The sequence below is a fragment of the Bombyx mori genome, chromosome 5, assembly GCF_030269925.1.
Source record: "Bombyx mori chromosome 5, ASM3026992v2".
NCBI classification, from domain to species: domain Eukaryota; kingdom Metazoa; phylum Arthropoda; class Insecta; order Lepidoptera; family Bombycidae; genus Bombyx; species Bombyx mori.
In genome coordinates, this window is record NC_085111.1 from 821,383 (window position 1) to 1,066,258 (window position 244,876).

General features: G+C 38.8%; 7 protein-coding genes, 3 long non-coding RNA genes and 2 other non-coding genes across 29 annotated transcripts in view; 5 read left to right on the plus strand and 7 right to left on the minus strand.

The window, feature by feature from the left end:
• Positions 1-851, minus strand: part of LOC105842918 (hairy/enhancer-of-split related with YRPW motif protein) — a 12,886-nt gene extending 12,035 nt beyond the window's left edge. The window contains exon 1 of the mRNA XM_038011350.2: positions 383-851. Coding sequence (XP_037867278.1) covers positions 383-579 — 197 coding nt within the window. The 5' untranslated portion in view covers positions 580-851. The remainder of the gene's footprint in view (positions 1-382) is intronic.
• Positions 852-9,595: 8,744 nt separating this feature from the next.
• Positions 9,596-19,732, minus strand: LOC101744221 (bromodomain-containing protein 7). Of its 7 annotated transcripts, none has more exons than XM_021348036.3 (14): positions 19,492-19,732; positions 19,289-19,398; positions 18,917-18,943; positions 18,435-18,557; positions 17,638-17,844; positions 16,687-16,887; positions 16,239-16,262; positions 14,599-14,728; positions 12,975-13,112; positions 12,237-12,377; positions 11,296-11,432; positions 10,468-10,640; positions 9,865-10,043; positions 9,596-9,788 (listed from the first exon to the last, which is right to left on the minus strand). In XM_021348036.3, exons 1-14 carry the CDS (start codon positions 19,517-19,519, stop codon positions 9,694-9,696), a joined length of 1,713 nt encoding a protein of 570 aa, XP_021203711.2. In that variant the 5' UTR covers positions 19,520-19,732; the 3' UTR covers positions 9,596-9,693. The 7 variants fall into 7 exon arrangements, with proteins under 7 accessions (XP_021203711.2, XP_062524492.1, XP_037867081.1 ...); XM_062668508.1 differs by having other exon boundaries at positions 19,603-19,697; XM_038011153.2 differs by lacking the exon at positions 18,917-18,943 and having other exon boundaries at positions 19,492-19,719.
• A 16,000-nt stretch (positions 19,733-35,732) lies between these two features.
• LOC134198974 (uncharacterized) lies at positions 35,733-38,938 on the minus strand. Of its 2 annotated transcripts, XR_009973282.1 has the most exons (4): positions 38,604-38,938; positions 37,591-37,710; positions 37,023-37,177; positions 35,733-35,885 (listed from the first exon to the last, which is right to left on the minus strand). It is a non-coding gene; the product is annotated as an uncharacterized LOC134198974 (long non-coding RNA). The 2 variants fall into 2 exon arrangements; XR_009973281.1 differs by lacking the exon at positions 35,733-35,885 and having other exon boundaries at positions 38,609-38,938.
• Positions 38,939-44,601: 5,663 nt separating this feature from the next.
• On the plus strand, positions 44,602-162,924 carry LOC101747074 (uncharacterized). Of its 4 annotated transcripts, XM_038010878.2 has the most exons (21): positions 44,610-44,832; positions 85,212-85,266; positions 125,547-125,669; positions 125,949-126,074; positions 126,296-126,416; positions 126,671-126,801; positions 127,258-128,261; positions 128,639-128,868; positions 129,632-129,808; positions 130,367-130,530; positions 131,214-131,369; positions 133,105-133,398; positions 133,886-134,013; positions 134,654-134,789; positions 154,810-154,958; positions 155,452-155,566; positions 155,708-155,830; positions 157,259-157,394; positions 159,101-159,269; positions 159,791-159,839; positions 161,448-161,547. In XM_038010878.2, the coding sequence occupies exons 3-20, from the start codon at positions 125,580-125,582 to the stop codon at positions 159,795-159,797; spliced, it is 3,456 nt and encodes a 1,151-aa protein (XP_037866806.1). In that variant the 5' UTR covers positions 44,610-44,832; positions 85,212-85,266; positions 125,547-125,579; the 3' UTR covers positions 159,798-159,839; positions 161,448-161,547. The 4 variants fall into 4 exon arrangements, with proteins under 4 accessions (XP_037866802.1, XP_037866806.1, XP_037866803.1 ...); XM_038010874.2 differs by lacking the exon at positions 159,791-159,839 and having other exon boundaries at positions 44,602-44,832; positions 161,448-162,924; XM_038010875.2 differs by lacking the exon at positions 159,791-159,839 and having other exon boundaries at positions 133,141-133,398; positions 161,448-162,924.
• On the minus strand, positions 61,487-61,558 carry TRNAW-CCA (transfer RNA tryptophan (anticodon CCA)). The gene has a single exon. It is a non-coding gene; the product is annotated as a tRNA-Trp (tRNA).
• LOC134198845 (uncharacterized) lies at positions 77,307-80,289 on the plus strand. The gene is made up of 3 exons (XR_009973091.1): positions 77,307-77,462; positions 79,215-79,340; positions 80,139-80,289. It is a non-coding gene; the product is annotated as an uncharacterized LOC134198845 (long non-coding RNA).
• TRNAA-AGC (transfer RNA alanine (anticodon AGC)) lies at positions 153,618-153,690 on the minus strand. The gene has a single exon. It is a non-coding gene; the product is annotated as a tRNA-Ala (tRNA).
• Positions 159,386-171,030, minus strand: LOC110385199 (uncharacterized). Of its 4 annotated transcripts, XR_009973112.1 has the most exons (6): positions 170,984-171,030; positions 170,616-170,765; positions 167,655-167,927; positions 167,221-167,315; positions 166,410-166,607; positions 164,184-164,340 (listed from the first exon to the last, which is right to left on the minus strand). It is a non-coding gene; the product is annotated as an uncharacterized LOC110385199 (long non-coding RNA). The 4 variants fall into 4 exon arrangements; XR_009973111.1 differs by lacking the exons at positions 164,184-164,340; positions 170,984-171,030 and adding an exon at positions 159,386-159,924 and having other exon boundaries at positions 170,616-170,963; XR_002430512.3 differs by lacking the exon at positions 170,984-171,030 and having other exon boundaries at positions 170,616-170,963.
• Positions 166,444-175,899, plus strand: LOC101746801 (caveolin-3). The gene is made up of 3 exons (XM_038010880.2): positions 166,444-166,696; positions 172,605-172,784; positions 175,353-175,899. Exons 1-3 carry the CDS (start codon positions 166,619-166,621, stop codon positions 175,539-175,541), a joined length of 447 nt encoding a protein of 148 aa, XP_037866808.1. The 5' UTR covers positions 166,444-166,618; the 3' UTR covers positions 175,542-175,899.
• A 299-nt stretch (positions 175,900-176,198) lies between these two features.
• LOC110385197 (mutS protein homolog 5) lies at positions 176,199-195,966 on the plus strand. Of its 3 annotated transcripts, XM_038010879.2 has the most exons (18): positions 176,199-176,380; positions 176,620-176,701; positions 177,220-177,288; positions 178,117-178,321; positions 179,087-179,315; positions 179,987-180,157; positions 180,918-181,056; positions 181,387-181,449; positions 181,521-181,625; positions 182,117-182,213; positions 182,656-182,840; positions 184,470-184,515; positions 184,596-184,734; positions 185,236-185,456; positions 186,710-186,855; positions 188,700-188,909; positions 190,097-190,246; positions 195,621-195,966. In XM_038010879.2, exons 1-18 carry the CDS (start codon positions 176,283-176,285, stop codon positions 195,714-195,716), a joined length of 2,451 nt encoding a protein of 816 aa, XP_037866807.2. In that variant the 5' UTR covers positions 176,199-176,282; the 3' UTR covers positions 195,717-195,966. The 3 variants fall into 3 exon arrangements, with proteins under 3 accessions (XP_037866807.2, XP_062524496.1, XP_062524495.1); XM_062668512.1 differs by lacking the exon at positions 181,521-181,625 and having other exon boundaries at positions 176,210-176,380; XM_062668511.1 differs by lacking the exon at positions 181,387-181,449 and having other exon boundaries at positions 176,210-176,380.
• LOC100270786 (ubiquitin-activating enzyme E1-like protein) lies at positions 195,694-204,775 on the minus strand. 2 transcript variants are annotated; one of them, NM_001145333.1, is given in 12 exon segments: positions 197,317-197,519; positions 197,837-197,936; positions 197,973-198,208; positions 198,442-198,664; positions 199,104-199,177; positions 199,586-199,712; positions 200,329-200,426; positions 200,967-201,078; positions 201,434-201,620; positions 202,125-202,321; positions 203,160-203,295; positions 204,537-204,765. In NM_001145333.1, coding segments are annotated over 9 exon segments (1,182 nt in total). In that variant the 5' UTR covers positions 204,674-204,765; the 3' UTR covers positions 197,317-197,519; positions 197,837-197,936; positions 197,973-198,208; positions 198,442-198,550.
• Positions 204,776-207,875: 3,100 nt separating this feature from the next.
• LOC101746521 (peroxidase) lies at positions 207,876-241,934 on the plus strand. Of its 2 annotated transcripts, XM_062668526.1 has the most exons (15): positions 207,907-208,087; positions 211,817-211,944; positions 212,244-212,377; positions 213,817-214,043; positions 219,105-219,342; positions 227,301-227,506; positions 228,258-228,428; positions 229,735-229,893; positions 230,924-231,142; positions 232,286-232,483; positions 233,144-233,280; positions 234,685-234,852; positions 235,802-236,043; positions 236,791-236,957; positions 239,857-241,934. In XM_062668526.1, the coding sequence occupies exons 3-15, from the start codon at positions 212,247-212,249 to the stop codon at positions 240,069-240,071; spliced, it is 2,478 nt and encodes an 825-aa protein (XP_062524510.1). In that variant the 5' UTR covers positions 207,907-208,087; positions 211,817-211,944; positions 212,244-212,246; the 3' UTR covers positions 240,072-241,934. The 2 variants fall into 2 exon arrangements, with proteins under 2 accessions (XP_037867115.1, XP_062524510.1); XM_038011187.2 differs by lacking the exon at positions 211,817-211,944 and having other exon boundaries at positions 207,876-208,087.
• Positions 241,935-244,876: the final 2,942 nt, after the last annotated feature.

Below are 244,876 nucleotides of genomic sequence, written 5' to 3' on the forward strand. Positions count from 1 at the left end.
CTTTGTGTGTGTTTTGAAATGTGTAGTAAGGAAAGATGTGGAAGCCAGTTTCTTTAGCTGGTTGCTTTCAGAACTGTCCCGTACCTCTGTTACTAAACAAATTTAAGGATAATATCGTGTTATTTGCCCGTGATGACGTAATTTAATTAAAATATTACACCTTTTTAATGTTTAATTATTACAATATTGCGTACTTTACATGGCGAGCCTTTCATCAGATGTCACACTATGTTAATTGGAAATAAGATCTTTGTAACTATCCTCTCACGATAAAAACAAATAATGTAATTTAATTAGTTACTAATTAATTAGTAATTTAATTAGTTACTAATTAAATTAATTTTGTACATTAAATTTTATTATATTTGATGTGATCACTTACTGCGCATCCTTACTGCTTTCTTCGGAGAAAGCATCGTCTTCGCTTTCAGAGTGTGCCCGCTTACTGCGTGAGGTCGGAGGAGGTGGCGCCGGCGCAGGGGCCGGTGGACCCCATGTCCCATAGCCCCACTGAGAACTTTGAGTTTGACCTTGCAGGTTACTCTGCTCCATGTGACGATGGTGATGATAAGATTCCATCGCTTAAAACAGCTTTGTGTGAAAACTCATAAGCCAGTAGAAATGAAGAACTTTAAAGTTTTAGTAAAATTTCAAATCACATCACAAAAACTATTCTTCGAAAAAATCTCAAAATTGCAATAGTTATAAGTCACTAAACATTATCAATTAACACAAATTCTTTTGGCCTGAAAAAATTATCTGGGTCAGTAATAATTTCATGATTGCGAAGTAAAGCTACGTGCGCACGGTCGAGGAAGTCGCGGCAGCAACCGACACGTGCACACGCGTGGGTCGAGCGCCGCGGAGTGCGTGCCGCGTGCCGCCTCCCTGTGCGACACAAGCCGACCTATCCAAACCATCCCTTATCTACAAAAAATTAAATTCGACTCTATACCCCGCGCAGTAAGCAACAACTGATTTAGTTGAACGAAATCGAAACTGCATTTTTGATATGCAATTTTGAGCTCTGTGCGATAAGTCATAAGAAAGTATCGCTTATCGTTAGGGGAAATAAATGATGTTAATATTTCTGATTCTTAATCGCAATTATTGCTACGTGAAAACAATCTTTTTTGCATTGTGTTAGTGATTAAAATCACTTGAATGTTTAGCGTAGTAATTTAAAAGCGCCTCGTGTCCGGCGTACGGTGGGAAGCAGTGAGACAATTAGGAAACGCAATTTTATTCGAGTAGCGGTGTGAACGAGCCCGCGAGAGGGGAAGGGTTCGCAGATATTAGGACCGTGGGACGGTTCTGTACATGGATTAGCATTAGTGAAGCTACATTACGTTTGTACATAACATAATAGTACTGAGTAGATATTGTAGATCATTATCGGTTTTAAATTGCTTGTTTAAAAAAAATCGGTATTTTTTCTGTGAACACCAGGTTCAACACTGGGTTTTATTGCTTAATTGAATCCACAAATCCAAAGTAAAGTAAATTAACTTGAATAATATACGCGCTTCGTAATAATATTGTCCTAATTTGTATTCGTTTCCAAGGTTACATGTTTCAATTATTTTTAAAAACATTAACAAAAAATGCTTAACACCATCACAGCTCACTTAACTTTGAACTCTGAATACTTCAATGTTATTAAAAAACATAGACGTACGCCTGTAGCTTCGTACAATATAATATTTAACTTGACGCGCGTGTCGGCTGTCGTCACACACGCGACCTGCCCGTGTGTGTCGGGCCTATTCCAGTGAGCGCACAGGTTCAAATCAATTTGAAAAATACCTTTTACGAGCTCAGCCTTAATTTGTTAAAATAAAAATTACATCAGTTTATGTGAATCAGGATTTTGTGTTGAAAGTAAATTATAGTAATTATGCGTATTTCTTAATTTATTTATTTTATAATTTCTTAATCTTTTAAGTACCCTTAACTACACAGATCTAAACACTAAAATGTTTTTCGTTCAGAATTAAAGATCTTCCCATATAAAGTTAGGCATATTAGTTTTATCAAACGTTATACATTATACATGACCCTAACTTTCTTTGGGATGGTGGTAGGTATAGCGTGTATTCTACCAGCACTCTACGAGTTTCATCAGGACAGGTGGGCGAGCAAAGGCTCAGCCAGGAGGTGTGGGATTTGCTATCAGCTGCCCGAGCGCCTCCTTAGGAGATCTAACAACTCAAGAGCAGCTGCTTCGCGAATGAATCTACTGCCGGATCGGAATCGCGACCCGCTGAGAAGATCCGGCGAGAAACTCAGCGAGCTGATGCATGGGTTAGGTTGCACGTCGACCTCTTTTTCGAGTTCGACGAGTACGGTTACTAGGGTTCCTGAGCCTTCTCCTAGTGTTAGAGCTGAAAGCGTGTAATGCTAAGGTTATTGGATATGATGTAGGTATCCGAAAGGACGTGTCTAGGGCATCGACGGTGACTGGCTCCTGCGTGATCAGGATAGGAAAGATTTGTTAAGAGCTGCCTGAATGCCCCCGAGAGAGGTCTAACAGCTTAACGGCAGCTGCTTAGTGATTCAGACCACCGGACCAGACTAGCGATCCGTTACCAGCGACTCGCTGAGAAAATCAGACTAACAACGTCCGGTGCATTTCTATCGAGCGATGATGCACCGGTGTTCGAAACCCGCAGGCAGGTACCAATTTTTCCAATAAAATACGTACTTAACAAATGTTCACGATTAACTCCAACGGTTAAGGAATAACATATAATAAAAATCAAACCCGTAAAATTATAATTTGCGCAATTACTGTTGGTAGGACGTCTCGTGAGTCCGCTCGGGTAGGTACTACCACCCTGCCTATTTCTGTCGTGAAGCAGTAATGCGTTTCGGTCTGAAGGATGTGGCTGCCGTTGTACTGTTAAAAGTGAGACCTTACAACTGATGTCTCAAGGTGGGTGGCGGCATTTACGTTGTAGATGTCTAGGGGCTCCAGCAACCACTTAACACCAAGTGGGCCGTGAGTTCGTCCACCATCTAAGCAATAAAAATAAAATAAAAAAACAGCGGACTAATAAACTAAACTAAACGCTAAACGTCAAATAAATAAATAAAATCCTTGGGTTGTTGCGTGAGTTAGTACTAGGAGTGGGGAAATAAGAATAAGGAATAGATCATATTTCCTTAATAAGAATCATTCATGAAAATCGTACTTGATCAAAGTTGTTTTAAATAAATATTAAGTTAAATACAAGTCAAATAAATATCAAATGTAGTCGTCGTGACCTAACGGATAAGACGTCCGGTGCATTCGTGTTGAGCGATGCACCGGTGTTCGAATCCCGCAGGCGGGTACCAATTTTTCAAATGAAATACGTACCTACTCAACAAATGTTCACGATTGATTTCCACGGTGAAGGAATAACATCGTGTAATAAAAATGAAACCCGCAAAATTATAATTTGCGTAATTACTGGTGGTAGGACCTCTTGTGAGTCCGCGCGGGTGGGTACCACCACCCTGCCTATTTCTGCCGTGAAGCAGTAATGCGTTTCGGTTTGAAGGGTGGGGCAGCCGTCGTTACTGTACTTGAGACCTTAGAACTTGTATCTCAAGGTGGGTGGCGCATTTACGTTGTGGATGTCTATGGGCTCCAGTAACCACTTAACATCAGGTGGGCTGTGAGCTCGTCCACCCATCTAAGCAATAAAAAAAAATAAAAAAAAGTTCGCGCTGAGTTTTACTGATTAATCTCGATCTTACTTTAACAACGCTGTAAAACATCAATACGATCGAAACATTGGATTGTTTAATTCATCTAAAATGTTATTATAACAGTAAGTAAGAAATAATACGGTAAAACCATTTTAAATTAATTAATTGATTAACTTTAATTATATTAACGGTTTTTTTAACTTCGGAGGAACAACGATGCTCTTTAATGTAAAGTTTTTTGTGATATTTGGAAATTAAAATGATCAAAATAACAACAGTGACAAAATTTGCTGATAAATTGCAATCTGTTTTACGATAAGAAACGCTGTCGGAGGTTACTATGAGCCTTCCAAAGATGCCTTCTCCCGTAATCGCATCAGATTTCACGTAAAATAGGCCCTTTCAAGGTATTGTACTCTGCGTAATCCTCTTATCAATGCTGTTGTACAAATAACAAGATTTATTCTTAAAGAATTCTGAACAAAAAATCTTAGGTGTTTTTACGCTTTTTGTGTAGGTTGGCTTGCAATCCAGTTCTCTTTTCAGAAATTGGACAATACCTGAATATGGAAAATATGCAAATGTAACCAAAAAATACAATGAACTAAGATTATAAGCATAATTCTTGTTCCGCGCAAATAACTATTGCTGGTTAATGAACTGGTTGAGCATGGTACATAAAATAAACTTAGTTAACTTAAGGACTTAAAACTTATGTCTCAATTTGGCGGCATTTATGTTGGTTATGTCTATGGGCTCCGGTGACCACTTAACACCGAATGGGCTGAGAGCTCGTCCAGCCATCTAAGCAATAAAAAAAGTAATTAAAAAGTAAGCAGTGCCGTTTTAATACCGATCTTATAGAATGTTGGAAATAAATAGGTGTTTTGAAGGTGGTTTATGGAAGAAGAAGAAAGAGGAAGGTGGTGTTATTAATCTGAAGACTTTATTTACATCTTGCATAGAATAATGCTTTGATCCCAATGGTATATCTTGGACCGTCTTTCGCGTATACATAAAACGTACAAAAGATGTTAAAATGACGAAAGAAGTAGATATTTCTTTATATTTCGGATTTAACCCGTTTTTTTGTTGTTGCGGGCGTGAGAAACTCGATGGGACTCTTGAACAGGTGATAGTCGACTGGATTTCGCTATTGTATTCTATAAGCTCTGGGTTTCGAAGTACCGCTATTGTGAATTGTGAAATACTGTGTCCTCAAAGATGCAAACAGAACTGAATTTGGACCTCAATCTTGAAGACGGATATTAAAAGCAGAGATAATTTACAAAAGGCTTTTTCCAAACCAGAAACAAGCAGAGAAAAATGGAACCGACTTTAAAATTAGGAGTCGAAAATCACATTTAATCGTTATTAAAATATTTGTGAAGAAATCGTAGTTGGTACAAATATAACTTACTTTTTTTTACACTGTGGAATTGTGTTACGGATACTGACTCGAGGGGTGTAATAGACCGGGTTATCTGGACTTCGGTGCCTCCAGAGAAGAAGTGAGAGAAGAGGAAGAATGAGGTCCTACTTTTCTTCCAATTACTTCTAGGAGACTACGCGTTGAGAGAGTCGCGCGTGACGACGCGTTGCGTAAGCCCCATAAAACCCACCCCGGTGAACTGACTGCTCATTAAACCTCATCGAGCTCCATTACACCGGCTATACCGAACCTAAGTTAGTAGTGCAGGCCAAAAGTACGCCTTCGCTGGTACCGATCCTGATGGTAGGACTAAATCTAATCCCCTTGAATATCCTGAAGCACGACACAAATATACCTACTACATCAGCTGATAGTGGGTTCGAATACATTACGCATCATTTATTATTGTATAGTTGTCGAAAACTCACCACTATACAGCCCGTCTAATGATTAGTGGTTACTGTAGTCCATGGGTGTACGTTTTAAATCTTCAGTACGACTTAAGCATTGAAAGCTTCGAAAAAAGTGCAACCATATAAAGTGTGGACCTTGAAATATTAAAATACATCCCTGTTCTAATTGTTCACCACTAAATCTAAGTGAAGACATTGTTATAGGGTTCTAAAGTTTATTTATTTTCGCTAAAATAACAACTGGTTTGCGGATAACATGTTTGTTTTTATTTAGGCTTTGAATCACATTATATGTGAGAAGCTCGGTACATTGACGTCATGAACCAAATGAAATTATTGCTAATCTGTGTGCTGATGTTATTTATACTGACTACGAGAAGAGCCGCTCATCCTAAATCATGAGGCTGAAGACTTAGTAGGGTCGTTGACTTTGAATTTTAATTAATTAATTTATAGACTGCCAATAGGTATAACAGTTAAAATATAAAACAAGACTGACATAATAATAAGTAGCGTAATGATTACTGTAAGTCACATGAAAGGCACTCATATATTTACAATAAACAGAACCGACATTTAATTATAAAATAAAATAAGAAAACATAGGCAGAAAAGATGATTCAACGATTTATTCACGGCCGTCTGGTGTAGTGGTAAGTGACATGGTCACTAGACAAGGGAGTCGCGGGTTCGAATCCCGCCAAGGGAGGATATTTGTATGATAAAATTAAATATAAAATATATTTTCCAGGGTTATGGATGTATATTGAATTATAATTATGTATGTGTATAATAAAAATCTTACATTTATTTCCGTTATCTGGTACCTGTAACACAAGTTCTTTACGAACTTAGCACAGGACCAGTTAACATGGCGTGATTTTTAGTAAATATTTATTATTTATTGTTTATTATTGTTCCGCGTCTGAATTTTGTGATGGAGTCAGAGATTTCAGCTTTGCTAATATTAATCAAGAGATACGTGAGGAACAGTCGAATTTATAGCAAAACAATTCAATAAAGCGGCTTTTTAAGAAAAAACGCAGCGGGACTAAGGGGCAACCCACAGAGAGTTTATTGAGGAAGCATTCAGAGTCGATTCATTGGTAACAAGATAGAATATAACATCTGCTGACTATATCGATCAGGGTGCTTGTACTGGTGGTAGGGGCGCATTCTAAGCCCATACGGGTAAGAACCACCATTCTGCCACTTCTACCGCGAAGCAATCATGCGTTTCGACAGGCCGTTACGCAAATCTATTTAGACTTCTACGGTGTGACAAACTAAGTTTTGGCATTCCCTTTGTGCAACCGCTTAGCAACCACTGGGCCGTGAGCTTATTCATCTTATTAAATAAAATAATAAAAATAATTAGACATTGTTGGTCTCTATCAATAGTTAGAAATTTCTATTTATCCGTTTTCCGCGAAAATTTACATATCAGAAATAACCTGTATAATATGTATTAACCAATGTCTCATTTTCAACGCAGACCAACGAACTGTAGAATACTCTTATGTCATCTCGCGAATCTCTTTAACTCTGTAAATTGATTTAATACTAATAATCTTTGATTGAAAAAAATATGATAAAAAAACATTTGACTATAAAAAGAGAATAAATAATCTACCCTATGTAACAAATACTAGATCAATAGAGAATCTCGAATAGTGTGCATTACTCCTACATTTCATACCAACTCTTATTCGGTAGGACCTTAAGGGTTATTATCATTTACACCTAATTTGGTAAATTACAAATCTATTTGTGCTATGTTTGTAGTCCGTGTGGCCGATGACTTAAGAATGATTTTCGTTTTATAAATGGGTTAATATTATTGTGGTCTAGTTAGGTTCCCGTGTGAATGTATGGGGGTGGCAGGGTTGTATTGTATTTTAACTTTTCCGTAATTCATTCTGGAGTGTTTCATCCATTTAAACGAGTGATTGTTTTACTGTTTTCCCACGGTTTCCCAGTATTTGTGGTGCGCAATAAATTAATTCTACCGGTTCTTCTTTGAGACAAATTAGAGAAAGTGTCATGACTACGTATGAAATTAAAAACAAATATACATCTAAGAAACCAGACAAATCGAAAAATAAGCTACAATTGTTTTGTCGTAACTTCAATTATTCATAAAGACATTATTTTGCAAAATTTTACCTCTCAATGGCTAGAGTTCATTCGCCTATGTCGTTTTTATACTTTGACCTTTTGTCGAACTGAAAGATTTTAATATAATGGAGTCAAATATAATGAATTGTTTGTATGAAAAAGGATTATAATAATTTAAAAGGAGTCATTAACCCCAACTGCGTCTGAATAGGTTGTTGCTGCTACGTTCTATAGTTCTATACTTAGTAGAAGTGTATAGTTGCTAAGTATCGAAATCATTTTAGATTTTCATAACCCTCTTATCCCACCCAATGGTAAACTAAACGGCCGTCGTCGCCCTAACCACGTCACTTCGGATCCTCCCGATCCATTAACGGTGCTTTTAGGAACCTCAAGCAACGGTCACCATCCTTGTCGAACCAGTCGATTGCGACGAAGGGCTCGGCGAGCAAATTAATCCTCATACACAGGCCCACGGAGTTTCTCGACAGATCTTCTCAGTGGGTCGCGTTTCCGATCCGGTGGTAGATTCTGCGAGTCACTGCTCTTGCTAGGGCTAGTGTTAGCGAACTTGCTAGGTTAGAGCCCGTGAGTTCACCTACTCGCCTGGCGAATCTAGTATGACCCCTCGAGGTCAGTAGAATAGGTCGAGAAAAAAAATTAATGATCTTTTAAATCTAAAGCTTATTTTTTAAAGTTATTTATGGTCTGTTTAACTCTAGGTGTATCGAATGGCACTTATGTCAAATCTAAGCAGCCTAAATAGCTACTTCGTTTTAAAGGGCCTATTCCCATATTTTTTTTATGAGTCGAATATATTATTTACTTCCTAGGGCAATTGCGTAAGTACATGGTTATTTAAAAGTGAACTCTGTCTCCCCTCTGTGCTGCAAGTATTGTTTTGCAGTGTCGCGTGTGATCGCACGCGCGCAGTCAGTCGCACGCGTCTATTTGCGCAGTCAATCGAGGGTTGATCGGTATTTGAAATTCGTTTTTTTCTCCCAAAAACAGGTGAATGTGGGCTGTATAAAAATAGGGTTCTCATGGTCGAGCCCACTGGTGATAATTTAAGTCATTTAGTTATTTTTTCTTAGCTTGTACTGATGGTAGGAATTCTTGTGAGTCCGCGCGGGTAGGTATCACCACCCTGCCTATTTCTGTCGAGAAGCAGTAATGCGTTTCGGTTTGAAGGGTGGGGCAGCCGTTGTAACTATACTAAGACCTTAGAACTTATATCTCAAGGTGGGTGGCGCATTTACGTCGTAGATATCTATGAGCTCCAGTAACCACTTAACACCAGGTGGGCTGTGAGCTCGTCCACCCATCTAAGCAATAAAAAAAAGCTTGGCAGTAGGACTAGGTGAATTTAAGAGGTCAATTTGTGAAGTGGTTAGCAGAGCTGCGACTACGACTGGAATAACATCTTAGGTCGTGAGGTCGAGTCATATTTTGATTGATAGGCGGGTGTACTTAGCAATAATAACACCCGAATGTATTATTATGTTTATATTTATAACGCTATCGTTATCAAATTTAAACATAAAACATACCATTCTCGTATATACCTATATTAGACGAAATAAAATAGTAGGTATATAAAAAAAAGGAATTTAATCGTAAGCACACGAGTTTAACTGTTATGGATGCTTTGGCAAACACGAGACTCACTCCTAGCTGGAAGGCTACCAGCGAATATGTAGGGGGGCAAGGGGAAAAAATTGACTCACTTTCTGTTTCTTTTTTAATCATTTTTCTAGCGACATCTATTAACTTATTGGCACACACAAAAGTTATGGAAAAATACAATAGATGGCGCTGTTTGAACCCACGCCCGAGGTGTCTACGAAAAGAACAACCAATACGATATTATATTGGTAATCTACGGACGATCCCGTCATACAGTACAGGATTAAAGGAAACTAATAAAACAACAAAATACTTAGTATAGTACCAAATATAATTCATTTTGTCACTGTCATTAATTATCCTTATTCATACATTAGTCTAGCACTTATTATATTATCATTAAATAGCTCATTTGTCGTGGCTTGACATAGAGTCAGGATCTGACATGAAATCCTTAGGTTCGTGCATTTCCATTTCGAAGTCGTCCACGGCCATTGGAGTGTCTGAGAATAGAAAACATAATGTGATATTATCTACGTCGCAGAGTCGACGCGTGCACTACGGTCTAGATCCCCTCACCCAAATGGTCGAGTGTGACCCCCATGGCTTTCCGCAGCGCGGTGACGTCGACCAGGTCGGCGGGCGTGACGCGGGCCGCCATGGCGCGCAGGCACGCCGCCGTCTGCCGCGCCACCTCGCGCTCCGAGCCGCTGGCGCCCCGGGACAGCGACAGGTGCCACGGCGGCGGGGACGACAGCCTGACGACACACACAGACTACTGTCGACACGGTATATAATGTTATCCAGACATCATTGATAAACTTGTGAGTAGAAGTCGTCGTGGCCTAAAGGATAAGACGTCCGGTACATACGTGTTGAGCGATGCACCGGTGTTCGAATCTCAGGCGAGCACCAATTTTTCTAATGAGATACGTACTCAACAAATATTCACGATTGACTTCAACGGTGAAGGGATAACATCGTGTAATAAAAATCAAACCCGCAAAATTATAATTTGCGTAATCACTGGTGGTAGGACCTCTTGGAGTCCGCACGGGTAGGTACCACCGCCCTGCCTATTTCTGCCGTGAAGCAGTAATGCGTTCCGGTTTGCAGGGTGGGGCAGCCGTTGTAAGTATACTGAGAGCTTAGAAGTGATATCTCAAGGTGGGTGTGCGTTACCGCTGGTGCTGCTCGTGCTGCAACCGCTGCAAGAGCTGCGCGGTGTGCGCGAGCGCGGGCCCGAGCCCCAGGTCGCGCGCGGCCCGCTCCGCCTCCGCCACGAACTCCACGTCCACGCCCAGCGCCGACAGCGAGCGCAACTCCTCCAGGTCTATCTTCACTTTAGACAGCTCCTATAAATATCATCAATAATAGTAATCAACAAGTTCACTGTCAGCCCAAGTTCAATTTTAGTTTTTACTAGCGACCCGCCCTCGCTTCGCTTCGGAAACATAAAATTTTATTATTGATAGCAGAGTCCCGCGAAGTCACCCGCGGTTATTGTGGTACCGCGGGTGACGCCACGAGGCGAAGCTAGTCTAAAAAAAGTTACTAAGTTAAGCCTAAGTTACTCCTTATATCATCAGCGACCTATCAGTGAAAGTCTCGTCAAAATCGGTCCAGCCGTTCCAGAGATTAGTCGGAACAAACAAACAGACAGGTAAAAATTAAAAAAAAAGTTATTTTGGTGTATGTATCGTATATATATTCATATGCACGTAGTAAAAAGCGGTTATTTCAATATTACAAAGACACTCCAATTTTATTTATATGTATAGATGGCAATTGACCAATTAATAATTTTTGGTAATTATTTGGAGGAGGATACGATAGTGCAGAATACGTGGAGCTCCCACTAAGATACATTAATCACATGGTATTTTCAATGTGAAGAACATTTTAATATATTTACAACAATTAATTTTTATTCTACAACAAAATACGGAAAGACTCAAATATGAATTTGCATCTCTGTAATAAGTTAGAGGGGGGGTGGGGTGTACGTACGTTGTCGTGAGGCGGGGGGGCGGTCTCAGCCGCGTGCTTCTTGTCCGGGAACAGCGCCTCCATGTCGTAGAGCAGGGCCCAGGGCGAGTCCGGCGCGAACCGCAGCATCTCCTCGTTTCCTAGTCCCGTTTCTGATGCTGTTAAACGTTGCCAGAGATAATTAAACCTAATAACCCTTTATACAGGGTGTAAATTAAATTGGTCTCGGTATCACAATAGTATAAAAAAAGTTTTTCTGCAGTTTAAACAGGCAAAGCTATTTATTTGATTAGCTACAACCAATTTACTTGTAATAAAAAACTTTTTGAAACCAGCGTGATTCTCACCAATTTTGTCATTAAATATTTTATCGTGTTAAATTACCTGCAGCAAAAGATATGTTCATAGCAACCTTTGGATTCTGAATTTTGAAGTCATTGCCGACGGATAGTGCCTCCAGTTTTAGGTGGAAATTCTGATATTTTTCTTAATGAAATTATTTTTGTATTAATTATATAATATCTATTTATATATTGTTACGCTGGTAAGAGCAACGCCATCTGTCGTCGAATATTAGAAACGAATACTAAAAGAACTAGTAAATTCAAGAACGCTCGAGAAGTACAACGCCATCTATTACGCATGTCGAATATACTCGACTTGTGAGGAATGTTCTCGATAATTCTGGGGACGTCGTATCGACTATAAAATCGTTGCAGGGATGTCACGAAATCAGTCAGTAATCGGAACTACTCGTAGCCATACAGCGAACGGATCACCTGCAGCGAAGCGGAAGAAGTGAATTGAGAATTTTAAGGTGTTCGTTACGTACTATAAGTGGTAATACAGTTTTAATTTGTAATTCGGTAGAATTTTTATTTATCTCGAGCCCCAGAGCGTAACAATATTTTAAATAGATTTTGTGAGGACGTCCAAATTCCCGAACCCCGTGCTAGACTCACGTAGCGTGTGATAGATGAGGTGCGACTCCTCCTTGGTGAGGGTGGCGAAGGTCCCGTCGTAGGAGGGCGCGTACGAGCTGAAGGGGCCGTAGTTCAAGGGCTTCACACCCTTCGCCACGTTGCGACGGTCTTCGCGTGGAGCTGCCGAGTTAGGAACAACCGAGTGACACTTGTCCGCGATCCGCAACAACTATCGTTAGATTTATAACGAAAAACCTACCCCGAAAGTTTTAAGACAATACAATAATTACAGGCACAATAACGTTACTGATTATATAATAAAGTTAAGAGAAGAGATCGTACAATAATAAGAGAGCATTATTAAATTTTTAGTGCACGAAGCCCATGTTCCCTTTTTGTAATATTATTGGCAATTTTTTTAAATTAAGTAAGATCATTGTTATGCTATTTTTTTAAATATATCCAGTAATATTAAAACTGAAACCCTATAATAGACTATAGTTCAGAACCTAAATTCACTTCGTGAATAGTATAGTCATGTTAATGCTATTGTAATAATCTCAAACTAGATAGTATTGAATATTATCACACACATTTCCCAGTTTTAAATCTGCAACACAATTTAGGAATATTATAGTTTCCAACAATTAACATCAGTACTGTCATTAGGCTATTCCTATAAGGTCACAAATCACAACCAGGGCATATTTTTGGTACAAAAAAATTTAATAATAATTTTGCTTTTCAATTCGATATTGATTTACATTATTGTCTTACTGTGTAAAGTTCCTGTCCCCTGATTCAGTTTCCCGATGAGTTTTCCGAGGGTCATGGGTTTGTCTTCACCGTTCCCCTCAACCGTGTTGGTGACCAGGCACAATGTTGTCTTCCCTTCCGCGTCCATTCTCGGAAAGGCTATCATGAGAAAATGACTCAGTATTTACCTGTGGCCCTTACGAATTGATTTAGTTTGATACAAACTTACTAGCAATGCAAAAGATGGATCATGATTTAATTATTTAAAATCAATAAAGACCCGTTGTAAAACATTGAAATATTTAATTAATTAGCCTTGAATCCTGCTCTCCAAAGTTAAATTAGAATTAGGTAAATACAGCAGTTTAAGGTTGGCCCTATTGTGTACACAGACAGTTATATTCAATCAAAAAAGTACCGGGAATGGATGATGTGTTTATGGTTCCAAACTCAATTTTTTTTTATTGGTGTTATATTGTTTTATCTGTGTTCCATTTTGGCGCGGATTTTGTGTTGATTGTTTTTAATTAATTATACCACATCTAGTGTTTATTGCGAATTTCATAATAAACAAAAACAAAACATCGAAGAAAGAGTTTGTTTTAAATTTTGCATCTTCAATGGAATTTCGTGTGCGGAGTCACTCAAAATGTTACAGGTTTTCGGTGAATCGACTTTATCAAAAACACGTTTTTATCAAACGGTGAATAAAGACTATTGTTTGATCGGGGCTTAAGAGAGCAATTTCGATAAAAAAAGGCCAGGTTTGTTGAAAGATTTTTGTTGAAAAATTGTTCTTAATGTGCCTTCGCACAAGTCTAGTATTCTGAACGTAATCTTCTTTACTTTTCTTAAACCTAAACTAGTACTTCGTCGTACTCATTTTCATTCGGTAGAAGACATAAAGAGGAATTCACGGCGAGAACTGAACTCAATTGCGGAAAAATGTTTAAAAAAATGTTTATAATAAAAAGCAATTTCAAGGTGATGAAATAAATTTGAATGAATAACTAATATTTCGTATATTATTGATCTTTTCCCGGTACTTTCTTGACAGAGCAGTATGGGTACTATTCGTGCGGGGTCATTCAGCCACGAGCAGGATGCAGCTGGGTCCCTCGCACCCACCAACTCACTTCCACGAGATGCGATCAATAAACTTTTCAAGTTAGATTTTTTTAGTTTGTTCTACATATCGTACCACAACGATTAGTGACTTCGGACAATTTCAGGGACAATGTGAGTAGATTGTTTTGCAGGTCATTTATAAAAAAAACTGTCGAGACCTTTAGTGATCTCAAAAATAATTGTTTTTTTTTGGTCTCAACAACAAAACATTTTGTACTGGTGGTAGGACCTCTAGTGAGTCTGCGCGGGTAGGTACCACCCCCCTGCCTATTTCAGCCGTGAAGCAGTAATGCGTTTCGGTTTAAAGAGCGGGGCAGCCGTTGTAACTATACTTGAGACCTTAGAACTTATATCTAGAGGTGGGTAGCGCATTTACGTTGTAGATGTCTATGGGCTCCAGTAACCACTTAATACCAGGTGGGTTGTGAGCTCGTCCACCTAGATAAGCAAAAAAAAAAAATACACGGACGGTACAATAAAGTACAGAGCAGTGGAAAGTGCTGGAATGTGTTGAGACCTTTCTTGGCGAGTCTCCGGCGGTGCTGCTCGCGCGCGGCTTCCATGTGTATCTTGACGGAGTCCGGGTCCCCGGGGCCCTCGGGCTCGGAGCCCCCGCTCTTCACGGGGCTGTTCCGTTTGAGCACCCTCTGCTGGGGTACACAACGACTGTATGTCGCTACACGCGGGGCGGCGTGCGCAAGCATCTCTCGTCTTAGTGTCTTTAAACTAATCTCTGCATTAACCTCACTTCTTTTACTTTAGAATGAAACGAATTGAATATTCCTATTTTGAAAATTAATAATAATAATAAAAGCCATTATTCAAACGCAAAAATGATATTTACAAATATTAAACATAGATTAACGACTCGGCCGAGTCGATGACTTTGACAACGTCGTCTGTTTGCTCAACTTTGGCAAAGGCCTCCTCCATTTCTTTTGAAAATTACTTTAACATAAATGATGAACATAATTATATTGATGTTAACTTGTGGTCGAGCAGTTGGATTAGCGTAAAGACACTCGGCACAGTAAGGACATGCAGTACGTGTGGTGGAGGTCACAACACACACCTCTAATGTTTATGTCAAAGCGTTTACTAACAAACAAAAAGTTCGCTATACTGTTTCTGCTACTTCTCGCAAAAAAAACGGAGCAAATATTTTAAGACAACTACTTTGTTAGCATTTCATTGGTTTTTACTATTTAAAAATATATCTAGAGTTTTCTTTTTTATATTTACAAAATTATCAGTGACAAAGTACATGAGTGAGAAGTATAATTGTGTTAATTTGATAGTGAAATTTTTGAAAGAGCTGATTTTGTTATGTACAATCATAAACTGGTTCAAACTGTTTTCACAGCGAATCTCGTCAAAATCGGTTCAGTTATTTGAGCGTGAAAACTTAACCAATCTTCTTCCGTGTATAGTATAGATAACTGAAACCAAGCTATTTCTTTTTTAAGGTATTGGTTAATTTAGTCCGGAATTAAGTTTATTGCATAGACGAGTGGTCAAGGGCAGACCTATCTGGTGTTAAGTGGTCACCAGCTCATAAACAGCTACATGATTACGGTATGACTACTGGAGTTTGATTCATACACATTGTAATCTGTATTTTTAATGACAATGCTTGACATTAAATAGGTATATTGGATTTACTGCCATGAAAATGTCATTTGTACAAAACATTAGAATAGTTTGCGATTAGAGAAGTTGCAATCCTGAATATCAGCTGGTACAGCTACTGTAGTGTACGGAATTACAAAAGCAAACATATCTTTTGAATCTAAAGAATTTGACCTTTTTTTGAAACTACCTTCTATTTATTTTTATTTTTTCTATTGCCCTTGTAGGCAGACGAGCACACGGTCCACCTAATGGTGAGTGGTTATCGTCGCCCATGGACTTCAGCAATGCCAGGGGCAGAGCCGAGCCGCTGCCTACCAGATGTATGCTATTATGTAAGTTAGTTAAAATCAGTTCCAGTACGAGGTCAATGGATTTTCGCGACGGGTAAAGCTTTAAGAAATATAATTGACGGCAGAGGAAGCCGTGTAAATATGTGTCTCACTCATGCACCGGCCGCAGCTTGCGTAACAAAGTTGTTTCTTATCGATTCGCGTCCATTACTCATTCTAATATTAAAACTGTCACCTTTCTGCCATACGTCCTACAGGGCTGCATTGCAAAAAGTTCATATTTTTACATAAAAACATATGCATATAATATTATTCGTTCACATTTTCCAACTATTTTAATGTATTTTTATCACGTGTATGCCTGATGAAAATTCAATATTAAAGGTTTCTTAAGAATAGTATATGAAAGTAACTAATTTATGATCTGATAGATCTGCACGATAAGTGGCAGAATATTTGTAAGTTATTTTAGTGCATACAGCAAGTGGATTGTTAACCATCCACAGTTAAACAGGTCATGGTTCACAGAACTATAGTGGCAACAAATCGGAGTGGAATAATATGTAGACTTCTTTGAAGACATTTACATAATATGTAACTTTAAGTTGATTTTAATGTTATTACTTTATGTTCTCAAGTGAAAACTTGGAATGGGACTAAAAACTTTATTATTATTATCTTACCACATCCATTTTCCCCATGTCGAATCCTAGCTCTCTAATGGGTATCTCGTACATATAGGTGAGGATGTCTCCCAGCGGCCTCAGTTTCTGCGGAGTGAGCTGCTTGAGACCGGCGTGCAAGAGTCTCCGGGCTGCCTTGTGGTACACGGTGCCTGGTTTGTTGTACTTCATGGCATTGTTGCACATCAGTTTGAAGTCGCTCTGAAAATAATCATTTTTATTCATAAATACGGTGTTTCCCGAGCGATATGACATGTCCTTCTTCAAACGAGGCTTGTGGAGAGTATTAGGCGGTAGGCAGCGGCTTGGCTCTGCCCTTGGCATTACTGAAGTCCATGGGCGACGGTAACCACTCACCATCAGGTGGGCCGTATGCTAGTCTGCTTAGAAAGGCAATAAAAAAAAAAAAAAAAAACACAATATTAGTGTTACATTTTTGGTACCCTTTGGAAATCTAAAGAAACGTTATTATTCTGAGATATTTGGAAATGATTCAGTCAAGAGGTGGAGGAAGTCAGGAGGTTGGACCAAGTGTCCAAACATTTGAATGCAATGATCACAGACACCCTTCATGTCCAGTTAACACGTGTCAGTGTAATCATTTAAGCAACGAGACTGCTGCATGATTGTGATTAGTAGGGTGTATTACGAGCCTCTGTACAACATATCTCAAAGGAGTTCTGTTTTGTAGTAAAATGAAACCTCAGCCTCAACATGTAAGTTGCAGTAATCATATTGTGACCTCTATGGGTTCTGTTAATCAATATAAAGCAAGCAGACAGCACGACTGTTTATCAAAATAGTGTAATAAATAAATAAAACATGCAGAAAACTACAAAAGACACATCACAATCAAATGTTCCATTAGTTTGTGAACACAAATTTAATCAGGGCCTAAAGACTATCACCGCTATGCGCTATGCCACATGTAATATAGTATGTAGTACTCACAATAAAACAATTAAGGGATTTGTATTCATTATCATCAATCTTCTGCTTCATAGTAGAGAAATCCATGGGTTTCTTGATGATGGTAGAGTAGCCTGGAGCAAAGTTATCATTGACGGGCCAAGCAAAGAACTGGTGTGGGTCTCTTTTCTCTAAGTTCCGTAGTAGCTGTTCAAGCAAACGGGAGAGTGGACGACGTTTTTGACTAGCCTGTAAATTGAGTTGTCGCTTGTAATTATAAAATATGCCAAAATATTATACTCAACTAGAAAAGTCATGGAGCACCATAATATGAGAATGACTGGTTCATTAGTCTGCTCTGGCCTAAAGATTTTTTAATCAACATCTTTAGAATTTGATGTGAATGTCAGGTGTTTTCACATCAAGCAATGTGACAATGCAACTAATAAATTACCACATACAGGTATAAATTTATGTAGGGAAGTAACAAATGTTCACAAATTATTGCCACAATGAAGGAATAACTTAATAAATAATAATATCAATAAAAATGATATCAACCTAATTTTGTAAATTGTATTTTAGAACAAAAGAGATCATGTGTTACAAATAATTGAACAGTTATTAACAATACCATTGAGACCTGAACCTCATACTTCAAGGTGGTTATGAGGCCTACAAGTTCCAGTAAGTATTTTATTCTTGGACAGCTGTGAGCTCATTTACTTCCACAAAATAAAAATAAAACTCTTAAAATAGATTTATACATTTAAAACAAAAAATTATCATTAAAATACTGCAGTATCTAACTACAATTTTTGTTATTGTTTTATAGTTACCTTCAGGACACAAGTCCGTGGTTCTCTGTGAGAAGCTGGTGAGTTAGGTCCGGGGCTGAAGTTCCGCATCATTTTTTTCATCATAATCTCATCATCTGTCTCATCGTCATCTGACAGCTTTATCTGTAATTATTATTGTGAATCAGTTTGGATTTGGAGTTGGTAATCACCATGATATGAAAAATATTATTCTCCTGGTAAACTCACCTGTTAGATTCAAGAGGGTTGATTAGCCTTAGAAGGGCCTTAGGTATATTAACTCTAAAGACATTATATTCACTCTCAATAGAACTAGAATTAAATTAGAACAAACATAAATAAAACTAGATTGCTATTTAGAAAAGAAAAACCAGGTTTCTGTGAATACTATTAGTTCACTGAGCGAGATCGCTTGTATGTTGTGGGGTGTATTAATTAAAGTAGTTTTAAGTGGTTTTCAGTAATTTGTTCTCTTTTATAATTTTTATGATCTATATGCATACCTTTTTAAAAATATGCTTCCCTGAGTTCTAGAAAGAAAAGAAAGGTTAATTTATTACATGTTGGTATTACTGAGCATGTGATTTAAGTCTTGACCTGACGGTAAGTTACTCGACAAGTATCGATTATCTGGCTGGACTCCAATTACATCCCGTTGCATACTAAGTTGTGATAATTGTTGGTCAAACACAATCTATAAGCTGTTGTGCGAGATTATTATAACACTGAAAAACGAGCATCGCAGCAGCAACAGTATGGGATTTATTTAATTCTAAGTGCATGGCAAACACTTCTATAAAAAAATTCGTTCAATTTTTTTGGTTGTAATTATAAACTAATCAGTTTATTTACGAATTAAATTCTAATTTCCTTACCATATCTATTTCGCGGCGTCTTCTTTTCTTCTTTTTTGATTTTCCTTCCGTTTCTCTAAAATCGTCGGTTGCAGAGTGCTCCAGATCACTCATTTCTAAAATCTCTTCTCCTGGAACATTAAATTATGTCCTGGTTTTGTATTTCTATTTAATTTAGTAAAGTAAGTTTTGATTTTAAGAGGTTTATAGATTATTTTTCTTACTGCAACTCAGCTTTTCTATGTCATCCATGACGACGCACGTTGTTATTGATCTAATAACCGATTTGTTATTATTTACTGCTATTAACAATAATTGTAATATGTACTTATTACCATTAATAGTAAAAATATTAGTGGACTTTCAGTATTATTATATTGAACGGTGGATTTGTGTTTTATTGTTTTTAGTGCCACTATGTAATCTATGGCCTATGGCTGCATTGCACAGATCACTTAATATGTGCTAAGTCAATTATCTATGGTAACAAGAAAGTATTGCAAAGTGTTGCATAGACTATTACTGAATTTACCTCGATTATTAGGATGCATTCCCGATCCTGCGGACAGAATGGAAAGCAGTCGACGTCGCCCAAAACACGTCATCTCGGATCCTCCCGATCCACTAACGGTGCTTTTAGGTACTTCAAGCACCGGTCACCGTTCTCGTCGAACCCGTCGCTTGCGACGAAGGGCTCGACGAGTAAATTAACTCTCAGACACAGCCCACTGAGTTCCTCGCCGGATCTTCTCAGTGGATCGCGTTTCCGATCCGGCGGTAGATTCTGCGAAGCACGGCTCTTCCTAGGGTTCGTGTTAGCATCGTCATCAGGTTTGAGCCCCGTGAGCTCACCTACAAACGTTAGGGCGAAGCTGAAATAGCCTCTCAAGGCTATCAGCATAGGTAGAAAAAAAATAAAAAAATAAAAAAATATTAGGATGATTGTTCATTTTCAGTTTCAGTATGACATGACCAATACCGTCTTTACCATAAGGGCACACGGGGCCCGTGCCCAGGGCCCCCATTCTCAGGGGGGCCCGAAGGACCGACAATTTGGTTACCAATTGTAGTCGAGAGCGGTCATCTTCGCAGCTTATGAGAATAAAAAATGAATTGCGAACAACAATGTTACAAGAACGGCTGAGTAATTTGTCAATTATGGGCATAGAAAGTGATATCCTTCAAAAAATTGACTTTAAAGATATAATGGAATATTTTGCTCACCAGAAATCCCGAAAGAAACCATTATCGTAATCGTAACCAAAAAACTAATATTATTAATATTATTATAAATTAAATAATTAATATTATTATATCATACTGTATTTGATTACCTATAATAAATGGTCATACTCAGTAAAAAATGTTTAAGGTGGGTGGCGCATTTACGTTCTAGATGTCCATGGGCTCCAGTAACCACTTAACACCAGGTGGGCTGTGAGCTCGTCCACCTAACTAAGCAATAAAAAAAATTATAATTCGCTTTTTTTACTTTCCAAAAGGGCCTCAAATTCTTGTGTGCCCAAGGGTCCCAGCCTAGTTTAAGACGTCCCTGGACATGACAGTTTAATACCTGATATTCTTGTCCATTGGTTTTTTATATTTTGTTTAGTTTTGACTTATACTTTAATTTTTTCAACATAGTACCTATAAATGCGCCATAGATCCAATTTTTTAATTTTGTTATAAAAGACCAAAGACATGTCTGATTTAAAAAGTGATTTAAAAAAAACGATTGAAAAAGATTTAAAAGATCAATTTTGATTCTCATCCACTCTCAAATCTTACTTTCATTGAACATAATGAAGTGATGATGAATAAAATAAATGTATCGCCAACACAATGACCTCCTCTTAAGAAGCAAATCTGCCTTGCAAGTTCGTAACGGTTATAACATTACGTCAAGTCAATTTCCCAAATAACATCAGGCATTGACAAAGGTAAAAACATGATTAAAAATATTAGCCTCCATAGGATTAAGGATCACGGCTACTTCCGAAACGTTAGCTTTCCTTCGGCGGCGCTCGGGCATTTAAGGCCAAATCAATGGGAACTCCGATTTTTTTTTTTTTTTTATGATTGAAGAAGCTCCGATATTAGAAGTTAATCAATCCAATCACTAAATCGAATTTTCTTTCATCAATTTCCTTTCCAGACATTTTTTTTATTAAAGTTATCTGCGCATCTTACGTGGAATTAATTAGTTTACTTTAGTAAATCATCATATGCAATTGGTGGACTCCATTGTCCAGAGTACCTTTGTCGACAAATTGCAGACTCGTGCACCTGGTTGTTCTTGGATTTTGCAATGCTCCTTAACTCTGACCGATTAGATTGCCCTATGTATGATAGCCCATAGTCACAGTCTATTTTATAGGCACGGTCGGAAATAATATATTGACAATAAAAGAACGCGAGGATAAGTCGTAAAAGTAGTTTTTATTAAAACACTAAATGAAATATTTCTTACGAAAATTTTAAGGCATGTTGCTCCATTCATATCATATCGCATGTGATTAACAACTAGAAAAATTAAGATAGTTAAATTCTGTTTCAATGAACGTTTCACAAATAAAAGAGTATCGCTCAATGCATGACAAACACTCGTCTATTCAAACCATTGAAGTAAGGTCTATGATTCAAACTAGCCGCGCGCCACCTGTCGCATATTGACGGTAATACGTATGTAAAAAAAAGCGTTGTTTCAGTATGTTATATCACCAGCGGGGTATTCCGGGACACCAGCGGCACCGTCTGGGCGGCCTGACGGGCTGCCGAACCGAGACGGCCGACGTTTTAGACGGCTGGGCGTCCTTGGGGTGAGCCGCGCCGTCTGGTTGTAGTGTTGACCGCGGTAACCATCTTACCTCATCCGGGTTCTGGCCTCGGAGGGGATCGGACGTCGGGTGTAAGAGTGCAGGGGAGTCATTTAGAGGGTGGGCCCTAAAACCCTTGGGCCCGCGGTCTGCTTACAACACCATGCAGATCGTTGAGTCTCACATACTCAGCGCGCCCCTTATGCGCGGGGACCTCATAGGAGGTTCGGCCCCGGCCCGAAAGAAAAAAAAAGTATGTTATATCATACAGTGTGCTTAGTGCGAGTTTTGTAACGCTCTCGATAGCGAGCCAGTTTGCTCAAATTTGTATGCAATTGGAACAGCGCCCCTAGCGGCAAACGTACCCGGTGTTATTTTGTGAGTGCGAGTTCATATTAACGTTGTGATCTCGTAACCGAGTAATTTTACCGAAATGAGTACCACGAATGACATTTGTGCGAGTGCGTGTTGCAAATTAGTGGGTTTTAACGTTTCGATCGAGTATTTCTTTAGTAGTTCTATTTTTCCAACTAGAGAGGCAAAAGTATCATGTCATAAAGCCTAATCTTTTTTTATGAAAAATGATAATATGGAGTGAAATGGATTTGATTAATTTGAAGCATTAATCAATTGGCATGGAATGAAATGAAATGAGATCAGATAATATGGGATAAAATATAATCTCTGCAAAATGCTGATTATATACTGAGATTTTTTTCAGTGGACCTTTTCGAAGACTTCGAGAAGCTACGTCCAGCGGTTTTGTTTAATTTTTTTAAATTTTCGCACTTTCAGATACTAAACAGTTAATAAACCCACGTTACTTTGTTATTGCATAGATGGGTGGACGAGCTCCCGGCCCACCTAATCTTAAGTGGTTACCGGAGCCCATAGACATCTACAACGCAAATGCCGCCTCCCACCTTGAGCTATTAGTTCTAAGGTCTCAGTATAGTTACAACGGTTGTCCCACCCTTCAAACCGAAACGCATTACTGCTTCACGGCAAAAATAGGCAGGGTGGTGATACCTACCCGTGCGGACCCACAAGACGTCCTACCACCAGTAATTACAAAAATTAATTTTGCGGGTTTGATTTTTATTACATGATGCTATTCCTTTACAGTGAAAGTCAATCGTAAACATTTGATAAGTACGTATTTCATTAGAAAAATTGATACCCGCCGGCGGGATTAGAACACCAGTGCATCGCAAGATACGAATACACCGGACGCCTTAACCTTTAAGCCAGGACGATCTCAAAATTACACTTATACACGAAGAAATATTAAATACGCATTAACTAAGAAACATTAAATAGACAAAATAAAACAATTCACACAATTTAGTTCCTCGCGGTCCCTCCAAAATGTCTTTTCATCTTTTTTTCCTAGTTGTTCAATTGTAAATAAATAAATCAAAATCAAATCGAGTTTACGTTCTATACGGTGAAAAATGAAGAATTGTGAGTGTGAGTTGAGATATGCTACTCGCTTCGCAGGACGTTTATTCACCGAGAGCAGCAATAATATTATTTCTCGTATATTGGTAGCACGTGGTGTTTTGGCATTAGACCGTCTAAATGAAATACAACGCTTTTTAACAATATTTTAATGGGAACCAACTACTTTCAAAATTATTCGGGTAATGTCACGTGTTCAATACTATTTTGTACCTTTAGAATTAAAGTGGCTCAACCCAAAATTCTTATTTTCTGGTAAACTTCAATATTGTAATACAATAATTGTATTTTTTTAGTTTTTCGGTTTAAACACTTTAAGGCATGCCATTTTATTTGAAAAAGGCAGAAAGAGTACTTTGTCCTTTTCTAGACTAAAAGAGACTGTTTAATTTTATAAGCTGATAGAATAATATAGAAAAGAATAATAGGATACCCTCTAATCGTCACATTGGAAAAAGGTATGGCTTTATCATTTTATCATTTAAATTATTTTTTATTGCACTTATAAAACTAACTTAATTTACAATATGTAACTATAACTATAACTAATCCGTACTTGTCAAAATCCTCATAAATTGTCAATATTCTTAATAAAATTCCTATTAATAATATACAAGTGCAAATGAGCTGCTTGCCAGAAATGATATAATAGTGCTTTGTTTTTTTGTTGTTTTCTTTGTAGGCTGCCAGTAATAATCTAAATCTGTGTGAAAGGCAATAAATGATTTTATTATTATCTACTAATGGTAGTCCAGTGGTCGAAATTAGACCATCATTTATTTAAGTTTTAAGTGTGAACATTATTATAGTTCAATTGTCACCTTTCTATTATCATCATTTCTATAATAATCATTGCTCTATGTCGCCAAGGCTACATTAAAGAAAAATAATATTAAAGACAAAAAATATTAATCTATTCTCAATTTGACCACAGATTGATAAATCAATAAACAAAAAAAGTATGAAATTATGTGTGTGTGTGTGTGTGTCAAATACATGGTAATGTGTGTAAGGTTTTTTTATTGATTTAGTTTATGTTTTTATTGTTTATGCACAATTAAAAAAAAAATGGTATCTGCACTACTTCTCTATATTCTCTATAAGTGTGGGAAATTTCATGCTTCTCCGTCCGCGCAATTTTCGTAAAAAGGGTACAACATTTTTGCTTCACGTATTAGTTAATATGTAGGTTCTTAATAATTATACATAAGTGTTTTGAAATATAGTTTTATATCTTAAATTTTTTTGTTATACCACTTCCATTCTAAGGGTGCTATTTCGTAAAAAAACTTTGCCGTAATGGCGTAACCTTTAAAATACACGAAAACTGCCCAGCATAAACATATTTTTTTAGTAACTTTTAGAAGTATTAGAATTAGAAGTTTATTATAGAATTTATTTAATTGTAATTACATATTTAGACATACTTAACATAATTAATCTTGGAATCGGTAATTATTTCAGCTTTTTTTTAATTAAAGAAATTATGTTTTATATAGGTTTAATCATTTACCCGTTGAACGTTTATAAAATGATTGTATTTACGATAATAGTGTTGATGATCTTCATTAGGTGACCCAAATATACTAAAATTATTACAAGCATCCATCCTTATTTATAAATGTGAAAAGAAGAAAAATTATTATTACATTGTTCAAATCTCTATATAGTAATTTATAAATATACATCTGTACGTATGTATGTGTAAATATGTATGTATGTGTGTGTGTGTGTGTGTGTGTGTGTGTGTGTGTGTGTGTGTGTGTGTGTGTTCGCGTGTGTGCGCGTGGGTGTGTGTATATATTTCAATAGATAGGTACACAGTGTGCAATTCATTTCGAAATTATTCTTGCCCATCTAATAGTTGTCTGGAAGAGATCACTCTAAGCGATAAGACCAAGAATTGTACTCTTTTTTTTATTGATATTGTTTCGCAATATTTATTCAATTTGTGTACAATAAAGAATACTCTATCTCACTCTCTCTCTCTTTCTCATCAAACAACTCTTTAAAAAAAAGCAATGATTTAATAAGAATTAATTGAAAAAGCAAAGAATTAATATGTATTTACAACTAGCTAGACGTCTATAAAATTTTCTAACCGAAAATATATATGTGTATAAACCATTAGAATAGATAAAACCTTAAAAAACCACATTATTATTAAAAACGAAGAAAAAATCTTGATATTATATTGGTTTCACGGCAAAATCTTTAGTGACTACTTAACTTGCTTGATAGTGAAGAAATACTCTCAAAATCCATTAATTTGCAACTCGCACTCGCACATACAATAATCGAGAGGCTCACTTCGGTAAAGCTATTCGATACATGAGACAGCAACATAAACAAACCTTCTCTCTCCCACAAAATGAGATTCATAAGCTTACCACTAGGTGGCACTGATACAACCTCACACAAATTAAACATAACATTAACATCGATTGAGTAATTAAAAAAACTCGCACTAAGCACAGGTACATTACCCATTACCCGACTAATTATAAATATCGTTAGAAAGCTTGGCATTTCAATTAAACGCCTTATAAAAAAACCTTGCGTGCTACCAATATAAAAGAAAAAATATCGCTTCTCAAGATGAATAAACGTCCTGCAAATCGAGTAACTCGCACTCAGAGCTCCGCACGTTTCACCGTGAAGAGCGTACACTCGATGCGAGTCATTCGATTCGATTTTTGAAACTCGCACTAAGCCTACTGATCAGTGTGCTTAGTGCGAGTTTTTAACGTTCTCGATAGCGTAAAAGTTAATTCAAATTTGTATGGAGTTGGCACATTGCCAGGCAATGTAATCGACAAAGTTAAAAAGCCCGCACTAAGCACACGGTAAAAAATATCTATCCAACTTTGTCAAATTTCCCCAACAAATAGTGGCTGCAAACAAGTCTCATCGATGCGTTCTTCAGGCAAATATTTGGGTGAAAGTAGGCGCCAACAGGTGGATCTGTTGTTATCAACTTACATAACGTGTACTTAGCGTTATTACCATGTGCGTGAGAGTGTGTATAATGAGGTAATGAAATGAAAACAATGTAATTTTATACTTGTCGTCTGTGATTGTTAGTCTATGGTGGAATAGTTATATTCTCTGGTATAATAATATGTAGTTATATTTTATTATAATAGCTATTAAATATTTACTGGTGGTAGGACCTCTTGTGAGTGCGTAAGGGTAGGTACCACAACCATGCCAATTTCTGTCGTGAACCAGTACCTAATGCGTTTCTGTTTGAAGGATGGGGCAGCCGTTATAATTACACTGAGACCTTAGAACTCATATCTCAAGGTGGGTGGCTGGATTTACGTTCTAGATGTCTATAGGCTCTGGTAACCACTTAACACCAGGTGGGCTGTGAGCTCATCCACCCATCTATATAATAAATAAAACAAATCTAATGTTAAAAAAATAACTCTGTCGACATTGGAGTGATGTACATAATTAATATTATTTTAATATTATATTCACGCCTAGATTTTTTTTTTTTATGACTGAAGGATTACTTGTGGCCCGGAGGCCTTTCCAGTTTCACCAGGACAGGTCTGTTTAGAATAATGCGATGAGTCGTCCGTGACCATAAAAACTAAAATTATCAAAACGTCGGAAATAATACCAAGTCAGGTCATAAGTATTGTCACACAGTAAAAACTTTTCTTTTAGAATGCTGGCCACAAAAAAGTTTATTGAATTCGAATTTCGAATAGTTCATGAAAATAAAAATGTATACTTTTAGAATTTTACTCATTTTTAAATATGGAGTGGACGCTTAAAGAAGACCGTGTTGCAGTTATTGCGTTGCATTGTTGCGGTTACGCGCCAATTAAAATTTTTAACATACTGAAAAATTTGAACATAACCAAAAGATTCGTTTATCGTACCATCAAACGATACAATGAAGACTCTAGTGTAGATGACAGGTCAAGAAGTGGTCGCCCTCGGTCTGTTAGGACTCCAGCAGTGATAAAAGCTGTGAAGGCGCGAATTCAAAGAAATACCAAACGTAAGCAGAAACTGTTGGCCCTTCAGATGGGGTTAAGCAGAACCACGGTGAAAAGGGTGTTAAATGAAGACTTAGGACTTCGGGCATATCGAAGAAAAACAGGACATCGTTTGAATGCTCGTCTAATGGACCTGAGACTGAAGAGATGCCGCGCTTTGTTGAGGCGGTACGCGGGAAAAAAATATCGGGAAATTCTTTTTTCGGATGAAAAAATTTTTACCGTAGAAGAGAGCTACAACAAACAAAATGATAAGGTGTACGCACACAGTAGTGAAGAAGCGAGCAACCGTATTCCGCGTGTCCAACGAGGTCATTTTCCATCCTCGCTCATGGTATGGTTGGTCGCGTTGGAACCAACCGCCGAAGGCAAACGAATTGCCTCAAGCCTCCGCACCGTTTGCGGCTTATCCGGGGTCACCGTCGAGGCCCCATATAAAAAAGGCACTCCCGGGCAGTGCCACCGCTGTCAGCTTTACGGCCACTCCGCGCGCCCTGCCGTAAACGACTTCTCAATCGTGCGTGATTATATCGCCGCGATTAACATCGATCGCATGCGCTCGTTCGCCGACGCCATGCGCAGGGCGGTCACGGCCGATGACCGCCTATACGCGACGTTCGACCATATGGACGTCATCGAGTCCGTCCAGCGTACGCTGGCTTGATTACCGGTAATCAATGGCCAACAACGGTAGGGAAAAACCGCGTTCCTTAAAGTTAGCATTTTATAATGCCAACGGACTCGCGCGTCAGCGCGATCAAGTATATGAGTTTCTCCGTGACAATCTCATCGACATCCTTCTGGTGCAGGAGACCTTCCTAAAGCCCTCGCGTCGCGACCCCAAAGTCGCGAATTACGTCATGGTTAGGAATGACAGACTCTCCGCCCGCAAGGGCGGGACTGTCATTTACTATAGGAGGGCCCTGCACTGCGTCCCTCTCGATGCTCTCTCGCTCTTACATATCGAGGCGTCAGTGTGCCGCATCGCGCTGACGGGACACCAGCCGATCGTCATCGCATCCGTTTATCTCCCCCCTGACAAACCCCTCCTGAGCAGTGACCTCGAGACACTGCTCGGTATGGGGGACGCGGTCATCCTGGCAGGCGATTTAAATTGCCACCACACTAGGTGGAACTGCCATCGCACGAATGTGAACGGTAGGCGTCTCGACGCGTTCATAGACGACCTCACATTCGAAATATTCAACCCCCCGACCCCCACGTGCTATCCGTACAACGCCGCGCGTCGTCCGAGCACAATAGATCTGGCACTGCTGAGGAACGTAACTCTGCGCTTACGATCCATCGAGGCAATGTCAGAACTCGACTCAGACCACCGACCTGTCGTCATGCAGCTCGGTCGCCCACTCAACCGCGAACCAGATACGAGGACCATGGTGGATTGGAAGAAGCTGGGCACGTGCTTAGCTGACACCGCTCCACCAATCCTCCCTTGCGGCCCGGATTCAACTCCATCCCCCGAGGATACCGTCGAATCCATAAACATCTTCACTGATCACGTCTCGACGGCGATCATAAGATCCTCGAAACAAGTCGATGTGGAGGACTGCTTCCACCGCATCAGACTTTCCCCCGATCTTAGGGACCTCGTAAGAGTTAGAAACGCGGCAATCCGGGCCTACGATCGATATCCCACGGACTCAAACCGGACTCGGATGCGTCGCTTACAGCGGGAGGTCAAATCCCGCTTAAGCGACGCCCGAAACGAAAACTGGGATAGTTATTTAGAAGAACTCGCGCCCACTCACCAAGCATACTGGCAACTAGCTAGGACCCTCAAGTCCGAAACTATAGCCACTATGCCGCCTCTCGTACGCCCCTCAGGCCAATCACCGGCTTACGATGACGATGACAAGGCAGATTTGCTGGCCGATGCACTGCAAGAGCAGTGCACCACCAGCACTCAACACGCGGACCCCGAACACACAGAGTTCGTCGACAGGGAGGTCGAGCGCAGAGCTTCCCTGCCGCCCTCGGACGCGTTACCCCCCATTACCACTTCCGAGGTCAAGGAGGCGATCGATAGCCTACAACCACGGAAAGCTCCCGGCTCCGACGGCATCCGCAACCGCGCGCTAAAACTGCTACCAGCCCAACTGATAACGATGTTGGCCACGATATTAAATGCTGCTATGACGAACTGCATCTTTCCCGCGGCGTGGAAAGAAGCGGACGTTATCGGCATACACAAGCCGGGCAAACCAAAGAACGAAACCGCGAGTTACCGCCCCATCAGTCTCCTCCCGGCGATAGGCAAACTATACGAACGGCTCCTTCGTAAACGCCTCTGGGACTTCGTATCCGCGAATAAAATTCTTATAGACGAGCAGTTTGGATTCCGCGCCAGACACTCGTGCGTCCATCAAGTGCACCGCCTCACGGAGCACATCTTACTAGGGCTGAACAGGCGGAAACCCATTCCGACAGGAGCCCTCTTCTTCGATATAGCGAAGGCGTTCGACAAAGTCTGGCACAACGGTTTGATATACAAACTGTATAACATGGGAGTGCCAGACAGACTCGTGCTCATCATACGAGACTACTTGTCGAACCGTTCGTTCCGATATCGAGTCGAGGGAACGCGTTCCCGGCCCCGTCACGTCACAGCCGGAGTCCCGCAAGGCTCCGCCCTCTCCCCGTTACTATTTAGTTTGTATATCAACGATATACCCCGGTCTCCGGAGACCCATCTGGCGCTCTTCGCCGATGACACCGCCATCTACTACTCGTGTAGGAAGAAGGCGTTGCTTCATCGACGACTTCAGACCGCAGCTACCACCATGGGACAGTGGTTCCGGAAGTGGCGCATCGACATTAACCCCACGAAAAGCACAGCGGTGCTCTTCAAAAGGGGTCGCCCTCCGAACACCACGCTGAGCATCCCCCTCCCGACTAGGCGCGTCAATACCCCCGCCCCCGCCGTTCGCCCAATCACGATGTTCGACCAGCCCATACCGTGGGCCCCGAAGGTCAAATATTTAGGCGTCACCCTCGACAGTAGGATGACATTCCGCCCCCACATCAAGACGGTACGCGACCGTGCCGCCTTCATTCTAGGACGTCTCTACCCGATGATATGTAGGCGAAGTAAAATGTCCCTTAGAAATAAGGTGACACTCTACAAAACTTGCATACGCCCCGTCATGACCTATGCAAGTGTAGTGTTCGCTCACGCGGCCCGCATACACTTAAAATCATTCCAAGTCATTCAATCCCGTTTTTGCAGGATAGCCGTCGGAGCCCCGTGGTTCGTCAGGAACGTCGACCTCCATGACGACCTGGACTTAGAGTCCACCAGTAAGTATATGCAGTCGGCGTCAATGCGCCACTTCGATAAAGCGGCACGACACGAGAACCCTCTCATCGTGGCCGCCGGTAACTACATTCCCGATCCTGCGGACAGAATGGAAAGCAGTCGACGTCGCCCAAAACACGTCATCTCGGATCCTCCCGATCCACTAACGGTGCTTCTAGGTACTTCAAGCACCGGTCACCGTTCTCGTCGAACCCGTCGCTTGCGACGAAGGGCTCGACGAGTAAATTAACTCCCAGACACAGCCCACTGAGTTTCTCGCCGGATCTTCTCAGTGGGTCGCGTTTCCGATCCGGTGGTAGATTCTGCGAAGCACGGCTCTTGCTAGGGTTCGTGTTAGCAACGTCATCAGGTTTGAGCCCCGTGAGCTCACCTACAAAAGTTAGGGTTACGCTGACATAGCCTCTCAAGGCTCTCAGCTTAGGTAGGGAAAAAAAAAAAAAAAGGTATGGTTGGGAGTTTCTTATTGGGGCTTAACAGAGCTACATTTTTGTGAGAAAGGTGTAAATACGAATGCAGTTGTGTATCAAAATACAGTCCTGACGAACCTTGTGGAACCTGATTCTCATACCATGTTCAATAACAGGCACTGGGTATTCCAACAAGATTCGGCGCCAGCTCATAGAGCGAAGAGCACACAAGACTGGCTGGCGGCGCGTGAAATCGACTTCATCCGGCACGAAGACTGGCCCTCCTCCAGTCCAGATTTGAATCCGTTAGATTACAAGATATGGCAACACTTGGAGGAAAAGGCGTGCTCAAAGCTTCATCCCAATTTGGAGTCACTCAAGACATCCTTGATTAAGGCAGCCGCCGATATTGACATGGACCTCGTTCGTGCTGCGATAGACGACTGGCCGCGCAGATTGGAGGCCTGTATTCAAAATCACGGAGGTCATTTTGAATAAACTTTAGTGTCATAAGAATCTATGTTTTGTTAAGTTCATTTTGGTATATGAATGATTACATAATGAATAAACTTGTTTCAATTATTTTACATTAAACATGTGACAGAATTTATGACCTGACTAGGTATATTGACAGTAATAAACGCGAGCTTAAACCGAAAAACAGTTTTATGTCTTAGCAATAATGTAACACATTTAGATTTTTTTTGGAGGATGGTATTGCTGGTGACCCGGAGGCCTGTCCAGTTTCACCAGGACAGGTGGATAACTACTATATCAACTAGGAGAGGTGGGATTTGAATAGTTGCCGAAGGAGGAGGAGGAGACCTAACAGCTTTAGGGCAGCTGTTTCGCGAATGCATCTACAACCGGATCGGAATCGCGGCACAATGAGAAGATCCAGCAAGAAACTCAGCGGCCTGATGTACGGGTTAAATTTCATGTCGAACTCTTTGACGAGTTCGACGAATACGGATGGTTAGATAACACAAAACGTAACGCTTCACACTCAACGGGCTTCCCTCATATTCTACTGGTGCAGGAAACGTACCCGCAAAATTATAATTTACGTAATTACTGGTGGTAGAACCTCTTGTGAGTCCGCACGGGTGGGTACCACCACCCTGCCTGTTTCTGCCGTGAAGCGGTTATGCGTTTCGGTTTGAAGGGTGGGGCAGCCGTTGTAACTATGCTGAGACCTTAGAACATAAATCTCAAGGTGGGTGGCGCATTTACATTGTGGATGTCTATGGGCTTCAGTAACCACTTAACACCAGGTGGGATGTGAGCTCGTCCACCCATCTAAACGTACATGCGAGTAAATACAAGCGCAACAAGACAACTAAGCCCTAAATATTAAATTATGTCAAGAAATAGTTCCAATTGGGAATATAACCATGAGACCATGGTACAGTAATTAAGGTAACTAAGCACTAGATTAATTTAATCCATATAATATTAAAATATCACCATTTGAAAGAACGCTACCATGAAGCACTTATGCATACCGATTTGATGGGTAGGATATGACGTTTTTCCAATGCAATTAGAATTTTCTAGAAGTCTTGTTGGCTTTTACATTGTCCGGTATTTATCACCAGATGAGCCATGCAATAGATTGACCCAAAACCAACTTGTCTTCGTAACTAAACCACCAACTCACTATTGTCTAAGACAATTCGATGTGCGGGATATTTGCAAGAGTGACATTAGAAACTAAAATTTTCAACATCATTCGTTAGTGTATTCCTTCAAGCGGAACCAACCCTGGAAATATAACTAAAGCAACCGTTCCTCGTATCAAACCATATTTAACAAACTACAGTTACATTAAATGTACCTAACAGATTTTATATTATGAATCATTACAGTTATCGTAAAGTGTAGTCTTTGTTGAGAGCACGCCATGAGCCGCGCTGCAATGATGGACGCGGCACGCGCGCACCGCGGTTCGATTTTTAATGGTGTTGCCAATTGATAACTCATACAGGTAACAATGGTTATAGGAAAGTTTTAGGCAGGAACCATTATTTAGTTGTTGTTTTTATAGCTTAAATGGGCGGACGAGCTTACGGCCCACCTGTTGTTAAATGGTAACCGGAACCCGTAGACAAAGTAAATGTCGCCACCCACTTCGAGACATGAGTCCTAAGGTCTCAGTTTTAACAGTACATTCGCTGCCCCACCTTTCAAACTGAAACGCATTACTGCTTCACAGCAGAAATAGGCAGGGTGGTGGGACCAACCCGTGAATGACTGACTCATAAGACGTTTTAATTGTATATTTATATTGGAATCTAAATTTAAGCGGTTCCCGAACTCTTGAGATTAGAAGGAAGTTTTGGGGTATATTACGACAACTAGCGATTGCCTTGCATAAAATAGGTTACATATCTGAATCAGAAATTCGCCCTTCCTTTTATAATTCGGTAGAAAATCAAACTGTCCACCTGATGTCAGGCAATTGCCGAAGGCTATTAATCACAAAGTAAATGACGCCACCATAGAAAGAACTACCATGTTTACTAACCAGCTCATTATGGCTTTAGAGCAGAAATGTACAGGAAGGTTGTATTAAATACAACGTAATTGAGAACTAATTATTCAATTTTAATTTTTGTTTCTCATTAATTAGATCTCAAATTTAGTTTTATTAAAAAAAAAACATATTCCTACTTAGATTTATTTTAATTAAAAAAAACTGGCATAGTGCTTAAGTTATTTTTTTAATAATAACACATTATGAGATTATGATGTCTCGATGTAAAAGATTTTTATTTTTTTACTATAAGTAAGGGGAGGCGGAAGAGAAAGACGAATGGACGTAATGCCAAGTATTTCGTGAGCTCGTCCACTATGTTATAGACCATCTATCCAATAACAGGCTCCGTTTGGTACTAGTAGTGTAGTTCGTGTGATAAACTAATTAAGTAGACCGCAGTCGGCGCGAACTTAACGCAAGATCAATTGTTGTAAATCAACTATTGTTGTTCACGGCTTTAGAAACGGTGCAAAGATAATATACTGTGATATTAGCTTTACTCTTGATAGAATTATTTTATGTTGTTATTTTATGGGCTTAGTTGGGTTCTTGACCTGACAGTGCATTATAGTGTTCGTGAATATACATTTATTTACTGGCTTCGAAAGGCAGTCGTGCTGTACAAAACACTTATTGTAAGAGATTTTCGACGCTCAGGGATACCATCAATACTAAAGATCATGGCCAAGAATCTGTTGTTCGATGTTAGGATTCCTTTTAAATCTCAGTATCCCGGCGATTTCTAACCAGGCGCCAAAATAATTCCGGGAAAGATCGGTGTACGAACTCGTTCCAGGTACGAATGTACCAGAGATAAAGGTTACATGTCCTTAGTGTGACGTAAAAGTGCAGGCCTACGGACCTCATACAGCCTGAGATATGAGGACGAATTTTTAATTGTACTGCATAACATCCAACTAAAGCGAATCTTCTCGCTGCGGTGCTACATAGGCAAGATGGCGATAGTGTGACGACACGCTTTACCACCAGCTGCGATCGGCAGTAATCAGCTTTAGACGGAACGAGGGCCTGCAACTGTTGAACTTTTTTTTATATTCAGAATTGGATTCACATTATGTTTTTAAAAATTTGACTATTTGCAATGTCGCGGGATTTTGAACATGTTTTTTGTAGCGGTTTTTTTTATTGCCCTTGGAGGCAGACGATCATACTTCCCACCTGATGGTGAGTGGTTACCGTCGCCCATGGACTTCAGCAATGCCTGGGGCAGAGCCAAGTCAGCAGCACTACGTTCACCACCATTAAAAGTACAATAAAACAAAGATTACTAACATTGTTCATTAGTTCTACAAAGCAAAGGGGCACAGTGCTAATTTCAATCGTGTCGTAAAGCTAACAAAATTCTCGTTTACCTTGAACTTAAAATAAATTCAAAAGTTACCTAATAAACTATTCGGACTCTATATATTTATTAATTTAAATACTACACAAATTCTGCAACACATTGCTTAAATTATACTGGCGTGATATAAGAGATGTTTGTTGTAAGTTTTTTCCAATTTAAAATCGATTTTGTGAAAGTTTTGAAATCGATTAATTTTCGCGTGTTTTTAACGCGTATTGAACATGCGTGTTCATCCGAATGCTTAGATTATGTAACTCTTGTTAAATGGTTTTGTTTTAGCCATTGGTTCATGGTTGAGTGATGATTTTTAATAAAGGCGCAGTGACAGGAGCATTTTTCAGTTTGGGTAATATACAAAAAAATATTCGCACAGGCAAATAATGTTCAGATGAATTTCGTTTTATTTGTGTTTGGTGAAATTGACGCGGTAAATCTTTATGGTTTTAAATCTATTCGTACCACAACGTGAATGCCAAAACCAGACACGGCCTGTGTCGTTTGAGGGTGAATAAAAGACGGAAAATATGTAAAAATTATAATCGAATACCCATGAAATAAATTAGTTAAAATATAGTATTCATAGAACACATTATCAATGTAGGTAAGACGTCGGTAGGTAGGTACAAGGACACGACTGATTTCGAATTTAGAAACCAACGCGAATTCACAGGTGCGGCTAGAATTTAAAATTTTAATAAATTTTAATTAAGTATATTTAAATTCCCATTTGTCTTTAAAAGTAAAGCGGCCATTTTATAATAACTTAGATTGTCAGTGAACTTTTCAATTTTTGTCTTGAGTCATATTTTAGTTCTACCCGAATGAGCTTGTGGCTCATCGAAAATCTTAAACGACGACATTTCTTTAAAACAGTCGACTTAAAAAAGCTATAATTAAACTAAACCGGTTTTGGAAAGCATAAATATATTTGAGGTTAGTAGCGAAACCGGTAAACTTTGTCCCGCCCTTTATGTAAATAAAAACCTAGATCACGATTGTAGCGCCAAGGTCTAATTTTAGATCTGAAACATCAGTCCCACTTAAACACAAATAAAAATCACTGTTTAATTACATTTATTATACGTAAGCATCTTTTAGTAGATGCTACAGCTTCAAATTAGCGGGAAATCATTAAAACTAAAAGGACTACCCGTTGTAGAGCATTGCGGTGTTTATAATATTAAACAAATAGGTAAAGGTAAGGTAAAACTTGTTTTTTTGCTTTAGTTTAAAATAAGAACAACAACATTTTTAAGAAAATAAATGAAATTTAGTTTTGCTGTATTAAATGTTTGTCCATTTTACTTTCCTAAGCTATTCGTCCGATTGCGGTGAATCTGAAACGGTTGTTGACACATGGGGAAAGGTTTTTAGCACACATCAAGCCCGAGAGTGCTTTCAACAAATCGGTTATTTCATAAATTTAGCGATAGTTAGCAGTGCGTGTCCATATCCTAACGACACTATCATAGACCCCTCCAACTGTAAAAATTTGATTGATCATTCATTTTACTCATTTCTAATACTGGATGTTGTATTGATTTTATCCATTACATTAAGTTCGGATGTCCAAAAACGTTTTTACTAATCACGGACCACTACCGGGATAAGATTAAAGAATAGAGAAATATTTTTAGACCCTTGTCTGATTTTAAAAAAGCTCAGGGAATACTAAAACCTCTGTGATTACCGAAAAATTCCTACGCTCGAAAACAATTTAATTCTATCGTTCACAAGGAGATAATCTCTCCCTTTGTTCATCGTGCCCTTCATAAAGATAATTGCCTGACCAGAGTTATGAATGCTCACTAACTCGTTCACTGGAATTCCTTGTCACTGCCCCGGGACGGGAAGGTCGTTCGCACCTGCTTTACGCTATAACACGGTTTTGTTGTACTTTCTACGACACCAACATTTGGTTTATTTATTTGTTAGGTCACGCCGGAAGATGAGTACGGGATGAGCACGCTGGAAATAAAAAGTAATAATTACAAAACACTGTTAGAATAGACTAAGCTCAGGTAAATGAGAAAACGTAGGGTTAGGCATTAGAGAAATGAAACCCAGTCACATAGATCACGAGTTTATTGTAACTAATGGTCCTGCAGTAGTCGAAATTCGACTATAATTAATTGGAATTGTAAGTTTGTACAGTATTATGATAGTATTTTCAACGTTTGTATTGTAATAGGATTGTATTTCACTTAATGTATCTTTTATGCATTATTTAAAAAAAAATAGCATTGTGTACTTCTTCTCTATATTTTCTATAAGTGTTGAAAATTTCATACTCCTCCGTCCGCGCAATTTTCGTAAAAAGGAATACAAAGTTTTTGCTTCACTTATTAATATATAGATGATAGAAAATTTTGCTTACATACATAAGTTATGACGTCATGTGTTTCTCTTAAAGAAGGGACGAATGACGCTTGATGACGTCTAGGAGTTTGGGTGTAAACCTGGTATTCCTGTGTGGGCGCAAGCTGGTCTACCTTCAACAGCTATACAAAGAAACGAATTATCTCAGAGCAAACAAAATGCTTACTTATAGTCCAGATGAAATCAAAAACCGGTCTTAGAATATTTACATAAAATTATTCAGCAGAATATTTTAAGATCACACATTAGCAAATGCTTAAGATTGTTTCGGCAATCAATTTCGTATACCTATGAGTATCTCACAACAGTGTGAGATGTGGTTTGAGACGACTTAATTTTTTGTGTCTGGAAAATCATAATATATATTGGTGAGCTCAGGGCTTTTCTAGGGTAGCTAGGGATGCCTGACGCGAGCGTTTATAGTCAACCGCTCCATAAATACTGTGAACACCTCTGTCTATACACTTGCGAAGCAGCTGCCCTTAAGTTGTTAGGTCTAAAGAGGTATTTGGACAGTTGTAAGCACATTGCAGTCCTCCAGGCTGTGTTCGCGTTTATCCACCCATTTTGGAGTAGCTGCCATTTTATATTCAACGCACAAATAAATATACGGGTGGTTTATGACCCAGAGAGTGACACAACCAACTCTTTATTCCGGAAATATGGTACTAATTAATATATGGTAATAGGTAATGTTATGTTTGTTTATTGTTACGCATAATACAAATGTTTAGTTCAGCTCATTGTTACAATTCCGAATAATAATTAGCAGACAATTACAATTATAATTTTAAATGGTATTTTTAGAACCTTTCCATTTAATTAGCTTTGGTTACAGACTTTGGAACTGCCATCTAATAAGCAACGTTGTATCTACAATTCTACACGCAAAAATGATGATTCTTAAACTGAAATCTTAATTTAAGCAAATGCTTAACTACGTTTGCTGTGTAGTCTTAGTCTTGTTAAAATTGTTAGTGTAAAATAGTGTTTATTTCTTTAAATTATCCATTACCATACTTGGGTCTTTATCATTCGGCAGCCGCGAAATCGATGTTATTCCAGTTATTCGTTTCTTTTTCATTGTTTTAGACGGCAGGCGTCCCTAGGACTCTTATAATGGTGAGTGGTAATTCTAGCTCATGAAATTCAGCTACGTTAGGGGTACATCAAACTCGCTGGTCCCTGTGTGAAAGGACAAATTCATTTCCCTATATAATATTGTTCAAATTTGTGTTTGATTGAATTCTTTTTTAGCTTAAACTTATAGTCGATTACTGAAACTGAAATGAAACTGTTTTCTTAATTATTAAATTAATTAATGAGTTGCGTAACCGCAGTCGGCCGTGAAAGCCATGTATTATACCTATAAGACAAATGTCACATTCAATATCAGTATTAATATTTACCTACGAATAAATAATATTTACATATACATATTCACTAACACAGTGATTAAAGCTTTTGACAACAGAGATGATCTCTGTGTAAAAAGTTTACAAGCATTAATAATTATTATACCTAGCGGTTGGACAACCAGTTCGCTAAATACGCTAAAATATGGTTACTTCACGTTAAGACATAATATTATATCGTTTTTGCATAAATTTTATACAGATGCAAAAGTTGCCTGAGTTTATTTTGGGGCCTCAAGCGGACTATATAAAGCTGTGATCAGATCGGATTCACGTAGGTGTTTTTGGTAAGGTTGGTACAATATAAACAATTTTGCAATAATTTTGGACTTAATCCTTTATCCTTACTTGTAAAAGGTGTTTTTGAAATAAGATTTGAGCTTGAGCTCGACCAAGGGATGAAAATATGATGGTTAATAGCAACGGTTAATTAGACCACTCATGCTCTAAATGTTTTTGTAGCATAATGTAATGTATTTGTGCAAGTGATACGTCGGGCGTGTTCATACAAAGTATGGTCATGATTTTGAAGACTATAACTATAGCAATGTGGAAAGAGATCCAGAAGTCTGCGGCTCAGGGCGTTGTCTGGACCAGGTCTGGAACAGTTTTGGAAACAATTTTCAAAAACATCTGTGTTACTAAATATCGATCTTGTCGGCAGAACAGTGCTGTCTGCAGAGTATTGTTTTATAAACGACAATTGAGACTTGGACTTTTTGTCTTAATTTGACTGTCAAATTCACGTTGTGAGATCCATGGGCTTCGGTAACTATTAAATGCCGGGAGGGCGAGCACATCCGATCATTAACGCAACAAAACAAAGGTTGAGAATCGAGGAGAACAATGCTCTTGCTGAAGGAGGAGGAAGACGTTGGCGTAGATCAACTGACACCTGCATCCTAAATTATTCTAGATCTCTAAATACCCCATATGAGATACATCTAAGTGTATATTTTCTAGCTAACGAGTACTCTTCAATGTCAAGCCACAAACACGCTGAGAATGCTAATGACAAGGTAACCGGCAAACGAGAGAGAAGCCGCTCTTACCAACTGCAGTTTAGCATTTTTACCATCGGATGTGTCTTGACTGATATGTTATTACGTATTATTGTATGTCTAAAAGATGTAATTATTCATCAATAGATCATTTCGTTCTGTTAAATAGTTTAAAATACATGTTTTACGTGTTATAGGTTTGCACTGATTTGATGGTTTGTAGCTCTGAGTCTGTTGGCTGGTTTATGGGTTTGTGAAAGTAAAAAAAGGGCTTCATTTTGAAGAAATGGTCTTTTTTTATATTTTTTTTTCTATTTGGAAGTACATTAAATCATATGGTGAGCGTCGGAACACAAACCGATAACTAAAATATTTTTTTTAGATATGTACAATTACGAAATCATATTTATTATGCATGAGGAATTATTATTTAAATTTGAACGAAGTCTACTAGCGTATGGGTGATGGTAGACTAAATTAAAGATGAATATGTACGGTTTATGTTCAGGTCAGTGTTTTCTGAATACATTCAAAGCGGATTTGGTCGATTTTAGAACCAATGAATCAATCAAAAAAAGTATAAATATTATTTATCGATTTTTATTCCGACACTACTCATATTTGATCTGTTTTTTTCTTTTCTTTATACGAACAACTCTTTAGCGCTAATTACCAGTCAAACAACGAACTTCATTATGTTTCACTGTTTTCGGTAGGCAGCAGCTTGGCTCTGCCCCTGGCATTGCTGAAGTCCATGGGCGACGGTAACCACTCACCATCAGGTGGGCCGTATGCTCGTCTGCCTACAAGGTTAATAAAAAAAATATTCGAATAAAGTGTTTGAATGTGCATTTCATCTTTTGCGAATGACGATGGTTTGTGAGCGATACGACTTTTTCATCTAGTTCGAATAATAATGTCAGAAATTTCAAAACAGAGAAAAAAAGCTAACAAAAATATCATAATATAATTTAGGGTTGTATTTAACGGTTACGTACCGTTGTGTGCAGGATGAAAAGAAGGTTAACTAACTATTGATAGGAGAGGCTTACTAACCTTTGTGTATGTATTCGGTTTCCTGTGTTAGAAAATAAAGAACTATTGTATCTCATTCTCTTGCACGCTAAATTTAGTGTCGCTTTTACGTTCAATCGACTCTATAAATCACAACGGTGCCTAAAAGTTCCACTACAGAACCTGCCTATTTTTGTTGAAAAACTATTGCAGGTTCTGCTCATACACGCACACACATATACACACACACTGCAAGGATGAGACAGCAATTTTTAAAGGCAGCGGAAATTTGGACCAACATCAATGTTAAGAAGCGGAATTCATGTTGGGCAGTCCAGTAACAGGTTACCGTTTAATTTTTTTTTATTGCTTAGTTGCGTGGTCGAGCTTACAGCCCACCTGGTGTTAAGTGGTTACTGGAGCCCATAGACATCTACAACGTAAGTGCGTCACCCACCTTGAGATATAAGTTCTAAGGTCTCAGTATAGTTTCGGGTGGTCGTAAGTTCCTCTACTTATTTGTGTTAGTGAGCTATGTTTGTTTTTTTGAAGTGAAACTTCCTTATCGGCGTTGGAAAAAAATTTACCGTCACATTTTTCGGTTACGCGTCACTTTTTTCCGTTACGCGCCATCTGTTTTGTATTCATGTCTATGATAATAAAATCCTTTTGTTTAAACTTTATCTAATTTAACTTTTTTGTATTCATGTCTATGATAATAAAATCCTTTTGTTTAAACTTTATCTAATTTAACTTTATTTAACCAATTTCTAGAAAGTTGCATGTAGATCATTTTTCGAAAAATAAGGCCATAAACAAGTTTCACTTCTTACGTGTGTACACTAGTACACGCACACATTTTTTTTTTATTGCTTAGATGGGTGGACGAGCTCACAGCCCACCTGGTGTGAAGTGGTTACTGGAGCCCATAGACATCCACAACGCAAATGCGCCACCCACCTTGAGATATAAGTTCTAAGGTCTCAAGTATAGTTACAACGACTGCCCCACCCTTCAAACCGAAACGCATTACTGCTTCACGGCAGAAATAGGCAGGGTGGTGGTACCCACCCGCGCGGACTCACAAGTAGTCCTACCACCAGTAATTACGCAAATTACAATTTATGTATGTATGTAATGTAATTATATGTATGTACTATGTAATTATATGTAATAGAATTAGTGCCAACCCTGCTGATACCTCCGCGGAAATCTCTGGTAATGACGTAAGCTCGCCTCGTAGTGGACAACGAATTTCATAATTACAATAACACAGGTTTATTGTTCTTTCGACCGGTGTTTGACCCGATCTGTCAATAAATAACGTGTTTTATGTTTTAGTCACAGAAATAATTAATTTATTTTTATCAGTATTTTATCATTTTTGTAAGTAAGTGTTTGTGTTCAAAAGATACTGGTGTGAGCTCGGCAAGGCTTCTGAGCTGTAGAGATGCTGTATAGATGAACTCAAGCACTTTCAAAGGTAGGAAGAGTTCTGGGTCTTATGCTATTCGTGGAAATAAGATGAGCCAGTACTTGCGTAAGTTTGCTACAGGGAAATGTTAGACGAAAGTTCACATTAATTAGGGAAGGAATGTTAGAATAAGAGGGGCGGGAATAAAGTAGTAGACATCCCACATTGAGTATATACTCTAAGGTAAGTAGTATTTAACTTTTGAATTTTTCTAATTTAACTATGAATAGCAGTCGCGTTGACTGACAATGTAAGCCCACTGAGTTTCTCGCCGGATCTTTTCAGTGGGTCGCGTTTCCTATCCGGCGGTAGCTTCTGCGAAGCACGGCTCTTGCTAGGGTTCGTGTTAGCAACGTCGTCAGGTTTGAGCCCCATGAGCCCACCTACACGTTAGGGTGAAACTGAAATAGCCTCTCAAAGCTGTCAGCATAGGCAGGAGAAAAACAAAATGACAATGTAGGGATACTGCAAGAATGTTTACTTACTAAAAAAATTAGAGATCTAATTAAAAGAGTAGATTCGTCTCGTGTGTCAAGGTGGACGGCAAGGTTCGACACTGTGCCACTTATCAGTTCCAGTAAGTGTTTCAGGTTTGGTGCACCACGTGCCAAAAACGACAGGTGGCTTTTATTAAAGTTCCACAAAGATGAGATCACGGAATTTCTCTTTCACTGATCATTTTCTCTCCGTCTCTATGCTTCATTAGTATTCTAGTCCATATACCAGGATCTGATCATTTCCCCTTGTTTGGTATGCAAAGCGGTCCAAGGCCAGTGTACGTGTGATTAGAATTATTCACGTGTTGGCAAAAGTATGTAATTCGAAAGGATACTTTGTATATGATTTTGATAAAGGAAGTGTCATTTAATGCTAAGATGGGTAGACGGGCTTCTGGCCCATCTGCTATTAAGCAGCCACGTAAAACACTAAAGTTATTGAGAAGAAAAATGCCGCTACCTTTGTTACTTGATTAAAGTCTTCTGAAGAAGCTTCTTAATTATATCAGTTGACTCACTCCTTAAACCGCATCGAATGATTGTTTCGTTTAGTAATAAGTTTTATTCTCACTTTACCAAACTATTTTACTGTATGGAATACCGCAAATATTTATTTTTAAATTTAATATTATAAATAAATATAAGATTAATCATCTATTCTATCATTTAAAGATTTTATTTTTATTTTATAACAAGAACTTGTGTGTAATAGTGTAATACTCGTATTTGTTAATAGTGATGTAACGTGATTCACACACATAATAATATTTTCATTTCCCGCGCAAGTCGCACTTCCAATTTAGCGAATTAGCACCAGCCGAGTGTGTCCGGCGAAATTCTCAGGCTTACATAACCGAAGCCCCAGGGCCTCGTGGAGGTCATGTCTTGCACTTTCCCTCGATCGGACCCCATCGACCATCTTCATTGATAAACTTGCGTGTTGTGTAGAATAATTCGTTATAGATGATCAACTTGTTCATTCAAAATGAGGTGATGGTGGGGTAAGTGTACTTCTAATGTAACATGTTCTTATAGATTTGTTTTTTATTGAGTTCGGTGACAGGCGAGCTACTTATTGCAAAGAAAACGGTCTGCTCGTGGAAGCGGTTATCACTCGGAAGAAATGGATTATAGCATTACAGATAATCTCATACGTAAATTGACGAAACGCGGTAATATGATAGTAATGCCATAGGGAGTGTATTTTATTATTCTGTATGGCTAACGTGAATGAACTTCATTCCGGCTGTAGGTGCGATGGCGGAGCAAATGCGTTGGTTTCATAGAAACCCCCAAAGCTCTTTTCAGTACATAAGTTTGAAAAATAGCAAACATCTACCTATATCTCCGATGGTCTGAATTATGAGTACTCCGTTCTAATTGGTATAATATGAGAAATCCATCCATTGGGACGTATCCATTGGGAAGTTGTCCTCGTGCGTTGCCATTTGATCGTAGGATCTCTTTTAATTTAACTTTTACCCTTCAAACTCGTTTGAAAGAGAGCACGACTCGCGAACACGCTCTGGTCGGTCAAGCGCAAACCTTCTCTAGGGGTATGCCTCCCTCTATTGCAACACTTGCAACCATTGATAAATCACAACCGATCTATATTACTCTATGTTGAGAGCAGCGCCTGCGACCGCTTTCCATGCGCGAGCTCACCGCGCTAACATAACGGGGCCGGCCGCCGAGTTAATCGCATGTGTCGCGACTCGCGCTTCCTACAAACAAACCCGCGCTTGTGATAAACACGTGACAAAATATGAAAAATCAGTGAACGAGTGCTGTGTAAGAAACTGGATTACTTAAAAATATTTTGTAAACAACAATAGCCGTTGAGGTGAGTTTCAAATACAGTGAGAAGTTTTGATCTGTTATGTTCGTGTGATGCTTTCTAACGTTATTTGCGCGGCTTGTGATTTTCTGAACTAATTGAAGCGGTTAAAACGTTGATTTAGCATTCCTTTTGTTTTGTACAATAAAATAAGAATGTATATGTACACGATAATTATGTCGTGATCGTGCATTTTACGTGTTTATAATAAATATATTTTTAGATTTCTTAGAAATGAGTGTAATTAAATTGTTAACATTACGAGGTTTTAATAGGTCGTTGTTAAATCTAGTTCGTTAAATCTTGTCTAGTTGTTAATTGCAATAAAAAGGATTTTACTACGCTTAATTTTACAAAAATAAACTTCTCGAATTTTGTTTTAAAACTTTATCGTAAAACTTGGCCTCGGTTGGATCTTAGATGATTTTCTCTTTTTTTTGTTATTAAAGTTTTTTAATTTGTTAATGGTTATTTGGGTAGACGAGATCACGGCACACATGGTGTTAAGGGGATACCGGAGCATGAGCTATGAAGGATGTCTATGAAGACATCAACAACGTAAAAACCACCACTTAACTTGAGACATGAGTTCGAAGGTTTCCCAGCCCCAAAATTCTATCCGAAACGCATTACTGCTTCACGGCAGAAACAGGCAGGGCGGTGGTACCAACCAGTGCGGCCTCACAAGAGGTTATACCACCAGCAATTACGCAAATTATAATTTTGCGGGTTTGATTTTTATTACACGATGTTATTCCTTCACCGTGGAAGTCAATCGTGAACATTTGTTAAGTACACACGTATTATATTAGAAAAATTACACCTGCTCAAAATAAGTGAAACTATAGAAATCTACTGCAAATTAATAAGTTAGTGTTAAGTGGCGGTAATACACGCAGTTCCCGGATGGGACAGTGAAGTAATATCCGCTGGATATCGAAAGTTAATTACAGTTTATTGTTGTTGAAGATAAGCGGTAGATTGTATTAACTCCTACTTGTTATATAGTAGTACATAGCACATACTGGAAGCCTACGTTGTAGGTTCCACTATCTGAGTTTTGGTTTGTATGCTTCTGTTTTATTGCTACAAGGTTTTTTTTAACCGACTTCAAAAAAGGAGAAGTGTTTGTTACCTTCATTTAGTCCAGTTCTGATAATGGTATCCATGAGAAAACCATATAAGTCTTAAATTTGCATTAAGTACGTGCGCGACAAATAGATGATTAACTCAATAACTCAATATCACGACAACCGATTTCGATGATGATTGTTTTTAGTGTACCCTCTTGGAACCTCTGGGTCTGCGGAGGGACTTCGGTTCCCTCTGTATTTTGTGCCGTATGTTCCATGGGGAGTGCTCTGAGGAATTATTCGAGATGATACCGGCATCTTGTTTTTACCATCGCACCGTCCGCCACCGGAGTAGATTTCATTCATACTACCTGGAGCCACTGCGGTCATCCATAGTGCGTTTCCAGAGGTATTTTTTGCCACGTACCATCCGGCTATGGAATGAGCTCCCCTCCACCGTTTTTCCCGAGCGCTATGACAATTCCTTCTTCAAACGAGGCTTGTGGAGAGTATTAAGCGGTAGGCAGCGGCTTGGCTCTGCCCCTGGCATTGCTGAAGTCCATGGGCGATGGTAACCACTCACCATCAGGTGGGCCGTATGTTCGTCAGCCTACAAGGGCAATAAAAAAAAAGTTATTAATTTGTTTTGGAATATCTTTTTTTTTTCTATTTGAAGTTGGTTTTTGTTAAAGCATGTCTATTTACAATTATTAATTTAGAATTATTATCATTATAGACAAACCAGCATGGTACCTGATGATGAAGGGTTAGTGTTACTCATAGAAATCAGCAATGCTAGAGGTACAACCAAGTCGCTGTCTAGTGCTGAGGACTCCCTTCAAATCTTGTTTGAAGAAGGATATTATGTTATGGCACACTTAATACTATTTAGAACTCTTCTCATGGGACGGTGTAAACACAAACACTGCCGAACACTTTGGCTCTTCAAATGGAAGTGGAAAAGTTTTGGTAACTAACCACTTAAAAAGTTTAAACTGACTGCGAGATTTGTTTTTCTAGAATGAAAAAACGGGTGCGTGTACACTATATATGTACGCGCTTAAGAAGCTATACTTTATTTCTATTAAATTTATTTCTTTTGTTTATATAAATTTAAAAAAAAAATCGATTAAACAACATCCTCAAACACGCATATTGGACATCCCTTTTCTGGACATCGTATAAATTCGGTAATTCTCGGTACGGTTCGGAAAGTTCATCTGCGGTTATATTCAGACTCGCCAAGTTACGTCGGTCGTATTGTAATGAGCGATTTAGTGGGCAACTTCATTCTGTTAATTTTGTGTCACGGTACGCACGCATCGTAAAATTTCACTCTCATCAATTTTTCATAACGCGCCTAAAGAAGTAAGTATAACTTCAAAAAACTCAATGATGCGAGTTCAAATCCGCCAAAGTCGTAAAAAACATGAAAGAATCGTTCGGGCGATTCCGTTCGGAGAACCTGTCTAAAGATAATAAAGATCCATCCCTTCGTGAAACAGTAACGATGGTTTTTTGAGAAATACCTTATAGAGAAATCGCACCAGCTCATGAAACTGATATAATGAATCCGATCTGCCGCTTTATTAGTTGTTATTTTTCATGAATTACATTCAGAGAGGTTTCAGGGGAGCGAAACAGCAGTAAAATCTTACGAGCCTAATCTTCAAATGACTTAAGCTTGCTCGTTTCGTAATTGTATCCCTTTCGAATGAAAGCAGGCACTTGGCTCTAGCGATGGATTAAATTAGGTATTTTAATTTTCAATGGTAATTCATGCATTAGAGATTTAAAGTAATAGTTTCTTCGGACAACAAAGTACTTCTTTGCGTAAAGTTGGCATAAAAATACATACTAAAAATAGACAAAGGATGGCTCGCTAGGATAGTTAAGCGAAGAAGAAGCGAAGCTTAATACCATTTTTATCCTCTGTTTGTTAACATATTTTCTTTATAATACGTTTTTATTAGCTGGATTTATATTTGTATATCTACCTATCTATGTAACAATAAAGATGTATCAAGGATCGATTATAATGCACTAATTTGATTCATTTGATCTAATATCCTGACTAAGATCACCAGGGTAACAAATAATAATCTTTTCAGATTTATATTTGTTACTCTGGTGTAACTCTTAGTTTCCAAGATTTATAGGTTTCTTTAGGTGACCCGCATTAATTGCTCTCGAGTATATAATGCTGCGAATATGTTTTACTTTTCTTAATCGCGGAAATAATATTTGACCAGTTAACTACTGTCAACGATAGTTACGTAGCTGCGTAGGCTCGATCGCCGCCTTGTCGCAATACTGCTCGATTCTTGTCGCAATACTCAATCAAAGCTGCCACATCTAGCGATAGTATTTTAAGGGCTTTACTGGAAATATTAAACGGTTTTTTTATTGCTTAGATGGATGGACGAGCTCACAGCCCACCTGGTGTTAAGTGGTCACTGGAGTCCATAGACATCTACAACGTAAATGCGCCACCCACCTTGAGATATAAGTTCTAAGGTCTCACTATTGTTACAACGGCTACCGTACGCTTCAAACCAAAACGCATTACTGCTTCACGGCAGAAACAGGCAGAGTGGGTACCACCCGCGCGGACTCACGAGAGGTCCTACCACCAGTTCATAATAAACATTGTGTTTTTAGAATACAACTTTCAATACAAAACAGATACGGAAAAAGAAACGGTAGGCAGCGGCTTGGCTCTGCCCCTGCCATTGCTGAAGTCTATGGGCGACGGTAACTACTTATCATCAGATGGGCCGTATGCTCGTCTGCCTACACGGGCAATAAAAGAAAAAAGGGAATGCTATCTTATTGTTTTTCATTACCTCTTTTATTAACAAGATCGATTAATTTTAATTTAGAGTAGGAAGTTCAGCAAAAGGCAGATCATCCATCGAGCATGTGATATTTGGTCGGTGAAATGACGCCGCGCCGGTCTGTGTGTCCGGAACTTGTATTAATGCAAGAATCTTGAAAATGTTGTTAACATAATTCAGATACATGTTAGATTTCTCAATTTTTATTGCTTCTACGAGTGAAAGAGTTCACTACTAATTTGGAGTTAAATGGTTACCGAGCTCCTAGACATCATACACATATTTTTCTTTACGTCACGATGTCTTTAAAATTCTATGATAATTCTCTTCTACGATAGTTATTATTTTTTTATTTTTTTATAACTTCTTATACTAGAAAGTATAAAGGCGGACTTAATGCCATAGGCATTCTCTAACAGTCTACCTATTATCACAACACCGCCCGTTTGTTTCATTGTTAATGCACTTATTATTGTCTTTAAACGCTACCGGATCTTTGGCTACTGAAGAGCGATATCTGCTATTTAGTCTAAATGTGTATGTGATGCGCTGGCGTTCGGGATAAATAAAAATTCTACCGACGCGACGTACAAATTAAAACTGTATTAATACTTTTGGTAATTACTGGTGGTAGGACCTCTTGTGAGTCCGCGCGGGTAGGTACCACCGCCCTGCCTATTTCTGCCGTGAAGCAGTAATGCGTTTCGGTTTGAAGGGTTGGGCAGCCGTTGTAACTATACTGAGATCATAGAACTTATATCTCAAGGTAGGTGGCGCATTTACGTTGTAGATGTCCATGGGCTCTAGTAACCACTTAACACCAGGTGGGCTGTGAGCTCGTCCACCCATCTAAGCAATAAAAAAAAAAAAAAAACTTGAAACACTTTAAAATCCTCAATTCTATTCTACCGCTTCGCTTCAGGTGATCCGTTCGCTGCTTCGCTTCGAGTAGATCCGATTACTAACTGCCTTCGTGACATCCTTGCAACGCTTTTATAGCCGATATGACATCCTTAGAATTATGGAGAACATTCCTCACAAGTCGAGTATTTTCGAAATGTCTTTCTGCCATTTGACAATAGATGGCGTTGCTCTTACTGGAGTAACATTTATAATAGTACAATGCGAATCATAGACCTAAAAACGAATGAAGTATGATCGGTGCACGTATAGTAGTACCATTATGATAGGGTTTCGCTAGCAGCTGCCTATTTTTCTAAATAGCTTCGTAGATAAGAGTCGTCTATTATCAAAGGTGGCAATCTGTGCATTTGGACAAAAAATTTTTATTGATATGTCAATTCAGATTGATTTGAATATAATCGTCTCCTTCAAAGAATACGGTTCAAAACCTGCATTAAATAAAGGTTAATAGTTAACCTGTTATTTATCTAAGATGTCGTTCCGAAGAGTTTTGTGACTGCCAATGGAATACAAAGTCAATAATTCGTTTTTCTGATTTACCAATCATTGTCCAAAAGTCACATTGCCGGCTTTGATAATAGTCGACTCATAAGACATGTTCACTAACACTCTCAACTATAAAATAATAAATCGGGTAACAAGAATGAAAATCACTTTTTTTTTTTTTTTCTATAATTAATGGCGGTAGGGCATGTTGTGAGCCCGCACAGGATGATCCCACCGCCTTTCTTGTCTCTGTTACGAAGCAATCGTGCCTTCCAGCGTAAAGAGTGGCATAGCCGTTATAAAATACAATTGAGATTACAACCTCATTTCTCGTGGTGCAATCTCATCGCATTCACGTATACATAACTTTGAAAACCACTAAACATCAGATGCGCTATGATCTTCTTCTCGTTCGTAAACAATAAAAAACTTGTTTTCGTTTTTAGAGGGAGACACACCCGTTATATGATAAAAACCAAAAACAATAATTAGAGAACTAAAAATGTAGGAGATTATGGTATTATTATTGTTATTATGGATTATTATCTGAAATAAAGAATTTAATAATAATTATTATTATTATCATGGACCCCTCGGGGGATCCAAGGGCTGGCGCGCATTTCGGACAAAGATTGAGCCTGGCCAATCAACGTGGAAATGCCGCCAGCCTCTTGGGCACCCTACCCTGCGAGCGCGCGATTTGGTTTCGATTTTTTACATTATCTAGTTTTATTTCTAGTTTGGTATAAGTATATAGTTTATTTAGTAGTCATAAAAAAATAATTAGAATTATGTAATCCGTATTAAGTATTTTAATGGAATATCTTCAATGCAATACAAAAAATTGGTACAATTCTTTATAACATTTTTTTTCTATTATAAAACTCGAAACGTTTCACAAATAATTAATTTAATACTATATTCGAGAAACAATAGTAAGTGATTTTCACGATTTTTTCCATATATTTTCTCGAGCGTTCACCAGCCTCTTATTGGCACACCTCGGTGTACAGCATTGTTTAGTTTTTATTTGTCGCCGAGGTCGTTTACTTGTGAACGTACTTTGAAGCTGCTTGACGCTAAATTAGTACTATGGGCTTGAATGAACTGCGCTAGCCAAAATAAAATATACACAATGCCTATGAGCTCATTCTAGCCGGGTCTAACTTGTTCAGACCTTTGGTCGTGTTCGCTAGATTTCAAAGTGAAGGTTCAGTTTCTTACTGTTTAACGCGTGCCTGAAACTATACACACTCGAAAAAAGAAGAAAATATCATAGATGACATAGATCCGGAATACTAAATGTTTATACAAAATCGCTAGCCACTTCATGGACAAGGAGATCGCTGTGATGGCTCAATCTAAATAGAAAGGTCTAACTTAAGAATTTAACTGTAGGCCGTTGTAAAATTACAAGATATAAACTGACATATGCCATGGAAAAGAAAAAAAATCGCAAAGAATAATCAGATTACAGTCTATATACCTACACAAGTTCTAATGAAAGGTCTTTCATTAGAAGACTTTGATAACGCATTTTTTTCTTGTTAAATATTGTATTTGAAATATTCACTTTATAAATTTTCGAGCACGTGGTCACGTTATTTTTCATACTTTTCAAAATAGATATCAGCTGTGTGACACGGCGTGAAGTTTGCATCTATTATACCTATATCACGACACGAGAACAGCGTATTTAGGTGTATTTGATCTAAACGAACTAGCGTTCCGCATTTTCTGATCGTTCATCACAATCCTAATGTAATCCGTTCGTTTCCTCATCACAAACAAGAGTTTCATCACACGAACAGTTTAGCAACACTAAATAGCGAAGTATAATTTTGAATCGTGCTAAACTGGAGCGTGTGACATACGGACCGATGCGATGTTTTATGATTGAAAGTTTACTGGTGGCCCGAAGGCCTTTCCAGTTTCACCAGGACAGGTGGGCGAGCAAAGGCTCAGCCAAGAGGGGTGGGATTTGCTAACAACTGCCCGAGCGCCTCCGAAGGAGACCTAACAACTCAAGAGCAATTGTTTCGCGAATGAATCTACTACCGGATCGGAATCGCGACCCGCTGAGAAGATCCGGCGAGAAACTCAGCGGGCTGATGCATGGGTTAGGTTGCACGTCGACCTCTTTGTCGAGTTCGACGAGTACGGTTACCGGGGTCCCTAAGCCTGCCCCTAGTATTAGAGCTGAAGGCATCTAATGCAAAGGTTATTGGATCTGATGGATCCGTAAGGACGTGTCTAGGGCGTCGACGGTGACTGGCTCCTGCATGATCAGGATTCGGGGAGTAGTCAGCGGCGGCAACGATAAGGCGATTATCATGACGCATAGCCTTATCGAAGTATCGTTCCGACGCTGACTTCATGTATTTCCGAATTGATTCGAGGCCCAGGTCGTCGTGTAGGTCAACGTTCCTCACGAACCACGGAGCCCCGACAGCTAACCTGCAAAAGCGGGATTGTAGGGATTGGAGGGTGTCTATGTGTGTGCGGGCCGCGTGAGCGAACACCACACTCGCGTAAGTCATGACGGGCCTTATGCAAGTTTTGTAAAGTGTCACCTTGTTCCGAAGGGACATTTTACTCCGCTTACAGATCATGGGGTAGAGTCTACCGAGAATAAACGCGGCACGGTCACGGACTGATTTTATATGCGGGCGGAACGTCATCGATGCATCCAGGGTAACGCCCAGGTACTTGACCTTCCTGGCCCAGGGTATGGGTTGTCTAAAGAGAGTAATCGGGGGTGTGAGATTCCTCCTCCTAATCCGGGAGGAAATCCGTGTGGAGCTTCCCCTCTGAAATAGCACCGCAGTACTTTTCGCTGGGTTGATGTCTATGCGCCATTTTCGGAACCACTGTCCTAGGGCTAGGGCTGCGCTCTGAAGCTTCTTCGCGATTAGGGACTTATTTCTACTAGAATAGTAAACAGTCGTGTCGTCGGCGAATAAAGCTAAATGGGTCGGCGGCGACCGGGGAATATCATTGACGAATAAGCTAAATAGGAGGGGTGAGAGGACAGAGCCTTGCGGGACTCCAGCTGTGAGAGGTCGTGGGGAGGAGCGGGTTCCCTCGACTCGATATCGAAAAGAGCGGTTCGACAAGAAGTCCCGTATGATGAGCACGAGACTATCCGGCACGCCCATGTTGAATAGTTTGAAAATCAAACCATTGTGCCAGACTTTGTCGAACGCTTTTGCGACGTCGAAGAAGAGAGCTCCCGTGTATAACGGTTTTGGTCGATTAAGCCCCACAAGAATGTGCTCCGTGAGGCGGTGCACCTGTTGAACGCATGAGTGATTTGTACGGAATCCGAATTGTTCATCGATAAGAATGCCCTTGGATGAGACGAAGTCTCTGAGGCGTTTGTAGAGCAGACGCTCATACAGTTTGCCTAGAGACATGAGGAGGCTAATCGGGCGGTAGCTCGTCGGATGATTTTTTGGTTTACCGGGTTTATGTATGCCGATAACGTCCGCTTCTTTCCACACCGCGGGAAAGATACAGTTCGCCATAGCGGCATTGAAAATAGATGCCAACATCACGATGAGTTGGACGGGTAGAAGTTTAATAACGCGGTTGGATATACCGTCGGAACCGGGAGCCTTGCGAGGACGTAGGTCTTTGATCAAGTCTTTAACTTCCATCGGGGTGACGGGTGGTAACGCATCAGAGGGTGGCAAGGAGGCTCTGCGTTCTACCTCACTGTCTACTAATTCTACATGAACAGGGTCCACGGATTGAGTGCTGGGCGTGCACTGGGTTTGCAATGTATCGGCCAGCAGCTCTGCTTTTTCGTCATCATCGAACGCCGCGAGTCGGCCTGAGGGGTCTACGAGGGGGGGCATAGTTACTACCGTATCCGATTTGAGAGTACGAGCTAAGCGGTAGTAAGACCTTTGGGAGGGCGCGAGTCCTTCTAAGAAATCAGACCATCTGGCATCTCGGACTTCGGCGATGCGAGACTTTACGTCGCGTTGTAGGGCACGCATTCGAATACGATTTTCCGCGGTAGGATACCTGTCGTAGGCGCGTATCGAGGCGTTCTTAGCTCTAAGGAGTTCCCTAATATCGTCGGACAATTTGAAGCGGTGAAGGAAGTCCTCCGCTACAACTTGTTTCGATGACCTATCTAATGTCGAGGTGATGTGTGACGTTAAGATGTCTATGGCTTCAGCGGTATCCTGAGGAGACGGGATAGAGTCCGGGTTAAACGGGAGCGATGGTGGATCAGATTCAGCCAGGCTGATGCCCAGCGTGTGCCAATCCACCACAGTCCTCGTGACGGGAACGGAATCGGGAGCGCGACCGAGCTTCATAACGACGGGACGGTGGTCTGAATCTAACTCTGAAACTACTTCGATCGAGTGTAAGCGCAGAGTTACGTTTTTTAATAACGCTATGTCGAGTATATCCGGGCGATGCGCGATATTTAGCGGGTAGTGAGTCGGGGTTAGCGGAGCGACGATATCGAAGGCGAGATCATCGACTAACGCGTCAAGCCGCCTGCCATTCGGGGTTGTGGTGTGTGAGTTCCACCTGATGTGTTTACAATTTAGGTCGCCCGCCAGAATGACAGAGCTCCCCATACCGAGCAGCGCCTCGATATCACTGCTTAGAACGATCTTATCCGGTGGAAGATAAACGGACGCGATAACGATCGGCGCGTGTCCCGTCAGTGAGATTCGGCACACTGATGCTTCGATATTAGCGAGCGCGGGAGGATCGAGCGGGACGCAATGCAGGGCTCTTCTATAGTAAATGACGGTACCACCACCACGGGCAGAGAGCCTGTCGTTCCTGACCATGTTATAGTTCGCGATTTTAGGGTCACGGCGCGCGGGCTTAAGTAGGGTCTCCTGCACTAAAAAGATATCAATTTGGTGGTCACGCAAAAAGTCAGAAACCTGATCACGTTGATTTGCGAGACCGTAAGCGTTAAAAAATCCTATCGTTACGGATAGGGGCTTTATTCTACTTATATACGCCATTGATTACCGGCGGAGTGAGGGGAGGACGTACGTATTTAATGACGCGTATACGTCGGCGTATTCCTGCACAACGGCGATAAAGTGTTGTGCAGTGGAGGCAGCGCGAATGGCGTCGCCCAAAGCGTTAACGCGCTCAAAGTTGATCGACTGAAAGAAGTCGATCGCTAAAGCGAGATTGTCGGACGCGGTCGGAGGGCAAGTCGCGGGAGAGGGACGAGTCGCGGGGGCGGGACGAATCGCGGAGGAGGGAGTTGTAGCCGTGTTCGTGTACGGCAGCGGTTTTGCCCAGGCCGAGACACTGGGCACCGCCGCCGGAACGAACGCTGGCTTAGCCTGCGACGCAGAGGGTGCCGAGGCTTTGATGTCTGGGCCGGAAGCTCGGAGGCGGTTTTGGCGGGCGACGCGGCGATTTATTTTAGGGGCTCGGGGGCAACCACGGTAATTCGCGGGGTGACCCTGTGTTCGACACAGGACGCAGCTAGGCGGTTCCGTCGCGGTTTTTTGGTCGCGAGCGCAGAGGGCCGTGGCGTGATCGCCCAAACACTTAACACATCGGGGGCGCGCGTGACAGTTACGGGAAGAGTGCCCGTACAATTGACAGTTATGGCACTGGCTAGGAGTGCCTTTTTTATGGGGGGCTTCGACAGCGATACCAGAGAGCCTACAGACGGTCTGTGTGTTAAAGATTTTCTTACCCTCGGGGGTAGGCTGGAGAGCGACTAGAACCATATTATATGGCTCCCTACCGCGACCGGTGTGCATACGGTGCACAGAATTCACTGGTAGGCCTTGTTCTAACAGGTCGGCTTTTACGAGCTCTACATCTAACTCTTTAGGGATTCCGCGTATTACAACGCGGAGTTCGCGCTCCTCCTGGAGCGTATACGTATGGAAACTTATACGCTCCTTACGGAGGTAAGAAGAGAGGGCCCTATGGTCGTCGGGTGTTTGAACCTTAATTTGAATGCCGTTCGCGAGGTTACGGGCATTCGTGAAATTTATATTTTTGGCCTTAAGGGCCAGGCAAACTCGATCCCAAGCTGCCTTCTCCTGAAGGATAACCGGGGGAGGGGTCTGGGTTTTATTTTGTGCCACCGGACGCGGCGACGGAGTGGCACGGGCTGGGGGCGCAACGGGAGTCTGAGGGCGGGGGCGCGACGCGTTCACGGCTTTGCTAATTTTAGCGGCCGCGGGAGCTCGAGACTCCGCGGCACGCTTCTTACCCTTCTGTACCAGGGTGAATCCATCCGTCGATGAGGCGGGGGCGAGGTCGACCTCCATGTCCGAGTCAGAGTCGGAGCACGAGGAGGCGGGTGCAGGCGACCTACGAGCAAGTGTAGGTGTTTTAGAGGGCGCGACGGAGGCCGCGGATGATCGCTCAGCTGAAACGATGGTCACGGCGGACGACGCAGCAGCTTTTCTCGCCAGTATAGGCGACACGGGAGCGGCAGGCACGACAGAGGCTGCGGTGCTCAATGCAGAAGCTCTGCACGCAGGTACAGGCGACGCAGGAGCAGCGAGCGCGGCGGAGTCCTCGAGAGGGCTCGCAGTGTGATTGGCCTTGAAGGCCAAAAACTCCGAGGCGAGCTGTGGGTGGCGAAGTCGGAGGAATTCCGCGAATACAGCGTCCATGATCGCTGAGTACCCAGGTGGGGCGGCCCCGGGTCTTGAAAACACTCGCCTTGCGGCGAGGCCCCAACTTCTCGGACCTGAGCGGTTCTCTTGAACACAGGTGGCAATGCGGCGCGATTACTACAGGACAAAGAAAAAGCACAACAAAACAGAAATTACGAAAAGAAACAAAACAAATAAATACTTGCAGGATACTTGTCGGCAGATGTACCACGAACACAGAAACAACAAAAGGAAACAAAACAAATAAAAACTTCCAGAAAGAGCACTTAGTCGGCAGATGTACCACAAACACAGGCCGCGCGAACAATGGCCGGGCTAACAAAAGCCGGGCGAACAAAGACCGGGCGATCGAGTGGACGATGAGCACGTCCGCACGTGACGGGTGCCTCTATCGGAATGGCGATGCGATGTATTGTGAGCGCATTATTATTAGATTGTCTACTGTCTGTTTATTGGGTAACTCGTATAGATTTAGTACTTCGATTTGGATAAAGTATTATTTAAGGTCGGATAGCCTGTTAGATACAACGTTAACAAAAACTCATAAAAGATTCACATTGCTTAGAAATAAGCGACAATTTTTTTTTTTTTTAGAAGTGCGCACTATGTAGTTGTGCGCAAAATACTAAGCGAATATAGCAGTATTATATGTATAACCAGAACATTCTAGTTGGAAATAATTATAAAAGTAAACATTAAAAAAAATCATAGTTAAGCAATTACTTTTAGCCTAGGGATGCGTATCGTATGAATTATCTAATATATACCCACTAAATGAATAGCTGATTTTTCACTAACAGCTAAAGTTAACGAGTGGGTTCAAAATTCATTTAAAAGCGTGATTAAACTGCGTCCTATGAGTAAACGCTGTTTCGCTTTTTGTCTATCAAGCGGTTGTTTTAATATTACTAGAGGTCCTGCAGTAGTCGAAATTGGACTATAATTAATTGGAATTGTAAGCTTGTACACTATTATGATTGTATTTTAAACTTCTATAATCACAAATTTCGCCAAGACTACACTATAAACAATATTAACAAAGACAAACAATATTTAATCTATTCTCAATTTGACAACAGTCGCCAAGAACAAAAGTTTGACAATAAATAGTATGCATGCGTGTGTGCGTCAAATACATAGTATGTAGTGTGTGTAAGTTTTTCTTTATTGATTTAATGTATCTTTTAGGCATTATTTTAAAAAAATATTAGCATTGTGCACTTCTTCTCTATATTCTCTATAAGTGTGGGAAATTTCATACTCCTCCGTCCGCGCAATTTTCGTAAAAAGGGATACAAAGTTTTTGCTTCACGTATTAATATATAGATAAGCCTTAAACTTATGCTGTAACCGTGTCACAGCCGCCGATCTAACTGTTGATCACCGTTATCTGCAATTATCTGTAATTACCGCGCTTACGAAACTTTTGTTTACTAGTGTTTGTGATAGGCATTTGTCTCCGCATTGTTACATTCGATTCCATTCAGAGATCATCATTATTCCAACTAGTACTTATCCTTTATTAGCTTGGTATGACAGAGCACGACCCAATTAGTGTTAAGTGTTTATTTGAGGTTGCAGTTCACGGCCTGACAACGTACCTGCAACTCCCCACCTTGACACATGAGACAATTGTATTAGCATGGTCTAACATTACACATTAGTGAGAAAGTCGCAAAAAGTATTAATTATCATCAAAAAATGTAAATTAATGTATAATATTCTACCAGTCTAGTTTTACGGTGAAATGGAACTGTTGCATCCAAATACTATCACGCTATATATAAACCGTAGTGGTTAAGGGATCGCCTACAGTTGAGATGCGATAACACTAGAAGCTAAGTTAGCAGTTAGCTAAGAGTAGGTGCATGGAAAAAAAAATTAAAAACGATTATAAAAAACTTTTATACTTTAATAGTGGCAGTGGACCATCGAGGATTTTAACTCAACCGTCACTCACGCTCAGCTGTCAGCTTTCGTGACGTTAATTTAGATGATTTGTTTGATAGAGATCAGAGGGTAACGGTATGTACCATAAACGCTCAAGCGATTGCTACTATTTCCTTAATGTCCGTCCGTGTTAAAAGTTGACACTGTATTCAACACTTTAAACACTTAAAACACTTCACAAACACTAAAATTCTCAATACGCTTCTTCCACTTCGCTTCAGGTGATCCGTTTGCTGTTTCGCTTTGAGTAGTTCCGACTAGTAACTGACTGCGTTATCTCTGCAACGCTTTTATAGTCGAGACGAAATCCGAATCTAGAATCGTCGAGAATATTCCACAAAAGTCTAGTATTGTGCGTTTCCTTTATCTGACAATAGATGGCGTTGTGCTTCTCTAGCGTTCTAGATCCTTCGAAATTCGTTCGACTAATTGGCGATACCGATTACCGGCGTAACAGTACATTATCAGATGTCACGTACATAAGACTGTCAAAACCCTCAAGAAATTCTTAGCTCGTCTAGTCTAGTGATGAAATTGTAACATTCGGAACAAAAACTATTTAATACGCGGCGAAGGAGCTTGAAGCATAGGTCTGTTGAACATTTCTTCCTTGTGTAATCAGTAAACAGAAAATAATTCTTAGAAAGTATTCTTAAGCCACTTAGTTAACAGATATTAATTTTTTGGGACTTATATACGACAAAGGGAAGATCTTCCACCGAGCGGATGATATTGCTCGGTAGACCGACGGTCCGAACGTTGTTGTTCGGAACTTGTATATATGCGCTTTATCTTGAAAATGTCGTAAGCGAGATTCAGGCATCTGTCAATTATCTTGCGTCGTATGATGGCTACCCGCCACATCACTCCCCTCCGAGACTGAAGGTCGTGTCATTTTTAATTAGCGTTGTCCGTGCTGAGATTAGCTTGCAAGGGCCAGTGCTGCTCGAAGTCTGCGGTGAGTCGAGACTGAGCTTGAATGCTGCGTGCGTGTCGCCAGTAGTCCATGTGTGCAGAGCTGCCACGCCGGAGATGTGTGACCCCAAGCGTTGATGATCCGGTCGTGGGCTGCGATGAACTGTTGCGGCGTGATGAGGCAGTGAAGTTGCGTGCCGTAGGACCAGGAAGCGCGGTGAGTCGGCTGCGATGGTCCTGTTGAGGCTGCGATGCTGGCTTGCTGTGGGACGACTGTCAATGACGTGCTTTTATCTGCGAGAATGCGGGGATTGTGGTAGCCGGAGTTCTTGATGCGCTGAAGATGAATCAGAAGGTTGCGTGTTCACATCACGTCGCAGGTCACCAGTTTTGGGACTTATATACGACAAAGGGAAGATCTTCCACCGAGCGGATGATATTGCTCGGTAGACCGACGGTCCGAACGTTGTTGTTCGGAACTTGTATATATGCGCTTTATCTTGAAAATGTCGTAAGCGAGATTCAGGCATCTGTCAATTATCTTGCGTCGTATGATGGCTACCCGCCACAATTTATTTATACTTAATTTATAGATACGTGCATGTCAAACAAATTAGTTTAGCAAAGTTCTGCTGTGTAATGCTTACAAAGCGCATTTATACAGTGGATGATAGCACTTACATATGCGAAAAGTGTTGTGAGCTTCGCTTCGTATCTTATTGCGTGCAGTGGATGACACACCCCAGCGACAGGTCGTCGACACGTCACAGTTTGCAGGCAAAACTCTTAATCTCCGCTATTCCGTTAGGTACTGTTTGTTCAAATTTAAACGATTAAGGTCGGCTGTGCTTTACCGTAGATTGTGTTAATAGCTGTCTCTTCCGAAGTTCTCGAATATTGTTGACACGACAAACACTTTTACGATTTTTTTTTTATTGCTTAGATGGATAGACGAGCTCACAGGCTACCTAGTGTTAAGTAGTTACTGGAGCCCATACACATCTACGACGTAAATGCGCCACCCACCGCGAGATATAAGTTCTAAGGTCTCAAGTATAGTTACAACGGCTGCCCCCAGCCTTCAAAAAGAAACGCATTACTGCTTCACGGCAGAATTAGGCAGGGCGGTGGTATCTAACCGCGCGGACTCACAAGAGGTCCTACCACCAAATTATATTTTTGCGGGTTTGACTTTTATTACACGATGTTATTCCTTCATCGTGGAAGTCAATCGTGAACAATTGTTGAGTACGTATTTCATTAGAAAAATTGGTACTCGTCTGAGATTCGAACATCGGTGAAGCGCTCAACACGAATGCACCGGACGTCTTATCCCTTAGGCCACGACGACTTTTAAATTAAATACCTTTTTGTTGTTGTTTATTATTTAAAAAACTAAAATGAATTGTTTAAATTTGTTTCGAAGAAGAAAACGTCATAGCGCTCGGCAAAATCCAAGAAAGGGTTTTCCTTCCACAGCCGAGACAGATGACAAAAAGACGCGGGAAATATATTCTTATGAAAATCTGTTGCGGAGAGGTCATCCGCTCTACTTTGAAGGGATCTGTTGCACAATTATGAGCTCAACACAAGATTGAAGGCTTAGGGGAGCGGCGTACATAAATAATCGTGTCCATAAATAACCACTTAATACCAAAAAGGCCGCGAGCTTTAATCACGCGTTTCATTCATTTACAGGGATAAAAACAATATTAAAGTTTTAGTAAAAAAAGAATCCGTAGCTGTCTGTCTGTACTGTATTGAAATTTTTGTTTGAAGCAAAATTAATTAAAATACAGATTTTTTTTAAAGAAATAAAAATTGTAAAATAAAAATTTGACCCCGACGTGATTTGAACACGCAACCTTCTGATCTGGAGTCAGACGCGCTACCGTTGCGCCACGGAGTCGTTATTGCTGGGTTCGAAATAATTCATGTGTTTCAAAAAAACGGAGCACAATGACCAAAGGAAAGAACGATAGGAATCAATAATTAATTTCTGGAATAGAGCTTATAGGCTCAAGATCGCGGTATGACATTACGATATTCCGTTTTAGTAATGGGACATGAGAGATACAATATAATAGTAACTAACTAGTCTTATGTACTGTAATATTGATGAACACACCTGATGTTAAGTGGTTACCGGAACCCATAGACGTCTGTAACGTAAATGCTCGCCACCAACCTTGTCTTAGCTGTTCATCTTCATTGTGATCGTTCGGGAACAAGGTTCATTCTCACGGCTGTAAAGTTTTGAACATCAAAATGGCGTACCAAAATTTAGCTTCTTCAAGAATAATAATTACGTAATCTATCTATCTATCTATATATAAAAAATGAATTGCTGTTCGTTAGTCTCGCTAAAACTCGAGAACGGCTGGACCGATTTGGCTAATTTTGGTCTTGAATTATTCGTGGAAGTCTAGAGAAGGTTTAAAAGGTGAATAAATATGAAAATGCTCGTAATTATATAAAAACAAACAATTTTGTTTTTCCTTTGATGTGTCCCCCGTCGGACGGATTCCTAAGTTTATTTTATACAAAAGTTTAGGTCTTTTATTTATCGATTGAGGCACTACGAAGTCTGCTGGGTCAGCTAGTTGATGTTATAAACGCTACTTCTTAGTACCGAGTCCTGCTTAAGTTAGAAACGGTAAAAAGCGAAACATAATAAAAACTTTTCATGTGAATTTCCCAGTTTTGTATTGTGAATTGTGAACGCATTGTTGCGTGCGTACTAAAACTAGTTCTATTGATGTAATAACTTCGATCGTATTACGTCATATGTGGTTATGTAGTATAATCAGGTTTTGGTTCCCTTGCTTTTTCAGTGGCTGCAATTGTTATGTCAATTGGTAAGACAGACGAGCTTACAGTTCAGTTGATCGTAAATTATTTTAAGAAAGTATTTCTAGGATAGCAACACACAAGCCACAGCCTAAAATTTTTGTTTTCTTAAGAAACAAAAAAAGTTAAAATTTAATTTTAATTCTGAAGACGAAGCCGCAAAGATTAAAGTTTTAATAATACAGTTTTGTATTATCAACGTGCGATGTCCCACACCAGGGTAAAACCCTAGTTCTGCTCTTACCATATTTGATCTTGTAATAGATTAATCTATTTTAGACGAAAACGAATGTCTGTGTTTGTTCGTTACATTCGCACAAGACTTACACCGTCTAGTTGGAACTTCTGTAATGTTGTTATCAACACCAGCATTATCAACTAATCGACGTGTTGACATTTATCTAAAAATCACAGCAGGATGTGACGGTCGTACACCTTTATCGTCTCATAAATAATAGAAAGGTTTACAGTATAATTAAAATGATCTGAGCCCAGATCCGAAACGAGACCTTCACTGGGTGAAAGATAACTAGGCAGACCAATTTTTCTTTTTCAAAAAAATCGCGCGTCCTTCCTGTAGCGTAATGATATTATAGTAATTGTTTTATCTTACGGGGGCTTAACCGCGGCGCATGTCCCATGTTGAATATTAGTTGTTACATGAGCTTGCATTAGGTACGATTTCGCCATAACCATTTTTATTGTTTTCTTTGGTTTCTGTCAGTCTATATTTACAATAAGATTTTTCGATCAGCAATCACGTCATAAAACATCACAGTCCAAGATGAAATCTCGGGTAGATCTCGGTTCCCTTGAGCTCTCGGTCGCGGTATACAAAAGCTACGAAAACAATTGTCTAATTGTCGAGTCGATTGTGATACAGTATTGTATTGACCAAGGCGAGAAAGATATTTCACGGGAACCGTGGGAGACTTACTTTTGTGAGATGATGCAAGCTACAAGCGAATGTTTCCTTAAATATTTCATGTGAATCTTTTGTTGCGCACAACTGCCGGCTAGTAAATTTGAGCAGAACGAGTAAATCCGTCAGTCCGTCACCGTCATGCGTCAGAAGTGTGTCATAACCACGCTGAAAATACTGATTCTCGTCTAATAAACGAAGTCAAATACTGTGTGCGTGCTTAGCACTTTTATGATTATCTATTTGTTATATTGGCTCATAATAATGGCTGTGTTCTTAGGATTTTGTAGTTTTTTGTTAGTTTAGGATGACAAAAGCAATTGCCAACTATAATATACTTGGTATGATGGTAATAGATAACATGTCGTGTACGAACATGGATAGTGTCTGGCCCAACTTTTATAGAATGTAATCATCTGAAAAAAATGCTTCTGTGTCACGTACTACTGTTTTTAAGTCAAGAGGTTGAGTCGCCGCATCATCACCACACACGCTGAGGTTGTCCCTCAGTTCGTTTTTCCATATTAACTTATATTTTTTGTGGACTACACAAAGTAAAGCGATGGTAAACATATCTTTTGTATGATTTGATATCTCTTAACTTGTACCATCCGTTAAAGTTCCACCTTACGCAAGTCAGGCGCACGCGATATTCCATTACCAGTCGGCCGCGATGTGCGGAATGGCTGCCTACGTCTACCGGTCCTGGACGTAACTGAGAAGCTAACGTTGCGATCATTGAATTTCATGCTGCCCGATCGGTTTCCGGGAACGATATCTATATACCGGTATTATATATACGTACGTATAATACGTACTCAACAAATGTTCACAATTGACTTCCACGTTGAGGGAATAACATCGTGTAACAAAAATTAAACCCGCAAAATTATAATTTGCGTAATTGCTGGTGGTAGGACCTCTTGTGAGTCCGCGTGGGTAGGTACCACCACTCTGCCTATTTCTGCCGTGAAGCAGTTATGCGTTTCGGTTTGAAGGGTGGGATAGCCGTTGTAACTATTCTTGAGGCCTCAGAACTTATATTTCAAGGTGGGTGGCGCATTTACGTTGTAGATGTCTATGGGCTCCAGTAACCACTTAACACCAGGTGGGCTGTGAGCTCGCCCACCCATCTAAGCAATACAAAAAAAACAATATATAATTTCAACAATATCAACAACGGACCGATGTCAGTAGCGAAGCGGTCGTGCGTTTCGGCTTCAAGGGTCGGGCGATCATTGCACAATACCACTGAGACGTCACCTCATGTCTCAAGGTGGGTGACAGAATTCATGTACCGATAACTATGACCGGTGACCCATTCTTGTCGTATCACGCTCGACGGAGCAGTCGTGGTCGTCTTTCAGTATCATTGCTGTGGGCAGATGTTCTGTGTCTCACGAGCAATCGCCACTTCTCCCGGTTTGTGATGAGTCTGGTACACTCATGTTAACAACCGCCAACTGCCGACTTGACTTGGGCGGTCCATCGCATGGGCAACCTTCCACGTGGTCTGGTACCTTGCCCCATGACCTACCTACATGTGACCGATGACCAGTTGACATCAAATATGCAGTGAGGTTTATCTAGAAAAGAAAACTACATTTAAATTGGAATTAGCTAAGTAATAAATAATAAATAAATAAATATTTACTAACAATCACGCCACGTTAACTGGTCCCGTGATAAGTTCGTAAAGAACTTGTGTTACAGGTACCATAACGGAAATAAATGTAAGATTTTTATTATACACATACATATATTTAATATACATCCATAACACTGGAAAAGACATTTTATATTTATCATATAAATATCTTTCCTTGGCGGGATTCGAACCTGCGACCCCCTTGTGTAGTGACCATGTCATGTGAGTAAGTAAGTAATGTATTAAAAGTCATTTAATCTATTAAAAACATTAATTAGACTTTCTTGATGTTTCTTCAATATTTTATTTGCGCTTGCTCGGGCCGGGATAAACATCCTGTTTATTTCTGCCGTAAAGCAATTATGTGTTTGTATTTCACGGGCTGTTCGTATGATAGGATTATAGGATTTAAATGTTTAGTACGTGCTTAAAGGCAGGCGGTCCCATTATGCGTCGTGGTGCATGTTTAGATGAAAGTGTGTTATGCCAAAAAAAAGGTTTCTTGAGAGTATATCTCGTGTAAGCTTGTACCGTCTCGCTACATCCTCAAAGAATGTTGTGGCAAGTAAATTATCGAGGACACAACAAATAATCTGCAACGCTTATCGTGTGGAAGCTTCTAGAATACCTAAAGAATACGATTTTCTAGCCTTGTTTAGGACTTGTTTGTTGTTATCTTCGTATTTTGAAGAAAAATTACGAGATCAGGCACCTTAGTCCAGCATTTCATAAAACGAGACGTTTCCATTCTTCGACCCACTGCGTAGATCGCTACAATCTTCACTTGTGCGTCTTGGGCATTACAAAACATTAATTACAAAACAACTTGTTGAATTTGTAATAATCATCGTGTCGTTACATACTAATACATACCATAGTAAATCAGTGCGTTGCGCAACACACATCGGCGGGCTTGTTGTTGTTCAATTTGAAATTAATTGAAAACTAGTATAGATCGATGGTCCAGAAGAGAAACGTGGTAAGCGCTAACAGTCGCTAGTTGGGTTTTAAGGACAGATGTGCGAATGAGCTCGTGGATTGGCACCGTCCTGTCTTAACTGGCTGTTCAGACCGGAGCACGGAATGCTTAACCTCAGATTTGAGCCCCGTGGGTTCACCTACTCGCTCGATGACGCTGGAATATCCCTCTAAGGCTACCGAGTAGGAAAGGTATGAAGGAGGGAAAAGAAATCCTTAGGGCGGACAGACACCGGAAAGTAATATCAAATTGTTCGGGTTCACATCATGCCCTATGCTCATTCCTCAAGTTAGGAATTAAAAGAATAGGGGCACTTGACTAACCAAATAGGATAAAGATGATATAATTCTCACGATACGATAGTAACAGCATGGCGATGTTTTCTGAACCATGGCCGAAAAATCGTCATGTAAGCCTGAGAGTACCCGCAGATATCTTAAATACGCTCGATGCTCTCAATAAAACCTGACAAAATATGCATATCCAGTCTCCTTGGCTTGTAGGCTTGCAGGCTTGAGACCTTCCGCTTGAAGGGCGCGCATAAACACACTAAGATACTATTTTGGCCTTTTTTTTCTACCTTATCTAGTAACCTAGGGGGTTATGCTGGCATAACCGGGCGAGTAGGTGAGCTCACGAGGTTCTAACCTATGGACGTTAACGAAGCGCCAATGTCGCCCATCTGCAATTGTAAACCGCAAGCAACATGATCCGCGCATGAGACGACGCATGCGACTTAAAGGCTAATTTCAAACTAGTAATTTCCCTGCAGATTGCCGAGGAAAGTACTGATTTGTATGAATCTCGATGATTCTGATTCCGGACCACGTAACTCTTAACTTTTAACTTGAAACTTGTTTAATATCTAATTCCCATTGATCAAACCGGTGTGTCACTGTTGTCTATCGCTTAGCTTAAGACGGAACAAAACTGAAGAGAAGACAGTTGACCTTGTTCGAAGAATGCATCTGTGTTGATTAATAATGAATTAAAATTCACATGAGCAATCATGTCACTGGTCAAACAGACCATTGAGCGTATAATGACGCGGTCCCGATACCCAGCGTTTACTCACACACTAACTTCTTATTGGCGTCGGTCAATTATTGCAATTTAAAAGTACAAATAAAATAATTTAATTTTAAATTTAAGTTAGTTTTAAAAAGAGTCCCTGGTTCCTAGTTTTTTATATTTTTTAAGGAAAAGTTGTCTTAAGAAGATAGCCTTTTTATATTTTTAATTATTGTCCTAGTACATGTACATGTATTGTACTAGTTGTCCCGCAGTAGTCGAAATTCGACTATAATTAATTGGAATTGTAAATTTGTACACTATTATGATTGTATTTTATACTTATATAATCACAAATTTCGCCAAGGCTACACTGTAAAAAATATTAACAAAGGCAAACAATATTTAATCTCAATTTGACAACAGACGTCAAGAACAAAAGTTTGACAATAAATAGTATGCATGCGTGTGTGCGTCAATACATGGTATGTAGTGTGTGTAATTTTTTCTTTATTGATTTAATGTATCTTTTATGCATTATTTAAAAAAAATATTAGCATTGTGCACTTCTCTATATTCTCTATAAGTGTGGAAAATTCATACTCATCCGTCCGCGCAATTTTCGTAAAAAGGGATACAAAGTTTTTGCTTCACGTATTAATATATAGATAATGGTCACACTCATATAAGAAAGTGCCTTTATACCTTCGGATTGAGGCTTTGATATAGTTTTCAGAAGTATTGGAACGTACTTAATAAGCGTGCTTAGTCTACACTGTTCGTGTGCTGATGCCGTGTACCAAGATTGATCCATAGCATCATTATGTTACTGCCCCCGAGGATTTAAGTGTTAGCCACGAGTACATTACCGCATTCATAGACATCGTATGTCCAATTATCACCGAAGAATTCCGGCATATTATGTTACTTTTTTTCATAAACGATTACTCTCTATTATGGACCTTATCCACACGACATAAGGTTCACAAATATTAAGAGATTAGAAACTTATCTCCAAGATCATGTCACGTACGCATTCCTTACATGAGTACGTATGAGCATCCCAACATTCTCACAAAATTCATTTCATACCACTACGATCTTAAGGCTGTATTTAAATTGGTGTAGTTTTACATAGAAAAAAACCCCCTCTAAAGTGCAAGGCGCTAAGAAGGATATCAGAAGGAAGGTCTTACACCGCTCGCTAATATAGCTCTGTTAACTGACGCGGCGAGGGTCTGAATTTTTAGCGAAATTTGTTTATGGAAACCTACTTATGGTTACCTACCTATGTGGTTACCTATGTGGTTACCTATGTGGTTAACGTGATTCAGGTTATTGTCGAATTTCTATTATTCTATGATGAGATATACCGCCAATGCGTGTACCATAAAATTACAAAATGAATAAAATTTGAATTTTACATAGGCGCGAAGTGTGCTGCAGCAATGAAAATCTAATTTCAATAATTCTAATTAGAATTCAGATATGATGAATCTATATTATATGTATATACGACCTAATGATTTTTATTGAAGTATACACATTCAACTTTTGAAACATTACTAAAGTACACTTTTAAGACTTTTGGAAATTAAAATGAAGTGACAGAAAACAAGTATATTTGAATGGACAGCCCTTAAGCAGAACAATTACACGTTAATTACGTTTAATAATTACTTTGTTGTAGAAAATTACTGGGATAGTTCCTGGAAGACATTATTATTGTACCTATTATCACATATTTTATATACTGGTGAAATAATGAATGATGAATGAATATGTCACCAGTCAATATGCCGCGATACCCGCGTGGGTTAATACCACCTGAATTATTGGAACTGGTAACAGCTTCACATTATATCCATCTAAGTTGTTTAAAAAAACATTTTTGTCAAGGTATTCTTATCAATCATTTCAATAATTCTAGTCATCATCATTCTCCTGACCTTCTCCCAGTCACCTTGGGGCAACATGTTTTCTCCTTCCATATATACCATTTCTTCGCTCACTCCCATTTTACACTTAACGTCTTTCACGCAATCCATCCATTTCTTCTTAGGTTTACCTCTTCCTCTATATCCTTCCACATTCATAATTAACACTCTCTTACTAACCTCATTTTCATTTTCAATATTTCTAATCGATGCTCTGCAAATTTCTTTGCACAAAACAAGCAACAAATACGTTATATCACGTATGTAGCGTAAAGACGATAGTCCTCCAACGTGTTTTCGCTCTGTAAGCATTTCTTTAGCGCGCCGCTGATCTGCCGGCCGTGACGCTTCCGAGACGAGACACGCTCCATTTCCGATCGCTGCGAATGTAATAACCATGGTGGATATGCGGGACTCGACGAGATTGGGTGCTATGGTGAAGTCGTCTTGTTTAACATAATCACCGGAAAATCAATGCTCAGAAATTTCCACTAATAGTGAAGATGTAAAAGTTAAACAATCTATCAGACCTCAAGATACTGTTAGTTCTTTACCGGCTGTAAGAGTTTTTTTTATTAGCTTGCCGTCTATGCAATATAATCTTCCAACTACATATTTAAAATAAGTAATATGCATTTACGTCATTTCTGATCTTCCCGATCCACTAACGGTGCTTTTAGGTACCTCAAGCACCGGCCATCGTTCAATGAATCGTTCAGTAAATGAACCCTCAGACGCAGCCCATTGAGTTTCTCGCTGGATCTTTTCAGTGGATCGCGTTTCCGATCCAGTGGTAGTCCTGGGAAGGACTGCTCTTGATAGGGTTAGTATTAACGACGTCGTCAGTTTTAGCTCCGTGAGCTCACCTACTTGTTAGGTGCTTCTGACATAGCCTCTCAAGGCCATCCGCTTAAGTAGAAAAAAAAGGTAAGGTCTCATTTAGTTCGTTCGTGGTGAGCTTTAGAAAGCTCATGGTGCTGACTGCTGCTAGCGGTTTTTGTATGGCCTTTCTGTTCGAAGCTAATTTTATAGTACTCTGATAGTAGCCCTGTGATCTCAACGTGTAAAGTATTACTGAGAAAGACCAATGCCGTCTGGCCAGATTCCAATCTAAGCCGATACAAATACTAAAGAATTTACGTTTAGACATTAAAATGAAATACACATTAAAGCGTCGAATGAAAAGTAAAACCGGTATTTTAGCAATCGGCAACATTATCGGCATATCTGTAAAACTCGTTAAATTCATACGGGGACCGGTAGAAAGTGAAATGACTGATACAACCGCTTTCCAGAGGACCTTGATGCTGTTGGCGATTCAGAACGATTTTCTCTAGTGCGATGACCTCATCCTACACACGTTCTCTTAACACATATCTACATAGTAAATGATACATAGTACATAGTAGAGTTTTCAAATTTATTACTTTCAAAAGACTCACACTGTTATTGGCTTGTGAGTAAGTTGCTTATAAATAGCCCACCAGTGTAATTTCCAAAAAAATAGTTGATAATGAAATAGAGTTGATTCTGCAGAATTGATATTCCTATTGTGAATTAGTTCGTTTTTAGTCTGAAGAATAGGAGATGCGTTATTCCAACGTTATCGAGGCCGCGCAGGTATTAACGTAATCGGCGGCATTTCCTTTGTAACCTCTAGTTTCTTGACAACGGTTATATTTTAACACAAGTCCCAGGCTAGATCTTAAGCTGCCAGGCTATTTAACAATCGGAAGACATGGGGATGTGACGCCGGCCTCTGCGAGCTTTTCTTGCGGCTTCATCATTTTCCTAAGTCGAAGATATTGCCTTAATTTTCTACAGAAATTACCTTGATTTTATGGTGAGTATTTACAACAGTCCTGCTATTTCGATAAGGGAGATTGTTGTTTTAAAGTAATTCAAAATTGTGTGACGATCTTACACGAGTATAGCTAAAAAATTTACTCGCTAGCATTCTAGTTAGTAAAAACCTGTTAGAAGTATACGATTTGTGGAAAGTTTAGAAAATAATAGGTCTTTACCTATAAGACGCCATTTTCCAATAAAGAACAATGGAAAAATTCTTTGTTATCTACACTTTGTTAAGGTTGCCTGTCCACCACAATGACTTGGCCAGTATAAGGGTGTGAGACACAAATACAATAATGTAGTCCGTTAGTTTTATAAATGTGAAGGTTTGGGAAACATTTCACGAATTTCGTTCGACCAAGGTTCAAACCGCGCCTTTACTTAATATAGGCAATAAAATTTCAATAGTGCGACGTGAGAATTATTTGTTTGTTATTAGAGTCGTTAGATAAGCGGTCCGACCGATCGCTACCTTAGTTTATGAGGTACGATTTCACGACCAACCATGCGTAAAGTGCTTACCATAGTCATCACGACGACATCACCACCCCCTCACATGACATCAAAGTCTCAGTTATATTGTATATCATCAGTTTTCTTACTCTTCTAATTAGAAAACATGCTTGTTTACGGCCGAAATAGGTACTAGGTATAATGACGTCACTCGTTTGCTCGGAGTAAGTCGTGCTCTAAGCCTGCACAGCTTGACAACATCTTAACAGTCGTCCGTGACCACGCAGAAAAAGTATACTATTTAAAACTAAAGAAATATCTAATAAAACTATTTTTGATTACATACATTTCAAAAATACTCGTTTTTTTTCAATCTGACATTCCTTGTCAGTAATGCGCACAGTGTACGACTTAACTTTGTAATAACGTACAAAAAATAACTTATATTTTTTATCATTCATTGACCACGATCTCAGAGCGTTCGTTTGCGCAATACACTAACTCTTATGCAAACAACCGTGAATGAAGTGTACCATAATAAGTTCGCACGTTACCGAATGACCGTGGGCTGTTGCGAAACCTCCAGTTTTATTCATAAGCTTTACTCTTTGTTCATATGTGTATTGCCGCTTAACACGTTTGAGAAACGTTTTCGAATCTCTTACTATTCGAATGTTCCCCGTCAATGCTACTCATGTCATATTACACTTGCGATTGTACTGCACGTTCAGATGCAAGTACTATGATGTCAAAAGAATTGAATTCTGTGTTTCTTTCTCGAACCCCATTATTATCAAAATCCAATTTTGGTTTGCGTCCCTATGTCCACGAATATTATAATATTACATGGTAGATTATTCTAGTGGATTCTCTGGAGTCTATGTATACTAACCAAGCATGTATTTTCATCATAAGAAGCGTTTTTTTAAATTTAATTTTGGTATTTCATTAATAAGTAAACGAGTTTACAGCTCATCTGGTATAAGCGGTTATCGGGGTCCATGGACATATCATAACGTGAATCCATTACCTGCTATGGTGGGAGTCTCAAATAGATTGTAGAACGCCTGTACCACCTGTTAGGTAAAGACAAAGGAAATGTTTACCATCGAATGAGTGAAATTGCTCGGTCAACCGACGCTCTATATGCTATTGTTCGGAACTTGCATATATGCCAACTCTTCTCGAATATTTCCTTAGCGCGATTCAGGCATTTGTCAAATTTCTTCAGTTCAATGATAGTTACCGCTATACATTCAAGCCAGAACGCATGACTGCTTAGCAACAGAAATAGGCAGGGTGGTGGCACCTACCTGTATGACACACAAAACAACCTACTGGTAGTAAAAGCCGGCTGGAGATGGCAGCTTGTCAGTACAGTATACTCAGAGAACGCGACTATCAATTCTACCATCTGCCAACATGTATCCAGCGATTTTGTTCTGACTCGGAAATTCCTCGACAACGACAATGACTACATATACTGACATATATTGGTGGTAGGACCTCTTGGGAGTCGGCACGGGTAGGTACGCCTATTTCCGCCGTGAAGCAGTAATGCGTTTCGGTTTGAAGGGTAGGGCATCTTCATTCGTGTATGTTAACAATTTTCACCTTATAAACAGCACCAACGGTTTTTTGAATCTAAAAAGCTTAAGGCAAAAGGCTAAAAAGAATTCGAGTAACTAATTTACGAAACGCTATCCAGCCATTTATAAGTTCAAGATCAAGTCATTGATCACACCAGTCATTAGAGTCACGTCTCAATGCAAGAAAATTTGAGTAAAAAATCGATACGCGCGTAAACTATCGATTGTACCGTAAAATCGATCGATTATAACCTTTTTTGTACGGCGATGACGTCGGTTTAAGGTTACGGCGCGCATCCTTGCTTCACGTCAAGCGCCATTGATTCTTTTTTTTTTTTTTTTTTTTTTTTTTTTATGATTGAAATTTTACTGGTGGCCCGAAGGCCTTTCCAGTTTCACCAGGACAGGTGGGCGAGCAAAGGCTCAGCCAAGAGGGGTGGGATTTGCTAACAACTGCCCGAGCGCCTCCGAAGGAGACCTAACAACTCAAGAGCAATTGTTTCGCGAATGAATCTACTACCGGATCGGAATCGCGACCCGCTGAGAAGATCCGGCGAGAAACTCAGCGGGCTGATGCATGGGTTAGGTTGCACGTCGACCTCTTTGTCGAGTTCGACGAGTACGGTTACCGGGGTCCCTAAGCCTGCCCCTAGTATTAGAGCTGAAGGCATCTAATGCAAAGGTTATTGGATCTGATGGATCCGTAAGGACGTGTCTAGGGCGTCGACGGTGACTGGCTCCTGCATGATCAGGATTCGGGGAGTAGTCAGCGGCGGCAACGATAAGGCGATTATCATGACGCATAGCCTTATCGAAGTATCGTTCCGACGCTGACTTCATGTATTTCCGAATTGATTCGAGGCCCAGGTCGTCGTGTAGGTCAACGTTCCTCACGAACCACGGAGCCCCGACAGCTAACCTGCAAAAGCGGGATTGTAGGGATTGGAGGGTGTCTATGTGTGTGCGGGCCGCGTGAGCGAACACCACACTCGCGTAAGTCATGACGGGCCTTATGCAAGTTTTGTAAAGTGTCACCTTGTTCCGAAGGGACATTTTACTCCGCTTACAGATCATGGGGTAGAGTCTTCCGAGAATAAACGCGGCACGGTCACGGACTGATTTTATATGCGGGCGGAATGTCATCGATGCATCCAGGGTAACGCCCAGGTACTTGACCTTCCTGGCCCAGGGTATGGGTTGTCTAAAGAGAGTAATCGGGGGTGTGAGATTCCTCCTCCTTATCCGGGAGGAAATCCGTGTGGAGCTTCCCCTCTGAAATAGCACCGCAGTACTTTTCGCTGGGTTGATGTCTATGCGCCATTTTCGGAACCACTGTCCTAGGGCTAGGGCTGCGCTCTGAAGCTTCTTCGCGATTAGGGACTTATTTCTACTAGAATAGTAAACAGTCGTGTCGTCGGCGAATAAAGCTAAATGGGTCGGCGGCGACCGGGGAATATCGTTGACGAATAAGCTAAATAGGAGGGGTGAGAGGACAGGGCCTTGCGGGACTCCAGCTGTGAGAGGTCGTGGGGAGGAGCGGGTTCCCTCGACTCGATATCGAAAAGAGCGGTTCGACAAGAAGTCCCGTATGATGAGCACGAGACTATCCGGCACGCCCATGTTGAATAGTTTGAAAATCAAACCATTGTGCCAGACTTTGTCGAACGCTTTTGCGACGTCGAAGAAGAGAGCTCCCGTGTATAACGGTTTTGGTCGATTAAGCCCCACAAGAATGTGCTCCGTGAGGCGGTGCACCTGTTGAACGCATGAGTGATTTGTACGGAATCCGAATTGTTCATCGATAAGAATGCCCTTGGATGAGACGAAGTCTCTGAGGCGTTTGTAGAGCAGACGCTCATACAGTTTGCCTAGAGACATGAGGAGGCTAATCGGGCGGTAGCTCGTCGGATGATTTTTTGGTTTACCGGGTTTATGTATGCCGATAACGTCCGCTTCTTTCCACACCGCGGGAAAGATACAGTTCGCCATAGCGGCATTGAAAATAGATGCCAACATCACGATGAGTTGGACGGGTAGAAGTTTAATAACGCGGTTGGATATACCGTCGGAACCGGGAGCCTTGCGAGGACGTAGGTCTTTGATCAAGTCTTTAACTTCCATCGGGGTGACGGGTGGTAACGCATCAGAGGGTGGCAAGGAGGCTCTGCGTTCTACCTCACTGTCTACTAATTCTACATGAACAGGGTCCACGGATTGAGTGCTGGGCGTGCACTGGGTTTGCAATGTATCGGCCAGCAGCTCTGCTTTTTCGTCATCATCGAACGCCGCGAGTCGGCCTGAGGGGCCTACGAGGGGGGGCATAGTTACTACCGTATCCGATTTGAGAGTACGAGCTAAGCGGTAGTAAGAACTTTGAGAGGGCGCGAGTCCTTCTAAGAAATCAGACCATCTGGCATCTCGGACTTCGGTGATGCGAGACTTTACGTCGCGTTGTAGGGCACGCATTCGAATACGATTTTCCGCGGTAGGATACCTATCGTACGCACGGATCGAGGCGTTCTTAGCTCTAAGGAGTTCCCTAATATCGTCGGGCAATTTGAAGCGGTGAAGGAAGTCCTCCGCTACAACTTGCTTCGATGACCTATCTAATGTCGAGGTGATGTGTGACGTTACGATGTCTATGGCTTCAGCGGTATCCTGAGGAGACGGGATAGAGTCCGGACTAAACGGAAGCGATGGTGGATCAGATTCAGCCAGGCTGATGCCCAGCGTGTGCCAATCCACCACAGTCCTCGTGACGGGAACGGAATCGGGAGCGCGACCGAGCTTCATAACGACGGGACGGTGGTCTGAATCTAACTCTGAAACTACTTCGATCGAGTGTAAGCGCAGAGTTACGTTTTTTAATAACGCTATGTCGAGTATATCCGGGCGATGCGCGATATTTAGCGGGTAGTGAGTCGGGGTTAGCGGAGCGACGATATCGAAGGCGAGATCATCGACTAACGCGTCAAGCCGCCTGCCATTCGGGGTTGTGGTGTGTGAGTTCCACCTGATGTGTTTACAATTTAGGTCGCCCGCCAGAATGACAGAGCTCCCCATACCGAGCAGCGCCTCGATATCACTGCTTAGAACGATCTTATCCGGTGGAAGATAAACGGACGCGATAACGATCGGCGCGTGTCCCGTCAGTGAGATTCGGCACACTGATGCTTCGATATTAGCGAGCGCGGGAGGATCGAGCGGGACGCAATGCAGGGCTCTTCTATAGTAAATGACGGTACCACCACCACGGGCAGAGAGCCTGTCGTTCCTGACCATGTTATAGTTCGCGATTTTAGGGTCACGGCGCGCGGGCTTAAGTAGGGTCTCCTGCACTAAAAAGATATCAATTTGGTGGTCACGCAAAAAGTCAGAAACCTGATCACGTTGATTTGCGAGACCGTAAGCGTTAAAAAATCCTATCGTTACGGATAGGGGCTTTATTCTACTTATATACGCCATTGATTACCGGCGGAGTGAGGGGAGGACGTACGTATTTAATGACGCGTATACGTCGGCGTATTCCTGCACAACGGCGATAAAGTGTTGTGCAGTGGAGGCAGCGCGAATGGCGTCGCCCAAAGCGTTAACGCGCTCAAAGTTGATCGACTGAAAGAAGTCGATCGCTAAAGCGAGATTGTCGGACGCGGTCGGAGGGCAAGTCGCGGGAGAGGGACGAGTCGCGGGGGCGGGACGAATCGCGGAGGAGGGAGTTGTAGCCGTGTTCGTGTACGGCAGCGGTTTTGCCCAGGCCGAGACACTGGGCACCGCCGCCGGAACGAACGCTGGCTTAGCCTGCGTCGCAGAGGGTGCCGAGGCTTTGATGTCTGGGCCGGAAGCTCGGAGGCGGTTTTGGCGGGCGACGCGGCGATTTATTTTAGGGGCTCGGGGGCAACCACGGTAATTCGCGGGGTGACCCTGTGTTCGACACAGGACGCAGCTAGGCGGTTCCGTCGCGGTGGGCCATTGATTCTAATTTTGATTCATTTACACTTAGACATTTTTAGCGAGTTTTTTTTGCATCAAAAAACGATGAGCGCAGTGATTATGACGAAGAAATTAGAATTGTTATTTGTTGCTTAAACGTGTGGAAGATCTCACGGACCAACTGGTGATAAGGGAGGACTGAAGTCCACAGACAACAACAGCGGAAATCTCACCATTTAGCTTGAGACACCCCTTGCCGTGGTATCTACGCGTGTGGGTTCGCCCAACTTTTTTTTAGTTTTCATTAATATTTATTGACATTTATTTGTATTAATCAGATAATGATGGACGTGTATGGACTAATGAGAAAGAATCGGTGTAGTTACATAAATGACCATTGCATCGATATGTTCCAAGTATTTATAAATAATCATGTAATTAGCATATTTATGTGTAAACAACACAGTCAAAATGTATATATGTAAAGAAAAACCTTTTTTAATTAATTTTTATATAATCTTTTTAGCTTTTTTTTAAAATGATTTTTCTTATATAGACTGACTGAACTCTGTCATTGAGAAGAAAGACGATTTCAGTTTTATTTAATTCAAGAATACTGTGTAAAATAATTTGTAGAAAATAGGTAAAAGCTTTAAATGTTGTTTTCTTAACATTGTACAGAAAACGTAATTAAGTCTTTTATTATTGTTTAACCATTCTAAGAATATTCTATATCATTACACATATAATAAAACACTATAATGCACTGTGCTTGTGTATTACAGAAAAATAATAAAAATAGCTAAAGAAGAGTGATAGAGCACGAACCAGCGATTTTAGATATTTTTTTGTTTGGAGCAGAATATAGGCTTTGTTTCATTAAAATCAGATGCTACAAAAAAGTGATCATCATTCAAATATTTTTGGAGTTCATTTCTATATTGTTAGATGTGAGAAGTTAAGTCAATAATGGTATTTAAGTGAGCACGAATTGCCGCCCATGCGATGTTAAGTGGGGAAAACTTAAAATCGCATGGGCAGATTTCCTGAAGTTCAAGCTCTATAGGTGTAAAGTTAGTCATGAAAAAATAAGACCCGCAGCTTTGATGATAAATTGCTTATGAATATTCTTATTGTATACACTTTTTTTTATTGCTTAGATGTGTGGACGAGCTCACAGCCCACCTGGTGTTAAGTGGTTACTGGAGCCCATAGACATCTACAACGTAAATGCGCCACACACCTTGAGATATAGTTCTAAGGTCTCAGTATAGTCACAACGGCTGCCCCACCCTTTAAACCGAAACGCATTACTGCTTCACAGCAGAAATAGGCGGGGCGGTGGTACCTACCCGTGCGGACTCACAAGAGGTCCTACCACCAGTAATTACGCAAATTATAATTTTGCGGGTTTGATTTTTATAGCACGATGTTATTCCTTCACCGTGGAAGTCAATCGTGAACATTTGCGGAGTACGTATTTCATTAGAAAAATTGGTACCCGCCAGCGGGATTCGAACACCGGTGCATCGCTCGATACGAATGCACCGGACGTCTTATCCTTTAGGCCACGACGACTTGTGTTTTACCGTGTGTGATATATTACCGGGGTTTCGCTTTCATGCGCGGTTATCTCGTGTAGGTAGGTACCTGTGCGCCAAGCCTCAGTTCGCAAACTATGGAAAACATCTGTCAAGGCTTTAATAAACAAGAATTCCATATGACCACGACTATTCTGCCAAGAGCAACCGACTATGATGATGACCTGTACTTTCACACAATACATATGTGATGACGTTTGAGGTAAACTTTTTGCTCTTTTTTCCCCTTTAAAATGGACTAGCCAAACCCTCAGACACAGCCCACTGAGTTTCTCGCCGGATCTTCTGTGGGTCGCGTTTCCGATCCGGTGGTAGATACTGCGAAGCACGGCTCTTGCTTGCTTGCTCTTGTTCGTGTTAGCAACGTCGTCAGGTTTGAGCCCCGTGAGCTCACCTACTAGTTAAGGTTACGCTGATATAGCCTCTCAAGGCTATCAGCTTAGGTAGGAAAAAAAAAGGATTAGCTAGTCTTTCCTCTCATTTAATTACACCAGCACTGCGAAGGCCACAGCCGAGCCCATACATACCATTCACGATTACGTTCAAGTTGCTTGGAATACGAATCTCACTTTTAACAGTTGCGAGATTTAAGAATAGGGATAACGAGATGAGGGTATTTATAATGCGGATGGATAGGGTTGTGGATGCAGTCGCAGTTGGTCGAGAATTCCGCCGCGCCCGTATACATAAATGTCCCGATTAATGGTCAAAATTACCATTAAAATATTAGGTCCACTGATCACGTCAGATATTAAACTATAACGAACTAGTTCTCTCTATAAATTCTTCTTCAGAGTCGGTTTCATCATTCTGAAGATCGTGTCTAGTTTGAAGACTGTTCTCTGAGCAATGATTGCAAGACTGTTCTTTGCATGTCTTCATCATTGGCAGTGTTTAGTACTTCAGGTAAAGTCACGCCGGTGAGTGTTACTATTAGTTTTGCCCTACGCGTAGGTGTTATATCGCATGGTGAGTGGCGCATTTACATTATAGTTGTCTATGGGCTTCAGTAACCACTTAACACCAGGTGGGCTGTGAGCTCGTCCACCCATATAAGCAATAAAAAAATGTCTTTTTTTGACATGGTTTTCTACCATCAGCTATTCGAGGTTGTCGAGATATCTGCGATTTCTGTATCCAAAGTGGTTAAGTATGCGTTGGTAAGAGACTGTAGACAGCTTATTTGTTGTGCGGAGTATATAAGTGTAGGTTTTCTTTTCCATTTTACGTCACGAAAATAATCTTTAATTTGAATTTGGGCAAGCTTCTAATTTGAACGTCGCTGGACAACATTACATAAATGTTTTACTGCGGCACAAGCCGTAACAGGAAAGCGGGAAGCTGTACGCAATTTTATGAATCCAATTGAAATTTTATTGACTCTTAATTATTTTATGTTTTGACTTCCTGTTATATCACAGTAATTAAATAGTAAAGTGTCATTAAATAGTTAAAATAAATACGTAATCATTACAAATTCTAGATGTGTGGGTAGGCACACACGCGTCGGGAATCACCGCCCTGTCTATTTTTGTCGTGAAGCAGTAATGCGTTTGGGTTTGAAGGGTTTAGCAACTGTTGTACTGTAAAAAGTGAGACCTAAGAACTCATGTCTCAAGGTGGGTGGCGGTATTTACGTTCAAAATAGGACTGTGAGTTTGGATGAGTTAAAAAAATGTATTTTAAATAATTTTTGGGCGAATTTCGTTGTTTTCCAGATTCCGCTGTTACAGTTCTGCAATGAAATAGTTCGAGAAATAACAATATGCATAACCAAGCAGCGCGAAAGTTATAAAGTATTTGTCGTAAAATCGAAAGTTTCTTATGACCAATGCAATGATTCATTAGAAATGTTTGTGTAATCGTAAATGTTGTTATTAATTTTCGTAAACGATAAATCATGTATATATCTTACCGAATCCGGACAGGTTGGTACAACTATCTAGCTACAAAGCAATCATGCGTCTCGATTTGACGAATGGGAAAGTGTTATATCATTATGTTCGAGACTTCAGCATTAGAATTAACATTAACGATACTCCCGTTATAGTTTTTATTGGTCACTAATCGTTTGCCACTCGTTAAGCCATGTCCAAATAGAGATGAAATTTAAGTACGGACATAAACAGATGGAGCACGTTACGATTGATGGGCATTGAACGAAAATGCGGCTATGAAAAATCATAAACACATTTGTAAGATTACATGTTAAGTTAATCCTGTGTTGCCGGGTGTGTAGACGCACGCATAAAACTAAAATACGTTAGTTATTATATACTATAATAGTTTAAAACCTATTAGGGGATAGTCAAGTAAAGACCAAGATACCATAGATATATTTAATAAGATAAGAAAACTCACAAAAGGTCCTACCACCAGTAATTGCGCGCGATTCGAACACCAAACGTCTTATCGTTTAGGCCACGAAGACTTCAAAGTTAAGAATCTATATTTGAATATGTTAAACGTGCATTGTTTTTAACACAAATCTTGGTTTAAAATGAATTTCGTTTTCGATGCTTGCGGCTTCCTCATGGAACATCGTTTCATTTTTTAGTTTACAACTTGCACCGGAATTGAAATAATCGTAGTCAAGTAACGCGGTGAAAGGAAATCAAAATACAACATATTTACCGACCATTTGAATGTTTGTTCAAGTGCTGTGGTTTATGAGATAAGACCGCTATTGTTTCGTAACTTCTCCGCTTATGGCTATTCGCTTGAATTAACACCCGCACTCATTTCTGTATGCAAAATTTGAGGTGGTTCTCAAAAACAATCAAAAGAAAACTCATATTCAAATTCATTTATTTCAATTTGGATGTCATTGTGTATTCTTTTGAAATTCAAAATACATTCTACCGCCGGTTGCAAGAAGAGTCACAGTCACGAGAAGAATCGGTGAAACAAAATCAATGAGCTTGCTTATATTCTGTTTTTTTGCCATCATACTAGTAATTTAAATACAAAACAGATGTATAAAAATTACAATATGCTGAACGAAAAGATCTCGAGCGAGTATTTCACTCCCACGCAGGGTTATCTAGTAAAAAATCTTTCACTTTACAATATACCTTATTGCATAAACGCTACTTGACAGTATACTTCTATGAGCGAGTGGTAATTGAACTTTTTGTGGGTTTGGCAAAGTGCACACATAACCCTCTAGGCCTCTAGACGAGTTATTTATTTTCTTAGTTCGAGCCGTTGGTCCTTCAAACCCATTGCGTGCTCCTTCCCTGTCCATTTTTTTTTTTTTGCTTAGATGGATGGACGAGCTCACAGCCCACCTGATGTTAAGTGGTTACTGGAGCCCATAGACATCTAGAACGTAAATGCGCCAACCACCTCGAGATATAAGTTCTAAGGTCTCTCAGTATAGTTACAACAGTATAGTTAGTTTTGAGAACTGTCTCTAAATCGCTATGGATCTTATTGCAGACAAGAAATAGATAGATTCCAACTTTCAGCAGGAATACCATGTAATTCTGTAAAATCATTCAACGTTACTACGTTCGTTACTAGACTAAATCGGTTATTGGGCGGGTCATTGGCTATCGTCTACGCATCTAGAGCAAGTAAAAAACTAGGCCGATTAGTTATTCTGTGATTCGTCAAAACTCATTAACGATTCATATTGTGTAACTATAAAAGAAGTCGAGATGCTGCCGCGTTCGTAAAGCTTCAATTTCCTGTGTCTTGTACCAGAAGATAGTAAAGGTGGGATGGCAATAATCAATTATAATTCCGATAACAATTTGTGACAGGAAATTAAAATATAATCATTCTGGAAATTTTGTTATATAATAAAGTACCAAATGGTGGCTTAATAATCACGGCTTAAAGACATCAGCCACTCAGCATTGTAATCAGTCATTTTAATTGGACCGTAAATGCACGGCAGTCAACAAAGGCATTAAAAATGGGTTCTTGTCTGTAGGATGAGACAGCCGTTATACAATACAATTAAGACACCAACCTCATGTCTCAAGGGGGGTCACGGCATGTACTCTGTTTGTGTGCTCCGGTGACCGTTTTTCACATAGACCGAGAACTCACTTATAGAAGCTATTCGAGTTTTTTTCCATATTTTTTTTCTAATTACCGTTAATATTCTACTAATTTAACTATTAAAAGAAAAGCGCGCCTCTTCTAACAAACGTTAATTTTTCAAATAAAATCTTATAATTATTACTAAACCATTTCTAAGTTTTATTTTAGTTCTAAAGCAGCTCAGATCAAAAGCGTTACGAATTTTTATTCTCATTTGAATTTAGCAGACAAATAATGATAATATTATGTATTTGGGAGTCGGAATTCATTTTGGATGGTGAAGGTTAACAAGAATTTTACGGATTTCGAATTTATTACGCGGTAACACGCTGACCCACGGGTCGGCACCACGTGGTGGGAGCAGTCGGAATGAAGGCTCCCACCACAGATCGTCAGAATATTATCGCAGTATTTTTATCTCACGTTTTTACTGGCGATAGGGCGTCTTATGAGTCCGCACGGGTAGGTACCACCACCCTGCCTATTTCTGCCGTAAAACAGCAATGCGTTTCGGTTTGAAGGGCGGGGCTGCCGTTGTAACTAACTGAGACCTTAGAACTCATATCTCAAGGCGGGTGGCGGCATTTACGTTGTAGATGTTTATGGACTCCGGTAACCACTTAGGCCGTGAGCTCGTCCACCCACCGAAGCAATAAAAAAAAAAACATGCTTAGGGGTGCACTGCTTCGTTACATAGTGACTATGGGCTTTGCATAATCTTGGCTTATCTGCTCTAAAGATACGTCCACAGGCACACACGTTGGGGTCCGATTAGTACACAATTCTATTGTATACTAACAAGATAAGAGTAGGGAGAGGCTGGGGTCCAGATAAGGCTAAAATTCTACTACGAATTCATGATGCTAAAGTGGTATGTAGTAGCAGCGGAGGCTGTGGTTATTGCGGCATTTATTTATCTATTAGAATACTGTGAAATAAAATTTGAATGCAGCTCAGCGTCCGTGCTTAATTTAATTATGTAAGTGTGTGCGTAGGTCACCGACCGCACGTGCTATCTAATGGTTTTCACTTTTCACATCATCGTTTGGCCGTGATTCTAGGGATCAGGGCTGTCAGAGTGACAATAAAAATAAACAATATATTATGTACACGTAACATGACTTGTGGTTTTAAAAAATATGTTTCTATATTTGTTTTACAACCATATAACTTTTTCACTACCTCGATCTACACAAAAATTTGTAACTATACCAAATCTATGAAAATAGAAGTTTCTCTCTATGTCTTCATTGTGATCGCACGAATTAGAATTCGACTTCCTGTAATATATCCACTTAAAGGTAGAATAGTAATGGCACCACATTAAATAAAAGTTACACTGTTTCGAAGTCTTCTGTTATAATAATAATTCAAAATTAACACTTTTATTACGTCTTCATATTTGTATGTCATTCTGTCTGTCATTCTCTTCTCCCTTTATTTCATAGACTTTATTTTCGTTTTCTCTCACTCACATCTTAACGCTCCGTTCCACACTCTTTTCACACGTTCCGTTCCCACCTATCCTAAATATATGTAGACATAGTTATATGGTGTCGTTAATAAACCAGAAAAATGAAAACAAAACCTTACATAAACCAGACCAGGTACTACCAACCATAAAGCACAAAAAGGATTTATGATTAATAAAACAAAAAGTTATTTGTTACCCATCTGTACTTTCTAAAATTATGGAAAGTTGAAAACCGCTTAGCGACCGCCATGTTGATTAATTAACATAATATATTACTCATTTTTTTTGTTTGAAACCCACATTTTGGGACAACGCGAATGAGAAGAAAAAGTTTTTTAAAGTCATCACGGATTAGAGAGACGTATATTGAAGATTATTAGGGGCAAGCTATGCATTTTTAGCCTAGTTTATAGCATTTCAATAAAATAAATTAAAAACACTGTAGTCGTATCGTGTGTGCCCTTATCGATTATATTTTCCGAGGCTCAGAATAAGGTCAGAGGAGAGGTTCAAAGAAAACAAAGAATATATTAATACGTGAAGCAAAAACTTCGTACCTCTTTTTACGAAAATTGCGCAGACGAAGGAATATGTTTCCCACACTTATAGAAAATATAGAGAAGGAGTGCAGAATGTTAATATATTTTTTAAATTATGCATAAAAATACATTAAATCAATAAAAAAAAAACATTATACAAACTACTGTATATTTGATACAGCACGCATGCATACTATTGTTTATTGTTAAACTTTTCTTATTGCTTAAATAGTCTGCGGTCAAATTGAGAATAGATTAAATGTTATTTGTTTTTAATATTATTTGTCTAAAGTTTAGTCTTGGCGAAATCTGTGATTAAAGAAGTGTAATAATCTTTGACAATAGAACCATAATAGTGTACAAACTTATAATTTCCATTAATTATAGTCAAATTTCCTGGTTCCGGGGGAAAACTAGTTACTATTAATATTCCCAGTCAACGTATGTTGATGCGTAATATTTACTTAGAAAAGCCTGGTATAAAGTCAGGACGTATTCTTTAATTTCTTTTGTCTCCTAAAAAAAATGTAAATTATAATTTGGTTTTATTTCAAAATTACTATTCAATCCGCTCGTTGCCATAAGTCTCGGAGCGCGCTAAAGCAACAGATGCTACTATCCTTCTTGGGCAGTTGAGTAATTAATCAGTAAATAAAATATGAACCATAAAGTATTGAAATCGCAAAATAAACGATGTGTAATTTGTAAAATGTTCGTTGTTTCAGGTTACAGTGTCGGATTACGGGGCAGCTCTCAACCACTGAGCGATTTAGCGCTAAGGTAAATTAATAGATTCATTTTAATTCAAGTAAACGCGACAATTATTACTTTTTTTTTGCAAATACTTTACTTATCTAAAGTGCATCTGATGGGAAGTTTTTTTTGTCTTCGAACCACCGGCTAATGAGTGGTCACCGAACTGCTAACTACCTGAAAGCAGTGGCGATGTCAGGTCTCTGTCTGCCCACTGTAAAATACTGAATGACTGATTGACTGTACCGCCAATAATTTACTGGTCGTACAGATAGCCTGTATTTATGGTCTCTGTACCGCGTCAAGTATTATAAACAATAATTTTAATAGCGACCGCATGTTATTACATCATGTTGCAGTGTAGGATATTAATATGAATGAACGAATGAATGAATGAATGATTTATTTTATCACAGACAACAACAACAAGTCCGTTATGTGTACATCGTATCATTGAAACATACATAAAATTACCAAAACTAATCAAATAAAAACGATACATTTATTAAAAATAATTAGCAGTTGAATACATTTAAAATATTCTATTCAACTGATACTTACTTCAAACCAACCATTATTATTATTATTATATGTCTAGTTGTCTTCCAGTACAACCTAAAGTCACTTTTCGTAAATCTCTTTAAACATTGCCCAACACAGATATAAAATCAGCACGATTGATTACATTCCCGCGTACGGAACAACTATACAATACAACAATACGCGTGTACACAGACTGCGCCGCTCCCACGAACCGAGGTATTCGGGACGCATCTTGTTTCGATCTAGATCTCTGTTATATTCAATCTGATGTACTGAATTACTTAGATCTGTGTTAACTGTGAAGGTTCGCTTGGGTTGGATGCTTGAAGCTTATAAGAACCTCACATCTGTGGCCGCGACTTCTACTGTGAGGCAACGGGAGCGAATCCAATAAAACAATACAAGATATCTTCCATAATTACTGCTTACGTGCGGACTATTGATACTACATAAGCTACTATTGCTCTTACTGCTCTAGATTGAAATGTTCGCACACGCCTTCTTATGTAGTGTTTATATAGTTCATAATAGTGGTTATAATAACCCATAGATAAAACAAGAATACCATCACCCTCCTCGACACATGAGGTTCACTGAACCCATGACTTGATGTTGTTGGACGAAATTGGCAGGATACCAGTACCAATACGACCAGTCAATACCGATTGAGAATCGTAACACGTTGGTATGTATTGGCTGCTCATTATATGATGAACCTATTAGTGGCTGTGTACAGCACATATGGAAAGAGTTGGGGTTCTATTCTAGACCTCTAGGCTACTTTAGACCGCACACCTAACTATTAAAGTTAATTTCGTTTTTTTAAGTATTTTGTAAAACATAATGTTTCATTTATTTATTGCTTAGATGGGTGGACGAGCTCATAGCCCACCTGGTGTTAAGTGGTCACTGGAGCCCATAGACATCTACAACGTAAATGCGCCACCCGCCTTGAGATATAAGTTAGAAGGTCTCAGTATAGTTACAACGGCTGCCCCGCCCTTCAAACCGAAACGCATTATTGCTTCAAGGCAGAAATAAGCAGGCCGGTGGTGGTGGCCGCGCGGACTCACAAGAGGTCCTACCACCAGTAAAAATAGTGCATAGTGTTTGACTATTATTTATTCATCTATTTATTTATTCTGCTTGTTTCTCAATTAATTAAACAATTGTTTTGTAAATGAGGTGTAAAAACAACGGTTAGAGCCATAAAAATACCTTAGACCCGATAACTTTAAATATACAAATGGTAATAAAAATACCGCTCTTCATTCATAGTTCAATATTTCTAGCGAGCTTGTGTCTGTCTCCGCAATACACGATCGTGAATATCGTCCGACGCGAATCTCCGTCGAGCGATACGACTTCCCTTCGATATTTTATAGTCTTGTCCAATTCATGAGAAAGTTTTTAATTATTCGGAAGATCGCGCGTTACTCATTTAATAGTCTTCGAAACACAAAATTTCTAATAGGAATACATGTTTCCAAATTGTCGTATAAAATTATCGTAGAAATTATTGTGCCTATGGAATTGTGAAAACTCGATTCACTATTTATGTTAGCGGAACTAATATTCTTATTTTTATTAATTGACTAGCTGACCCGGCAGACTTCGTAGTGCCTCAATCGATAAATAAAAGACCTAAACTTTTGTATAAAATAAACTTAAAACAAACAAAAGGAATCCGTCCGACGGGGGACACATCAAAGGAAAAACAAAATTGTTATTTTTATTTAATTCCGGGCATTTTCATATTTATTTACCTTTTAAACCTTCTCTGGACTTCCACAAATAATTCAAGACCAAAATTTGCCATTTCGATCCAGCCATTCTCGAGTTTTAGCGAGACTAACGAACAGCATTCATTTTTATATATATATAGATATAGTGACCACCAGTTTTTGCCTTTCAAAGATCTTTTTTGCCACGTACCATCCGGCTTTAGAATGAGCTTCCCTCTACATTGCTTCCCGAGCGTTATGACATGTCCTTCTTCAAACGAGGCTTGTGGAGAGTACTTAACGGTAGACAGCAGGTTGGTTCTGCCCTGGCATTGCTGAAGTCTATGGGCGACGGTAACCACTCACTACCAGGCTCGTCAGCCTACAAGGGCAATAAAAAAAACTTAAACGGGTATGCTTGTTTCATGGTAAAATGTGGCAGGTTTTTTTTTATTGCTTAGATGGGTGGAAGAGCTCACAGCCACCAGGTGGTTACTGGAGCCCATAGACATCTACAACGTAAATGCGCCACCCACCTTGAGATATAAGTTCTAAGGTCTCAGTATAGTTACAACGGCTGCCCCACCCTTCAAACCGAAACGCATTACTGCTTCACGGCAGAAATAGGCACCACCACAACCCGCGCGGACTCACAAGAGGTCCTACCACCAGTAATTACGCAAATTATAATTTTGCGTAATAATTTTGGTGGTTTTAATGAAGTACAAGATCGTATGTCTTGTACCACACCTGAGATGAGCGGTGCAGTCGCGGCACGTGCTGTAATCTGATCGTTTTTAATTGATCGCTCACACCTGCTTCGTCCGGACGCCGACCAGATCATCAGGCGTGCCTTTGCATTGAAGCCTTTTTATTGTGTAAATAGAAATGTTGATAAAATAGAAGGATATAATTTTATGAATTATGTAAATTTAACATATCTATTGATTATAGTTTAAAAAAAAATTATTTTTGTTTATTGCTTAGATGGTTGGACGAGCTCACGGCCCACCTGGTGTTAAGTGGTTACTGGAGCTCATAGACATCTACAACATAAATTCGCCAACCATCTTGAAATATCAGTTCTAAGGTCTCAAGTATAGTTACAGCGGCTGCCCCACCCTTCAAACCGAAACGCATTACTGCTTCACAGCAGAAATAGGTAGAGTGGTGGTACCTGTACGTGAGCATTTGTTGAGTACATATTTCATTAGGAAAATTAGTACCCGCCTGCGGGATTCGAACACCGGTGCATCGCTCAACACGAATGGACCGGATGTCTTATCCTTTAGGCCACGACGACTTAGAAATAGGTAATATTGTTGCTAAACTTTGCAGGAATATCAGGAATAATAGCGCAGAACAACAAAATTGTTTTTCTTTCATATATTAGTAATAGACTATGGTGGTCACTTTCAGGTAGGGATTGTCGAACTCTGGGTGGCCAAAGAATCTAACATCCTAGCTACGTCCAGAATTGTACAATAGCAAAATAAAATGAATACACCATTAGTTGTGTGGAGAGGTGGCGAAAAAGTAACAATAGAGCAGCCTGGACCAAGAGTCTGACTCCGGAACAATGAGAGAGCAGGGCCGCGGGCTCTGTAAACCTGACCGAACACATCGAACTATTCATGTTAATGGAGAAGGCATTTTAACTATCTTATAATACATTAAAATCTTAATCTCTTTTAGGTAGTTAGCCGATGCTGACTGTTGAAATCATAGCTTTCTTTTTCTTAACAAAGTAGCTTCTATTCCTCATCTGAGATATTGTCGTAACTTTGTATTCAATTGTTTGGTTGTATGTTTGGATGGATCTAACTGATCTCATCGTACATTCTGGCATTGCTAGCATCAATGAGCGACGACGACTACTTACTCACCATCAGGTATACTTGTCTGCCTACAATTGCGATAAACAATAAATAAAAACATCTTCGAATTGTTGGGCAATTTTCATATTATTTAACCATATATCAATTAGTTCTTAGGTAAACATATAGGGAGAAATATTTATCCTACGAGCCGTGGATATGTGTCGCCACTACCATATTTCGTAAGGTTTTCGAACGTGACCTTATTCTTTACACTCCGTACCAGACAGAATAGTGTGAAAGAATAAATCATGAAGCTTTATACTTTTTAGTGGTGGTAGGACCTCTTGTGATTCCGCGCGGGTAGGTACTACCACCCTGCCTACTTCTGCCGTGAAGCAGTAATGCGTTTCGGTTTGAAGGGTGGGGCAGCCGTTGTGACTATATGGAGATCTTAGAACTTATATCTCAAGGTGGGTGGCGCTTTTACGTTGTAGATGTCTATGGGCTCCAGTAACCACTTAACACCAGGTGGGCTGTGAGCTCGTCCACCCATATAAGCAATAAATAAAAAATTGGTTATTTCATAAGTCGTAATTCATATAAATAATCTCTGTTGCAATCGTCCTATCTGCGCTTGGCGTTGCTAATTTGTATCAGTTACGTGAACTACATTTGATCGGATAGGGTTTTCTGCTTAGTTTTACGTGTAATTGGGAGCTCTTTGCTGGACAGAAACGACTCAAGGCTATTCTTCAAGCACCAGAGAAAGGGTAAAAGATAGCAATTATAATCTGACAGAACTATGTTTTTGCTAATAATCATTTGGTATCTTTGATTTTAATCTACATTTTTCATTTTATTTAATAAGTATCTAATAATATCTCATAAGTTAAATTGAAAATTAATTTATTAATTGTTGATTAATCTCCATCAGCGGATATTCACACCTATAAGTGTATGAGGCGTTCTTCTCATCCAATAGTATTGATACCTCAGTGTTCTGTCGCGCAGACGTGCCTAAGGCAGCTGCGAGCTAAATACCGTTATCTAAATTAGTACTCGACATGTCCATTTGCAACTAAAGTTATAACTTTTTGGGTCATACGCTATCGGTTTGCCGTCCATTACCATAAAAGCAAATAGCAATTAAGCTGCAGTACAAGTTACAAAATATCTAGTGTCAATTTGCACAGAGTCGCCGGTGCCGGAATGCACGGATCATGTAAGATATTCTATCAAATTATTTTATACTTACGAACAGCGAAACGAACATCACACATAACCAACCTGTACGTCAAACTCGAGCATATAAGAGTATATTCCCGAGTACTCTAGTCTGTTGTTGAGATTTCGAAAAAAAAAAATATACTACGGAAAGAAACTGTAACCATTAGTAGTTGCGCAATTTTGAATATTGAACCTTTTGTTTTTGAGACGAATGGAACCAAACATGTAGGGTTTGGATCACTGACCAAACTCTACATAATGAACTACCGCATCCAGTCGCTCGTGGCTCCACAACTAGCTATTAGAACATTTGGTAGACAATATGGGAGATGCTAGATTGCGTCCATTGTTCCTGACGGGGCCGCAACGCAGGGCGGACCACACTCGCGCTGATCCCATCTCTGATCATAAGCTAAATTTATCTATGTTACATTGTTTAATTAAATATTAAAGGATTTTTAATTATACGATACAAGTAATTTATTATTTTAACATGATCGGATGATATAGCTAAAACTATTTATCATGTTATTTTAAACCTCAAAGGAAATACGTTGTTCGTTCGATGATTAGATATGTTTATTTATTTAGACGTTAGACTCTGGGGTGACTTTATATTTTTTATTTTTTTATTATAGGGTATAGAATTAAAAACAAGGTTTTGAATACTGGATAAAAAAAAAGAATTTATATATTAGAAACTTATCCCCAAGATAGCGTTGGTCATCGAAGATTCTATTTGTTTCATGAATTGTTCATTTGATACAGGATCATCATTTCATCATCAGCCACTTGAGACTAGGTTGAAGTCATATATCAATAACTATCTTGTCCTTCAGATCGAAACGTGTCAGAATACGGTGGAGAAGGTGGCTCTATCTCGTGCGATCTCACTTCATTTTAAGATGGAAATAAGAGAGACATTCGACAAATATTATTCTCATCTAAAATAATCTCTTAAAAATGCTTTATAACGATATTACGAATATTCTTGAGTCAATTTTTTAAGTAGAAACAATTACGAACATCCTTATGTGTTTGTTGGTCAAAATGATTAAAATGAATCACACACGAGACAACTTTCGCTTTATTCTTGTTCGTTTTTAAGAATAATCGCTTGAAACAAAGAGTGTTTAACTATAAAATAACGTGACATTTTCATATAATTGTTAGTTATTTAAACGAAATGATTCTCAACGCGGCCATTTTAATGTTTCCGAACGTGTACATGGGAGCGTAATTATGCGGAGAATAGATTTCGTCTCTCGTAATTAGCGACATTGTGTATGCAGGGAGTGCATTTCGGTATTCTTGTTAAATGTCACAATATGTTCTTCGGAGAAAATTATTTCAGTCAGCGAGTTGTTCTGCGGCGTAGGGAACTGTTAAGTATTCGTTACATTGGAAATTGTAAAAGGCAAAATAAACGCGAGATAAAAAATACAATGAATATATCGGAGGGTGAAAGGCGACATTTTTTATAGAAGAGCCAATTAAAGTTTGAAATTTGGAAAAAATATCATAGCAAAAAAACTTCTTCAACTATTCGAATGGGGTAAACATCATTGAGGCTCAATTAAAAACATCGAATTGCTATTAGTAATACCAAATCAAACGGACTTTTATTTACAAAAATAAATGTCGCGTATTAAGCGGACCGAATGGTAAACAGTTGACGTTGCCCTAAACACATCATTTCGGATCCTCCCGATCTACTAACGGTGCTTTTAGGTACCTCAAGCACCGGTCATCGTTCTCGTCGACCCCATAGCTTGCGACGAAGGGCTCCGCGAGTAAATCACCCCACAGACACAGCCCATTGTCGCTGGGTCTACTCAGTATATCTACCACCGGATTCTGCGAAGTACGGCTCTTGCTAGGGTTCGTGTTAGCAACGTCGTCAGGTTTGAGCCCCGTGAGCACACCTACCAGTTCGGTGAATCCAGAATAACCCCTCGAGGCTACTAGGATAGGTAGGGAAAAAAAGGTCTTTGATACGTGTGAAAATTCGGATGTCTTGACATTAATGAAAATGCCGCTTAAAGATTCTGTTAATGGTGTTAAAAAATAGTTTGAATATTTTTTTGTAATGTATCCAGGCCGCTGTTTAACTTATGTCCTTGACATTGACAAAGTGGTTGGTAGATTCGTTTGTCTTTGATTGGCGGAGTTGAAAGAAATCGAAAGTGAGTTTTCGTTCTCATCAGATGGTCTCCGTGCTCACACAAACTAACAAAGAATCATCATATTAAATCGTAAACATGTCATAAACACAAGATAATGTTAGCGAATGAAGGCGTGAGTGCCCCCGGACGGGTTCATTATCATAACTGCGACATATTAATACATCAAAACGTGATGTAGCCGCCCACTCGGGACGCACTTGTGTGTTGTAGCTAGTCTCGGATTGCGGGAAAATATCAGACTCAATTTTGCTATTGATTTCTCATTACTTTCTTAGACCTGAGTTTTCGAAGTCTCAATATTTAATAAACTACCGAAGAAATTAAGAGACTTGGATGATTTTAATTTTAAAAAAAACCTAAAAGGTAATCTTATTAGTGAAAATTATTATCACATAAATGATTTTCTTAGGGATGACATTGAAAATAAATGGATTTTTAATTATTAGTTGAATTATGGATGAATGAATGGTAAATTATATAATATTATAACTTTGCACTGCACTAAAATTCGCATGTCAAATAATGACAAAGCATACACGCTGCTTTTAATTTATGTAATAACTCATTTTCACTATGCTTGGCGAATAAATGATTTCTTTCTTTCTTTCTTTCTTCTTTCTTTCTTTCAAGAAGAATGTTCACGATTGACTTCCACGGTAAAGGAATAACATCGTGTAATAAAATCAAACCCACAAAATTATAATTTGCGTAATTACCGGTGGTAGGACGTCTTGTGAGTCCGCACGGGTAGGTACCACCACCCTGCCTATTTTTGCGTTCTGATTTAAAAGGTGGAGCGGTCGGTGTACTATAGAACTTCTCATGTAGTCTTATCATTTCTCAAGAGGTGTGGCGGCATTTAGGTTGTCGATGTCAATGGGCTCCGGTAACCACTTAACATCAGGTGGGCCGTGAGCTCGTCCACCAAACTAAGCTATAAAAAAGTCTCAATAGTATTGCATAAGGGCATTGTTCCATCCTTTAAACCGGAACTCATTATCACCTCGCGGCAGATGTAGGCGGGCTGGTGCTATTCTGGGCCAAGAACAGAAACATCATGCTCTGTTGCGCAATAGAAAGTCCATTTCTACAACACACACAAATAAATCGGTGACCGGGTTTAACTTTTCGAAACCGGACTCCACTTGGCTGCGATCTCCTCTAAAGACCTGGTTAACTACGGGTTTCATTCTTATAACGTTTACAGATATCATTTGCCGACTTCTTTCAAGGGCAGGTTTCCAACACTATGACATATTCTTCAAAAAAGTTTATTGCCGCAATTGGCCACCGCCTCAGAGGGCAAGGCCACGATCCTCGGTCTGGGTCGTACCTGGTTCAGAGATTATCCATTGCCATACAGCGTGGCAATGCTGCTAGCGTAATGGGTACTTTCGGGCCGGGTGCGATCCAGAGTGGCTTGTTTGACTACTCGATGCCTACGCGCGCATTGCTGTTAGCGTGGACCTTTATGCTACTTATGACGACGCTTGCAGCTGAAAGTAAGTATTGTACTTTTTGACGAAGCATGTTGCTGATAACGCTATTTCTGTAATCTGACGAAGCATGTTGCGGATAATAACATGTACTTTTAGGTTAGGAATATTGTGTTCTTTTTTTTATAATAAATTTCAAATATATTAACTAAATTCTTCAAAGGAAGTTTGAAAAGACTTCAACGGTAATTACACATTTGCTTTCGAAATATTAAATATGGAATTCTAGGCTCTCTTCAAACAGCCCCAATCCAATATTGACTGCAGCATATTGATCGCGATTAAACGTAGAGCAAGAAAGTGGTTCGGTTGAACCTTTATTTACAACGTTAGCCTTCAATAAACATTTGCATACTTTTACTATCAGATGGGACGCGTGACGAGCCTTTGTTTGTGTTAGTGAAGTTGAAAAACCGTTTATTTTCACTTCACATATTTGTGTTTACAAATCGTATTAAAGGTCTCGATTGGTTTTGCTGGCAATGTATTTACATCATTAATTCTGTGGGAGAGAGTCGTTTTTTCGTTGCGTTTAGAAACCGTTATATAATTTTGTTTTAAATAGTGATATTTTATTATACAGTGAGTTAAATTGATGGTATTGATACGAAATAGGCTCACAGTTCACCTGATTTAAAGCCGCTACCAAAGTTTGACGTGAGCAAACCGGTCAGCATGAGAAATTTAGTGGTATTTTTGATCACATTGATGTTCAGAACCGGACGAACGCGGGTTTACTTTGCTTCTGCCGTACGGTAACCACGTGTGTCGGAGGTTATAGCACATAGGGCTTTAAAAACAACGATGAAGTCATGGAGGAAGAGTATGCTTAAATGGTTACAATCAAGTGGGGTGTAAGATTATTATTCTTTCCTACCTAAGCTTGATAGGTATGCCAGCGTAACCTAACGAGTAGGTGAGCTCACGGGGCTCAAGACGGAGTGTTGCTAACACTAACCCTAGCAAGAGCAGTGCTTCGCAGAATCTGCCACTGGTTCGGAATCGCAATCCACTGAGAATATCCGGCGAGAAACTCAGTGGGCTGTGTCTGTGGGCTAATTTAAATTCACAGCATTTGGCTATGAGCTCGTCGTATACCGAAGACCAAAGTCTCATAATGTACCAGCTACTTAATTTATTTTTTCCTACCTATGCTGATAGCCTTGAGAGGCTATTTCAGCTTCGCCCTAACGTGTGTAGGTGAGCTCACGGGACTCAAACCGGAGTGTTTCTAACACTGGCCCTAGCAAGAGCAGTGCTTCGCAGAATCCACCACCGGATCGGAAACGCGACCCACGAAACTCAGTGGGCTGTGGGTTAATTCTCTCGTCGAGCCCTTCGTCACAAGCGACGGGTTCGACGAGGACGATGACCGGTGCTTGAGGTACCTATAACTAACGTTAGTGAATCGGGAGAATTCGAAATGACGTGTGGACTTGTTTTCTTTCGACTCCAATAAATAATTCTGCTTAACAAAACGTAGGTACAATACTGTTACTTCGAACTCGAACCTGCGATCTGATTATTATTATATTTCATTAGCGCATCACCAACTGCATTATCAAGACCATTTCATAACAGAAATGCGTTTCTCACGGAACGTAATAACGTAAATTGTCACGGCGAAGTGTAAAGGAATGTGTATCGTCACGCCGCCGACGTACGTGGGTAGGCACGAACTGCTACACCTGACCATCAATGTTGCGTCATGCCGTGACGGTATGGCGCCTAGCTTTAAGGCGAAGTATCTTGTACTGCAGCCATATGTAGCGCTGTCGAGGGCAGAGATCCTGTAAAATTTTCAATCTGACGATTACGTTTTTACTACGCTTTTATTAGCTTCAGACGTATGTATGTTTGTAATGGAATCTTTGAACATGATTTTGACCCCCTTCATAACGTCGGATTAACACGGAATTTGGTATACTTATTAAGGACCGATGACAAACCAATATGAAAAAAAAAAATTGAAAAAAATTGAAATTCAACTAAAAAATGAAAATAATAAAAATTATTTTCATTTTTTAGATGAATTTCATAAATAAATTCGAATTAAAAATAGTGTAAAAAAATATTTTATTGTAAAAAAGCATGGGGTGCTTTTCAGGATATTATCAAAATAACCCTTCAAAATAACCTTTCATATCTGTTCATAAAATATTTATAACTACTCATTATAACTACTGATACGCTTTTTTTACAATAAAATCATTATTTCTTACACTTATCATTTTTTCTTACACTTTTTTAATTCAAATTTATTTTCTATTTTTTAGTTGGATTTTCTATAAAAACGTATTTTGTTAGTTTTTTTAAACTATTATTTATTTTTATTACATAGTAAGGTGAACGAAACAATAATTGTCTAGGTGATACAAAGGCGTATCTAGGCTGTGAATTTTTCTATCGATCTACCCAGATATCGTATTTGGGACTTTCACACCTAAGATTTAAAGTCCATATTTCGCTGCATAGGTCAAGTAACATGAGCCGGGTATGGTGATCTTAAATCTGAGTCAAATTATAAACTTAACCAAGTCGCCTTATACATAGTGTTTTTTTTTTTTGTAATTCCATTATATTTTGATACTTAAGAAGAAGGATTACTTTAGAACAATTACTACAATTAGACATTCATTACGACTAATCCAAATTGCTATTACCTCTTTGTTAATATAACAAAACCCATCGCTACAACTGCGCCTTAAGCATACATTTTCCCACGCTAAGATCAAACGCGCCGCTCTATTGACGTACCCGCTCATAGGCATCGTGATTATTAGTTTTATAATTCAATTGTGAACTTGAAAATTCTATTATTCGGTTATAATTACAGAACGCCTCTCAATTATGCAAGATTGGGGTATGTTCTAATGGTACTGAGGTTCGACGAGTTGCATGGCTGCTGTCAAAGGACATCATCACATATAAGCAAAGTCCTCCTTGAAAGCTGATACCATGATTGTTTTACTGCAAAAATACGTGCGCTCGTTGGCAATACGCCGTGTTATGAGAACAAATAAATTATATTGGTTTAATCTAATACGCATCTTATTTTTCATGGTGTTACTGTAGCCCATGGGCATCAAAACCGGCATGTTAGTTACCAGCCACATGAAGTCTCATTTATGCTCTATAAGGACTCACTGTTCAAACATACATATTTGCTATTTGGTTAAAGCGACATTTTTGCAACTTTACAGGGGAGCCATTCAAACTTTAAAATTTGGAAAAAATAACTAATTACAAAGAGAAATGTCGGATATTAAGCGAAATGTGACTTAAACCACCCTTTACCCCTCGATATTATTGTTTTTTCACGGTGGAAGAAGAAGAATGCGTATTTATGTGTTATATAGGTACATATTATGGACCTATTTTAAATGAACTTACGTGCCGTAGGATTTCTAAGTTTACACATATACCTCTCAATACCAAAACACAACATAAAGTCAATTACACACTAAGCAGTTCCTGATGCACTATCTCTGTTTAATGGAGTTTATTATTCAAATCCAATTAGACAGGACTTGGTCTTTGCCGCAAAAACAATAGTCATATTTCATACAATTATTTTTAATTTTCTATTTCCAATTAAATATTGAATATAACAGGAGATTAGGGGTATCTCGTAGTAGCATCCAGCTCACCCTTTAGGCTACGGTTGCTTCTGTACTGAACGATCCGAAAATTGTTATGTGAAGTAGTCGGGGCTTAAAGGATAAGACGCCCGGTGCATTCGTATCGTGCAATGCGACTGTGCTGCTGTTTGAATTGCAGGTACCAATTTTCCTTATCAAATACGTACTTAAATCATGTTCACGAAGGACTTCCATGTTTAAAAATTCTCATCTATACTAATATTATAAAGCTGAAGGGTTTGTTTGTTTGAACGCGCTAATCTAAGGAACCACTGGTCTGATTTAAAAATTTCTTTCAGTATTAGATTTATTGAGGAAGGCTATAGGCTATATGACATCATGGTAAGACCAATACAAGTGGAGCACCAATAAAGAATGTTTCAAAATAGGGGCTTAAATAGCTCCTTAACATTCTATAATTCAAAAAATCCTTCACTTTCTACGTAAATGAAGTGAGGGGTAAAATTTAGCGTTATGCCAAAGTAATTATTCCACGCGAACGGAGTCGCGCGCAAAAGCTAGTAGTATAATAAAAATAAAACCCACACAAAATATAATTAGGTACTGGTGGTATGGGATCTTGTCAGCCTCCACGGATGGGTACAACCCTGCTTAACACGTTGACTGTCATGGAGGTCACCGGTGCCATACGCGGCGCACTGAAGTAATTATGTCGTATTCTGTTACTAAGCGCCTGGATTAACTAATTTTGCCTTCTTTGTTAATATATGTTTTTAGTCTTTTAGGTCTCTTAGAAATAGATTCGTTCTTAGTATCTTCGGATTCCTCTTTCCCAGAGTCTACTAGATATTCCAGCGCCTTAGTACGAAGATCGAAGAGAGAAAGCGACTTTAGTGGTGGAAGGTGACTTGCATGGTAGTCAACGTGGTAATTCTACTGCGAAGCATTAATTATTGCATTCCGGTATGAGAAGTGAAATAGCTGTTGTACCATAGAATTGAGATTTAAACTCATGTATCAAGTTAGGTTGCACTTAACGCCAGCTAACCCGTTAGCTCGTTCACCCGCCTGAGCTATAAAAAAGTGAAAATAATTAAAACAAGCTTAAATCGTAGCAATCTTTTTATTGGTGTTGTCAACTACACATTCACTTTTCACGTTAAATGAATGGATACGGTACATCTGACATATGGCGTGGTGGATCACCTTGGCCAAATTAATAAAACCAGTTCCACGCATTACGATAACATGCCTGCAATGCCGCGAGTTTTATATGTAATTATATTGATTTGTAACATGCGTATTATTCGTAATTTACTAGGTATGGCGGTAGGAGGTCTTGGGCCCGGGGTCGTAACCGCTGTCTCAAGTAATGCTGTGGTTAAGCAACGATATGTTTCAGAGGATAAATTATTCTAATTTGGTCAACGCGTTATATTGAACCACGCTACGATTGGGTCTTGCTTATAGGTGCTGAAAACTTATACAATATATATACGCGAGAAGAGTATACTCGTACCTTGGCCTCAAATATCAAATTATGTTTTTTACTGGTGGTAGGACTTCTTGTGAGTCCGCGCGGGTAGGTACCACCACCCTGCCTATTTCTGCCGTGAAGCAGTAATGCGTTTCGGTTTGAAGGGTGGGGCAGCCGTTGTAACTGTACTTGAGACCTTAGAATTTATATCTCAAGGTGGGTGGTGCATTTACGTTGTAGATGTCTATAGGCTCCAGTAACCACTTAACACCAGGTGGGCTATGTTCTCGTCCACCCATCTAAGCAATAAAAAAAGAGATATTTGTACCGAACCGTCCGACCCGAAGTTTGGTATTAATAAGACCAAACTTATCTGTTTTTTAATGTTTTGTTAATATCTAGATGTTGGTATGTTCTATAGTCACTACCAGATCTTCGAGGAACTGTTTGAGATTATTCCTTAATTTCTTTTTTACGATTGCTCTGTCCGGCTCTGAAATTAACTCCATGGCATTCGCTAAGAGCTCTGGTATGTACTTCTTCTCGTTTGAAACAAGATCCAAACTGTAGACAACAGCTTTGCTATGAAGCTTTTAAGAAAACCCGAAATAATTAGGGTTTGGTGATTTAATTATTTAACTGCAAAGTGTAAATATTAACCAACAAATAAAAAAAAAACTTACTCAACAGAGTAAACAAATTTAACTTTTAAAAACTTAATTTCCTTGTCGATGTCGCCGTTAATTTAATAATATAAAAACGTCAATGAAACCCGTATGAGATTCTACGAGTAATTACAAATTACGTAATACTCTTAAGTAATTACGCTTCTGTCAACGCATCGATTACATTACGTAATGCCAGTTACTTGGGTCCGTTTAAGTTTTGGGTGTGGTTTCTCTCGCATGCCTTTCCGTAATATGGGCAAAATACTTAACAAGATAAAATACCTATTTGTATGTTGTACAGCTAGTTAACAGGAATTTTTTTAATTGCAAAGACGTTTTCCTCGTGATCGATTCAAAATAGTTTAATTATTTTGGAGGTTTACGACGAAAAGAAGATCTTCCATCGAGCGGATATTGCTCGGTAGACCGACGGTCCGTATGTTGTTCGGAACTTGTATATATGCAAGCTTATCTTGAAAATGTCATAAACGAGATTCAGGTATCTGTCAAATATCTTGTGTTCTGTGATGGCTACCGCCATATTACGATTCATTACTTTGGCACCTAAGATTGCCCCTAATTTCTGGACTTGCAGTAAAGAGGCCCTAAAGAGGCCCCAAAGAAGCTTAGAAAAAGAAGAAGAAAGATCCTTTAGCCGAGTTTATTTATGGCTTTCACGTTTTATTTCGAAAATCATTTTCTGGGTTTTGAGCTGCGATGATCAGATAGGCGGGAAGATTACCCACCATTCGACTCTAAAAAATAGCTTCATGGCGGTCTGAATCTCGCTGGATACTCTGCTTACAATTGCACCAACGCTTTCAAATGGTGCATGAAATACATATTTGCGTTTCTCATTCCACGTACGTAATATAAATGAGTGGATTAGGCTATTTAATATTTAGAATCTGCATTCTCGGTACTCAAATAGGATCTTCAACTCAAATGTAAAGTCTGTATTGCTGTACGGGAGCGAAACTTGGTTTTTTCGCAAGGACTTGATCAAAAAACTTCAAGTGTTTGTGAATAAGTGCCTGCGTCAGATTTTGAAAATCTTTTGGCCTGAGAAGATCACTAACAAAGAGCTGTGGAGGATCACTAAGCAGACACCAATGGAGAAGGAGATCCTTACGCGGAAGTGGCATTGGATTGGTCACACTTTGAGAAAGCCCGATACCCACCTATCAAAGAGAGCACTGACCTGGAAAATGTCTGGCAAAAGGAAGAGAGGCCGCCCCAGAACAACTTGGCGTCGCTCGGTGGAGCAGGAGCTAGGGGTCTTGGGCATGACGTGGGAAGAGCTAGAACAGACTGCCCAAGACCGATATAAATGGAAAAATTTGATTCGAGCCCTACACCCCAGCAGAAGGTAATAGGAAAGAATTATGATGATGATTCCCGGTACTCCTACCTTAGAAATGAACAATGGCATTATAGGCTTCACCATGTTTTATTGCAAACGAAACGGTCGTTCCACAACGAGGAAAGTAGGTATATTAAGAGTCACGATGAGATATTTGTTTTGTGTATTGCATCATTGTTGGACTTTCACTGGGCGTATCTTATCCGACGTAATGAATTAATGTAAAATATTTTTATAATAAATAGACGGTACCATGACTACTGCTCTAGCGTGAGAATTTTTTAATTGTTTTTGAAATAATTTAAACATTTATAAGTTAAGAAAATAATGCTAAAAAATATATTAAATATTCAGAGCTACGTTCCTGCTACTTTCATTTACAGTAGGTAAATTTTCAGATATATTTATTACGTAGTACTTTTGACATTGTAATGAATTCTCCTCCACGATGTTTCTCGAGTGCTGACTTGTTCTTCTTCAAACGAGGTTGAGCAAACTCCTCAACAGCAGACAATGGCTTGGCTGTGCCCCTGATATTACTGATGTCAGTGAGGGACAGTGATTATTTTAATGGTCGTGGTGGTTACGTAGTGGGTCGTATGCTCTTCTGCTTAAAATGCCAAAAAAACTAGGTGGTATAGTCGGAATTTATGGAGTTCATTATGGGCAGCCGTTGTAACTATACTGAGACCATAGAACTTATATCTCAAGGTGGGTGGCGCATTTAAGTTGTACATGTCTATGGGCTTCAGTAACCACTTAACACTACTTGGGCTGTGAGCTCGTCCACCCATCTAAGCAATAAATAAATAAAACTAACATAAGCTTGGCTGACTATCTACACAAGTGAAAAAAGAAACGCACAATATCATCCAAAGACGTTGGAAAACAAAAATTTACGTGTTAAGATCACATATTAATTCATTAAAGCTATTCAGTAAGACCTTCGTGCATTAATAGAGCCTGCAATCATCTCGTCACGCCCTGACACTGAGTTGCGGCTCAATCCTCGCCTAAACAATTGCTCGGTCGCCGGCGGACATCGCTGTCAGTTCTAGAGGCGATTTTATGCTGGTCTTTAAAAGATTTATCACATCAACAAAATTGAGGATAATATGGTTGATGTGGGGTCTACAAAAATATTGTAGAAAATATGCCAAATAACATTAGCTTTATTGAATTTATTAAAACGCCAAAGGCAATAAGAAAAAAAAAGATTGTGTTTACCAAGACACGATCTAAGAATATGGTAAGCTGTGAGGGAATAGATAAACTAGAGATGAATTTGCTACGGAGCGTCGCGAAAATCTAATTTAATAGCAGTAGTAGTAAATCTAAGTACCCTATTTTACTTTTGCAATAACAATCGTAGCCTGAGGCTGCATGTACCTGAGCCCTTAGCCGACTCGCATTCTTCAGTCCTATCACCGTGAATCTCAACGAATAATCCAAATATATACATAACAAAATATATACTGTGCAAAAATATGGTGCGCGGGAAACACGTTTGGCGTATTTTTTTATTTTATTTTAATTACCAGTAAACAGCTTCGTTTAATTATAATTAGTTATGCACTATTTTTCCTCGCAGCTTGTATATCGGTGACGCTGTATAGTTTTTTGTTCAGCATCTGGTCTAAAGTTGTTTTCTAAATTAATTGACAATTTGCCACAATTCACTGTTTTTTTTTGTTGTTGTAGAAAGTCTTCAACCATTATATACTTTGTTTGAAGAGTAGAAAGTTTTTGATTTGACTACTCGCATTTTAAGCTTCTATTAATGCCCAGAGTGGGTGTTTACGCTCCCTTGTGGGTCCTGCAGGCCTAAAGGGGGACGGTAAGAGACCTAGAAAAAACTGGGGGCGTTGTGTAGAGGCTTGGGAGGCCATTTTGTAATGTCATCTAGGAGGACTCTTAGACACCGACTGGGCTCGAGCTATAGTGGTTTTTAAGTAGGTGAAAAAATGGAGGCGTTAAAATATAATTTATTCTCAAAGTGGGCAGTAGACAAAATAAGTTTGAAAACCCCTGTTCTATACCAAAAGCGGAGTCTATACGTAATGAGTACGTAAAGGCCGGGTGATTGTGGCGCTGACGACACAGGTTCCACCCGATGTGAGAGTAGGACTTCCCTTAATTTCCACGTGATCCCAAAATTATACTATATACTAAGCTATATACTATTTTTAATAGTTAATACTTCTTGTAACACTGAAAAGAAAAGATAAGAAAAAAATACCGAAAAAGACGGGTCTGCATTTCACCAGAGTTTGTAAGTGGTATTTGTACAAATTAGAAATATAGATAAGTCGTACATTCTTGATGTATAGTGCAAATGACATTATGATAGCTCCTCGATCCATCAATTGTACGAATGCTTCCCTTGCTTCGAGTCGGACGGCGGATGAGTCAACAGTATCCCACAGGATAAGGATCCGCCGCATCACGCCTTCAACCGAGCTGACGCGCTACCGGCATGCATTACCCGAGCGCGATAACGATTGGATGGATGGACAGCAAGCAGTTACTTTACCAACCATGACTTTAAACGATCCAATTTTCTAACAAATCTAACACATTATGGATACCGGATGGACACATATGAGCCAAAACAAATACACATTCCCCAAATACCAAGCTCGACTGGTCGGTGAACCCGGACCCAGATTATTGTACAATTAGACCAAGGCCGCACAACAACAAGTAAAACAATAACAATAAGTTCATGGGTCCTACAGATAATGAGCTGATTAACGAACACTGCGCTAAAAAAAGTTTTATAGCTGTTATCGGATTATAAGTAGTGATCATTAATTAAATTCAAAGTAAAGTTAATACCGGTGAACATTTACACTCATTAATAAAACGTTGAAAACCTTTGCATTAGACGCTTTCAGCTCTAATACTAGGAGCAGGCTTAGGGACCCTGGTAACCGTACTCCTCGAACTCGATAAAGAGTTCGACGTGCAACCTAACCCATGAATCAGCTCGCTGAGTTTCTCGCCGGATCTTCTCAGTGGGTCGCGATTCCGATTCGGTAGTAGATTCATTCACGAAGCAATTGCTCTTGAGTTGTTAGGTCTCCTTCGGCGGCGCTCGGGCAGTTGTTAGCAAATCCCACCCCTCCTGGCTGAGCCTTTGCTCGCCCACCTGTCCTGGTGAAACTGGAAAGGCCTTCGGGCCACCAGTAATCTTTCAATCATAAAAAATAAATAAAAAAACGTTGAATTGAAATAATGATTGAGAATTCCTACAGGAACTACAAAACAAACGTATTTTGCGTATAGTTCTACTGTACATTTTATCGCTAATAGGCAATCAGTGAAATACGCAGACAACACGGATACTTCATTAACATAATGCGTACCTTAGTGTCTACATCATAAAGCTATCGAAAACTCCAATTATTTCCAATATCTGGTTAATTAAGATCCAGTTATTTAGGTGCACTTGTTGCCAAAAACCTTGCGCGGCAACTATCTAAAACATGGGCGGGTCACTCGTACTGCACAATCAGTTCCCTGCGACTTCGTCCGCGTATTACAACATAACGATATTATTGTGGTATAAGCACTCGCACAACCTGTAAGCTTAACTAATAAAGGTCTATAAGTATTCTAGTATTGTTCAAACAGTCAATACTGTGAATATTTGTTTTTGGGGCTCCTTATTGAGTTTCAAATAAAGAGAGATGGAGAAGTCTCTCAAAAACCGCAACCAAGCATTAAGACACACGTAACCACGACCACTCCGCCAGGAGTGTACGACTGAGAAGAAGAAATTGAGTTTCAACGGCATACAAAGAATACAATAGAAAGCAGTTAGACAAGTTCGTCTGCTCCCAACAGTAAGGTAGGACTCGCAATTTTCAGTTTACTTGAGATCGTGATTCTGCGAAGAGCCCTGAACTATATTAAATAGGAAAATAGTGGAAATCGTTAATTACGTTTTGATAGCTACAATTTGAAGATTCCTCCGATCTGAGTAACAATAACATTCTATATATTTTTGGCTTGGTGTATTTCGCGATGTAGCCCGCATTAAATATGACATTCTTAATTGAATGTTATTTAACGAAATGAGAAGTAGGCCACATCGCTTCGGCGCGTAATCTACTAGTAACTCTTTGCAAAAAAATCGATCCGTTGCTGCGTACAGTTACACGGACACTTTCTAAGGAACGAACTTTCTCAGATTTTGTTAAATTCATTTAATTAGTTTTAAAACAAACTAGTGGATTTTCAATCATCTTCCTATATCGACCGTCGCGACTGTTGTACCTTAGTGCTCCATCGCAGGGCAGCAGCGTCAGTCCAGGGGAGCCCCTATCAAAGTTCCTCCATCAGATTATTTCACTTTTACACTATTAAAATTATGCATATAGATAATTACATTGAAAAGTTACGAAACATTGTGTGTTAGATTAAAACACGCTCCACAAAATAATTCGGTGGGTGTGTCCGTTCTGTTGTCCGATTTGGCATTTAGTTAATGTTTCCTGTTAATAGCTTTATCTAGGCGAAAACTATGCATCTGCGTATTATTAACGCATATATTGCTTCAGTGCATTTCTTTGGAAATTAGGAAGAAGCAACATTTAAATGGACATTGGACAACAACGGACATTGTTCACGCTTATTATGTTACCACACAGCTGAGTACGATTGACCACAGTCACTTGTTCTCCGTGAACAATAAAGGAATAATAAACAAACATTGCAACTAAATCGGTGCGTTAAAAATTACTTATTTTGTAAAAAAATGTTTTCTAACCCTATGTTTGTTTCTATAAACTGATAATGTACACTCACACCAAGATCGAACCGTGAAGATATTGCGGTAGAGAGGCAGTCGGCAAGGTCGTGTTAGGCACGACTCTACCTTATCAAACTATTTTCCCACATGTAGACCGGAGTAATAAAGCATTTTGTAATCATGATTTTATTGAATGTTTTTTTTTTATTGCCCTTGTAGGCAGACGAGCATACGGCCCACTTGATGGTGAGTGGTTACCGTCACTTTTTTTATTGCTTAGATGCGTGGACGAGCTCACAGCCCACCTGGTGTTAAGTGGTTACTGGAGCCCACAGACATCTACAACGTAAATGCACCATCCACCTTGAGATATAATTTCTAAGATCTCAGTATAGTTACAACGGCTGCTCCACCCTTTAAACCGAAACGCATTACTGCTTCACGGCAGAAATAGGCAGGACCCATGGACATTAGCAATACCAGGGGCAGAGCCAAGCCACTGCCTACCGTAAATGTATTCATGTAAATGTATTCATATATGCCGGTGGCAGCAGGTCTACCAGGGATTGTGGACTCAGTCTCTATCACCTTGGAATGAGGATACCTTAACTGTTATTTAAAAAATTATATACGATGGGATATCAAACCTAAACCTTCTTTATGTAAGGTCGAAATCGTCGCCATCTACGCATTGGAGACGGTAGACACACTCGTTGTTAGAGTGAAATATCTAAAATCTTTAACTTAGATTATTTAAACTATCGCTACAACGATCCTACCTGTTTCGACCGCGAAGCTGTCATGCACTGGAGTTTTCAGTACAAGTCACCTGAAGAACTTTACTCATACTTAATGGCAGCATGGAAACACCGACCAAGGGTGTTTGTGTTCACTCGTATAATCAATTATTCTAATTATCAAACCATGACTAAGTATTATGGTCAAGATCTCGTGTTTCTTATAGTCTTGTTTTGCATACGAACAGATCGTCCGTGACATTATACAGCAGCATTTTAAATGCTTCAAAGATACAAATTTGTATATCTTAGCATACAAATTTGTTACTTGTTGGAAAAACAATTCTTGTATCACACGTAGACATGCCCCAGAGGCTTAATATTATTAAGTTATCCCTTATTTTGAATTAAACTACAACCTTTCTATGAATAGGCTAGCTACCTTATTTTTTAATAAAACAGTTATATGATCCGAACTTTTCTTGAAAGTCTTACCCCTGAAGTTTGTGTATAGGCAAGCTGGGGTGGTCGGTGAAGTTCACAAATATGCGGTGCGGCACTAATGCGAAAATAGTTGTATCAATCCACACGAAACCAACACTGGCTATTTTCATTAAAAAAAAACTGATCTTTAAGTGAATGTAAAGAGTAAATTATTCATTATGATTACGTCAATACATTCCACAGATAAAGTGAATTATAAGTATTACGCGCGGTTACTTGGTATGTTTTATAATTACAAATAATTATTGTTTATTGTTTGTTTCAGGTATGTTAATTATCGTTTGTGTCACCGTGAGTAACGATACCATCTTTATTTGTACACACACCACACCTTTCGATAATTTAAAGAAAATATTATTCTTCTTTGAAATTTGATTTTCTCAACAAATTTAATGCAATACGGATGTCTGAAGATCGATCTTCAGTTTAATGATGCTTTTTCTAGTAAGTTCAGAGATTCATTAACGCACGTTCCTTTTGACAAATAGAAACAGAAATAAAGTTAAATTTTCCTAGTTTAAGTGAGAATGACAACGGGATCTTGCGCGAGTGTCCGGGTGCTCCGCAACCACGCTGCTTCTGATCCAGGGGATATTCCAGGGTTGCATTAAGATGTCTTTAGACGGGCTCCGGTATTGACTTGGAGGCCTGACAATCGTATCTCCAACTACCGCCGTTCGTGCTGTAGACTGCTGATCTCAATTTGCTTGTTTCGGAAAACCGATGAAGGGTTTGTTTAGTGAGATCAACTTCCAATTGATATACCATAAAAAAGTCGCCTCTTTATCAATCTGTGTCGCGCTGCAATCGCACGTGCCATTTTGAAGGACGCGGCAGTCGTTTGCAAAACGATTCGGACTATTTTCGAGACTAGGATTTCCAGCGGTCAACCAACTTCGAAATTCGTCGCGTCGTAATTTCTATTGGGCTGCAGCCTCCGGATTCGGAATCGAACTCGTTATTTAGTACTAGGGGGCGCGAGTTCATCAACCTACTCGGGACTTTTTGGCGGGAACGCGAGGAGTGAAGTTGTGTGATTTGTTTTATTTTGTCTATTTAGTGTTTCTTCACGTTTAAATGTGTAATAACGGTGGTTTATTAACTGTTTAATATATGTGAAAGTGCACAAATGTGGGAAAATAAAACAAAGCCGCTGGACGTAACTTCTCGGGATCCTCCAAAAAGTCCACTGAAAAAATCTCAGTAAATGGCCACCATTTTACTGAGATTATATTTCATCCCATATCCATCTCATCTCATTTCATTTATTTTCATCCCAGTTGATGAATGCCTCAAATTAATCATCTTCATTTCATTTCATTTCATAAATAAGACTTGACCTAAAACTCTTAGTTACCAGGTCATAAAATCTTTTAAAAAAATCAACCTACTCGACAGAAATAACGAAATGTCAATAGGTATATACCAAGTGGTAAATACGAAGTAACCACAACACACGAAGTACTAACTTTCATTATTTCGCTTGCTTATCGTGTTATTACATAAGCTCAGCTAATTACTTATTAGTAAGCACTGCTCTATTAATCATGAATGATTGATTGGACCGGGCTAACGTTCGGTTATATACAACAAATATTGAAGTTGAAAAAAAAAATACATTTCTTCAAGTCAAATTCCGTTTGAAATTGTTGAATAAAATTATTATGCCGACCGAATGAAACCATTTCTTTTTCTATATTAAATAACCATTGTATACACTAGTAAATTATGTCATTTAATAATAAAATATAATAATAACAAACGAATTATCACGATTTGCTTATTTATATTAAAACAGGTTGCGTTGTACTAAAAGTAGAAAAAAAAACATGATTACATTTTCATTCATAGTTACTAAACAATAAAAAAATGTATCAATGAATGCACCATAAATGTTGCCTATAAAAACGCAATTTTCAGACACGCACTTGACCTAAACCCTGTATTTATGTACGCATTAAAATCAAATTCGTTTAACATCGGTTTGAATGATTTTAAATTGGTTTTACACACAAGTGACACGTACCGCGGACCAATTTGTACTATTCATAAATCATGCATTGTGTAAGTTGTAATTAAGTGAGCGCTCGCTCGCGGCCCCTGTCAGGAGTGATAGCGTGATATCATATTGTGATGTCAGGATTGATGTAGTTTTATTAGCTGCACGCTGAGAATTTGTGTAATTACTAGCGGGCTCGTCAACCCGCATGGGTAGGTACCACCGAGAAACCTATTTCTGCCACGAAGCTGTCATGAGTTTTGATATAAAAGTTATATATGTAAAATCTTTTACTAGTGTTCAGATGTAAAAGTTATCAGCTACACTAGCATGGTTAGTGGCATAGCCAACAATATCAGGTTTCCTTCGACTCCTTTTAATCATGTCGATGCTTAGATGAGCTTTTAGTCTACGTGGTAAGAACGACTGTCATGGCACATAAACATTACAAACTGAATGAAGACATCAAATAGGTCTAATTTTTAGTTACATTTGAAACATTGTGGATATCAGCCAGTTCCAGCTATCATTACTACTATATTATTATTACACTCTTTCTCTCTCTCTCTTCAATCGGTCCCTCATTGCTGAGGATCGTGACGTCCGATTCCGTCAACCAGCTGTCTCCATCGATCCCGTTCTGTAGCTTGGTGGAGTGCGTTCCTGACAGGTATTTTTAGTTCCTCCGCTATTTGGTCCACGGTGATAAATATTCGCGGTTACTACAGGCCTTTTGACCACTATTCAAGATAGACAGGGCCGATATTAGAATTGAAATCTTCAATTCAGTAGTTTAGTTTCTGTGTAATGATTTTAATCTTTTTCTTTTCCCCCTACCTAATCGCCCGCAGCCTAATGGGTTTTCAGCTATGCTCGGGCGGGATTTTAATGCCAGTAAACGTAATTTTACTAAATCCAGTTCAGATACAGGACAGTAAATTATCAACTGATACCCATAATTATCGAATGACATATCCGATGATTTTTTTTATTACTTAGATGGTTAGACGAGGTCACAGCCCACTTGGTGTTTAGTGGTTACTGGAGCCTTTAGACATCTACAACGTAAATGCGCCACCCACCTTGAGATATAAGTTCTATGGTCTCAGTATAGTAGTTAAAACGGCTGCCCCACCCTTCAAACCGAAACGCATTACTGCTTCACGGCAGAAATAGGCAGGGAGGTGGTACCTACCCGCGCGGACTAACAAGAGGTCCTACCACCAGTAATAAATATGTGAGCGATATAGTGTATAATATGTGAGCGAACTTTGTGACTCTTGTGGCTCTCGATTATGTTTTCAAACCAACCAAAACCTACAAATACCTTGAGAACAATTCAATTACATAATTGTAAACTCAAACACGATTTGTTTGAAAAAGAGCCCGTTTGGAGGCTTTATTGATATTGAGATAAACAAATAACCGACCGTGTTTGCCGAGTAAATATTGGAGTTAGATGTGAGCAGGTTTATCCGGAGTCGGAGTGGGTCACGAATGCGAAAGGTTGACCAGTTCTTAGGCCGCATACTTGACCATATTTTATTCTGGTATATTATACTACAATCTTATAAATACCCGAGGATGTTAAGTCTTAAATCTATAATAAGTTTTTAAGTCTTCTTCGTCGTCGTCTTTTTTAAGTCTTTGAAGAGGATTTTTATTGGTGGCCATTGAGTGTCTATTAAGTATTATGTATGTCGCCACGGTTACCTTTACCCACCACCTTATGTCAATGTAACCTAAACCTAAACTGCTTGACTGTTAGGAGTTGACTAATACTATTTAAACAGGCTATGTCTGTTTCAATTATTATCCTTAAACTTAGGATTAGGGCCGTTTCTGCACAAATCAATGGCCGTACCTGCAGACGAACAAACGGGTCGTCATCGCCCATGCTCATCACCAATACCAGGGGCTTTGCTAAGACGCTGCCAGTTGCTATTACCGTCATCTACTGTTAGCTTCCATTCGAAAGACTGAAATCAATACTACAATGTTTAAAACTGAATCTCTTCTTTTTCTTAATTACTTAAAAATCTTTTATCTACTGTTCCATTTGATTGGCCTCTGGTTAAATTTAACTTACAAGATTCAAAGGAAATATCGACACATGTCTACAGGTATCGCTACTGAAAGAAAACGCAATTCACTTATTAAATCAATAAAAAATCAATCCTAAAAGTTATTCGACAAGTAAAATCTTTCGCATTACTATTCGCATTGTGTAAATATCATAATAATATATATTTATCTCATATATGATACCTGTAAATCCCTTAATCGCCTTTCAGACAGTGTCTTTAGGACATTTTGAGAACCTTGTACAAGAGAAAAACCATAAACCGCATGCATATAAAATTCCATTGGCTTGTGTGAAAATAGAAAAAAAACAACCTTGTTTCTTGCATAGTAGAAAGTGGATTTATATTATGAGTAAGATAAAATCAAGTAATACAATAGTTTAACAATAGTTAATTAAAAACACACAAACAAATAGATGACCGGGTCTTACTTTTCGGATTAGTTGCTACGGGAGTGGAGCGGCGTGGCCCACGCTCTAATTACCGACAACTCTACAAACATTTGCACATGAAACTAACATACAAGTAATACGTTTAAATGTACACGCTTTGTATCTGTGTACTTAGTAATTAAATTCCGAAATATTTTGTGTTTTTCAATGAAAATGCGCCATTACGAAGTCTGCCTCTTTGCTTGTTCTGTGCTCCCATTGAAATGCACACGCTTGTGGTATTTCTTCTTCTTCATTTGGAAGCACCTAATTTATTAATGTCGGAGACCGCGTGGAATTTATTTGATGCTAAGTAAATACCTCACCAGCATTACCTCAATGAAAATGAAATTAAACTTTTCTCAGATAAAGCGTTTTAAATTTATGCGCTTTTAAGAGGGCCGGCTAAATTTGTTTTTTTATTTTTAGAAAGCCATAAGCATACAGATTACCTGAATGTGGCAGCAAAATGAACGCAACTGTGTCAGGTAATAGTGATTAAATCTTATCTAATGGTATCACTTATGGTAGGTACAGAGTGTATGAAATGAATCAATGATAATTGTCGTGGCGTGCAACCTCTTTGATAGGACATAAACTAAGACAGACCTTAATAAAAATTCAAATATAAAAAGAAAAACGGAACGAGGTCGTACGTGACTATATAGTACTTTTTTGACTTCCTAAAATACAGACACGAACCAGACGAGAAGGAACGAATTGACCGTTCTCATATGTACATAAAGTAGACGACAAAAGAACTAATCGACCGTTCAATAATGTTTTCCTCATGCAACATACAAAACACAACGCACCAAATTCTCCCCGATTCTAAATGATCAGTGAGACTAAATGTTTCTTAATCGTCACAAACTTAGATGTAGTCGTCGTAAACCAATGCGTGTAGATGTGAGATCTTTCATCACGCACAGGTGCGAGTCGCTGGGGGCACGCGACCCGGCGCCGCGGCGGCTGTGAACGCATCACTACTTACTTTACTGTTACATTCTGCTGTTAAACCAGGCTGCGCGTTCAGGGAATGAGGTAAACGGAAAATGTACCTTCATTGTCGTTTTATTAAAGTTAGAGGTCCCGCAGTAGTCGAAATTCGACTATAAATGGAATTGTAAGTTTGTACACTATTATGATTGTATTTTATACTTCTATAATCACAAATTTCGCCAAGGCTACTCTATAAAAATATATTAATAAAGACAAACAATATTTAATCTAATCTCAATTTGAATTTGTGATTAACCACAAATTTCGCCAAGTGGTCAACCGCAGACGTCAAGAACAAAAGTTTGACAATAAATAGTATGCATGCGTGTGTGCGTCAAATACATGGTATGTAGTGTGTGTAATGTTTTCTTTATTGATTTAATGTATCCGTTATGCATTATTTAAAAAAAATAATAGCCTTGTGCACTTCTTCTCTATATTCTCTATAAGTGTGGAAAATTTCATACTCCTCCGTCCGCGCAATTTTCGTAAAAAGGGATACAAAGTTTTTGCTTCACGTATTAATGTATAGATGTCATTGAAAGAACGTGAAATCGGTTATTACTGAACACTTGCTTCTAATATGAAACACTCTTTATTTGAAGCAATATCTTTGTCTTATCTTTCTGAATGTGTATAAATTGTCAACAATAATTAACATACAAAGTTTTAGAGGTGCAACGCTTAGAATAAACAAATCAAATTGTATTTTTTATAAATTCAAGACCAAGTAAATGGTCTGGAATCTCTCGGTCTACGGAGGGAATTCGGTTCTCTGGTTTGTACCGTATATTTCATAAGTAGCTTTCTGAAGTATGATGTATGGCCTCGTTATCTCTTTTTTACTATCGCACCGCCCGCTACCAAAGCAGAGTTCACTCATAGTACCAAGAACCACTGCGTTCATTCATAGTGCGTTTCTAGTAATCTTTTTGCCGTGCAGCATACGACTTTTGAATGAACTTCCTCAATATTTCCCGAACGCTATCACATGACTTTGTTCAAACGAGTTTTTCAGAGACTACTCAGTAGTAGGTTTTATTTTATTTTATTGCATAGATGAGTGGATGAGCTCACAGCCCACCTGGTGTAAGTGGTTACCGGAGCCCATAGACGTTTACAACCTAAATGCCACCACATTGAGATATGAGTTCTGAGGTCTCAGTATAGCTACAATGGCTGCCCCACCCTTCAAACTGAAACGCATTACTGCTTCACGGCAGAAATAGGTAGAGTGGTGGTACCTACCCGTGCGGACTCACAAGAGGTCCTACCATCAGTAATTACGCAAATTATTATTTTTAGGGGTTTGGTTTTTATTACACGATGTTATTCCTACACCGTGGAAGTCAATCGTGAACATTTGAAAAGTACGTATTTCATTAGAAAAATTGGTGCCCTCCGGCGGGATTCTAACACCGGTGCATCGCTAGGTACGAATGCACCGGACGTCTTATCCTTTAGGCAACGACGACTTAAGCGTCCATTCAGGTGGTCCAGGTAAAACAACCTTGTAACCTTCCAATCGCTATCGGCAGCTTTTAAAGCAAACAGCGTTGAATGTAGTTAATGAAACTCAACTATGTAAATACGCCAATAATGGCTTACAAGGTCCATCGAGCGTTTTGTTATGGATTATCGCCGGTTCACCGGAGTTCGGTGGTCGCGGTACTGTCAGAATCCGCGTTACGTAATCGCATTGTCGACGACGTCAATAGCAGACGTCGCGTCGGCCGGAGCAGCCGACCGTGGATTGCACCTGCTGCTCCTCGGCTGCCGGAGAACAGGGGTGATGAACTTTTATGGCACAACTTTTTTGGAACGAAGTTCCTTATGGGACGATGCGGAAGGGTACCCTAACCGGGAAAAAACGTCCGTAACGTAAGATTTTTATTAGTAATGCACACAGTGTACGACTTAACTTTGTAATAGCGTACAAAAAATAACATATTTTTTTATCATTCATTGACCACGATCTCAGAGCGTTCGTTTGCGCGATACACTAACTCTTATGCAAACAACCGTGAATGAAGTGAACCACAATAAGTTCGCACGTTACCGAATGACCGTGGGCTGTTGCGAAACCTCCAGTTTTATTTTTTTTATACCTCGAATAGAACTTAAAATTAATATTTTTATAATAAGGAACTTCGTTCCTATCCGGTGTCCCACGACACCACACATCTTTTTTTTTATTGCCCTTGTAGGCAAACGAGCATACGGCCCACCTAATGGTGAGTGGTTACCGTCGCCCATAGACTTTAGCAATACCAGGAGCTGAGCCAAGCCGCTGCCTACCGTTAAGTACTCTCTACAAGCCTCGTTTGAGGAAGGACATGTCATAGCGCTCGGGAAACACCGTGGAGGGGAGCTCATTACAAAGCCGGATGGTACGTGGCAAAAAAGACCTCTGGAAACGCACTGTGGATGACCGCAGTGGCTCCAGGTAGTACGGATAGTTTTATTTTCATAATTTCTTAATAAGACCACAGATCAATTATCAGTTACTGACAGTCGTCAGATTATTTTAATCTATATTTACTACGAACAAATATGATTGACACTTTATGTATTTTTTTTGTTGCCTTTGTAGGCAGACGAGCATACGGCCCACCTGATGGTAAGTGGTCACCGTCACTCATGAACGTCAGCAATGCCTCTCTCTTGCCTAGTGCCTAGGACCACTCTTGTGATCCACCTTCTTTCAGACATTCTCGTTATATGTCCAGCCCAACCAGCTGGACTGCGTAATTAACTGGAATAATATGCCGAACGGCTTCCGAGCTTATCATTCATAGATCATAAATGTTACTGAACTATGAGAATGACCCGAAGGCATCATGCAGGCATAGATTAAGTATAGTTAAAATACAACAGTAAGCTCATTCAAGTTTGTTCGTAAAGTACACAGTGAACTTTATTACTTTGAACTATAAGGTTTTTTTTTGGATCTGTGTCGTGTGTAAAATGGATTACGCCATCCCTGCCGTAGAGTAGCTTTAACGGGCTCAGTTATACGTGCTTAGAGTTTGGACAAGCGATTTTTTTATAAGGGATTTATGACCTAGTAACTAAGACCTTTAAGTCAAGTCTTATTTAAATTTATATTCTTATTTTTATGAAAAAATGATAATATGGACTGAAATGAAATGAAATTAGAGATGAGATGAGATGATATGGGATGAAATATAATCTCAGTAAAATGGTGGTCATTTACTGAGACTTTTTCAGTGGGCTTTTTGGTGGATCCCGAGAAGTTACGTCCAGCGGCTTTGTTTCATTTTCCAACATTTGTGCACTTTCACAGATATTAAACAGTTAATAAACCACTGTTATTACACATTTAAACCTAAAGAAACACTAAAAAGACAAAATAAAACAAATCACATAACTCCACTCCTCGTACTCCCGCCAAAAAGTCTGGACAAGCGAGGATATTCAACAGTACATTTTTATCGCAGCGTTTCGTTCCTGCCAAATCGCACTTCTGCCATTCAATAATCATCCATTCCCCCACATGAAAAATTTAATAGCGATTGTAGTGAACCAACAACAATCTTAATGTAGCATAACTTCTAAATGTTAGCCTATAAAATGAACATCCTCCTGGGAATATCCCTCCCGATCCACTAACGGTGCTTTTAGGTACCTCAAGCACCGGTCATCGTTCTGGTCGAACCCGTCGCTTGCGACGAAGGGCTTGACAAGTGAAGACAAGTAAATTAACTCACAGACACCGCCCACTGAGTTTCTCGCCGGATCTTCTCAGTGGGTCGCGTTTCCGATCCGGTGGTAGATTCTGCGAAGCACGGCTCTTGTTCGTGTTAGCAACGTCGTCAGGTTTGAGCCCCGTGAGCTCACCTACTAGTTAAGGTTACGCTGAAATAGCCTCTCAAGGTTCTCAAGCTTAGGTAGGATAAAAAAAAAGGGAATATCCCTGTTGACTGGACCACTCTCCGCCCATTTACTCTATGGTCAGCGCCTTGTTACGTTAACAAGTTCTCAGTCAGTAAATCAGCGAATCGTCTATAATCCGTACAATCACGATGTTTCCCTTCATTATCGGTCGCCTTGTTTATGTGGAAATCCTCCACTTGGGAGCCCGGTATCTGGGTATTGAGTATTGAGTGACATTTTGTTACCAATGAAAAATCCCTCGTTAGTAAAGTTTGTTTGTAAGTTAAAATACTATTGATATTTATAATGGATTTTTTGGATAAATAAGCGAATGAAGTCGTCGTGGCCTAAAGGATAAGATGTCCATTGCATTCGTGTTGAGCGATGCACCGGTGTTCGAATCTCAGGCGGGTACCAATTTTTCTAATGAAATACGTACTCGACAAATGTTCACGATTGACTTCCACGGTGAAGGAAAGCGAGACATTTGACTAAATTCCATTTTTTATTGATCTACGTTTTGGTTACAACCCGCCTGATGTTATTCGCACGAAAATCGTATTTCTTAATTGATAATTGCTTAACACATTTTATATATTTACGTTGGTTTATCACTCCTTATAATAGTTCTTTTTTTACCATAGTAAATACTTAATGTGCCTCTTAGATATTGTTACAGCCGTTCTTGAAAATAAGGAATCTATACTAATATTATAAAGCTGAAGAGTTTGTTTGTTTGATCGCGCTAATCTCAGGAATTACTGGTCCGATTTGATTCTTTCAGTGTTAGAATAGCCCATTTATTGAGGAAGGCTATAGGCTATATAACATCACGGCTAGACCAATACAAGTGGAGCACCAATAAATAATGTTTCAAAATAGGGGCTTAAATAGCTCCTTAACATTCTATTAATCAAAAATATTTTCACTTTCTACGTAAATGAAGTGGGGAGTAAAATTTAGCGTTATGCCAAAGTAACTATTCCACGCGGACGGAGTCGCGGACAAAAGCTAGTTGTATCAGAAAACGAACGAGTGCAATCTACGGTCTTTAAGAATCCGTTAATAACAAGTGTCCGAAAAATAATATTCGCGCCGTCTGTCCACCGAGCAATTTCGGCAGCTCTCTGAAACATCTTCGCTCTGTCATTACCGTCAGATCTGTTTCGTGGCAGAAGTAAACGGGCGGTGTAAAACGTGTGTACGGGCTGAACTGTGTTGTGTTATTCCTTTGTCGTGGAATTTGTCTGTGAACACGTCTCTAACCGCGTGGACGGATACATTCGCATCGCTCCATGCAGCTAAACCAGGCACACGTAGAATTTTAATATTCACGTTAATTAAACGCAATACATTGTGAGCGGTTGACACAGACTCACACGGGAATGATACTGAGACGCGAGTCGGCGATGCGTCGAGTGCGGAAGCGGTGTAGTCTTTTGAATAATTTTCCGCGTCCGTGCCCGGCCGGCTAACTGTTACAGTTTTAATAGACCGCCGCCACCGCCGCCCGGCCTGTGGACGTCTCGACTGCTTATATCATATCTCGGTGGCTTCGATATTATCCCTCTGATCGCTGATCGGTAAAACATCCTCAATATTATGAATATACTATAGAGGTAAGACAGAGAGAGAGAGAACACACTTTATAAAAACAATCTAAAAGCTAAAAGCGATCTCTTCCAGACAACCGTTTAATTTAGAGAAATTCTGGAAAATATAAAAATATAGTAGGTATGTTGCGGTGTAAGATCGGAATAAAATTAACTTTGACACGTATAGTCGTTTTGTTTTTAGCTCAATTATTTATATTTTAAGAATAATTTTCCTGGAAGGTGCTGGTTCTTGACAATGTAACGGACATAAAATGCTTGGTTTGTTTCGAATGCCAGGTGCATCAATGGAAGATTTCACTTGATACTGATATGACACGCGTGTATGCGATTTAAAATTTTAGATAGTGCAGTAAAGCACCAAGCAAAAGCTGATAGCGTTTTAACGAATATTCTAATTATTTTCAAAACTCTTGAATTTGTTTTGCGTTTTGCATTTTTATAGCCAAAATTAGGTCGTAATGGCCTGTATTTAGAATTGACCCTAAAAGCTCTCATCGTGGCCACCGGCAACTACATTCTCGATCCTGCGGACCAAGTGGAAAGCAGTCGACGTCGCCCAAAACACGTCATTTCGGATCCTCCCGATCTACTAACGGTGCTTTTAGGTACCTCAAGCACCGGCCATCGTTCTCGCCGAACCCGTGGCTTACGACGAAGGGCTCGACGAATAAATTAGCCCACAGACACAGCCCACTGAGTTTCTCGCCGGATCTTCTCAATGGGTCGCGTTTCCGATCCGGTGGTAGATTCTGCGAAGCACGGCTCTTGCTAGGGTTTGTGTTAGCAACGTCGTCAGGTTTGAGCCCCGTGAGCTTACCTACTAGCTCGGCGAATCTAGAATAACCCCTCGAGGTTACTAGAATAGGTAAGAAAATAAAAATAAAATAATATTATCTATGTAAGAATTTTATATACTATAATGGAAAATGACTGTTTAAAACAATTGTATAGTTAATTATCATCTATATTTTGAGTACTGTGCAATATTTTATATGAAACTGCCTTTAATTTTGTCTATTTGCGAAAACAATAAATGATTAGAATATTTTACTTTCAAGCAATGTAGTCGATACTGTGCAAGTTAACTTAAAGGCTATGGTAATAAAATATAATATAATAAAAAAATAAATATTAAAAATAAAAGTAGTGCGAGTAGGCACATCCAGGCTCGTCATAAGCACTTTAAATAAAACACGCGAATTTATCCAAATTTTAAGGTGCTTAAGGTTAGATGCGATCTTAATTTTTATATTTGCTCAGTAAATAGACGCTTAAGTCATCGTGGCCTAAAGGGACGTCCGGTGCATTCGTATCGAGCGATGCACCGGTGTTCGAATCCCTCCGGCGGGTACCTATATTTCTAATGAAATACGTACTTATCAAATGTTCACGACTGACTTCCACGGTGTACGAATAACATCGTTTAATATATAATATAATTTGCGTAATTACTGGTGGTAGGACCTTTTGTGAGTCCGCACGGGTAGGTACCACCACCCTGCCTATTTCTGCCGTGAAGCAGTAATGTGCTTCGGTTTGAAGGGTGTGGCAGCCGTTGTAACTATACCGAGACCTTAGAACTTATATCTCAAAGTGTGTGGCGGCATTTACGTCGTAGGTGTCTATGGGCTCCGGTAAATACTTAAGACCAGGTGGGCCGTGAGCTCGCCCGCCCACCGAAGCAATAAATAAAAACAACTATTGTTTCCACAAATCGGTTATTATAAAAACTTTGCTCCGCTTTCGCTATTGACTTACACCAGCTCGGTGTTTATACAAAACCGATCAAGGCAGTGCTAGAGCACGCAACTGAATGTTACCTATTAACACTTTATTACTACCTACTTATGCGAATCGCTGCATAAGCAACTTCGGAACCGAGAGCCGCTGTAGCTTCACTAATGTGTGCTCGACCTTATTAGTTTGCAGTTTTATGTCGATTGTTGAAGGAAATTTCAATTTTTGTCTAATTGAGATAAAGTTGCGACAAATTTACCGAGTCTTGAATTATTTTGTTATTTACTTCTTCCTAGCCTATGCGCTAAGCGGTATTTTACTGTAGTCAGTTCTTGTAACACCTATTTATTACCGTAGCGGCTTATTTCAGCTTCGTAAATAGTTTTCTGTTTTATGATTCTCACCATGTAATTTTGGAGGCTATCCAACTCCTCGATTACAAAGACTTCGTGAGAAGACACAAGAGGACTAAGCCTTCTGAGTTTTTTTTCTTTTATTTTTTATTGCTTAGATGTGTGGACGACCTCACAGCCCACCTGGTGTTAAGTGGTTACTGGAGCCCATAGACATCGACAACGTAAATGCGCCACCCACCTTGAGATATAAGTTCTAAGGTCTCAGTATAGTTACGACGGCTGCCCCACCCTTCAAACCGAAACGCATTACTGCTTCACGGCAGAAACAGGAGGGGTGGTGGTACCTACCCGAGCGGACTCACAAGAGGTTCTACCACCAGTATAAAGTGTGTAGTGTTAATTCGAAATAGTGTTACAGTGATAGTGACGTAATTAAAGAACACATGATCAAAGTGTTTAGCCTTATTAGACACTAAGTAAAGTCAATGGACTTTATTCTTAGTGGCATTCGTTAAAATATTATCTTACGTTAAATTAAAATTACTATTAGCCTTATTGAGCTAATAGCTAGGAGATAGTAGCCAATTTTGGTACAGTACATTAATAAAAACAAAAAAAGCCGCGTATAGAAAATTCTATCGATATAATGCATTGAAATTCGTTATGTAAGTACCAGACCTACGTGCCTTACGTCTGCATTAAGGTAACAGTAAGTGGCAACAGTGATTATTCGTGCGTGTACCGTTTGATCGCAAGCCGATAATTGCGACGTGCGCTAACCCATCTCGATACAATCGTTACTTTATTGAAAATTACTATGTGTTGAAATTATCCGATTCCTAGTATTTGCTGTTTATTTCTACAGTGCACAGCTACAGGATGTTCTTGTAATATTCAATGGCTTTTTAAATAAGCTTAGTTAAACAGAGGAGCTCATTGTACAACTGTCAGGTTAATTTTAGTTAAGGACTACCACTTGGATGCCCTGTCCAACCTATATAAGATAGAAGGATTCACTGGTACCACGGTTTTCTCATTCTTCGAGCCGGAATGAAGTATGCAACGGGTCCGTAAGATAAGAACTAAGAATAGAATATCAACATGATTGAGTCTACTGCCAATGCATAATGGGATAGGAGTAGAGGCCAGAGTAGAGATGGATCTCGTTAAGATCCTCAGACATCACTCTATCTAGATAAATCATGGTAGACCTAACAGAAACCTTGTTATATTATGTTATTTACTCAAAACACTTCTCAATTTCGCCTATCTTGAAGCTTTGACGAGTCGCAGATGAGATTGAAAATAGTTTTACCCTGAGCACTTAAAGGAAAGCAATAATTAATGTAAAGGATGTCTAAAAAGCAAGATGGCTCTATAATTTTCTCCAGCGCTTTGTTTGATGCACTGCGGTCAATTCTAGGATATACCTTGTACCAGATCCCATAAACAAATCAGTCGCTTTTTTATTTTAGCGTTATTATGAGATAGAGGAACTAGCTAGATCCACAATAGACACACGACGTTAATCCCTTCAAGAGAAATACGAAACGTCGAGAAAACGTATGAGGTAAACTATGAGGATGGTTTTTAATCATATCTCGTTAACCCAAGCCCGCCGTTTCCCGCTCCATGCCAGCCCCGTGATCTCGACACCATAAATTACCCCATACACCGTTCACTAATCGTTATAAACTGCGTCTGAGCGTGTGGCGTGTACTCTCGTAAATCATAATCGGTAATCTGCCCTTTGATTACAGAGTAGCCCGGAACAGAACGGCCAAAACGAATTGTTGATAGGATGGGAAGGTGGGACCACAAGAGTGTCTAGGTCCCAGGCGAATCTCTCGTGATTATCTCTAAAGTACGGCATATTTTCATTCATGCCCAAAACCAAAATGAATTGGCCTACTTTCCATGGACGGGTATTATTGACCCCTGAATAGCATTGCCTAGTCGTAAAGCCATTGCATAGTTGTAAACAATTTATGTCGCTTCTCCTTCTCCTCTCGACTACAAGTTCCTGTAAGTTAGCCTGTTAGCAGGTCCATAGGTTGGTAGGTGCCTTTATCAGCTAATGATCATTTCTAATTTCAACATTCCGTTTTGCATCTTTCGCTATCATCTTTCCACTTGGGTATTAGATTAAGTATTCGTTTTTAAAACACTTTCTAGTTGTATATTTTTTGTCTAAATTTACCTTTGAGAGGCATTCCTAAAAAACCGGTTTCTAGGCTAATCAACCCACTATAAACTCCGATCTCACATTCCATTAATTCACGTTATTGAATAAAAAATCAACATAACTATAATTGTTGTTTGTTTCCTTTAAAATCATTTAAAACGCCACTTTCATATGTTTCTCTTATGTTTCTCTGCACACCTCATTAACTGGCCTTCGAGGAGGATGCGAAGATTTCCATAAAGAAAGTGGGTTCCTAACCCGCACACCGCATTCACTGTGCAACGTGCACTTTTGCCTTCAATATGATGTACAGGGCTGCCACACTCACTAAATTAAATGTGCTTTATTTTTGTTTATTCTCAAATATTGTTTTATTTAGCAAATTATTGCTATTAAACACTTAAAAATATAATAATACAATATTAAATAGTCAAGGTCACTACGACTTAATATTTCATAGATAGTTATGGTACTCGCATTGAGCTGTCTCTTCTGGTAAACACTTAACCCGCGTTTATTACTCTGATTCAAACACGACTTAAGAACGGCGAGATTAAATGGTAAAAATAGTTTAAATTGTAAAAACCACAAAAACCGAATAAGTTATTACGTAACCCTAGGTCGGCTTCAAACCTTCGCTTAGCTAGTGCAGTAAAAATACATTTTATCGTAAACGACAATTTAAGGTTCATTAATTATTTTACCAATTAATTAATTAGTATATATTATTATTAATGTTTTATTAACAATTTGTATAAGTTTTGTAATGTCACTTTTTTTTTTAAATGCAAGAAATATAAGGCTTTTTATTTATTTATAATTATTTTACCGTCCATTAATTGGACAACCCTGAGAATCTATCAAAGCGGACATGAAAAGCATTTATCCGTCATTCATTTCCAAGTTTTCACGTGCCGCTGCAGTAATAACATCCTGTACGAAGCGGCCGGTCGCAGTTTCACTGTCGCCTCTCAATCCTCTACTTTCGTTCTTCACGTTTCTAATCGTTGTCGCTAATAAATTGCTAATGAATTTTCGTATTTATTTAGTGTGTTTCGACTCTCGATATTGTTATGGTTGGTGGACGAGCTCATAGCCCATCTGGTTGTTAAGTGGTTACACAGACATCTACAACGTAAATTCGACACCGACCTTGAGATTTAAGTTATAAGGTCTCAATATAGTTACAACGGCTGCCCCACTCTTCAAACCGAAACGCATTACTGCTTCACTGCAGAAATGGCATGTACCTACCCGTGTGGACTCACAAGAGGTCCTACCACCAGATCAAATACCATTGAAAAAATATATATATTTAGTAAGTTTTAAAAAGATTTTAGTATATTCCTCTGATATTCCGTCCAAATGCTTCATAACATCTATACACTATACCTTCACCAAAACATTGAACGGGTTACGAAACTTACATAAGAATTATAGATATTATAGTGACCTGTTCGTAGGGCCTGAACAAATTAAGGCCGCCCGCCGCCCACGACGACGGTATCCCTAATCATTCCGTGAGAAATGATAGACCAGGCTCCGCCCGCGGCCAGACCCGGAGAAAGTTAATCTCGGCTCATTGGAAATAATTACCTTTAAGACGAATTTGTGGGCAGGAATATTTTTATGGGTGCTCGTTGCGTATAGGTTTTAAGGATTAATGCTTTTCATTTTAGAAACTTTATGAAATATTGGTTTTGTCGATAATCCGGAGATCGGGTTTGTCGTAATGACTTCATTTGTTGTGAGTCGTACGTTGTGTTCAAGTGCAGTTATGATATTTAGTTCATCGGAAATAATATCACACTATTCGTAGCTTAGAAAATTTCTTGATAGCGAATCAAAGATGATAAACGAGTAATGTGTCTTGAGAAATTGGCACAAACTGTGCCAAACATTTGTGAGTGTTGTTTAAGTGAGCTGCTGACGTAATGTTCAGGCTTGCGCCGGTACAAAAGCTAATCGCCAGAACATAGATATCACAACGTGAACACCGCTACGCTTCTCGAGAATTCAATTGAAATCTAAACTGATGTATAACGGCTTTTTTGGCGTTGTTTAATACGTTTGCAATACCGAGCTAAAGTCTACTGAAGAATATTGTAAACCTCGTAAGAGAAAGATACCATAGCGCGTCCAGGAAATATTATGGAAGGATTTATTCGAGAGTCGGATACAGAAAACGGGTTAATTTCAAACAGATCTCTAAAAGTTGTTTTAGATTATCCCATAATCTAGTTTTTAGCATCGCCTCGCCCGTTACCGCAGCAGAGTTCATCCACACTACCTAGAACCACTGCGTTCCACCACAGTGCGTTTTCAGATATCATTTCCCCAACGTTCCATCCAGCTTTAGAATGAACTCCGCTCCTCGGTGTTTCCAGAGCGTTATTACGTGTCTTTATTCAAACCTGGTTTGTGGGGGCTACTCAGGATAGTCAGAAGATCGGTTCTGGCATTGCTTGACGTCCTTTAGCGACGGTAACAACTTACCACCAGTTGGCCAGTATGGTCATCTGCCTACAAAGAACAATAAAATAATCTCCAAACCACAAATAATGGAACGATACAAATCACAAGTTTCGAAGTCTCAAATTCTAGTATTACTACTACTATTGGGTCGTCGCGTCCCCTTACAGGGGCGTGGGACGGGCCTCGGGAAAACCCCTCTGCTCGGGCTTGTGACTCCCTGCCTATTGAAGCATGCGGGGTGATGAGCGGCGGGATTGAGTCAGTTGGGCCTGAGTTGATGGTGGGTGGGATTATTTTTCTTCCTTCTTCTCTTCATTCTTCCTTCTTGTCTTCTTTCTTCGTCGGGGGCGGTCTCCTCCATTTTTTTTTTTCTTTTTGATGCTGTTATTTAAGTAAGTTAATAAGGATTTTCTCTATTACAGATGCAGTACACGGTATAGCAGTCCACAGGCGGCATGGGGCAGGCGGGTAGCGCTCCACACGCGACCCTCCATGCGCGTCGCTCCAATACACTCCCGCACGAGCCGCCTAGACATGCTCCTAAGGTAACGGTTACTATTGAGGAAAAAAACTGCATGCTATCAAAGTTAGAGATAAAATTCAAAATTGTAAATGCCAATTTACCCGATGTCAGGAACAGAACAAATGCGTCTGCTGATGTGGAAACTGAATTATAAATAAGAAAAAAAAGCGGTCACGCATTAAGTTATTTTTAATCATGTCCACGAATCGGGATAACCTCAAAAAATGTTATGTGCTTTAAATTTAATAATGGCTTTATTCCTTTTAAGATTTTTTGTAGTGTAAGTATTAAAAATACGCAGGTGTTGCCGGCCCCTCCGCAGCTAGCTTGTCTCCGAAGTACTGACAATGGAGCTATACTGCATTCAGGAGGAACCATCAGCGGTCGGAGACCTCTCTCCCTGATGCATCCTCATGACGCAAGCAAGGTTAGTAATACAGTGTATGAAATAAACCATGTGGTACACTATGAGCCAGACCAGATTTTACTACCGCTCTAACTGTTCCCACTGCGAAGCGTTACAGTTTGAAAGCCGGTTATCTATTTCCATCTAAGATAATAAAAAATGATATTTCAAGTTTATAACGCGCCATTCAAAGTTTTCCACAAATGCGCACACCTATGTATGTAATGTCGTGCATGTTCCAGCACACAGGTGTATATCGGTCTCGATCCACTGGGACTGGTGGAGACGGGAATGAACTTCGATCCAGGGAACGAGATCCACTCCACCGGTCACACACAAATTTGGACTTACGACAGAATGACGGTATCCATTTTTTTCTCATTAAAAAATCTCATTGATTCGACGATAAAGTTTATTCTTCGATTCTCCATTTTAGATTTTGCTTTAATTTAAGTGATCGTCACACAATCAAAAGTGAATAACTTTTCAATTGATTATAATTTTTTACTAAAAATTGTATTTTAAGCAAAATCAATTAGTTTTCACGATAAATAATCAAATCAAGTGCTTGACACAATTACTGGCGTTGGATGAAAATCATGAACTAAATATTTCAGGTACAAGTCTAAATAAAAGATTCGGATCAGAACCTGATCTCCGAATAGAGGAAGAGCAACAAAAATCAAAGAACAACAACAATAAACATTTCAAAAAGAAATACCGAGCACCCCCACCTCCTAACACTGATGTAAGTCTCATTACTATTAGATAAAATTTACCACCCACTACTTTTTACCTGTAGCGACAATAAGTTGTGGTTTTATCAGTGAATGGTACAGTATCTGTGAGATTATATACAAGATTTAAACTGAGTTAGCACAAAATATCCAGGGATTGCGAATTCGATTGAGTTTTATTTAGATCATCAATAATTAATTACTACACTAGAAATAAAGTGCAGCATCCAAGTAATCGAAGGTTTAAAAAGAACAAATTTTAATTTCAATCAGTCTTCATAAACTGTAACTACTTGTAGGTACTAGCTCTACTTGTATTTTACTGTTTGTAACAGTGATCAGTGACTTATATCAAGTTACTAAAGAATTCTATGACGTTAGGTTGTTTCTAATAAATTTTAAGTTTGCTAATTACTCTTCGTGTCATCTGTGATTCAAGAATCTAAAACTAATTATTCAATTTGTAGCATTTCGAAGGTTCTTCACCGGACTCGAGTGACGTAAACGTGAGAGCGGAACCTCAAAGAAAATTAAGATTATTTAAAACGAGAAGCGAAACCAAAAAGCTTAACGGCCTAGATAGTAACCTAAATTATAGAATCAACGAATATAAGTCATTAGACTTGAGTGACAACCAATTTGAAAGACGATACAAGTCACCTCATAAAGACAAAGAGCCTCACTTTAAATATCCTGACAATAGGGATATGCTCCAGACCTCTGCTTCTCTGAAGAGAGAGGAACGATTACTCCAAATTAGACAAGATTACAAGAAACCCAGAATAGACAGGGTGAGTGGATGCAGAGCGAAGACATCCAAGACCAATGAACACAACGAAGCCTGGAAAACTCCGCTCTTAAGCAGGAACTTTCGACACTCAGAAAGGTTTACAAAAGATGAAAATGATGTACCAGTTCTTAGAAGAGAAAAGACTTTTGATGAAACCATCCTAACGAACGAAACAGATAACGAATCACCTAAAGCTTTGCACGAAATGAGAATGAAAGCTATCGGGGAACAACTCAAAAGTCAATTGAGTCCACTGTCACAAAGAAACCAACCACTGAGAAAATCTCTTCCTTCACTATTAGTAAAAAATAATGAAGAAAAAGATGAATTTCAAGCTGAACTTAAAAAAGCAACCAGTAGAATTAGGAACGACATAAGCAATAGAAATAATAACGATATTAAAGCTAGTCATATTGAGAAATCGGTCAACAAACAGAAAGAACTACCATCTAACAAAGTCAAAGAATCTAGTCTTAATAACAAAAATATAGATTCGAAAATAAGTAGAAGACCTCTGACCAGAAATGAGATTAAACCCAAAGTGAACAGTAACCATATTGGTGTCGGTAAATTTAATGGCAAAGGCCTTCCTGATAGAGGACAAGCTTCGGGAAAAGAGTCGACCCCAGAGCATTCTCCGACACGAAAGACTGATGCAGCTAATCAAAATAAATCTGAAAAGTAAGTATTTCATGATATTATAGATCATTATGTCGCATTAAGCATGAAGATAGTGTTTTGTCTTGCATCTGCGTATACAATAATAGTATTGTAGCTTTACTTTACTATTAGTTCATAAAAAGGAGGATTCCCAAATCAAATCTATCTTATAAGATGAATTTACTAATGTAAATATACTAACTGCTTTATCTTACACTACCAGATCTTTTCGCAACCGGTCGATAGGAATTGAAAACGGTAGGCGAATCGTTCATTGTAGCGCCCTATAGGATGGGACTATATTCAATGGGTTGAAGTTAGTTTAATCTTCTTTACGTCAAGTATTGTAATGTATTCTAAAAGTTTTTTAATCGTCTCTGCAACTAATGATATTCCAGAGACAAGCCACACGCGCCATCAAAGCAGTTCTACTTCGGAATGATTGAGAACAAGAAGACGGAAAAAAAAGACAACCTAAAAGACTTCCCAGGGCTGGGCAGCCCGATAATCGAAGAGTTTGCAGACTTCCACCTCATCGAACAGAAGCTGTTTAACTATCGCGATGAAGACGCCGAAATAGACAAGTTCAAATCCCAGTTAAAGGATGATCGTAAAATTATAAAAAATTGTAAGTTTTTATGAATAAAATAGGCTAGAGTTTCATAATAATATGCGTCACATATGCCCTATCTGTCTTTGAGTCTGGCCAATTAGATCGTTTAATAACTTTGGTTGCTTCGAACAATCTTAAGCATAAATTATTGCTATTAACGAAAAGAAAAACTTAAATTTGTTCAGAAATAAAGGATATGTGTTTTAATTTGTTAGGCATACAGAGTGTTGTTTTTTACATCAATTCTAACATTCAAGAGTACGATACAAATTGGATTTAGCTCCCGTTCTAAGAAAGGGATAGAGCATTTCCATTCACATCGAAAACTTTAAATGTTTATCTTGAATTTTACGGTCGGACTTACATTAATACTTTAATTCACAAATTCCTTACCGAATTGTATTTTTATTTTGAATAAACACTACATCGGCTATAATGGACAAGCTCCATATTTTCTGTTTTACTGTTTTTATTGTGGATTTTTAATTAGTAATCAAACGAGATCAACAAAGCAACGACTTTATTTATTTTTATAATTTCGTACATGGGTGAAGGGGCTTATGGATTACCTGATGTAAAGTGGGTTTCGGAACCCATAGACATCATGCGTCAATGCCGTCACCCATCTTAAGACGTAAGGTCGACATCTCAATTGTATTTGTGTAAGGACAGTCAGTTCTTGTTGACGTTAAAAATATGCAAAATGGCGGCATCTACCTGACTTATCTTACAATACCTTCTTCCATCAGTTTATAATTCAGTATTACTATTTTCACAGTATCATCAGAATCAGCATTATCCTCCAACGGCTCTGAAGGTGACGGATCAGATGGGTCATTAGGTATCGCGGTAAGACTGCGCCCAACGCTACCAAAGAAACAGCCGACGATGCCCAGGTTCTCGCCTGCCGCTGCCTGGAAACAACTAGCCAGTTTGGACACTCATTTTGCCGCCGGTGCGTTGTTTTTTAAATATGAACCAACTTTTGCATTGGTCATTGATCATAAGATGATCGTACACGATTACTATGGCCTCATATTCGTACCTTCACTTTGTGTTCTGAATTCACTAACAATAAGTTAAATTCTAGCTAATCCAAGGCCTAATGTTACCAAGATTAGCCGGAGTAATGCCCGTAAAGAATAAACTAATATTAGTTACAGGATCGATATAGGTTCTGCGGAACCCAAAGTACAAGATATTATGATATCTCAGCATCATTCATTAGCATATTTTAAATCAAACAAAGCTGAAAATATAACAACCTACACGATTCCGTTAAAAAGTTGCTCAGGTTTAATTGGCAGCACGAATTGGCCTTTAAGGATGGGGTGGTTTAAGCTTTAACTGCATTAGAGTCATTTAATATATCCTAGCCCTCAAGCTATGTGATTGTGTGACTGAAAAAAACATTACTATGATGAGCGGCAGTTGCAGCCCCAACATGTGAAAGCTGACGCATCATATAATCCCGACGTCCACATTAAATAAATTGTTTCACGCATTGTTTCAGAATCACAACCAGTGTCTCTGGCGATTGAGACGAAAATGGCCGTGGATGTGTCTGCAGAGTCCTCCCCCCGGTCTGAGCCCTCCGGGGATAAATCCGGTGATTCTGGGATATCTGGTGACCACGGACATATAGATAGAAGAATGGATTCCCCTCCTAGACATCATGTAAGTGTTGAAAATCCTCGTATATTTTGATTAATATCAAAAACAAACGTGGCAGTCTTACTTTTTTTTTTATTGCTTAGATGGTTGGACGAGATCACAGCCCACTTGGTGTTAAGTGATTACTGGAGCCCATAGACATCTACGACGTAAATGCGCCTCCCACCTTGAGATATAAGTTCTAAGGTCTCAAGTATAGTTACAACGGCTGCCCCGCCCTTCAAACCGAAACGCATTACTGCTTCACGGCAGAAACAGGCAGGGTGGTGGTACCTACCAGCGCAGACTCACAAGAGGTCCTACCACCAGTAAAAAACTTGAATTTAAGTAGTTTTTTGACTAATAGGTCATGTCCGTTTTACAAGGACAGGTCACAGAGGAGCAAATACCTACGGAAGCTCTTTCCATAGTAGTGTAGTACTCAACCTTTGTGCCTGTGTTCCAATGGCGAGGGTTACTGTTATCCAAAGGAGATGCTGAGATATCCTAAAATAGATGTATAGAACACTCCTCATAGAACTTCAAAGCACAGAGAGAGAGAAGCAATCATGAAATATCACTTCATAAAAACTTACTCATTCAAATTTCGTGACACAAAAAAATATATTTAAAAAAAATATTATGCCACAACTTAAATTGAAATTATACAAAAAATGCTTGATATTGTGTATTGGTTTACTACATAGAACACAGAAGCTGTCCCTGCTTGGACTCCTCAGCAGGACCTGGGCGAGAGCAGTTCCGAGGGTGGTCCTCCAGAGGCTGTCCCGGACGCTCCCTCCACGTACCGTCTCGGCACTCAGCCCTTCAGCCTCTCCCTCCCAAGGGACTCGCATGTCACGGTCAGTCGCACTAGCTAGACGGGACGTTATGTGGTTGACGGTGGATTTGTTACAATATCGGTGTTGAGTCTGAGACCTGATTGACTAAAGATACTTCAAAAATTACAATCCAAAGAAAGTGATATTACATTTAAGAGCTATTATTTTTCAAGATTTTTATGTCAGTCAATTAGGTCAAAGATTGTGTAGAAAAACAACAATTAGATATAGTTTTAAGGAAAGCACTCTTTTATATCTATTGTGGTCTGTGATTGGTGTCAGGTGTCCCCATCGTTTTGACAAAATTTTGTGTGGTAGTGGGTAAACAAAACAAGGTTGTTGGCATGTAATCTAATTTAAATAGTAATGGTAATCACCTACAATGTACGAATATAATTGACTTAGAATGTGCATATTTTTTTTAATATATAGGTTATAATTGAGACATTGGTTTTAGTGGTTTAAATAATTTTTTTCGCTAGATGTGTGAAAGACCTCATAGCCTCCTCCTCTTAGCAGCACGGAGTCACTCATCACCACATGAATACCGACACTACCACGAAGTTGAAATCTCAACTGCATTGTATAACAGCTATACTAACTCTTCAAAGTGAAACACAAGTCTGCTTCGAAGCAGAAATAATACCCAGCCCTTAAGTCTACCACTAGTAATAATAACCAGTATTTATAATGATGTTGACAAAATAACTGAAACAAAACACTGAAAAGTTATAAATATAACCACAAAAAATGGTATTCAATAGAAATGACCACTATTTTAAATTTTCACACCATAACTTTTTTTTACCGTATCATATTCATTAAAAATAACGGTCTCATTATGTTTTTCAACATTGATAAACAAAACATCATATAAGTTTGTGTTGCAAATGAAATTACAGACAATGGCACAGAATGCACTCCGTATTGTAACAAAACACCTGAACATTATGAAATTGGCAATAAACTTTCTATAACAACTTAAAAATAAATTGTGACTAACAAACTAATAACTCACCTAACCTCCCGTTACATCTGACGGGGAAGAAAGGTTGATGAATTAGAAACTGAGATTTTTATATTAAGTAAACAAATAAGCTGCTGTATTTACTTACCTGTACTTCAGCTGTACATTATTGGTATTGAGGGCGCTTATATTAAAATACCAAGAGTAAAAAACATTTACACAAAGCAGAATAACAACTTTTTTTTCAAATTATAATATGTCATGATATATCATCATATAATATATCATGATATATATAGAACTATATGACTATAGATATATAATGCATACACAAAAATTCATTCAATTCGATCCAGCTGCTTAGTTGCAGTATAGATAAATAACCGACTGCAGCGCCATCTGCCGGGCTGATTTGTGAATCTAAACCATCCAGGGCGTCACTGAAACGCAACAAAAAAATTTATTCAAATCGGTCCAGCCGTTTAGGAGGTTCAGTGACACACACGTACAGTAGAATTATTTAAATATAAAGGATTTATTTTATGGGACGTGGCTCCATAACTGCTTTGTGTAATTCGATCATAGCAATCGTTGCTCTTTATTGTCCTACACTATTATTAATTTATTGTACTATAACATTTAACAAATACAAAAACAATACAACTTCTAAATTCAAATGTAACAGCATTAATGGCCGGACTCTGTACAACGACTATTCATTTTAAAGAAAACCAATCAACCTTTTTCCTCGTCAGTCCAAAGCCTAGAACTTAACTAACATCCCCCTAGTTTAAAGCGATGTCGTGTTTCTACGAATGCTTCCAGGGCAAACAGATCCAGCAGGGGTTCAATAGCCTCCAAAAGTTCAGGAAGTCGGTCACGGGGGCCTTAGGAGCGGCTTTAGGTTCGAGAAGATTCGATTTAGAGCACGAACCCATGCTAGAAGAACCTGAACAGAATTGGTTCTTGACGAAATCGGCACCGAATTCACTGTCAAATCCTTTGTTGTATCAGCCACCGATGAAAGCTAAAGGTTCCGGAGAAGAGGACATCAAGGAGGAGTCATCGCCACCATCAGAAAAGGTATACGCATCGAGCTTAGACATAGCTCAGTTACTGCTGAAGAAATATTAAAGTATATATGAAGAACTATTAGGAGTCACTATTAAATTAAATATTATAAATAGCAGTCCTCAGTGGGTCACGTTTCCGATCCGGTGGTAGATTCTGCGAAGCACTGCTCTTGCTAGACTCAGTGTTAGCAACACTCCGATTTGAGCCGCGTGAGCTTCACCTACACACGTTAGGGTGAAGCTGAAATAACCTCTCAAGGCTAACAGCATAGGTAGGGAAAAAAAAGAAAAAGAAAATAAGCCTCATACCTACTACTTCTATACTTCCTTTCTGTTTCTATCTTGAGTTTCGGTGGTCAGGTGTAATGTGAGCATGCATATGTTTGTTGGTTTATTTTATTGTGTCGGTTATATGTTACCATGAGAATTGAGATAGAGACAAATGACGTAAATAAATGAGAGATTAAAATGTATTTCATAAAGGTTCATTTCTTTAGGGCGATATATCACCTTGGAGACCTGGTGCTTCATACCTCTCGTGGGGCGGTCACGTCATGTACCTACCTCCACCACCAGCCGCCGAACAGCCTCTATCTATGATTGGACCTATTGCAAGACCTGTGAGGTGAGAACTATTTGCATGTAGCTGTAGGCAGGTATTTGTCTACGCCCTAACTTCGCATTACGCATCGCGTTACCGCATACAATTAGCATACCCGATCCCGTAGACCGAATGGTAAACAGTCGATGTCGCCCCAAGCACGTCATTACGGATCCGCCCGATTCCTTAACGGTGCTTTTAGGCACCACAAGCACCGGTTACCGTCCTCGTCGAACCCGTCGTTTACGACGAAGGGCTCGACGAGCGAATTAACCCATAGAGACAGCCCAATGAGTTTCTCTCCGGATCTTCTGAGTGGGTCGCGTTTCCGATCTGGTGGTAGACTCTGCGAAGCACTGCTCTTGCTAGGGCCAGTGTTAACAACACTCCTGCTTTGAACCCCGTGAGCTCACCTACACGTCAAGGAGAAGATGAAATAGCCTCTCAAGGCTATCAGCATAGGTAGGAAAAAAAATACAATTAGGTAGCTGGTACATTATGAAACTTTGGTCTTCTGTATACGACGAGCTCATAGCCAGATGCTGCGTGGTTACTGAAGCCCATAAGCTCCCATGAGCTCCCTTTAAATCCCCCATTTATTAACTAATTAAACTCCAATACCACAGACTAAAAGAGTTGCTTTATAATGGTTTCCCTCCAACAGGAGTAAATCTAGTGGTTGCATGGAAGCAGCGGCCAGGGCAGCCCGCGGGGGGCTCGGCGGCGAGATGCGAGAACGAGAAAGATCTGCGTCGCCCGGGGTAGCACGCGCCCTCCCAGCTAGAGTCGAACCAACCACTGTGAGTACATAAGTTATTTTTATAATGTCGTTTTGGTCTAGGTAGGTATTTTTTACGATCGTTAAGGTAAGTGGGGACTCCTAATTTAGCGAGAAATTCTATTATTTTAATGTAATAACAATGTCAGGTTGTTTTTGTCTCATATAGAGCCTACAGAGCCATATTCAACTCGATTCCTAGCCCTTAGTTTTTAAAAATATCACCCATTTATGGCAAGCACGTCACACTTGACTTTAAATGAACTGGTGCCATTTCCATCACCGTTCCGCACATGAGTAAAAACTTACCATAGTGATAAGTTTGAGAGCTTTCGACAGCAACAAAAAAGGCGTAATCTGTTTGCACATAACTAAATCAACAATCTTGACACCATCGATCATGTATTAGCTCATCTGTTTTGTTTTAGAACTAATTACACTATGCTTCTGTGTCCATGTTGTTACAACCATTTGTTTTAACTAACATGAGACAAAAAATTATCGCTCACCTAATTTGAACACAACCCTTTATAAAAGCACTGTATAGTTTTTGTTTTGAACTTGCGTCATTGTAGTGAATTTTAGATGGAATTATAAACTTTTGAATATATTTACATAAAAAAACTAGAAAAAATAAATTAAATAAATTTTCCAAAAAATGCGGCATAGATTTTAAGTTACAGTTACGAACGAATAAGGAAGCATTGTTCGAAGGTCGCTTGTCATAGATATAAATCTTTTAAAGGACAGACAATAATTATGACAAAATGGCGTGGGAACAATGTTTCAATGTTCGGAACTATAATGATCCTTAGTTTGTTTATCTATAGTAGCAGCCGAAGATTATATACGACCTTCTAGAACTATCGGCTGCTATCTTTTATTAATAGATTTTCAACATAAACTAGTCCAGTGACCCTCAACCTTTTTTACTCGACGACGTACTAAAGAACTCAGAAATCGCGATACCGTAACATACTTACATGCATAAATTTCAATAATTGCAACGAATCATTAATCTATTAAACGTAATTGACAGTTAACATTTAGTAAACAGTTACATATTTACCCTATAGACGATGCGATTTCCGCCGGTCTCCTTAGATAAAAATATAGTATTTATAAATATCGCGACGCACTACTTGATAACTTGCAACACACCGATGTGTCGATGGTTGAGAGCCGCTGAACTACTCAACAGGTTTTGATTAAAATCGCGTTTGTAGTTTTAGTTAAGTTTATGCCATGTCAATTGCTATGTAAATTTTACTTCAGTTTAAGATTAAAATATTTCCGGTCGTCATCGGTGTGGGAACGCGTCTAAAGCTTTTTAATAAAAGCGTATCCGTATTATGTGCTTACATAATGCTAATGTTATTCACTTCACAGCTATTCAAGGAGTCATTAAACCTCTTTAGAGTGTTAGCATTCAGCTATTCAAATCGTGCTTGTTCAATCGATTAATCATTGCGAATCGATCTGATAACTGAATCGCGAGTGCATACAATACAATAGACGGTCTTATGCAGAATGCTAGCTAAGATCCGCTTCGTATTATTCGGGATTACTATGTTTCATGAACAGATACGGTTATATCTCGATATATTAATTAATACACTAGTAACGTGTTACAAAAATGGTAAGCACTTGAAGACTTAATATAAAGTTTGTTAAGTACACACGAAATAAATATCAGTCCACAACCAATACCTCTAATAAGTCCAGTGTTATAGGTATCGGAAACACACAGGGAAAAACATTAAGGACACTTAGACTCAAAAAGATTCGATGTATTTCTTTCGAGTAAATTTTAGAACCATAAGAGTCAAAAATTTTGAAAATCTAATTGTGACCTGAGTGTCGCACTCTGGGTGTTCACAATACCGCTGGACCATAAACCATTAGGGAAAGGATGGCTAAACAGTGATATAATAAGATTAAAGATCGACCCAAAAAAAGAGACAGTTACCGTTTAGAAGATTACTAAATATTTTTTTAAAAACTGACTGCCTCTTTACTGAATGAAACATTCTACCGAAAACATTGGATCTGGTTATGATGCTCGGGACATCGCTCATTGTGCGTATTAACATGCGCGATCACAAATCGAGCTTCACACGAAACACGTTAACTGTTTTACAACTTCACGGAGCTTCTGCGACTTGGACGAACGCCCAAAAGATCAAACGTGAGAAATTTTATAAACTCGTCCTAGCCGATCAAAGAGGCTACCATGGTTCCACTTCCAGCAGCTCATTTGGTCATTTAAAATATATATATGAATACTAAATGAATAATATATATGTATACATAAATTAGATAGTTCAAAAACAAACAAAAACACTCTTAAATAGCAAACCGAACGAATAATTAATTTTATCTTTTTTTTATCCTGTTGATACTGGTTAGAGAGCAAAGTTTTTAAAATTATTATTAACGGTATGTACTTGATGCGTGTGCAATTTTCATCTTAATCGAATATCTTGAGGTCCTTGAAAATAGCATTCAAAATTTCTGCAAAATTCAAAGAAACTAATAAAAGCATGTTAAAAATTGTAATAACAAACGAGAGACAAGATATGAGCATTTATCGATTGATAGGACATGCGATTTTATAGCTCAGAGATTAAAGACTGCAATTTTTGTCCACAAACCTGTTTCGGGCAAAGAGTAGTATTAGAGTAGTAGATCACATTTTTCGGTTTCATTCCATCCATTTTTACATTTACGGTAGGCAGCGGCTTGGCTCTGCCCCTTGCATTGCTGAAGTCCGCGGGGGACGGTAACCACTCACCATCAGGTAGGCCGCATACTAGTCTGCCTATAAGGGCAATAAAAAAAATCCGTTTTCGAAAATATTCACTTTCATGTAAACTAAATAAATTTGAGAACCACTGCCTTAATGAAGAAGTAAGAAAAGAAAACGATAATCAAATGATTTAATGGCTACCTTTATAATTATTTTATTAATCAGTGATCTAAATACAAACAAAAAATTTAATGGAAGTTCATATAAAACACGGGCATCAATTATTATGTTTCAGGATTTTTATTTATCCATTTTTTTTGATTATACGCAAAATATACGTTTCGTTACTAGTGCGAGCAATTTGTAAACACGCGCTTGTAAATGATAACAACATAAAAGCATCAACAAAATAAACAAATTGATTTAACTTTGCCTTAATGCACTTTTGTATTGATGCGACAAACTCATTTTGTCAACCATAAACATACTGACAAAAAAATATAAACAAAATGTCTCCGTTTCTTAGGCCGCAATGTAACGTATAATTTACAGTAATGTTAACGGAAAAGAATATTTACTTGTTAAGTTGACTATATTTTTGTTGATTTTTGTTTCCATTTTGAAGAACTTGCATCAGATTTTTAAATCGACTTGCAGATTTGATTATGCAAATGTTTAAATAATTGAATTATGTCAACAAAACCACACACGATGCGTTTGGAACTCCCATTAGATTATTTCGCATCGTAAATCGCAGTCGCATCTTTTTTTTATGAATGAGATATTACTGGTGGCCCGGAGGCCTCACCGGTTTTACCAGGACAGGTGGGCGAGCAAAGGCTCAGCCAGGAGGGGTGGGATTTGCTAACAGCTGCCCGAGCGCCTCCGAAGGAGACCTAACAACAAGAGGGCAGGTGTTTCGCGAATGACGCAGTCGCATCAGTGCAACCGGAGATACCGTGTGCGCGGGAGTAGGGATGTGTGCCGCAGAGTCTAGCTCGCCACACGTGCCGGTCACCTGTCGACTCGCGGACAAGTGCACGTGCTGACGCCAGTATCCTGTTTAATGCTGTACGGTCAGTTTAAATTTAATTATATTTTTATATAATCGCTGACATTTTCACAGTTGAATGTTGTGTTTATTTTCAATCTCCAAGTTTTTTTTCCTTCGGCGAATACGATAAGTACGATAGTAGCAACATCGGTGTAACTATGTACAAATTAATATTCATAATTAAACCGTGCAAATGTTTTTAAAAATTAGTATTATTAGTTCCTCAAATTTTAAGTCAACTCGCTTGGCTTCGAAATATTTTTGGTAACTTTATTTCGATCGAAATTAACCCAAACTTAATAGAAACATATATGTAAGTGATTTCGATTTTATGTTTGTTACTCGATAATTCTGAAAAATCAAAAACGATTTTGGTTTTTTTAATCGTTTCTGATTCCCATGCAAAGACAATATGTATCTTCTTTATCTAAAACATACAACTTTCGAACCGGCCATCCATATTACAAATAACATAAAAATACTTCAATTGCTCTGACCAGAATCATTTCATAATTCCATAGTTCAGAACCATCTCAGGAATTGAGTACAAAATTTTAGATCCATCCAAAATTATCCGCTTACACTCATTCGTTAGTCGTTTAATTTATCTATACCTCTATATATTATTATATAAAAATGTACTGCTGTTCGTTAGTCTCGCTAAAACTCGTGAACGGCTGGACCGATTTGGCTAATTTTGGTCTTGAATTATTCGTAGAAGTCCAGGGTAGGTTTAAAAGGTGAGAAAATATAAAAAATCTCGGAATTATATAAAAACAAACAATTTTGTTTTTCCTTTGATGTGTCCCCTTGATTCATTTTTTATTTATCGATTGAGGCACTACGAAGTCTGCCGGGTCAGCTAGTGTTAAATAAGTTTTTTTTTTAAATCTCTACAAACAAATGCGAGAATCGTTTACATTACACAGTCGAGTAACCTCCAACGTCTGCCTGTCTTTATGTTCATTTTCATTACTATGCTAATTATTAAACACATTTGATTTTTTTCATACAATTGTTTCATTGTTCAAATGATAGTGTTCAATGCTTAAATCTTTACTTACTTTTTAATTTTAATATAATTACCCAACACATTCGAATCACATCATAATTTAAAATCGTAATTAAAAACGAGAAAGTCAAGACGAACTATTTGCTAGTAATTATTATTTTACGTAAACTTATTACACAATGTATCTTGTCTTAAATCTTATTAATTCCATGTATGACTCACTTGCTTTTTAGAAGACACTACACTACAAGTAACAAAAAAATATACATTCTAATTCCTATCAAACGACTGACATTTGAAAATAGCTATCGATATAAACAGACAGAAAGTCGTGTTATTCTTGGCAGTGAATATTAAATTATTAATTATAAATTACTTAAGGAGTACTGAAAATTAGAAAATAAGAATTAATTGCATCTATTTGCTTTCTGTCTGCCTTTCTTGATTATCATCATCTATACATATGAAATTGAACAAAAGTAATTAAATAGAAAAACGGTATATAACCTATGAAGATTAATAGAATATAAGTAGCCATTGTGTGTCGGTTTGTTTGTTTACGCACAGCTCCGAAACTACGGTACGGAATATATTCGTAATATAGTTGTAGGTATTATTAAAATTTGACGTTACAAAAAAACAGAAATCGAGATTTGAAGATACATATAGCTGTCCGTCTGTTAGGTTTTCGCGCTCAAATCACTGAACCGATTTTGCAAAAACTCTGTATAAGAATTTGAAACCCGCTAAAGAATTTTTTAGGTTATCTTTTATCCCGTCACATCACGAATCGTACCCAGACGAAGCATCTACCGAAAAGCTTGTCCCAAATCTACATATAAATAAAATTGGAGTGTCTGTAATATTGAAATAACCGCTTTTTACTACATGCGTATGAATATATGTATATGCGTATGTATCGTATACACCAAAATAACATTTTTTACAATTTTTGTCTGTTTGTCTGTTTGTTCCGGCCAATCTCTGGAACGGCTGGACCGAATTTGGCGAGACTTGCACTGGTAGGTAACTGATGATATAAAAAGTAACTTAGGCTACTTTTTTTAGACTAGCTTCGCCCCGTGGCGTCACTCACGGTACGACAATAACCGCAGGTAACGTCGCGAGACTCAGCTATTAATAATAAAATTTAATGTTTCCGAAGCGAAGCGAGGGCGGGTCGCTAGTATATCATAAATTTACAAGTACCAAGAAAGAATTTTGTACGTAATCGCAACGGCTATTCGTACGTTCTCCGTTTTTATAGTTGACGTTGTAACAATAATAGTCGAATACAATCCTCCTTCTTCCTCAGTGGTACATTCCTGGCGCAGTGGTCATGGTTATCGTCTTATTTATTGGTCGCGGGTTTTGCGAGGCTTCTCCATCTCTATTTGTGACAGTGCGTATACATTCAAATATATTACGAATACAACTAGACATTCAAATATATATATATATGTCTAAACATATATAAATCTGTTAAAAATAAGTTAATTGGTAAAACAAGCATCTAATCGGTGTTTTGTCTGATATTTAAACGGCTACCGATGCTTTCTTTGATATTTTCATAAATGTTCCGAGCGGAATGCTCTGAGGAAATACTTGAAGCGATTGCCATCGCAAAGGAGTCCCTATGAACGGGGAAGATAATATTTGGCAATGGCATTTTTAGTATATCAGCTCGATGCCTCCAATGAACACTATGCTAACTCCAAATTCGTAGATTTACAGGAGGAGCGTTTAAACGAAAAAAGTTGATAAAATCTTTATTATTGCAGATATATTTATGGTTTTTTTTGTGTAACTAGCTGATTTACTCTTGCTTCGAACCCCATCAATAATGATTAATTGTAATACTTTTAGCATAGTAAAGCGATTTGTGTGAAAAACGAAAATTTCAAAATTTTGAGTTAGAGTAGTGTTCATTGGAGGCAACGAGCTATAAGTCAAATCGTCAAAGCGTTATCTCTTTATTTTAATTAGATTTTAAACTGTTCGTTACTCTTGGTATTGCCTGGTATTGCCCGTGTCAATGAAACACAATTTTGTAAATTTATCGATAACAATACAATGCGTGTTGTGTTTAAGAATTGAAAATAAATATTATTTTTACAAAACCCTACATCATTGAATGGAATATGAATTTTAAATAATTTTATAGTTGATTTGCTTAAAAGAGAATTTCACATACCATTATTTAAAGGTTTCTACAACGATTTTCACATGTAATCAAACTTTACCTTTCGACAACGCTGAAATATCAGAAACTATCGTCATAAGAACTCGCTAAATAATAGTGTATGTTGTATATAGGCGCGAAAGTTTAAAACAATTATAAGAACCTGTTTAATGTTTAATTACCGCTCGGGGTCACAATTACAACGTCGGCCTTCGAACATCAATGATGTCACGTAACGCATCTCATTATTTACCTGTAGCTTCATTATTGTATATTTAATTTACATAATATGAATAAATGGTATGTTAACAAAAACGCCACCTATTACTAACAAAGGTTAGATATTAATGACTGAAGATTTTATACTCTCGTACCTAACGCGAACCCACAGACACAGCCCACTGAGTTTCTCGCCGGATCTGGATCTTCTCAGTGGGTCGCGTTTCCGATCCGGTGGTAGATTCTGCGAAGCATTGCTCTTGCTAGGGCCAGTGTTATCAACACTCCGGCTTGAGCCCCGTGAGCTCTCAGCTGTCAGCATAGGTAGGATAAAAAAAACCTACAGCTACAGCACAAGTGATTCGATTTTCATTACGTGATAAATATTAAAGCGTTGTTTACATAAATGCAAATTTTACTGGAATATTGCACAACAGTACGACAAGTGCAATCTCTGTATATATTTAACCCCAAAAATAATATGCTGAGAACGAGCGAAAACTGAGAATTTACACACAGACGTTACTGTTGCTTCGCATAATGCAGATTAACTGCTTGTGAAATTTAATGACTAGCAAGACGCATGTGGAGAACTCTTTACTCAAATATTATCAAAAACAACATATTAGTATCGAAATACTGTGAAAAAGTCATTGTCTATTTCTCCGCTTACTTATTCTGTACCAGGCTACCCACTTTAATGCGGTTTTCACTATTAAAGACTAAATAGAAAGATAAGAAGAGATAGACAGAAGAACTAATCCAGCCACTTAAAATTCAATCGTTAGCTATACAAAAATATTCGTTACTATATATATATACTTATTTCACCTGTGAAGCAGTAATGCAGGATGGGGCTCCCGGTGTATAGAACTGAGACTTTAGACTTCAAGTTTCAAGATGGGTGGCCTTTATGTTGTAAATGTCTACAGGCTCCTGTAAACACTACACACAAAGTGGTCCATAAGCTCATCCACCCACTTAAAAACGATATTATATAAAAAAATCGAGAACAATAGTCTAATTGCAACTACTCATAGAAATATGTCATAATGACATATTCAAATTACTTCGTTTTTTGGTCTCACACGTTATGTAACCTTTGTTATATTACGTATTAATCACATAGTTTGAGAAGCGGCTTACGTCACATTAAAACCGCACCTTATTTGCAATTTTTAGCATATTTCTTTAGTTAGTATTGTTCAATTTCAACTCTTATTTTTATCTTTAAGCGAGTGCTTAGTATGAACAACGGATGTACCAAGAACGGTTGTTGCAAAACATTACGTAAAATGACATTTGACTAAGGAAATTGCACATGAATGTTTGTCAAATATTTATAGTTCTTGTTCAGACATATGTATTGTACGTCTTTGAAATTTTAAGTGACATAATTCAACACGTCTATCTTACATTCACACTTGAGTCGACTATTATCAAAGCCGGCAATCTGACTTTTGGACAATTATTGGTAAATCAGAAAAACGAATTATTGATTTTGTATTCCATTGGCAGTCACAAAACTCTTCGGAACGACATCTTAGATAAATAACAGGTTAACTATTAACCTTTATTTAATGCAGGTTTTGAACCGTATTCTTTGAAGGAGACGATTATATTCAAATCAATCTGTATTGACATATCAATAACATTTTTTTGTCCAAATGCACAGATTGCCACCGACTCACTTACGAGTTGTAAACGTTACCGACATTAATGTTAAGATTAAGATTAAGATAGTCTTTATTAACAATCTAATTTAAGTTACATTTTTATTTATTTTAATAACTAGGTCATTAGCGCGATATATTTAGGTATTTAAAATTTTAAATATGTAAGTATACACTTATTATCTAGTTTTATTATTCGACACCGGTTTCTTAATCGTTTTGCTGTAGCATAGACCTCTTCCAGAATTCTCCATAGTGTTCTATCCTGCGTTTTTCTCATCCAAGTCGTTCCTGCCACTTTTTTGGTGTCATCTTTCCATCTATTCATTGTTGTCTCCTCTATTTCGCTTTTTATATCTTGGACACTAGTCTGTCACTCCTTTGGCCCATTTTTCTGTTTTAACGTTACCGATTTACTAATCCGCGTTGTCCGCCGTTTTGGTCCCAAGCCCGAATGAGAAAGGAGGGGGGTTGGTGTGGAAGAAACCTACCCATGCCGCAAAACAGTCAAAGCCGAATATCGGGCCGCGGTAACTCACCCGACATCCCTGAGCAGCCCTAGCGTCCCATCCCCTAATTACAGTGTAGAGCCACACGGGTATGTAGCACTATTCCGCCCATGTCTGCGGCGAAACAGTCTTGCGCCCTGACTTGAAGAGTAGGAGACCCTCTATGTAATCCTCATATGAATTACTCATGTTCCAAAAGTGACGGCGCTCACGTTAAGGTGTCTTCGGATCTACCACCGCCTATTAATTATTTATGTTCGTTTTACATACTCGCTGTATATTTTGACGAAGAACATAAGAATCCATTTTTTTAAACCAAAATAATTCCGTTAGCAAGTCACAGAAATCTTAAATTTACAACTTCAAAACATTTGTTAATAAACACGTTCGAAGGGCTTAGGTACGCGTGACTAGAATCTCGTTGACGCGACATCTAAATTCTTAGCCAGATCTGTTTATGTTAATGTTTATTAAAATATTTTAGTTTTGTATTCTTTTTCAACTTAAATTATATTATGGTTCAGTGTTTTTTACACGTTTCGACTATAAGAGAGTTTTGGAGGGGATTGAGTACGTAGCGGACAGAGATCTGTCACAGGATTTCAATGTACTCTCTTTATTGGTGGTAGGACCTCTTGTGAGTCCGCACGGGTAGGTACCATCGCCCTGCCTATTTCTGCCGTGAAGCAGTAATGCGTTTCAATAAAAAAAATGTATTCTGCTCAGCTGAAGGTAAGGGGTGCGAACCTCCAATTTAGCTACTTCGTTAAGTACGCGTGACCGTACGTGGCGCAAACCCGAAAGGAGAGGTTACCACCGGTCTGCTTAATTCTGCTTCGAAGTATTTATCCCGTTTAAGATTATACCTTTTAAACTGTTGTACAAATCCAACTGAGCCGTCAATAGACTTAGGTGATCTTCATGATGGCGGACTCCCCGAATCCTGATCACGCAGGAGCAAGTCACCGTCGTCGCCCTAGACACGTCCTTACGGATCCATCAGATCCAATAACTCTTGCGTTAGATACCTTCAGCTCTAACACTGAGAGCAGGCTTAGGGATCCCGGTAACCGTACTCGTCGAACTCGGCAAAGAGTTCGACGTGCAACCTAACCCATTCATCAGCCTGCTAAGTTTCTCGCCGGATCTTCTCAGCGGGTCGCTATTCCGATTCGGTAGTAGATTCATTCGCGAAGCAGCTACTCTTGAGTTGTTAGGTCTTCTTCGGAGGCGCTCGGACAGTTGTTAGGAAAGCCCACCCCTCCTGGCTGAGCTTTGCTCGCCCAGTTTCTGAAAACTGAAAAGGCCGCCAGTAATACTTCAATAATAAAAAAAAAATTATGGCGGACTGCGCCATCCGAACAGAGAAGCTAGACGTGTTATGCCGTTATAAAAACAGTTGTCCCGCGCCTAAGTTCCAACGAAAACGTATCGCGATAACCGACATACAATTACACACATTTGTTTCGGTTCTAACGTTGCGTTGATTGCAACAATTATAAAACTTAACTGTTTATTTTTTTCTTAATTATCTAATGAAAACGAAAAAAGAATAGCCTGTTGAGTTCGTTGCCGGTTCGTCTCATAAGTGTGGCTGCTTCGATAACCGGTGCTAGAGTTTACTACGACATTCAATGATTTCGTTAGATGACAGTTAAAATAAATGATCTTCGATTTAATTAGATATTTTCTACTCGTGGCTGCGTATATTATTAAATACACAACGCAAAATATAACTGACAATAAAATTTTTACAATTGAATCGGAATTAATTATGTAAAGATTGTAATTATTGTTAAAAGTTGTAATAATTCGCTTTAATCTTTCGCACCGTGATAGCGGTGACGTTGTAATATCTAGGTATTCCTTTTTTATTACAACAATCACTCCCAGATTAAGATACAAAGGTTGATGCGATAGTAAAAATGCAATAACCCGTTACCATGAAATATTAGTAATTAAGATTAAGGATACCTACTAAAAAATTTAAAAACTCTACAAATATGTTTTTTTGTTCGTCCCAATAAAAGGTCACTTCCTAGTTAAGAAGCAATCGTTTATTTTGCATATAAATAAATTTAAAACAAAGTTTATCGCATGAATTATTTATACCTACGAGTATACCTTGTTAGGTTGTATCTAGCTCGGATAACAGATTCGTTTTGGTACGTTATTCGATTTGAATAAATAAGTTTTTTGTTTGTTGTTTTTTTTTTTACGTTCGCAAACTATCCATTGACTTTAGAAACATTAACTTGTATTTACTTTATGCAAGAATACCTTTCGGACGAAATCGTATTGTTTTACATTACGTACCTAAACATATTTTATTTACGTATTTTACATTCGTAAATTTTATTTTGGGGATTAACTCATTAAATTTACTGGTCTAATGGTAAGAGGGAAACAATAGGAATACACAGTCTGAGCATCAATACCTACTATTACAATAAAAAAATAACACCACATTTGCAACAGCATATAATTATATTCAATATGTTTTATCATTTTCGCGTCAATGTTTGTTAAAGATTCTTGTGATAATAAAATGGAGTATGCTGCTAAAGAGTATCGAATTGAGTAGCATTACACAAAGAAAGTATGAAAGCAAATACTATTTATAAATTTTCCATTCCCTTTGTAGTCAAGTTTTTGTGCTTAATAAAACGTCTCCATCTTCGATTGGTGACAGAAAAGATCTGGTCGTTCAAATAGTATTCTAACTATACGTGCGACCAAAATAGTGAAGGAAAAATGCGAAAAAATGATGTCGAAGGCTTTATCTAATGTAGTGAAAACTCGGAACCATATTGAGGATATAAAAAAAAAATTATGACTTACAAGTTTATAGGAGACTCACTGCTCATTACTTAGCAATTCATTTAAAAATGAATTGTGTGGTATCATTTTTTTTTTATTGCTTAGATTGGTGGACGAGCTCACAGCCCACCTGGTGTTAAGTGGTTACTGGAGCCCATAGACATCTACAACGTAAATGCGCCACCCACCTTGAGATATAAGTTCTAAGGTCTCAAGTATAGTTACAACTTCTTCATAACAACTTCTTAGGAGGTACCCAAGGTTCTTAGGAGGTCATAAAAACAGGAGAGCTAGCTATCAAGGAATACACTCGTTCCCAATAAGCTACAAAAGGACATTTCAGACTTCATTATTTAGTGTTATCAATGAATAAAAATATTAAAAATCTCATTTCTTACTTCCACAAAAAATAGGTCAATTTTATACATTAAATAAATCAAAATTTTCAGATGTAATGAATTTTGAGCTGATATTCGACCACGAGGTGAAAAGTAATTGAATAAATTTCGCCTTTTTTTATTACATATCAATTCATATCACTTACGTCATTTTAATAATATGATTAAGTTACCAACATATCTGGTATGTGGTATGGACATGTCATGCGTAGAGAGAAGATGCATGTGATAAGGATATGTATGGAAATGGTAGTGCAAGGTAGAGGGGGAAGAGATCGACCAAAGAAGACATGGATGGAGTGTGTGAATGACGATATGAGAGAGAGAGAGAGGAGTGAGTATTGAGATGACGGCTGATAGAAGAGAATGGAAGAGAAAAATTAGCTGTGCCGACCCCACCTAGTGGGTTAAGGTGGAGAAAAAGAAGAAGATTAAATTACCAACATTATTCGCATATCGTACCAAGTTTATTAGATATTGGCTTCTCAGCTTTAAGGAAAATACTGATTAGAATCCGTCTGTGGTGAGGAAAAAAAATTTAACTGTTCACATTAAAATTTTAAAGACATTTCCCATTGCTGAATCGGTGGAAACGAAAACAATATTCGATATTAGTACCAGCACGACGTTCAGTAACTGTGCCGAGCAAACACATCGGCACCTGAACAAGCATCCATATTTACCGACACGTTCACAAACATCGTTTCTCGCGACTTGGTAGGTTCTCACTTTACTTCAAATGTCGTCAGTTCCGGGATTCATCATGCGTGCATCACATCCACCAGAGTGCTTAGTGCGATTTTTTTGACGTTCTCGATAGCGTAAAAGTTAACTCAAGTATGGAGTTAGAACAGCGCCCCTAGCGGCAACAAAAATTTTGAATGGAGTTGGAACGTTTGCCTACCTTTGCCGCTCGCACTAAGCACATAGGTCCCGTGTTCCATCTATGCATAACTAACTTTTCAGTTTCTGGAAATCACTTTGTCATGTGAAAATTTACGGCTACTCATTTATGGGTTGTTAATAATCTAGTTACAGTATTAATATCGGGGGCAAAGGCTTTTATTACAAACAATAAAAAGTATTAATCACTTTAAAAACTAGTCAGCTACATTCCAATGATTCAGTTTGCCATTGTTATGTGGTCATGATAACCATGAATGCGGGACGGTCTGCAAGGACATGGCGCTTTTATGGGACAATCAAACGACCCAAATACTATGACAATCGTACTTTGTTATGTAAAACCAAACCAGTAAGCAGTCAAATATGTATGGATATCGAATTATGGGCGAAATTAAAAAAACGTTCCCATAGATTTTGAAACGAAATACAATTTGCTTTAGATTACGCGAGGTGCAGATTTAAACAAAATAGATTCGTGGGGTCGTCAGTGACCATTTAAAAAGAAAACTTAAAAGTATTCGATACATCCGAAATTATAAAATAAAAATAAATAGTTTATCGATCTATCTCTTAGGTTTAAATAAATAGAAAATGTCGTGTTTTTGATAGATGCGCCACAGTGGAACTAACTACCAGTCAATTACCCCACAACTTAAATAGTGACATGCTGTATGGCAAGACAAACATGAAAATAAAAATGTGCTATGCCAACTTACAAATCAATGATGAAATCCATACAATCCTACCCTAGTTTGATAGTGCGGTCGGTGCGTCAAACAGCTATTTTACAAATTGATAAATTGTATTGATTCTTATCCGACTACGGCAAAGCCAAATGTTTTAATAGTCTGGACCCACGGAGCATTTTTGTACGCTCACCGATTCGTTTGATACCTCTTAAGCTAACAAATGCTCATGAAATAGCTATTCTACTTAATCCTCTTTTCTTTCCAAATCTGTGTATTTTATAAGCACCGTATCATGACTTAAACGACACAAAATTTTCAGTGTCTGTTTAAAATTTTCTCACCACCGATTTGTCTGAATACAGACGGCTCATTTTAAACTGGAGGTTCTATTGTTTCTCTTACCAATATACATAGACCTTTCAATGAACCTTAAACGGCTTGACTTGTAAATATTTCATTAGTACTGACAAGTCTGTTTTGGTTGGTAATATTTTTGTACCGTCAATAATTTTACGCATAATTTCACGATATGTTACTATGATCGTTACTACAAGGTATTTTTGTGTTGTTCAATATTAATGTCGAATTATACAAATTCAACTGCACACTTAAATTATACTACATATTGAACAGTAATTGAGTGAATGAATGAGTGATAAATGAGGACTGTATATCAAATGACTGGTTGTTGTTAACTGGTTACCGGAGCTCATAGACATCAACAACGTTAATACCGCCACTCATCTTGAGACAAGAGTTCTAAGTCTCAGTCTTAAAGTACAACGGTTGCGTCACTCTTCACAGCAGAAATAAGCAGGTGGTGGTACCTACCTACCCGTGCTTGCTCACAAGATGTTCTACCACAAGTAAACCAGTGTTCATCACAGTAAACCAGAAAATACAATCTGTCAATCTAGTACTATCCTCCTCCTCCGTGCGTCGTATTCCTCAGTTCTGAGGGTCGTGACCTTTACTGAGCACTTTTGTCAGGACTTTGTTCTTCCATTCACTTCTGTCCTCCGCGCAGTGGATAGCGACATTGATGCTGGATTCCAAAGTCGTCTTAATCTGATCGGACCAGCGCATGGGACTACGCCCCCTAGGCCTCTTTCCTTCCACTTTGCCGGTGATGAGAAGTCTTTCGAGATTGTCACCCTTATTTCTCGCAACGTGACCGAAAAACTCTAAGATCCTACGTAGGCAAATGGTGGAGAGTCTTAAGGAGACGCCTAGTTCTTCCAGGATTGATGCGTTTGTCCGATGCGCCATCCAGGGAATCCGCAGCATTTTCCTCCAGCACCACATCTCAAACGCGTCGATCCGACTTCGATCAGCCTTCTTCAGAGTCCATGTCTCCGCCCCATATAAGCAAATAGAAAACACAAGACTTGTTACGCTTGGTTTTTATGGAGATGTTTCTATCGGACCAGATGCTATCAAGCTGAGACATGGCAGTTTTTGTTATCCCGATACGTCTTCGAATCTCAGGCTCGCACGATCCAGCATTCGCAATCATGGAGCCCAGGTATATGAATCTTTCTGTTTTTTCAAGATGCAGTGACCCCGTGTGCTCCAGTTTGTTCATGCGGTCTATTACCATCACTTTTGTTTTGGATCGGTTAATGGCAAGACCAAGTTCGAGGCTAATTTTTTCAAGCTTGCTCATGAGAGCAGCCATCTCGCTTTCATTAGCCGCGAGAAGAGTGGTGTCGTCGGCGTATCAAGACAAGAATAAGTACATACCTAAACACATCCGAAATATCTTTAGCAAACGGTACCAATCTGAAGATCAAAATGACGTCGAGAAAAACTAATATCGGGAGGTCGCGTAGCTTCATTCACTCTAAGCCTTTCTTGGCGGAGTATTAGGGTACGCGTTTTGATTTGAACGCACCAAATTCTTCACCAAAACGACTCAAAAATGCTGAATCTTACGCATATTTCTGTCCGCTATTTATGATAAAGTTCTATGTTCCATGCCGCTGTGTAGTTGTCATACGAACATTATCTTCGAGGTCATATCTAGTGAGGCCACACAATCTTGATGCACGTGACAAAATGTTTCTGTTTTATTGAAGGGATAACTTACTTTTATGATGGGCTTAGTAAAGTTTTTTGAGGATAATACTCGGAGAGAAACGTAATGATGTGTAGATAGATCTATTTGTGTTATGTCTGAATTAAATAGACCTTCAAAAATCGAAGCTTTAATATAACATGTATACGTTTTCTTGAAATGCTGCTAAGGGATACAATAAAAGGCTTAAAAAGAAAATTGTATTTTTATAGCTTTCCATGAGAACTTGCAGATTCGAGAACAATAACATAAGTATCGTCAAAGTTTTCTTCAAGCATGACCGTATCGTGTAGTGTACTCATGAGGACTCTTGATTGTTAACACCGCATATATTCACATTGACATGAAAGACTAAGTGTGTTAAGCACGTTACCAGTAGACTATGAGCTCGCATTACCAAACCAAAGACACTCAATTCCCATTCAGGCTATTTATAACGTAAATACATTGCTCACAAAATTTTAAATGCTTCCTAATATAATAATACCTTGGAATCGTTACTGAACTTAAACGATATAAAAGCATTGTCCCTGACATTGCCGACGTCCGTGAGCGACGCTGACCATTCATCATCAGTTGGGCCGTATGCTCATCTGTCCACTAAGGTATAAAAAAGGTATTAAAATTTGGTTGCACAAAGAATACTTGAAAAGTGAGTCGCGGCTTACCGTAAAGTTCGTTCATAATACATAGTTCGTAATTGTTTTAAGGGAAGAAGGCGTCGAATTTATTTCAGAGATATTACAATGTAGCTTATTAAGATTACACAGGAAATAACTCTAACAAAAGATAAAAAATTTTACTACGTCAGCTAAAAAATGTTCATAGAAAACAGGAAAAAGTTCATTCATTATGCAAATAGATTGCAAACGCACAGTGAATTAGTTTCTATTGCATCAAATCTAATTACAATAAAACTGCAATTAATATTACCTAACTAAGGTCGGTTTTGATGTGCAAACAGATATACAATTACGCACGAAAATATTTCATTGTTTTAGTAAATTAAACCTTATTATTAGATACATTAAGACTATTCACGGCATTGCTGGCATCGTATTCAATTTTTCTATTAAATTACAAGCAGCTAAGGTTCTAAATAGATTGGCGTAATATTTTTGGGTAATTTTATCACGGCATCTTGTTCGCACGCTCTAAATAATATGTGCCTAATATTTACTGCGTGGTTTTTAACAAAACGAGAATATATTCATTGGCTTTAACTTTCTACGTTTTCTAACGTGAATGTTCTTTTAGCTCGTTTATTATTTTGTTTTTTCCACCGGCTAGTGTGTAGCAATCCTTTAAACCTTTCGAAGTAGTCGTGGGAGCTTAAAGGACAAAAAGCCAAGTGCATTCGTATCGTATACCGGCGTATAAGCGCATCGCTTGAATCCCACAGACAGGTACCATTTTATCTAATAAAATAAGCACTTAACGCATGACATGGGATTTTTTTGGGCACACATTTTTATTAATGACTTCCACGCATGGGGTTTCATTGTGTTATAAAAATCAAACCCACAAATATACAATTTTTTAAAGCTACTACGAGTATTGGAGTGGTTAGCGGCATCGTCTCGATGCCTTTTGGGTTTCGGTAAGGACTTAACATCAAGTGGTCCGTGAGCTCGTGCTATGCAATTAAAAAACACATCATAATAAGTGCACAATATAGTAGATGTTAGGGAAACACTGAGGAGGATAATAAATATACAAGCAAGCAATATAAATACAAATTAAAAAGCAATCAAGATTGTATACAGTTAAATGCTTAAGGTATTTGAACAAACATTTAAAAACATACCTACGTGTTTTTGAAAAATATTATTAATTGTCTATAAACATACTCAAGAGTACATATTTAATTCAACTAAATATTGTACTCTCCCGATGTACTTGATCATTATAAGCACGGCAGAGACCTTAATGACCATCGTACTGAATAAGCCGAAATATTTAAAATGTCATTATCATATTGTAAGTACAAATTTTACTTCTTTCACATTATCGTGAAGCCTACTGTGCCGGTATTTCATACAAAGAAAACCAGTTTAATTGTGTTATTTTCAAAACGCTTTAAGGGTCAAATGAATTGACAAAGAAGATAGGAATTATCTGTGTGTAAGCCACCTCCGACCAGTCATATGTGAGGTCACTGTATAACATCGGGGGAAAGAGGATTGTTGAGTGGATTTTTTGGAATCAAAAAAGTATATTTGAGTATTTTAATCTTATTTGGAGGCGAAGCTGTGATCCAAATAATGAGTCTATTTTTAACTTCATACCTCTTTCAGTAAATATAATCGTCATCAATAGCCTACAACTCATCCAATACGAGCCACTGTATTTTTTTTATTGCTTAGATGGGTGGAAGAGCTCACAGCCCAAAATTAAATCAATCTTTGGGCATCAATTCCCGAGGTTGGTAGTTTCGTAAAAGAATAATAGTATAAAAATATTATAAAGTCCAAATTGAATTGAATCGAAATGTGATTTATAAAGAAAATCATTGCAAAAATAAAATCGTTTCGAATAACAAAATACGTGCTATTCTCATATTGGAGGCGCCGGGTATCGATCCCGGTACCTCTCGCATGCTAAGCGAGCGCTCTACCATCTGAGCTACGCCCCCAACGGAAAAAGCTTGCAAAAATTACTAATATAAAGTCTTATTATACAATATTATTTTCAGTTAAATTATCAAAGGTTATTGTAAAGTTTAATTACTTCACTTTTGAAACGGAATGAGTGTATAAAATATTTCGTGGTTCTTTACAAAACACAAGACGCCATAATAATATATTCTGATAGAATCAATAATGTTGTTTGTCTACTTAATCTAAAAGATGCCAACAGCTGAGCGAGTTTTCAAAACGATAATTGTAGCTATAAAATACTTCTTTACCGTATTATACTTATTAGCTTATGAATAATAATAACACGTGAAAACTTTTTGAAAATAGGTATATAAGTTATATCTATTTTTAAAGGAACTTTATTTTATTTCGTTTTTAAGACGTGGCAAACATCCTGTCAGCTTATTTAAATGTTTTCAATCAAACAGAAAATCCATCATCCGCTTTGATTTGTTTTATAGGAATTACTTTTTATACATATGCGATTATGAAATATTTTTCATCGTGTATTAAACTCTTACAAACCTATACTGATATATATACGAGTTGTAGCCAACTTTTTTTTGTTTCCTTATTTGGGTGAACAAGCTCATAGCTTACTTAGTGTTCAATGGTTACCGGAGCCCTATCTTTTAGGACTATTTTCAAGCGTCATTTGTAGATGGATATGTTATGGCGGGAACAGCATAGACGCGGGTTCATTTCATAGACAGGCAAAAAAGTCATTTGGAAACACAATTGAATGCAATGGCTCTAAGAAGTATGGACGAAAGCGCTCCAGTGGCGCGTGGTGCGATGCAGAAACGATTGTGACAGGAATATCTTAAAGTATTCAACTTCCGAGATAACACGTATCAAGTAAAATATGTTTGGAAATTTTATTTATCTACCGTTTGTACATTTAAGGTCTCCGTAAAGGAACTCATTTTCTTCACCAGTTTTAGATTCTTGGGCGTCCGTCACCATTGCAGATTGCCACCAGACGTATAATAAACACTCCAATTTGGGCGAATTTACAGCTTCAACCTCGAAACCTTGGCATTCAAATTTAAATTTAGATGAATAATTTATGAAGAACTTTTCCAATGAAAATGTTGTTTTTATTTGTCTCATAGAAATCATCAAATCAACAAGGTCGAGCGAAGAGGTTCACCTTCCAATCTACAGTGCGACAGCTGGAGCGAAAGAAGCTTGCCGAGAAGTTGTCCAAAGAAGCTGACCTCAAGGAGCAACAGAGAAGAACCGAACTGGAGGCCATGCGGAGGTAGGATTTGGGGATAGCCTTGTGATTTTTACCAACTAGGGAGATAAAATGAAGACGTGAAAACATATCTTCACCAAAAACGCCATGGGAACAACGCGTGTCTGTTACGCTTTCACGCCCAAGGTACTAAACAGATTTTAACGAAATGTGGTAAGGCGAATCCTAGAAAGATATAGCTTTTAATTCCATTGGGCAGCGTAGGTGTTCGCCTACGTGTTACAAAGTGAAAGGCGAAAGATTCTTCAGGTGGAAAGCTGCTTGTTTAATATTTGATAATATGATATTGTTTTATCAATTCTATTAGAATAATAGTTTTCCTACCCTTCAAACCGCGACACATAAATGCTTCGCAACAGAAATAGGGGGAAGAGTGATATAACTTAATTAGAACTCCGCAGTACACCCCACCAAATCAAAATTAGAATGGATTATGATTGTATAATATTTGAACTAGTTAAGAGTCTCGGCTTCATTGCCGTATTTCGGATTCCAGGGTAGAAGAAGAGTTCCAACGTAAGCGTGCGAGGGAGAAGGCGAATATCAGACAACAGCTCCGGCTGGTGAGCAGTGGAGCCGCCAGCATGCCCACCACCACCCCACACTCTAAAGTAAGTTCGTCATGTCGATGTCGACCACCATGGTCCACATCTACACATATCCACTACTAAATAAAATCTTATATTTGACAAAATACATGGTTTGAAAATGGACGTAGAAAAACAGAGTGTATTTGTTATTAAAATTTCCAGGCACGCGACGAGCCGGACGGTTCCTGTCGGGATTCTCCTGCCGCGGAGAGGTCCCGGGACTCGCGCCAGAGACACAGCAATGCTTCCTCGGAAATCAGCGCCAGGAGCAAGAGTACCACTCCCGTGAGTACAGTTCGACGCCGGGGTTATCTTCTGACAGATTGTAAACCCTCGTCTGTTCTACTATTATAAGATATTTTTTTCCTTTGCACTATAAAACAAAATCTTTGTTATCCCCCTGAATTGTCCATAAGAGTCGATGTAAAATATACCTTTACTTTGCGAAGATTTTTTGCGAACAACCTCTTTATACCGAATTTTCCACTATCAATAAAAGTGCCAACCCAAAGCCTTTATAACGTTCCCACCAATATGACCCTTAATCTTAAAATTAGTATGCGAATCAGGTTCGACAGGTTTGAGAAAAATTGTTACCTACCTAATGGTTTTTAAATAGAAAATACCTACTGCAATTTGATAAGAATGTGTTGTCATTTATTAGTAGAGGTTGTTCGCTATAACAACATGAGTATGTAATGTTGATGTGAATAAAACCTTTTTTTTTACATTATAACAAATGGTAGACCAACCTAATCTTAATATAACAAACCTCAGCTTACCGAATTACTTGATATAACGGATATTAATTACTTGTTCTTCTTTTTTTTATTGCTTCGATTGGTGGACGAGCTCACAGCCCACCTGGTGTTAAGTGGTTACTGGAGCCCATAGACATTCACAACATAAATGCGCCACCCATCATGAGATATAAGTTCTAAGGTCTCAAGTATAGTTACAACGGCTACCCCACCCTTCAAACCGAAACGCATTACTGCTTCACGGCAGAAATAGGCAGGGTGGTGGTACCCACCCGCGCGGACTCACAAGAGGTCCTACCACCAGTAGTTCTCTTCCGATTTGTTATATCGAGGTTGCACTGTATTTTCAGTGCATAAGTAAAGTTAATACATTACTTATGTATGTATGTAATAACGCTAATGCGTGCACAAAATAAATACTGGGTCAAGTACAATAGGTAGACCGACGTACGCGATGCGAGTGCTTCTGTTACCATATCGGTAACATTGTGTACGACCAGTCGATTGAGTTCGATTCATAACAACTATTGTCAGGGATGCCAACACAGGCAGACTTGGCTTACAGTTTTATTTAGACCGGTTCAAGGATCGCGTGTTGGTAGATAGTTAAATTAGTTAACTGCAGTTCTGCGATTTATTATTTTGGATGGACGTTGTGTCTTATGTACCCTTTATGCCATTTTATTTAGGGTTACACTTGATCTAATTGCAAAAATGTCTAGCATGAACATCGATTCGTTCTCGCCATGATGACTCAAAATGTGACCTAAATTAGGCCACCCATTTTCAAACTACATTAACCCAATATTATGTATCTCATTTGTTTCTTTTTTCACGTCTTAAAAACCATCTACTAAGGATAGTAATGGCAATATCAAGAACATTTGAAAAAAAAATACATATCACACAATATGAGCGTTTCATTAATCTGTACACACACACATCCTTGCAGATCCGTTGCGTGGAGTTGTCGGAATGGCGCACAGAGCGTGCGGGTCGGGTCTACCGGGACTGGGCCGCCGCGCAGGCGCACGACCACCCGCCCGCCACCGCTCGCATGCCGAAGTCTACTCAAGCACTCTACAACGGTTAGATTACGATAATAAACTAATTAATTAGCATATCGGTTCGTCTGCTGCTACTAGCCGGAGCCAAGTCTCAGTTGCATTGGAATAACTGCTCTGGCTATTTCGTTGGGGCAAAAACAAAGCAAAAAAGGGGTATTGAAGTCCCAGTACTTCTCGTGATGCAACTGATTGTTTTTTATATTGATTTTCATGCAAGATTTTGTGCTGTTACTTCGGATATCGTTTCTAAGCACAGGTTCACACAGACTCCCCTTGGGTGATCCCCCGAGAACGGTTCAAGTCACAGTTGCATGACAAAGCATCACTTCGCCTCGTAGTTTCATAGTGAACGTTGAAAAGCACCATTATTCGCAGTCTCGTAAACAACGTACTGGTTCCACTGGGTCCCTCACGTGACCGGACGTGCATTATCGTTTCGGCCGTACCACTGACACCGATCGAATGTGGGCGAGGTCTCCGGCGGCGCACTTTATATTCTGTTATTGTAACTGAATGTTTGCGTAACGTATTAACGGGTGATATCTTTATTTCACCCTCTAGTTGATTGGTATCGCGGCCGATAGTCGACTGACAACAATAGCGCGCTATACGTACGTAACCTGATGCGATTTATAGTCGAAGGAGATCTACAACCGTAAAGTTGTTTTTCTTCTTCTGAAAACCAAATTTTGTTACATTTTCTTTCTTAGCCACTTAACACTTTTCTAAAGAAGTGTTAAGTGGCTAATGATTGTCACGGGGCAACCTGAGGAGGTCGTGGCTGAACCTCGCGCTACCATCAATCTAATGCGCGGGCACTAGGAGGATGGGACGACGCGGCGGCGGCTGCGGTTCGTGGTCGTTATCGTCGCCGAACGTACTGTAGAACAGCAACCCGATCGGCGGTGTATCGAAAAAGGCTGGTTCTGACCCAGCAGGGTATCCCAAAACACTAGCAGCACCGCCCGGTCATCCTCACGGGCTGCCGTACCGCGGATACCGGCGTTGTTGGCCGTCGCCCTCAGGGTGGTGCCACGAGTTTGATTGTAGTTTTGACAGGGGGAACCCCCCTACTCGGCTTGGTTTTTGTTCCGGGGCGGATATCACATCGGGTGAGAGAAAGCAAGAGTCATTTGGTGGGTAGGGCCTTAAAACATCCATGAGTCTACATCTAACAGATCTAACATCTATGAGATCGGCGATCCCTGTCCGAATTTAAAACCGTTCAAGTGCAGTGAGCGGCAGAATTACATGAGTAACTTAAGTTCTGTAATCATCATTATGTGAATCTAAGTTAATAAAAATAATCTAGATGGCGTCGGTCATTAGATTACTAGGTAACGATTCGACGCAAATCTAGTTGTGTTGATTACGCAAACTACCAATTTTATCCTAGTTTTTACAAGTTTTAGGATAAGTTCTCAAAGAGCAATATTAAAGAATTTTTATTTTTATTTTTTTTATTGCTTAGATAGGTGGACGAGCTCACAGCCCACTTGGTGTTAAGTGATTATTGAAGCCCATAGACATCTACAACGTAAATGCGCCACCATCTTGAGATATAAGTTCTAAGGTCTCAGTATAGTTACAACGGCTGCCGCACCCTTCGAACCGAAACGCATTACTGCTTCACGGCTGAAATTGGCAGGGTGGTGGTACCCACCCGCACGGACTCACAAGACGTCCTACCGCCAGTAACTAATGTTGTTGTCAATCTACATGTGCAGCCGCGGAGACGGAAGCGTTTAGCGGCAGCCCGCGCTCCGACAACTACAGGCTTGAGTTCGCGCGCGGCCGTTCACCCCGCACGCCCCGCGCCCCCCGCCTCGTCGCCGCCGGCCGCACCCCCTCCTCCTCGGGGTCCGAACTCTCGCTCAGACAACCCATCAAAATCAGGTATTTGATCGTATTCTAAATTATAAAATAAATAATATTTCAACTACTCAACAAACTAACAAAATACGCTTTTATAGAAAATTCAACTAAAAAATAGAAAAGAAATTTGAATTAAAAATAGTCTAAAAAAATGATTTTATTGTAAATAAAAGATTCTGTTACAAACATACAATACGTCTGAAGCTAATAAAAGCGTATTAATAAATAATAATTTTCTCGATGCTGTTATGTCGCGGCCTAAAGTAAAAAATTCTAACTAATTATTAACAGTTGAATTGTGTTGCTTCTGATAATTATGCTGAACAATAGTTTGTTTGTTTTTAAACATATAAAGCTACAAAATAAATATGTTCTATAATTATTATGTTATATGAATGAAGTAATCAAATATATAATTTTAAAACAATAATACCTGCAAACAACGTAAAAATGCATGATACAATAGTGAAACTAAGCTTATTAGTAAAATTAAATCTGAGATGATTACAAATTATAATTAATAACAATTATTTTCTCTTAAGGTGGTGATTTTGTGGCCGTTTAGAGCTAATGTCTAACTAACTCATACAGGTGAGTGCTTTAGTCGCTTGTCAGCGCTCTACGACTCATTGTAGGTGCTTTGAGATAACGACGCGCCGTAGATGCCGAGCTTTAACTGTAAACAAAATAATATGTTTTCTAATAAAAATAATAATACTAAAGACGAGTGTCTTATGGATATCGGGTTGGAACGAGGCGTCATTTTCTATATCGTTTTCTGTAACGGAGACTCGTGGTCAGGTCACGTCTGGACGTGTTTACCTTAGATAAAATAAATATGGTAAGCAGCCGCTTGGCTCTGCCCCCGGCATTGCTGAAGTCCATGGGCGACGGTAACCGCTCATCATTAGGTGGGCCGTATGCTTGTCTGCCTTTAGCGGCAAAAAAACTATGTTTTTTTCAACTAATTAATTTATATCGTTGTACGATAAAGTCTAAATAACCAAATAATAATTGACAAATCCTACAAATACAATAATACGCAAATGTATGGCAATAAAAAAATAGATTGTATATTTATGCTGGATTGATTTGTTCCTGTTAGAAGCGATAGAATACTATTATATATATATATAGCTACTCGTTAAATTTCCGTTAATTGGCGAGGTCCAATACAAAATGTGTCCGCAGATTATAATATTTAGGCGCGCTTAGAAAAGTTTAAACCAGACTTGCCTTTAAAATGTACCACTATCACATCGATGCCGAATCGTCATTATTAAGTGACGTATTTAACACGTGATTTGGACATGGTTAGTGGCATGACCGGCGATGGTGTAGTGTAGATAGGCAAGATAAATTAGTACAATAGGTATATTAATAGAGTAGTTTGATAACAAATTATTTTTTAAATTTTAACACTTTATTAACCAATCGTACAAATTTAATAGCATGCTTGGTAATTGAAAATGATCTAAAGCCTAAGCATGAAAATACGGGCGAATTCAGAGTGCTTGTAAAATTTGCTGGTGGAGAATCTTGTTTGACAATCAAAGTCAGATGAATAAAATGTATTGGTTAGTTTGTATTACGATCGAATGGAGTAACACCATTACCACCCATTTCTGACTCGGTGGTGCAATAGTTAACGCTCCTGACTGTTGTGCCGAGGGTCGTGGGCTCGATTCCCACGTCGGAAAAAAATTATATGATGAACAGGTTTCTTTATTATGTATATATTTAAACGATGATATGTATGTATGTATGTTAGTCTCTGGTACCCATAAAAGTGGGAATCCTAAATTGGGACCTGATGACCGTGCGTGATTTGTTCCCAATTATTCTTATTAATATAATTTCATTTATCTCATTAAAGATTCAAGGAATTATTGGACAATTTGATCCAACATAAGTGGCATGGGATCCGAAATCCACGATAACAGTTTTGCAAACTGTACCTTTCTTTATGTAATTGATTCTAACGTTTTATAGAATTCTTTGCGATCGTTTTAGGATAATTTTTCTATTTATTGATATTCAATCTATCATTCACTGTTCTAAAATTAAAGTCTTAATTTGAATACACAAAAAAAACGCTATAAAATTGATTTTGCTAAAACTAGATTCGACCTCAGTCGATTGTGGTGTTAATGTAAACTCTACGTTTTGACTCATACTGTATGATGTAATTTTCTGTAGCGATACTACGAAAGAAGATTCTGAAGAGCCTGCTATAGTGCCTACGCTTCGTCCATCGGTGCCCGCGCGTGCCTCTGTCGCTATCCGCTGAGCACATACGGCACAATCAAAAGCCTTGATGGAAGAATAATTCTTATTTTAAACTTAAAACTTTTATTGGAACATTTAAACTAAAACTGACTTTGTAATAGTGAAAAATAAGAGTGCTTTTAGCAGTACATTTCACAGACGTCATGATGTGTCGAGCCAACTTAACTGTCTATGAGCCAATTAAAATATTCATGAAAAGGATTAATTTCGTTGAATTATAAAAAAATATGCTTTAATCGGTTTCTTGCGATTATAATTCTGTTAGTAATTGTAGTAAAGTCAAATGTAAAAAGAAAATTATTTAAAAAGTACCTTAGAAACTTAAAATATTACTAAAGAAACTCCGACACGCAAATAAAAAAGCCAACTGATTTACTCGAACATGCTATTTGTCATAACCACGAAATGTGTCCAACTAACGATTTGAGAACGTTAAACCTGATACGAACATGTCACGCTATCCTCTGGTCAGCTGTTTGTGTTGCAAATCTATCAAAACGTTTTAGTTCTAACTAAAAACACATTAAGGACAATTTCTGACGTTTAATAGTCGAATACTCTACAGTATTCTTTTATATTCTTTGAGAACAAACCATTGTTGTCCGATAAATTTCACATATACGCCATTATGGAACCAATAAACAATAGGTTATATTTCATATTATGTTATAATATGATCTATTGTCGTTATAAAAAAGTGTGTTCAGCAACACTCATAGCGGGCCTGTTTTACTACGGCTGATATAGGCTACAAAAGTTAAAAACGTTTCCCCGCCAATTTTTGACACAACGCGCTAAAATAAAACATGGCGGTCAAAACCATAAACAATAAAGGTAGTTGTATATTTTAAAATGTATGTATGTATGTAAGCGTATAGTTTTATATCTTGATGTATTGACTCCGAAGAGTGCTTTAATGTTATAAGAATATAGTTTTTTATTAAGGAAAAATGTAAAGGAATCTTAATTTTATAGATAAGTTTAAAAAGTCTTCCAATTATCTTAAATATCCGAGCTTTAATATAGTCTTAAATAGAGTGCAGTGGTGCTATTCTTAATACATATTAGACCAAGAATAATATTATTGTATGTTTAAATAAATTACGTTAATAATTATACGATATATCGAAAGATGAAATATGACTTGTTTTAAACGAAATTTTATGTGTTTTACAAGAGAGCCCGGAACATTAAAAATTCAATTATTAAGACGTAACAAATGGTTTCTGACACTTGTTAACTCTTATTGTAATACTTGATGGATTGTTTAAAGTGCTCTCTTATCTTTGACATTTTAAAGCAAATAGAGTATTCATCGATATTTTGGATAATATATAAATTAAAAATATGCTTATGTAAAAAATGAAAAAATATATTTAAGAACTTTTTTGGATTTTTATTTATGTTTTAGTTTGTTTTTTTCTTGTCACATAACCCCAGCACCGATTCTTGTTTTCTAACTACCTAAACACCACCACCAAAACCACCACCACCATAGAGATAACGACTAGCCAGCGGTCGGTTCTAACTATAATCGAAATCAAATTAGAACCTGAATACATATTGTGCCGACCCACCCGATTCTTTAACGATGTTCAGTGTTATACCTTTGTCCTTACACGGTTCTTAAACAATATGTACCTACTATATATCCACTGTAACCAAACCACCTTAATTATGTGCTTTAACGGGTTCAGTCTAAAAGGCTCAGTTGTAAACTTTTTTTCGTTTTCTGAATATATATTTTGTTAGCACCTGATAAATAAAAATAAGGACAACAATTAATCATTATTGAATTTGATTATGGACAATTTATATGAATTGCAGCAGCTTAGGATAATAAAGAACAAATTTCAAACGGACTTCAGTACTTACTTTTGAAGTTGTCGTGGCCTAAAGGATAAGACGTCCGGTGCATTCGTATATAGCGATGCAACGGTGTTCGAATCCCGCAGGCGGGTACCAATTTTTGTAATAAAATACGTACTTAACAATTGTTCACGATTGACTTCCACGGTGAAGGAGTAACCACTTAACACCAGGTGGGCTGTGAGCTTGTCCACATATCTAGGCAACAACAAAAAAAACATAATAATGAATATTCCGGGAGGTCGCTTATCGTTTTTTGAATTTTGTAGCAGTTCATAGGCGATTAATTTCAGGATGTGAATTCTTCTTTTTTCTTCCTTATCTATTCACTGGTAGCCTAAAGGGCTATTCCAACTACATGCGGATAAGTGAGTCCACGGCTTAAACCTGAGAGAATTTGCTAACACTAGCCCTAACAAGTGCGATGTTTCACAGAGGAGAGAAGTTCCGGCGAGAAACTCAATTCTTCGTATTGTTTAAAACTAACTGAATTTCAGTCGCAATCTAACAAAATATACAATTGCTTGAAAAGCAAGTATAAACCACGTAACATTTTTACTGACGTAGATTAGCAGATGAGGCTCTATTTGATCTGACAGTTGATTTGATAACTATACTTGAGACCTTAGAACTTACATCTCAAGGTGGGTGGCGCATTTACGTTGTGGATGTCTATGGGCTCCAGTAACCACTTAACTCCAGGTGGGCTGTGAGCTCGTCCACCCATCTAAATTTGATCAAGATCAACTCTAATTGCGCTGTACAACGGATCTCCCCTCAAACCGGAGTAGGATTTCAACAATGTAACCTATTAACAGTTAAACTTAATCAATATTTAGTTATGTAGGTACATGTATGAAAACAGCCATTTGTAAAAATACTCCCACTATGTTGTGCCACGTCGCCTGATGGGAGTCTGTGCCGAAATCCTTTTCTGAAGAATTGTCAAAAAAAAATTACAGTCTCAATTCAATCGGTTCTATGGCGTACGAATGTGTAAAGAATTAAATATATCACATAATTGTAACCCAGTTTTTAATGCATTACGTGCCATACTAAACCATTCCCTAACCAACCCATACGTTTTCGACGTAGTTTGACTTTTACATTTAAATCGCTCGAATCTAATGAACTATGGTGACGTGTCCGAAAGGGTAGTTATGACCGGGGCGCGGCGGTAACCCGGTTAAGCTCGGTCGACGGACTCTTGCTGATGGATATTCCTGATCGATTGTCGTAATACTAATGCTTTGTTTGTTTTGTTACCAAATAATAATGTGTACGTTTTTTTCTTTCTTATTAACATTTTGACTGCCATGTAGCGATGCCCTAGGTGGGGCACTGAAGTAATTATGTCTATTTCTCCCTTCGATCTTCTTACTAAGGCGTCGGTATATCTAGTAGACTCTGGGAAAGATGAATCCGAAGATACTGAGAATGAATCTATTTCTAAGAGACTTAAAAGACCAAAACATTCATTAACAAAGAAAAGACGGCAAAGCTAGTCAATCCAGGCGCTTAGTAACAGAATACGACATAATTACTTCAGTGCGCCGCGTAGGGCACCGGTGACCTAAATGGCAGTCAAAGGGTTAATTTCACAAAGGTCACAGTATCTCTAATTCGACGAAGACACGGTGTAGGATATGTCAATGATTATATTTTGCCTACCAGAGGAAAAAAATTCATCATTCACAATTTCAAAACAGATGACCCGGAAGACTAAACAGAACTTTTTTATGGTATTGTTATGTGATGTTAAGTCGTTACTGGAACTCATAAAGATCATAAGGTGAATTCAATCTCCCACCTTGAGACATGAGGCCGAAATCTCAATTGTATTGAATAACCGCTGCATGACCTTTCAAAACTAAAACACGCGTCACGACTACATCGCGGCCTTGATATGTAGAACGATGATGTAGGCTCACAAAAACACTACTTCTCAATCGGTTTCTCTTTGTTGAGGAACGTGACTTTTCTATAGTTTTTTCACTGATTTTCTCCACCTATCCTTACCGTTTGCCACAGAGCTTTGTTGACTATCATTTCTAACTGCTGGACTTTTATTGCTTAGATGGTTGGACGAGCTCAAAGCCCACCTGGTGTTAAGTGGTTACTGGAGCCCATACACATCTACGACGTAAATGCACCACCCACCTTGAGATATAAGTTCTAAGGTCTCAAATATAGTTACAGTTGTGCTTAGTGCGAGATTTTTAACGTCCTTGATAGCATAAAAGCTAACTCAAATTTGTATGGAGTTGGAACGTTTGACTACGTTTGCCGCTAGGGGCGCTGTTCCAACTGCATACAAATTTGAGTTAACTTTTACGCTATCGAGAACGTTAAAAACTCGCACAAAGCACAATTAATGCATAAAACGCCTCGTCAGCACTAAATTGCTCCACGAAAGCTCTTTAGCCATTCAAAATAAACGCCAATCTATAAAAAGCACTAATAATAGCTACTATCGCGTTTTTAATTTATATCGGGTATTTATACCTACGTCTAACGATAACTATTGTCATAGAAGAACTGACATGCGCATGACATATGACGTTGTAGAAGGAAATGTTTTTAGTTATGTAAAATAGTGAGCATTTGGAAAGTTGTGTCGGTGGTTAAGCTTAAACAAAGTTTTTGCTTGTAAAGTTCGAATTGAATTTTTAAGTTTTTGTTTGGTTTAAGAAGACTTAAATTTCTAAAATTCGTAGACCGGAAACTTTTTTTTTTCTTAACTCATATTTCTAATGTAAACTATATAACTGTAAATTCAACTTTTGGAAAACCCTAACTTTCATTAAAGTTTTCTAAAATAGTGTAATAAATGGCAAAAATTAATTATAGCTTTTAGAGTATGCCTTCAATTTTGATTTAAACTTGGATGACGATATTAAAGCTATACTTTAACTTAAAACCAAAAAAGTAACCAATAAAAAAAACTGAAAAATATCGCGAGAGGTGCGTTCACACCCGGCGACGTGGCGTATGAAGACGTACCGTTGGGATCCGGCGGTTCCGCCGTCCCTTTCTCTCGCTCGACGTCCCGTCAGTGTATAGCGTGCGCTCACAAAGCCAAGCTGTTGCCGAACATAGCTGAACCGGCTTCCGCTCCGCCGGTACTCATACCGACACCCATACCGGACCGGACCGAACCGGAGCTCACCGAAATACTGGAGACGGTTACGATCACGCCGCCTATTAGGACAATGACGGCGAAATCGGAGAGTGGAGTTAGGGAAGCGTTGGAGGACAGAGATCCTAACAACTTGAATCAGCACTTACAGGTACCGTTCTGTTGTTTGTTTGGGATGCGATATAAGTTCTTTTTACTAGCACATACCTATGGACTAATGGCATAACTGGTGTTTAGCGGTAATTGGTGTCCATAAGCTATAAATACTTCTCTGCAGACGTCTTTACGTAAGGCAGACAGCGACTTGGCTATGCCCTAAACTTGCGGAAGTCTATAACTTACTGTAGCCACTTACCGTCAGGTGGGCTGTATGCTCCTGACGTCTGCAGTCTGTCTACAAAGGTACTTAAAAACGTAGGGAATTATGAGTGTGTTAGTATTTGTTTGCTTTTTGCGAGTCGTAGACATATTTATTATTACCCTTACGACTTAGTCTCGCTTTGATTGTTGTATAATAGTTTCGAGTATCAAATACTTTTCAGTCTTTGTGGTCGCGAAGGCTAAAGTGTTGTATGACGATATTTTAAAATTGCGCTACTATGGGTTAGTACCAGCCCTTTAAATATTAAGGATGTTACTACGAATGTGCCCTTTATAATAATCAGATTTTTATACCTTAGAGTCTTGGTTTTATTATTGATCTGAGTCGGTGTGACGGTCCGTATGAGTATATTTATTCTCGTTTCGTAAGTGTTTCCAGTAATCATAAGCTGAAAGTCAATCCAGGACTGAGTTCACTAAATTACATTATTTTTAATTTGTATGTTGACATTAATTACTTTATACATTTATTTAATTGTTGCTAAATTTTAAATAGGAATATATTTGAAGTTGTTCAGACTGCTCTTTAGCCTATCTTCTCAGGACTGAGGCTCTTTAGCACCGGAAATACTTTATTTGATGATTCGCTAATTACGTTACACGAGATTCGATTTGAATTATTAGTTTTATTTCAATTGTAAATATTTGTTAGCTCTATTTAATTTGATGCAATACTACCATTACTGCCTAATCTCAAAATTAATTTTGCGAAATTGCCAACACTGTACCTAGTAAGAGCAGTTCTTCGCAGAATCTCCGACCGGATTGGACACGCGAAGCGCGAACCACTAAGAAGATCCGGCGAGAAACTGAGTGAGCTGTGTCTGTGGGTTAGTTTACTCGCCAGCTCCTTCGTCGCAAGTGTCGTCGCTTGTTCGACGTTCGACGTGAACGATAACCGGTGCTTGAGGGTAAAAGCACCGTTAGAGGATCGGGAAGGATATGAAATGACGTGTTTTGAGCGTCGACGATTGTTTGCCATTCGGTCCGCAAGATCGAGACTGTAATGGGTAGATATTCTCAATGACCACTACTTATCTTTAGTTAGCTACCGAATCGCTTAGATTCAACAAACTAAGAATGTCGCCGAGCCACGAAACTTCACGGCTATTTCTCCTTAGAGACTTATATTCATTTCGCCCAAGAAATGTATGATACGGAGATATCAGTGCCTGTGTCTAATGCATTCCCTATCCAAGACTCAACATAGGTATTAGGGAAGAATTCCTGGAGAAATAACCCATTCCATCCCGAACCATTTCAGATGTTTTAAAAGAGATTAAATTATATTTTAATAGGATTTGACGTTAAAATTATTGCTTATAATGTAGCATAGTTTTTTGACATGGACCATGCCATTTAAACAATTTACTCATCTTTATGAGTTTACAAAAAAACGGGTAATAATTATAGAGCATAATATTCAAATAACATCTTTTGTAGTTATGCAAATACAACCCTTAAAAATAGATTCGTGTTTCAGCGCCGGACGCGAAATTTACATAAAACAACTGAATAAAAAACCCGTTCATGATATGTGTTATGTTATTTTGTTTAAGTGGCAAATGGAAAATGAAGGTCGAACCATGAAAAGCCCTTCGTTAGGTGACGTCATTAGCCGGACTGGTATTCTTTGTTTACTTTGTAACAGTTCGAAAAAGAACGCCATTTTATTGTTATTGCTACGCGTCTACGTAAAGGCGCTCTAGGTATATATTTACTTAGTGAATCATTATTATTTTAGGTTGAATTGTTTTTACATCCTTTTGGATTTCCGGAGCTTGACTAGCTTATTAACTATTGGAAATCTCTGGCTTTGGAAATTAAAATTATTTAAACGTTTTTCCTAAAAGTATTAAATACTGTAAGCAATGCCTTGAATCCTATAGGATTCTTAATATGCGCTATACAATCACGATACTTTAGTGATATTAATCACCAGAGATATTAATTTGTTACATCAAGCGAAACAGCATATCGCTTCAAATAGCCAGTTTAAAATTATTTTATGTTAAGCTAACGCCATAAGATTATTAATAAAATCAGATTTAGTGAATAATCAACGGAACCCACAAATTCTGTATTCGATACAAATATGTACTGGTGGAATATTACTGGTAGTAGGAGCTCTTGTGTGTCCGCACGGGTAGATACCACTGCCCTGCCCATTTCTGCCGTGAAGCAGTAATGCGTTTCGATTTGAAGGGTGGGGTAGCCGTTGTAACTATACTGAGACCTTAGAACTTATATCTCAAGGTGGGTGGCGCATTTACGTTGTAGATGTCCATGGGCTCCAGTAACCACTTAACACCAGGTAACACCAGACCGTAAGCTCGTCCACCCTACTAAGCAATAAAAAAAATTGAAAACAGTAAAGTGTACATATAGTGTAGTACCGTAGTACCGCAGACGAGCACACGGCCCACCTGATGGTAAGTGGTTATCGTTGCCCATGGACTTCAGCAATGCCAGGGGCAGAGCCAAGCCGCTGCCTACCGATTATTGTCAGGATTCGTATTATACAGTGGTATAATACGAATCCTGACAATATTTAATGAAACAATAAGGGAATCGCGTGACCACTGGCCGGGCGCCCGCTGTGAATTACTTAAGCCTTCCAGTTTTCTAATTAGATGCCCAGTACTTTCAACCCGGCCAGAACAAAATAAACCTTATCTGATTCACGCAAGCCCCTGACATTTTCGACCACCCATTTTTCATTTTACATATTTTAATTCACTTTTCAATTATTCAAATGGATAATAAATCTGTTGAGTGCATATTATTGCATGATATTACTTTAATACGCTGATTTGTTTTTTATTAATCTTAATTTATGACATAAATTATATAGGTGTTTTGAGTGATAAGATTATATATATTTTTTTGATTACAAGGGTAATAGAGGTCACGGCCTAACTGGTGTTAAGTGATTACTGGAGCCCATAGATGATAGAGCCCACAAGAAAATTCCGCCACCGACCTTATGACATTATAAACTATGGAATCGTTCTTTTTTTATTGCTTAGATGGGTGGACGAGCTCACGGCCCACCTGATGTTAGGTGGTTACCGGAGCCCATATACATCTACAACATAAATGCCGCCACCCACCTAGAGATAACAGTTCTAAAGTCTCAGTATTGTTACAACGGCTGCCCCACCCATCAAACCGAACCGCATTACTGCTTCACGGCACAAATAGGCAGAGTGATGGTACCTACCCGTGCGGATTCACAAGAGGTACTACCACCAGTAAATACGCAAATTTTAATTTTGCGGGTTTGGTTTTTATTACACGATGTTATTCCTTCACTGTGGAAGTATATCGTGTGAACATTTGTTAAGTACGTATTTCATTAGAAAAATTGGTACTCGCCTGCGGGGTTCGAACATCGGTGCATCGCTAGACACGAATGCACCGGACGTATTAACCTTTAGGCTACGACGACTTCAAAACTTTAGTACAACGACTTCCCCACCCTTCAAATTGGAACACATCACTGGTTGGCGTTCGAAATCGGCAGGGCAGTACCTACCCGTGTGGGTTCACAAGATCCTACTACCACTTAGTTGCTACAGAAGCTAATTCGTCATACACCAAAGAAATTGCGATGCATGTTGAAATCGGCGATATGACAACTTCGTGATTATTAATGATTAATAATGTCAGACCACAAAACAATTTACCGCATCACAGTGTAGACTGAGATATAATCACACAGTATAGGATCTTCAGGTAAAAGTTTAAGCCCAGTAGGTAGATGCTTTCAGCTTTAGCACTTCGTTGCGGCTAATAGGATTCATCCATGTCTGTATGTCATCAACATCTAGATATACCTAAACAGAAAAAGACAAAACAGTTGGGCACCATTTTCTTTTAAGTATACACATAAATACATATATAATGATATGGAGTATATCAAAATGAATAATCAATATAGCCTTAATTGTGTTTTCTGTGATATAATAAGTAAAAAACATTTAAAGCCCTTAATCTCTTTTAAAATTAATATTAAAAACTAAATAATAAACAGTATTAATAAACTATACAAAACTGAGCTCTCTTTTTTAGTGAATGACAGACTTCACTCCATGACAAAAGTCCTTTTAAAAAACTAAAGAGTTTTAAATGATAAAGGTTTTTCTTTATACATATATCACTTTTTTTTTTGTTTTGTTCAGTTTAATTTCATTATTAAAACAATATTTTTTTGTTTTCAGAATCAGTTATATCAAAAAATATTAGTTAAAATGAATTTAAAATTTTAGATTTCAGTGATTACGGCCGCTTGGCTTGAGGTCAAAATCTCAATTCTAATATAAGTTTCATTAATGTAATGTTTTTTGTACGACAGTTCTTCATAATATAATACGTAAGGTTTGAGCCCCGTAAGCTCCTAACCTACTGGTTAAGGTTACGCTAAAATGGTCTCTCATGACCATCAGGTTAGGTATGAAAAAAAAAACAGTCTGATACTAGAGTTTGCATGTCCGAAACTAAACTACTAATACGTAAAGCAGGTAAAACCTTTTGATAATGTAATTAAGTTGTTTTAGGTACGATAGTTTGATCAGCGTCAGATAACAAAGTCTCCGTCGCCCTTATTACGCGCACTGGTGAGCTTCAACTACCAATAAAGATTGAGCCGTTGAAATGATTAACTCATTCACCGATCTCAGGCTTTACAAATATTGGTACCTACTAAACAGGTACTACGACCTTATAACATTGACACACTAACACGCAAAAACTAATCGACTTTCCCTCAATCAAGAATTCAATTCACTCAGTCAAATAGGGTGCAAAGCGATTTCGCGTGAATACTTCGGGGCTGGGCCAATCAGTTTATAGTGCCGGTATTTCGATGGATCATTCGCATTCTTCATTCCGTGCTCATTCTTTTAAATATTGAAGGCTACAATATTTTAAGTAATGAAACCTTGTGGAAATTGAAAACAGTAATCTAAAACAATTTAATTTTGTTATTATATAGGAAGTCGAATGTCTTAGACGAAAAAAAATTTTTTTTTCTGTCGTCCATCCATGACCACGGTAACTGTAACAAAACAATATTCTCAAATGTATTTTATTTATAGTATTTAAGTAATTATGAGAGTTCGCTAATTATTATAATAAGTCCCTAGTTAGGGAATGATGCAAAAAGCAATCATTCTTGAAACGGCGCATATGGTGGGGAATGTCTACCAGTGGTCTACGACACCAACCACCAACGACTCTATATTCTTTGTACGGTATCTTTGAAAAATATTTTTAATCGATCTTAATTTAGTAAATATATTGATGGAATCTCTGGCGGGAATGCGTGGACCGAGGCTGTGTGAACTGTTTTATTTTGTTAATTTAAATTTTCTTCAGATAAACGTGAATGATGAAACTGTTTAGCGTCTTTGAAAGGCCACAAATGTGGTAAAATGAGACAAAGCCGCTGGACACGGCTTCTCGAATTCTTCAGCTGCTTTGCTCTGCCCCTGGTATTACTGACGTCCATAAGCGACGATAACCACTCACCATCAGGGGGGCTGTGAGTCCGTCCTCCCACCTAAGCAATAAAAAAAAATCACCCGATTGAGTGCGGCGACGAGATCGTCTAGTTGTATCTGTTTGAAATTATTTTGTTTATTTCAATTATAAATATATGTAATTTTAAATTACAGATAGTATGGGATGATATAATAGGCGAGCCGGAAGGCGTACGTAGTCCGGAATGCGCTTGGCAACTCAGCCACGTGTGCTTCAGACAAGCCAGGAACTGCTGCTACACTTTGCTTGCTGTGCTGATTGCCCCTCCGTGTGCCCTGCTCCTCGGCTGTGGGTGCGCGTGTTTAGCATTTGAAGTAAGTACCCACACATACAAGGTGTAAAGCCGGATCTTCTCGGCGGGTCGCGATTCCTTCGGAGGCTCTCGGGACGCTGTTAGCTAGTCCCTCCCCTCCTGGCTAAGCCTTTGCTCGCACACCGGCCCTGGTTAAACTGGAAATGCCTCAGGGCAACCAGTAATCCTTCAATCATAAAAAAAACAAGGTGTAGGGGAAATTCTAGGGGGTATTTTACGTTAGTTAAGAAAAATTACTACACCCTGTACATCACTAAATCAATTAACTAATGTGCAAGTAACTATGTACCACTTTCCAATTAACTGTTCTTTTCAATCATCTTATCTACTCCTTTTATTTCCCACTTCCTTAATTTACTCCTATCCACTGTATTAAGGAGGGCGTGTTTTGAAATCGAGATTAGTATTACCATCGAGATGGTATGATGGTCGAACCTTCCTGTCATGAACCTTTCTGCCCATACATTATTGGTTGTAGACCTTCTTGTGAGACCCCACATGTAGGGACCACCGTCCTGATTACTTCAACCGTGAAGTAGTAATGTATTCTAGTCTGAGGGGTGGGGCAGACGTCATACTGTAAATGCAATTGAGACTTCGAGCTTATGTCTCAAAGTGGATGGCGGTATTCATGTTGTAATTCTATAGGCTCCAGTAACCACTTAACAACCAGCGAGCCGTTAACTCATGTAACCTTCTATGCAATAAAAAAAATAATAATATAGTCATTGCAGGATTGTTTCCTATTTTTAATACGTTTTTAATAGCTACATACGTATGTACCTAGTCAGGTCATAAATTCTGTCACATGTTTAATGTAAAATAATTGAAACAAGTTTATTCATTATGTAACCATTCATATACCAAAATGAACTTAACAAAACATAGATTCTTATGACACTAAAGTTTATTCAAAATGACCTCCGTGATTTTGAATACAGGCCTTCAATCTGCGCGGCCAGTCGTCTATCGCAGCACGAACGAGGTCCATGTCAATATCGGTGGCTGCCTTAATCAAGGATGTCTTGAGTGACTCCAAATTGGGATGAGGCTTTGAGCACGCCTTTTCCTCCAAGTGTTGCCATATCTTGTAATCTAACGGATTCAAATCTGGACTGGAGGAGGGCCAGTCTTCGTGCCGGATGAAGTCGATTTCACGCGCCGCCAGCCAGTCTTGTGTGATCTTCGCTTTATGAGCTGGCGCCGAATCTTGTTGGAATACCCAGTGCCTGTTATTGAACATGGTATGAGAAACAGGTTCCACAAGGTTCGTCAGGACTGTATTTTGATACCCAACTGCATTCGTTTTTACACCTTTCTCACAAAAATGTACCTCTGTAAAGCCCCAATCAGAAACTCCCAACCATACCATGAGCGAGGATGGAAAATGACCTCGTTGGAGACGCGGAATACGTTTGCTCGCTTCTTCACTACTGTGTGCGTACACTTTATCATTTTGTTTGTTGTAGCTCTCTCCTACGGTAAAAATTTTTTCATCCGAAAAAAGAATTTCCCGATATTTTTTTCCCGCGTACCGCTTCAACAAAGCGCGGCATCTCTGCAGTCTCAGGTCCATTAGACGAGCATTCAAACGATGTCTTGTTTTTCTTCGATATGACCGAAGCCCTAAGTCTTCATTTAACCTTTTCACCGTGGTTCTGCTTAACCCCATCTGAAGGGCCAACAGTTTCTGCTTACGTTTGGGATTTCTTTGAATTCGCGCCTTCACAGCTTTTATCACTGCTGGAGTCCTAACAGACCGAGGGCGACCACTTCTTGACCTGTCATCTACACTAGAGTCTTCATTGTATCGTTTGATGGTACGATAAACGAATCTTTTGGTTATATTCAAAATTTTCTGTATGTTAAAAATTTTGAATTGGCGCGTAACCGCAACGATGCAACGCAATAACTGCAACACGGTCTTCTTTAAGCGTCCTCTCCATATTTAAAAATGAGTAAAGTTCTAAAAGTATACATTTTTATTTTCATGAACAATTCGAAATTCGAATTCAATAAACTTTTTTGTGGCCAGCATTCTAAAAGAAAAGTTTTTACTGTGTGACAATACTTATGACCTGACTAGGTATATATTGGTAGTATGTATCGGAATCTTTGAACATGATTTTGAACCCCTTTAAAACGTCGGATTAACTCAAAATTTGGCGTATTTAACAGGGACCGATGATAATTCTTATTTTTAAGCAGTTAGACCCGTTATTTACTTTCGGCAGTCAAAACAACATATTCATTTGAGCGCCTTCTTTTTTTTCACTTAGATTAAATTTGAAAATGTTGTATTTGCCTGGATGTACATTAATGAATAATTTATAATAATTAATGCTATTTAAAATAAAAAATGAAAAATAAATAATAATAATAAAAAAGCGTAGGTTGGTCTTTTAAATATATTATCAAAATGATAATCCTTCTACTCAGATCTGTCAATAAAATATTTGACACCGTGCATCCCACGCTTTTTTTACAATTTTTTTTTAGTTAAGTTTCTTTAGAATACCTGTTTTTTAGTTTTTGTTTTAATTATTATTTATTTTAAAATGCTTTACAGCAAATTTGGTGTACCGCTCCGTGCTTGCGCTCGCTGAAGATATACTGCGCGTCGTTACGCACTATGGTGCAGGCGTGCATGGCTGCGACAGTGCAGCCCGCAGCGGAAGCCGTCGGCCATGTTTGTGGTCACGTTCGCGTCAACTTCCGCCGAGACGCAGCCGAAGATCGCGATTTACTGATCGTATAGTTACAACCAATAATTACAGACAATTAATTTTTATATCAAGTAAATATGGTCTTCTACTACCATATTCTACCATATTATGTAGTATGTAAAATATCAAACATAATAATAGATTACAATAAAAATATATCTTAGATTAAAAAAAAAACAACAACGGCTTATATTATTTTTAAGATGCAACTGATGCAACAAAATTTCTTAGTTATCGCACCTGAAGTGCCTTCCTAGAATAAAAGTATAATGGTAATCTTAGTATAATTGTAAAGCAGTTGTGGTATTTGTGATTTTGAAATGCACTAACTATACTAAATGATCTCATATGCTAACATGTAACATCTTAATAAATCTTTGAATAAACTTATTATTATTGTATTGTTTTCAACCTATTTATACCAATATTATGACATAAAACTACATTAAGCTTCTTGCCGTTTTTCTCTGTTGTGTAAGTACATTGCGTATGACGCGTGATGCATGACGATTCCAGACGATCAAGAATATCTACTCTTCGTATGTCGTAGACGTATGGCAGATGTCAAGGCCTACCTGAATTAAACACACTAAAATTATAAAAACTTTTTTAAGAAAAAAAAAAGAAACCTTGTTTAATAATTCCTTTGCCGACTTTGCCATAAAATACATTTAAGAACATTCATCTGTTTTGGCGGGAAACTGCAATTTCATTTTAGTCTTGACAGAGACGTGATTAAAATCTCTGTTATTTATTTTTATTATAACCCTAAAATGAACGTAGAAAGTATTTCATCATTTGCAGAAAACACAAGCTGTAATAGTGTATTGAACAAAAAAGATGAACATTTTATCATATCGACTTGTCGAAGGTTAGTAAATTCTAAATTTAGCTATGCACTCAAAGTATCAACTAATGAGTACTATTTAAAAGAAAATTATATGATTTTACTGACTGGAAACATAAATCAGCTAACAACCCAAAAGACGCGATCTTTCATTTGAATTTTCAGTTACTGTATGAGGTATGCGCGACATGTTTTGTGTGGACATTTTGATGTTTGGGATTGGTATAAATATCTGACATCACTAATTTCATGTTATCTTACAGAAATACTAATATGACGATGACTCCAAATCACAACGCTTTAAAGAATCCAGACGAGTCTACCGAAGATACTGATGCTGAAGAGGTAACAGTTTATTTAATTTCATCGTATTCGATGAAACTTAAACTTTAAATATAAAGTATCTTAAAAAATAAATTTAATCGTCAATAATGAAAAGAGAATCTTCCTGTTCACATCTATTATTCAATCAAATCTCTTATCAAATTCTCTGTGTGTATGATTTTTTAGACCTATCTCTTTGAGTACTGTACTGGATCTAGATTAGATTCTCCGTAGAAATCGGTATTATTGTTCAAAATGGCATCAAGCTCTCTGTGCTGTTATTTTTGTATATAAGTTTTGAATACTCATGATATGAGAGGAGATCTTAACTTGCGAGTGATTGAATGTAGGACATTTTAAATTTTTCTATACCAAAATCAAAGAAAAAAGTATTTAAAATTTGATGAAAACGTGATTGATTTTTAAAATCCTTTACGTCAGTTAAGTATTTATTGATATTTTTTATTGATTTTTTGGTTCTGTGGTAGTATAACATACTCTGGATTTAACTCTTTTAAAACTAATTTTTATTCGCTTAGAAATTGTTGGTGGTGTACTTTCGATCCGGAAAGATCGGAGCCGCTTACTACGTTCTTCAAACTGGAGAGGTATGCACCTGAGCCATAGAATGTATTAGCTAAATGTAGGTATTAAAAATATTTATGTCTAAAAATAGCGTGAAAACGAAGCTTGATTTGAACAGATCGAATGTAGCGGGGTGTACTTGCATATCGATGATACAACTCTCAGAACTCTCATCTAAGCAATAAGAGAAATAAAAAAAGAACTCCAAAATAACTTGTCATAAGAATTGGTGGTGCGCGGTGGTACGTCTTGTGAGTCCGTTCGGGTAGGTACCACCACCCTGTCTATTTCTACCGTGAAGCAGTAATGCATTTCGGTTTGAAGGGCGGGGCAGCCGTTATACTGTAAACAATTGAGACGTTGGAGCTCATATCTCGAGGTGGGTGGCGGCAATAATGTTTTTTTCGATATCTGGGAGCTCCGGTAACCACTTAACACCAGCGGACCCGTGAGCTCGCACCCATATTAGCAAATCACTAAGCTTTGTTCTGAACTTGTTACACTCCTACTGTTAAATATTTACAAGATTCGTTTGAAGTATTACGAATATAGTCTTTTGACAGGTCAATGACATGTCCTTTTTACTAGTTATATAATTAGTTGCTGAAGCATTGAATAGGAAAATCACTTTTGTATTTAATTACTAAGCTCAAGATTCTCAAGAGAAACACCCCTTCTGAATTACACAGTTAATGTTTCATTTTCTAATCATAAACACTCCAAGCTATAGGGAGTCAATGAATTGTAATTATAACGTACATATTATTATGATGTCACAGTCAAACTATAAACGCTTATGCAAAGTTGAATATGTAAAATGTTGCATATATTTCCTTTCAAACAATCACCAGCTTTTTATCTTGGAAGAAATTGTCGATCGTCCCCCAGAGTTCCAAATGTTCTCCAACTTATTCAGACAAGTTGAACCCTTCATGATATTGTTGGACGGCAAAAACCAAAGTTCCTTTGTACAACTGGTCAAAACCATCGTTTTCAAAAACGATGCCAATGATTTGGGCAGATGTAAGCTGGTGTTTTTGTCTGCGAAGGAATATAGTAAGTTTAATAAAATATTATAATATAATGTGGTAGTAATTTTTTTTTATTGCCCGTGTAGGCAGACGAGCATACGGCACAACTGATGGTGAGTGGTTACCGTCACCCATGGACTTCAGAATGCCAGGGGCAGAGCCAAACCGCTGCCTACCGCTAAGTACTCTTTACAAGCCTCGTTTGAAGAAAGACATGTCAAAGCGCTCGGAAAAAGCCGTGGAGGGGAGCTCATTCTAAAGCCGGAAAAAGCCCTCTGGAAACGCACTGTGGATGACCGCAGTGGCTCCAGGTAGTATGTATGAACTCTACTCCGGTGGCGGGCGATACGATGGTAAAAACGTTAAAAAAAATTGTACAATAGTATTTGCGTAAAAGTGAAACACGTAATACTGGCGTAATTCTAAATAAACAGCGAGTTCTAGACTGGGCACGCCCCACTAGAAATACATTTAGTCTGAAGCAATAGAAATGTGGCTATAAATATATCTAAATTACAAAATAAGTCATAACTTAATTCACAATGGCGAAAATTTGCTGACGATGAAAATTAGTTGATTGACGTAAAGCTTACCATAAAATGTAATGTGGCATCCAAAATGATTGCAATTTACATCCAAACCTTTACCAATTTCCGGAAATAAATAACCGAGATATAGTGATGCCTCCACCGTCACCGATGATTTGCCCAACTATCATCTATGTAACACATTTAAAAGATATTTAATGTCTTATTGGTATGGCTGTATTAGTTTCTTCCGTTTGTCCAAGACTACGAAGCCTGCAAACGGCGTATCCTCAACCTGTCCCTCCCGCGCGAGCCCCCACACTGCACAGAGGAGGAACGCACCCTCTTCCTCCGGACCGTCGTAGATTTTAGTCAAACACAGACAGTTCACTCACTCGGTGCCTTACTACGGTATTTGGACCTACATTGGAGCTCTTTGAATGTGGGCTTACACAACAACCCGCAATTTTTAAGTTTGCGTACAATCTCTTTGTAAGTTAATCTCGTTTGTATTTATTTATACTCATGAGAGCGCACAATGTTACATTTTAGCTGCGTCATGCTATACTTTAGTTAGAGATCGGCGTCCCAAGAGCACTTAATTATTTGGGGATTTAATGACGAAGGGAAGATCTTCCACCGAGCGGGTAATATTGCTCGGTAGACCGGCGGCCCAAATGTTATTGTTCGGAACTTGTACATATATCTTATATTATCTTGAAAATGTTCTCGACGCAAAAATTAAAAATCGACAAAGTCAAAGATGAAAAGAAGTGTTGTCGCACCATTCCTTAGTATTAACCCTTTGATTGCTATGTAGGTCACTAGTGCCCTATGTGACGCATTTCTGTTGTTACTAAGGCGTCCGCATATCTAGTAGACTCTGTGGAAAGACGAATCCGAAGATACTAAGATTGAATCTAGTTTCAAGAGCCCTAAAAGACTAAAATATACATTAAAAACAAAAGAGGGTAAAGTTCGGCAATCCATCCGCTTAGTAACCGAAATCGACATAACTATTTCAGTGCGCCGCGTAGGGCACCGGTGACCTACCTGGCAGCCAATGTGTTAATATCATATTTACACAATTGACCAAATAACGTCATATTAAAAGATTAAGTATCATATCTCCAAGCCTATTATTTTAAATATGATCACACTAGACGCGACATAGTAACGATCGACGACGACACATACCGCGGCCTGCAGATCTTCAGTACCATCTCACATCCCAGCAATTTCAAGAGAGGCGTCCAGGGAAGCAACAGGGAAGGGCTTAGCTTGTTTCATCTGTTTAGTAGGTGCTGCTCGAAGGTGGGACAAAGCAAAATGAGGTCAGATATTTATCTTATTTAAGGTTAGGTTTAGGTTAGTGATAATGAAATATAGAACATAACTTCATAACTTGTTACGCTATTACAAAATCAACAGGTTAACCGGATATATACATCATCATTCTCCTGCCCTTCTCCCAGTCACCTGGGGTCGGCGCAATATGTTTTCTCCTTCCGAAGATATACATATATAAAGTTCTGCCGTTGTACCCGCATCGCGCAAAGACTTCTAGATAAATTCCCATACGTTTATTTTTTGTTTCTCCTCATAGACGCTTGATACTTAGTAAAATAAAAAATAAAGAACTCTTCATTTCATATGCATAAAGTATAAAGTAATTATAGTAACAGAAGGTTATTGGCCTTAAAACAAACAAGCAACCAACCAACCAGACAACCAACGAGGTAGACCGACGATACGGTCAAAACGGCTGGTAGGGACTGGATGCGAAAGGCAAGAGACCGACAAGAGTGGGGTGGATTTGAAGAGACCTACACTCAGCCTTGGGTGGGCAAAAGGATTGAAGAAAAGAAGAGATAGTAACAGAAATCGTAACAATAACTTCAGTGCCTTCAGCCACGTAGGGCACCGGGGACCTACATGGCAGTCAAAAGGTTAAATCATAAAAGTGCGTTCGAACCACGTTTACAACACCGATTTTTTTTTGTTGCGAAGAAAAAAAGTCAAGTTAGCTAGACTAGGCTAGAGAGAGTTCGCTGATCATCAATTGTCAAACTGTTTTCTTTCGACAATATCTAGGGTTCTGATGCAGCATCCGAGCAGGGATATAGCGGAGTTGCGCCGCCGCCAAGAAGTCGTGGCCTACTTCTTACGATCACAGAATGATCCTTTAATGAGGAATATCTGTTCTGCGCTAAGGTTCATTAGGAATGTTAATGTTAGTCCTTTTTTTATCGCAAAGTTTATTTGACGTGAAAAAATCTCAGGATAAATTAGAATACTGTCGTGATATATATATAAACATCTTGATTGTAGACACGAATATATATGGTCTTGACTTTTAAAACTAATTGATCCATGTATTACTGATAATTAACTATCTTTGCGGCCATTTTATGGATACGATTTCTTTTATGGGATATCATCTATCCATGAATTTTTGACTACTGTTATTAATTTGACGTGGAGATACTTCAATCAAGGTTTATTCATATACTGTTTAACAATATTGTTTTATAATCGGCTTTACAAAGTCTACATATTTCAGGGTATTTTAGCCAAAGTTAAGGCACTTTCAGCAAAACCGTATCAATGGAAATCTTTGTACAACGTAAGCATAAACATATACAGCAACTATGTACCTTCAATATTTGTTTTTAAAACTCTATAACCCGTCATCAGACGCTGTATAACGCGGTGCTGATATGCGAGATGTGTGAGAACGCCGGAAAATCCAGTTCTTTTTTAGAGCAGCTTGCCTCATGCGATAATAAGAAACTTTATGAGGTCAGAATTTAAATAGTATTTAAATAATCAATAACCTGTTATTGTTGTTGTATACCATACGAGTATATGTGTGGAGGAGCTCACGGCTAAAGATCCCATGGAGACAGCCCACTGAGTTTCTCGCCGGATCTTCTCAGTGGGTTGCGATTCCGATCCGGTGGTAGATTCTGCGAAGCACTGCTAGGGCTAGGGCTGGCTAGCAATTTCTCTCAGGTTGAGCCCATGAGCTCACCTACTCGTCCGCGTGAAGTTGGAATAACCTCTTAGGCAACCAAGGTGGGGCAAGGTAGCGAATAAGTTGTACAAAAACAAGCTAGGACACCAATGTCAGTACCGTCAACAACATATAAGACAAATGGTCGAAATCTGACCTACATGACTTTATAATTTATTAAAATAAACTTTATCAAGGTAGGTACATTTTTGAATTAGTAATGAAAATGATATAATAGTATAATGAAATCAATTGGATATTTTTGTATTTATACCAGATGGCCCTATACATGAATCGCATTATAGACTTCGATCAGTCTAAAACTGAAGGAAAGTTCACTGTAAAATCCGGCGTGGATCCTGAATTAGATCGAAGTAAGTATTATGAATTTGTACATATGTATGTAATTCCTCAAGATTTTCTATGTATCTCTTGATTTATCTCTATTTAGCTATTGTTATAGAACCAATGATGCCATGTTTGAAAATAAAACTTAAATTAGTACATACCATGATTTCACAATAATTTCCTTTTTTTTATTTTTTATTGCCCGTGTAGGCAGACGAGCATACGGCCCACCTGATGGTGAGTGGTTACCGCCGCCCATGGACTTCAGCAATGTCAGGGGCAGAGCCAAGCCGCTGCCTACCGTGATTTCATTACATTCAATCCCAATTAGTATATTTTTATACCTTATCTGTGTATCTAGTATGGCTCTAATAAAGAATTAAAAAAAAAAAAAAGTGTATCTAGTGTCATGTTAAGTCACTTACACATATAATATAAAGTTGTCTTGAATAATTTGAAAACAATCAGAAAAGCGAACAATGGCCAGTCTCCACGGGCTCATGTCGGAAACTGCTAAAGTGGAGTTGGAAAGACTGCCCTCTTTTATAGAAGAATGCAGCATGCTTTACATGCCGCACTTAGGGTACTTACTCGCCGTGAAAGTTTGGGACGGTATGGGGGCGAGGGAAGAGCTACCCGGCCTGAAGTTTATGGTGAGGCTCTATACATATTTCTTCAATGATGAAATTATTTGGTACTAGGTACTCTAGGTACTTTGGTACGGTGTGAATCCACAGACATAATTGTAAATGCCGCCATCTGTTTTGAGACATGAATTTGTAATTGTATTTTAAGACGGCTATCCTAACAACTGTGTCACAAAGGCATGGCCCCACGCGGCAACCCTCACACAGGATGGACCACACGCTCGTGATGGTATCATTTAATATAATTGAAGCCATGAGTGGATGAAGGGAATATGATACAATTTCTTAATTTTGAGAAAACGGGCAACAAACTTTTGTCACTTGTACTTTTTCTTCGTACACAACTCCATCACATGCAATCTCTAAAAATAGCCTTTAAACCTCGAGTCTTAAGGTCTAATATGGTTTATAGGCACATAATATCGTCATTCAATGTAAAAACTCAATAATCTTAAAAATGGTACTCAACCCTTCATCCACTCATGTCTTCAATTATGCTCTATAAAAATACCTTATGTTCTCTCTAGTATAAAGTTCATTTATCTGTCCCTGATTCTTAAACTTATAAAAGTGTGACTAGATTCATTGGTAATATTTCATTTTTACGGCAATAATGATATTTCTTACAAAAAATAATCTATATAGCTTATGATCGCATCTTCCTCTCGCTGTAAGTAGTACGTGTACGTTGTCTACAGTCCGGTGTGCTTAGTGTGAGTTTTTTTACGTTCTCGATAGCGTAAACGTTAACTCAAATTCGTATGCAGTTGAAACGGCACCCCTAGCGGCCAACGTCCCAACTGCGTACAAATTTGAGTTAACTTTTACACTATCGAGAACGTTAAAAAACTCGCACTAAGCACACTGTTCACTCTTGCAACAAAACAACCACTCGTCTCGGTTTGAATTGATTCTTTGGCTTCACAACTAGACATCTGGGCCACAACTTCACATTGGCTTACGAATTTCGAGTGATCGCTGAAACCGAGGAAGACGAGAGATCAATTAAACATCTTTTACTATTAATGCGATACTGTATGAATGGGTATACGTTTGTTACTTAATCACACAAAAACTAAGTTGTACTGTAAATCTGAGACTTAGAATTCATGTCTCAATGGCAATGTAGTCTCATGTACGGCATTTACATTTATTGTCTATGGGCTCCGGTAACCACCTAACACCAGGTGGGCTGTAAGCTAGTCTATCCATCAAAGCAAAAAAAAAGAAACAAACATAATTTGATGAAATAATCGCATAAATATATCTTAAAGTAAATCTGACAGTTCTGGTTCGTGAGTTTTCGTACCCATAAATCTACTCTTTTTTTTTTTGTTGCCCTTGTAGGCAGACGAGCATACGGTCCACCTGATGGTGAGTGGTTACCGTCGCCCATGGACTTCAGCAATGCCAGGGGCAGAACCAAGCCGCTGCCTACAAATCACTACTCATCGGCTGGTAGTTGTTGACCCAGCGGGCGACACAACTCTCTATCCCGGGACAACGCAGCGAATGCTAACCTTTCAAAATTACCGACAGAACGCGGGTGAAACCGCCTGGTACGTCTAGTGTTTAAATAGAATAATCTATATAGTGCTGTAATGTTTACTGCATAGTTAGGTACGTTGCTTTCAGTTTCAGAACAACGAGTTCGTTCACTACAAAAGTAAGGGTTGCGAAGGTATGTATGTATGTATGTAGTATCTGTAACATTTAGTTTCTTGTTTTAATTTTTTTTTTTATAAATAATTAACTTGTCAGAACTAGACGTGATGATCGGCGACACGTACCCCGAGATAGTAGCTCATGAGACCCGCATCATGATGAGGCTGACTGCAGTACTGCTTGAGCACCTCCACACCCTGGCTAGCGTTATCGATAACTGTGCAATGCTAGATTGGTTAGTTTATCGATACTTAATGTGGTCACTTTTAATCGTTTACAAAGATATTTCTGATACAAGAGCTTCTTTTTTATAACATAGATGTTTTTGCCCGGTGTTACTGGTGTTATCGGAGCCCATACATATCTCAACGTGCATGACGCCACTCACCTTGACACATGAGGTGGAAATCGAACTGTCAGACTCTTTCAGAGGCACTGGGGTAGCTGTTAGCAAATCTCATTCTTCCTGGCGGAACTAGAAATGCCTTTGTGTGTTCAATAACCTCCTCCATCCTATAAAATAAAAACCTTAATTTTCTGAACCATAGAGAGGACGTATCTATTCTGAAAATGAATGAATATTGGGAAATTATGTTTTTGTACAAGTCGAATAACACGTCCCAAAATCATAATAACAGCACTACATTTTATATAAATAAGCCGTAGTTTATTTTTAAACGCTATCTTCCTCGTAAATTTTATAAAATCAATATAAAGTTCCACTGAATTGTCCCAGTCTCATAGCAATATCGAAAACTAGTAAAGAGTTCGGCTACACCCAGCCCACTCTAGTCGAGACTAAGTCGATCAGTATCAAGCAAGGGAAGCACCCCTTACACATGACCACGTGCGAGGCCTTCGTACCCAACGACTTCGAGAGCAACGAACAAGTTGGCTGCGTTAAAATCCTGACCGGCCCTAACTCTAGTGGAAAATCTGTTTATATGAAGCAGATAGGTAAGTGACGCCTTCAGCTCTAACACTCTCCTCCTCCTCGCATCGTTTCCTCACTGCTGAGGGTCGTGACCATTATAATTCGACATAATTTTACTCCTTGTGATGTCCCGCCAGCTCCTCCGATCATTGGCCGCATGAAGGGCGTCGTGGAATGGGATCTCTAGTGTGGTGCGGATTTGGTCGAACCACCTTGTCGGACCAGCTCTAACACTAGGAGCAGGCTTAGGGACCCCGGAAACCGTACTCGTCGAACTCGACAAAAAGTTTGACATGCAACCTAACCCATGAATCAGCTCGCTGAGTTTCTCGCCGGATCTTCTCAATAGGTCGCGATTCTGATCCGGTAGTAGATTCATTCGCGAAGCAGCTGCTCTTGAGTTGTTAGGTTTCCTTCGGAGGCGCTCGGACAGCTGTTAGCAAATCCCACCCCTCCTGGCTGAGCTATTGCTCGCCCACCTGTCCTGGTGAAACTGGAAAGGCCTCCGGGCCACCACTAATCCTTCAATCCTAAAAAAAATAGAATATTCATGCGGGTGCTTAGTGTTGGGTAAAGTCACCGTCGTTGTCTGCCGCGAAATTAGATCTCTCTTAGGTTTAGATTTGGTCTCGTATCTTGAAGAGCATAACTTCAACACAATCATGTCTTAAAATAGGTCGACAGTTAAATTGAGTTTCATGTGATGCTAAGATTATTTCATCAAGTAAAGGACATCATGTGCATCTATCATCATCATCATCAGTCTACATATGTCCACAGCTGGACATAGGTACCCCTCATGATTCGCCCCAATGATCGGTTCTGCTTTACACGAGATCCAACGGCCACATTCTACGTGAGATGTGCCCTGTTCTGCCATTGCCAATTCAAAATCGGCATCTTTTGTGTTAGGTATATCGGTTATCATGGTTTTCCTGTGTATCTCTTCATTCCTGAACCGATCGCGTAAGGAAACTCCGTGCGCCTTTTCTATTGCACTTTGGGTGACTTTGTGACTTCTGATAATAGATGCGATTATAGAAATAGCTTAACTTGAACTCGCAACTGACCTGTGGCAGATGTGACTCTTAGAAGTAAGCATAAATAATTTTCATAATATGTCGCTTACATTCCACCACACGGGCAGTTCACAGTATCAAAAGTTCGGTAGGGTGAAGATACGAAACTACTAAAACCTAATATACTAATTTCATTCCTCAGGCAATCAGCCAATTGACCAGGAGCATAGTTGTTAAAACATTATTAATATCTCCAGGTCTGATAGTGTATTTAGCTCACATCGGTAGCTTCGTGCCGGCTGACTCGGCTGTCATAGGCATCGTGAGTCACATATTCACAAGGATGCAGTCAACTGAATGCATCGCAGCGCACATGTCAGCTTTCCTAATAGATTTGAGACAGGTTATTACTAGCATTGTTAGTAGTATTGTACTTGTAATATTAGTAGTATTGTACTAGTATTAGATTACTTAGAATTGAATACGTACATAATTCTAATGGTTAAAGATCAGCCAATATATACAAATATTGACATCGAAAAAGTTGCAGAGAACTTTCTAGAATATTTTTTCTTTGTTACATATGTAACTAAAGACGTAGATAAGTTATTTGCAATTTTGCTTGTATGCAATGGTTGAAGACGTCAGCCTCCAAGTGACGAAAATAGCACATACGTGTACTGTCATTGATTGTCTAAACGTTTAAATATAATTATTTAGTGCTTTCACTTATAACTCAGTGATATCTATCTGATGTCAAGTGATATCTGGAATAGGAGTGGGTGATATAAATCGTATATAGATTCAATATCTATATATCGCAGCAATATCGTTGAATCCGATATCGCCCCGCACGAAATCTATATATCGATATCAGCCGATACACGATATTGCTCGATGTGATGTGCATCGCCATATTGTACCGATTCGTGAATCGAAATCTATATTTCGATATCAGCCGATACACGATATTGCTCGATGTGATGCGCATCGCCATATCGTACCGATTCGTTAATATCAGCAATATTCGTTTGGTTCGTATCGAATCGGCCAGAGTGAGTGAGCGCACGATAGGGATATCATGTGATGAATGAAACAGAAACAGGCATTATCCATACAATTGTAAACCTTATATTTAAGTCCATATGTCTGTAGATTATTCTTAGTGTATCAGCAGGATACAATTAAGGAAAGAAGTTTCAACTTTCGACCCTAACTTGAATGCAGTATAACCTATTTGCATCGTTGAATTTAATTTCACGCGCTTTGACCTTGAACTAGAATTTTTGGACAAGTGTTTATAAATACTTAAAAGTTTTAGGGTTTGATTTTTAAAGTACACATTTTTCTATTTTTAGTTGAATCCAAATAATTGAGTTTATTTCTTGTGTTTGTATTAAACTTTTGAAATCTACACTCTTTTGGTATATTTTGTAATTTTAAATTAAGACACAAAATACTAAAAACTGAAAATAATGTAGCCAGTCCTAAGCCTGGTAAAAGCATGAAGGAAAGTTTTTTTGATATTTTTATTTTCATGTTCTTTTTATTACTTTAAGATCATATTATAAATTGATATCAGAAAACCAACCGTATAACGTTGACTTAAATCTATATCTACTACGATATTATATCAGCGTATCGTTTCAAATCTCAAATATCATGAATCGAGAAAATCTACTAGCATCCATCAATATATAGATTCAGAAAATATATAGATTCAATATCCGATATTGATCCTCGATATATAGATACGATTCGATACGCGGCAAAACCGATATTACCCACTCCTAATCTGGAAACCATTGACATCACAATGTTAATGCCGCTATTGAACTAGATACATGAGCTTTAAGTCTAAATTGTATAGTTTAAAGGCTGTTTCAAACTTCAAATAGAAAAGCTTTGTGGCAGAAATAGATCGGATGCCGGTTTTTTTCTTTTTTTTTATGGGTGATAGGCTTAGATGGGTGGACGAGCTCACAGCCCACCTCGTGTAAGTCTTTACTGGAGCCCATAGACATCCACAACGTAAATGCGCCATCCACCTTGAAATATAAGTTCTAAGATCTCAGTATAGTTACAACGGCTGCTACGCCCTTCAAACCGAAACGCATCACTGCTTCACGGCAGAAATAGGCAGAGTGGTGGTACCTACCCGCGCGGACTCACAAGTGGTCCTACCACCAGTAAATAGATCGGGTGCCGGTATCAAAACACAGGCACCGAAAGTTAGGAGCATTTCAGATGGCTCTGGTTCTACAAGAGTCGACGAGTAGCAGCCTGGTGCTGGTGGACGAGTTCGGCAAAGGCACAGCGCGGCGCGACGGGGCGGCCCTGCTGGCGGCCGCGCTGGGCGCCGTGCTGGCTCGCGCGCGCCGCCCGCACGTGCTGCTCGCCACGCACTTCCTGCAGCTGCACCACTACATCGCTCCCTCGCCACTACTCACGTTCTTGGTAATATTGACAACGCCATTCTTATAGAACATTTTTTATTATATTCTATTTTAATAACCTAACAACCAAGTTCACAGTTCAGGCTATGTAAAGCGGTACCACGACCTTTTTTTTGGTCACGAGGAAATCACCGGACTTCCGCATTCCACTAGAGATGAAGGGCGGGGTATGTCAGAGACAAACTGACTAAAACCTCTAGTCGCTCAACAACACACGTCCGAACCTCGCAAGAACTCATGAAAAGGCAGACCAGTGGTCGTCGACCACTAGCCCTCTCGGTCGGTAGGCTATCCGAAGCCCGTCTAGATGGCGGTTTGCTAGAATTTGCTAAAATGAGAATACCCCGCTAGGTCAGAACCAGCGTGGGTCGATTATAGCCGGCCTTTCATGACCCATGCTCTTGCGGAAAACGCGTGCAGAGCAGTTTGCACGTCATCTTCTTAGGTGCTTTTCGCCGATCCCCAGACCGCTATGTGATAGGACTCGAAACACTTAGAGGGCCAGGGTTTGGGCCAGCTTCGCCTCCTTGGCCCCCGCTCGACAGTAGCGGGATTATGCATCTTTCAAGCGCCCCGCCGCCACCTTCTGCGAGATGATGCACTCGCAGAAGTCGAGCACCGCCTTCCGTGAATCGTCGCCGCCGAACATTAGTGCTCGGCAAGGACAAGTCGTTTCCTATTTTTGCGGCGAGGTTACGGCGCCACCCCTCCCATGCGGGGCAGACGATGAGCGTGGGCTCCGCCGTGTCCAAGTCGCAACCACAATGGTGGCACTCTGCCATCGGCTCGGCTCCGATCCGGTGCAGGAACTCACCGAAGCAACCATGCCCAGTGAGCACCTGCGTGAGCCGGAAAGTGAGGCGTTTCGACGATTCACCCAATTTACAAGGACCAAGCGAATCGCCTCGACGGTCCTACGACCAGCCGAAGGATCGGCCAGCCGCCTAGACCAGGACCCCAGCACGGACCGCCGAAATTGGGCCCTCCGTGAACTGACCACACTGGGGTTGCGGTTCGTCACCACATGTCTACTTAAGACTGAGACTTCAATTCGTTTGGAATAGGAACAAGTGTCGTAGGTACCCCTCTAAGACAAGTGATACTTTGCGGTAGAAATTGTAGTATATTGAATATTTGAAATATTGAAGGTAAATGTGAAACCGCAGATAAATACGTTTGTTGCGTCAGACATTCGATCACGTAATGCGCGACGGCTCCCCCGTGTTCTTGTACCGCGCGCGGACGGGCGTCGCCGGCGCCGGGCTGGCGCGCCACGCCGCCGCCGGGCTGGGCGCACCCGCGCTGCGCCGCGCCGACCTACTGGCGCGCTGTCTGCAGGTCATCCACTGCACCATACATTATACACTTAATATATGAGACACTGCACCCTCAGACGGCTCCTGATAAATACTATAGACAAATTCATAAACATCTCCTGTACTTTGAAATCGATGTATTTCGCTTAACGAAAAAATACATATGATTAAACTTTTCAAAATCTTAAAAAAATCCAAATCATGCCAAATAAAGTATTGATGTGCCTTTGGAAAACATACAGCATTGTATTATGAAGAAGCAGTGTGTACTTAGCTTAGATTCCTTGTCTATGTCCAACCATAGACAGTCAATTTAGTTCCATCCTTAGCCGCTAGGTGCTGCCAGCAAGTATAAAGGGAGCGCAGCCATCTTTGATCTTCATAGCGTTGTGTACTTTCGTACTGTGAAGTCGCAAGTCCACTAATATTTATTCGACTTCTTATTAATTGCAAAAAATATTTATTTTGTGTTTCTATGAGTGTTATTTTGCAATCATTACGAGTATTATTTACCAATCCTATCATCGGACGCCATGAATCACGCGTCATCTGTTGGAGGTGATGTTGAGTCAAGCTCCATAATTTCCGAGAGGGAAGATGTCCAGGCGAGACGCGATGGAGACGCCTCGCGTTCGAACAGCTCGTCAAGCGAAAAAGAACAAAAGGAGTCTCTGCGTAAGAAACGACGGGATTCAAAGGTAACGGTCGATCTTCGAATCGGCTCGTTATCCCACCAGGTCAGTGACGTTGTAAATCTAATAATGCATCAACTGTGTGTAACAATTGAATGTAACGAAAATTGTTGTAAACAAATTGATCTCGTCAATACGGAAATTTTGACAAAAACACAACAGATTTAAACTAATAATCTTTGTAACATAATTACTGAAAACTTTGACAAATCGTCTCCGTCGTACAAGTTACCCGTAAAAAGCGTTTTAAATTGTATACGGAAAAAAGGGCCGTATGTATAGAAATAAGACGTCAAAGTTTAATTTCCGTGGTCTCTAACAAAGTATCCTGTTGCCAACGCACCACTCATTGAGGAATTTTTGTTTGATAATAGTAAATTGAAATCTATTCAGTCCCTCGGAGGGCTACAATCCTATTTGTCACGATCTCGTACAAAAGGTAAGCCAAACATTATAAACAATCATAGTCCGTAACATCTGGCACAATCCAGAGGGGGGCAATTGAAGACACCGACGGGAGGCACTGAGTGCCACCAAAATTGTAATAATTTGTAAACCATGTATGGTTACCAAATACCGTAAAAAAAAAACAAAAAAAAAATTTTCTGCGGAAGAAAAGCGACGGATCAATGCGTCCAACTGTTTTTCGGACACCTAGGTACCAAACTTTCTCCACCCAGGGGACTGGATGATAGAATTGAACATTTCTCAGGAATATTTTTCTAGTATCAGTCGCAAAATTTCGTCGATACTTCTTGAGGATCAGTACCAAGGTACCAGTATCAGTACCTCCAGGAAGGAATCGGTACCTTCTTATGAGTTAGTATGAAATGACATGCCTACCCTTCGATCTGGCTTCAGAGCCACACCTTTTTGCTTCTATAACATGCGGGTCGCAGAGACCTTGCGTGCAAAGGGAACTCGAGTGCTAGTGTCTACTAGACGACTTCCTTTTTGGTCGACCAAGACAAATCCAAGTTGAAACTTCAGGCTGCAGAAGCTGCGAAGCTTTTGGATTAACCTTTTTTGCTTCCATAACATGCTGGGTCGCAGAGACCTTGCGTGCAAAAGGAACTCGAGTGCTAGTCTACCTAGACGACTTCCTTTTGGTCGACCAAAACAAATCCAAGTTGAAACTTCAGGCTGCAGAAGCTGTGAAGGTTTTGGATTATCTGGGCTGGCATGTCAATTTCCATTATATAGGGTGCTCGGTCGCTCGGTCGCTCGGTCGCGGAGATATTGCGTGCAAAATCGAGTGCTAGCTTACCTACACGACTTAATCTTGTTTCACCAAGACAAATAAACGTTTTTGTTCCCATAGCATGCTCGGTCGCGGAGACCTTGCGTACATAGGGAAGTCAAATGTTAACGTACCTACGCGACTTTCTCTTGGTCCTTGAAGACAAATACACCTTTTTGCTTCCACAGCATGCTCGGTCGCAGAGGCATTGCGTGCAAAATCGAAGTGCTAGCTTACTTACACGACATGATCTTGTTTCACCAAGACAAATAAACGTTTTTGCTCCCATAGCATGCTCGGTCGCGAAGACCTTACGTACATAGGGAAGTCAAATGTTAACCTACCTACGCGACTTTTTCTTGGTCCATGAAGACAAATACACCTTTTTTGCTTGCATAGCATGCTCGGTCGCGGAAACATTGCGTGCAAAGGGATGTTGAGTGTTATCCCACCTACGCAAATCCCACCAGGTCCATCAAAAGAAGTCCAAGTTGAGTCTCCAGGCCACATAAGCTGTAAAACTCTTGGATTATTTGGGCTGCCAAGTCAGCCTTACAAAAAATCAATTAGTACACTGGTTCAAGAGATGACATGTCTAGGGATTCGATGGAAAATTGCGAGAAATGAAGTGGCCACTCAACAACATCCTAGCTCAAACTCTGACGGAATTACATCAATCTATGCTAACTTGCAAATTTTCTTGCGAAGTTTCAAGAAAAGGGGTTACAAATGCAGTGCTGACGCGGAGCCACATGTCAAACATTGCCGAGACCCAAAACCAACCATTTCCTGGCAACGGAAGCTTCGGACATGGGTAGGGGTTACAATTAGACAAAATATTAACGTCCTGTCTATGGTCAGCTCAACAACAGAAACGGCTCACCCACAAAAGAGCTATTTGTAATGGTAGTGACAATCAAAATGAATCTGAAAGTATTTCACTAACGTTGACCTTTCGATTTTTAAACCTAAGCGATAAGTTCAAGATAACTGTCAGCTTATCTCTCGGGGAGATACAACATCATAGCCGACAGGCTATCACGAGGAAATCAACCTGCGAAATGGCACTTTTTACCACAAGTGACCACAAAAGTTTTTCGAAAGTGGGGTCATCCGGATATAAACCCATTCGCCGACCAAGATTAGATACCTTCAGCAGACCGTAGAGGATGCAACTAGCATGGAGAATTCCTCCTCTCAACCTTCTCCCCAAAGTACTGACTCACTTCAACAGTGTCTAGGGAACCTACCTGGTAGTGTTCCCAGACTGAGCGAAAGCATTTGGGTTTCCAAGCCCTCAGATCCCGAACGCTAGATAACTCGCACGAAATCCAAAACCTGCCTCCTCCACAGGTTAAACATTAACCCTGAAAGCTTAGAAAGGGGGGGGGGGGTTGTACAAATAATAGACTGGTCTAAACAGGAGAAGATTTATTGAAAATTAGCTGGTGTCAATCCACTTTGTCAGCATACTTACCAGCAACTAGAAGATGGTGCATATGGTGCATATGGTGCTACAGTTTTAAAATTGATCCTAAGTCTGCAGATGTTGCCAAATTCTTTCTTCTTTTCCAAAAAGAAAATTTTGCCTATAAAACAATCCTTCTGCATCATAAAGCAGCGCTGTCGACTTTCTGTGGGCGAAATACATGTAGGACAGCAAACATTCTCAAGCTCTCTAATAAAAATTGCTATTTTAAAAAAGCCATCGGAATAGCTAAACAAAATTCAACTACTTATTACAATTTTACTAAGTGTAGTCCCATTCACATGAGATCCGAGAATAGTTCTAAACTGGTTTTCTTCAAACCCAGCCACCACATCACGCCTCAATGTAGCTTGAAGGACACCAACAACCATGTTGCTGGCTACGGGACGCAGAGTTAATGACCTTACTTTGCTCAACATTTCTAAAGACAGTTTCTTTGATAACAGAGAAAAACATCTTTCTGATACCAGTCTTTGGGTCTAAAATTGAAATCCATTTTTGTCAATAATCTGCATAAGTGCTTTCTAAACATGAAACTAAAGACATGCCCGGTAAGATTCGTAAGGACTTTTTTGTAACTATGTGTGTTGTCACAAAAGCGGCATCCCGTACTGTAATTGGAAACTGGTCTTCGTTCAACCTTACGAGGTAATGGCATCAACGCATCTCTAAGAAGTTGTAGATCAGCAGTAGCCTCTGAGATGGATTGATAATGAACCAATGGACGAAATATTTCTAGAGGCAATTGCAAATCATCCAAACGTTTACAATAATTATTGCCGAATAATAGAGCTTCGTAAAGATCCTCACGATTCTTTTTTCTCAACACATTTACTTCTACATGATGTATATACATCATTTATACAATTTATACATTTTCTTGTATATACAAGATAAAATGTTTATTACAAACTTATAAATATTTTTTAATTATTGAATTAACATGGAAGTTAACAACTGTTTTTTCGATTTAATAATTATATAAATTATGAACATTATCATTGCGCTTCATAATTTTATTATGGCTTTACCTATTTCATCATAGCGTTGTGCTTAATAATTTCACCAGCAGATAACAAACACGTCTTCATAATACAATGCTGTATGTTTTCCAAAGGCACATCAATATTACGGTTTTACATAACAATAAAACCGATATTATGTGCCGAGAAGGAAAACATACAGCATTGCAGGAAGTTCTTCCTGGTGAAGACTATGAAGATCAAAGATGGCTGCGCTCCCTTTATACTTGCTGGCAGCACCTAGCGGCTAAGGATGGAACTAAATTGACTGTCTATGGTTGGACATAGACAAGGAATCTAAGCTAAGTACACACTGCTTCTTCATAATACAATGCTGTATGTTTTCCTTCTCGGCACATAATATCGGTTTTATTGTTATGTAAAACCGTAATATTTTCGTGTACTTTATTATTCACATAAAGTATAGAGTACAATTACCTGAAATAACGTACAATAATTTATTATGAAGTACGGGTGGCAACCCTATTATTTATAGTTAACATTTTCAAACCCTACACACAATTTTTCAAACCCTTTCCCCGCTGTATAATCTCAAATGATATTGTGATTCTATCTTCAGTTTACGAAACCTAAAAATATGCATTGGCAATAAAAACATCTATTAAGGCGGTAGCTATCTTTGATACAAAACTTGGACTACTACCAAAACCAAAGAGTGGCGAATCATTCCATCAATATTTCTGCTAATTTTGTAAAATTCAAATCTAATTAAATCGTTTGTAATTCTCTATTCAATATGACAATCCAGAATTGAGGTGACATTTATCATGTACCTCAGGTGTGCATTTTTCAATGTTTTGAAACGGTGATCAGTCGGTTGGTTAAATTAAAAATAGATAATAGTTTAAAATAACTAACAATAAAATAAAAGCGTATTACGATAATTACGATAATATTAGCGTAAACGATCAGTCGGAGTCGTTCTGTTGCAGAACAACGATCTACCGCCGGCTAATGAACAGATAACGTCCAAGCTGAGGAGTCGCGTGGAAATTGTCAAAAAACTTATTTTAAAGGACATTATTTAATTACACATAATATACATCATATTTTCTCTATTTCACATTTTGATATTTTTAATCTTAGCTAAATTAACAATAATATAAAATATAAATTAATATTTCAGTTTAGTATTTTTAAAGATTAAATACACCAAATTCAATTTATAAAAACACAAGACATCAATTTTATTGATTCATTGTTTTCGTTTATAAGCACTAGAACATCGTAACCAAATGGCTGAAATAATAAAATAACGAATGGAAAAGAAAAAAAAAATTGCCTTTTTATATACTTATTAACATTCAATACTTTGATATAATAGTTATTATATTGTTGTTACTTTATATAATTTAAGCGTACACAATTCACAAGCCGGAATGTTTAGTTTCACGCGCATCCGCTGTCACGAAATAAAATAGCATTTTGTGACCAATTTCACTAACGCCAAGCTGCATGAGGACCTCATACTACTTTTTTCTATATATATATTCATATCTCTATATATTTCTTTAACTGAATAAGTTTACGGTCTCAAAAATGAAATTAATTAAAATTAATATAAATGAAATAATTCAATAAAAATAATGATAAACGTTGCTTATAACTGTTGCTTATAACTGATGACAAAAAGTTTAAGGCAAGACTAATCTACACCATAGACCGATGTTTACAGAGAATCGTGTACTTACAGATAAAAAAAAAGCTTGGCGTCTATCTAGTAACTTCTTATTCAATTACATAGCACAACCACATTCAGAAGCTGTTACAAAAAATTACGCTTTCATTAAAAAAGCATACAAAAACTTACAATTATGTAAATTACATTTAGCAAGCGCATTACATTACAACATGTACAAAAGTATATAAAATATATTAATCACAACGAAGGAAATAAAAAATATATTTTAAGTGTGGGACTTACACACATCTTAAGTAAACTTAGACACGAGAATATAAAAATAAAATAAAAAAAAGCACCGTCGTTATATCGAAGAACTTCCGACGCGATACGACAAAACACATCAATATATATACAAACAATTTTATAACAATCAAATTTGTGCTCTAATGTAGTTCGTTTGATATTCTTATTGTCGTAATTGGAATTTAACATTTGTAACATTACACGAGGCAGCGCGCCGCCAGCAAACATCGGCATCGCTCGCGACGCTGAGGCGGCTCGGAGGCGGCTATCCTACCTACTACAGGCGAAGCTAAATAAACACATTTTAGCGAATTCTACTTTTAGATATTGAAATTCGCATACCAAGTTTTCAAATTTTTCAAATTTCACGTAGTCTTTTCACAGACTGTATACTCAGTAGACATATAGTTTTGAATTTAATGAAATTTATTATTTCACTACATTATTGGGCCTATGTCAGTCGCGAATTTATATACAATTAATTCGTCCATAACTAAGAAGGTAGTAAAGTTATTCAGGATGGTGGAATCCGATAATTACATGAAACTAATTTTATATCTTATTGAGAGGTTTGAATACGTGCGATATTGCGTAAAAAGAAGCGAAGCCAGAGCAACGATAGCAAAAAAAGTGAGATTTAACCCAGATCTAGATCGGCAACAAAGGATGTTGTTTTTATATAAATATTTTTTTATTAATTTGGCATCATTAAATATATTTTTATTTGAAAACCACTTGCAGTCTCCGGCATAGCGTTTATAAAAACACACCTCTATATTATATCAATCTACGTATACAGAAGACAACATTTACATACAGAATACAATAGGATATTCCATTTTAATATAGTGTTGCTCCAACATTGAATTTTATGGGTATATATTTTGTAATAATCATCGAATAATAAAATGTGTGCGTGTACTAGTGTACACACGTAAGAAGTGAAACTTGTTTATGGCCTTATTTTTCGAAAAATGATCTACATGCAACTTTCTAGAAATTGGTTAAATAAAGTTAAATTAGATAAAGTTTAAACAAAAGGATTTTATTATCATAGACATGAATACAAAAAAGTTAAATTAGATAAAGTTTAAACAAAAGGATTTTATTATCATAGACATGAATACAAAACAGATGGCGCGTAACGGAAAAAAGTGACGCGTAACCGAAAAATGTGACGGTAAATTTTTTTCCAACGCCGATAAGGAAGTTTCACTTCAAAAATTTATTTTCAAATAATTGTATTAAATATTCAAATTAGGTATTTATAAATTACATTTAAAATATACACACAATTTATATATGTGGTATATTGAAATGTTTATTACTGTTCTGTATCAGTTTATATTCGGAATAGCGCGTCAATCTGTTTATTTATCAATACATTGTCAATCGCGACCTCACATGGTACAATCACAAACTTGAAAATTTCAAGTTTTTATTTGAAGTTCTGTAAATATTGACACAATCACACATTGACTGCGCGAGCCACTACAGAACTTGTTACGAGGCTGGTGGAACTTAATGAATAAACACAACTGTACGTGTGATATAGATTCTCGCACTCTTCGAGTCTAGCGGTTTATTAACAACTAGCGACCTCTAACAACTCGCCCTCGCTTCGCTTCGGAAACTGTAATTTATTATTGATTTCTCCACTGTTTAATGGATGTTATTATACATATAAACCTTCCTCTTCAATCACTCCATCTATTAAAAAAAATCCGCATCAAAATCTGTTGCGTAGTTTTAAAGATTTAAGCATACATAGGGACAGACAGATATAGGGACAGAGAAAGCGACTTTGTTTTATACTATGTAGTGACAATAGTGACGTGTTAATGATGACGTCACTCCGCGCTCTACGATATGTCGGTACAATTCACGTCCCGGGTCGATGTTGGAGCAACAGTTCGCGGTGGTCGGTTGAGCAGTCTACATCGTCTTCATCTGCTGCATGAGGTCCTCCAGCGACAGCTCCGAGGCGGCCACGGCGCCGCCCGTGCTGGACTCCGGGGTGCTGCTATCCACCGGGATACTGTACGCCACCTGGATATATAAATACCAGAGGTTCCAGATAATGTGCCCAAGATACAGGATAAAATTGAGGAAAGCATACTAAAAATTTTATAATAAAATATTAATAGCTTATAAATTCTATTTTTTTTTATTGCTTTGATGGATGAACGAGCTCACAGCCCACCTGGTGTTAAGTGGTTACTGGAATAAACATCTACAACGTAAATGCGCCACCCCACCTTGAGATATAAGTTCTAAGGTCTCAGTATAGTTACAACGGCTAATAGCTTGTTGTTTGAAGAAATATTAATTTAATTCGAAAAAATCTTAAAAAAATCATTTTGACTCTGTTCAGTAAGGCGCCTATTGTGGTGTTCATTAGAGGAAAATTAATATTCGAATGTAAAATTATGAGGTGACAGTTTCATTAAATTTATAATTGGGCACGTTTACAAAGCTGGTGACCGACCTGGACTCCGTCCACAAGCTTCAGCCCCGGGCAGTCCTCGTCCGCGGGACTGTTCTCCTCGAGTACGCTTATCCCTGGAACAAAACACAATATGACGTGATATTATAGTTAGTCATTTGTTTTCTAGCCTGAGATGGCGCTGCTGTCCTCTACTACTAATTCCTGACCGCCCATCCGTGTGCAATCACCGTTCCGCGTGTCCCACATGGAGGGCGGTCGTTATAGTAGATTTACACAGGGTCAGTAGCTGTCGCCAGTGCTGGCACCGAAAGCTGACTCATACGATTTACAGGCAGTCAGTTGGGCGCTGGGGGAAGCGGACTGACGCCGAAAAATATGAAGCGAGTATATTCAGTCAGTACTGAACTGAAATCAGTCTACACGATGGCAGTGCCAGGTCAGCACTGACTCGGCAGTGTGCTGACGTTAATTACTGACTCAATGTAAATCTGCCTTTAGCAGAGTGTGGTGGCTGCACGGACCCCAGTCGTTGTCCTGGTGCACTGGTCCGCAGTCCTCGGTGACCTCGGCGGCGAGCTCCACACGCGGCTGCAGGCGGCGCTGCTCCTGGCGCGCGCGGCACGACGCGTCGTCGCACGTGGGGTTGGGCTGCAACGTGTCACCATATTGGAGGTGTCTTGTCGGATGTCCAGGGCTGCATTTTTTTTAACCGACTTCAAAAAATAACTGGTAAATTACTGGTGGTAGGACCTTTTGTGAGTCCGCGCGGGTATGTACCACCACCCTGCCTATTCCTGCCGTGAAGCAGTAATGCGTTTCGATTTGAAGGGCGGGGCAGCCGTTGTAGCTATACTGAGACCTTAGAACTTACATCTCGAGGTGTGTGGCGCATTTATGTTGTAGATGTCTATAAGCCCCAGTAACCACTTAACACCAGATAGACAGTGGACTTGTCTACCTAAAAAAAAAGTTCTAAGATCTCCGTTCCAGCAGTACTGCCCTACCCTTCAAACCGAAACACATTACTGCTTCACGACAGAAATAGACAGGTTATCATTTGAAACGATATTTCCTGCTATTATATTGTACTTATAAACGACCATTTTCAGGGTAACATTAATTTTTATTATTCATTTATGATAACGGCAAACAAGTTGACAAAATAAACTAAAAATATTTTTTTGGGAACAAAAAATATTTTTTTCCTTTTTTTACCGGGATGTACCATAGCAATAAATGACAAGTGAGGTGATTGGAGCATTACCTTCAAACTCATCGTGGGGAAGAAATCGGTGAGCGCGCTGTATCCCAGGTAGTGGGTGACATTACCGAACTCCAATAGATACTTCAGAGTGTTTTGTACTGAAAAATAATACTTCATTATGTAGAATAAGCCGCTCTGAGCTCATTCAGTATCTATATATCTATGTGACGGAATCTTTCAACGCCATTGACTAACTTCAATACATCCTCTTAACTTGAAAATTAGCGCACGTGTCATGTCATCAGACACCATCTTTATTTTTAAAGCAAATTTATAAAAGAGTGGTACGCGTGCAACTTGGCACACATGAAAGAAGTGAAACTTCTTTTGCGGTGTGCATTATTGTAGTTATCTTCATTTTTCATCCCTAAATCAAATTTCTCTTGTAATAGAGAACGCTGTTTATAAAATAAAAACGACCTAGCTCGCTTTGTTCGTTCCCTGTCTCCACGGTCTAGTGGTTCGCGAGACGCTCTATCTATTTTCTCACTCTCGCTCGTCTTAAATTGTATCTTCTCTTTCTAACCGTAACGAATCTGTCGTGAGTTACATTTTACTCTCAACGCGCCTAAAGAAGTTTCACTTCAAAAATCAAAGCTTCTTCGATCGCCGTCTGCAGATAACATAGCTTCGTTTACCAAGGAATCCCGCGACGATCCCCATGGTGGTCGGTAGACTGGCCGCACACACTCCCTCCCGCTTCAGCGTGCGTTCGTCTACTTTAGTGGCCACCACCAGCGGAGGAGCGCACTGAAAATGTGAAAAATGCATTTCGTTATTAAATTATTTTTTTATTGCTTAGTTGGGTGGACGAGCTCAGAGCCCACCTGGTGTTAAGTGGTTACCGGAGCCCATAGACATCAACAACGTAAATGCGCCACCCATCTTGAAATATAAGTTAGTTATCTCCGTATAGTTACTATTTTACTCCTTATACCATCAACGTTATAAACATTGTGATTCAAAGGCCATTAAGTGTTTCGTGTTGTAATAAAGCAATTAATATTTTATTATACAAAATTATTCCTTAATCATCATAGTTATTTAATTAATTGCACTACAGAATCAATTAATAAATGAGACATAATTAAATAGAATGACTCACGGCGAAACAAGCCGACTCCCCAGGTGAAATGAATTGTATGTGTCCAGAGACAGCATTCTCACTAACACCAGACTCAAACCACTTCTGATCGAGTTCATTGCAAGCTGTATTGATGGCCATGCGAGCTTCGAAGTTGTCCACGCAGCTAAGGACTAGGTCAACGGTGCCACCGGTTAAACTACCCTTACTGTAAACAAACAGACGACAATAACAACTTTTTTTTTGCTTATTTGAGTGTGCGAGCTCGCGATCCACCTGGTGTTTGGTAGCTACCAGAGCCCATAGACATCTACAACGTAAATGCCGCCACCCACCTTGAGATATAAATTGTAAGGACTCCTTTTTTATAGTATTATAATAGTAATATATAAACATTATTTATACGTTTTGTTAGTGAAACAACAACACTTTATACAACATTACTATGGCTCATTTTCTTATTTTATTAATTGTCTAATAAGTTAAGTTAATAATGATTGTCTCACTGTCAAAATTTGAAAATGGTAATTCATATCAAGCTCATGCTTGAAATATTTTGGAACCTGAAAAAGATTATTTCACACACACTAGAAACAATTTTTTCATAAAATATGAGTTACAAATATAGGAATTTGATATTATGCTCAAAGTTATTTAATCTAATGAACCACATGAAATTTTCAAACTTGTAACAATCTAACTAATTGAATACCTAATTGTATCGCAGAACTTTTGAAAGTTATCAACAGTTGTGATATTATAGTTGTAAGCATCAATGGTGACATCAGGGTTAATGTTCTGTAATGTGGCAGCAGCTGCATCCACCTTGCTGAGCCCTGCTTGGTGAGGCTGGAAGAACAGCCGGTTCATGTTGGCAAGTTCTACTTTGTCGTAGTCAAAGAGGATAAGCTGCAAATAGAAAAACTTATGATGCATCTCCAGAAACCAGTTAATAATAAAGGAAAACAACATATTTCTACTAAACTAAGCATACTTTATATTTTGTATGTTTGTACTTTGTGAACTGTCACTTGTATCAGGAATCCGGTGGACACTCAAACCAGTATCAGACGAAATCATGGATCTTACATCTTATATGATACTATGGTACACAGCTACAGTGACGTAGCGTGGTGGCGGGGGCAGCCCGCCCCGGGCTGCACTTTTTAGGGGGCTGCAAAATTTTACAATAAATAATAAAAATACTTGAACCATTTCATATTTTTATCGCAACTACAAATTTGGACCGATTGAACTGGCAACACCGTCTGTGTGTATGTGCAAACTTTTTTTATTTAAAATATTATCTGTAGATATAATGCAAAATAATGATGACTGCTCTTGCAAATAATTAACCTAATTAAAAGGGCGGCAAAATTGTCTTCACCCCCAGGCGGCTGACACCCACGCTACACCACTGCACAGCTATACTACAAGGTGCAAATAGTATGAGTAAATTATATGAGTTTAGTCATGATTTTAATATTGTTATATCAGCAATCACTTGCACAACCATTTTTTCCTAGTACTCTAGATGGGTGCACAGTCAATCACCATTAAAATTGTCACCAGATTCCATAGACATCACAACTTGAATGTTGTCATTACCCTGAACATAACATAGGACTTGTGTTGTACAAAATCAGCATGTTTTTAATACACACAGTTATGGAACTATTGTTTTTAATACCCTAACTGGTCTGCCATGCCAGTCTACATATTTCAATATATTTTGAATCATACATACCTTCCCAATTCCACATCTAGTCAGCATTTCAGCAGTCACACTACCGACACCTCCCACACCAACTACAGCTACAGTCTTCTCACGGATCTGTTCATAGTTGTTTACAATGCCCATCCTTTTGAGAGCCATTAAACGACTGGAAACATTTTGGAATATCTATGAATTCTCAGCATGTAAGCTCATAGATATCATTTAGGATTAAAACTTAACCAGGTTGTAACTTTTTAGAGAAATGTTTTGTTTTTTCCATGAAATAATAATACGTCAACAAAGAATTACTTCATACTTTCATTAAAATAAATTAAACAACTATTAGAGAATTGAACTTTTTAACACATTTATTAGCTTAACCAAGATCTACCTACATACATCTTTCAACAAAATTTTCAGAAACTTCAAGACAACCAATTAACTGAAATGTTTTACATTTGTATCAGGGATCACAATACAGTAATGTTATTAATTTAGCTTAAAATCAGCACCAGGATAATTTTCTTAGTTCAGATTGCTAATATAATTATTTTTTTGTATACATCTATATGGTATAACATGAGAGGCAAAGTAGTAATAATATACTACAATATTATTTGCTAAGGCTCCATATCCAATAAAATATAAAAACCTTGATAGATGAGACTATGGGGTAATGTTTTTGTCAATTTTTGATGATCTCATTTTATTCTGCAATAGTTATCTGTTTATAATCTTCCTTCTAGATTTTTATCTAAATTTATGCATTCTATAGAATTTCATATTTAAATTTGTCAATACATTATCTCCAACAAAATGATATTTTAATAAATCTAGGTGGGTTAACTACCTATATCATCCTAGATTGAATAATTTGTGTAAAATAATGCTTACTAAGTAAATTTGTTTGATTTTTTATAAATTTAGTTAAGTTGCTCTCTTTAATGTAAATCTTTGGGAATAAAATACTGATGATAACAAATTTGATAGTATTGATAAGTGACTAGATTTTCTAAAACATAGCTCTTTAAAATTTTAACCCATAACATTAAATTAAGCAATGGCCAAACAATACGCTGTCCTTTTGCAAAATCAACATTTAAAAAAGTTATAAGTCTAAATTCATAAATGTCTTCATATATTCATTGGTTCAACAATATACATTCGTTCAATTGTATGTGTTTGTCTATATTCTTCTCGGGAGAGCTTATTTTTTCGAACATATTGAAATTTGAGAAAGCGTAATGTCAGTTGTTTAAAGGGAAGGTATTTACTGTGAAATTTCTATTTTTCTGCATGTCCTGCATCAAACTTGGATTAAACTCAAAATAATAACATTAACTGAATAAAGTTAAATTAACTTAAATGTATCTGTTAATTCAAATAATTAATAAAACATCTAGAAACCTGTAGGGATTAGAATCCACTACTTCGGACGACATAACTTCAATTTTCTGCCGCATTGGACCTCCTTTTGCTTCAACTGCGGCTAATTTAGCCTCAAGCTCTTTTATTTTCTTCTGCAATTCATCCACTGAAGCCATTTTCACATAAATTTACCACTAAACCTGCTATAGAAATTTTCACCAAGACCAACAAAGTTCGAAGATTTAGTGCTATCCGTCAACGTCAAGGTGACGTCTCATGCCACGGTGTAATGTATGAATTAATAAATGTTCGTTCATTAATTTCAACAAAATGTTAAAGACACAGAATACATAATAAAAAAATTACATAATAATATCTCAAAATTCTTTTGCAACATTTCAAAAAGTAATGTTATACCTTTCGTCTAAGTTGAAGCTACTGTTGATGAACGCGAGACGTCAAGTTGTATGAATTGTTTTAATTATTTAATTTATGGTTAATTTAGTGCTTCTTCTTTTTTAAAAGTAGAATAATGGTAAGTTTAATAAGTACATACATAGTTTCGGGAAAATGCAACAAAGTCGTTGGACATGGGTTTTTGAGCTCTTCCAAAATGTCTCGGTAAATTCCCAAGTTTTAATTGAATATTATTCAACTCCATTTTACCTCAGCTACAAATAAAGTCTAATGGATTATTACCATTTAAAATTAATCTACTTCATTTTTTACTAATGCATGTATTTCATATGCTTATTAATTAAAGTTTTTCTTAAGCCCTACACCGGCAGTCATAGAATCGCCTACAAGCTGTTGTTGTTCTGGATTTTAGATTTATTTTCTGAATACAAAAAAATATATCTTTTTTTGTTTTTTTTTTGGTTAGACGGTTAAAGAGTTCATACCACCCCTGGTGAAAAGTGGTTTCTGGAGCCCATAGATATCACTATGTGAAGGGCATCCGCTCTGAGATCAGGTTTATGTCTATTTGTATAATGGCCATTCCACTCTTCAAGCCGGAACGCATTACTGCTTTGGCGCAGATTGCTGAAGGTACTTACCAGTACAGATACACAAGACGACTAGTAAATTCCGATTGACGGTGGTAGTACGCTATTATAATAAATACATAGAGAAGGCTTACTGGTGGTAGGACGTCTTGTGAGTCCGCACGGGTAGGCTACCACCCCGCCTGTTTCTGCCGTGAAACAGTAATGCGTTTCGGTTTGAAGGGCGGGGCAGCCGTTGTAACTATACTGAGACCTTAGAACTTATATCTCAAGGTGGGTGGCGCATTTACGTTGTACCTATGTAGATGTCTATGGGCTCCAGTAACCACTTAACACCAGGTGGGCTGTGAGCTCGTCCACCCATCAAAGCAATAAAAATAAAAGGCTGCTACTAATTCTCCGGAGAAACTTCGGTCGCTTTTTACGATTGACGGTAAATATTTGTCAAAGCGCAATGAGATGAGATGGCGGTAATGTACATGTACATTGTACAACCGTCACTACATGGATAACGTAAGATGGCTCACTTTGTATTTCCACGGTTTCACTCGTGAGAACACCGGCTTAGTCAAATCGCGGAATACAATTGAATACATCTAGATTTACCTACCCTGCGTCTTACCGTGCATCTGCCTTTTGACCGGGACAGCTAATTTAGGATATTTATTGTGAAACGTGATTCCGGCAGAAACATTTACGCATTTCGTTTACTTTATAAATGTAATAAAGTCAAAATATATGTAAAAAATTACCCGCTTCGAAAAATGCATTGCTCCAACCAAGCTTTCAGCCTGAAAGTTGCAGGCTGTCTGGAATTAGAACTTATAAATTATAGCCCATCACTTACGCGACATCTTAATTTTTTTAAATGTACGTAATGTACTTAATTTTTACGGAATACGCTCCTATGAACCATACAATTTGATTTTTTGCTCAAGCCGTCGCATTATCAGTCCTCTAACACAGTGGTATACACGGCACATGGCTACTTGCTTGTTATACATATATTTTAATAATGCTCTAATAATATTTCATAAGCTTAGTAGAAGTCGTAGGGCGAAATGGTCTGGCTGCATCACACGGAATCACGTCAGAGTTTGCATTCTACAATGAGGGCTCCTTTGATAATCCCTTGATGCTTTGGGAAAAGATAACTGAGCAACAAATAATTAAGAAATAAAAGAATATGATGTATTACTAAAATGTTTATTTTCTCAGATGCAAAATCGTCTGTCAGCCTCAGTACTGGTGTACATTTGAAATTAATTTTAAATGATATATTATTTTACCTTTCTTTATGTGAACATACGTCTCTAAGATTTAACCTGTAGGAGAATGAGATAGAATACTTTTGACGGTTTCACTTCTACCGCGTGTGAACTGCACACATGATTTTATTAACCTCAATGAATCCGCTGCTATCTGCCTTGAGACATGAGGTCGTAGTCTCAATTGTACAGCTACCCTAGCATTGAAATGGACACGTATATCTGCTTCACGGCAGAAATTGGCAGGATGTACTGCAGGATGCAACCTTCGTTGAGAGATAATAAACCAATAACACAAGACGGCAGCATACAATGTTCATTCTGTGGTTATAATATATTCGGTTTCATTTGTGACCATGGCACACAGCGGAAGCCGTCTTTCCAAGTCAAAATTTTTAAAACAAAAAATAAACAAGTTTGACAGCCTCTTCGAGAGGTTCACAGTACCTATACATACATACGTATATACCAAGCAAAACTAGTTAAATGATCTAAGTTATATTCATTTAACTACATACATTAAATTTTTAGCCTTGCAGGTTAATGTCAATGACCTTATTGAAATGTGCTGCCTTGCTTTTAAACCCACTATAAGACTATATTTTTGTAATAGATAGACTATGATTTGCTTGTTTCATTGCTTAGACATATTATAATTTTGTGATATCAATATTTTAGAACATTTTGACTTGACTTTAACGACAATTTTCTTCCCGCGATAGTTTTCACTTCCTTGTGTGACATTTTTCGTTAACAGATAAATTTATAGATGTAGGGATGCGCTCAGTACAATACGTACGTACCTACACAGGTACGTATAAATATGTTAATAGATATTTTTCTATTTCAAGGTTTAAGATTTCATTTTAATGTCACTCGAACGTCGAAGGCCAAGTGCTATTTCTGCCGCAAAACATGACCCCAGTGATGCGTTTTGATTGATAATCGTGCAACATGTAAACATTTATTCTTCGCTGAATATAGTGTAATGTTAACCACCAATTTACTAGTTTACTAGTACTAGCCAATACTAGAAGTAACATTAAAAAATTCAAACCAATAACGCAACTATTGAGGTATAGGTACTTTAATAAAGCTAATAGACTAAAGTTTAATCGGAGCGGAGTTATAGACCTGTTTGTTTTTTAGTTTGAGCCAAGAAACGAAAGCTAACGGTTGTGTTTTTGACTTGTTTTATTTTTAAATATATCCTATGTGTTTTGGCTTTTTTCTATTTCGTATTGTTAATAATGCTACGTTTGTGACTGTGATTATTTAGATAATTAATACAAGAACTGTTTCCTTTCGATTTACCGTGAGTATTAAAACGTTTCCATTCTGAACTTACCTGCTTCAAAAAAAGTAGGAGTCTCTCAATTAGACTTTATTTTTTATTTTTCTAGGTGAAGAGATTTTAAAGGTCTTATTTAAATTTTATTAAGACCAATAAATAGTTTTTGAGTTATCTTTAATAATACATGTGAAATTGTCTTCGACTACATTAATGATGTTCTCATAAAATTTTCATGAAGTCGTTTTTCGTTTTTGTTACCTAATATTTTTTATTTTTACATTTGTCTCTTAAATTCATGCATATATTGAAACCAAGACTGAAAAAAATATATATAAAAAAATAATATATATTATCGCTAACCAATCCAATTGGAACTCAGACTCCAATTCTCGAAGTTAGTAACAGGTAACAGCATTCACGTTACGATACCTAAGAGCTCTAGAAACCAATAGCCCACGTGGACCGTAAATTCGTTTATACAAATAGTGAAAAAGAAAACTAAAAACTAAATCTCCATTATTGTCACAAATTTTCATTCTATGAAAAAAGTTTGTTTTAATGTCGTTTTACAACTTAAATGAAATTTTTAAAAGATACCTATGCACAGAGGAAATTAAAATTATTATAAAACATATCTCTACTAATATACAAATCTACAATGGTTTTTACGGATGTTCCGTTATAACTACTGAACCATGCATCCGATTGACTTGAAACTTGGTATCCATGTAGAAAATACATGTCCTTAACGGATAGACTAATATTTATATGAGTCTTGGATTCCCTTATAATAATGACAATAAATAATAATGTTAATTTTAAATGCTCAGCGAAGCGGGCGAGTATGGTTAGTATAATTATAAAACTTTGGCATAGCAATACGTCTTTGAAAAAATTAAGTATTGCAAAAATATATTGAATTCGCCAGAGTCAGAAAGATAATGATTTTAGGATAGTTGCGTCGACTAGATAGCGCAGGATCGCAGAATCCCTCAGGCAGGTAACAAGTTTTCTAATGAAATACATACTTAGTAAATGTACACGATTGACAGGAATAGCATTGTGTAATTAATACAAATCAAATCCGCAAAAATTATAATTTGCGTAACTAATGGTGGTAGGGTATCTTGTGAGCTCACACGGGTAGGAACCCTGCCTATTTCTGCTGTGAAGCAGTAATTCGTTTCAGTTTAAATGGCGGGGCAGCCGTTGTACCTACTGTAAAAACGGAGACCTTCGAACTCATGTCTCAAAAAAGGCGGCTGCATTGACGCGGTTAATGTCTATGAGCTCCGGTGACCACTAAACACCAGGTGGCCCCTGAGCTCGTCAACCTATCTAAGCAATAAAAAGAGTACCGCTACGTCATTGCTGTGAATAGTCCATGCCAAGCTTCCTTGCCAGGAGTCCGTACATTATTGTTCGGAACTTAAGCAAGCCTACCTTGAAAATGTCGTTAGCGATATTCAGGTATCTGTCGCATAGCTTGTGTTCTGCGGTGACTACCCCCCTACAAGGATTTGAATTTGAATTTGCGTATATTAGTGATTAAAAGCTCGTTAACGCCATGGCCAACGTGACGATATATTTTAAAGCTAACCGAGTTAATTTCGCTAATTCGAAATGTTTGTTAATAAAAAAAGGTCAACGAACCAAATGACAGCAAAAATACTAAAATAGAATAAACAAAATTCAAATTTCTAACCATGTGATGTTAAATTTATCCATAATTAAACTGAGAAAAATAACAACAAATCAATTTTATTGTAATTTGAAGAATACCCATTAAATAAATAACATAATATATGCCTTTCTCTAATAGAAAGCATAGACCCAGAAAAAGTTTAAAAAAAGGATATATTATGCAAGGGTAGAGAATTAATTTCTATGGCGACCCAAATCATCACTATTAATCGTAAACGTTATTCTACTTTCTTCAATAAAACGAATTATATTTTTCCATTCGAATTTTCTTACACTTTACAAAGTAGTCTAGTCACAAAATACATTCCTATTCAAAATTTTGACACAAATACAATTTTTTTTATTTAAAAGTTTTTAAACTGGATTCTATTTATGAGATTCAAATTTTAGCATTCAAGAAATTTTAATAACCGCCAATTTGAATGCTTATTTTTTTTTTACAAAATGTAAAATAAATTTCGACTGGGTTTGTTATTCCTTAAAGTATAAAATAGTTTGGTGGTAGGCGTTAATTAAAATGTGGGAATAAACGAGTTTTAAAACCAAAATGCTTTTAAATCAGCACTACCTGAACAAATGAATTTCTAGGTTCTCATCAAATAATTCATTATGTCCCGACCTAATTAATGTCCATAAACATAACTATCACCTATTATTATTACGTACTATTACTAAAGCTATTTAAATTACGTAATTTAATTTCTTTTTTATTGCTTTAATAGGTAAACGAGCTCACGGCCCACCTAGGGCCGTTTACCTATGAAGTTAATCGTGAATATTTGTTAAGTACGTATTATATTTCATTAGAAAAATTTGTCCTTGCCTGCAGGATTCGAACACCGGTGCATCGCTTGATACGAATGCATCGCGCGCCTTATCCTTATTAGGCCACGACGGCTAGTATTGGCTTTCAGATCCGGAATATTAGTTTACGTCATTGATAACAAAGTCAACATTGCGCCAGCATTATATTAAAATTTTAGAAGATTCTTATGCTTTTCTACCTACATGGACAATCATTTTTGTCTAGTAATTTTATATTTTCCTGTATCTCAAGTATAGCTGTTGTATTTTTTGTAGGAGGAACACTGCTGCTTGAGATACAGGTTTTATCAGCTAGTTCAAGCACAGATGCAAATTATGATTGTATTTCTACTTCTATGTTAACAATAAATAAATAAAATAGTTTTTATAAGAGACCAAAACTGTGAAATGATTTTCTACGCTGCATATCCTAAAAATTCACATTATAAAATACATCGACGTCTAAAAATGAATAGTGATAAATATGTCATGTAAAGTCGAAGACAAAAACCGATTTAAAAGCCCTGTTGGCTTCGCAGACAGAGCCGACATCGCCACAGCTTCGCGAAAGCTCCTCAATGTGCGTTAAATGAAAGACGGAACACATTATAAGCGATTCAACATTCAAGGAATAACGCATGGAGAATAGGTCATCAAAAAACACTTGAATGTTTATTAAATTTTTCATTGAAAATTATGTAAATTGTTATATTATAATTATATTATCAAAAATGTTCGATTAGGTAAATTACAACCTGTAGGTATTATAATACATGTTGACTTTGATCGTCATATCTTATTTTCAAGGGTGTGTCCTTAGTTTCATGTTTTTTTAGCTTGCCACTATTTAAATACAATTTGTAACATAGCGGAGCAATGAAACGCTTTTTTAAACTTACGCAGGCAGGCGACTCGGCGTTTTAGTTCACATTTTACGTCAAGAAACACGTTAAAAAGGTTTAAAATGCCTTTTTATTGGTTAGAAGTCTAAAACAAACTGTGCTGAAATGCCTGGAATTTTACAATTTTACATATATATTTTTTCCTACCTATGCTGATAGCCTTGAGAGGCTGTATCAGCGTTACCCTAGCGTGTAGGTGAGCTCTTGGGGCTCAAGCCAGGAGGCGTTGCCAATACTAGCCCTGTTAGATCTACCACCGGATCGGAAACGCGACCCACTGAGAAGATCCGGCGTGAAACTCAGTGGGCTAATTTTACATAGGTCTCGGTTTTCATTATAGAGAAAAATCTGCAACAACGACTGCTCCGCCCTTCAAACCGAAACGCATTACTGCTTCACGGCAGAAATAAGCAAGGTGGTGGTGCCTACCCGTGCGGACTCACAAGAGGTCCCACAACCAGTTAAACGGTCAGTTCGTTCTTTTGTCGTCTATTTTATATACATATGAGAACGGTCAATTCGTTCCTTTTCGTCTCATTTCGTTGTCATTTAGGAAGTAAAAAAATGTACTGCCTGCCGCTAGTCACGTACGCCCTCGTTTCATTTCTCTCTTTATTTTTGAATTATTGTCAAGTGTCTGTCTTAGTCTGTGTCTATGTCTAGTCGTTGTAGGTCTTATTATGTCCTGTTATAGAGGTTGCACGCCACGACAACCAGTAATGTGCCATATTAGTGGCTATTTGGGTTATAATTGAGCTTTTTTACAGACGATGCAGCGTCCGACCACTAGCTCGGAGCGTACGCCCCTGGTGCAGCCGGTGTACGTGTACGACTCCGGTGTGGGCCGCATATACCAGAAGCGATTACAGCACTTTCAATGTGCCATATGCGTTGTACTCATGTAAGTATGCATTGTACTTATGTCCTTCTTCAAATGAGGCTTGCGGAGAGTATTAAGCAGTAGGCAGCCGCTTGGCTCTGCCCCTGACATTGCTGAAATCCATGGGCGACGGTAACCACTCACCATCAGGTGGCCACTATCAGGTGGGCCGTATGCTCGTCTGCCTACAAAGACAATAATAAAAATATATATTTTACTAGCTGAGCGAATACCTACCACTCTGATAAAACAGAAAATCAAAGAACGGAAAATCCTTATACTTAACTTGAAATTGGAACATTTGGTTGAATCTCGACAGAAATAGACGATATGTAAATGAAGGTACAATCTTGAGAGTCCTCACGAAGCGTCCTACTACCAGCCTACTGGTAAGATGATGTGACACTGAACACTATTAGACACACGGAATCAACAACGACTCTACAGATATAAAACGGGCCGTTCACATATCATTGGCCTGTTTGCTAATCTAAATTTTAAATTAAATGTTATTAATGCCACATAAAGATAATTTCCATAGGGGCTTGGATAATAATCCGAATCTAAATGTGTGGACTTGATTTCTATTATTGTTGTCGCCAGGACCGTTATGTCGAAAGTCGAAGGCGTTCGCGAATCAATTTAGCTCCAATAACAGCTTAATGTCCACCTAGGCGTTATCTCACTATCGTCCGTATAGATAGACTAACAAAAAATTTACCTATTAGTCTACTTAGTCTGGCCATAAATACTGTTACAATTAAAAATAATAAAAATTCTATTGCAAATAACATTTATTACTTTTACAGTGTGTTAGTTTAATACATAAATATAAAACAATTTAAAGTATAAAAAGCTTATTCGAAGTGGTCTCCATTGGCTGCAATACAGTCCTTTAAACGTTGAGGCCAGTTATCAATAGAAGCACACACTCTTTCCATGGGAAAATTTTTCACTGCCAATCGTACGGATTGTCTTAGAGACTCCAAATTATCATGGCGGTTAGAGTAAGCCGTACCCTCTAAAACTGACCATAAATCATAATCCAGCGGATTAAGATCGGGACTAGACGACGGCTCTGATGAAGTCCGTAACGTTCGTTTCCAACCAAGACTGCGTAGACCGAGCTTTATGACCTGGCGCCGAGTCTTGCTGGAAGGACCATTCTTGATTTTTGACATTGTATTGTTAAGGGGCTTTACTACCTTCTCAAGAATGGTATCTTGATACACTTGTGCCGATGTTTTGATACCTTTTTCACAAACTTTTTTTTTTTGATAACGCCATCTTGTTGTGTCCTTAAAGCGGTTAGTTGCCCTCAATTAAGAAAAATAGTATTATTATTCGCCAAAAGCTTACTTTACCTTATTACTTATCTTATTAGGCTACCACCCTTTAAGACTGCGCTTAGAAAACCAGATAGTGATTTACAACATTAAAGTAAGCCAATATTATTGTAGCGCCATCCTCGGGATTTCACTATTGGTGACCGTGTCCTATAATCTCGCTGAGGGCGTGTTCGATGACATTGAAAATGAAAATGGTACGGAGACACTGTCAACGAAGACCACGGCTAAGCCGGTGATCATACCATCTGATGTTCCACTCCCTCTGATCGTGGAGAGGAACCTCACAGCTGTTTCGCCGTCTTTACAGCCATTCCTCAACTTACAGTGGCCTTTAAAAGGTTGGTAAATTAGAATTACTTATTTATTTAGCATAAGTTTGTTCGTTACGGATGCATATGGACCAACGTGATTATAGATATATAAGTTTCTCGCCCAATCTTCTCAGTGGGCCGCAATTCGATCCGGTGGTAGATTTTACGAAGCACTGCTCTTGCTAGGGCTAGTGTTAGCAAATTTTCTCAGGTTGACCCGGTGAACTCACTGACCCGTCCGCGTATAGCTGAAATAGCCCCTTAGGCTATCAGCGAATAGATTGGGGAAAAAGTATAATAATGCTTGTGGACAATTCCGTTGAAGCTGCATTACTCTAATTATAATTAGGACAGAGTTTAATGGGTGTTAGTGGTTACCCAGTATCACAGTATGAATACGTTCTACACTAAAGACCGCAGTGCGAATTTTTCGCCCAGCCTGTTTCACAGGGTCGAAACCTCAATTGTATTACAATATAAAAAATAACAAACCTATTATTCAAATCGCAATGCATGATTGCATCGAGACAGAAAAACGCAACAACTCTTGAAGGTATAATTAACTAAGTAGCTAAAATATCGGAATGTTTAATTGTTTAGCTGTCGAGATCAAACACCGAATTTAGCGCCACTTACAATTTTTTTTACACAAGCGACATAATTATTTATTTCTCAATGATAATTATTTTCTATTTATTAAGCAATTTATTTATTTTTTCATTGTGTTATTTTTGTATTTGTTTTACTTTTTGTGTTAATTATTTAATTCTAAGCGATGCGAGGCCATAATCGTTTACTTAGTTATTTAAATGCGGAGATTTAAATGGTGCGTAGTTGTAAGGTTAGTTTCTATATATTTTAAGTTCACTGTTTGTCTTCCAAATAAAATAAAATAAACAAAATAAAATAAAAATAATCATTCGTTAGTAGGGTAATAAACATAATTTTTTAATGCAAATTCAGTGCCACTCCAAAGCTGCGTTATTCGTTGGATCCTGACCCGTCAAAATTTAAAGGTCGGACAATATTTGCTTGATATTAAATTGTCAGCATATTATGTCCGTTTTCATCTTATAAATAACTGGGCAGAATATTATTTGCCACTGTAGCATCATACTACGGGCTCGTTAAAGACTGAATTTTAAGTAATGACTGCAGCAATGAATAAGGTACATGCCAGAGAGTCGCCCAAAATGCTGTCTACAAATATTTAGCTTCCACGTCTTCCGTAGTTATTAAGACCACGGAATAGATAAATCTATTCCGTGATTAAGACCTTGCCAGGGCAATCTATACCCTTAAACGTACACAGTAAGTTTCTCGTATATATCCGACAGTACGTTTCTCTTAGACAATATACTGAAGGAGTATTACTGTGTTTCACGGGAGATTCCAGTTTTCTTTCTAATCTACTTATCTATACTAATATATAAATCTACAGTGGTTTTTACGGATGTTCTGTTTAACTACTGAACCGTGCATCCGATTGACTTGAAACTTGGTATCCGTGTAGAACATACATGTACTTAATGGATAGGCTAATATTTATATGAGTGTTGGACTCCTTACACCAGTTGCGGGGGCGTTAATGATGAGAATCTTTGTGGGGGTGAAAATAATAATGTTAATTTTAAATGCCCAGCGAAGCGGGTACAGCTAGCAGTGTATAAGGTTGAAGTGAGTAATAATCTAGAGCAGTGATTCTCAACCACTGTGCCGCGGCACTTTTGTGTGCCGTCAAATTTTGCAAATATATAATAATGTTAATATTATTAAATTATACCATTTAAAAACAAAAATATTTTTAACATGAATATATATTTAAATCCACAAAAAAATAAATTATTTTATTATTTGCTTTGCAACGCGGTTTTTCTTAGTGCCAAATTATGATGAAGCGGCGTGCATAGCAATAGGAATATTGTCTCAAGTCGGCGCACACTTGCCACTTCTGCGTACAAAACGTGTTGTTTTAGTGATAGTTGGGTTTCACAAGGTGTTGCATAGTAGTTACTGCATCTTTTCTTTCGTTAAAATTGGCAAATGAATGTGATTTGGTAGTAAGTAAATTATTTTTATCTTTTTCTTTGTGTGCCGCCAAATTTTGAAATTGTTAAATATGTGCCGCAACAAAAAAAAGGTTGAGAATCACTGATCTAGAGCTATAGACATGGCGTAATGCCCCAAGTCTTTTTAAAATAATAATGCGACTAGTTAAAAATGAATTATTCGTTAAATACCATTTCTAAAATACCCACCGCAACATAATGAAACAGGTCGGAATACATGCGTAAATTATTTAAATATTTATATGTATGATAATGAAATGGATTTTATCTTTAAAAATATATACGATCTACATAAAAAATTGAACAGGTCCGATTCTGCTTTTTATTTTAGATTTTGCAGTAAAAATTAAGGAACAACAGCTTTCTAATTACTCAGTGGTCTTATTAACAATGTTAGTATAACATACGAATAGTCACGCCACGCTAAATCCATTTCGTTTTTTTTTATTGCTTCGATGGGTGGACGAGCTCACAGCCCACCTGGTGTTAAGTGGTTACTGGAGCCCATTGACATCTGCATCGTAATATGCACCACCCACCTTGAGTTTTATGTTCTAAGGTCTCAAGTATAATTACAACGGCTGCCCCACCCTTCAAACCGAAACGCATTACTCCTTCACGGCAGAAATAGGCAAGGTTCTTAACGCGTTTTTAACCTGTTCATTAATAATAAGCCTAGGGGTTATTATAAATTACGTCACGGGTCTAAGGGCTATCACCGGAATCTGACATAGTGTGTCAAGGGCCAGGGGAATAAGAACTGTGTGACGTCACAGATTAAGATATAAAATACTAAAGCACGAAATTGATATGTGAAACTTTAAACATTTGCGAATTCTATTTATATTTATTAATACTTTAGCACTCTAGCTTTAAAGTTATCTCTCATGCAAATACATTCAATTTCAAGTGCGGCGTTGTAATGCAAGTGAGACACTAAAATTCATGAGAGCCCCGCCTATTTCTGCCGTGAAGCAGTACCTAATGCGTTTCGGTTTAAAGGGTGGGGCAGCCGTTGTAACTATACTGAGATCTTAGAACTTATATCTCAAGGTGGGTGGCGCATTTACGTTGTCGATGTCCATGGGCTCCAGTAACCACTTAACACCAGGTGGGCTGTGAGCTCGTCCACCTTCTAAGCAATAAAAAAATAAAAAAATTATGAGAGCTCTGAATGGTGTGAGGTGAGGTTAAAAAGTCCTAAAATTCGTGTGTCGCAATATATGGATGGCCCATAATTAACAACAGATTCCAGATTACACCGTATTGTGCATATTATTACACTTCAAACTACTAACGCAATACCAGTTCCTTCAAAATTTTTAATAGTCTGCAGTCTGCTTAGTGCGAGTTTTTTAATGTTTTCGATCGCGTAAAAGCCAACTCAAATTTGTATGCAGTTGGAACAGCGCCTTTAGCGGCAAACGTAGGCAAACGTTCCAACTCCATACAAATTTGAGTCAACTTTTCCGCTATCGAGAATATTAAAAAACTCGCACTAAGCAGACTGGGCAATGAATCCTAGGATGGCAGTTACCCATATTTATTCAAGTGATCAATATAAACAAACAACTCTAGGGAGATTCTTAGTAAAAACTAAACCTGTTACATAAGAGTGTTTTTCAATAAAAATACGTAAAACTCGGCTTTTACCAATTTTAAGAACAGATAACATAACAATCTAATTGACATTGGCCACGCCGGCATTTTGGACTTTGCTGGCCCTTGTAATTCAATTTCCATTTGTTTTTGGTGAAATAGTGAAAATCAGTACCTGACGCACAAGATAGTTAAACCAGTAGGCAGGGTATTTTAGATATTTCCTGTTAGCCCAATAAATTATTCACCATAAATTACGAAATATTGCGTAATCATTAAAGTAGATTTTAATTGAACTAGACCGTTAGCGTATCAGGTTTTTTTCTGAACAGATAACGCATGGTAATTTACTTATTTTAATTAGGATTGAAAATTGCAACCTTGTAACATCACGACGCGCTTAACATATAATTATACTAAAATGGAAACAGAAATCTTTACGAAACATCTTAAGGCTTAATGTTGATTTGGACAGAATAAAGATCTTAAGCCTCCTGTGTCAAGCGGTCGTCGGCGCTCACTTTGCTGTCAAGAATTTGTCATCATACAACATTCATTTTATGTAGGCAGATATTGGTAGGTTCATTCAGGCAACGAATATACCAAAAAATTTTATTGGTCTACTAATTGACCCTTCAACAAAGTTTAGAATGAAATACCAAACAAACAACCATCAGCTTTAGTTTATTCAAATTGAAGTATTTTTATAGTCTTGTTTTTTTATTCAAGGCTGTTCACGTGTACGTAAAGGGAACCACTATTTTAAGGCCAAGATGTGTCTAATATTACATAAGACTAAGCTCATGATTATTATCTTTCCGGGTATACAGAAAGGTTTTTTTTAAGATTACAAATTATCAGTCAACCAGCTCTGAAATAATTGTGTGGGTAATATGTCCACGACACGACACGAGTTTGTAGGCCACTTCTCCATCTTCCTTTCGTATTGATAACATCCTCACCTTGATTTTTAACTCAATCCTCTCAGTAATTCTGTATTTTTTACTGTGTTTTTTCTTTATTTTTTAGCTCTGTATTTTGTACCGTATGTTCCATAGGGAGTGATCTGAGGAATTATTCGAGATGATGCCATCATCTCGTTTTTACCATCGCACCGCCCGCCACCGGAGTGGAGTTCATCCGTGGTGTTTCCCGAGCGCTATGACATGTTCTTCTTCAAACAGCGTAGGCAGCGGCTTGGCTCTGTCCCTGGCATTGCTGAAGTCCATGGGCGACGGTAACCACTCATCATCAGGTGGGCAATATGCTCGTCTGCCTACAAGGGCAAAAAGAAAATCCTTTCCAGTTTTATCAATCAAAGGCTCCAATTAACGGTTGACGACAGGGAAACGGCTTCTGCTAACCTCCAGCTTTCGATGTCATTAAAAAAATCAAAATAACTCTTTTATTACATTAACAGATAAAAAATCGCCACCGTGGTCACGGAAGCCGCCTACAAAAGAGGAAATCGATGATGCAGTGCTCAAAGGAAAAGCTGCTTTAAAGGAACTGATAAAAGTGGAGAATCTTCGGAAGCCACTGAAGAGAGACGACCCCGCCAACAAGGCGCAGAGAGCGGCGGCCACTGGGGGTGACGTCAAGCCACTCGCTGATGCTGCCTATGCTGCTGAGCACACCACTAAAGCCCTGTTTACTGAGTAAGAACCCTTCCTCACTCATACTTTTGTAATATTGGCCAAGGATGGCCGTGGTACGTTGTTTTTTACTGGTGGTCGGATCTCTTATGAGTCCGCATGGGTAGGTACCACCATCCTGCCTATTTCTGCCGTGAAGCAGTAATGCGTTTCGGTTTGAAGGGTGGAGCAGCCGTTTTAACTGGGCCGTGAGCTAGTCCACCGACCTAGGCAATAAACAAAAAATAACATAAAAAACTTCCATCATTTTATTTTAAGTAGAAGTCCAACAAATTGTATGTTTCAATTTTATAATTGTTTTTTTCTTTTTCAAAGAACAAATATTTTACTGTCGAGTATTTTTCATAATGCTACCAATAAAACAAATGAAGCGAAATACATTATTATACAGTACTAGCTGACCCGGCAAACGTTGTCTTGCCATATATAAGATTTCTAGAGAATTTCTAGTGTAGAAAAAAAATTACTAACTTATTTGAAGTGTATAAGGATGTGGAATATGAGTGAAAAAGGCCTGGAGCGCTGTGAACGATGAGGGAATGTTGTTTAAAAATAACAAAACACTAAACATTAATTGTTTTAATTTATTAAAAGTAATAATTATATATATATAATTAATTCATAACATAATATTAATCTCTTAATGCTGCAGCGTGAACAATATTTTTTGTTAGCCCGTCTTTAGCTAATACAAACAAACTTGATGGTTTACCCACTCGAGAGCATGCAACGCATAATTGTCCGTGTGAAAAACATGGTGTGCTCTAATTTAAGCCACAAACAGACATTGTTTGGCCTAGGGGTTTATTAATAGTCATTGCAAATGCCAATCTAATCGGAAATTGAATACGCTTAAATTGAATTGGCACATCTGTGGGTATAATAGGTATTCGTGGTATCAATATATTTTCACCTCGAAACTTGCCATTTAAAATGGTGCCTTCGATAACTTTTTTCATTATTTTTTTAATATCTAATCGCGTACCGTTGCATAGCCGTGGCGGGTTCAAATTACGAAGCAAAATAATTGGAGATCCAACCTTTAATTGTAAGTTATGTGGTGGCATGCCTGGCAAATCCAGTGAGTTCAAAAACTCTGTTGGAAAATTCACAGCTTCAGTGTCATCGCAAACTGTATCAATACATTTATATGATACCAAGTCTCCTGGCAATAACTGTTGTATCTTCAGATTTAAAATGTCAACGTCCACATGTTTTGCAGCTAACATTGCTCTTTCTGCAAGCCACTCGAGATTTATGTAATTCGTGTGTACATCGGGAAATATTTGTTCAATGAGAGCATCTTGCGAATCAATGATAGTGCAGAAATCATTCGCTAATTTTATGTATCCAGTTTCAGCTATAGTGACTTTTCCATCGCCGATATCGTTGTTTTGAGAATGTTTCAGCGGATGGATCTTGAAGCATTTGAACGCGCATATTTACTTTCAGCTGTACTATTTCAACATTACGCCACAATGTCGATGATTTTAAGCAGGCGTTGATTTCATCAGCGAATGTTGAACGTGGAATGACGGGAAGTGTTTGTCTGAAGTCACCTGAAAGGACTAACAGAGTGCCACCAAATAGTTTGTCGTTGTTTTTAATATCTTTCAATGTCCTGTTCAACGCCTCAAGCGAATGTTTGTGTGTGTACATTCATATTTTCCACTCTAAGCACCGCCATCTCACTGCCTTTATGGACATAATTGCAAATGTATTTGATGCTCTTCACAGAACTGCAGAACTCAACATTAATATGAGCATTGTATGTTTTGCTCAGCAGGGGTGAATATGGCACGACCTAACGATTGTCAAGATCAATGTCTGTGTTGCTGATGTTTTTAATAAATGATTGTCCGCCATTATCTGGATTCCTTCGACGATATATTGGATATCCGTTGACATTTGTGATTGTATCGTTAGTGAAATCTTTAGGGAAATTTTTTGTACATTTTTCATCTGACATGCAAGGCGATGAACTAAAAATGTTTAACTACTACGCTTGAAGCATAAACACTAATAATAGCCGAAAACTGTAGAGGTAACATCCCTACTCCGTGCTGTTTACAGGGTGAGAAGTGACACCGGTAGACACATGGAGGGGATAACTTACCAAGTGATAATAATTGATGTTATCGAGCGGGATAGAAAATGATTAAATTACTAAAATGGCTATTAAAAAATAAGGGTTGATCGTAGAAGGGTGAAAATTGAGGATTGTATGTATTTTTGTATGTTGTATCATAAAAAAATAGAAATTAAAAATTTTGTCTAAAAAATAAAAAATAAAATTTAGGGGTGGACTACCCCTAACATTTAGGAGGATGAAAAATAGATGTTGGCCGATTCTCATAGATACCGGATAAGCACAAAAAATTTCATCAAAATCGGTCAAACCGTTTCGGAGGAGTATGGCAACGAAAACTGTGACACGAGAATTTTATATATTAGATAATAAAATAACCTCCATTCAATTACGTGTCATTTTTTTCAACGTTTTTTAAATGCGACCTCGAAGCGCCCAGCAACTTAGTGCCAAAGTCCTTTGGCAAACGATAAATTAATAATTCACTTTTTTATTTTTCTTGATACCTTGATTCACATTCGTATAGGTGATATTCTGAAATAATACTAAATGTGAATGTTGCTAAACAGCTGCTATTCTGAAAACTATGTCAGTTGCTGGTACTGGTGGTAGGACCTCTTGTGAGTCCGCACGGGTAGGTACCACCACCCTGGCCATTTCTGCCGTGAAGCAGTAATGCGTTTCGGTTTGAAGGGCGGGGCAGCCGTTGTAACTATACTGAGACCTTAGAACTGATATCTCAAGGTGGGTGGCGCATTTACGTTGTAAATGTCTATGGGCTCCAGTGACCACTTAACACCAGGTGGGCTGTGAGATCGTCCACCCATCTAAGCAATAAAAAAAAGTTTCGTTTGCGCTGCCCAGATGGCTCATGGTTTACCCTCGTAGGCTATTAAAATAAAGTTTGAGTATTATTTATAGCTAGACAACTTAATATGGATAAGTAGCAGAGGTTCCGCCTGCGCTTTGGGGGTGGCAGACGATGCATGTCGCAGTTGAACCGGCTAAAACGCCTGTCGTTCAATAACCCGCGTGTGGGGTGAATTGTTTCGTATGGAGAGCATCTCTCCCCGATATCCTACCCCCTACGCCAAATCGTCGGCGATATGATCACCAAGTCTCTAGGCAGCGGCTTGGCTCAGCCCCTGGCATTGCTGAAGTCCATAGGCGACGGTAACCACTCACCATCAGGTGGGCCGTATGCTCGTCTGCCTACAAGGGCAATAAAAAAAGTCACTCGTCTGACGGGTTTTCCATAGCCCCCCCTAGGCGGCTCCGCTTACTCGTACTCCCGCTATACCGCTCTGAGTTAGAACCCATACGGGTTGGGGAGTGGGAACAATCGCCGTCGCTGACTCTTTCGTAAGACGAGTAGAGTAGCTTACACGTCGTCCTCTTGAGTTTCCCTCGCCGGACCCCATAGGATGAGACACGAAACACTTTCAGGACCAGGATTCGAGTAAGATTCCTATCCTAAGCCCCAGCTCGACAGCGACGGATTGGTGCTGAGAGAGAATAGCGCTCTTTCTCATACCCCATTCTTAGCTTCTGCAAAATGCTGTACTCGCAGAAGTACATAATCGCACTCATAATGCCTGGAAGCGTCAAATTGTTTCTAATTTAATATTCTGCAATATACCTCATTGTACAAAAGTACGATCTTCGGTTAATGTCTATGTAAGTAAACCTCTACTTTTTCCGCATTCAAAACATCGATTATAGGATTAGTGTTGATCGACCTAGTATCTTGGAGCTCTCTGCTCGTTGACGTCCGGACTTATTACATCAATTGGATGCAGTTATGTAAAAGGGAGTCAGTGATGTCCATTTTTGTAGTCGTTATTAATATTTCGAATCGTCAAGAATGTATTGTCTTAATTTAAAGAAAAAATATACGCAATAGATCAAATTAGGCTTTTAAACACTAGATTTGTAAGCTTCATGAAATGACGTCTCATCCTGGTGTTTCCGGAGTCCTATTGCAATATCCCTTATAGACCTTTGAAAATTGTTTAATGATTAACAGCCGTTTGTCAAAGCGACGGTGGTCTCTTCTCATCAGTTCTGTCTTCGATAGACTATGATAGATAAATTTTTATTTATACATAATTAATATTACAATAAGTTTAATTGAAATAACCTACTTGTTTTTATTTGGTCCCATCTTGTTATACCACGTCCAATTGAACAGTAATAAGTCATAAAGATTATTTATGATCTTACGTTTCCTTTTACATCTGCCACGAAATAAAAAAGTAGTTTTCAATGTTATAACTTTTTTATAAATGTCCTTTAGTTTGTCGCTTTCCTGGGATCTTATCCTTCAGTAAGAAAACGCTTGCGCTCAATTCCCCGTTAGAGACAGCTCGGGTTCGTTGAAGATATTTAGAGAAACCCTAGGTATATTTATTCTTTTTTAACTTGCATGTATGATTACTTCCGTAGCTACTATATAGTTTGAACGCATTAGATTATTCTCTTGGTTACTGACATCTACTATTTCCAAAGACAGTTCATTTAAGACAAGCGCAAACTCTGAGGGGAATAAATTATACCATGGATTGTGCCTATAACAAACATATAGGTCGTTAGCGTGAAAATGCCACGCTAAGGTACCGCAAATGTAAAATGGGGTGCGATAATGACAGCTCGAGTTATCTAGATTCGCTGAAACGTTTTGATGAATAGAAAATAAAGCTTAATTTGGGATAATATCCCAATTACTCCCTCGGATCTGTGAGCTGTGACTATAGGCACGCTAAAACCACTGAACGTCGTGCACAAGAATAAAATCCACGATATAGTCTGTTGTTTGGTTGAGGCAGTAACTTAATATCGCGCAACTAAACCATGTAACGTGATCTTGCTTAGTCTGGCTTCATTCTGACTGGTCAACCGCTCCATGCCGAAACCAGTAACCCGCAGTATCGGGTGACGCACAAATAATCCAATCTATTTGTAAGTAGATCGAACCACGGTTTCTTTTACAAAACAAGGCTATTAAAATAGCCAGTTTGGAGTTTACACAGGTTGACATTTTCTTTTTTCAATTAATCAATTCATTTCAATTAATTAAATCAATTCAGTTAATTAATTTTCCTATCTATTGCTAGTAACCTCAAGGGGTTGTGCTAGCTTTACCGGACGTGTAGATGAGCTCATAGGGCTCAGCCTCGGAGACTTTGCTAACATCTGCCCTGGCAAGAGCAATTCTTCGCTGAATTTACCACCGGGTCGGAACCGCGACCCATTAAGAAGGTTATGTAAGTGCGAGTGAATTGTGACGAAACGTATGCAAATTTTTTATAGTATCACCTTATTACGAAGGGACAATTTACTTCGCTTGCAGATCGTCGTCGTCGTGGCCTAATGGATAAGACGTCCAGTGCATTCGTGTTGAAGCGATGCACCGGTGTTCGAATCCCGCAGGCGGGTACCAATTTTTCTAATGAAATACGTACTCGACAAATGTTCACGATTGACTTCCACGGTGAAGGAATAACATCGTGTAATAAAAATCAAACCCGCAAAATTATAATTTGCGTAATTACTGGTGGTAGGACCTCTTGTCAGTCCGCGCGGGTGGGTACCACCACCCTGCCTATTTCTGCCGTGAAGCAGTAATGCGTTTCGGTTTGAAGGGTGGGGCAGCCGTTGTAACTACTTGAGACCTTAGAACTTGTATCTCAAGGTGGGTGGCGTATTTACGTTGTGGATGTCTATGGGCTCCAGTAATCACTTAACACCAGGTGGGCTGTGAGCTCGTCCTCCCATCTAAGCAATAAAAAAAAAAAAAAAAAAAACGTGGAATAGAGTCTTTTGGGTAAAAACGCAGCTCGGTCGCGGACTGATTTGATGTGTGGATGGTGTGTCATTCCTCTGTCGAAGGTGACGCCTAGATACGTGGCCTTCGAGGCCCACGGTATGGGTTGGCCAAAGAGGGTAATGGAGTGATGTCGTTACCACGCCTGAGATACTCGCTGGAGTATCGCGAGTATGACCCCTATTAAAGAGCACGGCTGTGTTTTTCGTTGATGTCGATGCGCCACTTCCGGAACTACTTGCGGTCTGGAGTCACCGATAAATTAACAATTTCTTCCTACTCGAGTGGTAGATAGCCAGATAAATAGTGTTATCAGCGAAGAGGTTTAGATGGCTCGCCGGCGATCGTTGATGTATTAACTAAATAGTAAAGGGGAGAGTGCGGAGCCTTGCGACCCTCCCGCCCTAATGTGATGAGGGAGAGTGCGGGTTCCCTCTACTCGATACCGGCACGGACAGTTCTACAAGATTCAATAACTGTTCAAATGTACAATTTATGGTCCACTGTAAACAGTCTCCCGTCTAATGAGTATTCGCAACGAGTAAGGAGACTATGTCGGGTCGCAAGTCCTACGGCAGCTACTTATCTAAGTAGCCTGACACGTGTTCAAAACAGACTTCCATGTTTATTTATTTATTGATTTACCTGCACCGACAATGAGATCGTCAATACGAAACATTGACAAATTGGCAATAAGTAGATAGCACATGTCACCTTTATTGCATGCAAGATCACTGAAGTATGAAACCTTGCAAGATGCAATCGAGACATATATTGCAATAGTTGACAACATCTTGAAATTAGAAAAGTAAAAATAGAATGAGTAATATTAAGAATAATATTACTAAGCAGCAAAATACTTAATTAAAACACTTCGAATTATGGATATGATGAATTTTAATCTTCTCTTGATCGAAACAGCCACACAGTAAGTTTTCTAAAACTGGTTCACGAAATAAGGTGAGAGAACTAGCTGGTTTTGCTCATATATGTACATACATTATCAACTTACGACTTAATTAAAAATATTGCCATAATTTTCAAATATAAGATGAGCAAACGAGCTTATGTTAGTTGTTACTATATGTTTATTGCATACTAGCGACCCGCAATCGCTTCGCTTCGGAAACTAATTTATTATTGATTTCTCCACTATTTAATGCATGTTATTACATTTTTTAATGTAAAAATGCATGTTATACATATAAACATTCCTCTTCAATCATTCTATTTATTAAAGAAACCGCATCAAAATCCGTTGTGTAGTTTTAAAGATTTAAGCATACATAGGGATATAGGGACAGAGAAAGCGACTGTGTTTTATACTATGTAGTGATGTGTACACAATCTTACGGCCCAACTGGTGTTAAGTTCAGCCAATTTTCCTTTTTAATCGTCTCACCTCCCATCTCACCGTTCCATCCGGAATGCAACTATAAAATAGACAGGATGGTAGTCCCTATCTGTGCAGATTTATAGCACGTAATTTAACACGATCATTAATTCATATCTGAAAGTACCGATCCGAGAGATTTGAACCCATAAACATGTTTTATTTCCGTTAGGATTACTCATGTTGTCTTACGAGTAGCCCACACAACGGATGCTTCTAAAGCCAGATTCCATAGACAACAAAAGCCGCTGCCAAGCTCGTCACAGGAGTCTCAACTGCTACGTACTGACTAAAATTTGGACTGATGCAAATTTGGGATTAAAATGTTCAAATGTTTAGATGACATTTTGTCTAAATTTAAATTTTTAATAGCTCTAAACATCACATCGCATATTTTTGAAAATATCTAAAGTAACAGTAAACGTCATCCTCTACTGATACCGAATACACATATCAAGAAAAAATTGTAACAACGACCTCAAAAAGACACATCACAATACAATAATAAAAAAATAAAAACTAAAATCTAATCAAATTTAATCTAATCTTCATAATCGTTCATTTTATTTTGGTACTCAATTAATTGCACCTTCTTACATAGATAATTAATTTAAATAAATCCCTTTTTGCTCTAATATCTATCGTTTTCTTTCTAGGATAAGCACCAATGGTAGTATTGGAGTTGGCCCACTCATCAACGGCACCTTCTCCCAGCCGCTATACTGCGTTGACAGTCCACCGCCCTGTCCAACTTCGAAGTATAGAGCTCAAGATGGCAGCTGTAACAATTTAAAAAATCCTTACAAATTTGGCGTCTCTCGGATCCCGTTCAGAAGAGTTCTTCCTCCAGATTATGCTGACGGTAAGAATTTTCGTAGTTCAGCGCTTTTTATGTTTTGTAAGGTTAGAGCTTTAGCTGGTATTAAGTGGTTGGCAGAGTCCACAGACGTAACATGAATGGATTCGCGCGTATTTTGACAAATGAAGTCAAATCCTACTCTTCAAACTGAAACTCACGGTATCCCCCATTTTAAGTAAACATAATCTACAAAATATTGCTCTAGCATTCATTCATGACATAAATGACAGAGTGAAATGCTCCTTTTCATTATAGCTGTTCTGCGCTGGTGCCCATCCTGAGATGTTTGACGCGTCCTCTTTTCCCTTCAGTATTCATCCATAATAACAACACATGTTTAAGCACGTAAACAGAAATACTATTTTTTACGCTTTATATGGTTAGTATCAACTGTGGGGTTTTATAGACGCGTTCCGAATCTCATCTCTTGTGATAGTTCGCATCACCATTTTGCTAATGCATCGAGGCGCTTACTTCCTATTCAAATCATTTATTTCAAATTAAATGACATTAAAACATACTTGTCGAATGTCGAAACATGTTGTCTCTAACACCAATTCCAAAAAAAAAAACCGCCACATTCTTTAAAAGAATTAGCGAAAAAACCCCACCGGACTAATAATTCGTTTTTTAAATACCAACATTTTAATAGTTAGTACTTTTTTTAATTACCAATTATCGTTTCTTTATTTGATTCTTGACTTTTAAGTTTTCTCGTAAAATATAAGTCGTAACTTATAAATGCCCGTTTCAGGCATAAGTGCCCCTCGCACGGGCGTCAACGGCACAATTCTGCCGAGTGCGCGAGACGTCAGCGTGACCGTCCACAGAGCAAGCTACGCTCACGACTCTGAGTTCACTGTGATGCTGGCCGTGTGGGGACAATTCGTAGACCACGACATTACTGCAACTGCTCTTAGCAAAGGTAAGATATCCATCTATACTATCGTCGGGCTAACATGTGATTCACTATGTATTGGAGTGACGTAGGCAAAATAAAAGAGAACTGTTCAAGTCGACAATTCGTGTAATACTGTCATAATTTAGTGTGTGCAGTTACAAATATAAGGTTAGGCGAGCTGCACACTACAAATTTTAACTTGATTAAAGCCGAACTGGCCCAAGCCTGAACGCTATATTAAGAACCTGGCACGTCATACAATCATGAAGTATAGCTTCGGTCATTTTTCAACCCATTTTTTTTTTTTTTTTTTTTTTATTGCCCTTGTAGGCAGACGAGCATACGGCCCACCTGATGGTGAGTGGTTACCGTCGCCCATGGACTTCAGCAATGCCAGGGGCAGAGCCAAGCCGCTGCCTAAAATGCTAAAATATGATTTGAGATAGATAAGTCATTTCTTTTGTTGGTCTATCTAACGAAGTCCACAAATATCACTATTTGAACAACCCTCAGACACAGCCCACTAAGTTTCTCAGCGAATCTTCTCAGTGAGTCGCGTTTCTGATCTGGTGTTAGATTCTGCGAAGCACTGCTCTTGTTAGGGCTAGTGTTAGCTAACGTCAGGTCAGAGTCCCGTGAGCTCACCTACTCGCCCGGTGAATCTGGTATGACCCCTCGAGTTCACCAGAATAGATAGGAAAAAAAAAGACTTGAATGTTGCCACCTAACGTATGACACCTACGAAGTCCCAATTGCGTTCAATTATAACGGCTATCCTGCCGTTGAGATCGCGGCCCCTGATTGCTTTGCCACAAAAATATACACCCTTACTATCACTCCTTATAATTAAATTATAGGGAAGTATAAAGTACTGCCGCAAACAGTTGATGCAGCAGTAAAAGTTCAATTATTGTGAAACAATAGCATATGTATGTGACAGCAACCTGGTAAACCCTGTACTGTGCATAGACACCATATTATCACGGTTAATATAATATCGTTGCGTTAAAATGTGCAAATAAGGAGATCTAAATGGTCTAACTTCTAAAACAGCTTTTTTTTATTGCTTAGATGGGTGGACGAGCCCACAGCCCACCTGGTGTTAAGTAGTTACTTGAGCCCATAGACATCTACGACGTAAATGCGCCACCCACCTTGAGACATAAGTTCTAAGGTGTCAATAGTTACAACGGCTGCTCCACTCTTCAAACCGAAACGCATTACTGCTTCACGGCAGAAATAGGCAGAGTGGTGGTACCCACCCGCGCGGACTCACAAGAGGTCCTACCACCGGTAACTGTGCTTTGTTAGCTATGAGCTTCGTTTCCAGGTCAGAACAGCAGTGCGCTGTCGTGCTGCGACCCCTCTCAGCCGCCGCACCCAGAATGCTTCCCGGTCCAGTTGGACGTGGAAGATCCGTTCTACGATGCGTTCAACGTCACCTGCATGGAGTTCGTCAGATCTGCTCCAGCACTCACTTGTAATTACGGTAAGCTCTACACGCTCCTCACCTCACAGTTACATTCATGGCAAAAGTTGCAAAGCGATTTCTTTCTAAGATATAACAAAACTTCTTTGGACAAACGTGACGTATGAAGTTCATACTGATCCCGCAGGCGGGTACAAATTTTTCTAATGGAATACGTACTCACCAAATGTTCAGCATTGACTTCCACGGTGAAGGAATAACATCGTGTAATAAAAATCAAACCCGCAAAATTATAATTTGCGTAATTACTGGTGGTAGGACCTCTTGTGAGTCCGCGCGGGTGGGTACCACCACCCTGCCTATTTCTGCCGTGAAGCAGTAATGCGTTTCGGTTTGAAGGGTGGGGCAGCCGTTGTAACTATACTTGAGACCTATATCTCAAGGTGGGTGCCGCATTTATGTTGTAGATGTCTATGGCTCTAGTAACCATTTAATACCAGGTGGGCTGTGAGCTCACCGATCTAAGTAATAAAAAAAGAAAAAAATTATTACCTGGACCTGATAGCTGGTATTGCTTAGATGGGTGGACGAGCTCACAGCCCACCTGGTGTTAAGCGGTTACTGGAGCCCATAGACATCCACAACGTAAATGCGCCACCCACCTTGAGATACAAGTTCTAAGATCTCAAGTATAGTTACAACGGCTGCCCCACCCTTCAAACCGAAACGCATTACTGCTTCACGGCAGAAATAGGCAGGGTTGTGGTACCCACCCGCGCGGACTCACAACAGGTCCTACCACCAGTAAATGGTGGTGTGTGTAATGTTTTCTTTATTGATTTAATGTATTTTCAATGCATAATTAAAAAAAAATATTAGCATTGTGCACTTCTTCTCTATATTCTCTATAAGTGTGGGAAATTTCATACTCCTCCGTCCGCACGATTTTCGTAAAAAGGGATAAAAAGTTTTTGTTTCACGTATTAATATATAGATTTTAGAGAGACGTTCATGACACTCTGAACTCAAAGGTTTTCAAGGAATGAATGTTGTGAATTCCACGATTCCACTAAAAAAAGTAAATCTTCAGGTCCCCGTGAGCAGCTCAACCAAGCCACAGCCTTTATCGATGGCTCCACGGTCTACGGGTATACGGCTGCCAGAGCCGGCCAGCTCCGAAACGGTACTGGTGGAACTCTGAGGATGCTGAGGGTCGGGAGTAGAGATCTCCTTCCTCCTTCCACTGATCCAAATGACGGCTGTAATACGGTTGAGATGAGCGCTAAAGGACGCTATTGTTTTGAATCAGGTGATTGTTTTTTTGGGTTTAATTTTAATATTAAATCATGAAAAAAAAAACTTTTATAAAATTCTCTGATCTTCATGTATTTCTGTTTGCCAACTACTGCATTATGTTACTAAATAGATCTACTTCGATTTCGACCAAAACTACAGTACTTTCTTAAAAATTCGACACGCCATTGTACAAGCCTGTAAATTACACATACCATTCAAAAATACAAAGTATATTTAGTGCCAACAGTATCTAAGTAAGCTCTGTGACAAACGGACAAACAGAGAAAACGTAATTAAAAGGGTTCCATACGCAATCTTAAGACATGATATTAGTGATATGGTTTCTTGCAAGTCCGCACGGGTGGATATAATTATCTTGCATATTTCTGCCGCAAAACAGTAACGCGTTCCGATTTTAAGGGTGGGACATTGTTTTTATTTCCCTACCTAATCGTTGGTGGCCTAATTGGCTATTTCAAATTCGCACGGACCGGTATGTGAGCTCACGGGCTCAACCAGAGAGAATGGCCCAAGCAAGAGAAGTGCTTCGCTGAATCTACTGCCGGATCAGAATTGCGACCCACTGAGAAGATCCGGCGAGAACTCAGTGTGTCTATAGGTTAGTTCTGACGTCGAACTATGCGTCGGAGTTGACGAGTTTGACGAAGACGGTGACCGGTGCTTGAGGGGCCTAAAAGTACCGAGAGTATTACTGGTGGTAGGACCTCTTGTGAGTCCGAGCGGGTGGGTACCACCGCCCTGCCTATTTCTGCTGTGAAGCAGTGATGCGTTTCGGTTTGAAGGGTGGGGCAGCCGTTAAAACTATACTGAGACCTTAGAACTTATATCTCAAGGTGGGTGGCGCATTTGCGTTGTGGATGTCTATGGGCTCCAGTAACCGCTTAATACCAGGTGGGCTGTGAGCTCGTCCACCCATCTAAACAATAAAATAAAAAAAGAGTGTATCCGGGGGATCTGACAAGACACGTTTTGGGCGACGGTAGTTTTATTTTGCCCCGTCGTTTGGGTCGAATATGGGTGGGACAGCCGTTATACAATACGACAGAACTAAACCTGATCCCTCAAGGTAGGTAGCAGCATTCAAGTGACGAGCTCATTGACTCGTACAAAAATAAAAATTATCTCTGTTGGTCAGGCGACGACCGCGCCAACGAGAATCTCCACTTGACGACCATGCACCTGATCTGGGCGCGACAGCACAACCGCGTGGCGACGCTACTGCGCATCTACAACCCCACCTGGACCGATGAGATCGTCTTCCAGGAGACCAGGAAAATTATTGGGGCACAGATGCAGCACATCACTTATTCTGAGTTCTTGCCGTCGATATTAGGTCAGTATGAAATTTAGATAACAACGTGGGAATTTAAACAAACGCATTGCTTCAAACTTCTGAGACAACTTTATTAAATACCTTATAAGAAATAAAAATCATTTTTATTTTCAGCCGCTATTAACCACTTATTATACGTAGCATCCCATTTAAAATAAATCAAAATAAATTTAAGAAACCTATATTTATAAAAGCCCGGTGCATACAGTACGACACACCGAACCGCTCTTTTCGATATCGAGTAGCGGGTGCTCCTCCCCGCGACCGCTCACGACTGGAGTCCCAGAAGGCTATGTCCTCTCGCCGCTCCTTTTTAGTTTATTCATCAACGACATTCCCCGGTCGCCGCCGACCCAGTTAGCCTTATTCGCCAACGATACAACCGCTTACTACTCGAGTAGGAACAAGTCCCTTAAAGCGAAAAACCTCCAGAGCACCGCCTTAACCTTCGAACAGTGGTCCGAAAATGGCGCATAGACAGCGAGACCATAGAACTTATATCTCACCATCAAGGTGGTTGGCGCATTTACGTTGTAGACGTCTATGAGTCCAGTAACCACTTAATACCAAGTAACCTGTGAGCTCGTTCAACCATCTTCGTGTTCGAAAGGGTTATAGGGTGTACAGATGTTATTATTATAACAAAGCCATTGTTTCCAGGTGAGGACGTAATGTGGGCTCTGAACCTGACCGTGCAGGACAGCGGCTACTCTGACATGTACGACCCGACCGTGGACCCCTCCGTCGCCAACCATTTCTCTGCAGCCGCCTTCAGATTCGCCCACACACTCCTGCCTGTGAGTATGGAGTTCCCGCACGCAAAGCTTTTATTTTTAAATCAACTTTGATCAATTGGAGGTTTTTTGGTACTTTAAGGAAGTCGCCATTCGTATTGACGCGAATCGCTCCCATAGCGCCATCTATCATAGATCTTTTTTTTTCCTTTTTATTGCTTAAGTGGGTGGACGAGCTCATGGTCCACCTGGTGTTAAGCGGTTACCTGAGCCCATAGACATCTACAACGTAAATACCGCCGCCAACCTTGAGATATAAGTTCTAAGGTCTCAGTATAATTACAACGGTTGCCCCACCCTTCAAATCGAAACGCATTACTGCTTCACGGCAGAAATAGGCAGGGTGGTAGTACCTATCTGTGCGGTAGTCTGATCATCTTTCACCGACTGCGGTTCCACACAAATCGCTGCTTACCCTAAGACAGTTGAGGCTTTAAAGTACCAATTATCAGTTTAACCTGTTTTGATGGTTACGAACATCTGAGCCAAAGTTTTTGTTGAACAGTAATGTTTAGGACTTCGATCAACAATAGTTACTATTGTTGAACAGTAATGTTTAGGATCTTGAAATTTGCATCTCAATAGAAGCGGTGGCTTTCAAGTGGCCTGTGAGCTCTAGGAACCACTTAACATTACATGTGTAATACATCTGTGTAACATATCTGTAATTAGCGGCTTGGCTCTGCCCTTGGCATTTCTGACGTCCATGAGCGACGGTAACCACTCACCATCAGGTGGGCCGTATGCTCGTCTGCCTACAAGGGCAATAAAAAAACAGATGTGTGGTGTCGTGGGACACCGGATAGGAACGAAGTTCCTTATTATAAAAATATTAATTATAAGTTCTATTCGAGGTATATAGAAAATAATTATTCGAGTATACATTTTTATTATGATTTTTTATTGATAAAAATAAAAATAAAACTACTTTATTATTTATTTACCTTTTAAACCTTCTCTGGACTTCCACAAATAATTCTACATCAAAATTTGCCAAATCGGTCCAGCCGTTCTCGAGTTTTAACGAGAATAACGAACAGCAATTCATTTTTATATATATAGATAACATACAAAACAACATCTATTTATATGAAAAATAATAATAACCGTCTTCACGTAGACTATACCTTAGACACTGTATGGCCATCATACTAAGGCTATACATAAATAATAAAAATCTTACGTTACGGACGTTTTTTCCCGGTTCCGCATCGTCCCATAAGGAAGTTCGTTCAAAAAAAAACTTTCGTGAGAATTAGTTTTACCTTTTTTTTTTTTTTATTGCCTTTGTAGGCAGACGAGCATACGGCCCACCTGATGGTAAGTGGTCACCGTCGCTCATGGACGTCAGCAATGCCAGGGGCAGAGCCAAGCCGCTGCCTACCATAAATACCTTTGCTCTTTCAGGGCTTAATTCACAACGTCGAAGCGAACAACGGAACAGTGAACTACATCCAGCTCCACCAGATGCTGTTCAACCCTTACACGCTGTACAACGACAAGGGAAGCAAGAACGCCGTCAAGTCAGCCATGGACACCCTCGTGCACGCGGTTGATCCTCACGTTACCAGCGAGGTAAATAATAAATACCAATATCCCAAGTGACCTAGTGGATAAGACGCCCGGTGCATTCGTGTCGAGCGATGCGACTCTGTCGGTGTTCGAATCCCGCAGACGTGTACGAACTTTCAAATTTTTTTCCTAGCTATGCTGATAGCCATGAGAGACTATTTCAGCTTTACCCTAACGTGTAGGTGAGCTCTCGGGGTTCAAACCGAAAGTGTTGCTAACACTGGCCCTAGCAAGAGTAGTGCTTCGCAGAATCTACTACCGGATCGGAAAAGCGATCCGGCGATAAACTCAGTGGGCTGTGTCTATGGGTTAATTTACTCGTCAAGCCCTTCGTCGCAAGCGACGGGTTCGACGAGAACGATGACCGGTGCTTGTGGTATCTAAAAGCACCGGATCGGGAGGATCCGTAATGACGTGCTTAGGGTGACGTCGACTGTTTAGCATTCGGTCCACAGGATCGGGTATGTAATTTCCGGCGGCCACGACAAAAGAGTTTTCGTGGCGTGCCGCCTTCTCTAAATCATTTTCTAATGAAATACGTACATAAACACATGTTCACGATTGACTTTCACGGGGAAGGAATAGCATCGTGTTATATTATACTTATACTTGGAAAAATTATATATTTGTGTACTTACTAACGGTGGGGATACGTAACAACATCATTTGAGTTGAGTGGATCTGTCACTTGTAGAGCGCTCAAGAAACAGTGTGGAAGGAAGTTCGTTCTATGGTTCGCCGGATGGTGCGTGGTAAAAAAAGGTAGTATGGATAGACTTTGCTTCAGTGGTGGACCTTGCAATTCCTTTGATAAAATAATCTTGAGTTCCAGATGCAACATGTATACTGTTACTCAGTAGTTCTGCTACTTATGTTGGTGCTGGAAAAGAAGTCCTTATCGACCTGCGGTAGGTTATCAATTCAGTAAAACTGGATCAAAAAATACTTTCAGTTGAGCAATCACCTGTTCGAGAACCCGGCGGTGGCGAGCGGCAACGCGACGACACCGGCGCGGCCCTTCGGCCCCTGCGGCCTGGACCTGGTGTCGCTGAACATCCAGCGCGGCAGGGACCACGGCCTGCCCTCCTACCCGCACTGGAGGGAGCACTGCGGCCTCTCCAGACCGCGCAGCTTCAGTGATCTAAGTGACATCTTCGATGAAACTTCCATGAGCAGAATCGACAAGATTTACAAGTAAGATCTTTTTAATACGCTTTTATTAGCTTCAGACGTACGTATGTTAGTGTGTAACGGAATCTTTGAACATGATTTTGACCCCCTTCAAAACGTCGGATTAACTCGAAATTTGGTATACCTATTAAGGATCGATGACAATTCAAAATTTAAAAAAATATTGAAATACAACTTAAAAATTAAAAATAAACAAATAGTTTAACACAACTAACAAAATACGCTTTTAGAAAATCCAACTAAAAAATAGAAAATAAATTTTAATAAATTTGAATTAAGAATACGTTTACTTACTACTACTATTAGCCAGTTAATGGCTGGTGCCAGAGCGTGGTTTCAGTTCGGTCCCACCCGTGCGACCATCGTCCCTATTTTTTTTTTTACTGCTTAGATGGGTGGACGAGCTCACAGCCCGCCTGGTGTTAAGTGGTTACTGGAGCCCATAGACATCTACAACGTAATTGCGCCACCCATCTTGAGATATAAGTTCTAAGGTCTCAGTATAGTTACAACGGCTGCCCTACCCTTCAAATCGAAACGCATTACTGCTTCACGGCAGGAATAGGCAGGGCGGTGGTACCTACCCGCGCGGACTCACAAGAGGTCCTACCACGAAACTAGCACACCAGCGAGTTCAAAGAGTCCCCGGGCGGGCGGTGGCAACAACGTTTTTTTTTTACTTACCTATAGTTTACCCAAATATAGTTTGAAAGTATTTTATGAAGTAAAATCAACGAAATCTGTCACCAGTAACGTGGAGGACATAGATCTGTACACGGGCGCTTTGGCCGAGGATCCTAAGGGTCGACTCCTGGGACCCACTCTCACCTGTCTCATCGCAGACCAGTTCTTGAGGCTGAAGATCGGAGACCGTTTCTGGTATGAGACCTCTGACACGGTTGTCGGCTTCACCGCCGGTAAGTACCAACACCGAGTTATAGAATTTTCCAGTTCATATTTAAATAAATTAACAAATGGATGTTATGTGTTTTTATCAGTAAATATAATGTGTACGTAGTTAAATATACAGGATGTCCCAGAAACAATGGATAATCCTGAAACATCTCATAGTAGAACTATTGGGGACACAAAATAAAAAATTCAAATAAAATTTCTTAGCTAGTACCCAAATTCTTCTTCTTCTTCTCTGTCGTTTCCTCATTACTGAGGGTCGTGACCACCTTGGTCCAGTTTTTGCACCAGCTTCCTCCAATGCTGCCTGCATTCGGCCTGCTTAATGGCGCCCGGGACGCTGGTGTTTGTGGCCTCCTTGATAATGTCCGTCCACCTGGTTGGCAATCTTCCTCGACTTCTCTTTCCTTCCACGTGACCTACAACTATTAATTTTTCCAAGTTCTCAGGATTTTGTCGGGCCACGTGTCCGAAGTACTTGAGGAGACGCTGCATACAGATTGTAGATAGACGGGTCTTGACGTTTAGCTCCTCGAGAATTGACACATTTGTTCGGCGCTCCGTCCATGATACGCCCAACATTTTGCGCCAACACCACATTTCAAATGCGTCAATTCTCGATCGGGTACGGCCCTTGAGGGTCCACGTCTCAGAAGCGTACAAGAATATGGAGAAGATAAGGGTTCTCATGAGCTTTATCTTAGTTTTTTTTGCTTATGCTGCGATTTCTCCAAATCTTCTCCAATCGCTTCACGGCTGATTTTGACATCTGGGCCCTTCTGACCACCTCCCTGTCACAATCACCGTCACTGGATATTAATGACCCCAAGTACACAAATTCCTGCACCACGTTCAGGTCACGCAGTTCGTGAGTGCGTGTCATTGTGCCAGCTCTATCGACAAACATCAATTTCGTTTTGGATCGGTTGATGCAAAGTCCGTAATCTTTGCTAACGACTTCCACTCTCCTCAGAAGCTCATGCAGCTCTAGCTCCGAGGTACCGATTATAGTGGTATCATCAGCGAAACGAAGATTATTAATTCGGTGGCCTCCTACACGAATACCCCCCTCCCAGTTCTCCAGAACGAGCCTCATAATGTGTTCACCGATGAGGTTGAAGAGTTGTGGGGAGAGAATACACCCCTGTCTGACTCCACGTTCGGTCTTAAATGGATGGGAAAACTCATTGTTCATTCTGACTCTCGTAATTCCATCCATATATAGAGTCTGAACAAGGGAGACGAGGTGGTCCGGTATTCCCATCTCTTGCATCACGTCGAACATTTTCTTCCAGTTGATGCAGTCAAAAGCCTTGGCGTAGTCAATGACCCAAATTACGTATTTTTAAAAAAAAGTTGATATTTTCCATACTGCTGTGCGTTTCTGGAATATACAACAGCTACAAATAAATTAAATCCATAGGCTTTTTGGTGTTATAATATTCTACATGGACTATACTAAGGAATATACAGGAAATCGTATGAGTAGCTAGTGTAATTCTTTACAAAAGTTAATCTGAACTTAAATTTAAACCTGAGATTTGGTATTTTTTCTTTATTTTTAATTTGGGTACTACCTAAGAATTTTTTTTTTATTTTTTTTTTTTGAATCTTCAATAGCTCTACTATGAGGTGTTTCAGAATTATCTATTCTTTCTGGGACACCCTGTATACATTTTAAAACTGAGTAATTATGCGGTATTTAAGTTAATTATTTAAAAATTAAAAGCATGAGGCAAATCTACTTTTGGTAAAACATTAAAGCCTTTAAATCTTAAAGATAGTTGCATTAAATATTATTCTGAGAGAGTTAACTAAAACAGAAACTGGTTTTTGACTAGAGTTCGAAAGATAACATTCCTACAGTTCCGTCTCGTGGTGTGCTCTAGACTTAATACTCATCACACCGCGATGCATTCATTCAGACCGATCTCCTCAGTGAATCGCGTTTCCGATCCGGTTGTAGATTCTGTGAAGCACGGCTCTTACTCGGGCTAGTGTTAGCAAACGTCAGGTCAGAGCGCCGTAAATTCTGTGCCTCTACCAGTTCTGTGAATCTAGTTCATACTAGATCATTTAGTCGTCGTGGCCTAACGCATAAGACGTCCGGTGCATTCGTGTTGAAGCGATGCACCGGTGTTCGAATCCCGCAGGCGGGTACCAATTTTTCTAATGAAATACGTACCTAACAAATGTTCACGATTGACTTCCACGGTGAAGGAATAACATCGTGTAATAAAAATGAAACCCGCAAAATTATAATTTGCGTAATTACTGGTGGTAGGACCTCTTGTGAGTCCGCGCGGATGGGTACCACCACCCTGCCTATTTCTGCCGTGAAGCGGTGATGCGTTTCGGTTTGAAGGGTGGGGCAGCCGTTGTAACTATACTTGAGACCTTAGAACTTGTATCTCAAGGTGGGTGGCGCATTTACGTTGTGGATGTCTATGGGCTCCAGTAACCACTTAACACCAGGTGGGCTGTGAGCTCGTCCACCCATCTAAGCAATAAAAAAAAAAAAAAAAAAAAAATTTACCCCTCGTGGTTACTAGAATAGATAGGCTGTGGTTTGTTATTTGTCCCTCGCATTCGCGGGATATTTTACTCCGAACATATAAAAGTCCAACACACAATTTCAACAATATCTATAATGTGTACCATATTAAAATATAAACCAAAAGTAAAGTAAACAACGCTAGGCACTAGAAGATACAAATTAAAACTAAAATAACGTTTTTACATTCAACTTAAATTGACGCGCGCCAATCTTGTTGTATGACGTCACGGGACACCTGCGCGTTCGGGAATGCCGATCACGACCGATGACGCCCGAATGCGACCGAATGTTGCACGCTACAAGGCAAAAAAAAATCAGACAACACTGATAGAAACTTTCCTACGCAGAACAATTGACGGAAATACGGAAGACGACTCTGGCGGGCGTGATCTGCGCCAACGAGGCCCTTCTGGATGTGGCCCAGCCGCGCGTCATGGAGGCCGTCAGCGCCACCAACCCGCTCGTGGACTGCATGGAACTCCCGCAGCCCAGCTTCAAGCCCTGGGCCGACGGAACCAACACCAAAACCGACAAACCCGGCAAGAAGAAGAAAGGGAAGTAGTGTATACACCACCATGTAACAATTCGGGTTACTACGATAAGAAATATATTATAGATGTATAAGCTAAGCAAGTACAAACCAATGAAAACAAATCATGCTCTATTCAAAGTTGCCTAACACCTTGACGCTTAAGACCCTGGTCTGCGCTTCCGGAGATGGCTTGTGGTAATGACAGCGTCTATCTTTAAACCAGAAGTATCTTAAAGTCGACAGCAATCCAGTCTACCAGTTCGAAGAATCATCTAACATTTCGTGAACATTTTGCATTTTATTTCAATTTAGTTGAAAATTGTTTTCCATGACCGCCTTTTACATGATTAATCATTAATTAATAATAATTCGGTAAATGAAGTGCTTTTTACATTACTAATTTAGCATTTGTAGTGTAATTACTATTTTGATTAAAAGACCTAATCATTGGAACGTCATGGCAATTAAATTATTGATTTTTTTTGCTAAAACAAGTCTACGTCAAACAAATTTCATTACAAAAATGTAATGTTACCAATGCCACTGTTATTATTATTCAATGCTAAGTATTGCATTTAATAATGACTAAGTAATATTTTATTATTGTCTGTTGTAGTACCAACTTTGATGTAATCATTGATGTAGGGTTTTTATATATCAATGAATGTAATTATGTATTATCTGTTAATATTATTGTGTTATTGTTTATTAAATACCTCCTATTAGTGAAACACAATTATTTATAATAAACGACACATTGTTCAAATGGAAATTATATTTTAAAATGAGATTGTTTTTTTTTATAACTAAGACTTTTGAGCTATTTTCTGGAAAAATTGTTTTGCTAATATCAGTTATTTAGGCGCTTCAAATTTTAAATCTAACAACTTGCATTCTCATATTAAATTATTTTTAATAAAATATGAAAAGATGAGAAAAATACTCGTATTTTTAGTATTGCAATACTATCAGGCGCGTGAAGTAATCAGGTGCATGATACAAATTTCCAAGAAGATAACGTTTCTATCACTTTTGTTTACTGATACCTTACAACGTTTTCCGGTGTCGATTGGTATGACAATAAGAGCATCCGTATTTGAATTACGTAATTACAATTTCTTACATAATTAGTGCGCCACAAATCATTCTTGAATTCGGTTCATAGCATTCAATCAATTTACAGTTGAATTGTTTATTGTCTGGAACATTACGCATGTGTTAAAGGACGTTGACAAGTCGATACAAAATTTCGTCAAACGTGTAATAATCAAAAATACATTTACATTTTTATACGTCTACAATCTCGCAATTTGGATTATGTCTGTTTTTTGTTATAATTATAGATTGGATTTAATCGACTTATCTATTGTTTTAACATTTCGATTTAAACGGTGAAACAGCTCAGGTAATTCCCGTTGTAGTAAGCTAATAAAATTAATTTATTATTCTACGCTTGTATACATAATTAAGAAATGACAAAGCTTCATTGTTAATGTGGATTGGAGCCGTATTCGACAATGAAGATGAGATGAGCGCTACTAACTCCGAACACAATTTAGCACGATAGATAGTAGATTAACTGACACACCGGAGCGCGGGACTGTCTGTCTGTCCGTCATTGCCTACATTACGGGTTTAGAATTTTGAACTAAAACGACTAGTTTAAAATAGTAAATGAACGTTGTTTATCGATTGGTTATTGCAGCTTTATCTACAGAAACAATCCTGCGTATTACTAATGACATATTTTAAAGTTATCTATAATAGTCTTCACTCTTCTGATCAAATGTCAACATAAATTTAAACCACTTTTTTTTAATAATAGTTCTTTATTAATGTAATGTATGTTGATTCGAGTGTTAATTATTATAAATAAATAAAACTAAGAAAGAACTCATGATTGTTTTCTTATTGTTGGCATAGTATTGTGTAGTTGTTATTAGCATAGATAGAGCAAGAATTAATGCTCTTGTAAAGCATGTAAGGAGGATCGACCGCCCACTGGCGCGGTGTTGGCCATACTTGAAAAACTCGTATACAGTGTCTTAATAGCAAAAGCTTAAGCCATAATAACTGTCATATAACTTCTGTTCATTTCTAAATAATATTAATATATACAACGTATTAATTTATATTTTACTAGCGGCCCGCTCCGGCTTCGCTTTGGTCTTTAACAAAAATGTCAACGATATTTGACGTTGTTTTATTTTTTTAAATAAAAGAACACTTGTTCCGGCATAACTATAATAGTTGGACGTATGCTGTCGCGACACTCTTTGTAAATAATAATGGGTTCTACAAAGTCGTAGTACATTATTTTATTCTATCATAAATAGTTTTCGCAGGGCACGCGATGTAAAGAATATTTTATGTAATTTTTTTACACTTTGGGTTACATTATTGAAGTTTTAGTAAGAATCCCTAATTTTTTTCAAAAAAGATTTAGCCTATGTCACTCGGGAATAGTGTAGCTTCCAAACAGTGAAAGAGTTTCCCAAATTCGTTCCGTAGTTTCGGAGCCTATTTAATACAAACAAACAAACAAATCTTTCCTCTTTATAATATTAGTATAGATTAATGATATTAATATATACGTTGTGACTACGAGTATACTGAGACCTTAAAACTTACATCTCGAGGTGGGTGCCGCATTTACGTTGTAGATGTCTATGGGCTCCAGTAACCACTTAACACCAGGTGGGCTGTGAGCTCGTCCAACCATCTAAGTGATAAAAAAAACAATTGGCTATACCGTCTATTATATTTAATTCACATGTCATGATGTTTGTCCGGGATGAACTCCGAAACTACCTATTGGATTTTAAGGTTTTTTTTTTCAAATTATGTATAATACTTTGGTCTTGAGTGATAGGATAATATTTTCTCGATTTATAAGCGCAGGAATGGATTCTGTCCTACCAGAACAACAACGCGACAGTTGGTGGCACAAGAATACATAGTTTCAAGAAATCGATTCTTTTCACACAACTAGGGATAGTCACGGCGAAGCGTGACGAATATGCTTAGTGCGAGTTTTTTAACGTAAGCGTAAAAGTTGACTGAAATTTGTATGGAGTTGGAACGTTTGCCTACATTTGTCGCTAAGTCCAATTCGGATGGAGTTACATCAATGATAGGAATCGTCAAGAAATTCAGGGCTTACTGTTTTTCAATATATGTAGATACGAATAGAGTACGTATATAATATATTTTCAAACGATGTATGTACATTGTTTAACAAGATTTTGAAGACAAGGAATTCTTGATATTATAATAATAGTTTGAAGACACATTTTCTTCATGGCGGTTGTTGATAAATTATATTGAAATTGCAACACATAACTGGCTTGCGATATCTATTGTAGATAATAATCTCCTGTATACAGCGATAAGAGGCCTGCCGTTGTGCGCCTCACGAAAATTTTACTGGAAAGATTTCGATCCATAGTGTTTTAATTGAAATTTGATGGCGTTATAAATTTGCTGAATCGCGCTTTGGTAATGTGGTTTAAAAGAAAAATGTGTTTTTAAATATTTATTTAAGTTAACCTAGATGTAGTTGTAGTCACAACTAGTATTAATCTTAGTTTTGGCCGTGTGTACTGTAGAAGAAACAAGAGACTGTCATCCTGAATACGGGACGGGGATTTAGGATGGTCTTCAATCGTCTACCTCAGTGCTACTTATCTCCCGTTACAGGGAAAAGAAGTATATGACAGTGGTTTTACTTGAATCTTAATTCGATAAATTGTTTATTTATTTAAGACGCTTCAATTTTATTTATCTAAATAGTTTGGTTCCTATAGCTGTTAGAGTTCCTAGAATATTCCGTAGCTATCAAAACAATAACAATCACGATTACATCAACGTTACGTAACTGAACCTCGTATCTATCGTCACTTACAGAATGAATCAGTTTAATACAATTATTAACATCGTTTTTGGCTGTGTGGGGGTGCGTCGACCTTGCAGGCCTTAACTCGTCTATGTGTACTGAATTGGATTATCCTTTTTAATAAATAAGCTGTGTGCTTAGTGCAAGTTTTTTAACTTCTCGATCGCGTAAAAGTTAACTCATATTTGTATGGAGTTGCATACAAATACATACAAAAATGACAGTAGGTACCCATGGAACTCGTCGCAATCCGAGATCTGAGAATTAGCACAGAATTCTCATCAGCCGAAAGAGTTTCTCGACAGATCTCTGTGAGTGGCGGTTCCGACAAGTCTCGATTCAACCTAAAAACATCTCTTTCTGTGGTTTCATAAACTGTTCTAATTTTACCGAATTTGTTAATAACTATCAAAGTACTTACAGGTTTCCGTTGCTGGTTCAATCTTGTACCACTTAACATCAGGTGAACCGTGATTTTTATCTTACAAAATAAATAATAAATTTCACAGAGTCAATGTGATCATCCTCATTAATATTCCTCTTCCTGCACCTCATAAAAAAACAATACCTGATTGATTGTCTGCGTGTAGGAAGAAGATTTGCGGTCATAAACAATGTACGCTTTTGTAGCTGACATTGAAGGTTTGGCTCCGGTCCAAGGGGGAGCCCGAACAATGTAACAAACTTATTGACATATTACCGACGTCAGAGCTAGCTATATTTGAGTTGAGACAGCAAGTAGATTAGATAGCCATAAAGCCCAATCATGCGGACTCGCAATATGACCTGGTATCGAGAGAATTAGGCTGTTAGGTAGGAAAATCAATGAGGACACTATGTGGCGGTAGTTCACGAAGCCGAGACAGCCGTAATATCAAAATACTTTATCAAAATACTCTGGCTTGCTTTTATAATACATAGTTACATAACTATTGTCCAA

Bases quoted from the DNA above. Each gene is read 5' to 3' on its own strand.
- LOC101747074 (XM_038010874.2), top strand. From the start codon at position 125,580: ATGGGGCAGGCGGGTAGCGCTCCACACGCGACCCTCCATGCGCGTCGC. The intron at 125,670-125,948 runs GTAACGGTTACT...AAAAATACGCAG, and splicing joins CGCCTAGACATGCTCCTAAG to GTGTTGCCGGCCCCTCCGCA. The intron at 129,809-130,366 runs GTGCGTTGTTTT...GCATTGTTTCAG, and splicing joins GGACACTCATTTTGCCGCCG to AATCACAACCAGTGTCTCTG.
- LOC110385197 (XM_038010879.2), top strand. From the start codon at position 176,283: ATGAACGTAGAAAGTATTTCATCATTTGCAGAAAACACAAGCTGTAAT. The intron at 184,735-185,235 runs GTTAGTTTATCG...GAATTGTCCCAG, and splicing joins AACTGTGCAATGCTAGATTG to TCTCATAGCAATATCGAAAA. The intron at 188,910-190,096 runs GTAATATTGACA...TTGTTGCGTCAG, and splicing joins CGCCACTACTCACGTTCTTG to ACATTCGATCACGTAATGCG.
- LOC100270786 (XM_038010802.2), bottom strand. From the start codon at position 204,673: ATGGCTTCAGTGGATGAATTGCAGAAGAAAATAAAAGAGCTTGAGGCT. The intron at 203,296-204,536 runs GTTTCTAGATGT...AAATGTTTCCAG, and splicing joins GTGGATTCTAATCCCTACAG to TCGTTTAATGGCTCTCAAAA. The intron at 201,079-201,433 runs GTGAGTCATTCT...TCACATTTTCAG, and splicing joins GGGAGTCGGCTTGTTTCGCC to TGCGCTCCTCCGCTGGTGGT.
- LOC101746801 (XM_038010880.2), top strand. From the start codon at position 166,619: ATGACGGCGAAATCGGAGAGTGGAGTTAGGGAAGCGTTGGAGGACAGA. The intron at 166,697-172,604 runs GTACCGTTCTGT...TTTAAATTACAG, and splicing joins ACTTGAATCAGCACTTACAG to ATAGTATGGGATGATATAAT. The intron at 172,785-175,352 runs GTAAGTACCCAC...AATGCTTTACAG, and splicing joins GCGCGTGTTTAGCATTTGAA to CAAATTTGGTGTACCGCTCC.
- LOC101744221 (XM_021348036.3), bottom strand. From the start codon at position 19,519: ATGGATGACATAGAAAAGCTGAGTTGCA. The intron at 18,558-18,916 runs GTATGCATATAG...TAATAATTACAG, and splicing joins GGAAGCATATTTTTAAAAAG to ATAAAGCTGTCAGATGACGA. The intron at 11,433-12,236 runs GTGAGTCTAGCA...AACGTTTAACAG, and splicing joins CCTCATCTATCACACGCTAC to CATCAGAAACGGGACTAGGA.
- LOC101746521 (XM_038011187.2), top strand. From the start codon at position 212,247: ATGCAGCGTCCGACCACTAGCTCGGAGCGTACGCCCCTGGTGCAGCCG. The intron at 214,044-219,104 runs GTTGGTAAATTA...TTACATTAACAG, and splicing joins CTTACAGTGGCCTTTAAAAG to ATAAAAAATCGCCACCGTGG. The intron at 236,044-236,790 runs GTAAGATCTTTT...ATCTGTCACCAG, and splicing joins AGAATCGACAAGATTTACAA to TAACGTGGAGGACATAGATC.